The 277,302-nt window shown below is 39.0% G+C and overlaps 10 protein-coding genes and 1 long non-coding RNA gene across 21 annotated transcripts; 5 read left to right on the plus strand and 6 right to left on the minus strand.

The window, feature by feature from the left end:
- Window positions 1-29,050: 29,050 nt before the first annotated feature.
- Window positions 29,051-36,371, plus strand: eif4g2a (eukaryotic translation initiation factor 4, gamma 2a). The gene is given in 21 exon segments (XM_044349795.1): window positions 29,051-29,157; window positions 29,292-29,348; window positions 30,087-30,212; window positions 30,402-30,504; window positions 30,594-30,725; window positions 30,832-30,898; window positions 31,013-31,164; window positions 31,265-31,375; window positions 31,461-31,643; window positions 31,767-31,905; window positions 32,044-32,207; window positions 32,334-32,441; window positions 33,041-33,151; window positions 33,244-33,348; window positions 33,438-33,653; window positions 33,845-34,103; window positions 34,244-34,448; window positions 34,574-34,782; window positions 34,896-34,906; window positions 34,908-35,017; window positions 35,209-36,371. Coding segments are annotated over 15 exon segments (2,019 nt in total). The 5' UTR covers window positions 29,051-29,157; window positions 29,292-29,348; window positions 30,087-30,212; window positions 30,402-30,504; window positions 30,594-30,725; window positions 30,832-30,898; window positions 31,013-31,080; the 3' UTR covers window positions 35,213-36,371.
- Window positions 36,372-37,870: 1,499 nt separating this feature from the next.
- Window positions 37,871-47,196, minus strand: ctr9 (CTR9 homolog, Paf1/RNA polymerase II complex component). The gene is made up of 23 exons (XM_044349805.1): window positions 47,035-47,196; window positions 45,705-45,803; window positions 45,027-45,266; window positions 44,818-44,935; window positions 44,640-44,729; window positions 43,249-43,505; window positions 43,049-43,156; window positions 42,318-42,554; window positions 42,007-42,225; window positions 41,659-41,842; window positions 41,460-41,548; window positions 41,184-41,369; window positions 40,926-41,013; window positions 40,689-40,837; window positions 40,486-40,602; window positions 40,237-40,382; window positions 40,054-40,125; window positions 39,692-39,827; window positions 39,377-39,535; window positions 39,143-39,294; window positions 38,955-39,048; window positions 38,720-38,832; window positions 37,871-38,627 (listed from the first exon to the last, which is right to left on the minus strand). Exons 1-23 carry the CDS (start codon window positions 47,077-47,079, stop codon window positions 38,234-38,236), a joined length of 3,492 nt encoding a protein of 1,163 aa, XP_044205740.1. The 5' UTR covers window positions 47,080-47,196; the 3' UTR covers window positions 37,871-38,233.
- A 397-nt stretch (window positions 47,197-47,593) lies between these two features.
- Window positions 47,594-81,698, plus strand: mrvi1 (murine retrovirus integration site 1 homolog). The gene is made up of 40 exons (XM_044349814.1): window positions 47,594-48,110; window positions 48,382-48,430; window positions 48,582-48,666; window positions 48,764-48,883; window positions 48,975-49,155; window positions 50,175-50,233; window positions 50,317-50,377; window positions 50,459-50,617; window positions 50,978-51,095; window positions 51,189-51,239; window positions 51,335-51,412; window positions 51,497-51,553; window positions 51,646-51,705; window positions 52,457-52,512; window positions 52,802-52,895; window positions 52,983-53,114; window positions 53,203-53,288; window positions 53,562-54,282; window positions 55,781-55,937; window positions 59,568-59,596; window positions 65,697-65,924; window positions 68,815-68,921; window positions 69,017-69,078; window positions 70,272-70,445; window positions 70,796-70,873; window positions 70,982-71,031; window positions 71,369-71,425; window positions 71,698-72,153; window positions 72,299-72,377; window positions 73,019-73,139; window positions 73,298-73,328; window positions 74,612-74,752; window positions 74,987-75,118; window positions 76,601-76,754; window positions 77,044-77,093; window positions 77,305-77,457; window positions 78,460-78,521; window positions 79,166-79,288; window positions 79,511-79,639; window positions 80,741-81,698. The coding sequence occupies exons 3-40, from the start codon at window positions 48,648-48,650 to the stop codon at window positions 80,901-80,903; spliced, it is 4,788 nt and encodes a 1,595-aa protein (XP_044205749.1). The 5' UTR covers window positions 47,594-48,110; window positions 48,382-48,430; window positions 48,582-48,647; the 3' UTR covers window positions 80,904-81,698.
- A 1,607-nt stretch (window positions 81,699-83,305) lies between these two features.
- Window positions 83,306-85,905, plus strand: lyve1a (lymphatic vessel endothelial hyaluronic receptor 1a). Its single transcript, XM_044349912.1, has 6 exons — window positions 83,306-83,470; window positions 83,629-83,812; window positions 83,931-84,070; window positions 84,626-84,808; window positions 85,010-85,082; window positions 85,427-85,905. Exons 1-6 carry the CDS (start codon window positions 83,383-83,385, stop codon window positions 85,569-85,571), a joined length of 813 nt encoding a protein of 270 aa, XP_044205847.1. The 5' UTR covers window positions 83,306-83,382; the 3' UTR covers window positions 85,572-85,905.
- Window positions 85,906-86,348: 443 nt separating this feature from the next.
- Window positions 86,349-100,464, minus strand: ampd3a (adenosine monophosphate deaminase 3a). Of its 4 annotated transcripts, none has more exons than XM_044349901.1 (15): window positions 99,639-100,464; window positions 91,623-91,845; window positions 91,305-91,485; window positions 90,878-91,043; window positions 90,564-90,783; window positions 90,284-90,413; window positions 89,937-90,131; window positions 89,456-89,587; window positions 89,216-89,379; window positions 88,982-89,108; window positions 88,466-88,629; window positions 88,038-88,158; window positions 86,988-87,161; window positions 86,725-86,835; window positions 86,349-86,603 (listed from the first exon to the last, which is right to left on the minus strand). In XM_044349901.1, exons 1-15 carry the CDS (start codon window positions 99,694-99,696, stop codon window positions 86,427-86,429), a joined length of 2,343 nt encoding a protein of 780 aa, XP_044205836.1. In that variant the 5' UTR covers window positions 99,697-100,464; the 3' UTR covers window positions 86,349-86,426. The 4 variants fall into 4 exon arrangements, with proteins under 4 accessions (XP_044205836.1, XP_044205818.1, XP_044205827.1 ...); XM_044349883.1 differs by lacking the exon at window positions 99,639-100,464 and adding an exon at window positions 97,660-98,744; XM_044349892.1 differs by lacking the exon at window positions 99,639-100,464 and adding an exon at window positions 95,764-95,793.
- Window positions 95,324-217,786, plus strand: sbf2 (SET binding factor 2). 5 transcript variants are annotated; one of them, XM_044349858.1, is made up of 44 exons: window positions 95,324-95,411; window positions 100,482-100,532; window positions 100,622-100,694; window positions 124,853-124,941; window positions 150,306-150,443; window positions 154,483-154,617; window positions 155,352-155,462; window positions 156,569-156,674; window positions 160,733-160,865; window positions 161,847-161,955; window positions 162,340-162,453; window positions 162,864-162,941; window positions 163,150-163,263; window positions 164,120-164,248; window positions 164,420-164,518; window positions 164,677-164,881; window positions 165,116-165,225; window positions 166,217-166,366; window positions 172,836-172,904; window positions 182,470-182,640; window positions 183,495-183,766; window positions 184,877-185,049; window positions 185,326-185,399; window positions 188,476-188,671; window positions 188,953-189,080; window positions 189,939-190,114; window positions 190,342-190,475; window positions 190,679-190,880; window positions 191,322-191,518; window positions 191,847-191,987; window positions 193,777-193,860; window positions 199,014-199,088; window positions 200,248-200,426; window positions 201,843-202,019; window positions 202,473-202,574; window positions 205,951-206,136; window positions 207,279-207,405; window positions 208,779-208,906; window positions 210,202-210,426; window positions 210,518-210,625; window positions 210,710-210,900; window positions 211,794-211,881; window positions 211,957-212,088; window positions 216,380-217,786. In XM_044349858.1, exons 4-44 carry the CDS (start codon window positions 124,939-124,941, stop codon window positions 216,476-216,478), a joined length of 5,568 nt encoding a protein of 1,855 aa, XP_044205793.1. In that variant the 5' UTR covers window positions 95,324-95,411; window positions 100,482-100,532; window positions 100,622-100,694; window positions 124,853-124,938; the 3' UTR covers window positions 216,479-217,786. The 5 variants fall into 5 exon arrangements, with proteins under 5 accessions (XP_044205793.1, XP_044205801.1, XP_044205773.1 ...); XM_044349866.1 differs by having other exon boundaries at window positions 124,856-124,941; XM_044349838.1 differs by lacking the exons at window positions 95,324-95,411; window positions 100,482-100,532; window positions 100,622-100,694 and adding an exon at window positions 109,560-109,717 and having other exon boundaries at window positions 124,856-124,941.
- On the minus strand, window positions 103,701-106,249 carry adma (adrenomedullin a). The gene is made up of 4 exons (XM_044349915.1): window positions 106,130-106,249; window positions 105,405-105,513; window positions 105,134-105,259; window positions 103,701-104,975 (listed from the first exon to the last, which is right to left on the minus strand). The coding sequence occupies exons 2-4, from the start codon at window positions 105,497-105,499 to the stop codon at window positions 104,672-104,674; spliced, it is 525 nt and encodes a 174-aa protein (XP_044205850.1). The 5' UTR covers window positions 105,500-105,513; window positions 106,130-106,249; the 3' UTR covers window positions 103,701-104,671.
- LOC122981271 lies at window positions 212,082-216,360 on the minus strand. Its single transcript, XR_006403202.1, has 3 exons — window positions 213,855-216,360; window positions 213,607-213,744; window positions 212,082-212,169 (listed from the first exon to the last, which is right to left on the minus strand). It is a non-coding gene; the product is annotated as an uncharacterized LOC122981271 (long non-coding RNA).
- A 10,287-nt stretch (window positions 217,787-228,073) lies between the features above and the next one.
- swap70a (switching B cell complex subunit SWAP70a) lies at window positions 228,074-241,679 on the minus strand. Of its 3 annotated transcripts, none has more exons than XM_044349931.1 (12): window positions 241,274-241,679; window positions 236,504-236,644; window positions 234,970-235,143; window positions 234,553-234,780; window positions 234,035-234,181; window positions 233,691-233,799; window positions 233,405-233,586; window positions 232,024-232,131; window positions 231,279-231,445; window positions 230,023-230,221; window positions 229,203-229,299; window positions 228,074-228,811 (listed from the first exon to the last, which is right to left on the minus strand). In XM_044349931.1, the coding sequence occupies exons 1-12, from the start codon at window positions 241,367-241,369 to the stop codon at window positions 228,693-228,695; spliced, it is 1,767 nt and encodes a 588-aa protein (XP_044205866.1). In that variant the 5' UTR covers window positions 241,370-241,679; the 3' UTR covers window positions 228,074-228,692. The 3 variants fall into 3 exon arrangements, with proteins under 3 accessions (XP_044205866.1, XP_044205874.1, XP_044205881.1); XM_044349939.1 differs by lacking the exon at window positions 241,274-241,679 and adding an exon at window positions 240,958-241,212; XM_044349946.1 differs by lacking the exon at window positions 233,691-233,799 and having other exon boundaries at window positions 233,405-233,566.
- Window positions 241,680-243,445: 1,766 nt separating this feature from the next.
- ipo7 (importin 7) lies at window positions 243,446-259,020 on the minus strand. Of its 2 annotated transcripts, none has more exons than XM_044349955.1 (25): window positions 258,810-259,020; window positions 255,625-255,706; window positions 253,084-253,237; window positions 252,783-252,941; window positions 252,528-252,684; window positions 252,166-252,255; window positions 251,957-252,051; window positions 251,780-251,864; window positions 251,528-251,662; window positions 251,050-251,149; window positions 250,886-250,962; window positions 250,613-250,729; window positions 250,268-250,357; window positions 249,938-250,103; window positions 249,660-249,820; window positions 248,726-248,854; window positions 247,775-247,841; window positions 247,512-247,637; window positions 247,181-247,278; window positions 246,974-247,069; window positions 246,593-246,813; window positions 246,049-246,257; window positions 245,718-245,924; window positions 245,494-245,610; window positions 243,446-244,641 (listed from the first exon to the last, which is right to left on the minus strand). In XM_044349955.1, exons 1-25 carry the CDS (start codon window positions 258,891-258,893, stop codon window positions 244,544-244,546), a joined length of 3,120 nt encoding a protein of 1,039 aa, XP_044205890.1. In that variant the 5' UTR covers window positions 258,894-259,020; the 3' UTR covers window positions 243,446-244,543. The 2 variants fall into 2 exon arrangements, with proteins under 2 accessions (XP_044205890.1, XP_044205898.1); XM_044349963.1 differs by lacking the exon at window positions 243,446-244,641 and adding an exon at window positions 245,229-245,377.
- Window positions 259,021-264,237: 5,217 nt separating this feature from the next.
- Window positions 264,238-272,300, plus strand: tmem41b (transmembrane protein 41B). The gene is made up of 7 exons (XM_044349975.1): window positions 264,238-264,498; window positions 267,181-267,298; window positions 268,509-268,637; window positions 268,979-269,072; window positions 269,903-270,007; window positions 270,357-270,495; window positions 270,602-272,300. Exons 1-7 carry the CDS (start codon window positions 264,402-264,404, stop codon window positions 270,769-270,771), a joined length of 852 nt encoding a protein of 283 aa, XP_044205910.1. The 5' UTR covers window positions 264,238-264,401; the 3' UTR covers window positions 270,772-272,300.
- Window positions 272,301-277,302: the final 5,002 nt, after the last annotated feature.

A 277,302-nucleotide genomic window follows, 5' to 3' on the forward strand; every position in this document is an offset into this window, starting at 1 on the left:
GCAATAATAACTCTGCTCTTGATCTACTCATGGAAAAGGGGAGAGATGGCATTAAATGGTAAATATGTCTCCCAGTAATGATTAATGTTTGGATTGATTACAGAACATTATTATTATTATTAGAACTTATTAACTAAACTGTCTTAATTTATTTTTGTGAGAAATTTTCACCAACATTAATAAAGTTGTTTAATTAAACAGCATGTCTGAGCAACAATCACAAATTAGCTAATAACACCTAACGCCTGGAATTAAAAATATCAAATGATCTTAGTTTTGTCCAATAAAGTTGTTTTCAATTCTGTGACATTTGGAACATTTAAACTATCAACACTAACAGCTTCAGATTCTCCACGGTTGGTACTAGTTTGGAGCAGCTGGAGGGATGATTTGTGAAATTCTCACAAGATTTTAACCCCAACCTTGTGAGAGTTTGTCCCTCCTGCTGACCCAACCTAGAATTTATTATTCTCCACCTCACTGACTCCACTACTACTGCTGCTGCTGCTGCTGCCGCTGCTGCTGCCAGCTGCTGCTAGTCAACAATGCATACAGCTTGAGGGTTGTCAGACCATCAGGTCAAGTATCCCCCATATCCTGCTCTTTCACTATTTATCATAATAGCACACTTTTTTGCAGAAAACACAAACCTGGCAACTCTGCAGAGATCTTACCGTTAACATTACGTGGAGTTAAAGAGATTAGATTATTTGAGATCAGCGACTGCGCTCACTTAGGAGACAGGAAGTGTATACCATTTCATACCATTGGCGCAGCTTATAATGCATCTTCTTTTCTTATAGAGCATCTCTGCCCGAGCCACCACAACAGCAATGGCAGAGATTTTGAACCAGGCTGAAAGCTGCTATAAGTTTCACTGTAGGATTGTTAATATGTCACTTTATTATGTTTCAATATTTTTTCAGGTGAGAAAGTAATCATTTAGATTCCCAATATGTGGTCAGTTTATCAAAATAATGTCTATTTGGAAATTTGTGCTGATGTTGTCGAGGGATGCTGCTGCTGCAGCCACTGGCCAGGTGAGACAGCTGGTCATCTCGGCGGACTGTGCTTTCTGGTGATATGCTGCAATGTTTGGTGCAGGTGGTCAAATCCTACATAGTGCACTTTTAAGTAAGTGAGAGGATGTAGACTTTGTGACATTTTATCCATTACAATGTAGCTGCGTTTTGACAGTGATGGATGAGGTTCCATGAGCAAGCCTATAAATCAGATTAAACAGTAAAAATGGGTATTGACTGTATTATCTGCAGTCTTCTTTAGGTTAAATCTGTCTGCCTCTGTAGAAAGTCTTTGTGAGTGTTATTTCTCTTTTGAGGCAGGCATCAACTGTCACTGAATCAAACACTGATCGCAATCTTTACTTAGTGTGAATAAAAGCTGAGTCAAACCTGCTCAATACATTATGCTGAATGAATCCATCCCTGCTGGTGATGCAAGAATGTGTGCTTCTCAAACTTTGGATAAGTGACAGAATGAGACTGTAATTCATGACTTGACATCCCCTTCACCTATTTCTCCTCAATCAAGTCCTTGTTTTGGATGTTGGAAATCTATTCAATTATACTGTACAGTATGTTATGCTACATTAAGTTATAATTGCTGCTAAATGCATCCACCTAGACTTCATAATACACCAAGCGGAAACTTCCACGGCTTGAGGCTGAAGTCAATGCAGAAGTACAGAACCTTGAAGTGCAATGCCACCGACGTCCTGGCTAAAATTCAAAAAGTGTCAACTTACCTCTAGAAATACTGAGTCAATTATTTTTTTCAACAAGTCATTCTGGTCTCAATTGCTAGATTAAAGCCCTCTAATAAGTGTGCTGGTGGTCATTTTGGAAATTATTGCTCCATTAATAAGATTTGAAGACTTAAAATAGCTTTGATGTCTGCTGTGTGATAGACAGTTCATTCACCTGCTGCTCGGATTCTTGTTGCAATATTTTGGTAAGTTTGGTAAGTTTAAATTTAGCTTTATTTAACATTAGTCCAAGTGTGCACAGTTCATTGTTCCCAGTAAGCTAGCTCTTTGCTTTGGTCCGAGGTAGTGGGGTGTGTTTCCAGAGCGTGAAAGGAAACCCCCCACAATCCTTATTTGGAAAGTCTTGGCTCAAAATGGAAAACATGATACCGACCATAAGCACCAACTCTGGGCTACAAACCAGGTCCAATGCAAACCAGTAGGTGACGTCACACCTCGCTACATCCATCTTTATATACAGTCTATGTATATACAGTCTATGTAATACAACAATAGGACAGGTGAGTCAGTGCAAAGCCTGGAAACCTATCCTGACGAGAGGAGATATGAAAACACTCAGAGAAAAGGCCTAAGCCTCAAATCACACAGGAACAAGGAGATTCATGGACAGCATGAGTTGACCAAAATGTAACACAGCTAAAAGGCAGATTCAATCTGTACTTGTCACACATACAGTAGCTTAGACCAGACACATATTAATGGTTCCTGTTATAACAATAGTCAGCCATCTGATTGTTCACTGACAATACCCACCCCTGACACCGCTGACCTGAGCAATTTCCAGACAGCACACTTTCATCTAAATGAGTAGAAAAGGCTGAAGTCCATGAACTCACATCCTAAACACACTTCAACAATGTCTAATCACTGCAATCTGGATTTATACTCTGCCCCTCCACCCCTGCAGCACTGTAGAGAAAGACATCTTGTGAGCACTGGAGCAAAACTCCATTTCTATTCTTGTCCTCCTGCACACGGTGCTGAATTTGATACAAGATCCTCCTGAGCAGACGAATTGATCATGGAGGCTTCCACAGCTAAAGATTATCTTTGTTCTGTTCTTCATCTGTACTTAGATCCCGCTGAAAGATTTTAGTTTGTCTGACTAAATAAACACAAGGAGCTCTGTACAACATATGCTTTGAAGGTTTTGGTTTCATGCAGATTATAGACCTCAGAGTTGCCATCTCGTGTTTTTTTCTGATTCATGTGGATCCTAAAGATGCATGACTACTTTCACCTTAAAGCATGAGCTATTCTGAAGATTGGGGACATGGCTGCTGCTGTGCACCTGTCTCACCCAATCTGTCAATCAATCTGTGCGTTTCTGTCTCCCTTGTTCACTATCTCTGTGTGTAACTGTCTTGCACTTAGTTTCTTAATAATCGATCAACAGATCGCCAACAAGTTTGATAATGAATTAAGTCATTTATCAAGCCTGATAAATTCTCTGGTTCCAGCTTCTCTGATGTGAAGAGATTCTGCTCTCCTCTGTTTTATATTATCGTAAATTAAATATCTTTGGGTTTTGGATTGTTAGTCGGACAAAAATAGCAACTTAAGACATCACCTTGGGTTCTGAGAACTTTTTTTAAATGTTTCATAGACAATCACTCAATCATGACAAAGATCCATTGATTAATCCGTAATTAATATAATCATTAGCTGAAGCAGTAATGGTTTCATTACCTGTATATTACTTGGTATATATACAGTATGTTGGAATTTACACATCTGCACTGACTTGAGTAATGTAGTGCACCATGTTGACATGTCTGGACACAATGTTTTCACTACAACACATTAATATCTGTGGTATAAAAAAAAGCAATCATCTGCTCAAGATAAGTCTAACAAACAAAGCTTCATATAAAGAGCAATATTGCATTAAATGTGAAACTTTCGCTCATTCTCATTAAGGTAGAGAAATTCTTTCGTTTGCATCCCTTTTGAAAGTTATTCGCTGGTTATCATGTGTTTGATGTTCGGAGCTCCTAACACACATGCTGACCTAGATGCAAAATTAATAATTTCTGGCAAACAGCATCTGTCAAGCAGATGGAGAGCAATAATCTGACGTTATTATAAGTGCTTTAAAAGGAGAGAAGCTCATTTCTATGGCCACCTGGTTCTGAACTTATCAAGGGTACACACAACACAATAAGCTATAATCCGTAGTATATTGCAGGAGAAAATCCATCAATAGTCTATTTCTGAATGTCCTAACAGAACTCAATTAGATAAGCCTTGGAAAACAGATTGCTTGCCATATTGAAACTCAGAAATAGGCTTCTAGCTAACAATTTAGTGATATTTACCTTTTGATCCACTTCTCACTTCACTCCATGATGTAATCACAAAATCACAGCCACCCCTGACCAGTTCTCTATGTATTATACAGTCGTTCAAAAATCAATTTTCTGTATCGCAGAGTCACTGACAAAGCAGAGGTTAGATGTGTTATATATAGTTACAATAGGCAAGTTAAGGCATAACCATGAAGAAGATTTTTGGAAATGCGGTGGGATGTATACAGAATTACTTCTGAATGATAAAACCTTCCTTTGCTTGTCCACAACACTTGGGAATCAGCAAGCAGCTAATTTGTGAGCATAAACATTGCCACTGAGTGAACAGAAGACAGGTGACAGCTGACAGGTCTAATGACTGTAACAAGTGAGGATCCATTAGCTTAATCCCATCGAGCACACAGGAGGTCAGAGGATGACAGGTTTCTCAGTGGGGGGAATCGGGGTCAGATCAGTCGATGTTTTCATACAGCTGAGCTAAGGTCTGCACTAATTGGAAAGTGAATGGAGATATGTCAAGAATACATTTGTCAGCATGTCACTGAGGAGGGAAACGTTTCTGAAACAAAAAGGGAGTGGAGCATGTACAGCTGCGGGGTTCACACACAATTCAGCTCTTTTCGACAGGTTAGATCAGATGCCACCAACACCTCTGGTTGATGTTATTGATCTCTTTTTCAGTCCCTTTGAACTTGGGTCAATGATTCTTACTGCATTACTTTTACAATTGCGGGTTATTGTTAGAATTTTGTGAGTAAAAGATGCTCAAATGACTTAATTGTGGCCTTAGTGTATGTTTTTGAATGTTGTTACTTATTTTACGTTTATAATCAGTAACCTACATTCTTATTTCTTCATTGAGGTGGCAGATCTCATATAAATCCACCATTGAAATGTGCCTTTGAGCTCCCCATCACACGCAGAGTTGTCCTGCACTAATTGTGTAATTAGCTGCCGCTTCTGTAAAGCAGAGTCTACATAATCGCAAACAGCAGCTACAAAATGAACAAGAGGCTTTCATGTGTCCAAATATGGCCTTTAGTCTTCATTTTTGTTGACCATGGTGAAAACAAACAGTGTTTTTAGATCCCATTTGCATTTGAAATGATGCATAAATTATATCTAAAAAGTTAACATGGCATAAGATGAAGTAGTTTCAGCATGTTGGTTTAAAATTGGCTTTGCTAATAACCACAGTATTGCTGCTGTGGTGTTTTAGCTTTTCAAAGTCAAAAAAAAGTATGGCTATTTTTTTTTTTTTTTGCAGCTTTTTGCAAAAAGGGTATATAATGTCTCTCTGTTTACATAACACGTATAAAGATCTATTGACAATGCAAGCATAAAGAAGCGCCTGTCAATAAGTACAGGATAGGCTTTGCTTAGATTGATTATTACTAGAATAACAGATTTTGACACTTTGGATGACTCTCTGGCCCCACTTAAAAGAGGGCCAGAGAGTCATTTGGGAGAATTCAAAACAGCGAAAGCAAAGCAGAGGGCAGTCTGCTGACAATCACGTCTTTAATATGCTTCTCACTCTGCCATCCTCGATGAAAACAAATGACCTGAGCAGCATGAGACGCAGGGGTGAGCAACTGTGATCTTGTTTTCCTGAAAGAAGAGATGTGACAGATTTTTAGATGTTGGAATTGTTTGAAATGCTAATGAACTCTGCCAGTAAAAAAAATAAAAATATGAGAGCTATGGAAAACACCCATGAGCATTTGTATAGTATACCAGCAAAGTTAAATGCACAAAAATACACAGCACACACAGGTACACACACACACAAAAACAAAATCGCCCAAAGGCTCAGGCACAATGCTCACATGTACAGTAAGTTATACATTGATGGTCATTATTGAGACACCACTGTGTGACTACAGCGTCTCCAGAGAGCAGGACTGTGCTTCAGCTTTCACTGTCTCCTGCACTGCATTATTGTAGCTGATCCCTACTCTTTGACTTACAGGTCCACAAGGTAATGTTGCTCGTTTGGCTGTATTTGGCACAGCTAGCTGGGTCACCTGGGGTCACAAACAAGGACAAGAAGAATGGTGTGATTTATAGCCGTGGTGTACGACTCTCCTGCTCATGCACCAATCACCTTGGTATTAGACCTTGGTCATGAAGAAGGAGCTAAGTCACAAATCAAAGTTCTTGATTTACTGACCGATCCTCGTTACCACCATCACCTACGCAAGCAGCTAGAATGAGATGCCTCTGCAAGGGAGCTGGTCGTACTCTGTTGACAGGATGAGGAATTTGCAATTTCAGAGGACCTTGGCATCTGGCCAGTGCTTCACCACACTGAGATAAGCCAGCTGAAGTGGTTTGAGCTCCAAATAAGAATGCCCCCTGGTGGAAGGAGACAACGGGGCAAACTTAGGCAAGACATACTGTAGGGATGACGTCTGCCATTTCTCCTCACTCCGCTATATCCTTAACCAGGATAAGTGGCTAGAAAATGGAGGGATACATATTTTCATTAATCTACATAAACACAAGTGTAATCCAGATCATCTATGCTGTGATGCTTAAAACTGCAAACTATCGTTTGAGCCAAAATCATTAATCATTACATTCTGTTCATATTTTGGCCCTTCACTGTATCCCTCATTATTAGTCTCTATGCTAGGTTTCTAAATCACAAATCTATTTTTCATTATAAATACCTCATTAGTCATTAATAAATGGGTGATTCATCCTTATCCTTATGAAGCTTTCAGAGAGCATGAGAGAGTATTACTTAAGGTTTTGCACTATTTGTGGAGATAAAACATTCCTGATCACACAGTATTATATCTATGTACAAAAATATGTATCAGCTGCACAAAAATTTAAGTTATTTCTATTTTTGTATATTCTGGGTCACTTTAGGAAAAGTAATTTCAGTCAAATTTCAGGCTTAAATAAAGGTGTTTAGGGTGTTTTTACTGCTCTCAAATGTAAAAATGGGTCAAATTTGATCTGAACAGTATGTAAGGGTTTAGTTTGGATTTCAGCTACGACCTCAGTGAATGAGGTTGAGTAGCTGTTGGGTCAGGTGGAGTGGCCATGTACAACTGTATATGTAATCATTTTTGAAATTGCCACTTTGACCTGCTCAATTTCCAGCTGTGCAACCTGAATCATGTTACAAAAGCTAACATGCTCAGTTCATTGAATGTCACTATCACTCAAGAGTAGGAGTTTTTGGTGGACAGTAGGTTAAAGGACAGGTTCACAATTTTTCTTGTCTGTCTTAAAACAAGTCAGGTGCCCAAATGAACACTGGAAGGTTTTCCTCGCTGTAATCATTCCTCCTGTTCATACTGGCTATTAAAATATCCTCTTAAAATGCACTTTCAATGTAAGTGATGGGGGCCAAAATCCACAGTGTGTCCACACAGTCATTTTGTGCAAAAATATATTTAAAAGTTTATCTGAAGCTTATATGAGGCTTCAGCAGTCTGAGTTAGTCATATCAAGTGGATATCTGCCACATTTACAGTCTTTTTAGCATCAAATTTTGTTTCCTCAGACAGTGTTTCCCTTTTGAGTTGTGGGAAACACTGTATAATAACAAAAAGAGTTTGAGACTTTGGCACTAAAAAGACTGTAACGTTGAAAGATATCTACTTGATTTGACTCATTTGGACAGCTGAAGCTTCATATTAGCTTCAAATAAACTTTTAAAAACATTTTTGCACAGAGGGAGGATTGTGGACTTCCGTCACTCACAATCACTTACATTATAAGTGAATTATGATGGGATCTTCTATTGGCCTGTATAACCAAGAAAAACCTATTTCAGTGTTCATTTAGACACCTGACTGTTGTTTCAAGACAGACTTGAAAAAATTGTGAACCCCTCCTTCCAAGTTGCAGGAACATAAATACTTTTCATTGATAACCTAACTGTAATGTTAGTACCTTAAATCTTGCATGCTTTATGATTTAGGCTACAGATGATTTAGCCATTGTTACCGTTGGTCAACAGGTAGATGGCCACTGATATAATGACCTGAATCTGTGAATAGATTAGAAATACTGCAAATTGTTGCAGATTTGTGTCATGAATGGGCTGATTTGAAATTGTCTCCACTGAGACAGAAGCAACAGTGTGACAAGATAAATTTTACCTTTCATCATGGAGTCACTTGATGTCAAGTGAGAATAAAAGTGTGATGGATGAGCTTTTTTTTTTTAAATTCAGAACAAAAAACATAATATGAGCAACTCATCTCAGAGGAACAAAACGCAGGCAGCTTGGGGGCAGCTAAAATTAGGAGATCTTGGAATGATTCAACCAGCTGTCTGAGGTAAATGTTCTCACCACGATGTTGCTGCATCTGGTGAGAAATTATCGGCTAAGTTTTCCACTCTCCTCATCCAGTATCATGCAGATAAACATCTGTTTTTGACAGTTATATTGGATTCTTAATTCAAACTGAAGAGGATCATTAAAGATTAAATGGAGCACAACAGACTCAGGGAGACTCGTGAGCTCCTAATCGAAGGAGGCTGATTCAGTCAAAACAGTAAAATGAGTGGGAGGTGCTGAACCAGTGTCAGATGAGGACGCAGCTTTGGGGCCAAATCCACACAAATCACACATTAGGCCAGTGGAGGAGTAGAGTAAAACATACTTCAATGAAGTGAGAAAAAAACAAGGTCTCATTAAGTTTTGGAATAATTACCTCATTGTGCCATGGTTGTTTGCAAACTCCCAGTACAGCCAGTGGGTCTGTTAGTCATGTGGCAAGACTGCTTAGTCACTACTGGAGCCTGAAGCCTTGAGCTCATATAATCTCTAAATCTCTTCTGAAGGACAAAACAATGTCTATGTTGGTTTGCTCTGTAGTTTTGAGTGTATGGTTGACATTCTGTAGGGTCTTTCATAATTGTGCTGCAATTACAGTCCTGAATACATTTGTGCTACACTTTTCTTTCCTCTGAATATGTTTGGCATCCACATTTCACTAAATATTCATTAGTAAATTGTGCGAGTAATTATGATTTCTTTGAGGCCAGGATGGAGCGAACGTGGGGTGCCACTAAAAGGTTATGGGGAGGTGAGCAATTAGCACAAATCATCAGCTTAATTGCTCTGATCACATTGCATTTTTTTGGTATTGGATTCTTTGAATTTCAAAGAACGCTTTCATTTTATTAAAAACATTAAGAAATAACAAGCAATGTTCTGCTTTAAAGCTGCACCTGTAAGTTTGGCAATTTTGCAAAATAAAAGGAAATGAAGGGACAAGTCTTCAAACCAGCTAATTTGAATTTGTGAAGGTCATAGTTATATGATAATGTGTCCTCAAATAAAAATTTTAAAATAGTTGTCCTGGTAAAATTAGAAACATCACAGTGGCTGAGTGTGAAATTTTAAAAAGATAAGAGTCTTGTTGCATGTTAGCATACTAACATGTGTTAATTAGCACTACACACAATGTACAGCTAAGACTGACAGGAATGTCATTAGTTTTTCAGGTATTTGGTCATAAATTATACAAATATTGACCTGATAATGCCAGTATAAGAAAGCTTAAGGGGATTAAAGTTATTAAAATCAATCCACTGGAGATGATGAATTTTGATGAATGATGAACATTTCACTCTTTCACTCTTCACACAAAGGTCAACCTGCTGGTGGTGCTATCAAAAGTCAGAGGATTATCAAAATCATAAGGCTTCATCATCTGGGGAGTATCAATGTCTGTATAAAATTTCATGACAATCCACCCTTTAGGTGTTGAGATATTTCAGTCTGTGTGCTGACTGACAGACTGACATTTTCATACAACCACACCGCTAACATGGCTAAAAAGGTGTTTCTTATAAGAGCTGCCTGCACATGAACCCTTTATTCACATTTAGAAAATGTGCAGTAATATTATGCCAGATATACAGACTGTCTTTAATAAAATGTCCAACACCTGGAACAGTCTTACTTAAAAGTGCTGCTTTCCCCCAGCCTGCCGCTCCTGTGTTTAAATGACTTATCAACTCAAGAAAAGAAATCACATTACAGCAAGAAAATCACAGAGCAGCAAGAGAGCTTTTAGAAGAAATGAAACAGACAGGAGTGCTAGCACCATGCCTTGCAGTTATGTTTAGTAAAACAAAGGAAGAACATGAAAAAGCACAAAGAAGACATTTATTCACACAATGGCTCACCAAGAGAGGTGGGTGTAGTGTCCAAATGTGAGGCACTTTCCACACACTGCGATTCTGTTGTTTCTGTTACACTGATTCCATGGTGCTGTAAAACAGGATTTGACTATCCATGAGCCAAAATGTCCCAGTAGATTTACCCCCTACCTGATAAATAAGCCTCAACACCAACAGAGGGAGGTAGGCTTGGTGTGATATGAATCTATTTTGAATATCACAAACACAGACAACAAGATTTTCCAAAGAGATGCAATTAGTTTCTCAGCAGCAACATGATTTGCTGCTTTCACAGTGTCAGCAGTCCTTTTATAGCACAGTTTAATGTACTTTTGTTCTGAACAACTGTTCTTAGTTGTGCTTTAAAGGCCAGATTAATGTTGAAAAGCAGGATAGTTTGAAGATAAAGTTCGGTGAGAGAGTAGGTCATGATTGTGGTGTTTTGGATAAATATGATTACCAATAAAGCTACTGTGTAGGATTCCACATTTGATTATAGTCTTATCCAAAAATGTACCCTAAATCTCATTGTGTCCCAAGTTAGTCAACACAAGATACAAGTTAAAAGAAAATTATGGTACATTTTGTCTCAGTAGGTATTTGAGTTTCAATGTTCTAACAAAACCAGAGAAGCATTTCATCTTTTTTTTCTCTCTAAAAAGCAGCATGATGGTCAATTAGGCCCACACAGTTCTGGCACTTACTGTATTTTGGATATATATAATGTGCTACAGGCAATGGTTTGCACTGATCATAACCATGCAATATTTAGTTTATGTGGTTCCACTCATAAATGTTGTGAAATAAAGATTTCTTACAGCTGTTTTATTCCATCCCTTGAATCTCGTGTAAGTGTTAAAAAAAATGCGAAAACAGACAGCAGTCTCTCTGCTTCTTCCTGCTACACTGCATGGATGTCTTTAGGCATAAAGCATCCACAAAAACAGACCACAAGTAGTATGACAAGTCAGTGCCATGCCACACCAACAGCCTAACACAGTGCCTTGGAACAACTTCACATCCTGTCAAACAGTGTGTTGCGCTAAGTGAAGCTTTTATTTGATAGCTATTGAAAGTGACACAAAGTCTTGCCTTCAACAACAGTGTCACTGTGAAGCAAACATACAGTAACAGCACTGATCTGAAGGATACTGTATGTCGTGTGACACTCTCTACGTCTCCTCCTTTATGGATTCATGTTTGCAGCAACAAGATTGTCTTAATTGCTAATTCTTACACATCCAGAATAACTAAATATGTCAACAGCGGTAATTAATGATTTGAGATGTCACCAACTTGCCAGAGAAAGAAGACTACATCACATCTAGTGTGAAAATGATTTTAATTTATGGGCCTAACAAAATATTTTTACACATCTTCAACTGCAGCTCACTCACTCTTGAATCAGATTGGATAAAAAGATTTTGTTACAGCTGCATCTAAAAACTGCTCTGCTCTGATGAAACCAAACCTATCTATGGTTATCATTTATATATATATATATATATATATATATATATATACAGTATATGTGAAGGTTATAGTTAAAATTAAAGGAGTATACTGAGAATTATTCAAATATATCAAAAGTTTGATGTCTTCATAGTTATGGTTATGATATTCTATGTGATGAGTGATTAGCTTTTTCTGTCTATCCAATATTTTTATTTATCCTGATTCCTTTTGTTTGGAAAATTCAAAAAGTACATTAAAGGAAAAAAGCTCAAGTATGTGGCTGAGAATTCAGTCCATTGTTCAATGAACTCTATGTAATAAGGTCAAATGATAGAAAACTATACAGTGGAAGGACAGATCAATCTTCTTTGAGAAGCAAGGCTCATACTGTATGTTTTCTTTTCATTTACAGAGTATTACTTTCTTCCTTTTTGCTCTCTTTCACACGTATTTCCACTATTGAAACATGTTTTGCTCTATTTGCATGTGTTTGAGGCAACGACTGCCATTCATTGCTTTGAGGTGTTAACATTACATTGAATGTGCTTCTTTTCAGGTGTAGACTAGCTGATACAGAAATTAATCACGATGAGTCAAAACTGTCTAATCAGTAAAAAATAAACTCTAGATGCAGAAGAAGTCTTACTTGAAATACCTTCCTATCATGTATGTCTTTAGCACACAAAACATTTTCCAACCAGATGATGTTAAGTCATATTGACTCTACTGCAGAGAAATAATTAACTTAGAGCCTCTTCCTTTGGTATTGAATGGGAATGAGAACACTAAAGAGGCCACTGATCTTCTGAGCCTGAAGATGGTGAATTGATTGCTAGACTCTCCTTGAATCTTCTGTATTGATTATTAGCTGTATGCCATCCTACAAGCCTGGCCTTGATCATGCATTTAGTGATGACAGAAAATCATTTCATATGAATCTGGAAGGTGGTTGTGCTCTATGTTATGCACATCATGTGAGGATGTAGATTTTTAGACAGTTCTCCACATGCAGGGTTTTATGACAGCAATTCCCACTGAGGTACTGCAGTTAGGAGGAATGTGGAAAAATAATCACTTAACTCAACTTGAAAATAGAAATAGATTTAAAAGATATGTCCACATATTTGAGTTGAGGAAAATAAATAGCCAAATAGAATTAAAATTTAGTATGGTGCAAATCATTTACTATAGGCTACATACTATAGTAAGATGCCCATCAACCTGAGTTGTGTTAACACATTTAACACCACATGTTGCAATTGAGGGGTGCAAACTAGCAAATGAGCAGAAAAGTTAAAATTTTTAGCTGAAAGCAATACAAGCAGTTGAAAATGTTAAAATAATTAAATAAACTGTTTTGAAACAGTTTGCTAAAAGGAATAGATAAACAGGTTTGAAAATAGCTAATTAACAGTTAAAAGTGACAAATAAACCCTTGAAATAGTTAATGCTAGCTAAAAGTAATAAACTGCTGAAATGGTTGGCTAAAAGTAATTGATAAACATAGTTAGCAAAAAGTTATGAATAAGCTGGTAAAATACTAGTTAGCTAAAAGCAGGATAAACTGTTGAAATTGTTAATGCTTGCACAAAGTAGTAGTAGATGTAATGGATAATTGGTTGAAACGTCCAGCACCACTTCAACTGGTAGTTGCACAAACGCAAACTCGACACTGACAATTCAGTTATATAAAAAATATATTGTAACAATATACATTTTTATATGATCAAGTTAAAGGAGCAGTGTGTAAGATTTAGTGGCATCTAGTGGTGAGGTTGCAGATTGCAACCAACTAAATATCCCTCCCCTTCCAAGTGTAGGAGAACCTATGGTGGCCGTGAAACTCACAAAAACGTGAAAGGCCCTTTCTAGAGCCAGTGTTTGGTTTGTCCATTCTGGGCTACTGTAGAAACATGACGATGCAATATGGTGGCCTCTGTGGAAGGGGAACCGCTCCCTATGTAGATATAAAGGGCTCATTCTAAGGTAACAAAAACACAACAATTCTTATTTTCCAGTGATTATACACTAATTAAAACACACTTATGAATATTATATTTAGTTTCTGCCGAGTCCATTCTGCTACATGCCACAAAATCTGACGCACTGGTCATTTAAATACCATCCAGTTTATAATCCATTAAGAACCCATTTGGAATATGCCAGGACTACTTGAGCTCATTCTGATAAGGCTGTGGGGCTATGTCAGACAAAAAAGGTTGGGAACTGCTCTACTACTATATTTCTAACTGTAGCAGCTATAAAACATGCTGGGTATTTGTTGGGCAGTGGCAGAAAGTACATTTGGATTCCCCCCTTGTGTTGATGCTCTGAAAAAGGGCCACTGTATGTAAATAAATCTCTGAGGCTGCAGGTAAATTTCAAGCGTGGCAGCCATGAATCTGATCTGTGCTGACAGAGCAGGCTTGTCTACCCAAACAGACAGACGGATAGATAAAGAAATAGACAGATAGACAGGAGCTCAACTCTCTGTGCTGAGACGGTCTCAGGCCCGGTCACATTACCTAAGCCTGAATGGAGTTTGTCTCTCAACTGCTCAGCTGAGTCCTCACCCTGTCACTCCGCTCTACTGGGATCTATCCTTGTCTGAGTCTATGCTGGGAGAAATCTGTCAACATGTGTAACGCACTGCAGGAACAAAACTAAAGTCTGTACCATGTGGGAGTTAGCTATCAGTGCCAATACATCTCAACCTGTGCAGAGAAAGAGGGTGGGTGATACGGAGGAATGGGAGAGAGGCATTAAAGGAAAAAAACTGTTGAATTGTCAGACATTTCTTAAAATAATCTAGTTATTCCTTAGAGCTCATTCAGAGAAAAAAGTCCCATTAACTACCCCAAATCCCATAATCCTAATCTCACTGAAAAACCTTTGAGATTTTAAAATAAATGATACTCTTATATGTGTTTAAGGTTCTGAGAGGCTGAGCATAATTCTGTAACATCACATTAATCCATCTTGATGTATTTATGTGCATTTATGTTTATTTATGTACAGTATTGTGAAGCACAACAGCTGCTGTACAGTTACTAATTTTCCGAAAGTGTTCTGAAAGGGAAACTTCAGTAATGAAAATTCAGAAATGTCAAAATCCAGGGCTGTTTTTATGCTGTCATAAACCAGCATCAGCAATATTGATGACTCCAATGTGCACTGTATGGATAATGAATATTCAGCAATTTGGTGAAAAGACCTTTTCATCAGAAGGGAGTGAGTGATTGAGTGATGATCTGACCCTTTCAACAGCCTGAAATCTCAGCGCTTTTTCTAAAACTTCTGCCTGGTTCAGTGTATTAGTTAGTGCTGAGTGGCTTCCATAAAATGCCCCAGCAAGGCAGAACAAATACCAATACATCTAATCAATATTTATATGATAATGGTGTCCAGCCATGCAATACGCTCACCTGTTGTGCACAGCCTTTTCAGATACCTGACTGAGAGGATGAAAGCGGGCACCAGCGGACTGCATCTGAACAGTATTATGACTTCAAAATCTGCTGATAAACAAAAACACCATCTCCAAGAGACGCTGAGAGGAAGGGTTAGCAGAAATGAGAATGTCAAATCACACAGAGTACAAACAAAAACATGTTCTCCATATTTGCTCTTTAATAGATTCATGACTGATGACTCCCCTTGGGGGAACATCCTCGCTGTCTAAGTAAAATTGTTCTTGTAATTATTTATTTGTTTGAGTAAAGGGGGTGGGGGTTAAAGGATGTAAGTGAGGAAATAGTACTGCTTGTAGCTAGTTTTTTTCTTTTTCATTCAAGGTTAATAGAATTTTTTCAAGGACACGGCAAAGCAACAAAAAGAGAAAAAACAGAAAGCCATTGTAAACAAAGCATTGTTAAATTTAGAAGAAATGGTTGCAGAAAGTGCAAAAGGGGCTCCACCTGAAACGTGTATAATAACTCTCATTATATGCAATATACAATGAGTCATCTAACTATGTTTTATTAGAGAGTCTTGTTATTATTTTTATCACAAGATTTAGATCTACATAATATATGTGTAAGCAAATGTGATTAATGCCACATTAAATTTACCAGATGTAGTAAGTCAGGGCACGACAACATACTGTATTATTTTAAAGGCTCTTAATTATAGACTTCTTTTTGTATTATGCCTCTGATATTTTGCTGAACCCTCATATGAGCTTAGCAATCAGCTCTCATTGAAAAGCTATCGGCTGCTTTTTGTTCATACTCAGACTAGAGCATTGAGCTTCAGTGCTGCTGCCACAGAATGATTTTGAGAAAATGACTTTATTACTTGTTTGGATGTTGAGGGAAGATGTTTTGCTGCGGCCCAGTATATTGGTTCTTTGTTCTTATAGAATGGTGCCAGCAGACTTCACACAAGGCAGACAGTACGTTATACTAACTAGTGTCATACAGGAGAAGAAGCACCTCCTCGATTTTTCCAGGCCCAAGGAAACTGTCTGTCCCCCACTGATGCCTTGGGGTTTCATAGAGTACATTGCCACCTGGATTATTGGACTACTCTATTTTGGGAATGAGTACTTGCCACCCTCTGGCCACAGGATGGCTTGATGGTTAAGGACACTGTCCCAAACAAGGCTGCAGGTAGAGTGTACATGACAGCCAGTGTCCATCTCACTAAAAACATCCTGGACTCTCAAAATCTCTGACACTTCCCTTTGGCCCCTCTGAATCAGTTACTGTAAACTACGTGTATATTGGGGGGTTGATCTGATCAACCGACACATCATCAAAATTAAAGATAAAACTAACAGTTTGTACTGCATACAATTAAAACGAAAAATGCCCAAACAATTCTTTGTTAAAACAAATGTTTAAAATCAGTCATAGATGTTAAAGGAATAGTTTGACATTTTTGACAACATTCTTGGAGTCTTGTCGTCATTGTGAAGTTGCCAGGCAACTAGTGCGAGAAATAGTTCAGCACATAAACCCCCATAAAACCACAATGTGCCATTTTTACACTATTGTATTTGTATGGATTAAACAAACGTGGTATAGCGTGTTAATAAGTGAGCTTTAGAGGACAGGTAGATTTTGTTACCTTTGGATGGTGATTTAAGTCTTTATGCTAAAATATGGTAAATGGCTCGTGGCTGTAGCTCAATAATTAGTCGGCAAGAAAGGAATCATATTTTCAAAATGTAAATATTTTTTAATGTGTTCTGTTCAAAAAGTGTAACATGAGAAAAGAAAAGAAAGAAAAAACTAAAATATACTTAAACTACACCATAAGCACACCTAGATAAACAGAGTATTTTTCTTGATACAAAAATGCTTGTGTGATGCACAAGATTGTATGTGGTCTCTTCTCCACTTTTGGCTTATTCCAGATAAAACACTTTAACTTCACCCCAGGGACTGCTCTCTTCTCCAACAAATCTCATGCTAATACAATCAGGCCCCCAGGTAGAGCCCAGCCGGAGTGTAAGCATAGCTGGAATCAGACACAGGGCTTGTCACTGATGACTCAGACGGTCCCTCAAGCCCAACACAATTTGGCGCACAGGACAGCCACCATTGATCTACCTCAGCATATTCGTGCAGAGTGTGCTTGGAATATTAAACACACAATCAGCATGAGCAAGTTTGGGAGTCCTGTATGTCAATTTGCAATTATATCTGGGGCCACACGCTCCTTTGTCATGTATGACCCACGCTGTTGGCAATAAATAAGAGCCAATTAGATGCCCAGCAAGGAAATCTTCATGTTACAAGTGAGAGACATAGCTGTGGTCAACCTCTCTGATGAGGACAATAACAGCAGGAGCAAGTCAGGGAAGAGCTGTAAGTTTTCAACACAACCTGTACTGTGCTGTAGGGTGCTGCTGGGGGAGGGGATTCAATAGGCCAGTTTATATGAATAATTCAGCCAAGATATGGTTGTTCTTAATGTGATTCATGTTCTGTATGCTGAGAGTTCAGTTAATTAAATTTGCATTCCAAAGAGGATTTTTTCCCCCTGCTGTCCCGAATCTTTAATGGATGATTTTTAAAGTTGTTGACCCATTTGCCACTATAGGTATGGAGCTCTAATAATCCTGAAGTGTGCGTAGGTTCCTGATATGTGTGCCCGTGTTGTACATGTGCACATATGGCAAAGTGTAAAAAACACAAAAGTCAAGGAAATCTACAACACAATTATAATGAAAGTATATCGGACAAGTCTGAGAGGAAAGCTAAGAACTATAGGTTGCAGCAAATTCAGACATGTCTGTCTATATATTGCATATTTTCACACTATACACGTAAAAAAAGGGGGAAAAAAAGAAAAAAAAAGAGAAAACCCATTGTTGTGGTTGGCCTGAAAGGTCTTTTTATGAATATTTAACTTAACTGTATGGACGAGTACATTTCGGCACAAATATTAGTTATATTCTTCATACATTATGCAGTGAACTACCTCCATACATCAAATTCAATTTTACAAATGGTAGTTTTCAATTTCAAGGAAGCAACTTAGTATTTAAAAACACACGAGGGAAAAATAGAAACAATACATCAGGGTTCAGCACTCAAATGTTTAGTTCTCACTGAGCAATAAAGGCATGATTGTCATTTAATAGTTCAAAAATAAAGATACAGGTTTAGAATATGATGGTGTTTGGGTGCAAGTGAGAACCTAAAATGAACACAACATTTTATATTTAAATAAAATGCAACAGACCTGTCTCACAGCAGACATTTTGATACATGTAACTAATTCAATCAGTAATGACTGGGTTTGATGCAGGCAGTTCCAGGGCTATTGTACATGCTGGAATAGAGCCATCATTAATGTTATTAAGTACACCTCTGCTGCACAGTGTATAACAAGTCAAAATGTCTGTGAGAAACTCTTTTACATTTAGTGTTTATAGTTTATTGCTGACTGAATGGCAGCTGCCCTGCCCTAACCCTAACCCTGCAAAATGAGGACATTACTAATTTTCGTTAACAAATGATTCCATTATTTTGTGTTGTTTAACTTCTGCTGATGTTTGAACGACAAACAAAAGGCTTTCTTTCACAAGACTCACAGGTTATTGTCACACCAGTCTGATATCATAGAGAAATGTGTTTTACAACTTTTAAACTCAGTGCTATGTAGTGATGCCCTCTAGTTGAACAGTAGATGTCCCAGGAAGCACTGTAGCACCATCTACTGGCTTCAAAATTTATTAAGCATAAGTCAAATTTCTTTCAAGTTTCCATGCGTCATTTGGTCAGCTCTTTAATTCTTTTTTTTCTAATGGTTAATGACATTTTCTAATAATAATATACCATCATATAATTTTCTGGAGATTATCACAAAGGTTTATACTTCTTGTAGTGATGAAATCTCAATTATAAATCGCCCCATAGATCATCAGATAATGGACATATTCTCTTTACATTTCTTTGAATATGGGGTCATTTATGAGCTTTCACTGAGCAATTCACACACTGTGGAAAAAGATGTCTGCAGGCCATCATCAGGCCAGTCTAGCATCTTTGGGACTATATGAAGGAGGTTCACCTCAGGAATTTACCTGTACATGACTCTGTTCATTGTTTCCTCTATCCAGGTAAGGCGATCAGTCTCTGCAACAAGAAGTAATTTGAGAGCATTGTACTCTTACCATGATGCTTGAAGGTAAAGCTGGTGCAAGACGGATGCTGAATCTTGCTTCCATTTGACAGAGCACTTTGTGTCACAACTGAGGAGTTAATTTTCAGTTCATCAGTCATTTGCCTTTTAACAAACTTATCCTCAGGTTTTGTCTCCCTCAGGCCAACGATAATTGCCGCAGTTTTATCATACGCTGAATTTACTGTTGTCCTTCTGGCAAGAAATTCTGTAGTTTGGTCGCTGCTGACCTTAGGCCTGGGTCTACTCACTGACCGGTATCCTTTATAGAGCTTACCTAATTAACCTTCATTTATTATTTCTTAATTATGGAGCCTGTGGTGCTTCTTTAATCATTGAAAACTTTGATCATTAAAGCTTTCAACAGATCTATGAGATCAGAGTTTTGGCTATCAAATTGGGGGCATATCTGTTTTGTTCATGTCCAGTCGACTGAAAGACACTCGACTGAGTTAAAAGGATGTTTTACTCAAGGGAATTCAGATGCACAATTAGCCAGTTTTAGGTGTCACAGCAAAAGTTTGATCACTTATTGTCAGGTTAGAATTATTCCTTAATGTGCAAAAAATATATATTAATAAAAAAAAAAGTTAAGCTGGCTGAACTATGATCGAAAGTTTACTCTTGGCTTTGGAAACAGCAGCTGGCAAAAACTCCCCACAAAGTCCACTCAGTAGCTATACTAGAATACAGTCTTCCTCATCAGATGGAGTTGGAAATGCAAGTGTTCAAATGTCCATTTTCTCTGAGCACTTTATGACTTCTTGTCCAAGTTGACTTTAAAGTTGATAGTGTCAGCAGATGTTTCCAAGGTCATTATTCTCAAAAATAAATGTATCAAGTCTCACAAATTTGGCTAAACACTTTCTGAGGCCACATTATAACTATCCAGACACCACAGTAACACAGCAGTTAGTTGCTGATCATAGGACAAACCTTCCCACATGAATTAATAAAGTGTTAACTGTTGAATCATCTTTATAATTAATTGTGTTTTATATGTGCAAATGGACAATAAAAAGTTATACTTTTAACAACAGTTCAGTGAATAAATCTGAATAATTTAATGTTTTTTTAAGTAAACATGTTACCAATTTACTGAGCAACACATTTTAAGGTCTTATGTACATTGCTATTATTGTAAAGGTGACTAATGTGCCAAAATATATTTTGCATTCAACATCTTTCTACTTAATACTTGAGGTCCAAACAAGGTTCAAACAACATCATTGGATCACTGAGTCTCACATTAAAGAGAAACAAAGCAAACCGTTGCCGTGCAATGATAACTTCACACCAGCTCTGACTGAAACTGTGCTGCTTTTCTTCGAGTGCAAAGATAGCCTCTGCTGACACACTGGGCTTAATTAACTTGGAGAGGAGTGTTTACTGTCAAACAACCGGCTTCATTTTGCTTTTGATGAATGATTGATGCCCCTCAGGGGTGAAGCGGCAAATGAGTGCAGGCATAGAAAAAGTCTAACACTCCCTTGACTAATGAGAAAAATTATGAGATAAACATGATGAGACAAACATCTTTGAAAGTGATGGGACTGTGTGTCAATAAGAATAACCTGCAAAGAGTAATCCCTTAATATCACTCAGTGATTAGATAATATGCACATTTAAAAAAAGACACTATAAAAAGGATTATCATGTTGTTCTTTTCATGTTCTATTCATGTTTGTCAGATCACAAACAGCATCAGTTACTATCAGTTTAAGGGTTTAAAGAAATTTGAGCATTTCTAAAATCTAAAACAGACCATGTGACCCCCACAAGGGCTCACATGGTAAATCTGAGGGGTCGCAAGATGATTAAAAGGGAGGGGAAATAACAAAAAACATATTTCTGCCACACATGTATAAGTGTGTGTGACAAAATTTCAAATACAATCTTCATCAGCAAATGAATAACCTGGCTTTTTCCTGATGTTTATTTTTTATTGAGCAAAACTTCATTGTTTTAACTATTTGGGCCTTCAAAATTATCCAAACAAAACAATCTGGGAGAGTAACACCACGCTTTAGTTGAACAACTCTCAACTTGTGAACATTATGTAACCCTTGACAAGGAGTCAGAAATAGGCATTGCTTAGTTAAAAGGGTCACGAGCCAAAAAAATTGGGACCCGCTAATCAAATACAAGGAAGACGTCTGTAGTATTTTGTTCATTGTTTATGTCCCATCAGAGCCCAGCTTGTACTAAATACACTGCTATTTTATCACCAAACTGAATGTTAATACAAAGTGTCAGACACTCTGGCTGTGCAGGCCAAAACATGTCACAAGTGGAACTGCTCCGGCTTACAGTTTAGACACTTTATGATTAACTATGTAGATTCAGTATTACCTTTGCCCTAAAGTCACTCACAGGTGATATAAAAGTTAATAGTTTTCAGGAAACAGGCTTTCTCAAACTATTGTAGTATGTTTGTGTCTAATCTAGATATGTTAGTCATATTAATACATGTTATAAGTGCTCTTATCTTACACAGCGTAACCTGAGGCACAATCGAGGAGGCGTTACCAGTCTGGTCTCAGCCTGTAGTCATTTACTGGCAGATGGAGGAAGTGACTCATCTCAGCAAGTTAATGTGAACAATAACATGGGTGTTGTATTCTCAATAATCACAATCCATGGAACTACTTATGAAACTGTCCCCCCCCACCTCCCCCCACACCTTGTATTTGACTGTGAAATAGCCTGAAACACTACCAAACGAGGTCTTGAAATGAAGTACAGACAGCATCAGATTATGGTCTCGCCATCCTCCACGAACATATAGACTGAAATATCTGTAAAATCCTGCCCTGAAGAAGAGGAAATAGGTTGACATTTTGGCCTAATGGTGGTGCTACAGAAAAGGTCAAGGGGTCACCATAAACATTATTCATCCTCTGGGGCTCATGAATATCCACAGTGAGTGTTATGGAAATTATACCATTAGTTTCTAAAAGGTCATCTGGGCACCAAAGTCATTAAGAATCCTCTGGGGATTATTAATATCTCTGCCAATTTCATGCTAATGTGGCCCATAGTTGTCAAGATGCCAGCACCTCTCCACCACTAGAGGACAAAAACAGGAAGGAGATGTGTTATCAACCTGTAAGTCAATGTAGAAAGATTTGAATGTGTGTGTTGTGTAGTAGGTTAAAAACAGTTCTCCTCACTGGCTCATGCACCTTTGGGGAATCGGGGTGGAAGACTGTTTGAGTCCCTTGTCAACAACCATCGATCCTCCTCCTGTGGCAGTCTTGAGTAAAAACACTGAATCCCCACCAGTACCTGAGACGATGCCTTGCAGCTGACCCTGTGCTCAGATGTCACTGTAGAGAAGGGCAACCAAATTGAGTCTCCCTGAGAAGATCAGTATAGTTTCAATGGTAAATTTACAGTCAACCTTGTTCTTTTGTGACAGAAGTATATTTCTTTCTCATCCAACTGTAGGGAATATGACAAAGTGCCTCATTATGACAGTATGACATTATGACACAGTAAAAGCAGTTAGCTCAAAAAGCAACTAAAAGCAAGAATCACCTGGGTTTGAACTCCATGAAGACTTTCTGTGTGGAGTTTGTATGCATGTTCTCATGTTCACAGGACAAACCTTCCCACATTAATTCATAAAATGTTGAATCAGCTTTACAGTTGACTGGCTTTTAAAAGGGTAGGTCTGCTTGCTCATAAAGTTATACTTTTAACAAGAGCCCATGAAAAAGAACAATTTAAAGTTTTTTTTTGTTTTTTTAAATGTTTGGGGTTTTTTTTATGGTTTTCTCATCCAACTGTAAGAAATGTGACAGAAAAAGTGTCTACAACAAAGGCACACACAAATCAGGAGCCATACAGTAGCCTGTATCATAGAAATACTGAGGTAATGAGTCAAAGTCCCCCCAGTACAACCCCAACCCACCTAAGACACCAAAGAGAATGTCTCTTAAATGTTTATTTTTCATATTCTGTTTATACCGTTCATTTAGTCTGTAGATTTTATTCAACTACATGAAAGTCTAAAGCCCTCTCCTGTGATGAAATTCTGGTAAGAAAATACTGAACCCACTAATTATTCACTGGCCTAAAAGATGCCAAATTTAAATATACTGAGTCTAAAAATACTCAAATCAGATTTTAAAATACTTGTGTGTTTTAAAATAGCAGACAGTGGTGGAAAGTCACTTTTCACATTTACTCAAGTACTGTACTTATGTACACTTTTGAGGTACATGTACTTAAAGTGTGTGTCAGGTTGGTTGCAGATTTGATGGGAGAAAGAAAAAAAAAAAAAAAAAAAAAAAACACATCCCCGAAAAAGAGCAGGTAGCTAAGGAAGTGGCGCAGGGGTAGGTAGCCAGAGTGCAGGAAGCCAAGGAGGTCATGCTCAGGAAGGTGGCCAGGACACTGGGAGCCAGGGAAATGGCGCTCAGGTGGGAAGTCTGAGGCCGGACAGAGGCAGAGCCATAAAGTTCGGCCTGGAGGCAAGACAGACAGGTGAAGTCGCTCAGGAGGGCGATCGGATGTGAAGAGCTTCTCTGGTGGTTGGGCTACAGGCGGACTCAGGAGGTGATGTCACTGGGGATGATGCTGCGGACTCTGGAAAGGGGGACTGGCGCAGCTCACGGACGGGGAGTTGCTGCGGCGGCCCAGCAGGGACGGGGAGTTGCTGCACACCAGCAGGGACAGGAGGTTGGGTCTTTGGGACGCTGGGGAGCAAAGACTGAGGCACTGGGGCAGACAAGCCAGGTGCCAAGGTGACCAAAGAAACAGTGTTGTCATCTGCGTTGATGACCGGACCTCTGGTTGGCGCTCCGAGGGCCTCCCAGAGCCAGGCGGGTGCCCAGGTAGGGGTTTTGGGCTGGAGCTGGCTCAGGACTGGCAGGCTGCAGGTTTGTAAATCCAAGCCTAACTGACTGGGGAGCAGGCTGGTGGTAGGCAGTCCGGGGTGGAGGCTGAGGACTTGCAGACCAGTGGCTAGCATGCTGCAGGTTAGCAGTTTCCTTGCTAGCAGTGTTGGATGCCTGATAGCAAAAGTACTCAAAAAGAGTCATCTGAGCGGGAATGTCGGGCGTGGAAGAAACAGGATTCTGGTGGCTGGCAAGCTTGGAGGCCCGTCTGGCTGATCAAGGTCCCCCCAGTGCCAGACGGGTTCCTTGGAAACAGTTTGTCTCTGCTGGGTCCATTACTGGTTGGATCATTCTGTCAGGTTGGGGAAGCAGGAGTGGACCCAAACACGGAGGCCGGAATGCAGATTTGATGAAAAAAAATCTCCTTTAATCGTGGATGGTCATTAACAGGCAAACAGAGCTGAACAGAACTAGCAGACGAAACAAAATGAATGATCCAACAAAGACTCAACTCAAAACCAGACCTTAAATACAGACTAAACTAATCAGGGAATGGGGAACAGTTGACGAGACACAAGGGCAGGCTGGGAGTGATTGGCTGAGGAAACACAGGAAGCAGGGCGGGGCTGACGAGACTGATACAGGGCAGGTGTGGGGAAGACACAGAACAGGGCTAACGAGGGTGAAGAAGGGCAGGTGAGGAGGAGTACATGAACACACACAAGGGAAACACAGTAACAAAACCCAGAAAACACAATACTCTGAATACAACCCACACCAACCTGTCCAAGAACCATCATGAACCTAAACTAAAGTATATAACACACCAGGCTAAACAACAAAAGGCAGTCCAAACCCACCACCCAAATATAACAAGAAAACCCATATGAACCGAAGGACTAAACAGAAGTGCAAACCAGGGGACCCCAAAGAACACAAGAACATAAAAAAACAAAAAACACACAAAGTCCAGGCAGGGTGTGACAGTATTTCCATTTGATGTTACTTTATACTTCCACTCTACTACATTTTAGAGGGAACTTGTACTTTCTACTCCTCTACATTGATTTGACAGCTTTAGTTACTTTTCAGATGAAGATTTGACACAATGGATAACATAACAAGCTTTTAAAATACAACACATTGTTGAATGTATGTATTCATATACCATTGTATGTATTCATATACCATTACTGCATGTTACTAACTTGACTTCTCCCTTGGAGTTCTTTGTTGTGCTTTCTCATCCGCAGGAAACCCCAGGGACTGGGCTCTGGCCCTTGGCCATGGGGATGTCCTTCTCCTGCTGTTGCTGCTGTTTGTTGTTGCTAGTCATGTATCAATTGTTGTTGTTGTTGTTGTTGTTGCTGCTGTTGTTGTTCTGCTTCTCCATGTCTCCCCCCCTTTCTTTCTCTCTCAACCCAACCAGTCAAAGCAGATGGCCGCCCACCTAGAGCCAGGTTCTGCTTGAGGTTTCTTCCCGTTAAGGGGAGTTTTTCCTTACCGCTGTCGCCAAGTGCTTGCTCATGGGGCAGTTGTTGGATAAATTAAAGAGTACAGTCTAAACCTGCTCTATGTGAAAAGTGCCCCGAGATGACTTTTGTTGTGATTTGGCGCTATATAAATAAAATTGAATTGAATTGAATTGAACATGAAACCAGTGGTTTCCAACCTTTTTGTTTTTTTTACATCTTACAAAAAGCAGTGTGTAGTCAGGGTCACATTTCAGATGTCTATGAGTTGTTAACAGCTCCACCAAATAGTGATTTTTCCCTCTAAACTTCTCACATGGTTTCATTTCAATAAATGTTCAAATGATACAATATTTCACCAAAAATCAAAGTCCAAAACTGAAAACAGATTTGTGTATCAGAACTTTGTTTTTTTTTTCTTTCCACTCCCATTAATCATCTCACTACTCCTCAGATTTATTTGGTGACTCTTTAGAGGGGCCTGGCCCCTAGTTTGGGAACCACTGGACTGAACTAGCTAAGTGTATATAAAGTAGTTGACACTAGCGCCACCTCCAGCAGCTACAACAGTAACTTACTGCTTACACACTGATGCTTCAGTATTAATAATCTAATGATGACATATATAATAATGTATCAGTGAGAGGGATGAAACAAGTACTTTTACTTTAGTACTTTAAGTACATTTTGCTGCTAATACTTATGTACTTTTACTGAATGTCCCCCTCCACTCAAATTTATGTTTTTCTTCTTGTTCCCACTGTTGAATATTTCAACTTCGGTGTGAAAATAGAAGCCTGTTTTCACATTCATCTACTGAAGGGGGGAAGTTTGTCTCATCGAAAAGCCAGTTTAAAGGGGTTGGCCTACGTATATGATTTGTGACATCACAACTAGTGTGATGTGAAAACTTGAAACCCTCAGTGGACAAACACTGAGAATGGACTTTTCAGTGAGGTAGGAGATATCTTGTGTCTAGGAGTTAAACTTCATAGATATTTTGAATTTTAATGAGGGAGAAGTAGATGCCATTTTAAATATTTTTAGTGTGGTAATTATACATTTTGTGTTGAAAAACCATATCAGACACACAGTATTGTTCCAAGTGGAGTATTTTTTTATATATCTGGAGGGTCTCTTTAAGTAGGATTTTTCATGCAGGACTTTTACATGTAATCCAGTGTTTTACATTGCTATATTGGTACATTTACTTAAGTAAAGGATCTGAATGTGTTTCCCACCACTGCTGGCAGGTTGCTGAAACTCCCACATTCCCAGAAAAGATACTAAATATAACAGCATGACCTCAGTGTACTCAGTGGCAGACCGTGATCACATGTTTAAAAAAAAACAAAAACAAATTAAGTATATAAACACAGCTTAATGTTATAGTCATTAATCCTCGATTTGCCCCAAAATATCTATGTAATATACGATATTTTACATGTCTCTATGTTGAAACTAGGCCAGATTGCGAAATGTTCGTGCTTTTGTTCGTGACGTCAGCAGGGTGGGATGATGACGTGTGAGACAGCCCCCACACAAAAAGCGGCTTCCACATGACGTAGTTAGCCAGTCAGCAGTCTTTCTTCTGTGTAGCCGGTAGCTACCGCTGAGCCGTCGTGTTTCTTCTATTTTAAAAATATAACTAAACCTTTTCTGGTTTTAACACGACTATTTTTGCTCTATTTTCTCTCCTTTGTTATTTTTTATATCTTAGTCGACAAGACAACTATTACGCTGACGTCCTTTTTGTAAAGGTAAGCGGTTTCGTTTTTTTTTCTTCGCCCGGCTAACGTTGGCTAACGTCAGCTAACTGACCCGAAGTTCGTCTTAGATTTATTATGTTTTAATCAAAAACTGTACGTGTTCATCTGTATTTACAACTTTGTCATCATCTGACCTAGTTGGGCGTAGAAAAGTTGGGCCGAAGTATCTTTTTTTTCTTCAGTCGAAACTGGGTCAGCATTCAGCAGTTGTTTACAGCTTGTTAGCTCCAGGCTCACCGGCGGCCTACAGAACAAGATGTCGCTCGCCGTGTTTGGACATCCGGTGTCTGAACAAAGACCTCATAAAAATCAGCTGATGGGGGTCTACTCCTTGATTAACGATAAAGATTTCTTTATATCTGAATTCATAGCGATTTCGCCGGATTATATAAATAAGTATACATTACACATTGGTTGTCCTTGTGTTTTTAGCTATTTTGGCAAATCTTTAAAATCAGGACATATGGATAAGGAACAAATACTCACGAATAAAGTGGGTTTTTTCCCCCACATTTTATTAATTTCTAAATGATCTGAGATTTGATTAGTATAAAACTGGCCTATCGTTACATTTGGTGAATGTAAGCCAGCTCTTGAGTGAAATCTATTTCCTGGAGCGCTGCCCTCCGTAATTGAGGTTAGCTTTGTAGGTTCAGGTTATACAATGTACGGTTTGGTAACTAAGGGGTAATGTGAGGTTATGGTTAGGAGTCACAGAAAACCACCGATTGGGTTCACATAACAGAAAGCACAAATCGATTGAGAAATTACGTCTAATCATATTAGACGTTACACCGGTATCACAGTGTGCTAAGTTAGCACCACCTAGCACAGATTCAGTAGTACGGACACGTGTAGGCGCTCATGCGGTTAAAGGATATGTTCACAATTTTGAAGTCTGTCTTAAAACAACAGTCAGGTGTCCACATGATCACTGAAAGAGGTTTTCCTCGCTGTAATCATTCCTCCCGTTCATACTGGCTATTAAAAGGTCCCCTTCAAATGCGTTTTCAATATAAGTAATGGGGGCCAAAATCCACAGGGTGTCCATACAGTCATTTTGTACAAAAAATGCACTTAAAAGTTTATATGAAGCTTCAGCAGTCTGAGTTGGTCATATCAAGTGGATATCTGCCACATTTACGGTCTTTTTAGCATCACATTTCCTCTTTGTGTTTCCCTGTTGAGCTGCGTTGGAAGAACAGTAACAAAAAGAGGGACTTTGGCACTAAAAAGACTTAAGTTGAAAAATATCTACTTGATTTGACTAATTTAGGCGGCTGAAGTTTCATACTAGCTTCAGATAAACCTTTTTGCCCCCCATCACTTACATTGTAAGTGCATTATAAAGGGATCTTCTAATGGCCAGTTTGAACAGGAGGAATAATTACAGCAAGAAAAACCTATTTCTGTGTTTATTTGGGCAACTGACAATCTTGGAAAAAATAACAATTTGGCAGAATCCATTTAACAGACAACAAAATGAGTACTTCTTTCATACATTTTGTTACCATTTAATCATAATGTTTCTAAATAGCCTCTTTGTGTGTGTGTTTGCATTTTGCAGCCATTAGCAACCAGCTAATTTGTTATTAATGTTATAAATCTGTCTCTATTCCAGGTCGCTTTTTCCTGCCCCACTCCCAGATCATTATTCTTTTCAAGTATTCTTTGTCAAGCCGCCAAAGTGGAGAGTGTCGTTGCACCAGGGGGTCCTTCTCGTTTCAGGTATGAAACATTTGCCCGTCACACTTGGCCTACTTATACTGGAAAAACTCTCCTAAATAGCTCACATACAGGAATTAGCTTTCACATTTCCTCACATTAAATTAAAACATTTTCCTTTCTTTTTTTTATCACAGTGTGGGGGGAGGAGGTGGGGGTGCACCTCAGCACTATCCCAAGACTGTCGGCAACAGGTGATTTTTCTTAATTTTCCTTTCACTTTGAAACACCTAGTCACTTATTGCATTAGACATCCATTAAATCTCTGCACTGGCCTTAAGTCACATTCCTTCTATTGTCCTTTTGTATCAACACATATGGGGAAAAGAGGTATTCATGATAAATGGCCACTTTAACCTCTGAACAGTGTTTGTGATAGACTAGTATCTCTAGTAACTTCACAACCTTCTACCACTTTGGCAGTGGTTTAGGTTGATTAAGTGTTGCCATTGTCAATATTTTGATACAAGGGTCGGCAGCATGTAAGCAAAAGGGGTATTTTCATCCCACTAATTTTTTCAAATGACTTAAACTAACAATGTCAAACATGCATATCATATAATAAACAGTTGTGTATCTTTGGGTATAAGGCGCAACATATTTGCAATTCCTGGCTGCAATTAACGGACGTCTCACAAACAGTCACCTAACAGCATACCTTACTGCTCAAACATGCATGTAACACAATAATACACGTATGCAGCATTTAAGCTGCTAATAATCCATTATAACCAAAGAGCTGATTACCATGGAGTCTACAATAAGTCTTGTGATTTTTAAAACTGCATTTGTTCAAAACAAGCAACTAAAATTAGTTTTCTAATCAAATCAGATTTTAGTGGCATTTCTGTGACATGTATCATGGACTTGTTAACTCAACCACCATAAAAAATTTTCTGTTATAACATTGGCTGTGTTTTTGTCAATTGCAGCGAGTTCCTGGGGAAACCCCCAGGTTCTAGCGTTCAGAGATGGGTACCTTCTCGAAGCACTAGACGAGATGCCAACTCCTCCAATGAGAAAGGGCAAAATGACGCAACCTTCAGGAAAGTGAGAGGGTAAGTGTCTATTTAAATCCATATTTACTTCAGTCACTCATCTTCAAATCGTTGCACAGTATTTCTCAGACTAAAAGATAGAACCTGAGTATCCAGATGATTTATCTATGGTAGATTAATGTTGATGTTGGTATATTGTCTTTGAAGTATGAAGTGTCTTAGCCTCTTGTCCTTCCTCTTCTTCCTCAGCATACTTAATAAGCTGACTCCCGAGAAGTTTGACAAACTGTGCCTGGAGCTCCTCAATGTGGGTGTAGATTCGAAACTTGTCTTAAAAGGAACCATCTTATTGGTAAGCATTCTCTTAAATTCTACTCATGCATTATTCATGTATCATGTTCAAATAGACACTCAATTTATTTTCTATTTCTTTCTCTTTAGATTGTTGACAAAGCCCTTGAAGAGCCCAAGTACAGTCAGTTGTACGCCCAACTATGTCTACGCTTGGCAGAGGATGCACCAAATTTTGAAGAACCAGCAACAGAAAATCAAGCAACACAAAAGCAGAATACAGTAAGTTATTTTAAAATGGGATTTGTGCTGAAATAAGACGCCACTTGCTATTGACTATCTGGTATTTTCTGCCTTCCTGTTCTAATGAATTCTCCTGTTTTTACAGACCTTCAGACGGCTTCTGATTTCTAAGCTTCAAGATGAGTTTGAGAACCGCACCAGAAATGTTGAACGTAAGTGAATTGTATATGGTGCAACTGGTCGGTTTCATAATACATTTCGGTCATGTATTGCATGAATCGTTCCTCATTTTCAATGTTTTGTGTTTTTTGTTTTTCCCCCTGTAGTCTTTGACAAAAATGACGGCCCACTCACCTCTGAGGAGGAGGAGCAGCGTGCTGTTGCAAAGATCAAGATGCTGGGCAACATCAAATTCATTGGGGAACTTGGCAAACTCCACCTTATCCACGAATCTATCCTTCATAAGTGCATCAAAACAGTAAGTAAATCAACAATTAATTAACCTACCAGGGTGGAAGCACCCTGACAGTTAAATTTCCCAAGTAGATTGTATTAAATGTTTCTTATTTCTTTTTAAGCTTTTGGAGAAGAAGAAGAGAGTCCAACTTAAGGATATGGGTGAAGATCTGGAATGCCTCTGTCAGATAATGAAAACAGTGGGACCTAAACTTGACCATGAAAAGGCTAAGGTGAGTGTGAAGGGAAAACATCATAATTATAGTATTGTTTTTAAAATCCTTTTTCGTTTTCTTAAAAACAAATTTCCTCTTCCAGTCTTTGATGGATCAGTACTTTAGCCGCATGCGATCCTTAACAAACAACAAGGAACTGCCTGCAAGGATTCGCTTCTTGCTGCAGAACACAGTGGAGCTGCGAGAGAACAACTGGGTGCCTCGCAAAGCTTATGTTGACAACGGACCAAAGACGATCAACCAGGTTCGTCAGGATGCTGTTAAGGTTAGTAATCTTAAAAACTTTTACAATTGATGAAGTACTTATTGAACTGCTCAATAATTTTATTATACTGGTCTCATGACTGTATCCATGTATTCTGACTCTGACTCTATTCCAATTCTGCAGGATTTAGGTGTTTTTATTCCACAAAATGATGGAATGAGGACTGACTTGTTCATGGAAAACTCCTTTCTGCCAACAAGGATGATCAAGTTTGACAAGGAAACTCTTGGTGGGCTGGCTGATATGTTTGGACAAATGCCTGGTATGACGGGTTTTTTTTTGTTTGTTTTTTTCTCTCTCTCTCTCCTTGATATGAGGTTAGACATTGTATCGTGTCCTTGACATATTAATGGAGATTAAGCTTCTCTTTAAATGTTATAATGTTGCTTGTTTTGCGCAGGGAGTGGTATTGGAACAGGTCCAGGAGTTATTCAGGACCATTATTCCCCTACCATGGGACGTCACCGCACTAACCCACTCTTCAATGGCCATATTGGAAACAGCAACGGTTCACATCAGCCTCAGTTTGAGGCAGCAAGCAAGCCTTTCATAAAACCAAATCAGGTACATAGCATATAGTTGTAGTTTGGGATTTTTTTTTTTTTTTTTTTTTTTTTTTTTTGGCATGGTGAATGAAAACATTCCTGTTACATCATTACTAACATTCATTCTGTGAAATCTTGTTCAAAGGGGCAGAATTCACCAGTTTTCAACCACAAACAGAATATCTCAATGCAGATGCAGTCTAAGGATATGGCTCCAAGATTCACCAAGAAAGGGAAGCTCAATGCTGATGAGGTACAACCACTTACATCGATAAGCAAATATGTTTTGGATTCTAAAGTTTTATGTTGATAGTAGCTCAGACTCCACAAAATAATTGAAGTTTTCAGGAAATATCTGCTTCTCTCACGACAGTTGAGATGGGAAGATCTATACCTTTCTTGTGTCTGTATGTTGAATATAAAGCTGTAGTCGGTAGACTGTTGGCTTAGCAAAAGACCGAAAACATGGGGATACAGCCAGCCCAGCTCTGTTCAAAGTACATCACCTCTAAAGCTCATTAACACACATCTTGTTTGTTTAATCTGTACATAAATCGACTTGTAAAAATGACAGGCGGTTGTTTTTACTGAGGGTTATGTGCTTTACTAGCTGTTTCCCTCTATTTTACAGTCTTTATGCTAAGCTGATCTAATTTTCTCCTGACTATAGCTTTATATTTAATCAGCAAGTAGTATCAATCTCCACTAACTTGGCAAGAAAGCCAGGAAGTGCATTTCCCAAAATGTCAAACTATTACTCGAAAGAAAAAAAAATCCCCAGCAGTGTTAATAAAATTTATATTAAATACCTTTTTTTTTAATCTAGAACTGTTGCTGTCTTCTCCCTTCTAGATCAGTCTGAGGCCTGCACAGTCTTTCATCTTGAATAAAAAACAAGTGCCAAAGCTGCAGCCACAGATGACCATGATTCCTCCAAGTGCCCAAGGTTCCCCACTAGGACAGGTAACATTTTTACATTGAAATGAAATATATGGACTTGATATGGTAGTTGCAAGTTCCAGGGAACATGCACTCATTTGGATGCTTTTGTTTAGTCTCCACAGCTCGGCCTGAAAACCAACCCTCCACCAATTCAGGAAAAACCTGCCAAGTCCAATAAAAAAGCTCCTCCTACAAAGGAAGAGTTGCGCAAGATGACAGTAAGTTCCTCACGCTTTGCACTTCCGCCACGCACAATATAATGTACACCTAGCATAATACTGAATATTTGACTAATCCTTGTCTTCAGGAAACGTTGGCGGCAGACTACCTGAACAGCAAGAACATCGATGAGGCAGTGACTGCTGTGAGGGAGATGAAGGCTCCAAAACACTTTTTGTCTGAGATGATGAGCAAGATCGTGGTCTATTCCCTTGATCGTTCAGATGAGGATAAAGAACATACAAGCACCCTGATCCATGCACTCTGCACTGAGGGCCTTGTCACTGGTGAAAACCTGCTGCAGGTCAGTAGTGTAACCGTGCACTGTTTTAAAGTTAATATACAGAAAGAATATACAGTGCATTGCCAGATAAAATGTTGTATGGTATTATTGACTTGTATTTGGAAGAAGCGATCATATTTAGGGTTGTCTGCATTCCTCTTGGCTTGAAAGTCTGCTATATTCCTGCCTCACTGGTTTTCTTTGCTTAACAGGCCTTTCTGAGTGTTCTGGACCAGTGTCCCAAGATAGAGGAAGAAATCCCCCTGGTGAAATCCTACCTGGCACAGTTTGCAGCACGGGCTATCATCACTGACCTGGTCAGCATTGCAGATTTGGCCCATCACCTTGAGAACGGCGCCCATTTCCCACTGTTCCTGCTCTGCCTGCAGCAGATGGTCAAACTGAAGGATCGCGAGTGGCTGTCTGATCTGTTCCAGCTGAGCAAGGTCAACATGCAGAAGATGCTACCTGGTATGTCTGAACCCACTCTGTACACATAATTATACCTGATGTCATTAGATGTGTACAGTCAAGGCTCTTGATTGATTTAGTTTTCAAAGTGTCCATGTCCTTTGCTACTACTGACTGGGTTTTCTTTTTTACTCCTGTAGAAATTGACCAAAACAAGGACAGGATGCTGGAGATCCTGGAGGGCAAAGGTCTCAGCTTTTTGTTCCCACTGATGAAACTGGAGAAGGAGCTTCTGAAGCAGATCAAAGTAGATCCCTCTCCACAGTCCATCTACAAGTGGATCAAGGACAACATCTCTCCAAAACTCCATACAGACAAAGGCTTTGTCAACATCCTCATGACCAGGTACAGCAGTAGAACAGTGTTTCTGGTTAAACCCATTTATCTGTCATTGCTTTGTTGGTTAATCTTTTCCCAAACCAGACAGTATATTTTACAGTATTATGATTTCCCCTTTTCTTTTCTTCCAGCTTCTTGCAGTACATCGCATATGAGATCAACCCTGGTGATGATGAAGAGCAGCTTGCAGCACCCAGCAAGGAACAGCTGGACGAGGAGAAAAACCTGCTGCTGTCTTTCAAGCCGGTAATGCAGAAGTTTCTGCATGATCACATTGACCTGCAAGTCAGCGCTCTGTATGCCCTGCAGGTCCACTGCGATGCCAAGCAGTTCCCCAAAGGTACGTGCACACACTTGTAGGTCAGACTAACAGCAAAGTTTATTTTGTGTAGAAAAGTTAGAAAACTCTGGTACAGAAGCTTTCAGAGGTTTAATGTTGCTCTTTTCTTCCAGGCATGTTGCTGCGCTACTTTGTCCACTTTTATGACATGGAAATTATTGAAGAAGAAGCCTTCCTTTCATGGAAAGAAGATGTCACCCAAGAGTATCCGGGAAAAGGAAAAGCATTATTTCAGGTATGTCTGTGTATGTTTTGTTTTTAATTGTGGCAATGAGTAGCTCTGCTCCTGATATGAACATTTGAAGCTTATGTCTGTATTTTTCCACTTGTTGGTTCACAATAAATGGCTCATCCTAATGGAGATACTGTTTGGTTTGTTTGTTTGTTTGTTTTGTTTATTTGTTTGTGGTTTTTTTTACTGTGCAGGTGAACCAGTGGCTGACCTGGCTGGAGACCGCAGAGGAGGAGGAGTCAGAGGAGGAAGATTACTGAGGAACAGGCCAAAGCCATGTGTTGTCAGGATGCAACGAATGATATATTTTCTACTTTGTAATTTTTGTCTCCTTGTGCTCTTTCTTGTTTTGAGCCCCACTTCCTCCCCCTCTCTTGTCAACATATTCCCCCGACCGCTGTTACAATTCATTCCACTATGAAATCTTTTACCATATTTAGCCAGCATCACCATCTTATTTTATTTATGCTTTTTCTTTCTAGTTTTTGATTGAATCTGATGTCCTACTGCAGATGTTTTATACATTTCAATCTACTTGGGTTAAAGTTGTCGATGACAGTTGGTAGTATTTTTGCTGGAAAATGCACCAGCACCACACCTGACCCATTTTATCACCTTTTTACATCTGGTAGGAGTCACTAAGTGCTGCCATAACTATTACCTTAAAAGCTGTTTACAAAAGAGAAAAGGCTCTAACATACTGCAAAGAGACTTGTCTCATTGTTTTATCTGAATTTGTTAATCAGTTTTTAGATGCACTTTGCTCAACATCATGAGTCGTTGCAATAGTAAGATACACTTTTCCTTGATTTGTTAAAACAATCCTAAGTTGCAGTTGATGGCTGCTATAATTATAATGGTTTCTTGTGCTTGAAAACAGACCATTCTGTCTGAAAATTCTTCATCTGGAATTGACGACACCTGTAACGGTAATGGCCTGTTTTTATTTGCACAGTATGATTTCAGTTTCCCACATTTAGTTTAATGAATCAAGAGCGTTTTTTTGTGTATGGAACTTTTGTGCTGTGGAATGAATATGTGTGGCCTTTTTTTAATTTATCAGTTCATATGGATATACCTCTTATGTATCTCGGACTATACTTGAATGTCTCAGTTTTAACACATTGAGACAGCCAAAGCTTAGTTTCCTGTGCTACAGTTCACCATGTGGAAATTGGTCGTATTTCAGCCATATTTGTCAAGTTTTTAAATTGTCTTTTTATCTTCGTGAAATTACAGAGAATGTACTGTATGTGTACACCTACGCGTTCTTTTGGAGTGTCACTGTAATGTAAGTGCTAGAAGTTGAGTGTACAGCTACAGATCAACCTTGAATAAAGTTAAACAGTTCATTTCATGCGGTTCAATTCGTCTTTTTTTTTTTTTTTTCTCTCTCAATGTTTGTAGGTTCTACTACCTTGAACACTTCAGTTAATTTATGACAATTGACATGAATTCAGTATGCCACTTGAAGTTTTATTTACCAAACTGGTTTCAGAAACCGGTTGGTCTCTGGAAATTGTGTGTGGGTGAGGGGTTATCTGCTCTTCAGTGGTGTAACCTCCTAAAAAGCTGCACATTTCTGAAGTTGGCTGGCATGAAATGATGAGCTCATTGACTTACACTGTAGACATTTGTGGTTATTTTGAGTAAAGACAACAGACTGCTTGGTTGTTATGAGGTGCAGAACCGTAAAAGTCTGGGACATTTGGAACAGAAATCACTGCCAACCAGCATGTGTCAGCATGTACAGAGGAGCAATAAAACTTGGTGTGTATGTTCAGGAGACGGCACAGGATGTCTCCAGTGTGTTTAATCACTCAAAGGCATCTTGAGTTATGAGTCCATGTGTGATAGGTCATGCCCACTTAAACCGATTAAATATACAGATTTTGGTTAATACTAGCTGACAGAGCATGCACACTGAAATTGGTGATATTCTGTTTAGTGGGTTTTGAGGTACGTTTTTGGCATTTGTGGTGCTCAAAATGCGCCACAAATGCTTTGAATTACCACATGTTCTGAAGACACCTACCAAGATTTATGATGATTGAACAAATGGTTATTGATTAACAGCCAATATTTGCTAAGCCCCCCACCCTTTGAAAAGATATTTTGGTTGATGGCAGCCATGTTTTTCAACCAATCTTGCTCATTTGTACCAGAAATGTGTATCTTAGTCCCACACTGCTGTATATTCAATTTGATGTTGAGTCAAAATTCAAAAAGTTCGAATTATATTACAGTAGTCAAATTTCAAGTCAATCAGACTCACAGTGTGAGGTTGTGGCCTTTCAGAAACTGCGTTGTTGGGCTTTAATTACAGGGCCACAATCTGACAGACTGGCTCATATTTCTTGGGAAGGACTTGCACAACATTGCCAGTTATTAGGCCAAGTTTCATGGTTTTGGCTCATTTCAGCTCACGGTAATTTGAGCCGCTGTGGCAGCCAAATAATAAACCAGCACAAACTCAACAGTGTCTCAGCCCTTTGGGGTTTGAACCCCAATTATGCAGATGAAAGTTAATGGGACACACTGTAAATATGTCCACATCTTAAAATTAACTTTTTTGTGTATTCAGTTAATTGTCAAAATAAGTTTCATCAAATGCACACCTGGTAAAAAGGTGTATGAAATACTGTGAAAGAAAAAACCTGTCCTCTGTGAGGTTGTTCTTAGGCACAGCGGTGCTTTGAGGTGCTTCTTAGCTAATGTTAAGCAGGTGTCATTATTACCATATTCACCATCTCAGCATATTAGCATTGTAGCATTTGCTACTTAGCTCTAAACATTAAGTACAGCTGCGGATGTCATTAGATTACATCAAAGTGCAGAAAGTAACAAACCCACATCTTACAGAATTCTCTTTTTATTTGACATCTTGTTGAAGCATCTTCCCATTTTTGGGTCAGTGTCTCATCTCACCATCTGACACAGAAAATAGATGTTTACACCTTTTAGTTCAATTCAAAACTTTTGATTCATCTTTAACAAAACAAATTTAACAAAGCACAGCATCTGTGAAAAGACATTTCCATTAAGACGTGAGGAATAATACAACGTAACGCTGCGCTGCGCTAAAAAAAAAAAAAAAAAAACTATACTTTTCTATGCTACGGACAAAAATCCCTGCTTGTAATAGAAAATTAAAATGCAGATGTGTTGAGCGTTTTCTCAACATTACAAGAGAAAAGTCTGTTCGGGAGATCTGAAGATTTAATCGCTGTCGTCCTCATTGTTGGAGCGCTCTGGTTCTGATCCGTTGTCAGAGCGGCGAGGAGAGCCCTCGTTGTCTGATCCTGCCTCAGATCCCCTTTCTGATCCCCGGTCTGATGCTGCGACGGGTGAGCCGGGCCGGGACTCGTCTTCTGATCCTGACCGACTCCTCTTGCTCTCGTTGTCTGACTGCTCTGAGTCAGACTGCCGTTGCACCCTCCTCTTCTTCACTGGATGGTCACTGCCAGAGTCATCGTCTGAGCCTGCAGAGCGCTGAGGGCTGCCCGCCTCGCTGCCCGAGCGGTTCCTACCTGCATCAGAGTCGCTGTCGGATGCGATGCGCTTCCTGTGGCCACCCTCATCGTCAGACCCTGAACCACTGTCTCTTTGGTGTCTATATGGCAGAGAATCAATCATACACGTTATTTTTCTTTTTATTCACTAAGACTTAAAGCACTTCTGTCACTTTAACATTGATGTTTTTACCTGTCTTCAGCTATTTTCAGGCCATCCTCATCTGAAGAGGATTCAGAAGAGGAGATGATAGCCTTAGACTTGATCTTTCCTTTGAGAGAAGGTGGCATACGCTCAGGCTGGGGCTGAAAATGATAAAGATTGTTGTTGAGTTTTTAGAAATGACTGTAGGAAAAAAAACCTCTTAAAGTATTTTTAAAACATCAATCATGACGTGAAAACTGAAAAACAAAAGCCAAACAAAGACCTTTTCAATCCTCTTGCGTTCTTTGGGTTTACGCTGCTTCTTGGGTCGTGATCCTCCTTCCTCATCATCGCTGTCCTCTCCTCCTTTAGTAGGTCTGAAACAGAACAAAGTTTACTCTGAGTATCTTACATCGTTCAGAGGTCAAAATTAACTACATTTGGCTTCATTCATGGTAGCAGCAGATTCACCTCCTCCTCTTCTTGCGTGACTTCTTCTCTCCATCTTCAACGTCCTCCTGCTCGCTCCCACTGCCGCCCTTTCTCTTCTTCTTCTTCCTCACTGGCAGATCCTCATCAGAATCATCATTGACAAACTCATCCATGTCACCTCCTTTCTTACGCTTAGAGGGAGAAAAACAGTTACGTTATTTAATGTTGTATTCACAGTAATCTAATGTCTCTGTTGACCCAGCGGACACTTACACGTCCTCCACCGCCACCACCTCCTCCCTTCTTCTTTTCCTTGGCCATTTCCTTCGATCCCTCTGCGAAGGTGAGCAGGTTCTTGGTCTTCTCCACGTACAGGGCTCTCTGCTCCAGCAGCTTCTTCTGTTCTTCTGCCTCTCTGCTGCGCTTCTCCTCCTGGTGAGGTTTAAGGGCGACAGGCCAACAGACTAATGAGAAGCAGGTTATTGTTGCTAAAAATAGAATCAAAATCCTAAGTAATGCAAAACATGACACCTAATCATTACTCCAAAATCATTTCCATGACATTTTGTTTGGCAGTACTATAAGTACCTGTTCTTTCATCAACTGCTGGCGCAGCAAGTCCCTCTCCTGTTCTTGTTTGGCCCGAAGCTCCTTCTCCTCCTCATCCTGCTTTCTGGCTCGTGCCACATGGTACTGAGCCTGACTCAGCAGGTCAGAGCATTGCCTGCAATGCCACAAAAACACACATACCCCCAAAAGAAATTACAACCCACACTACATGAAGTGTGGCAAACTATCAGTAACTTCTGATGTCCACTGTAAAAAGTCTTTTCTATGCCAACATGCTGATGGGGAAAATTAGTAAGAGAGTGAAGTGAAACATTTAAATTACTGTAACACAGACATGTCTGCAATTTTTAAACTGTATTTGTGCTGTGTATTAGACTGACCTGGCTTCAGATGCAGCAAGAGCGAGGTCAAACCTCATCTTGTCTCCAGCCTTGCTGAGGTAGCTGAAATACCTGAGCAGGGGGAGGAGAAAGTTAGAGAGATGAAATTGCAGGATTTGGCAGTGGACAGCCAGAGGTTCAGACTGGCAGGAGGTATAAATCAAAGCTAACGCTACGACGTACCTGTGAGCCAGTTCGAGCTCTTTGACAGCGCTGAGCACAGCCTTTAAGTTGCTCTTCTCATCCTTCAGCACCAGAGTGGCCAGCCGCTGCAGCACCAGGGCCACATTGAACATCAGGACTGTGTCGCTGGGCGCCACGTGACGTGCCTTATTGGAAATGCATCAGAAAGACAAAGTTAAACTCCTCACATTTAATAGACATCACAATGAGGAATAAATTAAAAACCCTGATTTTATTTCCTAATTTTACCTTCAGAAGCATTTGCTTGCACTCCTGGAGTTTCCCACATTTGAAGAGCGCCCTCGCAAGGTACAGCAGGACCTCAGTGTTCTGATATTTGTAAAATTTCTTCAGGCAGTTCTCGTACTGCGGAGCAGATCAACAACACATCAGGAAAAAAAACTTGAACAAAAACAATCATTTTCAAATGTCATATCACAAGAGGCTCTTACCATCTGCACAGCGCTGATGTACTGTTTCTGCTCGACGTAGATGTGAGCCAGATTTAACCAGACATCGCTTATGTCTGCTGTGGCCTCCCTCACCTGCGCAAACACATCACGAGCCTCTCTGAAGTAGCCCTTATGGGCCAGGACGGCACCTGCACACAACAAATTCATGTTTAATACGTCATATAGATACAGTAGGATGATTTTTTTAAAAAAAAGACAGACTAAAGCTCAACAGACCAATGCCATTGGCAGCATAGAGGTTCTTGGCGTCATTTCGCAGGACTTGTTTGTATATGGCCAGGGCTCGATCCTGGTGTCTCTTTTCCTGTTGAGACAAAAACACTATTACTCCATTCGGGGATCTATTATTTCCCTTCACACACACACAAAAAAATCTCCGTTATTTAGCAAAGCCATTCACAGAAGTGCTCTTCTGTTCTATATTTACAACTGCACTGTTTCTCTTTCAGTTTTTGTAAAAACAGCTGTCTGCACCTTTTCCCGGTCTCTGGTGGGCTGGTGCAGGGTCTGCAGCCACACGTTGCCCAGAGCCAGCATGGAGTAGGTGTCGTTCTGTGTGGACGGCTGCTTCAGAATACGCTCGAACTTCTTCTGACCCGGACCCCACTCCTGTTTGGCCAAGTGAAGGTTCCCTATCAGCGACCAGGCGTCTGGGTGATCCTGCACCAAACAGAACAAAGTGGACATCAAATAATGTTGAAGAGAGTTTGGTATCGAACTTCATTAAAATTGTGATGTCAGACAAAGTACCTGATTAATCTGCAGGGCCTCTTTGAACCAATCAGAAGCCTCATAGAAATTCCCCTTGTCACGTGCCATTGCTCCGAGACGCAAATAACCTGTGGGCCAAAATATTCAAACTGTCTTTCATACAATACAAACCACTTTCTTCACACTCTCACATTTTTTTTACTGTTTGATGTTTAAAAGCACCGCTTCACATGCTTACAGTCAACATAGTTAGGATGCTCTCTCAGGATGTTTTTGTAGAGTTTCTCAGCTTCGTGGAATTCACACATCGCCTCGTACAGGCGAGCCAGATTGTAGGAGGTGGTGACAGAGATGGCATTGTAGTAATGCTCGTCATGCTCTCCCTCGGCTTTGGCTCGATCCAGAGATGCGAGAAAGTATTTCTGTAGGAGAAAAGGCATGATTCAACCTACGTATATAAATAACTACTTATTAATAAAAAGATTGTGCTGTACAGTATACCCAATTAACATTCCTCATTCTTCCCTGTGAATGTAACTATTTTAAGGTCAAGTTAATACAAGCTTTACTGTCTGTTGGTAACTACCTTGGCCTCTCCCAGGTTGCCCAGTCTGAAGTGAAGTGCCCCCAGGTTATTGAGGATCTCGGGTGGGACATCAGCCTGCACCTTCTCCTGCAGGATGCGGGTGGCTGTGCCGTAGGCGGACAGCGCTCCTTGGATGTCAGTCTGCTCCAGGATCTGAGCCAGCTCGATCCACGCCTCCACATCGTCTGGGTACTGCTCGGTTACCTTCTTCAAATGACCCTAAGGGAACAAAAACAATATTAGCTGTAATAGTATTCAGATCAGATCACTTGATGACAACCTTGATGAGACATTCTACACAGGATACGTACTTTGGCAATATCTCTCTTTTCCTGATCATCCGATGTTGCATAGAGAGACCCAAGAATTTTCATAGTTTCGTAGTTGTTCGGGTAGGCTTTTAACACCTTTTCGAAGCACTGTGCTGCGTTCTCCTTGTCTCTTCGATACACATACATCTGTCCCAGGCCAAAGAAGGGCAAGACAAAGGTGGACGAGGCAAACTGAGTGGCCTGGTAGTAATACTGAAATGCCTGGTCATAGTCCTCCTGGAGGAACAGAAACAGCAGATATATCAGAGACAAAGGACCTTTTAAAACAGTGTCACAAAATGTTTTTACAAGGGAAAAACAAATCAGCACCACAAGATAAAAGTACAGAGAAAATATATTATTAAATAATTAAATACCCAAAATAAAATGAAAAAATAAGATAAAAACAGTAAAATAAAGTCATAAAACACAGAAAACAGTGTGGGACTGGAAGCATGAAACTTTGAGCTAACATTAATAAAAGGCTTTTTTAAGAGGACAAGTTTTAAGAAGTGATTTATAGGATGTTACTGTTATTGCAAGCCTCAGATCCCTTCAGGCAGGGAGTTCCAAAACTGAGCTCTGACTGCAAAAGCACCGTCTCCTTTAGTCGTGAGCCAGGACTTAGGAACAGCCAGAAGGGCCCCTGCCTGAAGATCTGAGGCTACGCTTTGGCTCGTTACTGGGAACCAGCCCATGAACACAGTAAACAAAGAGTAAGCTGATTCTACCTGCACATGAAAGGAGCGAGCTAACTGGTAGCAGCTCTCAGCCTGCATGGCCTCGACTTCTGTGTTATGGAAAGCATGGAGGGCCAGGTGCTGCACTTTACTGTAGTCCTGTTAGTGAAGAGAAAACACACAGGTGAATAATAGTCAATTGACACTTCATGTTGAGAGAGTATTTCAAAGACAACAGGACCAGTAGCTACCTTTTTGAAGAAGAAGTGGTTGGCGAGGTGGTTGAGCACCATGGGGTTGCTGGGGTCAATGGTGTACGCCCGCGACAAGAGCTGGACTCCGTTCTTGATGGAATCTGCCTCCTTATTGTTGAGCTCTAAAACAGCCAACCCGACAAGAGCTCCCACACACTTCGAATTGAGTTCTAGGGCTCGGCCAAAAGCCAGACGAGCCTTCTCCAGTTTGTTGAGCTTGACGAAACAGTGGCCCATCCCCAGCCTTACTTCAGCTAGCAAGAGACAGAAGAGGAGAGAAGATAGATGAGAAATAAAATGTAGCGCAAATAACTTTGTAAGAGAAGTGCCATAATAGCAGTAGAAGTGGTTAGAGCCTGACCATTATAATCAGCCTATATTTGCTTATCAAAGATATATGATATTTGTTATAACAGTGTTGGCACATATGCAAAAAAGGAATTAAAGTGCATGAACTATTCACAGGCTGCTATTTTCTGTATATATTTGATTCAGGTTCAGTAAATTTATTGTTCCTCGCCTTAGATTTAAAAAGGTTTCAACTATAAAATGTTCTGCCTCCAAATACTACATCTTTGCCACAATTAATTTTAACCGAATTTGAATGGACTTTGTCAAAAAAAATTATAGTTAATGTTTTTCGGTTGATGTTACACAATAAGACTTTTTTCATTGGAAATCTGAAATAAACTTCTTCAAGATATAAGACTTTCCCCAACCTTCAAGTTCCCCACTGACTCTGACTGAACCTTAAGCACTCATCAATATCCACCTTGCACTTATCATATATACCACATATACAGCACCAGTCAAAAGTCAAACTTTTGACTGGTGCTGTATATATCAAATATTTATTTTATTGTTTTATTGTTGCTTTTATCTTTTAAGTTTATCTTCAAATTCTAAAACACAAATAATAATCAATTAATTTTTTTGAGTCATTTTTTAAGAAAAGTGTCCAGATTCTCTGATTCCAGCTTCTCAAATGTGAATATTTTCTGGTTTCTTTAGTCTTTTATGAGAGTAAACTGAGTGTCTTTGGGGACTGTTGGTCGGAACAAAACAAGACATTTGTGGACATCACCTTGGGCTGTGGGAAACTGATCGACAATTTCGTCATTTTCTCACATTATATAGACCAAACAACTAGTTAATAAACACATTAATCACTAAAGAAAATCATGATTAGTTGCAGCCTACTCTGAATTGCCTCTGTGTGTGAAATGTGCTATACAGATAAACTTGCCTTGCCTTCGGTATTGCTAACAACCTCAACGATCTTGCATCAGCCAGACTCTATTAGCAGCAGCAGTAGTAGTAGTAGTAATGTCATAGTAGTAACCAGGAATACAGGGTTCATTTTCAGGAGAATAAAAGTAACATGTTACCTGGGCAGCCCGGGTTTGTACGTAGAGCCTTTTTGTAGTATGCCAGCGCTCCTCTGTAATCCTTTTTATTGAAGGAGATGCAAGCCTTACCTGTTAAACAAGAAAGGTGTGATTATTGTGATTATTTCAGTGAATTACTCACAGTGGTCATGATCTTTTTTCTTTGTATTCAACTTGCCGAGCAAAGCAGGGATGTTATTGGTGGACTGGTTGAGGACAAAATGGAACTGAGCATCTGCCTGGTCCATCTTGTCTCCTTCCAGGAGGCAGAAACAGGCTCTTCCCAACAAATGGTTCTGATTGCGACAAGAGATGTTTTATTTACTTAAAATACAGGAGCCGCAGCAGTTTTCCCTGCATCATGACCCGCTCTGACATTTTTCTTACCTGATCATACATGATGATCTTATCTGCCATTGTATAGAGCAGTGTCGCCTGCGTGATGAGCTCTTTCTTGGCATCTTTGTTCTTCTCTTTACGGGCTTGCTGGACGTAGTAAGCTGCCAATGTGTCCAGACAGGTCATCTGGTCCTTCTCATGGTCTCTGTAGTCGAGGTTTCCATCAATACGAGCTGCCTCTAAAAGCTTGACAAAATCCTCTGTTTTGCCCTGTTTGTAGTACTCCAACTGAAAAAGGACGACCAACAGTGTTACAACTACGCAAATATGCTAAATCTTAGCTTATTTCTATGAGGGTTAATATCTGGATTATGTTCATTTTATAAGAAATACATACAAACATTCTACTTTGCATTAATAAATGTAGTGCTGAAACAATTAATCAATTAACCATTTAACAGAAACATTTGCTGGTTTCAGATTCTCATATTTGAGAATTTACTGCTTTTCTTTTTAAAAACGGTTGATAAGACAAAGACAAACAACTTGAAGACTTGTCTGGAGCTCTAGGAAGTTGTGATGGGAATTTTTTTTACATTTTCTGACAATTTACAGACTTCAGGATAAATTGATTAATTTAAAAAAAAATTAACAGAGTAATAAATCAATAAGTGTAACTATAGTTTGCAGTGCTTCATGTTTGTGGCGTGTACTCCACTGACTCACCGCCAAAGCGATCCATATATGCAGCTGTGTGTGTTCCTGCTTCAGGATACTGATGACCTCGTCTCCCTCTGGCAGCTGGTCAAAGTCAAGCTCGATAACCTGCAAGATACAATTCAATCAAGTCAAAAGGTCTGACAATAATCATATTCCATGTTTTATTTAAGAGTGGCATGAATTAGAGTTAGGTGATTTGGCTATATGTACCATGACATATAGCAATATCGCATTTGTCAGCCATCTAGAACTGCAACAATTAGTTGATTAATTGATTGTCAGAAAATTAATCTGCAACTATTTTGATAATCAATAAATCCATTCAGTCTTCTTTTTTTAAAATGCCAAATATTTGATGATTCCAGCTTCTCAAAAGTGAAGATTTGCTGTTTTTACTTTTCATATATGACAGTTAATTGAATATCTTAGACTGATAACACAAGCTATTTGAAGACATCACCTGGTCTCTGAGAATTTGTGAATGATTGTTAGTTGCAGCCCAACAACCATCAGAGATTCTTTTTTACTGTGATAGATTTCCCTTTGATATGTCTTGTAGTATTCAGCCACAGTGGATAATGTATTGAGGAAATATTTGATTGTCATCTGATCTGATTTTTGCAGGCAACTAAACAGTTTGTCCATTTATTATCCAGTGAATTCACTATATCACAACATAAACTCAGTTGTCAGTTTAGCATAGACTTAAAAACTGCAAACACAACAGACCTTTAATAAATGCATGAACGTTATCTTGTTCAAATGACTGTGTTACGGAGGTGTTTGTTCAACTTTACGATCATTTTGAAAGCTGTTTGAATAATATTGTGTTATACTGATAGGTGTTTATAACTTTATATCAATGAGGGTAGAGTAAATATTAGAAACACCTCTCGGGAATAGAAGAATATTAATGAAGAATTATGACTATTAATGAAAATCCAGATGTTTCAGTGACCTTGATGCCTTCTTTAAATCAACGTAAACAGCAGAAAGAAAAGGTTGTTACTGATTAAGTTGTAACTTCACATAGTTGACCTGTGAAGTTTCATATCACACTTACAAGACCAGTTATAAATGAAAAGGGACCTCTGTTAATGTCACTTTAATGTTAGTGTTAGTAACCTTCTCTTGCATGTGTTGCTCCAAACATCACTGACGTTCACATTTCGAGTTTACACGCAGTTATCGACACTAATTGTTTTTTATTTAATATTTTGATGTAATACGACGCTACAGAACGTTTAGCTAATGTTAGCATCGGTTAGCATCACAGCGAGGTTCAGTTAGTCAAACATTCAAAATAAATCAAGTTTACAAATTAGACGAGTTTTACCTCGTCAGTGTCCCGTAAAGGGATCTCGATAGAGCCCCGAGACATCTTGACGGAGGAAAAATCCACTTCCAGTTTGTTTTTGTGTTAAAAAAAAAATATACAAAATCGTCGTCAGGCGGCTGTCTGTTGGTAACTACTTCATGCCTCCGATAGGAAACAAACATACAGGATGGTGCAACTGGAAATGTGTCCGGGTCATCCGGACGTGTGTTCCTCCTGGAGTTTGAACACAAGATGCTTTCTGGTCGTAACACGGTTGTACACAATAATAACAAGCAAAATATTCTCAACTACAGATTTGCAACTACAGGAATATTTAGTTTTATGCTTGGAGATGTGCTAACATGTAAATAAAAGTCATACAATATTGAAAGAACCCTCCGTTTCAGTATAAATAATAATAATAAATAATAATAATAATACATTTAATTTGTATCCTACTTTTCATTGTTACTAATTGTTACAGTATTAATAACATAGAACACACAACACAAAGAAAATGGTAATAATATGAGAAAAAAGCCTTTCTGAATAGAAAGGTTTTAGGCCTCTTTTTAAAAGAGTGTAGGTCTGTGCTGGTAAGTTTAAATAGATCAAATATAATTTCCTTTGCAACATAATGAGAAGCAGCGGAAATTCACCCCCATAAGCTGAGTGAAAACAAAGTTGAACACATTTATTGTTATCCTCTGCACCTGTATTTCTAGATATTTTCATGCTTATGTGCTTGATTTGAATGCTGTGTAAAAAGAAACGCTTGGCAGACTGTGCATTTGATATGTTAAACCGGTGAATTTAAATTGAAATCCATTGACTGCATCATTGTCACAGACCTCTGCAGGGCAGCATTTTGGCAGGAGTGCGCTGAGGTGGGGGGTGATGGGGGAGGAGGGCTGTCAGCTGGTTTTGATGGGAAGCAGTGAAAACAAGCATAAGAGCATCTTGAAGACTTCTTGTGCTAACATTGCAGTGAATCAGAGGAAGGCTGACGAAATAATAATAACAATGAAACTCATAATTTAACAATTAACAATATCCTTTTTTTTCCTTTCAGAAGAACTGTCCTGGACTGAGAAGTAAGAATTCATGATTTATTTCTCTTTTTAAAAATGTATTAGATAGCTAAATAACTACAAGATAAACTAAATGCATGCCTTGTAATGTCATTGCACAGCACACATATTAAATGGAGCACTGTCCCTGTATATTTAACACATATAGTCTGAATTCTTAGGACAGACATGTTTGTCTAGCTGTTTAGGCTCTTTCTTGAAAACATTTCATACTATTAGTATTTTAGTATTAGTATCAATGTTGGAGCACATGAACCTCACATTGTTATTACAGGACAAGAAAATAAGATGTAGCCCTTTGACTGGATCCTCACTGCATAGATGTACGTATTTCAATTACTAAAATCAGAGATGTTTCACTTTTTACACCTCAGAGTTTAATGTATATTATGTTCTTTGTTTCTGCTGTTTGTAATAGCTTTCAGATAATATAAGTGGAGGTTAAGATGTATTTGATCTTTATTGATATGTCAGCTCATGTAGCAATGTGACAGTCCATCAGCACCTTTGCCCTCCAGGGATTCAGGAGAAACAAGCACAATGTCTGACAGCAATGATGGTGAGTGTTGCAGTGACCTTGTTCATCAGAGTATCAAATAAATATATACAGTATATTTATTTATGTGTGTGCTGCCTGTGCATCCCTACATATATAGTGTGGGAGTCTCCTGGTTGTGGAACAAGGAATGTACTGGAGGACACGGGGGACACAAGTGGATTCTCTGAACATGAACTCCTTGACATCATGTATAATGCGTGTAACGCCACCAACACAGGTACACAGACTTTGTGTTGAGTTCAACAACACAGATTAAAATATTGACATGAACTGTAAATCATTTGCTCCTGTTTCTCTCTCATCTTCAGGAGAGGTGTCGGCCTCGACCATTGTACAGTACCTGCAGACTATGACGGCCCAGAGTTCGGAGCAGGAGAGACTGGCTGCTCTGCGACATCTGCTCGACCCTGACTGTCAGGACCCGCTTGTGAGCAGAGAGACCTTCCACACGACTATGAGGGAGTGGATCGCCCAGTGCAGCCAGGACAGGTGAAACAAAACTATTGACATGTAGTGTGAACATTGAAGCAGGACTTAAGCATCATATTCAGGCCTTTAAAGCTTGATTTAGTGACAATATATATATACGTATTGCTTAATGGTAGGTTTATATGTGGTCTAAAGGTCTTCCACTATGTTCAAGTATTTATACAGAGATGGATACAAAATATTTTCAGACACAAATTATTATTTTAAAAAAACGTAAAATCATAAAATGCTGTGAAATGACCAATACATGACTTATTTGAGGAAATCTCATCAATCCAATCAACCAAAACAGTTTTGGACTTTGGTGTAATCTGGTTAGGTTATAATATAAAACCTTATTTGTATAGCATTTTTATCAACAAAGTTACAAAGTGCCGTAAGCAAACAATAAAAGCAAAGAGAATGCAAAGGCACATGGACTATGATTACAGTATATTTCCCTTTTCTACCTAAATGGACAAAGTGCTTTACAATTTTGCCTCTCACTCACCCGTTCATTCACACACCCACACACTGATAACGGTGTAGCTGCCATGCAAGGCACTGGCCTGCCTACTGGGAGCAACTCTGGGGTTCAGTGTCTTGCTCAATAACACTTAAACATGTGGACAGGAGAAGCTACAGCCAGCCACAATTAAATGCAGTTTAGTTAATTAAACACGTTGTAGGTGTCAAAAAAGAGAGAGAGAGAGAGAGAGAGAGAGCATTGTTTAAGCTTAGTGCTCCTCCTGAGGCTGCAGCTAGAGTGTCAAGGTAAATTATCCTTAGAAATAAAACAAGGTCGAGATGACCTGCAAGAAAGTCACTCCTGCATATTTAGTGTTAATTAAACTCCCTGAGAGTCATTGTATTTAATATTGATATCATTGAACCGAAACGGTTTAATATCTTTAGGTAAATTAATTTGTTTCCAAGTAGATGATTCCTTTTTTTGTTTGTTTGTTTTTTGTTGTTTTGTTATTCTGTTGATCTGCACTCACTACAAACCGTGGGAACTAATGGCTCCTCCTGTCTGTCAGTACTGACGTGGGCAGCAGTAATGCATCTTGGCCCGACTCCTCTCAAGTGCCTGTAAATGGTAAGCTCTCACTGTTTTGGTCAGACTTCTGTGAACGTCTTAATCAGACAAAATGCATTTCACTAAACCTAATTTCCTTTCAGGGCTGGATTTCTCATGTTCTCAAAGCAAAGCTACTTCCTCAGAAAGCCACCAGTGTGCCTGGTTAGTTTAGTTTAGTCCTTTAATCACTGCATGTAATTAACTCCTGTCACACTACACCACTAACTGTCTGTTTGGCTTCAGTGATGGAAAAGACCTGTCTGGCACAGTGGCTGAACTGAAGCAAGCTCACCGCAAGCTGAGCGAACAGAACAACAGCCTGTTGAGGACGGTAGCTCAGTGTGAGGATGTAAACCTGCAGCTCACTCTGGAGATCAATGAGCTGCGAGCAAAGCTGGCCAGGTGAAGGATTTTCCATTTTCTCCCCCATTTATCTCTAGTCATCGCTCTGTCACAATTTTCAGTGAAACCATTCCTCTCAAAAGCACATCATTTATCAGATTCTTGTTTTATTTATTTAATTCTTTATTCTTTAATTGATGTAGTGAGTCATGCATCTTTTCAAAAAACTATTTTGCTATGGAAGCAGATGAAGAGGAAAGGCAGTCAAAGGTGTAATGAACTGCATTACCGCGCTTCAGATTATGTGGCTTTACTCTCAGTTTGAGGAGTAAAATCACATTTTCTGATGAGAGGTGTAGTAGAAGTTGATGTTCTGCTGAATAAATCAAGAAGATCTGATGTTTTTTTTTATGTGTGCAGTACCCAGCGGTCAGCAGTGAGAGCCAGATCCCTGTCAGAGGAACTCGAGGAGACCTGTCGCGCATTTAAAGAGGCCCAGGAGAGAGCCAGTCGCACCCAGACCAACTGCACCCAACTGGTATATCACACACTGAGCATGCTCCCAAATACGCAATGGAGAATTAGGAACAAAAGTGTGATGTTTTTAAGTAAAACCTTTCTTGATCCACAGAGCAATGAGGTTGAATGCCTGAAGGTTCACATTAGGAGGCTAGAAGACAAGGTAATCTTGATCTTATAAAGTCCAAATGTTTGCTTGTAGAGAAGTGAAGCTGATGTACCTTTTAATGTAATAAAATGTTCCTCATGTTTGTGCAGAATGAAAAACTCACTTTTGAAAGGACATGTTCTGAAGATAGCATCAGCAAACTGCGGAAGGTCAACGCTGAGTTGAGGGTAGGAACAGATCCGTAAAACACTCCTGTGTCTGTCTCCGTGTTACGAGTTTGTTTTGTGAGTTAAACATCTAAATGTTCACAGGCTGAGCTTGAAGAAACCCTGGTTATGTTGACTCTGAGAGACAGAGAAATCACAAAGGTTTGTCCATCAGAGCATTTTTATCAGGAGAAAAATTGGCAGTTTTGTTTTTATTTTGTCATTTAACTTTATTTTTGTATGTTCCCGTGTAGAAAGACATTCTTATGGATAAGATGAAGAAATCTCACATGGAGAATCACAACATCATTGAGGTTTGTTTGACACTTTGACCCAGAAAAGAGAAAATATGAAACTAAAGATCCCCTTCAGACGTGTTTTAAGACATATAAAATACTCTACTTTGAATAATAGTTTGTGTCTGATATGTCTTTTCCAAAAAGAAGTTCAATAAGCCAGTTAAAAATTCCTAAAATTACATCTACTCTTTCTCCCTACTTCACTCAAATTCATTCTCAGTGTTTGTGCACTGGACGCTTCAAGTTTCCACATCACACTTATGTAAGATGCATACTGGACCACGATTGGCTCCACACTAGCTGTGATGTCACAAATCATGCTCGTAGCTACATGCCTTAAACTCATATTTCAGGAGAACACAGAGGAACGTTTCTCCCTTCAGCAGATGAATGTGAAAACAGTCCTCCTGTTTAAAACTCTGCACATACACCATTCTGCACAGTGACGCTCAAACATCCAACTGAAAGAACAAGAAGAAAAACACACAGTATGTTTGACAGGAGGGAGACTTTAACTTCGAACTTTGAAATTATCTTTTTATGTCATGTTAAATCCTGAAAAGAAACCAATAACATAATGTAAGAAACTAATATCAGGCATTTCAAATTGTAGGACCATCAGCTAATTCATCATCATCATTTCAGAATATGTAACAAGGAAACCAAAGATTTCAAATATGATAGATCTTACATATGTTATGATTTATGGTTTTCACTGTACATTCTGACTGTTATTTAGCGCATTAACTCTGTCCTGGTGGTACAGGGTCTGCAGTCACAGCTGATGAGGTTACAGGAACATTCACAGCAAGTTCTGTTGAGGTATTTCTAACCAATGTCTACACCTACATTTGATCTGTGTCACAGCTGTACAGTACAGATTACTGTACACTCAAGGCTATAAAGTTGAACAGCAGTGAAAAAAGTGTGTTAAATGCAAGGTACATGTCAGCTTACATAATTTTGTAGGAAAGTTAAATATTTAAACAAAGCATGCTATTCCAAAGAAAATATTTTGAAATAATGTTATACTTTAGAGAATATCTCAACATATGTGTGTATTCATTATTGCTTTTGTGTGATTTCTTTACTGATAATTTTCTAATGACAGGTACGACAGACACTGTATCAATCCTCAGAGTCTCTACAGTCGAGATCCTCCAAACCTGCGCTCTCTGCAGAGCGAGATGCAGGACATGCAGCAGGTAGGAAATGCTTTCTGTCAGCAGGTTGTCGTTCATTGTACTGATATTCTGTCCTATGTTGACCGTGACTGCCTTCTTTGTCTGCAGCAGCATCACAGAGCTCTGGACGACATAAGTCTCCCCTCCCTGCACACACACAGTGATGATATTCAGAGCATCATCCACAGGATCAAGTCTGCAGAAATAGCTCATCTTCTGCACAATAAGTATCCTGAGAGGGTGAGAGGAGAGTATAGACACTCAACAGAGGATGATACTTATTACATGTACTAACACATGCATCTCTCTTGTGTCTTCTCACACACAGGATTCTGCCTCTGTAGAGACACAGGAGAGGCCTTTTCCTCAACGCCAGCAGCAACAGGCAAGCATCAAGCAGCAGCTTCTCAATGTGTATGTGAGTTTTTACCTCCTTTTCTCCTGTTATGGTAACAGACTGGATATGGTTGATGTTAGACTGTTCTGAAACGCTTCCTCCCGCTAATAAAAGGGGTGTCTGGTTTTGACAGTGTATTTATGGGCATCTCCATTACGCAACACATAGGAGTTACTATCTCCTGTGTGTAAGACTCTATTAGGCATAAGTGCAGTTTTAGTACCCCCTGGTAACTACAGACATAACAGTGTGTAAAGGAGATGTTTATAAAGCTACGGTGGTGGTTTCAGGCTGCAGGAGCTGGAGCTGCAGAAGTGTTTGTGGGAGGAGAAAGGAGAGAAGGTGGAGGAGCGGTTGAGAGCCCAGGAGAAGGAGCAAAAGCAAAGCCAGACCAGGAACCAGACACCGAACCAGGAGGCCAAGAAGGTGGCCATTGTGAACTGGTGGAAAGTCCTCAGTGTGGAGGGGGCTAAGGCCCAGACAAAAGAAACCCGGTCGACCCAAGAGCTCTCTGAGAGAGCCAAGCTCCAGCAAGCAGAGCAGACGATCTCTGATATGAGGGAGCAGGTCTGCCAGCTGCAAGCCTCTCCCAAATCTGTACAGGAGTGTGTCAGTGAGCGAAAAAACAGCAGTAGAGTTGTTCTTATACACAAAGGAACCAACACTGAGAGCAGAGAAGCTGGTGAGAAGGTAGTGAAGGATCAGAGGGATGCAGCGGTGGCTACAGATCCTGTGGAGATCACAGGCGGAGCAGCCTCAGAGCAGGAACAAACCAAGATTCGGGTGACCGCAGACGGACTTCTGGTGACCCTCCGAAGGATGGAGGCAATGGTCAACAATGCCCTGGTGACCGCCGAGCTGGTGAGAGAGAGCGAGCAGAGGGTGAGCCAGGTGAGAGTGAAGATGGAGAGCATCACTCAGAGGGTGGAGGAGGCTCTGGGCCGAGCAGCCGACACTGACAAGCAGCTGAGCAGTCTAGAGGCCAGGATCACAGAAAAGGCTCCAACTCAGGTTTGTCTGTAATAAAAATCTGTGTTTGCTTTACATTACAATAACAGTAAAAGCAAAAAAAAAATCTTGATCTGAAAACGTCACAATTAAACTGCTATTTGACTTTGATTCCGTTAAAATAGTGTGGAAAAGTTCGTCAAGTAAAGATAATGTTATTTATATATCCAAAAATCACACACCAATCACAAATTTGCCTCAAAGAAATTTATCTCCACAACATGCGACACCCTCAGATCCGAGTTAGATAAGTTAATATTAGAAAATCTCCAGCTGTCAAATTTTAATGACATATAATTTAAAATCTCATGTATCGTTATTTGAGATTTTAGCTTATTATGTCATCCTGGTGTCCTCTTAAGCATTGGAGATGTTTTTATAATCAGTTATGAGGCCTGATTTTCTCATGTGGAGCTGATAACACCCCCAGGGGATAAAAGCTGCCAAAATAAACCTGCTGGAATTAAAGGTTTTAAATTAAAGTTGTGACATTACTTGGACTGTTCTCACAGAAATGTGAAATGCAGTCTTTCATCTGCAAAACTGAACAGAAGTGTGTGTGTCCGCAATTGTTTTGACATCATGCAATGATTTTTGGCATCTAAAAATGACTCAAATGAAACAGTCTGATAAGGGAAAATTACTCTCCAAGCAGCTCACAAGTCATCCTTTGTATTAAGGTGTCACGAGTAAAAAAGGATTATAAGTTAACAGATCATGCTGCTCATTAAAAGATTTTATGCAAATCTTTTAAAGGAAGGAGATTCAAGATTTAGTTTATTTTGTATTCATTCATTCAGTCATTTTATTGTGTATTTGCGTAAACAAAAAACAAAATGCTCTTACTCTCAGCCCACCGCAGTGCAACAACAACAGAAAGGGTAAAGATATACTGTATATCTAAAAAAATCAGCACAGTGCATTACAGTGGATTTAGAGAGAAAAGTACATGTCTCAGTTTGATGTAGACAGCTCTTGCATGTCAACGAGTGACCAGCACCGATGGGGGAGTTATATAATCTATTTTGCTGGATTATATTAGAGATTACAATATTCACATGAACATAGCAAAGATCAAACAAAACGTCCAAAAGACAAACATGATTTTGTTTAGCAGGATTTAGATTTTCTTATTTCCTACCCTCATCTCATGACCCTGTAGATTCAACTGATGACCCCATGTGGGGGTCCTGCAAATATTTATTTCCATCCACAACACTGACGAGCAATGCGTGTGTGAGTGTATGTGTGTGTGTGTGTGTGTATTTTGTGCTATGAAATGACACAATCAACAATTTTGCAGAAATATTTGAGCTATAATTGCAGTTGTTTTGTGAATGAACTTCATATTTCAACTCATTTCTAAGCGATTATTAGTAACAGTAGTAGCACAAGTAGTAATGCAGTAATGGTGATTTAATTTTTTCATATATTCTGTATCTAAACATCTCATATGGAAAGAAAAGATCAATCTGTTCTCTTTGTCTGTGCTTTCTTGAAGCTACCATGTCCCAAACTGTCAGCTGACCCTGGACCAGACGCCACCGGCTTTACAACTGAGTCTAATGTGGAAGTTAAAGACAGAGACAGAAAGGAGAGCCCTCCTCCATCTCTAGTAATCCCAGAAGTCAGTGAGCCTCCACAGCTACCCATGAATGGTATGACGGCTGCATTACAGAAATACAGCTTCAAGTTATGTTATCGTGGTTACACACAGATAAATTGAAGTGACTTCCTTTTCTATTGGTAATCCCTGAGGATGTCTGAAAATAGACGCAGCAGATATTTACATTGCACACAACAGCTCTTACAGTGAGGAGGAAGAGAGAATATGCTCTTAGGGAGTGTATGCTATCTATCATAGGGGGGCCTATGGGGAAATTAAGGGAAGTCAGAATGGGGTTTTTTATGTAAATACAGGGAGGGTAGAGTATTTTTAGCTACATCCAATTTTTATTGACCACATATTTGGAGAGTTTTTGAATTTGCAGGGCTAAAACACTGTTTTTGTGAGCTATCGTCCCCTCTTCTCAGTGCCCGTGGTTCAGTCCATTTTACATTTAGGTCTGAATTTTTTGAAGTGCTTTGAGCCAGTTTATATAAACACACTGCAAAATCTCAGATGTGCAGCTCAGAAAGCACACAATACAGGCCTGAAGGTGCATTAAACTGAATTGTAGGTAAAAGTGGGAGGAAAAAAATGGAAAAACACATTATGACTGACAATAAAGAAATAGTTTGACATTTCGAGAAGTGTCCATATTCTTTCTTGTTGAGCATTAGATGAGTAGAACAATACCACTCTCATGTTTGTCCCTTAAAAACTACAGCCAGCAGCTGGTCATTTACTTTTTACCCAACATCAAGTCCTCAGTTTCTAGCTACAAGAAAAGGGTAAACACAAAATGTTCAGTGTCTTTCTGCAAACCCTTTGTGAAGCTTTCATGTTCTTATATTGCTGAAAGCTGCTGGATTTGATAAAGGTATTTTTCACTACTTATCTTGTTGCTCCACGTTTTGGTCAAAGGGAGGATCACTTCTCTTCCAATCCTTACGGAAAGGTCATGGAAAATGTTTTCAAATTCTCCTTCCCCAAGAGAGTCCCTTGATGGCTGAAAAGGCCAAGTCGTATATTGAAATGTTTATTTGTGGTGTAGAGGAGTTTGGATCATGCTGAGCTAGCTGAGATCCACTGGGTGGCCTCAGAGGGGGAAATTATATTTCAAATGAAGAGCCAGTGGTTGTCTCCATGGTGGCTTGTTTGTTTGTTTTACAACCCTCTATATAAAGTTCACATTGTCCAGTGCTATGTTGGCATAGGTTTGTTTTTGCTTACCAAATGAAGCTGTGTCAACACTGCAAACAACAAACATTTTATGGTTAATACTGACATCATAATAACTAATATGAGCACTGCAGAATCCAGTTTGATGTCCCTGTACCTCAGGTCATACATGATGTCTGATAATGCCAGTGTTTGTCATTGGGAGGAGGGTTTCATCACATGTTATCTCCTCACGAAGAAACCCAGATGTTAGCATTGTGTCAAGAATACATTACTTTATTTTTTTATATATCAGTGACAACATGTATTAATTTACTTCAATGGGAATTAAAGTGTGCCTATGATGGAGCATTAGCGCCACTGTTAGAAAAGAAATCTGAGATTTCGAGAATTAAGGCATAATTTTTTTTTTCATGAGAAAAGTCGTAATCTTGAGGAAAAAAAGTTGTAATATTCAGGAAAATAAAAGTCATAAAAGTGTAGGTTTTTCAGGTGTAAAATGTGATGTTTGGTAAAACCTGTAACTTCAGTTCAGCAACATTTGACATGTAAAAGTGGACAGACTGCTCTCATCTGAGCTACCACAGAGTATTTAAATATCGTATGATTTATACTTGTAAAATTACAACTTAATAATATTATGACTTTTTTCCCCAAAATATTATTACTTAATTGTTGTACAATTATGACTTAAATTTCAAAATATTATGTCTTTATTCTCCTAATATTACGAATATTTTTCCTCTTTATTTTCTGAATCCCCAGTTTTTTCCCCTCTCATTACTCTGCTGTATGTGTCACACTTAACCAAAAGGCAAATGTTCATCTGCAGCCTCTGGACATGTTGAGGTTAAGCTTTAAAAGAAACACACAAGCAAAACAAGGAGCAGGAAAAAACAGTAAAGCACAAGATACAGCATAAATGAAAATAAACCTAATAGAAGCTGTTATAAAACACATACATACAATTGCATGTAATCATAACTTTACAACAACAGACAAGACAACACACCTCAAAGGACTACAAAAATGTAGCAGTAAAGGCAAATGCTAAGGATGCATGACACGTGCACACACATAGTTATAAAGATTAACAAAAAACCTTATCCACAGAGCAAATGGCATCACTAACAGTAATAAATGTTGAGTTGTGAGTCATCTTTTCAGTGCTTTTGTGTTTTCAATGCCATCTCGAGTACAGACATTCACTCTGCCTCCATTTAGGCTTTTAAAGCTATTTATGTCCCTCCTTCATCTGCCTTTATACAAATAAAACACTAATATGACATATTAAATCAACTGTAGGCATATCGCTATAACATTACAAAGGAATAAAACTTGTTCCTAGGTTTTATGTTGCAGTTTTAAACAAGACACGGTGAGCTTGTTTGGTGCTGATGAATAAAGATCCACTGGAGACTCAATGTAAATAATTTAGAAAAGCAGTTTCTAATGCTCGAAGGCTCTAATGCTCTAATGCTCACTGTGTGTGTGAGTGTGTGTGTGGTGGTTGTGTTCACTCTCGGGACTGTAAACAGTCTGCCGTTTGATGGGGAATCTATAAACGAGAGAACGCTGGAAAAATGCTGGATTAATGTGTGGTCAGGTAAAACTTGCTGTGTTGTGGGGAGAAAAACAAAAGTATCTGACAGTGTCTTAAGAAACAAATTAGGTTAAATCAGGACAAAAGTGTTTAAAACACATTTCGAGCATCTATATCTTCGCCAGGGAGAATCTGTCATCCTTGCTGTGTATAGCCTTTTAGTTTTCCACCTTTTTTTTCCCACAAATGTAATCGTTCATCAAGAAAAATCTGCCAATGAAAAGCTTCATCAGTCACACAGTTTTGTAGTTTGGTGTGTGTTTTCAAAAAGTAAAAAGTCTTGGAGGTGATGTCATAAAATAAGCAACATAAAAACAGTGAAGTGTTCTTTTTTTAATCTGTTTCCTCTCAAATTTAATAGCACTTAATGTCATTAACCGTCTCTAACAATTCATTTGCAGCTCTTCCTTCTTTAATTACCTTTTTGTTACATATTATTCGCTCAGCTCTGATGGTGCTCTATGTAATCTTTCTGCTTGGTATCCCAATTTTACCGACCTTTGCCTGAGAGCACCTAAAGCAAACGACACAATAGCCTTCACTTGGGCCAAGAGCTTTCAACCAGAGGATCAAGCGCCTCATGTACTTGAGACGGTTGCCAGGTTATTGTTGCCCCTAGTTATAGAGATGGGGGGGGATACTTCCTGAAACAAGAGTTACATTAGCTCTACCTATCAGATGAATATCATGCTGCCAGCATCAACCTCACAGGGAAGAAAACTCAATTAATTTTCTGTTGATTTGTTTTCTCTGCCTGTTTCTCTCTCTCTCTCTCTCTCTCTCTCTCTCTGTGTCTTTCTCGCGCTCTTGTTTTGTAACCGTCTCATGACATTTGCATTGCTTTCCTGTTTAATGCAAATCAACTGTCTTCACTGTCTGTGTGTGCTCTGGCTCCAACAGGTGGCATAGGACGAGGCGGCTGCAACGAGGTGAGACTCCCTGCGGCTCCAAAATATTATTTCTCTATATAAAAGCAGAACTGCATGCTTGTTTGTATCTTTTATGTTTGTTGGAAATGTTATTTTTGTATGAGATGCAAGATGTGACACTGATTACAACTTTCTTTCAAGCTTGCTAATGTAAAGGGAAAGTGAAATTGATCCTTTTGACTTTGTGCTTTGGACAGTAGTGGAAAATACATCAATTTACTTGTATTTTACTTGAGTTACTTGAGTATTACTTGTATGAGATGCAAGATGTGACACTGATTACAACTTTCTTTCAAGCTTGCTAATGTAAAGGGAAAGTGAAATTGATCCTTTTGACTTTGTGCTTTGGGCAGTAGTGGAAAATACATAAATCTACTTGTATTTTACTTGAGTTACTTGAGTATTACTGTGTTATGTTACTTTATACTTGTACTTCACCACAATTCAGAGGGAAATATTGCACTTTTTAATCCACTACATTTATCTGACAGCTATAGTATTATGAGTAGTTACTTTTTATGTCATATGTTTACAAAGTACAATGTTTTATAGTTGTTATAGATTGAACCAGCAGTTCCCCTCTAAATATCCCTACTAATCTTCTCATATGGTTTAATTAAAATAATTGTTCAAGGCTCAAAGTAGGTAAAAATATCCAATATTTCATGATAAAGCAAATATTAGAGAAAAGTTCAAAAACAATCATAGATTAATGTAGCATAACTTTGTATTTTCCTTCTTTCTACCCCATTAATCATCTCACAACCCCTTAGGTTCATCAGGTGACTCTTTGGAGGGGCCCGACCTCCAGTTTGGGAACCTCTTGGCTAAGCTACTTACCCATATAAAGTAGTTAAAACTAGCTCCACCTCCACCTGCTACAACAGTAAAAATGCTACTTACACACTGATGCAACAGTATTAACAATCTTACAATGTGATATAATAATATATCAGTTACAGGGGCCATTTGTCTGCAGAACAAGTACTTTACCTGTGATACTTAAAGTATATTTACCTGATAATACTTTTACTGAGGTAAAAATTCGAATGAAGGACTTTAACTTGTACATTTTGTTATTTTTACCAAGTGGTTTTGGTAGTTTTACTTGTAGAAGTAAAGAATATGAGTACGGCAATGCTTTGGGTAAAATTTTCAATGCCTAAAGTCAAAAAAATATTTTCACTTGTTGAAATAAAATACAAACATCTGACTTTTCTGCACAAATTGCTCCTTTGATAAGCGATTTCCTTCACACTGTTGCACTCAAGATTATCAGCTCACATTGATTCAAACTGTGATGCTGTAATTTGCTGTGAACGTCAGCTGTGTTCATACAGACAATGTGACTGCTGTGCTCGTTTTTTCCCCCCCCCCAAAAATCACAGCATTCAAGAGTCAAATGTCTCAGTGTTAAAAAGCAGCACAAAAGGCGCAGGGTTTGACAATGCAGTTTACCAAACAATAATGAACTTTTAAGAGCTCAGAAGAGGATGCGTTGCTCCCTCTTACCGGCAGAGTAAACATAGTTCAGAAGGACACAGTCTATCTATCTATCTGTCTGTCTCTCACAAACATGCCTTCACATAAAAACACACAAAAAATCCTCCCATACAATAGTTACAGTAACAAAACCTACAGAAAAAGCAACATACTTTACTAACTTTCTTCAGGTTTTAGCTGAGGGATGATCAGTGGAGCAGCAGCCTGAGAACACACACGCACACACACATAGAGACACACACACACACACACACTCCACAGCAGCCCAAAGAGGCATACAGAGCCCTTCTCCTTAAATGGTCAAAGCTCCCAGGAGTGAAAGAGAGGCTGCTGCTGAAAAAAGACAGGGAACAGAGGGGACGGGAGAAGGAAGGAGAAGCCCCGAGGATAGAGTAGTTTTCTGTGGAAAAGCCTGAGAGTGACAGTTTGACTGTGGGAAGTCGGTCTGAGTGGAGAGATCAGCGGGGAGTGAGTGTGTCTCCACGGCACTAGCGGTGGACTCAGGTAATGTGTGTGCTCTCTGTGGACAGGTTCAGATGGTCGGCTGTGTGGAGCTGTGGGGTCTTATGTGTGTGCATGTGTGATGGACACATGTGGATTTGTGAGATGCAGGAGATGCAGATGTGTCGGTGTTTCTGCAGCAGTGTCAGACTTGTGCCGAAGGGGGTGTTTTTGGACTTGCTGTGGTGTGTTTACGTAATCAAGTGTTTGTCTGAAAGTGAAACTCATCTCTCTGTCTTCTTGGTGTGTGTGACAATATATCAATGCGATTTAAAGTCAGTGTGTTTATCTGTTCCCTCATCTAACTGTTCATCTCCACATCTTTCCGTCTCCTTTCTTTTCTCATATTTCCTCTGTCCTGTTATCTCAGATTGTAGCTCTGCAGCAACCACTTCCTCTGCTGGCCCTGTGCTCTGTGCTTCTCACAACCAAATTTTAAACAAATCTGGCAAGAGGGAGCGTGCTTATGTAACAGAGGAGGGGGAGGAGGGTGCCAGTGATAGGCCTATGGTGACCCATCAGATTCTGTGACCTGCAGTGTTGGTTAAGTTAAAGCATGATGAGGAGTGAGATTGTTATGGTTAGGGTAAAAATATCAGGGCAGGTCACAGAGTCTGATGGTCACCGAAGGAAAGAGGCAGCTAGACCTGGCTGCAATGAGAGGCAATTTGCACTCCTGACAGTCCTGATGGACAAATGTTTTCTTTCTTCCTTGTTGTGTAAGAACAAGAATATCTAGAGGGGCTGTGTGTGCTCAGGCTTGTATGCTCTGTCCTGTTCCCCCCACAGGAAATAATCTGAGTGATTCAATTACTCTGCAATATTTATCTCAGTTTCATGGTCTGCCGGGGAAGCACTCCCGCAGTGCAGGCTGGCATCTCTGTTTGGACTGTGATATGTTTTAGTAGAATGAGTTCCTTCTGCCTGTGTCAGCACTGTGTCATGGTCTGGTTTATTATACTTGAAACAAGGTTATCAAAAGATGTTTAAAGTGTATCAAAGATACAACCTATTGAAATGATCATCAATGATTTCTTTATTGTTCTTCTTTTTCTATTGATTCCTTTCTTTATTTAGGGTTAGGGTTAGGACTAGAGTTAGGACTAACTAGACTAGTGAAAGAATAAAACACAAAGTGGTAACACAAATTAAATAAGGACTCATATGTTCAAGTCAAGAATAATGCAGGTGGTTGTTACCAAAGTCACCCTCAAATCCAGGGGCAATTAGATAACCATGTTAGAAATATTCGGTGAGTCATTCTCATGTTTATATATGAAAGCTGATCTAAATAACTGAATATGTAGAACTGAGGAGACTGTTCACACTTTCCGGTACAAGATAAGTGGCAGGTTTAGGCGGAGTATTTGACAAAAAACACATGTTCTGCTCACTAGCAAAAGATGTAAACTGTAACTCAACAGCAACGTTGAGTTACATGACTGCGTTTTAAAGGATCAAAAAGTCTGCAGCTAAAAGCTGAGAAGGAGACGTGAACTCAACCCTGTATACCAGTATTCCTGCAGTCAGGAAATATTCTCTCTGCTCACTGGGAGACAGCTAAACAACCCATTTCCTCCCAAGTGACTCACAGCCTTTCTGTCCCTATATGTTCCCAAGAACTTGTCATGTTTGTGATGACACAGAGCAGCACAGCGCATATTTTGGCTTTGAAGTGACTGAGGACTTGTCCCACGCAAAGTGCATGCCATAGCTCTGAAATAAGCGTTAATTTATCACACTTTTCACTCGCAAACTCTCATCCATCAGCAGGTACATGTGACGACAGGCATTGGCAAGTAAACGTAGACGCACATGCACCTCTTGATCTGTTTTTAGTAAACCAATGGCAGGTAAAGAAGCCTGAAAATAGTTTGTGGACACAGTGCGGCGTTTTCCCTGTGCTCCTTTTAAAGGGTTAAATTTGCTTGCCCTTTAAATTTGCATGAATTTGTGACTAAAAGGGAAAGAGATGCGAGTTCAAACAATGGCTCAAACAAGTTGCACACACGTAATATTTGACTAAATTAAGTCCTGTTTCTCTTTAGCTAAATGATCCATTATTATTGATGGAAAACACATGCATGCAGCAGCACAGCTCAGCCTTTACTTTTTGTTTGGGTTTGATTTAAGGATTTGATTTATTTTAGATAAAATATTCTACCGTCAAGAGTTCAAATTATACACTCCTGATCATCCCCAGCCTCTATTTTAGGAACTGGATACTTTTTGTTTTTGTATAATTGTCTCTGTTGCAGCGATTGAGCAGTCATTTTCTTTCTCTGCACTACTAGGTGCTTTATCTTTTTTTTCCTGTTTGCTTTTCACTTACACTATTCATATTTTGTTGTATCTTGTCTTCACTCATCTCTGTTATTATCTTACTACTGAATGGACCTTGAACTAAATTGATGATTTGTTATTGAATTTTTAAAAAAAACAACAGTTACAGATACGGTTTGTGTAGCTTCTCATTGCTTCACAGTTCAGTCAGCCCACGAGAGCAAGTTACACTTCATGTTTCAGGGTTTTATCACGGCCTTACACATCATCAGTCAACATGGACTGCCTGATGAAAGTCACAGTATGGGAAGAAAAACACACATTGTGCTTCTCAGGCTCAGTCATGAGTGGTATTTATTTGCATGTCCAATCACGCATGTTGTAAAGTGACAAGTGCGGAGAATCGTGTCCAGAGGCCTTGAGTGTTGAACATTGCTGTTTGGTCCACTGGGCACCATTCAGTTTTAAAAAAAAAAAGAGTCTAGAAGAATCTAATGTTTTACTACCTTCCAAAACCTGAAGATCTTTTATTGCATCTTTCTTTCTCCTATTCTCCCAGTGAAGGAAGGTTAAAGGTCCAGTGTGTAAAACTTAGTGGCATCTAGCAGAACGGACTTGGCAGAAATGGAATATAATATTCATAAGTATGTTTTAATTCATGTATAATCACCTGAAAATAAGAATTGTTGTGTTTTCGTTACCTTAGAATGAGCCCTTTATATCTACATAGGGAGCGGGCCCTCTTCCACTGAGGCTGCCATATTGCACCACCATGTTTCTACAGTAGCCCAGAACGGACAGACCAAACACTCTAGAGAGGGCCTTTGTATTTTTCACGAGTTTCAGTCACAGTTGGTACTCCTACACGCTTGGAGGGCGAGGGTGGGGGTATTCAGTTGGTTGCAATCTGCAACCTCACCACTGGATACCACTAAATCCTTCACACTGGTCCTTTAAGAAAATACAGTATATTCACAAAAGTAGGCCTACATGAATTTTCACTTTATAAAGTTTTTTCATGGCATAAATGAAGCACAGGTAGATTTATATCACTTGAATTTTTTGCTGTAGGCCCTGTTTTTACCAGTAGGTTGCGGTAGCCTACTGGTAAAAATGCATGTCACATAACTGTAATGTCCTCGGTTTGATTCATTTGTTGCATGACGTTCTTCATCTCCCTCTTTCCCGTCATCTCTCCACGGTCACTACCTAACAGCATAAACATGTTTAGAAAGTTATGTTTTTTGCTAAAATGTTCTTGGATCCCAAGGTGGTGGTACAACAACTCTAGGTGGTTGTGACTGTAGTTGACACCCACAAATTCAACCCCAGTCATGTGAAAGAATGAAACCGGTGTCACTTACTGATGCTGCGAGATTTTTTCAGTATAACATTAAAGTTCACGGTTCATTCTTCTTTGAAATGAGTGTGCTCTTGCTCTTTTGAGAGTTCAAAAAGCCATCCAGTTAAGCCTTAGGAACATTTAACAGTTTTTGTTTCTATTACAACAGTAACAGTACGTTGGGAAAATATGCTAATAGTGATGTTGCAAGGCCGTGGAGAATGAAGCTATTCCGGGGGTTGTTTATAGTGTGACTGTTTTGTTAGTTCTACTGTATCTTTTTTTAGCTGTGCTTTGCCAGAAATGACCATCTTCAGAATATCGTCATTCATGTGTGACATCTTTTTTCCTGTAGTTGATACAGCAAACTGAGGAAGCAGTAAAGAACAGTTTCCCCTCAATAGTACTCATCAACTGCACATGTGTCTTCTCATGCATAACGTACATCTTTTGTGTCTACATGTGTTTAAGGGCTTGCAGCTCCAGGAAGAGGAGAAACACTTGCTGCAAGGATCTCTACTTGATCAAAGTGGCCATAACTTCAAGGAGTACAGTGACGCCTCCTGTGCTGCTGAGAGACCCTTTATTTTCCCCCACACCCGCTCCCGTCCCTCACTGCCCCCCGCCATGCCCACACTGCCCGAGGAGGAAGAGGACTCCCCCGAGGAACTGGACAGTTCATCGAGCTCTCCCAGTACAGTGAGTGAAAGTGCTGTCACTTTCTGAAGCACATATTCTGTTTTTGGAAAAAGCATGTGAGTCAATAAAAACTGCCACTGAATAATCCATTTGGCCCTGGTGAGGAAACTCTATCAATGTTGCTACTGAAGGCTGCCTTCGAATAAGGCATCCTTTTTGGACTCGGCTGCTTTCCATTTATCAGTAGAAGGATTTGATTAATGCCTCTTAATGAAAAGCACAATGTTCTTTTCTTCAGCTACACACTTGTTTTTTACTCTGGTTCCACAGTCGAAACCAAAGCATTGGAATGTATTTTTCTAATTTGGGTGGACTTACCCTTTGAATAATTAAGATCCCCAGTCCGATACAGTTTGTTTTTTGTATTTGCTGACCACTTCAGAATGAATTATATAATCCTGAACAAGCATGATTTAGTCTCACTTAGTCAACAAAGTGTTAAACATTCAGCTGTTTGCAGTCGCTCATAAACACACAAGCTAGATAAGACATCTCTGCAGAATGTAATGAAGCTGTGTAATCTAATCTTCAAGCCATGTACCAACAGTATGAAAGTATCCACCTTTATTACAGCGCGGCCGTGGCCTTTCTGCAGCATTCAGCTTCAGACTCCTTTCATTAGGATTCCAGTGGCAAAGATGAGCTCTAAGAGGAGCGCTTAGGTAACTAGTGTTTGATGGCAGTCTGTGTTTATACGTACCTTTAACGGTTGGACAGGGATTTTTACAAGAAATAACTTTTTATTTCAGAAGTGAAGTTTTTCTTCATGCAACATTATGTTCCATGTTTGAAAATGTTCAACAGATTTAGGACAACATTCACATTCAGCATAATTTATCTGAGTGTTGATTTGTTCTTGGTCATTAAACCTCTGGAGTAAATGTTGGTAGATGTTTGCTGACTTTCTCTGCGTTCATTTTTGTCTTTGTTTAGCACCTTAACTCACATGCATGGCATCAAATGGCTCAACTATAACCTAACCTATAGCCTAACTGTTGTTGGACATTACATCGTCTTTTGGCATAACATTTTGTTATTTTAACAAAAGCTACTAGGAACCCATGTTACAAGAAAAAGGTGCCTGTAAAAATGTACAAATCGTCACTGATAATCACTCAAAATATTATTATAGAAGGTTGTTGAAGGTTAAAAAACTGTAAAATTGTCACTATTCATAAACATAAATACAGCAGGAAACTAATAAGACATTGATTTATAATACATTCTATTTACTCTTTTTTGTGGCTTTTTCATTGTAAGTATGTGTATACCTAATCACTGACAATTATAATAATTCAGCATCACTTTCTCAGCCTGTCTCTACATGATATATCAATAAAGTTATGTTCGAATAAATAAAGCATGCACAGTGAATTCACTGGTCAAAAGCCAGACACCAGAGGGTTAATGGTATTATTACTCATTCCTTTAGGTCTGTCTAATGCCTTAAAGTTTGACGCTGCAAAGCTAAAAGTTGCTGCTGAAAACTATTCAGGCTTCCTTAATAATCAATAATTATATTTATTTCAATCAAAAAGCAGTTTGAGCAATTCCTGAAGGCTTTGAGGGAAAATCTATTTGTTACAAATACTTTTGGGGGGCTGCCATTAAATGTATCACAGTTAGGTGGCTGATCCTAATCTTCCATCATACACCGTTTAGATTCAAAAAGTATAGGACTCTTTGAGATGGAGCAAATCACATTCCTGCTCCAAACACCCAAATTTATAAAGAGGTGGGGTCTTGTAATGACTCTGTCATCAAATTATCTACATTCCACATATTCATACATCCTTCCTCTTCCATCTCCTTTGTGACACTCACATTATACATATAATTAGTCCATAGATACACTCCCTCCCTCATCCCTGTTTGTTTGTTTTTCATTTCCGTTTGGTTCTCTGCATTTTACATCTGGCTCCTCCAATTTTACATATATTTTATTTAGATATATATTTAGCTGGAAAGTTTGTAAAGAAAATGATGAAAAGTGAAAAGTGTACTGTATTGTAAGGATGCTGAATTCAAAATGAAATCTAAGTTTGAAAAAAAAAGAGAGAGAGAATGTTCTCTGAGTGTTTCTGTCTGCCTTTGTAAGCAAAGCCGTGGTTTATCACCATGTTTACAGAAGTACTGTTGTAACTAATGAGCTGATCCTTATTTTAGTTTAAGACAGCTGTTGTCTCCAAATCAATCAACCAAGTCATCTCAACAGCAGTTGCAAATCTCTCATGTTCTCACAAATACTGTGTGTGCAGTGTGTGTGCAGTCAGGGTTGGATTACCAAGCGGGCAAAACAGATCACTGCCCCTAGACCCAAGAGTCCCCCAGGTCCACTGTTTGTGATTGTTTGATTTATTGCAAATTTGTTGAGATATGCACCAGTATAACACAAAATAAGCAGTTTTTTTACATAATCTTGAGCTGATTTATGTCAACATCTAGTTTAAATAGATTTGTTGTTCAGTTTGTTTTGTGTTTACATGATGCATATTCCTAAATAACATTGCATTTAATCAAATTACCACAAACACACTTAAGTGAGGCAAACCTGGAGTGTTGGTTGGTTTCTGGGGCTCTTGGGAAACTTTATTGAAGCTGTCATGTGTAGTTTACTGATGCTCTGTACCTGATGGGTACTTGAAGGCAATACAATGCATACACAATGCACATATAGTAGAACAAGAGGAACTGGAGGCCAACAGGGGCCCACAGCTTGATTTTTGCCCAAGAACAGATTGATGCGCACCTGCGTTCAGTCTGATGTTTCTGCACGTTTTTTTTCTAGTTTAACTCCTACAGTGTATCTTTATCTGTTACATGAAAACAAGACATGAGTTTTACTGTAAACTTGTTTTCACCTCTTTGTTTTGTTGTGTTTTTTTCATAGTCTGCACCAGGTGAAAGTCGAGCCGTTGTCATGACTGCCCCCACTATCATCTACCCACAGAAGGCCACTATTTTCCAACAAGATGGACGTCCACTGGAGCAGGCAAGGTAATCGTCTCCCATCTGGAACACAGAAGTAGTTTTCTTTTCTTCAGCTGTAAACAGGAATAATGTGTCTGTATCATTAATGTTTCCTCTCTCAGGCCGCATAGTCCCAGAGCTCGTCTGGCCAGAAACTCCTCTGGAGGACCCATCACCACAGTCGGTGGGTAAACCCTGTGCACACACACTAGAGCTGTAATAATCTAAAGATAACTGCAACACTATGAGAGATACTTTGATGAGTTTTTTTTTTGTTTCTCACAGACTTTTTTCTGGAGTGTCGGTCTATTAGTGGACTGTTTAGAATTCTTTTTACAAATCTACCTACTTTTCAACGTGCCTTCTTCACTGAACTGTACTCCTAATCTTTTTTTTAAAGTCTTGCCAAGGATTAATAAAACAAAACACTGCTTTCATGTTTTGTGTTCACACACGAAGCACCACATTTAGACTAAGTTTGGTCTTCGGTGTCCTGAGAGATGAATCTGTCTATGTGTCCTCCCACATGCCTGAGATGCTTTCGCTACTTTGATTACTTTTGATGTTTAGCTTGTTGCCCTTTTCTGAGCTGAGGAAGAGAAGAAAAAGCATCTCTGACTTGGCCAACCCTCATCACCTGATTTATTGGCTCACATCCATTTGTGAATATTTCCTTGGTATGAGACTTTATACTTAGAAATCCCACTTAATGCTAAAATAAAGAATTTCAACGAAAAAAAGAAGAAGAAATCCCACTTAAATATCCATGAGATACAGCTGCTCTTCAAATGATGCAATTCCAAAAGCACTCACAGACTTCTTGTGCTTAAATGTATCATAAAATGTACAATATATTTTCAGTGCATCAAGGACAGAACTCCCCATGCACAGCCAGTATTTTCAGTCAGGTGCTGGTCAGTCGCAGGAACATATAAGGTGAAAATCAAAATTAACCACCTCACACTGTAATGACTTTACTGTGACTTTATTAAGAGCAAACAACGCGTTTCGCCTGTAGCTTCTTCAGTTTCGCTCAGTACAACTGCTGAGTACTCATAGGTGTGATAAATACATCTGAGTCACATGACTAATTATCACAGTCTTCATTTTCTCAAAGTGAACATTTTACAAAGGGCACGAAAATGAGAATATCCATATTACAAAATACATTATGTGATTAATGTTACATATTTTCAGTGCCTTATTACCTCATGTTTCCAGGATAATACTGACTGATTAACATTGCTGTTTGTCTATAATTGTATTTCATAACTGCCTAAAACACAACAAATATGTTCTTCTACTTTAATGAAAAGCTTTAGAAGACAGAAAATAGAATAAAAACATGTGTACATGTGTGTGTGTTGTCTTTCTCAGACAGCACAGGTAATGTGATTGACCTGGTGAAGGATCAGCTGCCGGAGTTGCAGCTCTCTGAGGAGGATCGACAGAAGAATCTGGAGCTGCTGGAGCAGGCCAAGAAGGTCAGCGACCGCTTCCTGACGCGCCGCGGCCGTCGCTCCACCAGCAGCCTCACCGACTCACCCACAGGTAACTGAAAAAACAATTAAATCTGTGCAATGAAAACAAAAAACAGTCAAACAGTTCAAATAAAATAATGTAAAAATCTCAAACAACAATAGTTAGTTTAAACTTATTGCTAATAAATTTACAGAGACTTGTTATGAGACTTGTTGGGATTTTTTTGTAATTTTATGAGGGAAAATTCTCTTTTGGTGCTGTTTTTGTCCGTTTAACTTCATATTTAGATTTTTTTTTCTATTCTGAGGGTTTCTGAGCATGCTCTAGGCTTAAATATCTTTAATCTGACTTAGTTTGTTGTTTTTTAAAAACCCAGAAAGTCACATTAAACTAAATCCAGCACATAAATTTATCCTCAGGTGTTTCTCCGAATCCAACTCCATCATCTTCACCATGTTCTTCTAGAAGCAGCTCACTGACCGTCTCCCCTCAAACTGGTATTAACTTTAAAGCCTGACTTCTTCTACACTATTGAAAGCAAAGGCTTCATTTTTTCTTGTTGGTCTTTGTCAGAATAATTTTATTGTTTTTTTCTGCTGTTTCAGCTGTTGGACCCACAGAGGCGACACATGTCAGCTCCCAGCCTGCTGGTCAGGTAAACAAATTATCGGTACTGATAAACAACATTCACTAATGGTGGCTGAGGGTGTAAGATAAATATTTTAATTTCAATGCATGCTTAATTCATTATCCCCAATTAAAACTGTTAGTGCTGATTTTATTTTCCTGTTTATTGTGTCTTTAAATGTTGTTCTAATGCATTTCATCACATCAGGTAAAACACTTTGAATCCTCTCTGTGTTTGAAAGAGTTTCTCCAAAAAAACTCACCTTGCCTTGCCCTGAAAATCAGTTAAACTTTAATGAAGTCAACCACTGAACATGTAACACTAATTACCACTACAACATATGCTATACTGTCCTCTCTTGTAGCATCTGGAGGTTCCTTCTGTGAGGGAGCAGCCTGATGTGACGACCCAGGATCAGGAGGTCAGATAACAGATTCTCTCACTGCATTTCTTTTTATAAATACAGACATGTTGAATTGAATATTAGTAGTATCCTCCCACACACTGTCAGCAGTATGTTTATTGAGAAAGCAACACTCATATTGTGAGTTTAATGTCTGATGAAAGTGCTGACAGTGTGCAGGAGTTTAACAACGTCTTTGTTAATACAGATATGGCATTTTACTTCTAATACTACAGGTTTACTCATACAGCTGAGCATATTAATAACAGTTATATTCTTGCTACCCTCAGGGCAGCAGACTGTTGGTGGATTGGAAGCCCACTGAGAAAAGGAAAGTGTCCTCTGGGACTCTAAAACCCCGTTTTAACGTTCCGAAAGAGAAGTGTGATCTTGCTGCACCTAAAAGTCCTCCAGCAGTCAATAAAACTGATGAGGGAACTGGTCTGGGCCGAAACCCCAACCAGGCCCCGGCCACAGGGGTCGCCAAGCCCGTCCCTCGACCCCCTACCCAACAGGCTCCCTGTACAGCAGAGATCAAGACGATTGGGGCCTTCCCTCCACTAATGAGGGCTGTTTCCTGGGATGCAGTGGGTGGCCTCAATTCTAGAAATGGAGCCCCTAGTTTCCCTCCTGCAGTGGAGGAAACCTTCTCAGAAAAGCCCAGGGATGCTGTCTTCAAATCCTCAGGGTACAAGGACCTCCCCGTCCAGCCGGGGAGCACACAGAAACTGTCTAAACTCAGAGAGGTAAAGCACGAGTACAGAAGATTACATGTTGCTGTCATTACTGCCTGCTGTTCCACGTCAAATGCTGTAAGAAAATGAAAATGAAACAGAAAATGCTTTGCATGTGTGTGTGTGTGTGTGTGTGTGTGTGTGTGTGTGTGTGCAGGAGCACAAGCTGATGCGTAACCAAAGCGTAGTCGCATCCAAGTTACCGGACTTAAGTGAAGCTGCTGAACAGGAAAAAGGTAACAGTCCCTGTTTGCTCTCTCGTTCATGTAAGAAACAAAGTGCTTTCAGCAGCACAGAATGTCGCCAAGGGCGTGCACTTCCTGAATCTCAGGGAAAATCTGTTCCAGTCAGAAAATGATGATGATCTGTTCTTTGGGGTTTTTTCTTTTTTTTTCCTCTGTAATACCCATTTACTGGCAACCACACAATACAGTTAGAGAAATGCTGTTTTCAGTTTCTATCAGCAGATGGCGTGATTGTTAAAGTGTGTGAGCCATAGACCACCTGTGGAAGACATGAATGACTGTTAGTATTTTGTTGCCTTTTGGAAAGAGGCAGAGATGTAGACTTGAGACTTCATACAAGGCTCAAGTCAGTTAAGTTTGACTTGAGCTTTGTGTTAAGTCTGAAGTCACAAAAATGTGAACTTTAGACTTGGCTAAGAATGGAGTGCTCTGAGTCTTGACGGCTTTGACTTAACTTGAGACTTGAAGCCAAAAATGTTCTAAAAAAAGCCTCATGTTTTGACCTGATAAATTGTATTCTTTCAAAACTATCAACACTGCTTTGAAAGAAACTGCACAAATGTTTTATTTTATTTTAACGGGCCCTGACTTGATTTTTGTGAGGTCTGACGCATGCAGCGATCTGTCCGCAGGTCCTCCCGTTTCTCCAAACTCAGCCAGCAGTGAGGAGACGAAGGAGAAGTCAGACGCCATGCCAAACATTTCAGATGTGATGCTGAGAAAACTCAAACTTCACCGGGGTCTACCAGGCTGGTGCGTAACAAACCAACAGCTGCTTAGGTTAACTTTTACCTTTATGGCTTGTTTTCTCTGCCTAATAGCGCAAACATAACCTTTCTTACTCAGTCATACTGTGTACACAGACCTACATTACTTACCTTACTAACAGTTCCTCTTTGATTTCATTCCAGTGCACCCCCACTTACTGAAAAAGAAGTTGAGGTTGGTATCTGATCTGTACAGGTTGTTGAGTGATTTTCACACATTATTAAAGCTAAAAAAAATAAAGATATTACGTCACAAAAACATTCAAATGATTCTCATGACGAGGCATTGACAGTTTGTGCATGCTGCAGTTATGTGCTGAAAGCTTTATTAATTATTTTTGTTCTCCTGTGGTGCATTGCTTGGGCTTGTCGGCAGTTTAATAAGTTGACATTTTATAGGTTTAGGTTTATTTACAACACTCCAGTATATTTAAAACACAACATATCAGACTTTGTCAGGGATAGAACAATAAAGTCCTAGATGTATATCCATTCTTGTCCCTAGTATTTTCACAAGGTTTAACATTTTGGTATTACATAATAGCCTGAAAAATAGTGACTGAAATCATTTACAAATGCAATTATTTACAGTAACTATGAGATCAAAAGTGAAACCAAATAAAACACAACAACATTAAAAAGCACAAATACTATCACTTGATTTATGCCATGTCTGCCTCCTAAAAATATGTATTTAATTTAATATTGTTCCCATTTCCACTCTCAAAATACCGTACAGTAATTAACTGTGCACATGAGTCATAATAAAAGAACTCATAAACTTTACTGCCAACAGTAATCTGTTTATTTGAACCGTAAACTTCGTTCAAATACAGCTTCAAACAGTGCAATCAGATGTATTGTTCTACTCACTCCTGAACATTTTCCACATGTAGCCCCAAGTTTACAATAACCTGTTTTGTTACCAAGTAGTTAATTACACAGTTGTAAAAATTGGCTGCCTGGATTTGGCTGTTCTGTCAACAGGAAAGTTGTTTTCTGTTCCTGATCAGGCCGAAGAGACTCGCAGTGATTTCCTGTGGAGAAAATGCAAACATTAGTGACGCTGTCAGGCTCGGGCTGCGGCCTCTCTCGCTGCTCCCACGGGGATGCGTCTGGATCAGGGCAGTCAGAGGTCATATATTTCCTCTCAGCCATGGCCCATGCATGTTGGAAAACCGTGCAGACTGGCTTTGATCAACACAACAAAACATCAGGAGGTTAAATGTCAGGATCGCAGCTTGAGTCTCATTCACACAATAACCAATAAAAATGCATATTAGCCTCGAGTCAACACCCACACTGACTCGCGCTTACACTGTGGGAAAATTTTCTGTAGATTCCTCTGATCTGTTCCAGTGAGTTGGTGTGCTGCTATCACCAGCAGCTCATCTGTGTTTAATGTGTTGTTTAATGTGCCATTCTGAGTGTTATATTGCAGTAACTTCCTCCCCACAGAATGCATTTGTCCAGCTGTCACTGGCATTTCGTAATGATAACTACACTCTGGAGACCCGGCTCAAACAGGCAGAGAGGGAGAGGAACCTGACTGAGGAAGACACTGAGAAAGAACTGGAGGAGTTCAAAGGCGCTCTGAAGGTCAGTCCTCGAAAACAGCCGATTGACTGATATTAGATTAAGTCACTGGAAAAGAAGAATTCCCCCTGGCTCTTTAGTGCTCGTTTATCTGCCTAATGTTTCCTGGAAGTTTCCCAGAGTAAATATTTATCTTGTCTGAGTAAAAGTCCAGTCGCAGGTACCAAAGGGACATTGATGTACCCTGTGTTTTCTCAAGAGTGTGATGATAATAAAAAGATGTTGTGTTTCTTGGAGATGACGGCACCACAGTGGCAGAACCTGGAGCAGCGTGAGGCCTACCAACGCCTCATAGAGACGGTAGCGGTGCTGCATCGTCTGGCCACACGGCTCTCCAGCAGAGCGGAGATAGTTGGAGCAGTTCGACAGGTAAATAATTACACGCAAATAATCATATAAACCGAGAAACTGCAGGATGATTTAATGACAGAGAAAGAAAAGGCTGCATCTTGTTTTTTGAAAGATGCTGTTTTCTTCAGGATGTTTAGGGGCCACAGGAATGTCTCTTTGGCATTTTAGATTTGTTGGTGAAGGATTTTATCTGATGTCATGGCTGACCTCATTGTGGCCAAAACAAACATTTAAAAAAAAGAGCAAATTTACTGTTTTTGCAGTACAAGGGTCTGTTGCTATTTACAGCCCCAAACCACTGAAATGAATTACTGCCTTTTTCTTTCTTTGTACAGCTTCTCATATATTGACTAGAAATCTGTTGCGTGACTTTGAGGTTATTTATATACTCTTAAAATGTCAAGATTAAGGTTTTTGGTATCCACTGCTTCATACAGTTTGATGCAAGTAATAACTCCCTTGAAGTTATACTATCACATGCAAGCCATAAGAAGGAAAAATGTATTTATTGTTGCCACAATACCTTTCACCAGGTATTTATCTCCATGAGTACTGTACATATCCCTCACCTTTTGAACAAGAAAATGCTAAATGTGATGTTTTACTTGCAGGAACAAAACTTCCCTGCTGTGATTTGCTGTCTCTACCCAGTTTTGGTTTTAGGGCACATTTTACTGCACGGTTCAGTCTCACTGACCCAGTTTCCAGTAGCAGACAGCTGTTTTCAACAAACAAACTCTAATAAACCCACTGTACTACCTGCCCATCACCAAATGGCAGTCAGACAAAGTTAGTAACAAGCTGGTTAAGAGAGTTAAACCTCTAGAAAGCTAAATACCCAGATATGAAGAGAGAAAAAGTCAGAGATTATCGGACTTTGTTTCATCAGGTGGCCAAAAATGCGACTCTAATGGGATGATAACCTTGAGTCTGCTGGATATTTTAGTACTGTAGGTCATTTCTTTCTAAAGTTTCAGGGTGTGTATGTGGCTGTTGAAGCTCATCTGCCCCCTAGTGGCCAAAATCAATTAAGAAGTAACTTAACACCCCTTGTAAATCTTAAATTTTGTTTTTACTGACCTCCAGTGGCTTAACTTATCACCTCGCTGCAGTGATGTACAGGTGTACTCCAGTACACCGTGACATCATTGTTGTTGGGAGCAACAAAACACACTTCCGATCACACGCAAGAGGTGAAACAGGCTTGAAACTTTCAAGCAAAGAGGGCAGCTTTTCTGCCCGGTGTTAAGTTACTTTTTAATTTAGTTTTAAAGACATATTTTACAAAATAGTATATACGTTTATTCAAATCTTGTGTCCGTCTTATGTTTTCCAAATTGTTGCATAACTCCTACATCAAGCAACCACATGTTCAAAGTCTTTCTGCTTTAATGTTTAGTATAGTTACTTTGGGCAGTTTTCTTTTAGAAGATGTTAACATTTCTGTACGTGTATGTTTCAATGCAGGCTTGTTTTTATCAGTGTTTCATTTTTCAACAGGAGAAACGTATGAACAAGGCCACTGAGGTCATGATGCAATATGTGGAAAATCTGAAGAGGACGTACGAGAAGGATCACGCTGAGCTGATGGAGTTTAAGAAGCTGGCCAACCAGAACTCAAATCGTTGTTATGGAGGGTCTGTAGACACTGGAGGTAAGACTACACTAATTCACTTCAAGCACAGGAAAACACAGGGAGTGAAACTCAGCCAACCTGACATTACATTTTTCCTCTGCAAAGGGTTTCATGGTTGTAAGTGGAAAGTATTTTTAAACTTTATATATACAGGCCTTTTTTAGCACTACTTCTGCTTTGCTATGTAAGCATATATTCACCTAGGGACGTTTAATATCACCTGGAGTATCTTATTATAACAGTTTTAATGCAGCTTTGTTAATGACAATAGCATGAAGTAATGTATGATGTGTGTTTCTTTTTAAAGATGATGGAGTTCCTCGACCGTCAAGATCAATGTCCCTCACCCTTGGAAAGGTAATGTACTTGAATTTTCTTGAGTGATGTTTTTTGTGGATTGGTTTGGCTTGTGTTTCTTGTCTAATTCATTAAATTCTTTCAGTGACATTCTCATACCTCTGTAGGTGTAAATGTCCAAAGCTTTAACATTTCCAACATTCATCTTTTTCTCATTCGTTGCACTGAAACTGTTGCCCATTCTCTCTTCTCTTCACTCGGCACTCCGCAGGCTCTGCCCAGGCGCAGGGTGAGTGTTGCAGTGGTGCCTAAGTTTAACCTCCTGAATATCCCAGGTCAGTCCCCAGCCGCAGCTGGCCCCGGCTCCAACTTGACTTCAGGTCCCAACGTGGGACCCACTGCCAGTGCTGCTCTTCCTGTTCTGGTAGGTCTTCCTGTTCCCGAGCTGAACTCTAAAATGTAATATCAAGCATTTCATAAATTCGCTTTCATTTTGACTACTGAATGAGTGTAAGATACATTTTGTGTTAGTTATTTATTGTTTTTCAGATATTACTATGTTTTTCAAAATAGATTAACAGTGTTTTGGAATGTGACCATCTGTCTCATATTACTATAATTTACTGATTATGAGTAATAACCTCTGTTCAATGTCATATCAACATTAATTGTCAGTGGTCAGTTACTTGAGTAAAAATTATACTGTTATACTTCTGCTCCACTACATGTATGTGACAGCTTAATTTACTGATTAGAGTTACAGTTTAAGACTGATCTATGATGAGCTTATAAAATGCGTGCACAAAAAGCAGTGTCTGATAAGGGTTCCTTGTCACGTTTTTAGATGTCTACAAGCTGTTAGTAGTTCAACCAAAGAGATGTTTCCCCTCTAAACTTCTCAGATGTTATTTGAATGTTTGTTTAATGCCTAAAGAGGTAAAAGTCTCCGATTTATTTTTTTAAAGGCAGAATTTGAGAAAAGTCAACAATATAAATTTATGTAGCAAAACCTTGTTTTATCTTCTTTCCTACCCCATTAACCATCTCATGATCCTCCAGATTTATCTTACGACCCTCGACTGGGAACCAGTGAACTCAACAACTAAACTTTATAAAGTAGTTCAAACTAGCTCAACCTGCTACAATAATAAAATGCTGCTTACTTATTGATGCACGAGTATTAACAATCGAATCATTACATATATAATAGTATAAAACTCACAAGGGCCATTTTTCTGCAGGAGTAGTTTTACTTTTAGATACTTTAGGCTGATAATACTTGTGTTCTTTTACTTGAGCATGATTTAAAGTATTTTTACACAGTGGTATTGGTACTTTTACTTACTTCTTCCATCCTTGTTAATTGCCAATTATTGTTTAAAGAAAAATAATATTCTTCAACATTATTCAACACTTTTCTCTTTAGAGTGAAGCAAATGATGTGAAAGGAAACGCTTCATCAGAGGCGGCACAACCAGCAACAGAATGGTATGTTTGGTGTACTGGTAGTGTTTTGCTTACACACACACACACACACGACTGCATGTACAGTACGTGCACATACCGTTGTCTGATTCCCAAGGTCGACACACAGTCCTTGAAACAATGGGCCAAGAAAAGCCTGAAATGCTAATCATTCTTATCAAACGCATTTTGTGCTGAAGTGGGACCTTTTGGCTTGTTTGTGTGCCCTTCAGGATGTGTTTTACAGAGCAGAAAGAGCCCCAGTGAGGGGAAAATAACTTTGAAAGCATAAAAAATAATCAAATCCTGCTGCAGTTGATGGATATGCTATCCTGGGTCGTAATCTAAACATTTGTGCAAGAGTTTGACAAAGTCCAGGCACAAGGCTCCAATCATATCCTGGTTATAAAGTGAGCTTGAGTAGAGCTCTCGAGTGTCTGAGCTAGATGTTCTGTGAGAGGACAAGAATAGCAATAACAAACGTGCAAAGTGCCAGCTCAACGTTTGTACTCTCATGCAAGCTCCCACTCTGCGGTTTGTCCATTATAAGACAAGGCCACGGTGTTGTCATGGAGCCTGAGTGTGCACTCCTCACAGTTTCATAATGTCTGCTATGATAGTGAATGGTGTCTGAGGTTGATTGTATTTTCCTATCTGAAACAATGCAGTGGAAAGAGTGTGGCGGAGCAGGAAAGCGAGCCAGCCAAGCCTGCAGTCAACTTAGAGGAGATCAGAGCTGAGATCAGAGCTGAGCTCAAGGCAAAGATCGAGGAAGAGGCGTACAATAAAGGGTGAGACCTTCTCTCCTGCTCGTTAACTTCACATAAACACACACGCCATGGTAGTGGCTTATCATAAATCACCACATTTATGGGACCCATCATTTTTGTTGTTATACAGGTGAATCCTCTTGTGTATGTACAGTGACAAATTATAGGACATTCTTACCGTAAAGTATTTTATCACCGTATGTGATTATATTTTGCTGGTAAATGTGAACTTTTCAAATTTAGCTTGCAAGAGGGACTGAAGCAAAGCAAAGCTCTTCAGGAAGAAAAGCATGAAGAGGAGGACGCTGCAGAGAAACTGCTGGAATCAAAAATTAAGGATGAAGAGAGTGGAAAGAAGATAAAGACCAGCAGGTAAACTGAATCTGTCTTAAACCTGCAGTGCAGAACTTTTGCATATAAATGAACATCTGTTACATTCAAACAAATCTCTCTCTGTATTTCATAGTATACAGAGTTTTTAAATCTCATGTTGGCCACGACATTCCCGTGCTGGTTGTTTGGCCATTAATCGTGAAGCTCTTCTAGACTTTCCAAATATTATCGGACAGAACGGATCAAATTCTGATAGTGAAATGAGTCATTTCTTGGGGGTTGTATGACACACAAAACAATTTATCCACTATTTTACAGCCACAACAGTAGGTTACGGCCACTGGTGTACTGGCCATTGGACATACATGGACAAATCCCAGTGGGCCAGTGGACCGTCAAAACATATCTCTGTGTGCCTGTCATTTTGGGTTCACATGAGTGTGCCAATCACAGCCTAGCACCCTCCTTTGCTCTCACTGCCAGAGGGGGGAGACAAAAGTCCAGCACTCCAGCTTTAAATTGCTGCTAAACAAAAGAAATATACAGCATGAACTGCATGTTTTTTCTTTGACAGTAATGATATGGGAATACTAAATGACCACTCTTTAGATTATATTCAAAGTACAGCACATATGATCAGATGTATGCATTCAGAATGCATACATCTGATGTTGAAATGGTTTGTATTCCCACTAAAAATCAGCTACTTCATTCATACATGTGACCTGAAAAATAACTGAATTTCATCTACACAAGACAGGCTTTGAACTTTAAATTACCAGCATTAGTAGCAGTTTAAGTTGTTCTCATATCATAACATATTCGATTGTAGAAATGTAGATAGGTATAAAGCCTCATCGGCATTTTTATGAACCTTCCAACATGTGGTTTAAAAGTTATTTCTAACACATGCTGAACACTGAATGTTCATGTTCACACACATTTGGAGGGAAAAACTCATCACATGAAACACAATGCTAGTGTATAATGGTCATTATGATTAAAGATGTTGGTATACTTTTATATGAAGGGAAAAAGAACACACATAAAATATACAAACTATAATTCTGTGCAAAAAATGTACACAGCTATGAAAATATTGTATCTTCTGTATGATGTATGAAGTCTTTACCTTCACAGGAGGCTGGAGGAGGTCCTGGTTCTTTTCGGGCGGTTTTGGCCCAAGATTACCTGGAGTAAGCGACTTCTCGGGATCGCCCTGATAGTTTTCCTGGTGATGTGTCTGGTTATCAGTATTTTTACATTCTTCAGTGACTACTACAACAGACGTGAGGACACGTAAAAAGGACTTTATCAAAGGCAAGATAAAGATGTTTGAACCAAAGAACCCCACTAGAGAGACCCCAGTCGACCTCTGTCTCTGTCACTTTACCATATCACGACAGTCGGACTCACTTGAATCCACGACCCTGACTCACAGGGCTCAAAGACGTTTTTTGGGAGGTTTTATGGATAATGTTGCCTTTTGCATGATTAACAGAATTAAGTTATAATTTTGTTTGGATTGGAAAGTGGACAGATTGTTTGCTGCAGTGAGAAAAAATAGATCATTTCTGTTTAGGGACCAATTACAGTATAGAGTGTACAATATAGTATATAAAATATTGTGGTTCTGGTACTTTTGATGATAAATATGGCACTTTTGATAAAATGCCACAGTAGATTAAAAAGTGTACATTTATCTGCACTCTAATGTTAATGTGTAATCTCTCAGGTCCAATAGATAATAAAGCCCCTGAGTGAATATCAACTCATATTTAAAGATATAGAAAATAAAGGAATGTTTTATTTGTTTTTTAAATTTCTATACTGCGTATTTAAAGATTTTAAAGTATAAGCACATTCCAAAGTAGTTCCTAAAGTGCAATATTTTTGCAATTGATGGTTCTCGTTTGTGCCATTTTGGATTGTGTCTTCAGAGCACTGAACGATTTTCTTATTGTATGAGAGCACTCAGTAGATGGCATGAGGCTTATTTTTATCTTCTTTGCACATGTGTGTTTACCTGTGTTGTTTTTTTTTCTTTGTGGATTTTATGTTCTGCCACTTCACCTTTAAATAAAGGTGCCTGAAAAGATTCTGTTGTCATTTCTATTGATAAATATGAGGTGGTACCAAAGGAGATTGGTGCTATAATCCCTCTTCTAACATGCAATACAGAGGACTTGAAAGAATAGTTAAGACATTTTGGGAATTATGTTTATTCACTTCCTCCCAAGAGTTAGATGGAAAGATTGATACCACTCTTAGCAGCTTTGTTTGGCACAAAGACGGAAAACAGTCTGGCTCTGCCCAAAGTCCACTTACCAGAAACCATAAAACTCCGTAATTAATACGTTATCCGTCTTTGTTTTATACAGACAAAAACTACAATATAAAAATGACTCATTGGAGTTACCATGATGCAGGCAACCAGCTGCTGCTGCAGGAAGTTACTGCACATGTCACCTGGCATATAACCCTCTGTAAAACTCCAATGCGCCAACATTTAAATTAGTGTTTAGAGGAGCTGGTAGGCAGATTTGGTTGCTTTTGGACAGAGCCAGGAAAGCTGTTTCCCCCTTCTAAACTAATCATCTTCTTCATCTTCTCATCTATCTCTCACCAAAAACACATATAAGTGTATTTCCTGAAAGGTAGGTCAAACCGTATAAATGATGTAAACAAAAGGCCTTTTTTTCATGGAAGACATTTTAACATGTCATAGTGGGAAAAAACACAGGTGTAAATAATAAAGTTAATGATGGCTGAATCCATTTAGCTGCTTCAGTTTCAGGGTCCTGCTATTGTACATGTCGACTTGCTGTCATGACTTACTGGGATAGTTGAAATGTCTGCTGTGAAAAAGGCCTGTGTCAGTTGTCTTATATTGATCACCGCTATGCTTGCCTTTACTTCTCAGCCTATTAAAAAAAATCATAAATTTTGCATTAGAGTAGCTTAATTATGTCAGGGAACCATTTAATGTAATGTAAATTAAACCTATTAAGTTCTCAGTTTAACCACATAAACTGCAGAAGACCCATGAGAGAAGTTATATTGTCTTTTTTCCGTCGCTTCCAATCATCATTTATTGTGCCCACACACCTCGTTGACACCTCATATCTGACAAAAACACGGCAGCGTGTTCGTCAGCACTCTTTGCGTCATTTCCTGCCACCAGGACTTTTGGAAAGATGTTTTTGTGGAAGTGGGATGTCATTGTGTGCCAAAGGATCATCAGAGGATACCAGAGATCATAAGCTTGTTCATGATTGAGCAGTGCCCCATGGGAGGAAATCATTTGGACAGGGTGCCCAATGTCAGACGTTAGTAACAGTGCAAATCCTTCATGAGGACAGGCTTTAATCGGATGTATGTCATCTCTATTGTCGTAAGCCTTATACTAGACTTTTATGTGCTTTGTTGTGAGCTGTATCAAGCTGTGTTTTCACCTACATCCAACAAATTTATTATACTTATTCCTGGAATATTATTTTACTGGATTTTGCCTTTTGCAGCATTTCTGTAGCCTTGTGTCCTGCTGACATATTTTCTCTCCTTTCCTCTTGGGCCCTGTTCCTAGAACATATGATGACTCTTGATATGACCTGTGAATGGTGCTTCCCTCTTCCTTTTCCTTTACGTTGTGACAATGACACAGTCCACACACCCCAGTGAACAGAATCACCTCTATTTAACCCAGTCATTTGGCTCACAGACACATAAACCGTGCAACACTTGTCGTCCCTGGCATTCATCTGTCTGTACTCTGACCAGTTATGAATGCGAACTGGCTTTGCATCATGGCAGTGCTGCCAATTACTGCAGTCATCTCTGATCAACATATTGACACAAGCAAAATCAGAGGTAAGTGATTTGACATTTGTATATTTGTGTATTTCTACATTGTATATGTAGCTTCTGCAAATCAGTGGTATTGTTGCATTTGAGCATTTTTTATTCTATTACTGCTCCTACAAATACAGTAAACTTAAATCTGACTATGTTTTATATGCTGTTTCCAGTTTTCCCCGCAGGGAACAGTAGTATTGCAGGAGTATTCCAGGTTAGCTACATAAATGACCTCAACCAGTCTCAGTATGCCTTCAATGCCTCTGATGCTCGGAAGCTTTGTTTGACCCTCGGACTGAACATTGCCTCAAAAGCACAAGTGGAGAAAGCTCTCAGGAGGGGTTTAGAAACATGCAGGTAAAATCACAAGAGATTGCTCAAGAACACCTCAGTCATCTCAATGTGTGCCAATAGAAAACGTTAACAAATCCCTGCTGAAATGTTGTCATGTTTTGTTTTGTTTTGTTTTGTTCAGGTTTGGATGGATTGATGAACATTTGGCAGTCGTTCCCCGCATTAAGGCGCTTTCTAATTGTGGCAAAAACGGCACGGGTTTGGTGACATGGCGAGCAGCTGTTACACAAAAGTTTGATGTGTTTTGCTTTAATGAATCAGGTATGATATTATTATATTATATGTCTTTTCCTCTAATGCTTCACTTTATACTGTACATTAAGGGGGAATGTTAAATTGAAGATATCTTACATGATATTTTGAAGACAGCCCTGGCTTTCTGTTCTTTGAACAAAACTTTTTCTTCTTTAAATGAGCATGCCGGGTATAGACTGTTTATTCAATTTACATTTGGACTGCATTTCAGTATCCATACAACTCTTTCTTATGTAAAACTGAACCATTGCTGCCAGAAAATCATTCAGGAATACCTTTTCAACATTTTCCACTCAATTGTCAATACAGCTGTACAAGGACTTCACATTCAGTGCAATTCATGCTGGAAATGAATTTATTGAATTCCCACTGTACAGGAAATACTGTACAATTAGTAAAATTATGTTTATTTTATTTCATAAATACTTCAACTTTGCCATACTTCAGTTACTTAAGTAACAAAGTTGAAACAAATGACATATTCAAAATGCGAACTATAAAACATACATGAAATAATATGCATTTTATATAATATCTTATTACATTTTTTTACATGCACAGATGACACAGCACAACTGATGGATACAACAACTCAGCTCCCTTCTGAGTCAGCATATTCTACGTCTCCCTCCTCCCCTCGTACTGTCAGTTCAGCTTTTACCACTCCTCCCTACTTCCTGAGGACCGCAGACAGTGAGGCAGAGGCAACCCGGTTTGTCGGCATAGCACAAGGCTCTGCTGGAAGTATGAGGACTTTGTTCATAATAATGTTCATGCTGTGAGACACTTGGTGTCATATTCAATACATACTGTACAGATATACAGTACTTACAAGTAATACATACAAAATACTACTTAAAGTAAAACTTTTATTTAAATGTCTTGTCATAAGTGTTTGTATATGATTTCTGTTTTGTATGACCCTTTCATGTTCTGTTGTTTCAGCAAAGGTAGTGCTCATCGCCTCAACCTGTGCCCTTCTTCTTATTGCAATGGTCATCTTTGCATACATCATATTGTGAGTTGTTGTTTTTTTTTTTTACTAAAATACTAATATTGGGGGTTAAAAAAACTAAAGAAAACCTAAAAAAACAAAAACTGATATCTGAAAAAGCATATGAATCAATCAATTAAAGTAAATAGGTGCTAATACTGTATGTAGCTTCTTATTCAAAGAAGTGACATACAGTATAACAATACAAGCTAACAAAAAACTGATGAGGCAAAGGATCTTTCTTTCACAAGCTGCCAAAGAAATACAGACTAAGTGAAATTCCAGACACTGTCTATAAAAAATGCTCTCCTCTTGTATAATATCCATTAAGTGCTTAGCATGACTTGTTTCATTCTCTTTGTGAAAAGGAAAAGGAGCTCTGGGAGCACTGATATGAAGCAGCAGGAAAAGTGTGCGGACACAGACATGTGCACGTGTGTGATGGATGTAGAGGAACCCAAGAAAGCTGCTCAGGAAGATGAGAAGATAGAAGTTGGCGACAGTGCAAGTTAAACATTTTAAAGAAACACTCTATGGACTACTGAGTAATATTCCTTTTTATGGGCAAATATGTGAGCCTTGATGTGTGTATGAGAGCAATGTACATGTATTGTGTGTTTATTTGTGCATAATTATGTTATATATGTTTACTTTTATTCTCAGTCATTTGATGTTGCTAAATGCAGTGATTTGTTGTAATTAATGATACATGCCAACAGTTTAGCCACTAGATGGCAATGTTTGCAATGCAACCATTTTAAAGACTGAAGACTTTTTATTCTTTTACCAAACGGTTTGCTGCTTCATAGATTGAATATACATGCAATTAAATGCAACTTTTCTACAATTTTTTCAAGTACTTTTAAAAAAACATATATCATTACAAACTTGGGTATCTTCCAGATCTTTCTATATGTCGATATATTTACAAAATGTCAGTCTAAGAAGAAGCTATTTAAGGGAGAGACAGAGGAAATGTCCCAGACATCATTTATCTCTGTTATCAGATTTGTCTGAGCTAACACTCTCTCCCTCTCTCTCTCTCAACCACAAGTGTTCTTACGTCCAGTGCTCAGTGTATGTAAACCTCAAGTTTCAAACTGTTTCTATGGCATACTCCTGTCACACAATGGAGTATGAGGTACAATTGTTTATACATAGTGTGTTTGTGTAATGACAACTGTGACAACTACTTCATCTACATCATGTCTGGCACTCTGCTCAGCTTTTGTCTAAATTGCTATAAGTCATCCAGTCCTCCAAGGCATGCTAATTTTTTCATCATCACAGTCACTGGCACTTTTCAAAGGTAAATAGTAATTACTACGAGCTCAGCATGCTTGGATTCTGTGTACTGTGTGGTGCATTTTACTCGTACAGTGAGTTCATAGCATCAGACTTCACGGCATCGACTATGAAGCTAAGTTCATTGCACAGTGTCTCGTGTCTGTAGGCCATGCGGATCTGGGCTACGTTGGTCCGACGGATATCATTTCCCTCAGGTCCATCTTTCAGATAGTTCACCCCTAAGAAGTGCTTCTTATCCTGTAAATAAACAATAAAACAAGTTACCATATGGCTGCACATTGTCAATTCATAGTATCAATGCAGATTAAATGTGATGAGAGGAAATAAGGAAAGATGCAGATTGAAAGTGAGACTGTACCTGGTGAGAAAGTCCACTTTGCAGCACGCTGTTTCTGGCTATTTCACATACATCACAGGTGCTGAGCTTCCACAGCTGAGCTGCTATAGCGTACTCCTCCATCAGCGGTTCCTACAATCAGGACACACAAGCAGTAGATAAGGATTAATGAATCAATGTAAACCACACTACAATAGCATATTCAATGTGGATTTACACAAAGATTCTGACATACTGAACAGCAGCCTTGAAACTCTGTATTTCCTGTATATGTTTCTGTTTACCTTGGTGTAGTGGAACTGCATGGGATCATCTGTGGACAAGGACACACACAGGCCCTTGTGCAGGAACTCCCTCAGAGGATTTTTGGAGTATTCCAGGAACAGGCTGTTGTTGCTGAGTGGAGACATTGCAATTGGCATCTGGGCCAGATAGTACAGGTACTGCAGCACAGGGCTCTGAGAGAACACAAGGGTTATAAAATAAATACTGCACAGCTTGTCTTATCTCCTTACATGAAGGCCTTGTCAGTTGTTTACATTCTAAACCCAATTGTATGCTTTAACACTGCAGTGTTGAGTTGTGTCTAGCTTGCTGCTCTAATTGGCTGAATAGGGATTAAAAAGTGTTGTAAAATATATAATGAGGGCTGCTAATATTAGTATTATTATTGTTATTATTACTATTATTATTAGATTTAAATAACTCACATAATTAAACAGTAACTGATGTGATTTTAGAATTTTTTGACCTTTCTCCACATTGTCCAGACTGTAGAGACAGTTAGATTGTTGCAACTGTAAGGGAGTTAAGTCTAAGGAAGCATCAAGTAAATAAAACAGGATTGAGCATACAGTAAGCTTTCCATTCACCAGAAATGAAAAACTTCCATTTTCCTGTCTCTCACCTGCATTTCTCACTGATTTGGGCCACAGTGCTGATAGCAAACTATCTGCAGGACATTTCAGCTACACATGCTACAAAACAGCAAAGACTTCAAAACAGTCTGTAGGGAAAACGGTTCATTTTGATGTTTTGGTCTAAGGTTGAGGGTCATTAAAGAATTACTCTCACATTGACGTGGCTATTTTGGTTTGCTATATGATGCATTTTAAAAGAGAACAAAAAGCATAGAGCATAGTTAAAAAGTGGGTAATTTTATTGATCTTTGGCTGGTGGTGAGCCCTCACAGCAGCTGCCCTGTGTTATCCTTTCAGGAGTTTGTACCCTGTTTTCCCTGCTCTAGATTAGTCTCTAATACTTATGAATTCTGCAGACAGCACTGAATTGTAAAGTTTTATTACAGTAATAACAGGTTGAAAAATCTAAAGTACCTTCTTCAAGGTGAGTCCATGTGAGATGTTGTCAGCTGTGAGGAAGGCAGAGACCAAATGAGTGATTGACCCTGCTTCTCCACAGTGGGGACGGAACTGAAAGGTGCTCAGTCCATGCTCTCTACAGAGGACACAAAAGGACAAAATAACTATGTTAAAAACATTAATCAACATACTTAGTTAGTTGTTCTCATCTGCCATAAGTGTTCCAATTACTGAGCCACTGTTCAGTGGCTTATTCCTTTGCTGTGATTAATTAATCACCTCTTCCCAGTGAACACTACAAAGTAACCTGTCCACTGAGTGCTGGACCTGCAGTAAGTACCAGGTCAGGTCTTGGACTGTAAAATTGCCTTTCATCAATCTCTCAGCAAAGTAATTTCCTTTAATGGAAACCACATTTTGAAAAAGAAGGAATTAGTTCTTACTTTCTGAGATTGTTGAGGACCATGATGTTTGCATACATATGGAAGATGTAGTAGCTGTAGGGAGGGTTGTCATCTGTAGTCCACTGTTCTGGCTTTGGGCTCCTGAAGGAGAACATGTGATCGCTGTGTTTGGACTCATCATCTACACTGTCAAAGCCTGACACCTGCACAAAAAGAAAAGTTGTCATCTACTACTGAGATGGTTTTACAAACCACGGCAGATATCTTATGGGTACAATTTTATTATTCATTTGTTCCCTCCAACTGATCATTTTTACCCTTGAATTACTCAATTAATTCTCACAAAGTAATAGCATGAAGTTAGTAGCAGTGCAGAAACTTGAGTTACAGATTGTTTTGTCTAGGCTGGTGTATGAATTGGAAAATTTGAGGGAATTAATTACAGTTTGTGGACACAATTTAGAGGCACAAACTTCACACCACAATTTATGAAAAAACAATACCCAACAGGTTCTACAGGTTTAAGTTTGAATCTTAAAATGTGTAACATCTTACATATTTGAGGAAAACATGAAGTTCTTTGTGCTTCTGTGGGTTAACAGTGGCCTCAAAGAGAGGAAGGAATACATTCTCCAGCATCTTGGCAAAATTAGGGACCAGCTTCTTAGACTTAAAAATATCACTGAAACACATAAAAACATTTTCTCATGTGTTTAGGAAATAAAAAAGAATTTTACCAAAATCTTTTAAAACAGAGGCTTAAGTTCTCCCCTAGGTTACAGCACTCACTATATTCTGGGCACTTGGATGATCCACTTCATGTTCGGAGAGTGTACTTTGTGGTGAATAAACCACTTAGACAGGCTGTCCCACTCTTCTGGAGAGCGTCCGTAGATGGACAGGCGTGGCTCTGCATGCTGGTACTTACTCTCCTCCAGGTCATGGGCCACTTCCTATTAAAGGTGAGAAAGAGAGTGTGATAAAATGTCTCTGCATCAGTTCTGACTTAAAATGCGTGATTACATTTACCTTTATTACACGAGCAAAGTACTCTCCATCAAGGAGGTTGTCAGTTTTCAGGAAGATTTCTCTAAGTTCACTGGCTCCCACGGGATTATACTTTGAATTGAACTTATCAAACCGGTGGAAGGTTTGTCTCCCCTGTAAAGTTTATACAGACACAAAGATCAGTCATGTGTAACTACTCATCAGTAGTGATATTTATCTGCACTGGCAGTGAAATGAAGTGACAAAAATTAGAGGCAGAGAGATTGTTTTAAGTAGCAGAAAGATTCCAAAGAAAGGATAATAACACAATATTTCACTTGAATTTTCTATCAATTTTTGTCTTCTCTGGAACATAATAACCACGTTTTGACAAAATTCAGGAAAACTATTGATTTTACGCTGCCATTTCAACATATTTGAAAATGATCACCGAAAAGCACAGCATACTATGAAACCATGAAGCTCAAACATGTAAGGCAGTGCCATTTTCTTCTTTTCTTACAGCGTGTACATCCAGGGAGTCTACAGTAAGGTCATAGGGGTCCTTATTGAGACTGTGGAAAACCTGCTGGAGAGTCATCTTTTGTCCAGCCTTTTCCAGCACCACACGGTCTGCATCAGTCTTATATGTTTTCTGAATGAATGTCAGCAGGTGTTTCTGAGACATGCAGGCAGCTGCATGGATATGTGTATCCACCTGTGTGAAAGAAACAATGTCTATTTTCAGTCTACTGGCCAAATAAGAACAAATACGTGACTAGTCTTATCTTTTTTTTTTAAGAAAGCCTAAAGTAAGGCAAGCGTTGAGATAATGAATGGGATTACAATTTTTTTCTAACTCATACAAACCTTCCTAACATTGTAGAAATCTCTGTGAGGCACACTTTTCAATTCCCTCAGCTCAGCCATCTCATTGAGCATCTCATGCAGGTAGAACTTGGAACTCAAGAAATTTAGCCGTCTGTGACAGTAGGTCTTCCTGAAAATCAAAGTCATAATCTGCTGAGCATTTCTGCAAAGTGTCATTAAGTATAGCATGGGTAGCAACAACCAGTTTTATTACTGTATCAACAACACAGTTTTTTTTCAACCAGCATAGTGGTAGTGTCTTTTTGTTTTGGCAACTTACGTGGGTCCATCTGCAATCATTGCCAGCACGTGACTAAGGTCTATGGCAAAAGTCTCTAAGTCTGGGTAAGGAAGGTCATGTGGCCGGTTTCCTCTCAGAGCCTCAGCGTTGTCATACACATTCACTATTCCATCCTTCATCTTAAGCTCATAGTTCAGGTTCTCTGGGATGTTCTCCATACTGTAGGGATCCTCTCCTTCTGCTGGATACGGGCACATATCTGGAGGCCACAATATGGCTCTATTACTGTCATTTAAACCAGAATACACCGTCAGCAAGTGTAGGATTTCAACTACTGTATATACTCTTCAAACCTGGTAGAACCTCATCTTCTTCGCTCCATCTCATGTTCTCAGCACTGCGAAGGAACTGGGCTGTGGTTCTGCAGAATCTGTGATAGGCCAGTTTTGAGTATTTCTCACGAATGAGCAGAGCCTTGAGAAGACTTTTTGCTGCCTGTTCATAGTCCTCCACTGTGATCTGAATGGGGAACGGGAATGACACATAAATGTATCCTCAGCATTGTATTTATATGTAAATATGCCACAATATTTCAACATGCTGTGAATGTTTGGACAATGATTTAGGATTTAGCTGGAACAGTTAGAAAATACACAGTAAATACAACTGTGGAAGCATTTACTTCTTTGTCTACAAATATGACCTGACAACCTTAGCGTTGCATTATTACTATCATAACTGTAATGCACACAGATTAATGCTCCTGTTCATGGTACTTACTCCTGCACAGTAATCACCACTAATAGTGACTCTCTGGTAATCTGGGCAGTTTTCTGGCACAGATGAGCAGGTGGAGCTGGGGGACAGGAATGGCGTGACAGCCACTGACCGCGTCCAATCTACATTCACTGGAACCTGCAGGGACATTGACTGGGAACGAATCATCTTGAAGCTTTTCTTCCTGCAAAATTAGCAACATATTTAATAATTGATATAAAGTTCTCTTAAGCTCCTGTAATTTTACCCAAAATGTGTTTTTTTACTTATCTGTGACAATGATCTGATCATATTTGGTGTCTGACCAATAGCAAGGCCTACCTCTTTGTACTCTCCTCTGACTGTTGCTCTGCCAGCTCCTTAAGCAGTTCATGCTCCTTGGCTTGCTGGAGGCCAATAGGGCAGTCCTCAGGCACGGTGAACATGGATAATGCATCCTTATTGTCTTCCTCTTTCAGCGCTGATGCATATACCTTCTCTGCTAGGAGCTGCGTCTCCTCTTCTGCCACACTCAGAGTTACCTTCGGGAATTGACGAGGCATGTCTGCACAAGGGCAGAAACGACAGTTAAGTGACTGGTGACAGTAACATGCAAACACACTGTAAGATACAATGAGGGCTTGCCCTGTTTATCAGTACATGAAGACTTTACCTGCTCTGACCAGTTTGTGCTGTTTTGTAAACAAACAAATCATCACGTATAAGGGTTTGGGGATATTTAAGATCCACCTGCTGCACAACATCACCACCTGGAGAGCTACGTGTGAACTGTTTATGTTGGCTCAAATGCAAGCGGGTAGCTCCCAGCCTGAAAAGTGAAGCCAATGCGGAAGTGCCTTAAACCTGCAGTCTTTCTAATGGCCAGCAGGGGGTGACTCCACTGGCTCCAAAAGAAGTCTGATTTGTATGGAAGTCTATGAGAAAATGACCCTACTTCTCTCTTGATTTATTATCTCAGTAAACTGTTTCCTAATGAGTTTATGGTCTCAATTGTTAGTTTCAAGTCTTCTTCAATACAGAATGATGTTCGTTTTGTAAATTATGGTCCCATTTAGAGTAAAATAGACCATAAAGCAGCGTATGCTTTAGGGCGTGGCTACTTTGTGATTGACAAGTTGCTACCACGGCAACAACATTGCTTACGTAACGTGACCATGGCATATAGGTGTAGCTGCTGCTATTTCCTATGCTTAAAATGATATTAAATTGCTGCGGTCGTTCATGTCCTGCAGGCGGACTTTTAAACACTTCAACATTTTCTCCAAACTCCAAATGAAACTCAATTTCACATCTGGTGGTACCACAAATAAACAAAGTTTTCAGGTTGTCAATATGGATTTTCACAGTTTAGAAATGAAATGACTTATACAGAAATGCCCAGCAATGCTCCTCTGTGATGTAAAAGTTTAACTGTTGAAATTAAAAGACCACAATTCTCCAGTCTGATGTAAATGTACAACAGGCCCCTGAAAAACTATAGAATTTGCCAAAATGTAAATAACTAAAACTCTGTGCACTTGCCTCAATCAGGAAGCTGTCTAATCTGAAACACATTCAGAATGCAGACGCTGGTTTCAAACTAGTAAAGAAGAAATCGTATGATGCCTTTTTTACATCTGCTACCAGTTCCTTTCACAGTTACTATTACCATCTCTTATCTTCATTACCTTGCTTTGTTATTGTTTTCCATAAATTTGCGGTACTTTTTCACTTGCTATCTTTTTCTTCTTAAGAACTGTTTCCCATATAATCAGCAAATGACTGTAATGGACACTGTAGTGGAAAACACAAGCTAGTCTTGTGGAATATGCATAGGATTACCACCGTACTTGCATGGAAACATTCTGAGTTGTGCACTGCGAGTATAAAGACATTTTGAAAAAAAACAAAAATGTGACAGATCCATTAAATTCTCAAGATTCATGACACCTTTGTAGAAATTCCAGTCCTCCTGAGTTATTCTTGACATGTTATTATATAGTGGCAGTCATATTCTCCCTTTTATAAACAGAACAGCTGTAATTCTGTTTTAACCCTTATCAACAGTGTCGTTGCAAATGACACTTGCTGGATACAATCCAGCCCAGCTGTTTACAGTCATTCACCAGGCCGGCTGACACATACAGTACAGCAGCTATGTCAAACAGAGAACTGTCTATTTCTGCAGGGAGATAACCTGGGTGAACCGACAGTGTCTTGTTGATATCCTTAGTGATGCAGGATACAGTTCTGGTCACTAGAGTGCTGAAGCAACAACAGAGAAAGGCCAGAAAGGCCATGCTGCATGGTATCATCTAAGCCAATTTTCCGCTCTGCCATCGTGCTTCCAGGAAGCTTATCATTCCGGACACACAACACTATCCTGACAACAGCTGTGTACATCACCCTGCTGTGGAGCTTTATGGCACTACAGGCGCACTGTGAAAAGGGTTCATAGGCTCATAAAGCTGTATTGATCTGGAGATGATGGCCTTATGAATTATTGACCATCTACTCATATACCCCAAAATCAGTTTTCACAAAAATACTTTTATTTATTCATTCTATTAACTTTCTCACCCGGTCAAGTGGTTGCCCCAACCCCTACCCCCCTCACACACACACACACACACACACACACACACACACACACACACACACACACACACACACACACAATCATATTTCCATCATTTCAGAGGACATACCATTGACTTACATTGACAAGAGACTTACCCTATCCACTGAGCTACTTACCTAAAGCTAACCTTCACTTTTACCCTAACCTTAAAGGGTAGGTTCACAAGTTTTCAAGTCTGTCTTAAAACAACAGTCAGGTGTTCATATGAACAGTGAAAAAGGTTTTCCTCACTGTAATCATTCCTCCTGTTCATACTGGCCATTAAAAGATCCCCTTCAAATGCACTTTCAATGTAAGTGATGGGGGCCAAAATCTACAGTGCGTCCAAACAGTCATTTTGTGCAAAGGCAAAAATGCATTTAAGAGGCCTCAGCACTCTGAATAAGTAATATCAAGTGGATATCTGTCACATTTACAGTCTTTTTAGCATAAAATTCCCTCTGTGTGTTTTCTCAGACAGTGTTTCCCTTCTGAGCTGAGGTGGAAGTGCAGTAACAAAAAGAGGGACTTTGGCACAAAAAGACTGAATTGATTTGACTAATATGGACGGCTGAAGCTTCATATTAGCTTCAGATAAACTTTTAAATACATTTCTGCACAGAAAGTACATTATGAAGGGATCTTCTAATAGCCAGTATGAACAGGACAAATGATCACGGCAAGAAAAACCTATCTCAATGTTCATTTGGGCACCTGACTATTGTTTTCAGACAGACCTGAAAAATTGTGGACCCCTCCTTTGACATAACCAAACCTAACTTTTAACGTTAAACTCTAAAATGTAATTATTTCTATTATGGGGACTTGCTTTTTGTTCCCAGAGGACAGACGAGACCCAACAATGTGACTTTGTAAACACGTTTATGTAGCAACAACATGAGTAGCTAGTACTATTCAATTTTAGGCAAAACAGTTGCAACAGTTGACGACTTGCGCCACCTGCTGGCGACAGGAACTAGTTTAACTTTGAGAGATCCTGAAAAAAAAAACCCTGAATGCGCATCCGCCTATAAAAGTAGTCACTCGATCTTAGGTCTAACGGTCACTCTGTAACAAATTTAACTGAATTGAACTGTTAACAGTGACACCTGATAACTTTTCAAAAACATATATCATGATGTTATTACTTACTGCTTCTCATCACGAATAAACTGACCGTTACGTTAGTTTACGGAGAACGCTTATATGAGGAGGCCCATTACGAGGTGTTTGTTCCCTTTAAAATCACTCCGCGGCTAACGTTATTAAGATAGTTAGATAGCTAACGGCAAAATTTTCAAGGCTTCTGGTTTTAGTTGTACGCCACCTGTCTAAATAGCTGACATTAGCTGTATTAATCATAAGCAACCTTAACTTTATTTCTAAAATTATCGTTTTATTGGCTCCAGCTACCGACCTCGAATGCTTCTCTTCTCCATCGCTCACGTTGACTCATCCCGCTGAGGTGCTGCCACTGAGAAGTTAATTTCAGTTGTTTTAGCCTAAATTGGGTATGTATGAAGTCCACTCAACGTTTGAGTGTAGACCGTATAAAGATAATTTAAGCCTCAACTACTCTCTTAGCTTGCAAACTCCGTTTAAATGTCTATTTTTCTTGACTGTAACGTCCTTCCGTGTCTGTTACCATGGCAACCAGGGTCAAAGCTGGCAAAAATGGTAGCTAATCCGTTATTAGGGACCGAGCCCAAAAGGCAGAGGACTACCGTTTTGCAGAAGTCTTCGTCTAAGGGCGAGGACCCTATTGTTTTTCGTGTGTTTGTTTGTTTGTTTGTTTCTTTCTTTCTTTATTATTACGGGACTTAAACCCTAAATTTGACCCCCTAAACATGCTCAAAAACTCACCAAATTTGGCACGCACATCAGGTCTGGTGAAAAATTTGATAAAATGTAAAAATTAACCCCTATAGTGCCAAAATGTGCTCTCTAGCGCCACCTATGTAACAAATGGCCGCCACGGCCCGTAGGAATGTCGTAGAGAGATCAAACCAAAACTCAATTATTTGTCTCATCAAGACCTACAAATCATATGCTGACACCCCTGACCTAAATCCAACAGGAAGTCCGCAATCAGCCTTTCAAAATACTTCGCCCCAATTTTGGACCCCGAACAAACGCTATCTCCTCCGAGGGCGTTAATGGTATCGGCTTCAAACTTTGATACATGACTTATGACACTGTGCTGAAAAAAAGTTGTTAAAAACTTTGTAATAACTCGAACGGTTTGGATTTAATAAGCCCTGAAAATTGCAGTGCCCCATCACACCTTACAATGTAAAACAATGGGGAGGCAATCTATGGGCATGAACTTTGTGTCAAATAGAGGCTTCTGACGTCTAAACTATAAGTCTGACCACTTTCAAACCTGTATCAATGGATTCGCCACTAAATTTCCTACTATGGATTATTTTTAATGTAAGATTTGGCCAAAGTCATGGGATTTATGAGGATATTTCACAAGAAGTGTTCTCTAAAATCCTGCTCTCCAACTGCTCCTGGTGATGTCACTCCCTCAGTGCTTTGAAACATTCTGCAATACACAGTCATAAAATCACAGGAGGAGCAAGACTTTAAAACTCACACTCTAATATCTCAAAAACAATAAAAGATAGAAAACACATGTAAATTCAAGATTTGTAGGTCAAAGTTTTGTGACTCATTTAAAGTTCAAATGAAGTCTATCTAAAACTGTGTGGAAGCAGTAAATGTTCAAAAAGGTGTGGGTTCGCTCACACTCTCCATTCAAATCAAACTTTGACCAGGTCATGTGGGTTAAAAGTCTCTCCTTTTCTAAAATAGACTTGATGAAAATTAGGAAAATAATTTGTTTTACACACAAACTCAAGAGTTTTCAATTTACTAATTGAAATTCAAGTGAAAGGGCCCAAAACTTGCATGATTTTGATGACACAGGTGTGAGCAAGACAGACATGTCTCACCCTGCAGAAAATTCTCATCCTGTCAATCAATCTTTCAAAATAAAAGCACACCACACTTGTAATAAGTATCCCTCATTTTTAAAAAGCAAAATGATCTGATCCCAACGGGCCAGAGTGCAAGGTCCCGACCAACACTGCTTGCAGCTTTAATTCTAACCTATGATTCTAACCGATAAAAGTATCTAGCTTTATGAAACATTTACGCAATTTAACCAAAAAATGTTGTGGGCCTTTTTTTCAGTTTAGTTTAGTTTATTGGTTTATTTAACAGGGGGCATGCACAACACAACCGTTGGGCCAGAGTTAGCTATGTAACAGTTAGCTACAGATACAGTGAAACAGCAGAGTTATAGTTCATAAAAGATAAAAGGCATTTTGGTTTGAAAAAAAAGAAAAAGCCCAGTTAAATCATATAGTAAAGTCACTTTTACTTTGTTTGCCTCATGACAGAGTCTTTAACATTTTTGGCGAGTCTTCTTACTTAAAGATTTATGTAAATTATCAATTTTTTTTTGGCAAACTTAGACATTCACCACCTCTGTCATGAATAGTAACTGTAGTTAAAGCTAGGTCCTGAGTCATAGAGATCCACTTAATGTCCAGTGGCCCTTTTTTACACATCTCCACCACAAATGCTGTCTGATTTCACTGCTTACTAACCCAGACTCCTCTCTGTTGTGCCTTGAATTGTAACAGATGTGCAGTGATGCAGAGAATAGACTACACTGTAACTTGACTTCATAGCCGTTTCACCTACTATCTCGTATAACATTTCAATGCCACTCATCAGTAGTGCTCTTACCTTCGTATCCAGATATCTCCATATCTGGTGGTGTTGTCCTCAAGTCGGGTTCAAGGAAAGCACTGTACAGTCAAAGAAATTATGTCTGCATGTATCTGGGTCAGTCACCGTTAATGTATGAGTCTATGGTGGTACACTGCTACAGTTTTGTTTTCCTGACTGCCCATCTCTCTATTTTAAGGAGCCAGTGGCATCATGTTGACAGAACTACTAATCCTAAGAATATGTCAAAACTGGCTGTCAACAAAGAGAAGGCCTCAGGGTAGCCACAGCCTGCTGCTTATTCCTCTCTCAGTCTCTCTCTCTCTCTCTCTATCACAAACACACACACAAACACACACTTAGATGCGCACATGTAGCTCACTCTCGCACTACAGTGTACAGACATAGAGAGGAAGAGAGACTGCACACTACTTATGTGGCAGAGGACTCAAAACCAGGTAGTTGTCGCAGATGTCCTTCTCAGTCATTAAGTTACAAGCTGCTGTGATAAAATTCTTAAGTGCCTCCAGGCAGCCAGGCAGTTTGAGAGCAAGTCAAGCGTTTGTCGATTTATCACTGTTCTCTCGCTTATTAGTACTGAATTTTATCTGGGCTCTGACCTTGGTTTCGTCCCTGTTCATCTGAAAGTACACAGTCCTGCTGTGGTGTCCTATCAAAAGTCAAGCCAAAAAAAGCCCTCAGACGACATTAGGCAACCTTACACTCTCAAATAACAACTCAGATTTGTGTGATAGGAAAGACAAATTGAACACATCTCCCATTTGTTTTCTGTGTATGATGCAGAGCTGCATAATGCGTTTCAGTTAAATCTCTTTAGCTTGTCACTACCTAGCTATTTATAACCAAGTGACAACTCTGATCCTTTATCTCAGTGGTTACAACACTGCTCTAGCAGTCAGTTAGGTAAAATAATCCCCATCTTGTATGGTTCTGGTGCCCTTTAACCTGCCTATAATAAACAATGGCCTTGCTCAGCTTGTTGCCATAGTCTGGACCCAGGTAAGCTGCGATGGATGTGTTTTTTAGCTATAGCATTTATAGAACTTCAACAACTCTGATCAACAACTACCTGACTTTTCGTATGTGCTTGTGATCTACAGGTTCTCAGGTTCCTTGAAGTATAACAACAAAATGGAAGAGAGTCAACAACACGTGCTGCATCTCTGAATGCTTGAATTCCCCAGAAAGGCATTACTCATTGTTTTAACTGTTGTAACATATGGCTTATAAATGCACACTACATTTTGTTTAGGCTGTTGCAGTTTTACTGTAAATAAAAGTAAAAATCATAATAAAAATCATAATATTGAATCAGTATTTGTAATATGATATTTGATAGAACCTGCTGATTCCCATCACAGGGTGATCAATAATTTCCTAAATAATAGAAATGCTTACATTGTCTACATTTGTGACTCTTCAACTCCCTGCACCTCATGAAAACAGCAGATATTATATTTTATTCAGCACCACAGCAGCCTTTCTCCTATTGATCAAAGTGTCTGGTTTAGGAAACATCAGATGAGATGGCAGAGTAATAGTATTATGGTGTAGTTCTGTAGAAAGCATAGACACTAATGTAGGGAGTAACCTAATGGTGCTCACTCTGCACAGTACTAATGTGGGTGTGTGTTCTCATGTTTTTCTGTCTGTTTAAATGTACTGTTAATGTGGAAATGTGGACTTGAGAAGGATCCCATCCCCTGTGTTAATCCCATAGGAGCCTTCCCGAGGCCATTACTGGGCCTGACCACTCATAACTCTATCTCAGACACAGCTAGCTATCCCCTGCTGTTTTTATCATCCTTTGCGGCTTTTCTCAGTCACTTCACTGCTGTTATTGGCAAAGCCCCCAAGTTAGCTCTTTGTCAAAGTCATATCTGAATTGGAGGTCAATAGCATAGGAGAAAGCAATTTACCACATTACAGAGAGAGATAGTGGGAGAATGATAGATGATAGAAAGAAAGAAGCTCACTCTTTCCCAAGCAAGGACTTGACTGCTGCTTTAAAAGGGGCGTGTCTCCTCTTCTCATCTTTCTCAGCGGCCAGGGCCTGAAAAAGACTAAAGATAAAAGCGAAGGAAGTGCACTCACCCATGAATGCAAAGCAGCAGCATGGCTATTCTCTAATACTTGTTAGATACCATTCCAGTAAGCTTAGATGTGCAGTTTTTTGTGTTGCACTGATGAGCAAGTTTGGATATGAATACAGATAAATCCTTTATAAAGTCTTTAGCTCATGGACAGTATAACAAAATCAATTTGTAGACAAAAAGTCAAAAAAACAAGGAATTTCTGAATGCAGATTCAAAGACCTAAAAAGATACTTTATCAGTGGTCATCAGACTTTATCAGTGATTCTAGACAAATCTGTCAAATAAGTCTACTCACCTCCTCAGGCTCTGCTGTCTCTGAAGTGTGTATAAACTGTGCACAAGTTCCCTCGGAAAAACGTCTAAGTCATGCTGTGCTCTTGTTGTGGCTAGAATACTTTATACGATCTCATCCACCACCCTGCATTGTACATCACTCCATCCTTAACTCTTTCATTGCCACAGCTTAGTACAAGATCATCAGCTGAACATAATGCTAAAGTCAGTCATAGTCATTTCTCATGGACATCATTTACTGTAGCTAGCTGTTGTTTTTGCTTACTAAGTTCACCTGTTTTACTTCTTCAATCAGTACTGATGGATGCAGATGGCATTTTGTACAAATGGGATCATTATAGTATGTAAAACATCAGTATTTTCCTTGTTTTCTCTCTTCATTCTTTGAGACTAATCACGTTCTCTTGTGAATGTTTTGTTCCATTGCAGGACATGTTGCTGAGACATGACGTGAGCAGACTAGGAATGAACAACAGCAATGTAAGGGATGCCTTTCTTAACTAGGAAGACTAATTTATTTCAAAGTTTAAAAACCCTGCTCTCACTCACTTCTGTGTCTTTAACTACAGCTCATCAACTAAGATAAAGACAGTTAAAGTACATTCACTTGGACTTGCCTCATCAGTGTACGTCATGGCAAATGTAAGTGTCTCTAATATTGCATTTTTATTGTTGTAAAGAAAGTAAAACCACATGTGATCTGTTCCACTAGTAACATCAGTCTCTGAGTAGAGGCTTGTGGCCGCATCAAAACACTTACTCCTACCTTTACAGAGCAGTACAAGCAGTTCTACAGTACAGCTAGTTGAACTTCTCACGCAGCCTCAGAAGAGGACCTAGATTTAATGCTGTTGCCATAAGCAGCAGGGGGTCCACTGTCCCTGATTTAGCCTTGCAGTGTTTAGATTATGAGGCTAATCCTCTCAGCTCAGGTTATCAGGGTACTTTTAGAATTGGCTTTAGAGGACTGACTTTTAGCCCTGGGCCTATATCATTTTGATTGATAGCAGGTTTGTCAAAGTGATTTTACATCAGCCTGCTCCTCTCGTCTCATCTCCTCTCCTCTCCTCTCCTCTCCTCTCCTCTCCTCTCCTCTCCTCTCCTCTCCTCTCCTCACCTCACCTCTCCTCTCCTTATTTTCTGGCAGCTGCAGACAGTCCTTTCATTCACTCAGTTGTATTTTGGCAGTAAAGGTAAATGGTGGACGCATCTTAGCTGACATCCTGCTGGAAAGAGCAGGTCCTGAAATATTACTTGCAGTAGCTGTGTAAACACAGCAGTGGAAAAATGAAAAGACTTTGAGCTTAGCATAAGTCCTGGACAAGGGGTATTATTTTGTACCAGTTGACCTACACTGATCAGTTTCTTGATGCTGTCATCACGTCACTGGCGTCACCAGCTGATTGGCTTACTGAAGGAGTGACACCCTCACATATATAAAGAGTACACTGGCTAGGCCAGATCTACATCCATTCAGTCTATTCTTGGAATGCTTTTATTGTGATGACTTAAAAGGCTTTTTTCACCATTAGGTTTTTGTGTAGAAACTACATTCAATATCTATTCAAAATATTTGTGTCATCAGCCACTAGATGGCACATTTTGCATTGTTTTAGTATGTTCACAGTCTGTATTTTTATTGCCCCCCATTCCACTCAGTCATCATTGTGATTCCTCTGCATGGGTGGTATTATTTCCATGCGGTAGGCACTGTGTGTTGTGCTAAATTGATTTTGCCATAGGCTATATTTCAGGAATATATAAAATACAATTTAAAAAAGACTGAAGCTCCCAAAAAACATGACTTTTATTGAAGTTCCATATTAGGGTCATTTTCTAAGTAGAAATCCTATAGTGCAAAAGAACAGGTTGTGAGAAAACGCTATATAAATAAAATTGAAATTGAAATTGAAAATTGAAATTAAAGAGTTTAAGTGAGTGACATTTCATACATCAGCATGTTGCTTTTACATATCTTGTGCTCTTAAACTGTTTTAGGCATATAGGTAAACACTTCTGAAGCCTATGACAGTAATAGGAACCTGCTCATACTCAGTATGCATAAGGAGAGTAAACCAGTATTTGCTCACTTTATTGTTATTATAGTAATTGAAATTTGAAAATGTATATAAATTATTTATGACACACTGAAAAATCTGATATAACTTTTGAAAATGTAACTGATTTCTTGTCATCTTTGCTGAGTGGCCAGGCCAAACTTAAATTTATAACCCAAAAACATTATTCAAGGATTAATCACAGTTTTCACCTATCGCTGTTTTTTTTTTTATCATGTTGAAAAAAAATATTCTTTGGATTCTGTGTTCTGATGTAGTTGAACAAATCATATCAAGACCACTCAAAAAACACAATTTTGCAGTTTTACCAATCCACAGTCACTAGATGGCAATAGAGAACATAAAATTGAAGTTTTGACCCTTTCTAAATCTCTCGCTCACAACCATACCACAAAGTTTTGAACAGCTGTAATTGTCTTTTCCGGTGAGTTAAAACAAAAGCATGAAACTGCCTTTAGCCAATATATGACACAATGTCAATGTCATGTAGTTACTAATGATCACACTTTAAAATGGTATGAAATACTGTGGGTTCTTCAAAAAACTGAAGTCGTGCTAAATTGTTTTCAGTCACAGTCTTTTCTTTCATTTCCTGTATGATTTCACTAAGAATTGTTTATAATAGCAGAGTGAATATCCAGTTAGTGCTTACACGAGAATCTGATAGTCATGCCAGCAATGAGCACAGTGGATACTAAATAAGTTGGAAATGAATATCTTACACTAAAGATCTGGTTAATTTGACATCATACCATTCAATGAATTCCTGATTTGACCCATTTTAGTTCATCTAGATATGCGATAATGTGTCGATAGTTCTGCAACAAGGGATGAGTAAAGCTTTAAAGGAGGAGATACCACCCTCTGACCTCCTGGGCTTTCCTCAGTGGGTCCTCATAGTCCATCTCACTGTGCAGTGTTCACCTCACATTTTCTCTTGTGCTACATTTCCAAACTGAAAAGTGCACATGTTGACAGTTGTACCCCTTTTATTGTGGGACAAAAAAAAGGAAATGCTGCCAAAAGACAGGGCTGTTGCGGTGTGTCTGGACCCCACAAAAATATGAAAGAAGGGGTGATAATGTGTCAAATGAGAAGGTCTGCAGCCTTTCAGTGCTGTTCAGTCTCAGGGGTCTGCTCGAATGTGAGGGTCTTGATGAGTTCTTTGTAGGAGCGGTTTTCATGATGCTCTCACAGGAATGTCAGACCGGAACCCCCCACATCGTTTTCCTCATGTCCCAACCATCTAGCATTGAATACAGATGGAGCTAAAGCCTCAGCCTCCTCTGATGGCTTTAGGGCTGCTCTGTGGTGTGGGGTGAGCCAACAAATATGAGCTGAACGAAGCAGGAATGCGCCTGGCACCCTGTCTGCCCTTTTTTTTTTTGTGTTTGAGGGGGGGCGTCATAACTAGGGGAATGTAGTGAGAAGAGGGGAGGCTCTAATGAGACCCTGTAATCACTTAACAGAGACCAGGTGCTCTGTGTCTTGCTGTAGCAGTGAACTCCAGACAATAGAATGCCACTTTCAATTTACAAGAGCCAGAAGCAAAGGAGGTCTGGACAAGGTCTAGATTTTGTATGCAAAATGTTTATTGAATGACAATGTTATTGCTTTGACACAAATAAAATAGAACACATTTACAAATATATAATATACCTATAAAACAGATATCCTATTACCACAGTTTGCAAAAGAATAATGACAAATAGCTACAATGCCCATATATATTTCTTCCTGTACAAAAATAGTTCTATCTGCATAAGTACTTTAATGTAACCTCTATATAATATTAAATAAAAGAATTCATATATACATATATCTGCAATAAAAAAACAAATACAGATTGCACATGTTTTTGTACAAACAACAATAATTTCAAGTATATTTCAATCCATTGTGGACTGGCACATATCTCACAGAATCTAAGGCATTTTCCCTTATACAGTGTCCAAAACTCGATAAAGACTGAGAGCTTCAGAGTTCTGTAGCCTATCTCCCTGTTTGGCATTATGATGAAGATGTCTTTTCCTGATGATTCATTTGACTTTAAGTCCAAATAGAAAAGTGCAGACAAGTACTGACAGGTTGATGGAACACGGTGGTATAATCCTTAGAGGATAGCACTTAATAAAGTCCTGGCCTTGAGGAAGAAATGATTAAGGTCCAAGAATATTAAAAGAAAGTTCCCTCTATAAGCCAGAGGATGTGTCCACTTTGCCAGGTATTAGCACTCTTCCTGCCCCTCTGCCAAAGCAGAGAGCAGCACCTGTAGTTGCTCCACGCTGTGCCATCCAGTGTCTGTAAGCCAGATGCAGTTGTTTGCACGCTCTACATCGCTGAGCTGCAAAGGCTCAGCTCTCAGAGAAACTCAGTGCAGCCAGTCTTGCTCAAACTCAGTCCTCATGCCTGGAAAAAATGTGCTGGAGAAAACTTGGCAGGAGTCTGAGGCATTTGGAGAATTTTAGAACAGAGCAGAGAGGACACTAAGTCTGAGCTACTCCCTCGCTTTTGTTCCCAACTCCTCTCGTGAAGTCCCGCTCATGTCCGTCTGAGGAGAGACTCAAGCTTGTAAACTCGTGAGTCGGTTTTGCTCCACACGGGCCTCAGCCTGCCCTGATCTAGCCTCAGTGTGACTTTGTGTGTTGGAAGGGAGCGACGCCTCCGGCCGTATCCCTGTGGGCTGATCTTGTCAACAGGGGCACTCCCAATACTCAGCTTGTTATTGAGCCGGTGCAGGCGGTCTGCCAAGTCATGCACTGTGCAGGTGCCCAGGAAACAACCTTGTCTTCTCGACTGGTTGGATGAATTTTTAGACCTTTTGGTTCGGACATTGATGTCAGTGCTGGAGTTACAAAGGGAGAGAAAAGAGACATTAATCCAAGCTGCTCATTCCTTAGTTGTTGCAGAAAACATTTTGATGACAAATTGACAAAAAAATGCCATGATGACCTAATGGAGACAGTGTGTAGATCATCAAAGTTGTATGGTAAATGCTCTTACCTGGAATGTGGCAGCAGGGTATCCCTGATATCTTCTGGTCTGACAAAGTGCTGAGAGTCTGCTGGCTTCTCTACAGATACACTGTCTAGATCCCGTCTCAATCTGCTCCCTAGCCATATGCTTAGCCTAGGGGAGGGAAAAAAATCCATTAGTCTTAGGTAGATAATTCAGTAGACAGGTAGCTGCTGTCATAGACTTGACAGACTGTCACATGTTTCATCAGCAGGGAAAAAAAAGATTATTGAATGAATGACTCGGTCAGTTAACTCACCTTTTTTTCAACTTTGGATTCACTTCAAGTTCCACACAGTGTGCTACTGTCGCCAGCAGACAGCAATAGAGGAAGGACTGGAAGATCAATTTCATTTTGTCTTTAACACCTGTGGAGAGTAGAAAAAACATTTATTTATTTATTTATTTATTTATTAATAACTTATTAACTTATTAACTTCTTGAATTTCCTATTGTCCCTTTATGCATGTAAACCACACTCATACAGTATGCCCATAAGTGCCACACTGCTGCTTGCTTACACAAGAGTCCAAAAGCCAAGTTATTTGCACTTATCATTCATTTATTTAAAAAGTTAAGCTAAGGTCAGATTTTGCTCGGTTAAGTAAACCTACAACCATGCTTTGGGCCCCTGGCCAATAAAGTGAAGGACACTGTCTGCCAATGAGGGGTCCAAAATAGGCTCAGCTCAAAAGTCAAACAAAAACTTAAATGCTATTAAACTCAGTTGCATGTTCATGAAACAGAACAAAATTAATTGCAACTATAAACTATATGATGTAGTGCTTCTGTCAGATGTGTTGCACCTTGAAGGCAATTCCTCTACAGACGCACACATTAAGAGCTGAACTGCTTATATAACCAGACAGATAACCTGTCCTTGTCTATACACTTGTGCCCTGACCTCAAAAAAGCAAGGATAAAGCCATCAGCTGGGAGCAGAGCAATCATAGCAATGTCTTCTTTAAAAGAAAGTGCACATACCTGTAACGCTCTGGTAATTCAGTTGGATGAGAAAGCTCTTCTTGTAAAAGAGTACTCCACAGGTTTCTTGAAATTGCCACTGGTTCTGTAAGGCAGCTGTGTCACTCTGCTAATAGCTCCTACACACCAGACAGGGAGCCTTTATACAGGAGGTGGGAGGGGCTCACATTGACACACGCAGTCTCTCATCTTTTCCTCCACCCATCCAGTACGACTGCTGTGATACGGTTACAATGCAACACAATGCAAAGATCAAGAACCAAGATCAAAAATGATATTTATAATGGAAAATAGTTTTAGAGCACACATTAATGAATGAAGTGCAACAATTTTATCTTGCTTTTACTGAGTCAAAACATCCTCCCTTTACACAGCTCAGTATTCATAATACATCAACACTCTTTTAAAAGTCTCATCAAATATGATTTATGAATTTCAGTTTGTGTGTGTGTGTGTGTGTGTGCGTGTGTGTGTGTGTGTGTGCGTGTGTGTGTATGTGTGTGTATAATAGCAATAAATCAATGGTAATCAGTTATATAAGTCAAATACTACACTTACTGTCCCAATCAAAGTATGTCAGTTGAAATCTAAATAACCACAGAAGAAAAGGTTTAAACATACATTGTTATATCTGAACTTTAAGGTCAGTTATGTATAGTTTTTGTTAACGTTCCTTTCAGTACAACTGGCTTTTGTGTAAAATAAAATTTAAGGAATGTTTCCACAGTCTACTTTTCAAGGCACTCCCTGATACAGTGAAGTTCAATGCCAGCTTGAAATTACACTGGATGATGAATTTGAGATTCGGTAATAGACAAGCATTGAGTAACTTATTAAATATAGTAAGAATGCCCAACTGTAAAGCCAATATACTCAATGTATTCGTTTGTACAAGGCAAATATTTGACTTCAGACTAACCATGTAATTTATTTTTGCTGTGTGGATGAATACGAAATGGAATTTTACAATTATCTAAAAATAAATCAAGTGTCAAAAAATGAACTTGAACAACAATCTATGACGTATGAACAATATTGGCTTAAACATTTTTTAAATAATTCTGCTGATTTGTTTCTCTTCTAAATTATAAGTAATATGACTTCACTTTTCATCATAGGAATGCACACACAAGAATCTATTAGGTGATAATGGGAGAGCCATCAAGTCTGCCTGTGTGTCTCAGAGGATATCACCCCCTACATACTTGACTTCACATAATTGACCAGTTCAGTGAGTCGCTCGGCATGTGACACGCTTAACACGACCACATTACATCCATGTGTGCTTGGATTAAAGCTAAATAACTGAAAGCAACGCAGAAAGAAAGATAATTCAAAACAGGGCACTGGAAAACAGTTTATTCTGTAAAGCTCAAAACAACACACCTGTTAGTGGGTTCATGTTGATAATAATCCCTCAGTGGAAACACAGGACAGAAATAACACATTAGGGAGGTAACAACTTTTTGTTTATTGCAGCTGACCTACAGCTAGTGAGGATCTATGTCTGCAGATGTGCATATTGTTATGAGGAGATAGTCTACACCTCAGAAAAGTGAGCATGTGATTTCAAAAAGATTGAAATCATACGCCCTTACATTCAGTATGTGAAATGCTGTAAATACCAGAGAAAGATCTTTTGATTTTATCAGTATAGAAATTCCGGTGTAGAATTTCCTCAAGTATGGTGTAAATTAGTTTTGTTAATCATGTCAAAGTAATGCTTTCAGTTTTGATTTTCCTTTCAGTTTCGATGAAGGGGAAAACTGTCCCTTGGTTTTCTTTCAACATGATTTTAGACATACTAATCAGCATCAGCATCCTATTATTCATATCTTTTTTTTTTTTTAGTCCCTGATGCAGAACCTTCCTAAGTTTATTTATATCACGACCTCATTCCACACATGGCGTCATAAATTTAAACTAAAAAAAATAATACATAAATGTCAAACACATGTGCTGTAAAGCAGTAAACATTTTGTAAGCACTTTGTAATGATAATTGCCTCCGGCAGACGAGTAATCCCCTCACTAGAGTTTACAATAGGAGGTTGTGCAATCATGACAACAAAACACTGCTGTTGCTTTTTGGCTCCTTATATAGAATTTTACATGTCCCCCATGAAGTTCCTGTGATATGACTGACAGTGTTAGTCCTACCTTTGACTTTCCGTTTGTACAGGTATGTGTGGCAGGAAACCCGAACAACTAGGCTCATGTGTTCCAGGAAAAAGAGAGTGTCGAGCCCCAAGGCAGAAATTTGAAAGATGATTCATAACTGTCATAACTCTTTGATAAACCTGGAAATTATGTTGATTGAGGTTCCATGACTCTTCCACCCAGTCTGTATTTCTTCATGTTTTGGCTCAAGTTCAACTATTTAACTACCTCTGTCTTCATCTCCACTTGACTAGCAAGCCAAAACAATAAGTGGGATAGAGAAGGGGAGAGAAAGAAAACACAGAAAACATCAACACGTAAGAGAAAAGAGAGATGAAGAGTCAGACAAAATGCAGTGGAAGTAGCTTGCTGTGTTCCTGCCATTGTTGACAGTGATGGCGGTTTGTGTGTTGGAGTACAGATTTCCATGTGCTATTCCCCGTGACAGCTTTTCCTGTTTTCATAAATATTCAATATTCTGCGCTAACCACATGAGTTTGCCCTGTCTCTCACACTGTGTGTCAAACCATAACCATGTCCAGTTTTGTAGAGCGACTTTAAAACAAAAAAAATTGTCTTTGACAGGACTGAGATTTTTCTTTCATGGCACTTTGCACAAAATTGAAGTATTAAATTGTTTTATAAAAGCTTGAACAAATATGTGAGTCCATGGAATAAACCCTAATCATTTTAAATTGGAACAGCTTTGTCATATTAAGAGAAGAAAAGAATCTGTCTGGGTTCAAGTAGTGTATTTTTTGTTTTCCTATAACTAATATTCCCCAATTGCCCCAACTGGCACTAAATCCTTATGATAAATCAAAATGAGCAGAAATAAAAAAAGAGCGTGGCAAGTGTAAGGAAGGAGGGTATTATTATTTAGCCTCATGGAAATCTCAGCTGATTAATACAGCGCTGATGGAAGTATTTTTCATTACTCTATCAAAGTTGCTATTGCATATTTTATTTTCTAGACAGTAACTTTGGGGCAACTCACAGGAGTTTTTAGACCCCTGTGAGTTCTTGATGAGCTATCAGGGAGTCTCTAGCAAATCCATAAATGTTGTTATACCCCTTCTGTTGCATGAACCAGAGAGGACAAAAGAATCACTGTTATGACAACACAGCAGGTTATGGTTATTGATGTATTACCCGCAGTTATTCAATTTTAGGCTATAAAACCGGATTATTGTAGTGTATTGGAGCCTGTGTTAAGGCACAGTGCTCGGTTTGTAAACTGAAGGGCCCACGCCCATGGATGTCTCCAGCTCCTGCACGCAAGCGCACTGGCACTCCTTCTGTCAAACATGGCTGTGCCTTGGAAGAAGGAAAAATGCTGAATTGTGTTGGTATATATCGGGAAAAGCAGCAGACATGGCTAGATTTGCTGACTATTTTATTGTCGTGGGATACGATCAGGAAAAAGCCGGTAAGTTTGGCGGCGGGGGCGGCTCGCAGATTGAACTGCGAAGCTGAGGTTTGTGTCCAGGCCGTCAGTCAGTGTGTGATGATGTTGATATTAGATAGCTTTGCGCTTAGCCTAACGTTAGCCGCACAGCTACCAGGCGAGACTGGAAACACTTTCTTTTTTCTCATTAACCCGCGAGTTGCTGAGTATCATCCGGGCGGGCATGTATGTACAGATAAAGCACACACCTGTTGGCAATTCAGCAGTGGTTATTTATACACGACGTATTGCGATATTTGACTTGAATCAATCGCAAGTTTTCATGGATTCAAAATCTGTCACATCCTGTCCCTGTTGATTGTGCTTCTGTCAGGTCCGGGGTTGGTTTCACTGCCATCTAAGGGGACAAGCCTGCTGTATAATGCCCACAAAAGATCATATAAATCCAAATTTTGATCATTATTGTTTTGCTGACTTAAACGAGATCAAGCATAGGTATTGATAGTTAGGCTTTGCATCCATGTTTTGTATTTTAGTTGCGTAAAGTGGTAGCTGTGGACTTGCCTTTCCTGCACGCTCTGTTTTCGGGTCTATTTTTACCCACTGCAGCCTCACTTGTCAATGATTTGTTGTGTTATATTTGTTTTTGCCGGAAGAGTGCTCAACTTTTTCATGATGGGCGTAACATTATACAGCTGCGAGGGAAGGCAGTCCCTCTCTCTCTTTCTGTTATTCTGTAGTGGGACAGGAAGCTCCCCATGCTCCCACTTACATGTTGTGCCTCATGTCCAGCTTCTCCTCATTCAAGACATTCAAGACTTTGCACACATTTCTAAGCACAAGTAGACGTTTAGATAAATAGATGAGAATCCTTTGGCATTGCACAGATGTTTAGACTTCACAGTTATTATTTTTCAAGTAACCTAACCACAAATAGTACTTAGTAAACAACTAGTAATAGCAAACAACTCAAGCCTGTGCAATTTATGGCTAGTCATCTGCTTGTGCGGATCCAGTAAGAGCGGCTGCTCAGTGAGTGTTGTGGAGAGTAAGTAAAAATATTCAGCTAATCTGCCATAAGGGAACAAATTAAACTTCCTATCCTCTTGCAGTGGCGTCCATCCAGCGCCATGTGTGTCAAAGAGGGGCCAGAGCAGCTGAATCCTCTTAGTCACCATAGCTTGCTATGCACAATAGGTAAACAGTGTCTTTCATCAACTCTGTACATCCCAGCGCCAACTGACAAATGAATTTTTTGTGCTCCAGGGATAAAATGTTCCTGGCGTCACCAGAAGAGTCTGAATGGATTCACATTCAGAGAGTCTCACCACAAGAAGACACGGGGACCATGAGTTTAGTTTTTTTTTTTAATCCACTCGCCACTGATAATGATGATGAAGTTGATGGTGGAGAGAGCAAGCAACATAAGTCTGCTCTCTCAGAATGTGGTCGATTAGGGCGCTGTGACAGGCTTATGTTATCCACATGTAAGCCTTTTCCGGTGGACAAAAAAAATATACCCCGGTCCATATTGAATTGTATTTGCCTGCTTTTACTATGTTTTGCTGAAGGTAATGAAGCATATCAATTGTTGGTTTGAGCTGGCGCTCTGCAGAGATGCCCTTGTTTGCAAGTGGGAGTAATTTTTTATTTGAACTGGAAAATTAGAACGAGAGATGAAATGCAGAGAAATTATTTTACAAAGTGAGGTTGAGTTATAGAAGTCCGCCTGGTCACAGTAATGTGTAGTCCGTAGTCTAGACAACAGATTTTTCCTGTCCACTTTGCTCGTTAATTCAAACCAGGGATCCCTACGTGGGTCATCAGCAAGCCTCCTGCGCTGCGTTGGCTTTTGCTCCACTGGCCTGACCCAATTTCAGATTACTATGGATGGATCAGTTGCAAATAACGCTAAGCGTGCAATCTGTTGAGGAATAGGCTCAGTTCCAATTTGTAGTGAATCTGAGTGACTGCTGAAAACTAAATCATTCCCTGTAAAATCTGAGCCTGTACCTTATGTGAACTTGTGTTAATTATTGCCACTGGAAATGGAATATCGCTAATGCAAAGTAATCACCTTCACAGTAAACAGAGAGTGTTGCTTTTAAAGTGGGGCAAACCTGGTGTGTAGCTACAGTCAGAAATACCAGTGTGTTGAGAAGTGGTGGTGTGGTTTCTCTCTAGGACAAACTGGGTGATGTGGAGGTAGGAATACAATACTGTATAGTAAAGATAGCAACTAAACAGAAAGTATAGTTGAAATCCTCACTAGATTCTGTGTAGGATTACCTTGCATTTGCACGACCCAGTTTCATCAACTTGCTTGAGCTTCTCTAATTTTGAGACTCTGAAAATGTAGAAAAGGCTGTTTTCTTTTCTAAAGACTTTTGCCCCTTGGGTCTGAATATAAATCGAAGGTATGTGTCTCCTGCAAGAACACTTGTGATATTTTCATTGTGAGACAGGTGACCTATTTAGAAAATTTATTGAAAGGCACATAACTAATGGTCATATCACTGTACTTGGTGCAGACTGAAGTGATTTAAAACAAACAAAATTGGAAGTGGGGTAACCTCTAATTCTGTAGTTTATTGCTGTCATTGAAACCTATCACAGATATGCTATTTATCATTTGAGCGCTATTAGATATATGAAATATAATATGCAGCTGTGAATATGATAAAAGTGAACATGACTTGAGAGTCTGCCGATGTCATGTCATTGGCCACAAACCTTGGAATTATTTTCATGAATAATGTTGGAGTGCAAAAACTTTGGTTTAGATGGATGCACTCTCTGTTTAACCTGCATTGTATTTTGGATTTTTGCAGATCCTTTGCAGTAGGACACTGTTTCTCTTTATTGGCAAAAGGTTATATTCGCTCTGGCGTGCTACCATAAATTGTAATTTGCCACGTGAAAAAGAGGAATTTGCCCAGCTGCTTTTCTCACACAGTTTATTGGATAGATATCATCACTCTGTATTGAATCAAACTGCTTTTGGAATGTGTTTCACAGACACACTACCCAATCTCTACTCTGTGTGACTTTATGGTCTGGATTTTCTGGTCTGGACTTGAAGAATGGCTTATGTAACATATCACAGTCCTGCAAAATAACAAAAAAAAAAACTCCAAATGACCAAGAGCAAAATATTTCCATCTGCACATATCTGTTGACTGCGTGACATTGCCATGTGTGAGAAGATGTGTATTTGTAGAGATGCATGTATTCAAGCTTTCAGCGTGGAATCGGTTCTTAATCAGCCTGGTCTGTAATGTTGCATGACTCCAATCCATAAATGCCTTTTTAAGCATTATTTTAATAGTCGTACCAAGAATCAGTCCATGCTAGGTTTTATCTTCCCAAACATTCATGAATTGGCTTTCTGTTACCACTTCTCAAAGAGTGTTTGTTTTTGTGTGCTGGCTCACTTGGCACACCCATAAGGACAGCGCTTTGGCAAAAAACACCCCTTTCTTAAACAAAAAAACAGCATTTCAACCTGTGGGAGGTTCATATGTTTACTATTTTTGCTTTATTTCACTTCTTGTTGGACTATGGGAATTGCCCACATTGGTGTTTCTGTGGTTTGTCTTCATGTTTTTTCTCCCTTAACTTGTATGCCTGACTCCGTCATCAGACCATGTATTGCCTTTCATTCAAGGCAATGAAGTGGTTTTCAAGCTTGTGCTGGTCTGCACCATTTGAGGTTCATAGTTTCATTCACCGGATCGTTTTGATTAACTTCATGTACAGTTTTACTCACAGTTCACGCATCTGTTGGTCGTGGGCTAGCCTCTGAGCTTAACAATGGTCTCCTCATTTCAGAGAATGTCTGCACAGTTGAGATGCATGTTACTGACAACATGAAATATTTTGCTTTTTCTTGCATCATTTTATGATTGTACAATGAAATGAAAATCTGGGGTTCTTAACTTTTTTTTTTTTTGTTGTTTGCCAGAAATTCCCGAATATGACAACTGTTCCGTTTTTAATTTGTTTAGTTGGAAAAAATGACGCAATTCTCTTCACAAAATCTTGAATTCTGAGTCAATATTTTTCACAAGATCAAAACGTTGTTAAGGAAGTTGCCTGGAACCTGTATGAAAAGAGGCTGCATCTTCAGATGTACAAACTCTGTAAGCCCTTGTCTAAAAATGGGTTGCGTAAACATCGTTCAACAAAGCATTAACTCCTGATAATCAGTGCAAGATTATATTTGACAGCTGTTTATTTATGCGATGGTGATGGCTTAAAGCCATCTGTTAACTTAGTAAGTACTAAATTACTAAAATACAACCCATTTTTAGACAAGGGCTTAGAGAGTTTGTACATCTAAATAATGCCAAGGAGTAAATATTGTTTGAATACGTTGACTTTAGAGATGGGCTCTTCCAACAGCTGGAGATGTTGATTTCATGTTGTAGATGCCAGATCTTGAAGTGCTGCCATGTGTTGTGGTTGGTTTTCTAAATCATTAGTTATTTAAGTCAAGTCAACTTGTGTAGTCTGTTTTGTTTTATCAGCGGTAAGATAAATACATGTTGTAGTAGTTTGTTTGTTCGGTTTCTATGGACTGTTCTGTAAAGTTAGTTGTAACTCTATTTGCAGCAAAGTTGTAATTTAAGAGTAATTTATGTAAAAACTACAAGTTTGCGATGGGTTTCTCTATTTTTCTTGTATTTCAGTGATAAATAATGTCTTTGTTTTGACATCACCCCTTACATCTTGATTATTCATGAGGTGATCTTAAAGTGCAGAAATTATCTTAGGAAACACACCATTTTCAATAGTATGCAGTGTTTCCCATACATTGCTTTATTTGTGGCAGCCTATCACCATATCAACATTGACAGCAACATATTGATTTTCAATTTTTTTTTACTATTTAAAATGGTTAAAATCTTATTTTATCACAGAGCTGCGCGCAGCACATTGATTGGCTTAGTCCCTCCTTGCCCCGCCCTCGCTCTCGCTCTCACAAAACACATTGACAACAGACCCTTTTGTGAATAGCCCCTCCTCTCCGCGCTCATGATCATGCGCAGGAGAAAGGATTGTTGCTGGCTTTTCCCCATAGAGAAGACGGCTGGCCGAATTCATGAATAGAATTAATCCGGAGTTCACAAATGTTTTGTATCAGGAACACCTCTGCATTAATTTGTCCAAAACTGATGGATTCAAGTTAACTCTGATAAGTTAGTCTATCTATGTTTTTAACGAAACGCTGTCAATCTCGGAGACCCAACTCTTCAAATAAGTTATTAACAAGCGTGTAAGAAGCCTAGCTAATAAGGATAGCTATAAGTTAACATTAGAATACAGCTGGGTTGTCGAGGTTAGCGCACTGTATGTACATAGCTGCATTCCATTTGCAGTGATGCACCTTATATACGGTCTTATTTAATAATTGATTTAGGAAAGCCTCCCTCTGCGCACACACGCACAAAAAAACTTTTTGCATGGCCATTAAATTATTTAAATTGCTCTGATGGATTCCACTGAAAACATTCACTTTTACTTTGTTTTTCACATCTGTCCTTTTTCATTTAAATTACTCTGATGGATTCCACTGAAAAACATTCACTTTCACTTTTACTTTTAGTTTTTCACTCCTGTCTTTTTCATTGACTCTTAGATGGCTACATGGATTCATCAGTCTTTTTTTTATTACAGCACCAACATCCTGCTTGCGATTAACAATAAGTGTAACATAAAAAATGTTACTTAGAGTAAGGTGGGAGATGTGACATTGTCTTAGATTTTCCATCTTGGAATTTCTGCCTCCATTGATTGTTTTGTTTTTTAACTCCACATTTGGCAGTCTCTGGTTGGATGTAGACTTGGTGGTGAGCGGTATCCTGACCACACCACAATGGAGGAGTTCCTTCCTTTGCGTTATACAGTTTAAAACTGATAGCAAGGGAAACTCCACTGGCTACTGTTCAACTACACTACTTCTGTTGATAAGGTGTTCATACAATCAGACCTTTGTGATTTCTCTGCTTATGCAAATTATGCTAAAGTTCATGTCAGGAAGCATTTTAGTCATAATATTTTCAGAGTAAATCTGACATGTAATAGGTTGGCAGTAAACAAAACATTAGGTCATCCCTTTCTCCAAACCAGGCTCCCCATGTGTATAATCTGATGAGACTCAGTGACAGTGTGTCCATGAAATCTGTACCTTTGATATTGATACAGTGTTGAAGTGAACTGAACCCTGTCTGGATGTGTTGGAAACAGGCGTCATTCTAAACACAGACTAGCCAGAATAGGATAAATATAAGCATAGCAACGGATGTAACCAAGGCTGTGAAATGAAACATCTAATTCTTTGCTGAAATCTGGAAAATTGAAAGTCTTTTTTTTGATTAACTGCTTGCCACCAAATGAAAACTTGCAACTGGAGGTCACAACTATTCATCACTTTATAATAATATGAAGTATATCAATATAACAATAATTCAATCTTAAGCCACAAGGTTTTGAACCACAGACTGACTGCTTATGGCACTGCTGCTAGAGGCACAGACTTTATTTCTCTTGAGGAGAGGGAAAAAGCAAATGATGAAAAGTGGATTTATTAGATTTTTTTAGAGATCTGAAAGTTGATAACGACAACTTCAAATTTGGTTTTTCTGATGGAAGCCCAGTTGAGGACTGCAGGTCTATGAAAAGTCAAAATCTGTTGTTTATTTATTGTTCTCTATGGAAACATGCAGCATATTTATGACCATGAGCGAACCCTGTGTGTGATGTATCTTAATCTTAGGAAGCTTTAACTCTCCTGGCCCTTTTTTGATTTTTCTTCTCTCCCAATATTTTGACCGTGGCATGACCTAAAGGCAATGGCTATCTTTTTACATATTTTTCCTGCCCTGCAGCTGTCTTTGGAGGCTGGAAAGCTTCCTGAATTAGATATTCATGACATCACCAGTTTGCTAATCTCCGATACCCTTTTGCCATGCAAACCACACCACAGTTTATTTTTTTGCATATCACCCACACAGAACATCCAGAACAGTCGGGTTTCCTGATTATGGTTGTGGAAAAAAGTATTTTTTGTAGCATATATAGACTCACCTCTGATTTAACTGTGTTATAAAAACGGCAAAAATCCACTAATATAGAATTTACATGTAAATGATGTATTGCTATACAGCTAAGTTTTAACTTGTGAGTATGAAACAGGTCAGTCCTTAGAGTGGAGACAGCAAAGTGAGGGGAGGCAGTGATGATAAAAATCTTCCAACTGGGAACTGCTCCATACCCAGTGACTATTGGAACAAAGGAGAGGACAATATGACAGCGTCTGTGGTGATTTTACTGAGTCACATTTTCTGATTCACAGCTGGAAGCTCTAGATTCAACTCAGACTCATTTGCATATAATATCTCAAATAAAACTTATATGATCCCTCAGAGCCTGTCAGTGGACATGAAGACATCATCGATCTCTTAATTGCTGAAATAGGTTAATGCAAATTCTGTTTTGGGGGTGGATTTTCCACTTACACGTGGGTCTTGATAGATAAGAGGAGGAAAATGAAAAAGCGATACCTGTGAAGTTGTTCCAAACCAGCCCACCTGTGTGCACGACTGGGCCAAAATCACAGGGGCTGACGTGAATGTTATGTAAACTGGTGGAGTCCACTGGTGGCCTGTCCATATATGGTAAAATAAGCATTTGGCTGATTTAATCAACAGTAACAGCAGTAAGATAAATCAGGAAGATGGATGGAGGTTTTTTTTCCAAGAGGAGAAACATCTGCTCTAATCAAGAAAGACTAACAACTTTTTCTCAGTGGTTTTTCACTTGTTGTTGAGAGTGCGCTAAATCACGCAACTGAGTAATAAATTATTAGGCTCATTCAGTCCTTGAAAGCTAAGTCGTGTGTGTGTGTGTGGGGGGGGGTATGTTTGGAATGGCGTAAGTCCCAGTGGGGTTGCTGAGGAAATGAAGGTGACTGCAAAATTTTACAAATTATTTTTCAATTTCATTAAATATCAAAGTTTTACTATGCTACTATCTTGTAAAATTGCTTTAGTAGGGATCCAGTGATACTGTAAGTAAGTATTGTATTGGTATCATCTGGTGCCAGCTTAAATTCTTAAACTCCACAAGGACGCCGGTGTCCTCAGCTGACATTACTCTGTTTCAGAGGAGTGAAGATTCTTGGTATCACCTCAAGATGTCTGAATGAAAATGGATTCTATGGGTACCCACGAGTCTCCCCTTTACAGACATGCCTACTTTATCCTATTCCCATGCAGTTTTTTACATACCATTCTAAAAATGGTGTATTTGAATATTTCTGCATACTGAAAGCAGTTCCAAGACTAAACAGTCTTGGAACTGCATAAATTGGGTATGACTGGAAAGCTGAGACTTGTGGATTCAGTGAGCCTGTATTCGTGTGTGATGATGTCAGTCCCCACAGTAGCTATTTCATTGTAGGGAGACCATTTTTTGAAACTTGAACTCACTGTATAAAATGACCTATTTGACCTCTAGGATAATCACAGCCTCATGAAACTTTACAACCACAAACTAGAGACCTATGGCATTCAGAGGATGTATGGCTTTCCCAGGTATAGTGAAAATAAAGGGGTTTCTGGGCAATATCCAGAACAGAAGTGCTCACCATCCAATCACCGAAAAATGCAATTCTTACAGAAATCTCCAAATGTCAAAAGTTTTTGATACCCAATCACATCATGAATTTTTCTATGGTGTTCCTCAAGGTCTTGGTGTCTTAATGTGGTATTTTGGAGGCATTTCTGACCATTTTTAGTTGTCAAAAATGGTTAAGTTTTTGACAAATGATGTGCACCCAAAAATTGCTGCAACAATTTATGAGATATAATTGAGCATGGGAATGGCCATCATATACTCTCTTCATAATGTTGTAAGCCCTTATACACTCTAAACTTTCAAAATTTGAATAGGCGCATAAGTGAAATACAATGTTTATTACAGATTTACGACTAGAAAAACTTGACACACAGTGCTGAGCTGCATCTCAAAATAATCTTTAGGCTCCCAGCTTTCAGACGATGTAGCCTATACCACTTCTGTGTGGCATATACTCTTAACCTGCTAGCTCCCCCTAAAGATCGATTATCCCCCCCTAAAAAAGACAAAAATTGGTCTATGGTAGGGAGGGGTGGAGTGGAAGAGTTTTAACAACTAACAATTATTTGCATCATCGATAAATCTACCAATCAATTAATCGATCAGTTGTTTTGTCTACACAGTGTCAGAAAATAGTGAAAAATGCTAGTTGTAATTTTCCCAGAGTTCAAAGTCGTAGTCTTTAAATGTCTTACTTTGACAGTCCAGAACCCAAAGATATTCAGCTTACTGTCACATTTTAGAAACTAAAACCAGCAAATTTTTTGGCATATTTGCTTTAAAAAATGACTAAAACGATGAATTGATTGTCAAAGTGGTTGCTGATTAATTCGATCAATTAATCATTTTGGCTCTATAGAAAACACAGTATTGTTTTTACTGACAATATTTGGCTGAGGTTGAGTTGGCATTTTCACAATCTGTTTTCTACGATGATTCCTCTTAAATTTTAGTTTAATTAAACGAAACAAAATCAAGAAGTGGATTGCCTCTTACTGATTATCATCACATGCGTCAGTTTTGAATTAGCAATCAGCAATCACCTCTTCAATCATTGATAGTTGATATGATAGTTCATCAACATAACCTTAATGAGACCCTGTTCTCTGAGATTTGAGGGAAAAGATGCCTACTATCACTGGAGAACATCCTACTGCAAGATATCAGGAAGGCTCAAGTTTGCCAAAAATAGATAATAAATACTGGAGTTGCAATATTTTATATCTGACTAATAAAAACCAAAGCCAGTTGTGTGTTATTTGTTGTTTTATGACCTAGAACTTGCCTCAAACTTTAATAAGAATTTATGGGTACCAGGGTATTGGTTTACGAGTGGTCCAAGCCACTTATAAATTATGTTCTAGTTCTCTTGTTTTGAAAAAAGAAAATGAATACCACAAACATACCTAATTTATGTATATGCGCAATTTAAGATCAAATCTGTGCATACAAATGTTTCATAAATAAGACCCAGTGTTTGGCCACAACTCTGCAAATCTCTAATGCCATTTAATAAATGCTGGTTAATCTAGTTATTGTTCCAAATAAAATAATTTCAGGAAAAAAACATCGTACGACATCAGAGAGCTGAAAAATATTACACTTTTGTTTTAAGTTATATTATGCAGCTTTAACAGACACAGGTTGTGCTGTATTGAGCTGGAAATGAGCCATAGTTTTTAACATGCACATGTGTTCCATGAGCCTGGGCAGGTTTTGTTCTTGTTGTTTAAAGGGGACCTATTATGCTTTTCTATTTTCAGTCATATATATAATTTTACAATGTCAAAGGTTCACATTAAACGTGGCCAAAGTGTCAAATAATGGGGTACATATTACATATGTAGAAGTAATCCCTGTGAGCAAAAAGCACCAGCTTCAGACTGCTGTTAATGTTAGGTTACAGTTTCTATTTTCAGCCAGAGCTGACGTCAGCTTGTGACGGATTTCTTTATATGGTCATATGGCATTTTTCCATTGTTTTGGGGGTAGTCACGCCGATCCATGACTGGAGTCGATCTGGCACTCTGGCACAACATAAGTTGTTTACCTGTTGGAGGTTTGTTGGTCATCTGCAGCTCTTCATCAATCATCACCGTCATCACTGTGGCTGTTTCTGCTTGTACTATTCCTCCCTGCATTATGTCTAACTGATCCGCTGAACAAAGAGCTCCAAATATATCCATATCTTGTTGTGTTATCAGGTTTTTAGCACTGCTAACGAAGCTCTGCTAATTCGGTGAGGAACCCGTTTCATTTCCTGTAAATGTCATTTAAAAGCTTTTAATATGAAGCAGTAAAGCAGGAAATGTTGGGTTTGCATCGGCAGTAACTTAACACAACTCTGATTCGGCTGCTCCTCGCAGGCTTCCGGAAAGCTGGCTAACCAGAACAGAATGGGCTCATCAGCAGGGGGGCCTTAAAAAGTCAGGAGATAAGACTGCCTGTTAAGAGACAGAGACTGAACTGAGGGGCTGCATAAAGGGCCAGTATAGGATAAATAAGGAGTTTTTTTTAACTATCAGTCATGCAGAGTTACTCTAGTGGAGTCCCAGAATAAAAATATAGAGCTGAAAATGAACATAATAGGTCCCCTTTAAATAGCTTCTGCCAAAAAATATACATAAATAAATATAAACTGGATTTTGGACTTCTCCCCCCTTGCGTTTTGCTAGCGGATGTTCAAATTAGCATGTTCCCTTTCAGGCCTGGGTTCTATTATCCTCGCTGATGGGGTTCTTTATAGTTGTCAGGGGGGTAGTATTTGAAAGCATGGCTTGTTTTAATACAAGAGAGCAGCCTTGTGGAATGTGAGGAATTCTGTCATTTATTTTCATCCGTGGTTGAAAATTAGAACTTGGAGCACTCAGAGCATGTGATTTCAATTAGAGGAGCTGTAAAGACCTGAAGACACGTAACGGTCAGACAGACTGGTGTTCCCTTAGCACCCGTCTTCATGCCATGTCTGGACATGTTCTACTCGCCTGTGCAGGTTAACAAAAGCAAAAGTATAACCATCATCCAGCTCCCTTATGTTCAAACTAACACGCATACACTCCCCAACCAAGAAACACATAAGACCCACAGACCCAGGAGCCTCATCATGATTAATTAGTTGCTCTGTTTGACAGAGGTCTAGGTTTCAATGAGTTGCTGACAGCAGGCTTGAGGCCCTCAAAGCAGGAGGGCTGCAGCCGGCCACTGAGGACCACATGTCATTATGATGATGTGTAGCAGTTGATTCTCCTGTTGGTTAAAGCAATTCTGCCTCCCTCATTCATGGTGTCTGACCTCTGGCCAAACTGTGACACGAGGGCATCTGTAAGCAGTGTGCTGAGTAATTTGCTGAGTAATGGCATTTGCCTTTGCTGAAAAAACAATTTTCCATTCAGTGTGTACAGCAGTTTGAGAGATGTGTCCCTATATGCCTTAATACACTTTTTTTTAAAAGCTTTTTTTTTCAGTGTGATGTTTTTATAGTTTTGAACCAAAGTTGTAGCTTACAAATTACGTTACAGGGCACATGCAGCGTGTGTTGGTTTAGATTTTTCTGACCAACATAGCAATTTGATGGTTTTAGTGCCTGCCAGTAGTTTTGTCAAAACCTATTTTTTCTATTTTTTTTATGTTTTGAATGAGAATAAATCCCAAATGCTGCTTAGCTCGGCACTAACTTGTTGGCTTCTTTGCAGATGGTTAAATCCATTTAAATTCCAAATATTTAAAGTGGTTTGTTCAATATAAACAGATGATTGAGAATCTAAAAAGCTAACACTGTCTGCAGCATATAGTATGTGACTCTTCACTGAAGGTAGTTGTTTAGCCAGAATGCTTTGAATTTGTAATTTGGGCCTCCATTAACTGCATAAACACAATCACTATATATGTATTAGTTAAATAAATCCCAAGAAATAGGCCACATGTATTCAATTTCTCTCTCTTACTCTCCTGATAGGAGACCATTTCCCCTTGGCTGATAAATAGAAAGGGTGTCCTAACTGTCAGAGTGTGACTAAGAGTTTAAAATAACGTTCAGATGAAGTCATTGGATCAGACAACACACTGTGTGTATTGTGAAACAGACCTTAAAATGCTGTTTTTGGCATTTAAATGAGGGATATTTTTCTTTAATTAGATAAAATTTCCATTTATTAACTTTTCAGGTTGCTAAATGAAAATGTTGCAGTCATAAATCAACTCCTAAATACATTTTGTGTTGTGTTTGCAGTCATGTTGACATGAATTATTACATCCAATTTAGGTTATAAAGTTTTGCAATACTCAGCCATATGGGGCCCTTTGAGAAATCTATGAGGGAGTTATTCACTGCTAAAGCTTGCAGCATTCAACCTTTCAAACCAGTGTGGCTGAGTGTGACGTTCACTACACCTGCTATAGATCAGTATCCAGGTGTCTCTCTCAGCAATAACTGTATACTATACTTGCATATGCCTTTGTATGCATGTGTATGAAATTATAGTCATATTGTATGACCAACACAAGACTTTGTATTAAGGTGATGACACAACAAACTCTTATCTATCTAGTGTCTTTGATGCATTTTCATGCAAATTACATCAGTTATCAGTAATATAAACATGTTTTCAGAAACAGTGAGCATTGATATGTAGATTTGAGTGGAGATCCATATAGCTGCAAAAATATAGAATGTGTGTTTTTCATTGTGATTTGCATATTATATTAAGTTCACTAAAAAAAATAATAATAATTTGAATTATTCAACAAATAAAGTAAGGGGATTTGCCTTAAGCCAATAAACAGAGCAAATTTGAATGGTAAAGACAGAACAGGGAAGATATTGTGCCTGATGCTGCAGAATAGTAGGTGCAGCATGGTGTCAGAAGGGACAGTTTAATGTCAGGTCACACTTGAGTATATCGTGATCAAACAGTAAAGAACGAAGATGTTGCCCCTCGTGCCTCTTGGTTCAATGTTGGTTATCACAAGAAAATGAATGGCCTTGTGGCTGGTGTTATCTGCTTTGCATTAGTGGTGTTAAGTTCCATATCTTACACTTTGGACCACATTCCTCCTGAAACATCTTGAGATAATCAGTCCCACCATTGTCTGACCAGGAGTTTTTCTTGTGTGTGTGCATGTTTATTATGGCCAAAATTTACTAAACTTGCTGTGACTTTTGCCAATGCAAATTGCAATCTTTTTAGATCTTGTATTAAATTGCAGTAGTGTTTTAAAGAGTGCAAGAGGGCACAAAAAATCATGATGGAAAAGTTGTTTTAGGGCTGCTGATGCTTATTAAATATAACATTATTGGTTTAATGTCAAGTGAAATTTGCATACATACTACAGAGGAAAAAACATTCATATGCTTTTTGCTGATCAAATGACTTGTCAACTTCTAGTTGTACACTTATTCTACACTTACCTTCCATTAAAGTGGGTTAACTGATACAGCCTTTGAATAAGATGAGATGCCTCAGGAGATGACTTTTGGAGTAAAAGGTCTGTATTTATTACACTGTCCTAAGTTTGATAAATAAACTGCAGTAATTAGACAAATTTGAAAGTATTGTTGTGTTGTGTTTTAGGAATTAGACAAAATTGCAAGCTTGTACAAATAACACAGTGATTGTTTGAATTTACATTAATTATTACAGAGTCAAAAGTGCAAATACAACTCTGTAGTTCATTAATATAGTGGCATTAACAGCTCCCAAACTCACTGATGCATTTAGCGTTATTAGTTGAATTTCCAAAGGTTAATTCAAATCTTAGTGTCACATTTGATTGTATCTGTGACATATACTTTGTCAGCATATTTAGGTCCCTCTTTTTTCAGTTTCAGCTTTTTCACACTTCCTCATTTCAACTAAAATGGGACAAAGCCGTTTCTCATAACTTTCTCGCTTCCTGGTTGTAGTAGTTTTTAAAAGTACCTAAGCAAGTAAAACCTCAAGCGAAGAGAAATAAGCTTTACTTAGGAAACCTATAGGCTATTGTGAAACATCTGTCCGTTTGTAAACTCCCTACTTACTTATGTGGTTAAAGAAACCCCTAAAACAAAGGGATGAGAAACACAGTCATACTGTTGCTCAAGATCTGTATTGTAACTGCATATAGTTCATGCTGACATTTGGGATATAACTATTTACATTTTTTTAATCTTTATTTGGTTGTAAAACAATATAGTCATATTGATTCAAACCCAACAAATAGATTTGACTTAACATGAAGTGAAATTCAGTGTGACAGTGGGAAAGTGTTGAAATCTGACCATAGCATAATTTGTATTTCCTCACATATCAGCATCAATTACTGTGCTGTATGTCAGGATTACTCTAAAATACCCTCATAACTATTGTCAGAGCAGTTGCAACCACAACACCCAGCCCCACACAATGCACTCTGTGTTATTAAGCTAACTTAATTATTTCTGTGAGCAAAAAAAAACATGCAGAGCTCCGCATGTCACGATGCTCTCCTTATGAAGCTGCCTTCTGCACTGATTGACAGATTTTCATCTCTTTTTATCAGCAGGTTCAGGAGAGGGATGCGGGAAGATCATTCAGCGATTCCCCAAGAAGGACTGGGAGGGAACAGCCTTCCCTCAGGGGGTTGAGATGGTGAGTGATAACAACTTTAAATAAACTCAAAATAACTCAGACTGAATAAAAGTATATTACCTGGCATGTTTTGGCAATTAGTGATTCAGGATGAACTCTGCCTTCCGTCAACACTTTTCATTTGAGAAATACAAATATCAATACTTACTATTTAGAAAACTCAATGATCAGTCAATGATTGGTTAATCACTGGCAAGAATTTCATCAGTCAAGATGAAATTCAACAATTCTCAAAGCTGACTGAAAACAAAACTTACCATTTAGTGTCTCTCTGTCTTCTTTGCTTCTACATACAAATATACTGCATTACAAACTACAAAAAATAAGGACATTCTTAAATTTTGCATCTGTTTTTCTGTACTTTTGCATGGTTTGATGACTGGTAGAAAACAGTTGTGAAATCAGCCTGAGGTGTTTTCTGTCTGCAGTGCAGACCACAATTGTAAATTCATAACATGAGAGCAGACAACATCTTTGTAACAGTTGTAAGTCAATGTGTTATGTACGCAGGTTGTGCAGTGTTTTTCTGGTTAGTGAGTGCCCTTGTCCTCCCACTTGCCAACTTCCCTTTTCCAACTGTTGATGGTTGAGAATGTTTCTTTGCGTGATATACTGTAATAAACGAAAGCATTTTCTGTGTCCCAAAGCAGCAGATTACACCCCAGAGAATTCCTGTGTTTTTAAAACACATTTGCGCTTTGGAGCTTGTGCAGCAGATATTGGCATTTCCTGTTTCAGATAAATTCATAGTGATTGTTTACTCAGAAGTTTGTTTCAGCCCCTTTCTGTGTTTACTAATTGGGAAGTCAGTTTTCTCAGAATCATTTTTTTACATTAAATCCAGCCCACTGGCTGCTTCCCATTTCTATCTGTCTCCATCTTCCTCTTTAGGAATATGAAGCTTCTCATAGTTTGTTCCCTCCTTCTCTATAAGGCGACTCTAGCGCGGCTGTGACAGGGGGTCTGTTACCCTTATATGGACTCTGCAATGGATGGACAAATATTTGCTTATCTGGACTGAGAAAAAACTGTCAATCTCTAGGGCAACATTAGCAGTTAACAGCATCATACAGCACAGGACATGAGTGCCTGTGTTATATCTGTTTTTGTTCATTTATATTGGCTACTGCAGATAAGCTTTTAATGACTAAGCAGAATGGTTTTGGCAGTGGACAAGGAGCGAAAACAGCAAAATGACTCCAGATCCCAACACTGTACTTGATCCTCTGAAAATACTAATCATCACATACTTCTGTGGTACTCAGTTTTGTGTTGTCTTCAACACAGCACCATGATTTACATGTAAAAAGTTAGATTTTTTTATTGGGTTTCTTTTTTATTTAAGTCATCATACGTTAAGGCATCACCAACAGGACTTGCTGCTTTAGTTTTTTTAACGGCTTAGCATCTATGGGTGCAGTCTTAAATCAGCGTTCTTTTTATTATCCATGCTAGCAGCTTAACTCTAGAGATGGCAAGGTCAGTCAGTCAGTCAGTCAGTCCACTACTTTGGTCCAGACTCAAATATTTCAACAGCTATTGGATGGATATCCATGAAATTTTGTACAGACATTTTGTACGGACAATTTGTACAGACACAGATGAACTGTGGCTGGGCTTATTTATATCTTGTAGTCTTAGCAAATACCTTTGAAACTCCATTGTGTGTTAGATTTTGAAGATTTTGCAGCAGTTTTTTTTTTTTAAATTAACGAACAATCAACTGGGTCACCATAAACAGATAGGAGTGCACTACATATTTATATATAGTATATCCTACCCCCCCTCTCCTATAAACAGTTATACACATGAACAACACATATTTGTCATTTATTAATGCAACTTAGAGAGAAATCAGGAGCACAAGGAGTTGATTTACTTGTGTTTTTCATTCGTTTTGTCCATTATTTTGAATGATGAAGACCACAATAATTAGGGTATTTGGTTGTTCTAATAAAGGTGCAAAAAGTATCACTTAAAAAAAACCTGTTTATGACAATGACACACTTTTAATCTGTCTGTGTATTCATTGTAATATTATGTATTAATAATATGTATTTGAAAAATATATATTGATTGATTTAAAGTCCAAAAAGATTGTCACTGTAGCTACTTACTAGATGCTTTTTACCCACCTTCTCTGTAGTTTAATATTGACATAAGAGAGAGAAAGAAGGCAATGACATGCAACAAGGGAAGTTTGAAATTTAAGCAGCAGTGGTGTTTATAGATTTGTGCAAGTACGCTGGCGAATTTAGTGAACTTCATCAGTGAAGTCGCTGCCTCTCTGCGTGTTTGGTTAGGGGTTATAGGAGGTCAGAGATCACAACCAGAGGTATTTCATGTAGAGGCCAAATGATGTAGAACAGAGCAGCAGGTGTAGGGGCCAAAAAGTTGCATAATAAGGGTCAGATATCTATGCCAAGATAAATGGAGAGAGCTAATCTAAACCACAGGCATCCTTGAAAATCTGATGTTTGGATGAGGTAATTTTTTTTTTCCACTACGACAAGATCCTTTCTAGAAAGGCTTGTACGTATAATCGACATTTTAGGCAGTTTTTGCGTATTTTGCATTTATCCTCTAGTTTATTTAAATGTTGCGTGCAACTAAGTTTTTTGGATGAATAGTGAGTTCAAGTTTTGTTAAATGATGGTCTAAGATTATTATGGCCACAGCTGAAATCTGAAATCTTGGCTCTGTGCGGACACGGTCAAAGAGATACTATTATACCGTGACTCTTGTTTATGCAGTGGTATTTATAAGGATATTGAGGACAAGTGAGGCTGTTATTCTAGCACAAATAGACATATTGTGAGTAGGTGGTGTGAATGACATGCAGGCGTCTTCCTGTGTAACTCACTGAGTCTGTTGGTGGCCATTAGGAGTGTCTTGTTCTGAGTTGATGCTTAGAGACCAGCAATGGTATGTCATACTGCAGAACATAGTGTCTCTTAGAAACCAACAAACACTAATTGTGACCGATTAAAAAATGGAAAAAAGTACATCCTGCCCAGACAAAGCCTTGAATAGAATTTTTGGAGTTGATTTTTGATATGAAGTCGAAACCCTAGGACCGGCCATAGGCCTTTCAGTGACTCTGAGGGATGAATCAGGATGTCTCTCTTCTCTCAGCATCATCCCTCAAGTATCCTGTCATGGTTTCATAGAGTTTAAATATAGAAACACTGACACAAGTTTAGCTAAATGTATTAGCTTAGTGGTTCCAGATGTCATTGAAGACCTGCATACCATTTTTTTGTGCCTGTGTGGGTGTGTGTGAATTTTTTGTATTCCATCACGCTGAAGCGATCCCCCAATGCTTCTTCATTATTTGTCAGCCCAGACTGAAATTGAGACATACTACAATCCCTAGTGCACAAAAAGAGCATTAGGCATGTTTCTCATTGGAGTAAGTAAACGCGAGCTGAAACAAGAGGATGTATTCAATGCTAGACCTTTTTTTAAGTCCTTCTTGGCAAATATTGACTAAAATTTAGGCACATTACGTTCTTCTGAAACAAGATCTATATGTACTGTACAAGTAGTATAGAACATTGGATAACACGCTGAATAAGATGCATATGTTGACATCTTCCGTTTTCACAATCACAAAGCACCCAGAGGAGTAAGCAAGGGCAGGAAAGAGGGGGCTGTTCCAGAAATTCGCTTTCCTACTATTCGGTGTGTGACAAACTTTGGTCGAGAGCCAAATGACTGGGATTCCAACTTTGAAGCTTTAATGAAGATACACCATAGTGTTTAACAGACCCACTAAGCAATTTGCATTTTGGCTCTGTTTTGGGCTGGTATGTAAACCATTATTATTTGCAGATTTTTCTCTACTCCATGAAAAAGAAAATGACTCATTTACAAACGCTAAGGAACACATCTGTAGAAAACAGTGGATGAAGCTGAGCACGAAAAGCATTTTGTGGTCACAACAGGCCCCCAGCAAACTAAATAACCACAGATGAGGAATGCACCAAGAAAAAGCGTTTACAACTTGTGCTAGGAAAAATGTGTTTCTAATCTTTTCAGGCAAGTGATGATGATAGGAACCAGCTCAAATCCTCATCTGTTACAGATGAGCCAGGTCCTGTAGATGGAGGTCAGTACACTGTGCACGTAGTTTATTTCCAGGCACAATCCTGATGGTATACTGTAAGCGGATAGAGGTTCTGGTGGTTGTATGGTGGTCATGCAGAAGATATTTTATGTGTAAACCACATCAAATGTCGGAAAGAATGACAGCTACCTCAAAATTTCAAAGTTATTGCTAACAAACACATTTATCTATCAGGAGTGATGTTTTGTTCAGACTGACCTTTTTTTGGTATGCACAACATTTTTGTCAGGCCTGCGATCTGTATTTGCCTACCTCCTCCAATCACCACAAAGGTTTCCTTGATTCTGATTCACATTGTTCTCATTTATCTTGTTCCCCCTGAAAGACTGTTCGAACTAGTATAACATGGATCGCGTGACAGACAGAAGTAGCTGTGCTGTGGTTTGCCAAAATGAAGTCAATGTGTGTAAAGACAACCTGAATTTAATGATGATTGTATGACATGAATTTTCACCAAGCAACCTGTATTTTATTATTAATTTTCTTAAATCTTATTATTCAAATAAGGAATACATGGGTGATCCCCTTTGCTGTGACAAGTAGGGAGTTTTGCAAATGATTAGAGTTCAAGGGCACAGTTTAGGCTAAGTAGTTAGCAGGGAAAACATAACTAGCCCACCGATGCCTTCAGTTATCTCTGAGTCTAGTGACCTTTGCAATGTTTTTCATGCTCAGTGTAATTATGAAAAAAAAGTTTTCTGAACTAAGACACTGACAGCTGACATTTTGTTATTTAGATTTACTGCCAGATAGTTTAGAGAAAGAAAAAAAAAAAGAAATGCGCCACACAAATGCCAAAAGAATGTATTGCTTTTGTGTTCAATGTTTAATTGCTGAGTTTGCTCATTTAATTACAAACAACATTTGTTTAATGCTTTGAGTATGTGAATGTTCATAACATCCGCTGCATGTAGACAACATATTGGTATCAAATGTAGATACACAAAACCTCGAGTATTCCTCTCTCATTACTTTCTCCCTATCGTGCACTTGTCTTCTTTCTGAACTTTTCTTCTTCTAACTGGCACTGTGTTCTTTCATGTTTAATGGGCCGTATTAATTATAGGTATAAAGTTTACATTGTAAGACCACATGGACATTAAGCTTTTAAATCCATCTAATCCAATTGGTGAGTTATTTGGAATCACAAAAACCAAATCCTGTCCAAGCTTGCTTTTGTAAGTTACAATGCTTGCCAGCAAACTGAGTTGTAAATTTTTACCGTTAACTTTGCCTAAATTAAACCTTCATGCTTTTTATTTTAGTACAGTGGAAGCAATATGCCTCCAATTTATGACAGGAAGGTTTTAGTTTAATGCTGTTAGTTGCATGTAACAATGGAGGTACATAAAACAAATTGAGTTAGCATCCTGGCATTATTCTTTCAGGAACGACGTTAAGCACCCAATAATTACTCGGATGTTACTCCATGTTGGTTGATGTAATTGGAATATTAATAAGTTAAAGATTTTTTTATCCAAAGATAAATGTTGGCATACACACTGTTATAAAAATCTTTTAGTTATTCATTTATTATATTTGGTTTTTATGTATAAAGTTATAATGTTATGTATAAAGTTTCTCATTAATGGTCATTAAAAACTGAAAAATTGCGCGTTAGATGCTTAATTAAAGGGATATGACTAAATTCTTTGCTCTAAAAAAGTTATAGGTTCTTTTTGCGTACACTATAATCAGAAATGTATCTTATTGTTTAACATGAAAGTTACATGTTAAGAATATTACATTTCTAAACTGACATGCACATGTTTTTATTTTTCAAATATGCATATAAAATCTTCAAAATCAACCTTTCAACCGACCATAAACCCTAAAAACAGCCTTATATACTTCACTTGGCCACACAATCTTTGTTTGATTGTGAAAAACTTAATCTAAGGAGCTTTGAGCTATACCGAAAATGACAAGACTGCAATGGAAATGGATAGCTGTTTATGTTTATGCTTGGTTTGGCCTTCAGTCTATGCATGTGTTTGTGTGCGTGTTGGGTGAGATGAAGAGAGATGTCTTGTCAACTACACCCGAGAGGTCAAACACATTCCAAAGCACCACAAAGTTCAGTGTTGAACATGAGGGTCAGTCCGTTACATGCAGCCTGCAGACAATGTTCTGTCAGCAGACTCATTCCTGCTGTCTCCACTACGGTCATGTTTCCCTGCAAGTAAACAAAATGTCTACTCTGATTATACAGCCTCAAATAAATCATTTCATTTTGGAAAATTTAATTTGAGCCACGGCAGCAGAATGAGCCTCGATCAGTTCTGTTCATTTAATCAAGACTAAGGCTATAAATTGTATGTTGAAGGTCAAAAAGTAGGTTTTGCAATATTTAATTTAGTGATTTAAAAAATTACTCGATTTGAAAGAAAATTAGTATGCAACAAATTTTAATAATTGTTTAAGTCATTTCAAATTAAATAATTCCAAATATTTTGTAACAAACTATTTTATATTATTTTAAATGGAATACTTTCTGCTATTTGATTGTAGGTCAGACAAAACAAGCAATTTGAAAACATCACCTTGGGCTCTGGGAACTTTTGATGGGCAGTTGACCCTATTTTCTGGTACATTATTTGAAAAATAATCTGGTAATTAATCAATCACAGTAATGGCTTGTTGCAGCTCTAATTTAATTGTGAGTTTCACTATGTTGAGTTTTTCTCAGCTAGTTTATTTATGAATTGATTTATACAATTGTTACCATATTTATTTGTTTGTTTTCATTTTCAGTTTACCAGCAAATACTTAATAAAGAAATGAATGTGGTTTTGCAGGTCAGATGAAAAAAAACCCTCAGTCAGCAGTTTGAGATTGACCTTTCTCAACACAGTGGCTGAAACATCCTCAAAGGATTTGTTGATTCTAAAACCTTCCATGTGTCGCACGTTGTCCCTCCTTGACGTATTTCTCAGTTTGTTTTCAAAGTTTGAAGGCGACCTGTCCTCACCTTTAAAGGCTCATAGCCTTTAGCCTGAGGTGTTTGACAGTGAAAACAGTGGGAGTTTCTTATTTACGCTGCTCTATCTGTAGCCCTACATGTTGTGCCTGTGGGCGAGATGCTGCAGAACTGAACAATAGAAATCCTGTAGTGGCCCAGTCCAACACGCAGTATGCGGTGTGGGTTTTCTGTTCCACTCAGTCAGCTAGGCAAGCAGAGTTGTTTCTCTCACCACATACCATGTCGGTCATTTGCTTTTTTTGTCACACTGCTTACTCAGACATATACTGGTGGCCATAATTGTTACTGAGAGAAAGACATTTTATACAAGTGGCCACCACAGTGGTCAAAACCTAAAGCAAATATGGAAGTGCCTTAAAATGCAGCTCCACTAATGGCCACTTATGTAATCCATTGAAAAAGTACAGATTTCTCTCAAGAAGTACAAAGTCAATCCAAGTCCAAAAGACGTTTTGATCTTAATAGCTGATTTCATTTGCAATGTGCAACTTGGTGGAGATTCTAAAAGTGCATATAGAGAGATAGGGAGTGACTGGGGCACCCCAAACAAAGAGGTAGATGTTATTGAGTTTTTTTTTCATGATTGACATTGAGTGTCTGTCACACTAAGACTTGGTGGTTGCTGCTTCCTCGTCCCTTCACAGTTCTGTCAAGGCTCCTTCACTATTTGGCCAAATGTCAAAATGGTGGACACTGATAAACCTGAACACATTCTTCAAAACATGTGCAAAACATTAATATGATGTGAGTTTTTGCCACCCGAGTTTCCATCATGCTTTGGGTGTTGTAGACAGGCAGAATAATGTTGCTGTGGAGTCAGTCAGTTAGCTTTGGCTGCACCTGAGTTATAAGGAGCGCCTTCATGTGATTTTGAAGCAGATTTATCCTCAATGGACACTGGAGAAAGTACTGTTAGTGAAAAGAGGAAGTCAATAATCAGGAAGTTGATTGCGTATTTATATGTTAAGTCAAGTCAAGTCAATTTTATTTGTATAGCCCAATATCACGAATCACAAATTTGCCTCAGGGGACTTTACAATCTGTACAGCAATACAACATCATCTATCTTTAGACTCTCAATTCTTGACTGTGCTTTCTGGTTTGAGTAAGTTTTGACTAAGAAGGAGGGGTGCAACTTTGGACATGTACAGTATTGTGTCAGTCAGGACTGAAAGGTTAATCAAAATAGAATAGTGTGGAGGCTACATGGGTGCAGTACCATTAACTGAGTGAGGTGTTGTGTGTTTTCTTGCTTTTTCCCTTGTTACAGTAGTTTGTTTGCTCATTCAGTTATGGGCGTTTGAAGCATTGGAAATGTGGGTGGGACAATCTAACGGGTGGGGGGGGGGGGGGGGCTTGGGTTGAGGAACAGAAATAAGTTTATAGCAACTGCAAACAATTTTGTGACCCAGTTTATACATGGGCCAGCCAGGCTTTTATTTGTCAAAACGGGGAGCCACGGGCCATTACAAGGGACTCAGCTGTTAGTTTACTTTTGCTGAAGTTAACTGATTACTACCAGTGATTACTGCCTTTGGTCTTCTTTGAAAGAAACCTGCTTATGTCTATGTTTTCTGGGGGAGCAAACATATCAAACCAAGAGACAGTCAGCCAAAAAATAGATTTACTACTCTATAGTAACAATCAAATGAAAACTAACCTCCCTCCTTATCTTTTCACTATTTTGTTAAAGTTAATCTTCATGTTAGCTAGCATTTGTGCTGTAGTTGCAACAGTTAGCTAACCAAACAGCCAGGCTGCTGTTCGTCAGTATAGAGACTTTGTAACAAAAACAAGAGGGCTATAAGTAACAGGCTAACAAACTACAAACATTTAGTTAAATGCCAAGCTTTGATTTTCGTTAAGTTAACAATTTCCTTAACATTTTCTGGTGACAGTGTGTGACCCACCTAAACTGAACTGGGGGGGCCCCAATACTTTTTAATAATTTTAAAAAGTGCAGTATATATATAATGTATAATAGCTACAAGCCCGTGCATTCAGTCATTGCTCCTTCCAGTTCAAACTGCTCAGTAAAGTTACAGTACACATATTGCACTTCTAGGCTGAACAGCAGCGCAAAAAATTCCTTGTATGCGTAAACATACTTGGCCTGTGAACCTAATTCTGAAAAGTCCACTTATGCCTTAGTTTCAGTTTTCTCAAGTAAATCACATGTACTCTTACAGTAGGCCAATCCAAGGCTAGATGATAATGGAGAAACTTGTATTGGTTACAAGGTTATTGTACTCTGTGTTCTTTTATTGTGGAGAGTGTGTTCAGCTTGTAGCAGGTGTTGTCTGCTCTCTGTGGTGTACAGTACATACAGTAAAAACATGAGCCAACAGATAATGTAACAGTCACGCCATCTTACACCCCTACTTGTTCTTCTGACAAAAATGTGTAGACATAAAAATTTAGAAAATTCCTTTAGGGGCCCAACTTCCTCTGATGAAGGAATTTGACCCAACTTGACCAGACTGTAAACATTTGTGTCATTTCTCTTGTCTAGAACTTTGACTTCTTGAACTACTCCCTTTTCCCCCAAATCCCTGCTGTAATGAGGAACGTGGCTTGCACTTCCGGGAAGGATGCTCAAGTTATTCAGAAAATTTGTAAACTGCTGGTCTCATGTGGGTAGTTTGTTATGACTGCTGAGCAAGAGTAGAAAGGGAGAAATTTTAACAGTAAAAGAATAGTTGAATTTTATAATTCATATTTGTTCATTTCTCTGAGTCTCAGGAAAAGAATATTTTAGGACTTGACTCCAGTATGACCTTTGCCTCCGGGCATAGGTCAGGGTCAGTTCAGTGGAGAGAAGTTGCCTTGTTCAGTGGCCTTGTTCTCTTAGCAGGTTGAATAAGCAATTCATGACAAAGCTTCACTTAGTATTGCTCATCATCAACAACCTAGGTTAGTCACTTTTAGGCTATTTGCCAAGCCACGAAACAGATGAAAGAATGTAGCCCAATTGTATGACTTGATGGATTGAGTCAAGTGACCATAACATGTCGCGCTGCACGTCAGCCTTATGATGTTTGTAAAACTATGAGAGAAAAACCAAACAGTGCATTCCAGATAGCAGGATGCCGTTCCAACCAGTGTTTGTCAGGAAGATCCACACATGAGTAATCAATGCTTCGTGTGCCAGTGAGGCTAAACACATGAGGAAACAAAGCTGGAGCTGTCAAGCAAGCAGGACTTTCCAGGCCGAAAAGCAGTATGAGCTCACCAGGAAATGGGAATACACAGGATGGAATGAAGCCACAGTATGCTGTAGAGTGCACATAGATGTAATACAGTAGAAGCTTTACTGAATTCTGTCAGATGAACATAAAGACCTCAGCAGCACAAGGTAAAACAGGAACAGAGAAACAGGACACGTCTTGTTCAGCCTTCTAAGCCTTCTCTAATGCACACAAAAAATAAAAGCAGTTTAATAAACTATGAAACACTATGTAAGAGGAAATGATAAGTTGTTAAGGAGATTATTCTCATTTTAGAAAAGTCAATAGAAACTATTTTTCCCCTTTCAGTACAACCAGGGCAAAAGCTGTTAAAAAACCCAGCACTCACTGTCTGCATTTTCATTTATGTCAGCTGAATGGATTAATAAATAAATATCCAGCAAAATGTTTTACAGTGAGTACAGCATGTGAGCAAATAGGAATTAAATGACATCCTGTCATTCAGTGCTTGTGCATTGTCCAATATTATAAAACAGGCTGTCGAATTTGCTCTCTAATAACGTTGAAAATGTTGAAATTGATGTGAAAATATATCAGTGGAGGAGCAGTGGTTTTAAAATCCATCAGTGATGCAGCAAAAAGAAAGAACAAAAAGTTGTCTTCTTCCTCCATTTTTAACTTACCACTGCTGTCTCTTGTGCCAAATAAAAACACAGCTCTTTCCATGAATGTCATGTCATGTCAGAATAATGCCCTACGGAACATTAACGTAAAGGACATGTATGTATGTATGTATGTATGTGTAGATATATATATAGCTAGCTAGCTACCCTCCATCTTATTGACAATGACAGTGACCAAGTCTTTGGCCAGCGAGGATCTGGACAAAGACATTAGTGAACTGGTGCCAGTAGCCAGATGAACAGGTCTAAGAGCAAAGTTTTGGGACACCCCATCTATCCTGTACATTTCCTCTCTTCTAAAGAGCTGGCTGGCTCTAGACATCCCTGTACTTGGCTACTGGTGAATGCCACTGCTACTAGTAAAAATGTGCTGACTGTTGCTATTACCAGGGCCATGGATGGGTGGAATAACTTGGATTCCTACTCCTAGAAAGTCTGTAAAGCTCTATCAGGCAAAATGTATTATTTGTGGTGTTGAGCAATATAAATAAAACTGGCTTGACTAAGAATCTACATACACATTGCCTTCATATATTTATATAACAAATATATATCCTGTTGTATTCCAGTACAGTCTGATATATGCAGATCTATGTGCCCAGTTTCAGGCATTCTTGTTGCTGTTGAGCTACTTCAACAGGACTTGCCAACAACTTTTTGTTGTAATGGTTCCATTTTGTATTGGCGTTGTAGACATTAAGTGTGCTCCAAACCGCAGTATGCTAAGTTTTCACTTGAGAAAAGGTACCGGGATGTTTTAAATTCTATGGGGAAAATAGTCAGATCCTTTGGAATAGTCTTAACATCTGACAGCATAATAACAGTGTAGTAATACATTACATTGCTGTCATTCATGGACATTGTTAGCTCTCCTAGAAGGAGTATGGGGATCTAAGGATGGCAGTGTTAGTTGGTTGTCAAACCCTGTTAGTGTCTTTGGGTTTGATGAACAGCTTGGCCTCTGACAGCTGGTAGAGGGACTTTTAAACTCTTTCTCTCAGTTAAATTTACCATTATAAAACCATAAGTGTGACTGTATTCTGCATAGTCTTTCACTACATGAGGTGTATTTGTGCTAAACCGTACATTTGCATATCCATAACTCTTAATGGACAGTGTTGACAATGCTTAGCTTTTTAAACCATAACTTACAAACCACCTAGCTACATTGGTGATTTGTTTTTATTTTATGATTTTTGTGTTATATGTGAAGGTAGCCTCATCCTGTCATAGTTGTTTTGTCATTGTCTCCTGCTGAATATACATGTTTTGGTGTCAATATTCACCTATTAACACCATGTGATGTCTAGCATCTCTGTTTATTTTTGAGAAACAACGGTTGAGTGAGAGCCATTTACAGTATACTGTATGTAACCATGACTCCTAACTCTTTACTGGGTCTTGTTCTCGACATTTATGTGTCATATGATCAGAGGATGAACACTGTAACCACTCGGCCACCTGGAACTAAGAGAAATCGAGTACCAGTGTGGCACAACCTGGCACAGTTTTGATGCCTTAAGAGGGAAAGTTTCACTTAATTACAAGTCTAATGCTGTAACTGCTGGACTGTCAGACTACAATCACCCCACAGATCACTGTGTAGGAAAATACAGTGCAGACGACCTCTACTTTTCACAGAACGTGTACAACACATCCTTGTGGAAACACTGCTGTTAGCTGCTATCCATAAACAATGCTTGTAGTGCATTCACATATGATATAATGACTTTGGACAGGGGATGTGAGGTTGGACATCCCTTGTTATTGTTTTAGACCAAAGCCGTATGTAGAGCTCCTGTGGCCTGGTGCCAAAGGGGCGAAGACCGAGAGTCACGTGGGTGCAGCATCCAAGATGGCCGCAAGTTAGAGGAGCTCTCATCCTGCACATGCTAGTTTTTTAGTTATTAGTGTCAAAGTGCATATTTAAGTAATCTAACGCTCATTCAGAATACTTTAATTGCTCAAACAGAATATTTTCGGTCAGGAAAAGGCTTAGAAGACATGGCGACATCGAAATACTTCAAAAGCTCTTCCTGCACGTCTACCCAGAAAAATCCGGCACATGAGGATGAGCACGGTGCAGCTTACGCTCACCTTTCAACCACTAACATGCTGGATAGTCTTGAAAAGCTGTTTGCAGAAATTTCAAAGATGAACGACATGCTGCAGAGTGTTGCAACTGACGTTTCGTCCATTAAACAAGCAACGGCGGAGCTGAATAATACGGTGACGGCCATGCAGGAGAGGCTGGGCAAGCCAGAAGGGCGTATCGCACACCTGGAGGAGACAGCGGAGCAGTTGCTGAATGACAAGGCGAACAAGGATAAACAGACGGAGCAACTGTGGAACCGAGTACAAGCCCTTGAAAACCAAAGCCGGCAAAATAATGTGAGGTTGGTGGGACCAAGGGAGACCCTTGGTACTAATGAGACACTGTTTGAGTGTGTCCGGAAGATTCTTGCAGAGGGTCTCGGTGTTAATCTGACGGGGAGTTGGAGATAGAGAGGGTGCCCAGGCAACTGGCACCGATGCCAAAAATAGATCAGCCCCCAAGACCGGTGCTGATCTGTTTTGAGGCAATCCGCAAAGGATAAGGTGATCAGTGCAGCTAAGGAAAAGCAAGGATTTGTCTGGGGAAAATGTCGTCTATCTGTATTTCCGGACATGTCTAGAGAGCTAGTGCAGAAGAGGAAAGCATTCACACCGGTGAAGTGCAAATTACACAAGCTTGACATCAGGTACACACTGGCTTTCCCCGCAACGCTCCACTTCAAATGGAGAGGAAAAAACGTGAGTTGCAACACTGTTGAAGCCGCGGAGAAAGTCATTAATGAGCAAGGACTAGGAGGAACTGTGGATTGAAATGTAGGCAGTGAGGTGAGCTACTGTTTACACCTAATGTGAGACTATGCATTTTGTACTTAACTGAATGGACCACTGTGCAGGCCAAGGAAAGGCTTCTTTTGACACAGGACGGGCACCGTTGGAGCGGCGTTAATCCCATGGACCTCACGCGTTTTATCCTTTTTTTTTCCTTTTTCTTTTTCAATTATCTTTTTTCTTTCTTCAGCCGCTAAAAATAAAAGAGAGAATCTTACCAGGATCAAAGACTTAGAAAAAGAGATAAAAGATAAGGAATTAGATTTGTCGAAACACTTTTCGGATGGGAAATTTCAAGAACTCTGTAAGCTTAAATACTCTTTACATGAAATTTATAATAAAAAAGCAGAATATGCACTCACCACACAAACTTTTATGTGGGTCGGGAGAAAATGGGTAAATTATTAGCTAGACAGTTAAAGGAAAAAATCTCTGCTAACACCATACCAGTTATAAAACGGGGATGCACAGTTTTTCACTGCTAAAGACATAAATGGAATATTCCAACAATATTATTAGAAGTTATACACATCCTCCATATCTAATAATGCCTCACGAGAAGATATAGGTCAGTTTCTCCTTAACATAGACGTGCCCAAGCTCTCAGCTGGACGGGAATTACCCATAACCGAGGCTGAAATAAGGAAGGCAATTTCTTTAATGGTCTGGTGAAAAATTTGATAAAATGTAAAAATTATCCCCCAAAGTGCCAAAATGTGCTCTATAGCACCACCTATGTATCAAAAATGGCTGCCACGGCCTGTACGAATGTCGTAGAGAGATCGAACCAAAACTCAATTATTCGTCTCATCAAGACCTACAAATCATACGCTGACACCCCTGACCTAAATCCAACAATATGCCCATCAAAGTATGACTTAGCGTCAATTTTAGACCCTCAAGAAACACTATCTCCTCCTAGGGCGTTAATGGTATCGGCTTCAAACTTGAATACATGACTTATGACACTGTGCTGAACAAAAGTTGTTAAAAACTTTGTAATTACTCGAACAATGTAGATATTGTAAGCCCTGAAAGTTGTAGTGCCACATCACACCTTACAATGTAAACCAATGGGGAGGCAATCTCTAGGCATGGACTTTGTGTCAAACAAATTGTTCTGATGTCTGAACTATAAGTCTGACCACTTTGAAACCTGTATCAATGGATTTGCGACGAAATTTCCTACATAAATGTGATTTTTAATGTAGGATTTGGCCAAAGTCATGGGATTTATGAGGATATTTCACAAGAAGAGTGACATTCTCCTCTCCAACTGAGAGGGAGAGAGAGAGAATAGGAGGGGGGGGGGGGTGTGGGAGTTGAATGGAGCTCATTGAGTGAGAATGACAGTTTAGTGATAAAGTGCTGCAGAAAAATAAAATCAAAACTAAAATTTGTAGCTCTGTACTGCAGTTTTTCCTTTATTAGGGCCCAGGCACCTTGTGGTTCGCTCACACTCTCCATTCAAATATATGAGTATTTTTCTGTGTCCAGCTGCAGTTACTTATTGCCTCTACACACCTAACAGTACACATTTCAATCAAACTTTGACCAGGTCAGGTGGGTTAAAAGTCTTTACTTTTCTTTTCTTAATTAGGATATTAATTTCTTTTACACACAAACTCATCAAAAGTTTTCAAATTATTAATTGAAATTTCAGTGAAAGGGCCCAAAACTTGCATAATTTTGATGACACAGGTGTGAGCAAGACAGCCATGTCTCACCCTTCAGAAAATTCTCATCCTCACACCATTGAGATTTGATGTTTCGCCATGACAGAGGGAGTTGCTATAACTTTATTGTACATGCTCCAGTCTGCACCAAACTTTACATGTTTGATAAGAGTCCCGGCGTGAACACGTCTGACAATATTCAGTGATGCAAACTGGCTGAATAGTGCCCCCCTACGAAATTGCAGCAAAGCAGCCCAGCAGCAGGAAAAATAGTGGACAAGTGATGTTTATCTCCTTCTTGCACTGTCTGAAAACAGCCCAGGTCTGGAGACATCTACATGCCCGTGACAGAAGCCCTTCGACTGCACTGCGGCCCGACGTGCGCAAGGGTGCGAAGGCCTGTTCAACACTGCTTGCAGCTTTAATTATTATTAATATTATTATTATTATAATAGGATATGTATTAGTGTGCACATTATTTTTCCTTTCCACTCAGAAGGCTAACTCCTCTTGTCCAGTCCAGTTGTCAGACATTTTTTGGGAAAATAATTGCTTTTCAAGTGTACAGCTTCAAAAAGATGTTTCGCTATGTTTAAGTTGCAGATTTAGACATGTCACCCATTAGTTTATTGTGTGGTTGCCGGAACAGGAAATCTTATATTAACATAAGATTGTATGTACCTGTTATTGTATGAAAACGGCTGCTCTCCTGTTGTTCCAACATAAAACTTTACTTTTTTTTTTTTTTTTACTTTATTTGTGTGAAGCTTTACATGAGAGAAGGCTTTTACTGTGTTTGTATACACTCAACATACTGACGTGTACTGCACAGATTTACTTTTGCTCCTCCCACAGTGTTAATGTTTGGTGAAGAGAGAGGAAAAACTTGCTGTGGTTTTAACTGAGCTGATTAACAGCAGAAGAGAGACTGAGGTTAATGGTGAAACTTTGCCTGGGCCCCCACAAGGCGGTGGAGGAAGCACCTGTTCCCTAGCCAGGTCATTATCAGCCATTATCTTACTGCACTCTAAAGGCCGGGGCTCAGCAGTCTGACGCAGGACAGCCATTGTACTGATCTACAACCTCAGGACAAAGCTGTTTACCCTGCTCTTTCATTCATCACCCCATGTGCTCAGGAGTGTGTTTTGATGTTTTGTGTTTACTTTTTACAGTTGAAATAAAGAACAACCGTGTTTACCCATCCTCAGCCGAAATGGGTAAAAAAAAAAAAAAAGAAGAAAAAAAAGCTGTACCAATGTGGTACTGATCAAAACTGATAAAAAACAGTGGACCAAAACACTCCATGAAAAAATATTTTGAAATCACAAGTAAGTTGAATTTGTGTATGTGGTCAACAACAATGATAAGTGTCCAAAAAATCTGTCTTGTCTGTATTTCTGGTTCAGGGAGGTCTTTTAATATTCTCCTCCAAACTGTCTAAACTTTTCTTGTTGTTTTTTCCAAGTGGAATATGTTTTGCAGGGATTTTTTCCACTTCATAACTGTGCTTACAGCCCCTGTTTAGGATTTAACAATTTTCAACTTTGGTGCCCCCAGTGGTACTATCAAAAAATACATTGTGGCAAACAGCAGTGCGTGCTGCACTAACACATATACAAGCCACAGCCTGCTCACAGTCATACAGATGCAGGTGAAGTGCTCAAAGGCTAAATACAAGCTGCAGGCAGTCTAGCTTTGGAGGCCAGATGTGACGATGACTCTCCTGGGGAGGCATCATGGTTCTTGATAGAACAAAACTTTAATAAAACAGAGGTAGATGACCTATAAGCCACCTATGACCTAAGGAAACACACAAGCACTCACCTGTCAGGCCCTACAGGTTAAAGTTAAAGTTACACTGAAAGTAAAGATTAAAGATGAAAATAGTCAATGTATTGTTTGACTACTACTATGCACTACCACTTTCCTCTACTAGCTTGATTGATTGATTGATTGATTGATTGAATTTATTTGATGATCCAAAACACACAGATGTAAAATAGTTACAGTCAAGGGTTAAATAACAAAAAATCCAAAAAGGCTTGTTTCCACTGTGTATATTTCATACAAAAAATGTCTGTACACTTGTAAGAGTCACTTATTCAAAAGTGGAGGTTAATTATTAAGAGTACTGTATTTGTATTTGTGGTAAAAGATGATTCAGTACTCATTCTTGAAATCACCACTTTGAATTCTGATAAAGCCTTACATTTGTTTCACATCCCCGTCACATATTCAGTAGAAACAAGCCCCCATCCTTCACTTCCACAACCTAAAGTTTAGGTCAGGTAGGAGGACCAAAATAGATAACAGATATGTTTGTGTTTTTCACTGTGGCTGTCACAAAGTGTAGTCGTTGATGTCCATTTTTATTTGTTGCTCTTCCATGTGGAAGTGCGGAGGAATCTTGTTGTCCGTAATTCTCGTACAGTTCACAGGTTACTGGGTTGTTTTTTTGTTTTTTTTATTTAGCATGTATTTTGTTTTGGAACTTATTGAGTCATCCACATGTACCACAATATGTGCTGCACTCAGCAGTAGTCATTGTCACTTATCTACCAATACCTTGGCTATATTCTTAATGGTTTACTTTGCAAAGCCAACTGCACAGTCTTGCCAGATCTCTGTTTAATATAAGACACTTCACAGGAATTGTGAAACTCTGTAGTTATTACACAGCTTTGACCTAACTTTAATCTTGTCTAGAAAGTACAGGGTGATGACAAACTGTCAGGCTATGATTAACCCAGTAGTTCAAGCAGGCATGTTCATACATGAAAGACTGGATCATTCTTCATCAGAAGTCATCGATTGTTATTGCTATAATCCCATAAGCTTCACACAGTTGACCCCGCCGCTGTACTCACTTCAGTTTCGACAGATTCCATAACAGAAATGGGAGAATTTATTGGCTTAAGCTTGTTTTGATACTACTCAAGTGGTTTTCATATCAATTTTACCGCTAGGATCTACTATTAAACTGTGCCGGGAAAATCCATGGACTTTCCTTGGATTCTGAAAGGGAATTTCTCTACTCTTGAGTGTATTTCACAGCAGATTTTTAGCTGAACTATGATTTAACTCCTTTATGCTTGGGAGATATGGTGTTCATTAACCTACTTTGGACATAACTGAGACAGAACAATGTCCATTTCATGTTTCGGACTTCCATGCCAACCGTGAACATCACACAGGCGCTTCAGGTTTGCGGTTGAGAGAGCAGGATGAATTAATCTGACAGTGGATTGATTTAAGAGTAGGAATGTCAAATTCTCCAAAGGGTCTTTTTTTATTTGCCTCTTTAAGCATTTCTGTTTTCAAGTTGCATGTGGTGAACTGGCCGTATGTTTTTAATTTATGCTGTGTTTTGAAATAAACCCAAGTATTCGCCCTAAAGTGAACAAATCTTCCCGAGGGATGTGGGGGAAATGGGGGGTTCTGCTGAGTTGTCTTATGAGTTTGATGGGCTGTGCGTGGCTAAAAAAAATGACTCTTTATATTTGTGCTATAAATAAACTCCATGCTAGCTTTTTTCTCTGGTGTAACATTTCCTACACATATGGCATTTATGAAGCTTGAAAAGCTGTGTACAGTACAGTTTTCAATTTTGCTAGATGACTCTTCCTGTCCTGCCTGACTAGACATTTTTTTTTATTACTGTGGTCCAGTTCATCATGGCCATCTAAAAATATCTATCTCTAAAATGAACCATGTGTGCCTGGTATTGCATAATAGATCAGCAAAGGGAAACCAGGAGTGTTGGTGACAGCAGGGAAGCTGAGATGAGAAATGAGAGTAGAGGGGAGATGCCACCTTAGGGTAGCTGAGTGATGGAGCTTAGCTTTGGCATAGTGAATTAACTCACTGCAACTGCTAGAGAGTGTTTGGATAACAGGTCTATTACAGTCATTTTGTTGACAAGTTTGTTTCTTGTATTCATCACGTTGACCTTGAGCAAAGGAGATGGGTGAGGAGGGAGGGAGGGGGGGGGGTTGAAACACATGCATGTTTGTGCGCCAAACTGCTCGGCTTCAGCAGCCGTCTCTGGTTGTTTTGTTCACGCTCATCCTGCAGACCTGATAAAGCAGGAGTGCAGGGCAGGCAGCACGCCACTGACCTTCTCACCCCCGGCCAGTCCCTCTCTGGCCCTTGACACCTCGCACTTCACTTTCCGTCATTGTGTTGTCTTCCTGGCATGTGGCTTTTCCAAATGAATGAGGAAAGAACAAGGTAGAAGGAAGAGCATGATGGAAGTACACGATGTAACGCACATCTGTTGCTAAATTTTCCTGAGCATATTGGCTGTTACTTTACATTCAGGTGCAGTTTACAGTTCACCAATACAGATGATAATCTCTTGTTTTTTTTTTTCCAATCAAACATCTTTCCCTTTCGGTGACACTCTTTTTAACATTTGAGATTGTTGGAGCAGCAAGATGTTGATGTTTTTCTTTCATGCAGTTTAAAGTTCCCCCTCCACTCAAAAATGTGTTTTGGATATTGTTATTTAACTTGGATGTATGAGCTTCACTGTGCAGAATGATGTAATAGTAAGAGTTTGACACTTGAGGATTGTTTTCATATTCATCTGCTGAAGAGGGAAAGTTTCTCTGCGCTCACTTTCAATCTGAGTTTAAGGCGTGTACGTACTATGAGCAGGATTTGAGACATCACAACTAGTTTTGCAGCCGATTGTGGTCCAGTATGAAACTCTACAAATGTGATGTTGAAGCTTGAAGGAGAAGATTTTAAGAATTTCTAAGTAGATAATTAAACTTTTTTGTGTCAGAGACAAATTATCATTCAAAGCAGAGTCTTTTTATGTTGTAAAACATACGTGCAGGGGGGCTTCTTGATAATGCACAGATGAGAGGAGACAGTTCAGTCTGCACACATTTTATTGCTGTGCTGAGAAAACATGGAGGAACTTTGGTGCTTGATTTCCTTTGGGTTTGTAACTCAACCAAATTCTGAAATAAGTCCCTCTCTGAAAGGATTTGCGGGATTTAGCTCATTTGTGGTAACGGGAACTCTTTAAAGGGTTTATGACCCTTCGAAGTCTGTTTGTATTTCTCCATGTACAGGAATCTCAAATGTTAGGCTCATAATGAAAACACAGTAAACCTGTTTCCAGTCATATTTCAGCTGCACTATATCAGAAAAAGACAAAGCCACAAGATACCATTCTGTGTGTCTCTTTGTCCTGAGTCATCCTTAGAAATGGCTGCTGCCCCAGTTATATCTGGCCTGGGCCGGCCTGACCAGGCAGTAGTGTCTCGTCACTGTATAAGAATGCAGCCCTGTCCTAATCAGGCAAAGCCTCTGAGTGTTGGGGTGTTTTGTCTTTTTCTTTTTTTTTTATTGGTGCTGCTCCTCGAGCACGCTGTTGTGACGATGCTTAGCAGGTCAGGCTGCAGATCCTGTGTCAGTGACTGAGTAGGTGAATAGTGCAGTTGGGTGGGAGTCAGTCATGCCATGCTGCAGCACATGATGTGATGCAGAGGGTTTAGCTGGAGGGCAGCAATTTACTCGGCTTTGACATCAATACAGCAAGTGTGTCCCAGAGTTCCTTTGTCACTTGACTAAGGTCTAATTTGGGAATAGGAGATGTCCTTTCTCTCTGCTGTGTGTGTGTGTGTGTGTGTGTGTGTGTTTGTGCTGTATAAAGGCTATATTTCCTACGTGTTGACCTTTGCACCTGTTGCACTGCAGTGGATTTCTGTGTCATGCTATAGCTTATTGTACAGTACAGCTTGTGTCTGATACTGTCAGTCAGTGCTTTCGCTAGTTATTCTCTCAGCTTTGCTGCTGAGTGGCAGTTCAGTATCATTCACTTACAGAGACTTGCACAAAGAAAAAAGACCCGAAAAGCTTAAAAGCACTGACATACTGGCTTTTTTCTGTAGGTATTAATGTTTTGCAGAATGACCTTTTGACCATTTTAATATTTTCATCTTTATCTTTATCTTTGTTTCCCCTCTCTGTCATTCATACAGCGTCCTTCATCCTGATCTTAGATTTCAAATCTCTAGCATCACTTCTTAATCCCCTCTGCCTACTAGGACAAGTCTCAGATGTGGTGGCATCTGTGTTTGACTGAATTGCAAGTGACATCATTTTTCAAGTTGGATGTTTAAATACATAATTAGCATAGGCATATTTTCTCTCTCTTTACACTCAGTTGTGCGTAGTTAAATTTAAAATGATAAACAACTTTTGCAGAAAGCTCTGCAGCCCTATGGGTGATTCCCTGCTTTTAATATAATAGTTGCAGTGAAGCAGCACAGAATCTAAAATCAAAACATTCAACCTGGTCCAAATAGTTTATTCACAAACAACAAACACCATATGAGAATACCTTCATGTGGGACGCACACTCAGTTGTTTTAAACATTAAAACTCATAATTAGAGTCATAAGCAGGTAATATTGCATGAAAATATGTTTAAAGCCTCAGCAATGTACTACATGATTAAATAAAGATGCTGTTGGAAGATAAATGGAATCAGCATTTTACTTGACTTTTATTCATTTCATTGAATTTGGTCCCTTTTGTAAAATCCTTACTGGATCCAACTACAACATTCATCTTTTGGTTAGACAGTTGTAAGTATGTAAAATTATGTCAGTAGTCTGTCTGGATGCAACGGTCCCTGAATAAAGTGAAGTTTACTAAACACCGAACTCCCCAAAGTGTCTTTGAACCTGCTCCAGCTCTCAAGTGTCTCTCTGCAGACCTACAGGCAAGATAACAGCTTAAAGGAAACACTGATTTAATATCAGGGAAGTCACTTAATCTTCTCACTTCTCGCTCCTCCACATGCTCTCTGTGTGTCGCTCTGCCTCACAGCTCACACACACACACACACACACACACACACACACACAGGATGTTACATCTCCTGTGATCTTGTTAGGTATGTGGTCCCAAAGGTGTTTATCTCTTTTTTGACAACAATGAATGGCATAGTTGGAATAGTTTAGAACAGGATCACAGTTATCTGCACTTGTCCTTGAGTCCTGTCTGAGTGTGTATGCGCGCACACACAAACACACACACACACACACACACACACACACTCACCGCACCACAATGCAGGTTTAACAGATTTCCTGCAAGCTATTGTATCTGCTGGAGGATGGTGGCATCCTGGTCCAAACCTCCAGGTTGAACAAGCCAAAGCCCCCCTCCCTCCTTTTCCTCTCTTAATTTCCATTCCTCTCCCTACCACTCTCCTTCTCTTCTTCAAGTCTCTCCCTCTCTACTCCTCATCTTTTTCTGCCTCGAGACACGCTACAATACCAGTATATTTGTCTTCGGCTGGTACACAGATCCATCTCCAGTATCCGTCAATCCATCTGTTTGGCCCTCACCCACCCCTCCTTTACCCAATCTCCTCTTTCTTCCTCCATGTGATCTGCTTCGTAACCCCTGAGGAGCAGTCTAAACACCGTTTCAGAGCCAGGCCAGTTGGGCCTCCAGCAAAAACAGAGAGACCAGACACAAACACTTGACTCTCTGACCAAATGCCCGCCTGCCTCCCATAATATTTCCCTCTTCTTTCTCTCCCTGCCACTCTTCATTTTCAGAGTCTGCCTTTCAAAAAATAAAATAATTTTATGATTATTTATTTGTTGAAGACATTAGATATTATCAAATATTCATGTGGAATGAACTTTTTTTTTTTGTCAGTTGTGTCTGACACTGTGTCTATGTTCATCTGTAATATCAGTTTACTGAAAACACTGTATCAGAAAAAGCTTGTGTTTTTCCACACTTACCAGATGTTTTGTGTCAGGATTGGTTATGACTCACGCTGTTGCTTTGGGACTTAAAATTTGTTTGAGATGCTTTTTATTATGGTAACAGTCTTTCTGAGTTTCGGTGCCCACAGTTTACTAAAAATGGCTCAGGTTTTATCAAATTGTTGATTTGTGTGATTCCTAACACCTCGATAAACAAGTCAAGTATTTGGAAATAGTCATATAGGCTATTCCAGGAAAAATTTGTAAGTGCTTGACGTCGTAATATTCGTAATGAGTCTGGATTAAATAGAGACAACAAATAGAGTGCAACACGTCATAGTCTGAAAACTACGCCTACTGTAGGGGAAAACAATCAACCCCATAGTAGGAAAACATTGACTGTATATAAATATGAACAACATGACAGTTCCCCAGAAGTGAAGCCAAAACATCTCGATTGCCCCCTAGCAGCCGGCTGCAGTATATTTCACAAGTCCCTCCCCCTTTCATGTTAGCGGATGGGACATGAGTCAAACTAAAAAATCAAAGTACACGTCAAATACATTTTTCCCAAACATAGTTTCTTTAATTTAAGGTCATTCTAATCACATCAATGTTTTTCCAAGTGCTCATTTTTCTGATAAATTTTCTTTTAATTAGTTATTTGACGATATAAAAACATCATGATTGACAGCTGTGACAGCCGCTCTCAAGCCGGACTCTGCTGTGCAGACTCTGGCTCCAAATGACATCACATAAGCAAGATGGGAATGAGATGTTTTGGCTTCGCTTTTGCAAAGCAGTTGGAAGTGGAGGCACGGTGTCCATATTTATATACAGTCAGTGTATGCAACCAACAGCTGAAATGCTAACAAAATGCCTGTAGTTAGCGAAAAACATTCAATTTCAGCATGTCAAAGGATTATTTTAGCATCCTACGTCTACCAGAGAGGAAAAGGTATATTGACAAACTCAATATTGTTGGTCTATCTCAGTGTCCCTTCTCCTTACCTTGCTTGCTTGCAAACATAGTTCTTCATAGTTTTCTGATTTATCCACATTCCACTATAACAAGTTGCATACTGTCAAAATGCTTTAGTTTAACTTGCAGAAATATAAAACTGACATTTGGATATTTGACTTAGCAGTGACAAAATGCTTGCTGTACATGTAGGCATACTGAGTGTCAAGATCTCACAGTTTTCCCATTCTTCGCTAATGTCTCACATCTTATTGACTGTATCCACTTTTGTCTTCCTAAAGGTTCAGTTTTTCAGTCCGGCAGTTTATAAATATTTTACTCTGGGTTCTTTACCTTGTTGGCAGTGCATCCCACCACACAGCAGCTTTTAGCCATTTTTCTGTTGTTTGCTAGTAGATGTAAGGTACGTTCACGCAATACAAAGTCAATAGAGAGCAATAAATTGTTTTTCCCTTCAGGGTGGGCGGGACTTAATTGCTTAATTTGTGATCACAGGAATATGAAATTTTTGTTTATCAGTCTGAGTTTCAACCTCAATTTCATCTACTGTGCTAAACTGTAATCATCTGGTATGTTGTTTATTCCTAGTTTGTCTTTAACGTTGTCTGTTGAATTCAGTATTTTTCCATTAATCTTATTTGTTAAGATGTTTCCTTTTATGATCAGACAGTTAATGAGCGAAAGCAGTTTGTCCTTTTCAAGGAAAAATAAATACTGAACATGCCACTTCCCGACTCAGATGAGCAAACGCAGTTGCTGTACTGAAACAGGACATCCTGTCTGTACTCTCCATGGGGGTATTAGGAATAGACGGGCTAATATGCTGATGCCCTGTCCGTTTACGGGTTACGGGTACCAGCGGAAAATCACAGTGGACATAATAACCACTTAGCTCTTAAAAATTTTAAATCAACAAACACTGAAAAGTTCATTTCATGATTCAACTTAAAGCAATAGATGCATGTGTCCTCTCATGTATGATGCTTCAAAATGGTTTCTTGTTGCTGCTGTAACACTGTGTATGTATGACCATGCTGTGTGGATTATTCTCTCTGATATTCTCATTTAATGGTATTTTATTGAATACTTTTGCAGTTCTGCCAGCCTGGAGGTTGGAGGCTATACAGGGAGAGGAAAGCACCCACCTTCTTCACTGTTGTGCTGACAGATATCGATTCAGACAGACACTACTGCTCTTGCCTCACTTTCTATGAGGCAGAGGTCAATTTGCAGGTAAGATTGCACTCACACACTTACTCGCACACACACACACACAGTCAATGCTTGGCCAAGCTGAGGGATCCTGCTAAACATGTCCCTTACTATCTTTGTGTGAGTGAGTTTTAAGCACTTAGCTGTGCTGTTTTATTCATACTGTCATTGATTTATTTACTTTCTCTAACTAATATATCACTTTGAGGGTCACAGGGAGATGTAGCTTATCCCAGAATTCACTGGGGTGAAGGTCTAAATCCATCACAGACAATCACAGTCATAACTAAAGACACTTTAAGGGGCAGCAGTTTTAGGACTGTGGGAGTAAATAGGAGCACTAAATGGAGCCCATAAGAATAGAGGAAGGAACGTGTGACCTGCCCACATAACTGTGAGTCATCAGTGCTAGCCACTGAGCCGCCACACTAGCCTCATTAATCCTGATGTAGAGGAATCTGTATCTCCTCCTCATAAGGGCTGGTTATAAGATGGCCACAATGATAATGATGAGTTTTGTCAACCTTCATGATGATCGCGAGGTCACATTCAGCCTTGTGTTTCTCTCTCATGACTCTCGGAAGCCTTCAGGGATGTATTGGTTGGGCAACGGGATGTTTCTCATTTTCTGTTTTCCATTTTAGCCTTATTGTTTTGTTTTTTAAAGTTCTTTGGCACATTTGTAACTTTCAGGAATGTCTGTCGCGTGCGTGATGTCTTCCAGAATTTGAGGCATTAGCAGAAAACAAAAGCCTGCTTGGATCCAGCCTAATAAATAGTGTACTGGATGAGAGGTGCTGATACAAAAGAGAGGATGGACCTGTGCACCTCTTCAGCACTCTTTCATTTGGTTTACCCATGCGTACAAGATTGTGTTAGATTACAGATTAGTAGTCGCAGCATTAATGTGCAAAACCCCATAAATTATTTATTACAATAGATTTGTTTGGATGCGATCATTTTTATACTTATGAATGATCTCGTTAATGTCTCTCACTGCCAAGAGCCCACAGAATACCAGGCTAATTGTTTCACTGTGTTTGCCTTTGTAAGAGGCCTTAAATGACTCCTGTCCCTCTGCCCACTGCGATTTCACATCCTTTCGCATGTGGAAGGCAGTCGTCAATCACATTCCAGTTGGAGCAGCAAAACGAGTTTGAGTTGAATTTGAAAAGCAGCCGTGTATGAGAAATGGATGAGGAGTCACTTTAGTGGAATGCTCAGAGTCAACACTGTAGTGGCGCATCCTCCTCCTTTACTTTACAATTTAAGCTTGTTGTGTGAATCAGACTGTAATTATACAAACATTCCTCTGTTTGCATAACTGGTCACATTTTTCCGCAGTGCTTCAAAAGCATCAGAGGAGGACGGATATAGAGAAAATTGCCACATCAAAGACAGTAAATAACCAAAAATATCCCTGTTGTTGACTGTTATGGGGTCTTTTCAGAAGAGCCTAGTGACAGACTGAATCTCATTGCTTGTCACTGGTTGCACAGTATTGAAACCTTATTCCTCATTGGTCTGTTTTTTATACTCACCCATCAGCTCTGTGGAGAGAATACAAATTGTCATTAACAACAGATTTAGACTTGATTATGGGTTCTAATTTTTAACTGTGTCTTTGTTTACTGTTGTCTAGGGACTGCCAAGGCTATCAGCGAAGGCCAGAAACTTTGTTTTTCACACGTACTACATTTAATGTTTATATCAGGTTCGCAAAGGACGAAATCAAGTCACAGAGAAACTACTTTTGCAGAAGAAGTTCAACCTGATATATTTAGCAGGCATGATAGAAAGGGACTAATACATTTCACTTCACTCATTTTGTGACTTTGGAGGAGTGTAAACATTTGAAATATTTTGCAGCCAGTGACTAAAACATAATCAAATCACATCTGCACAGGGTCTCAAATTTCTCACTTGATCTCAAAATGTTGACTTAAATCAGAATTCCTTCTTCAGTGTCAAGTTCCCACTTCATCAATTAAATTCAATTATTCACAAGATTATTGACCAGGTTGTATAAGTTCCACTGATTAAAACAAACTATGCCTCCAGTAAGGCATCCACACCAGAAGCAGGAAGTTATGCAAAATAAAGTCAGTGCAACCAGTCAGAGAGTGTAGGTTATGACTATTTGAGTAAAACATTAATATCTGACTTTGAAATTTGACATTGAAATTTACACTGTGGATTTTGTTTGAATTGTAACCTTCGCAACACAAGCTATCAGTGAGGTTGTGCTATGCATACTTATAAAACAAAACATGATGCGGACATTAATATATCAGGAAGAGATTCAATCTGTTATACATACACTTGTGTTCGTTTTTTGTTTATTTAGTTTACTTTAAAGCTATTTAAGTTATACTCCTATCTAGAACAGCTTATAATAACTGAGATGTTTATATATTCTAAAAATACATTTTATCAGGAAACACGGATGCTTATATGTATAGTGAATGAGTATATTGGGCGCTCTAACCACAATACCACCTCACTGTTTATGTCAGCCTCACATTCATAATGAGATTAGGCTATATTTGGCCTCGTCCAGACATCACGTTACTGCAAAACAAACAGACATTCCTGGGTTCAGTGTATGGCACTGAAGACCTTTTTGAAAACGTGAGGGTGTTTTAACAATCTTTATTCTCTAAACTGACATCCTTATCTACCCAACTGGATTCCAGAGAGAATCCAGACAGGCGGCAGAAGAATGTATTTTGTCTAATAATTGAACCAAATCCTAAGAATAATGGTGAAATGTTACCCCCATCTGAATGGGATATTTTGATCCCATACTCCTCGGTCCCAAGATACTGAAGCACTTACGGCATGTTTTCACTGCCTGGAGAAATATACTAGATTGTGATAAGGGCTTTAGTTAGGAATGAGCACTGAGGGGTTGGTTTATCAGTGTCCTGATGGACGATCCACAATAGAGACAATTAGATCTAGACTGACACTGTTTCTTGCACAACACATTTGTTGTGACTTTGGGGACACGTAGATATCAAATGGCAAAAATGACAAGACAGTGAGTTGTGTAGTCATGCCTGGCCTTTAACGCCTCATATGTAGCAGTTTTCCTGCAGTAATTGTACTTTTCTAGGTCATTATTTCCTTCTGGTAATGTTTTTTTTGCCTACTATTACAAGCATTAGAATACTAATAAGCCAAACAATTGGATACTTATAATATGTTCTGTTGGGGTCTTTTTTGGATATACACTCTGCACATAAAGTACATTATGTGTGCAATATTCAATAAATTCAATGTATAAGTGGTTTAAGATTAAGGATATTGTTTTAATGGCTAATTGGAAATAATAATAATAATAATCTGCTAGTCAAAATATTTACTAAACATTGTGGAGTTGTTAGCATCTTTGGCATCATCACTGGTATCTGTTTTGCATTTGCTGTGTTAGTACAGTATGTGACTCTTGGAGGGAATCAACATTAATCCCTTAAACTTATTTTGGCTCCTCTCTAAGGAAATCCACTCATCTTTGTGGGCGAGAGCTTTTATTAACTCGATCGTAATTTTAGAATATGTGTTGTGTTCTTTCAGTGGCTCCAGTGGGATGAGCAACTATGTTAAATGGGGAGCGATTGGAGAAGGGGATAATTAACAGCCCAAACTTCCATAAATCTGTATCTCCTCTCTGGGGATAGAAGAGTATTTTTAAGATTTTTTTATGGTCAGAATCTATGACTTTGTCTAACGCAATTAGTTTGAGTCTTTTTTTGTTTGGTAGGAGTAATTAAGCACATTTCCAAGTGTCTTTTACGATGCCATCAATAAACTAAACTAACTAAATTTCAGCATACATTACTTAGTATTATACATTACCACATCAGTTGTTTTTCTGTGGAAAACATGTTGGACACGTACTATAAAACGTGATGAGGTTAAGGCGCACAGTGAATTTACAGGCTAAACCGGGAGCTCAGCGGTGCTGGCATGCTCTGCACTACAGTTCATGGGCTGTAGGCTATGGCACTTTCTTGAACTCTCCAACTGAAATAGCTTCTTTTTTTCAATATTTCAGGGATCAAAGAGTATTGAGGCTGATGGAGATGAAGATGAAGAGGCAGAGGAGGATGGACTGATCCAGCCAGCTCAAGTGTTTGCACCAAAAAGTCTCATTCTCGTGTCCAGGCTGGATTATCCTGAAATATTCCGGGTAATAAGACACCATATGATTAAATCTTCATTAAAAAATATTTTTCTGTCTCGTTTAGAAGAAATACTCCGATTTTTTTTTTCACAAATCAGTGCTTTCATCTTGCATTTCGGAGATGATGCTAATCTACTTTGCGCTGTCTGCCGAGTTTGGTTAAGCATAAGCAAGCATTTCAGTAAAGTAAATGAGACATAGAGGCATAAACACTTCTGATCTTTTCATCGCTGACTGGTAAGTTGATGCTGCAGACTCGCTGTCAGTCATCCCAACAGGGCACACTTTTAGAATAAATTATATTATCAAATCTGAATGTCACAGATGAATCAAACATTGAAATATTGATGAACTTTACCAGTTTGTGATTTCAGGAAGCACTTGGTGAATAATCATACTACTCTCTCGCACCCTGCATGGCAGCCTCTGCCATCAGTGTATGAATGTGTGTCTGAATGGATGAATTTTGGCATGTGTTGTGAAGCACCTTGAGTGGTCGGTACACTAGAAAAGCACTATATAAAAACAGTCCATCTCTGAAAATGTTGTTTGTCACTAAATCTGTAAATATAAGTGACCAATGGTGGTTGCATAAAACAATATATATATCCTGTATTCTGTCACATATTCATGAACTAGTGTGGTCAGTGACACATAAGCTGCAATATTGATGATTACAATATATGAAGTTTGTGTCTGTGTATAATGTCTAAGTTGTATTTCACTTGTTGTCCTACCAGGGATGCTTGGGTCTGATCTACACTGTGTACATCGACAGCCTGACTTTCCCTTTAGAGGGTCTGGTGGCCAATCTCTTTGTATTCCAGGTTCCTGTTGCTGGTGGATCCCAGGTAAGTCTTAACTAAGGCAAAGCATGCTCAAACTACCACAGTCTCTTACAGATCCGCTTTGCTGCTGGAAAAGGTTAAGGTCAATCTATTTCTCCTGTGAAGTGATGGCTGGATGGTGCAGCTACAGGAATGCCTTGTTCAGATGGTGCCAGAGATTGTTGAACAGCCACAGGCCATAATTTTCTAATGCATATTCTTATTTTTTTTCCATAGTGTCACTCTGAGCTAAATACCTCAGTCTATAGTGGGGCAAAAGAGAGCAGACTTATTAAACTGTGTTTATAGCTATTTAGAGGAATACATATTAAAAAAACGTCATTTGGTGGCCAAATGTCAGAAGGTAATACTATGAATGCAGTGAAATAGGCAATAGATTACTAACGTGCACCTTAAAAAAAATCAGGAGGCAAAATGTGTCTCAGTCACGTTGGAAAATAATTGTACACCTTTACCACTGCCACTGTGGAAAAATCCTCATCACTGGTAAAAATTGAGAATTTGTTTTAAACGATTGTTTATGTGCTGTAAGAGGAAAGAATCTGGTATGTTCCCTGTTCCCCAGCAGGACGCCACTTAAAATCCCAACTCCTAAAGTTTGCCTTTAGGCAGAACCTCAGCAGTGGGACAGACAGATTTGTCAAAATAGCACCTAGTTAAACATACAGGTATGTCAGGAATTGTATGAATGGAGATCTTTGATTTTTCACTTGACTGGAGGACTTTTATTTTCTACATCTTAAAAGCCACTACCAGGCTTCCACTTTTCAGTCCTCAGTACCCTATAATATTTCTGTTTAATGGATTCTGTGAAATTGCTGGAGCCGTGTGCTGTACCAGTTATATTTTGGTGAACATGTAATTGAGGTTTTCTTTTCTCTATGACAAGCAAGCCTATTCAAATGGCTAATTCAGCCCTGCAGCTGCGGTGTTTGTGTCACACTGAGCACCATGTGTCTTCTTCATTTAATGCAGCCACAGTACACTCTGCTATAAATCTGAATGGATGAGTGTCATTTGCAGAGCTGCTTTGCCCTGTAGGCACAGTGGCCGTTAGGGTTTTTCCATGACTGTTTTCTGACCTTTGCTGCTTTTGTTTTTCTTTACAGAAGCTGTTTAGCCTGGGAGCAGGAGACAGGCAACTCATCCAGACGCCCCTGAACGACACATTGCCCGTCACATGCAAGAGTGTTGCTCTGCTCTTCCAGCAGCTGGGTGGGTCCAGGCACTTTGATAATTGCTAATTAGTAATCATGATACGGGAAGTTCTGTATTGAGTCAGAACGTGACCTGTTACTGACTGTATTAGTGCCTCGCCATGTTGTTGTATCATTTATTTGTAATTGGTATGACCCTGTTTATTGCATGAACAATAGCTTCCTGCTGCAGGTTGTCACGTCTACACAACACCGCTTTTAAGTTTTAAGACATTTTGAGTGCTGTGTCTGACAGCAAACACTCAAAAGAACATTTCTCTTAATCATATTACTGCCGTCATTTTCTTTCATTCAATTAAGCAGCTTAATGTGTGTGACATATTTTACATTCATGCAGTCTTGATCCTTATCAGATTTTTAGAGGCTCCATTCTACTTTGAAAATCACATGGTGCTAAACTAGAGTGCTGTAGGACTTTAACAATCAGGAGACTTTTGCAACAAGCCATTAAGAACTTGGATTAATTCTACACTGAATGTGTCTGAAGCAAGATTATGTGGTTTTCGCTTTGTCCCATCAGTGTTTCTGTAATTTTGTCTGGGCTACAACAACCACATGATGAAGATTTGATGCACTTTGCTGGTTTCAAGTTGCAGTGTTTGCACAATATGTTCGTACTGTAAACTATTTGAACAGGCAATTCGTGCTTTGTTAGAGATACAAACGTTCCTGATTCACCATGACTCATATATGGAGCAATTCAACTGTGTTTAGAAAGTGCGTCTATCATTTTCCTCAGCCTTTGAAAATGACAGTTTGGCATGATCGGCTATTGCGCGTTATATTTTTAGACTTTCTGGTCATTTTAAAGGAATTAGACTCCTTTTTTAACCCTGTGAGCTGCGAGTGAAACTCAATCTGGTTCACCTGAAATTTGAGTTGTAATAGAAGATTGGCCTTCATCTAGCCTCGTTTGATTAGAAGGATGTGCTTCAAATCAGAGTGCATTAACACCATTCTCTGTTTGAACAGAGTGTACATGGGGGGTACTTACACGATACACATGTAATCAGGGTCATGTGGAAGGCATCTATTTGTAGCCAATCTGCATACACAAAACAAAGCAATCTTTACATAATACCCAACCATGATGTGTCAGTCAGCATAAGTCAGTTCTCATTAGTCAGTACAGAACAAGAAATGCTTTTCAGGATGTGTTGGAAAGTTACTGAATATGTGTCATTGTTCTCAATGCCTGGCAATTATCTTGTCTAGTAAAAGTCATGTCAAGTCATGTTGTAAGAGGTGAAAAGTTTTGTTTAAGCCTTGCCTCAGTTACAATCAGGTCATCTGAGGTCAGTGTTACATGACAGTCTGGTTAATTTTGTTTATTAATAATTGTGGTTAAAGAAACGTGTGATATGATGCTGTATGTGTCCAAGCCTTCTGAAAAAACAGATTTGTGTTTTTGTATAGATATACTGCTTGCACTGCTGTAAAAACTACTGTAAATGGTGCAGTCTGATGACCTTCACCCTCTACTGTATTTCTTTCCACAAGTTTCTAACTAGTTGATGAGAGGTTTGGGCTTTTCCTGCTTGCTCAGCAGAACATGATCATCATTAATGGACTAGTTTGATATTTTAGTTAATATGATAAATGTTCACTTTCGTTGTGAGAGTTAGATGAGATGATGCATATTATACAGAAATCTGAAGCTACATACAGCCAGCAGATGGTTAACTTGACTTAGCATAAAGGCTGGATGCAGGGGGAAACAGCTAGCTCTAAAACCACAGCCTGTCGTTTTCACACGTTTGTTTTTGTACTGATTAAATAAACCAGATATTAGTGAGCTTTAGAGGTGCTGGCAGGCACCAAACTTTTACGTTTGAACAGAGCCAGGCGAGCTGTTTTCCCCCTCTTCCAGTCTTGGATAAGCTAAGCCCTGTCTCCTGGCTGTAGCTTTATATTTATCGTACAGACATGAGAGTGGTATTGATCTTTTCTTCTACCTCTCAGCAAGAAAACGAAATGCTGAAACTATCCCTTTAACAGTGTCATTGTGTTCGTCCGCCCACTTATGATCAGTGCTAATGTTTTGAACTCACAACTATGGACATTTAATGGTGCAGTCTATCTTCTGACCATACAAAGAAAGAAGTGCAGTCATCTGTCTGTTGTCATCCTCCTGCTATTGTAGCAACAAGTAACAGATTGTTAATAACTGGCTGAGTCCTTAATCCCACTTTGATTGGCTATTCATATGATATTTTTTTTTACTGTGTAGAAAGATCAATGAGAGTCAGAGCATACTGAGTAAAAGTGACTGACAGAGTTGGCAGAGTTTATCATTTTTCCACCCTTAATAACTGATTCTTCTGCATGCTGACAGGAAGGCAAATGTCTGCGGTCCGCTGATCAGCTACACGTAAGCCAAGAACAAGTGTATCGTTTCCACTATTAGGTCGTCCTCTTGCCCATATAAGGAATGGCGAGTAACTGGCAGGTCGGCACATCGGTTTGTGTGCACAGGTCACCCGAGTCATCAGAGAGGAATGTGTGTTAAACATGTCACACTGCACAGGAAGTACATCCCCCACCGGGGCAAGATAAAAACCAGCCATCAACAGCCCTGCGGTTTGTTGTTTGTTGCCTTTGTCTCTTCTGTTGTCTAGAGCTGTTGCTGACACTTTTTATTTAGGGCTCGGAAATGTGGCACTGTTTCATAAGATAAGTAAACACCTGAACCTGAGGTGTGATTATGTAAGTGTGGCTTCAACAGCCTTGGGGAGATGATAAAGGCTCACTAATTTGCAGTTCTTTTGATAGAAAAAGGTCCAACTAAAATAGCGTTTCATTGCATTTGGACCTAAACCTTTAGTTTCCTGTTTATCACTCAAGTGCTCCACTCAGGCAGCCAAACAGCCAGACTCAGCGCCCCCAGTGGCACGGATATGTCTGCCAGTGTTCCTCTCTCTTTATCACTCCAATGTGTGATGAATTGGTCTGTCAGTTGCTTGATAGGAAACAATAACAGGAACTGTAAACTTAGAATTCTTCCTGATTGTCACATCGGTATTTGTAATATTATTTATACTGTATGAGAGCGTGTAATTTCCTTTGTTTTTCCAAGATGAGTTTTCCCATAGGTTTATATTCAGTGTTTAACATAAACTGTCCCATTTGGTTATGGAAATGTTTTTTTATTATGTTGTCATCATGAGCCAGCTGGTTACATGGCTTAAAATAGCTGTGCACAACTTTCAGATTTCATGCAGTATTGGCATCCGTTGAGATCGACTCATCAGTTCTTTCCTATTAAGATTAAACCCTGTTGAACGCAAACTAAATACATCTGAACAATGTTGCACGAGTAAAAGTAATTTTTCATGAATTTACCTAAATGCATAAATGCGTTCTTTTCACAGTTCACTTTTTAAATATTGCTCAAGTCCAGGTTCAGCTCAATATGTTCTGTATATGCCCAGTGCCATGGAAACAGAAAGGCAGTGCAACGGCCCACCAAAGCCACATAGAGACATAAGTCACTCTGGTAGCTTAACCAATAAACGGTGAGACTGCAGTAGCCTGCGCAGATAAAAATTCCTTTAAAATAAAAGTCTCAGGCTTCTTCCTCACCAAAGAACGAACACAACTCAGGCTTTTGGGTGCTTTAGGCAGCAGTCTCACACATTTCATTTCAATTTGACAATTTAAATTAGATTTGAATCAGTTCCACAGATTGTGGAGTCATGCAGCATTACCTAAAGAACTGGCAGACAGATTTTCAAAATGAGACTAGTACACCAATACCATTAGTAGCACTACGACCTTCCATATTACGATCGGTATGGTTGGTCTGCATAGCATTGCCAGAACTACTATAAATATCCCACAGAATATTGTATGTTTTGAATTTCAGTAATCAGTCTTGAAGCTGTTAAGAATACGCACAGAACTCAAAGTGAATGTTGTTTGTTCTAATCTGTGTTTGAGGATTGAAATCCCCCCCAAATAGCTAAGGATGTTTGATAAATGATCTGGAACATTGTGGCAGTCACATTCCAACAAATACCTCATTAATTTTCATTCTGTGTTGTTTTCTCGCTCCAGGAATCCAAAATGTTCTTAGCCTGTTTTGTGCGGTTCTGACAGAACACAAGGTTTTGTTCCACTCCACCAGTTACCAGAGACTCGGGGATGCGTGTCGCGCCCTGGAAGCCCTCATGTTTCCCCTTAAATACAGGTAGGTATTTGTTAGACCCCAGCAGAGGGACAGATTCTCATGTGACTTTCCACTAGCACCTTGGCTGGTGTCGTGACTTCCATGGCTTGTGATCTGACTGATGATTAACTTTGTTTATTATTTGACTCAGTTCTAGAAACGGCTATATCTCCTGGCTATATCACCCTAACCCCCTTTAAGATCACAGAATTTGACCTTTAATATCTAGTAACTTGGGTGGGTTATATTTTTTCAGAGTTCACTTCTCCTAGAAGTGCGTTTCACTTTTATAGTGATTAATTTCCTTTCCTTTGTAGCACAAATGCATGCACCACTGTAGAAGGAACTTTATCTGAAGTAATTTTTGAAAATCACTCATGATCCACATCATGATTTCATTAAACCTAAACATCCCTTCCAGACAAGTTTCAAAACATACGAAAATACTCTGCTTAGAATAATAATTTGTGTCTGATGTGGTTTTTGTTAGAAAAGTCAATTCTTAGTATATGTGCACTGGAGGCTTCCAGTTTCCACATCACATGTGTTTAAGTTGCATACTGGACACAATTGGCTCAAAACTGGTTGTGATGTCACAAATCACAACCACAAGGCACACACCTAAAACTCAGACTTTTGGTAAGCTCAGAGAAATTTCCCCCTTCAGCAGATGAATGTGAACTGCTTATGTCCAAATAAAAAATAAAAACAAATATGGGGACTGTGGACTGTGTACTGACAGCACCAGAGCTTATAAAGGATATTAATGCAACATTTATGAACACCATCTGAGTGCCATCCACAGTTTATATTTTTTCTTCTGTCTTGTCACTTAATGTAAGTTTACTCATTTGAGTTTCAATTTCCCAATTCAACATTTGTAATAAGAATGCAGGGAAGTATATTTTAGGCTCTCAGTTTCCCGCTCATTGCGTAATTCCCCCTCGCCTGTCTTACCATACATATTATACCATGTCCTGACATGTCCACTTTTATGTTTAGTTATCCATACATCCCTATTCTGCCTTCCCGGCTGCTGGAGGTGCTGAGCTCGCCCACGCCCTTCATCATCGGAGTCCACTCCATGTTTCAGAGTGAAATCCAGGATCTGGTGAGTCCAAACATATCACAGACATCTTTCAATATCCTACTTGCAATCAGAACTTGAAGATCATATATTGTTGAAAGTTTTTAAACACTACAATTATTATCAAATATTGGAGTCCTTTAGAATTTGATGTCCTAAGAAGTGATGATGGATGGTAACAGTTTAGGTCTTTTTCTTTCCTCTGAGTAGGAGAGTTTCAATTTCACAAGCACTTTGGTTTCAGGAAGTGTTCTTACACATGAAGGTGAAGTAATCTGACCTTCAACAAGTTGTTTATTTAGCTGGTTTTGGCTAAATTTTGTCAGGCATACGTGTTGTTCCTCACGGTCCTCCCTCCAGCTGCAACCAAACCACCTGACCTGTCAGTGTTTTATGTATCTTCACCAGTTGGATGTTATTATTGCCGACCTGGATGGAGGAACAATAAAAATACCTGAGTGTATCCACTTGTCCCTGCTCCCTGAACCTCTGTTACACCAAACGCAGACTGCCCTGTCTCTGGTAAACACACACGCGCGCACACACACACACGCACGCAACCACATTTAAAGAATCACATGATAATAACATTTGAACTATGTAAACAAAAATTCATTCTTCAGCATCTGCGTACAGTTTTAGTGCCTTTTGTGTTTATGTATGAGTGTGTCTGCATAAAAGATGCGCAGACACACTCATACATAAACACAAAAGGCACTAAAGTAGTTCTTGGATTGTTAAACACAAACAAGCTCAGTGGCTTCTGGTAAAATTGATACACTCACTTTCTCAATCCAACATTTCTTAATGACGTGCTGTATTGTACGTAAGTGCTGGTCACTCATCATGCAGGTGAAATGTTCACTCAATGTTGATGTTACACTTATCGAAGTTTCTCCACACAAGAGCATCTTTTGCACTCTTTCTCTTAGGTTTTGCACCCTGATCTGGAGATAGCAGACAATGCATTCCCTCCACCTCGCACTGCACCCTCCAACCTTAAGTTGTTGGTAAGTCAGCATTGCTTTCACAAGCCCTCCCTTTACCCGTTACTCCTCAAGATGTCTTACTGTAAAGAGTGATGACCTCCTCCTCCCACATGAGGAGAACACATTACCTTAAAGACAAATACTGTTGCATAAATAACTTATCAGACTGCATTCATGGCATAGCTATTTGATGAGTCTTGTTCATCTGTGTGTCTGTGTGTGTGTTCAGGACAAGGAGGTGAGGACCGTCTTCCTCAGGCTGTTTGCGCAACTCTTCCAGGGCTACAGGTCTTGCCTGCAGCTCATCCGCATCCATTCTGAACCTGTTATTCACTTTCACAAGGTAAGATAACGACATAATGGAATTCCCAGAGCTGAATTCGAACGTTTCAAAAACCTCATTTTCCATGAAGTGACCTTAGATTAAACTACTTTAGCAAGTGCTGCTCAGTAAACACATTGTTCTTTTAATCTGCCAAGAATGTTTTAGCCAGAGTCCAGCAGCTAGGGTGGAATTACATGTAAAGACAGATAAACCTGTCAGGCATGTATAGTGTGTGTGTGTGTGTGTGTGTGTGTGTGTGCATGCATGTTGTTTTAAATGTGTTGTAGCGGCTCCATGACTGTTCCGTGATGCTATCCTTTTGTTTATGAAAGCCTCGGACACAGCCCTCTAACCTTGGGCAAAGCCCGGCAATGGGCCATATGAAACATATTAGGTTTACATTTTTGTTTTGTGCCGGGGTTTTTGTTTGTTCGTGTCTGTGGTGTCTCCGTGGTAACCCCTCACCACATCATCCTCAAAGTACCCCACATGGATTCTATTATAAACAAACGCTCAGCTTATTCGTCTGGAATCACTGAGTGGGAAAGGCTTGAGTGAACCGTGTTTTATCTCTCCTACCCACAAACGCAAATAATTATGCATAAAGTAAATTAAATTCATTTGCATGTAGTCATTTATAACTAGATTTATTTCCCTTTTTGTACATGCTGAAGAACTTATCCTTTATTTCAACATTAAAAGAAGCTGGTCTCAGGCCCCCTTGCAAAGATATTTTGGAAGATTTTGTAATCATATTCTAAAAATGGCTGTGATAACTATGTTTGCTTCCAGTCTACAGCATATCCATATGAACAAGATTACATTGCTCCCATCTGTGTGGGATTTTAACTGTTGTAATTCTGACATTATCCAGACTGCCTTTCTGGGCCAGCGAGGCCTCATTGAGAATGATTTCCTGACCAAGGTTTTGGATGGCATGGCCTTCGCTGGCTTTGTCTCAGAGAGAGGTCCGCCTTACCGAGCCTGCGATCTCTTTGATGAGGTACCTTTTAAGTATAAGTGGAGACATTTTACACCAACATTCCTCATACACTGAAGTGGACTTGTCACATCTGGTAGATGCAAGATCTGTTTGATAAGGAATACTGTTCATCTATAAAACCTTTGAATGCTGTTTTACTGGATTGTTTGTTTTATTCTGTGTGTTTTGTAGCTGGTGGCCTTAGACACTGACAGCTTTAAGGAAGAGGAGGTCAGCCCTGCTAAGTTGCAGAAGCACATCAGGGAACTCTCTGAGCAGCTATACAGAAATGTAAGACGGGTGGATTTTTGTTGTTGAATTTGTGTTGTACTGTAATAGACAGATATCCTCATTTCCTTATTTTTTTTATCTATACTGCTGTATATCTACCATATATACAGCTGTATATCCTAATAATACATGTTGTTTTATGATTGGATGCACTGTAGGAGAACCCGAACCCCCACATGGCATTCCAGAAAGTGCCTCGGCCGTCGGAGGGATCCCACCTACGGGTGCACCAGGTACCCTTCCCCCTGCTGGATGATGAGAAGGTGGAGAAGCTGCTGCAGGAAGGTGTGGCAAAGCACACCAGCGCACCTCCCTTCACACGACCTGAGAGAAAGTGTGTTGTACCTGCCGGACCACCTGTTGGTATGGCCAATTTTAAACTACCATAATACCCTAAATTGCTCAGAATATCACTCAAAATTTGAAAAGACTGCATGTAATGTTTACATACAGCATGTACAAGCAGTGTTTGTTTTGACATACCTGGCATCTGCAGAATCTATCTTCAACTCATAGAAATGGATCTAATGTTTGTAGCAGGTGTAGTTTTCGTGTGCAGCGATTCCTCCCCTAATCTTGTCCCTCTGTGTTGTCCAGTTTCCATTATGAGTAAGAGTGGCTCCGTGTTTAACAGCGCTCGCAGACTGGAAGTGGTGAGGAGTTGCATTTCCTTCATCTTTGACAACAAGATCCTGGAGACTGAAAAGGTGATGCACATTCTCTTTCATCAGAGGAACTCCTCCACCTCTGACTCAGTAGCTGCAGTCATCTTTCCTTCGTGTTACACCCATCCTGCAGCCTGTGCTGGAGCTATAGATCTCTCCACACCTTCATCATCCTAATATCTCCCAGCTGGCACGCAGACACTCACATACCGAATGAGATACAGTGTGCAATCAAACACTCAGAATCTGTGTTGTTATCTTGCTAACTTTGCTGAGCAATAGTTTAATATTGAGGTTAATCAGTTCTTCACACTCGTGTTTGCATCTAAAAGCACTTGACATTAGATGTCTGTTCACATTTTCCTTCATCAACGACCCGTGTACAGTATGTGAGGTCACAGGTGAACATTCTGCCCAATATGTATCCAGAGTGTTTGAAATGGGATGATAGCCAGTTACTTTATGTATCCCACTGGCTTCATATAGGAGTTATATAATCCAGGCCTGCGTCTCATTCCAAATTTAAGAATGCATAGCATTCATCCTCTGAACCCCCCATGAGCCTGTAAATCCTGCTCAGCCAAATGGTCAGTGTGAACACTAATAATCATAGGGCAGGTCGCAGTTGCTGAAAGTGCTGTGTCGGTACAGAGTGTTGCTGTAAGCAATGATTAAATATCAAAGTGATATTAATCAGTAATCTTCATCAGGTTACATAACAACAAGGGTCTGTTTTCTCCAAAAGTCTGTCTAGCTCAAGATGCATTGCTCATTAAATGAACAATGTGATGAAGTATCAGTACATGCACAAACACAGTGACACTTAACATTTATTTTTATAAAGATTGATAAAAATGACCTTGCGTACTATTCCAGCAGAGACTATTGAAGGTTGTAGTGAGTTTAACATATAAGCTACACACACTAATTCACTTTGTTGCTGAATGTCATCTCTATTTCATCAAGTCAGTCACTGTATTAAGAAGTATTTTTTCTTTACCAAAATACTCTCTGTCCATTTTCCTATTTACAGACTCTGCCAGCTGCATTGCGCGCCATGAAAGGCAAAGCAGCTCGCCAATGTCTGACTGAGGAACTGAGTCTTCACGTCCAGCAAAATCGTGCCATACTGGACCACCAACAGTTTGACTACATCATTCGGATGATGAATTGTGCCCTCCAGGTAATTCACAGAATCACACTTCAGTCCTCTCCTGCATCAACACTGTCAACAGATTAAAAACAGCAATAATCTGTGCAGCTGTAGAGGCAAAGTATGTTCTATGTACATCAAGATCTTGATATTGTCTTTAAGAGAAGCATCATACAACTAGTACTAAAAAAAAAACACTCAATTAGTCTCTCGACAGAGAGTTAATTGGCAACAATTTGTGTGTGTTAAGTGTTTTATTGTTTAAGTCATAAGCGAGGTGCTAAACAGCCTCTTAAAAGTGAGTATCAGCTACTTTTTGCTGTTTTATATGTGGTAATTTAAGTACTTTTGTGTTTTGGACTCAATTAGAGGATGTTATGTTGAGCTTCAGGAAATCATGACAATTATTCTTTTTTTACTGTGTTCTAGCATCTAATACACTAAACATCCATTAATCTGAAAAATAATAAACAGATTAAATGATAATAAAAATAATCTTTAGCTGCAGCTCTTTTCCACTTCATCAACATTGCTGTCAATGAAAACTTTTGAAGAAAACTGCTCTACATCTGTTTCTAAAATAATCAAAAACTAAAAATAAAAGAAATTGCTAAAATTTTGACAAAAATATATTTTCTTCCTCAGACTTTGGACCCAAGCAAAATGTAAAACTGATGCCGAAGTTCATTGTAGTACATATCTGGCTGTATTTTTAGCTGTGCTGTTTACCCCAAATTTTCAGCAGATGCTTCATATTTATGAGTTAAAACTGGTTTTAATTTAGCAAAAGTCATGTGTAAGTGCGGCAGTAGTACACATAACCTGCTGTACATGCCTGCCCTTCCTTCTCAACTTATTTTTCCGCAATTCCCAATTTTGTGTGCGTTTATAACAGTCTGGTAGCGTGTCGTAAGACTGAATCCCAACAATGCTGCTCATTGTTTATCAGATAGTATGTTTGTCTCTTCCTGGTGCCCTCATGCCTCGGCTACTTGTCAAAGTGAGTAAGTAATGTGTTTTTGTGCAGCTCATAAAGAGTCAGTGAGGCTTCACTCAACCAGAGCAGCCGAGTCTTTATTGGTAGTTCCACATGTTTTACTGCCTTGAATCAGCCCTTTCCAGGGATTTTAATAATTTTAAGCAGTCCTCACGGAGTGCAGATTTTATGGAGTAACTTTGGATTCCAGTCATTCTTTTTTCCCCCCCAAATGATAGAAAGCCAATTAATCCTACCATCTGCTTGGGCCAGGAACACACAAGGTCATTTGACGTGTCATTTGCTCCTCAATTATAAGATGAGAGAAAATGAAGCTGAGTGCAGCACTGATGATTTTGGCCAAAGTTCTGTCTACATGACAGTCCATTGATTTGCAAACAGAGTAACTTATGTCTTTCCACGCATTCAGGAAGACTAGTTGCATCATCCCTCTTATGCTGCGTAATGTCTGAGTGTCTTGAGTTCTAAGAGCAGAGATGAACTATGTGCCGCTTCAACAGGAGTTTGTCAGTGATATGTATCTGTTGAAAAGCTGAAGAGTTGCAAGATGTTCAGTTAATACCACCATCTCTTTTGCATGGCTCTTGTGCATATTATTTAGTTGGCCCATTGTCGTTCTGCTATCTGATAGCCTGTCATCCAATGTGTCTTTTTTGTGTTAAACTGAGATCCTGATGTGTTAACTTCTGCTGGAACAGATGAGTGAAATGAGTTTAACCACAAAATAATGAAATGTGCAGCAAACCTCCTCAAAGGATGCCATGAGGAGATACAAATGTGAAAAACATTTTTCTAGTCAATTTCTTATTATAAGTCCTCATTTTTGTAAGAACAGTTTTCAGTAAACTGAAATTGTCATGCACATCTGGAAAAATGCAGATGTTGTACATTGTCTGCTGTTTGCAACACAGTTGAACTCACATCAGGGGTAATGCTGCTATTCATTGTCTATTTTTGAATTGGTATGTTCATAATAATAGTAATAGAAAGACCAACAAGTGTCTTACTATGGAGATTCATTTTTCTTTTTTTTAAGTATAGAGTTAAATCTCTCTATAACCATATAGTAATATTAAAAATAAAAGTCTCCAAGTGAGTTTTAAAGAGTAATTGACTCCTTCTGGCATGCTGCAGAAACACCAATGACCCACAGCCACACGTGGGAGAAAAAGTAATAAGTTCACACACAGAGAAGAGATTTGACTTTTGTTAACCACAACATGCAATAAGATACAGTCAGCCTTTCTCTGATAATTTTTTTGTTTGTTTGGTTTTTTTAGATTTTATTGTGTATTGTTTGTCATTTCTTCTATTTCTTTAGCATTGAAGCCAGGCATTTGTTCCTGGCTTTCATTTCTTGGTCTCAACTCGATTGTGAGGGATTTGTCTCAGATGAGCTGTGAAAGGAATATAAATAGTAAATTGCTGGGCCAGTAATTACTTTCATATTCTGCACTCTGCCCTTTCTTTCAACGCCCAGCCACGTAAGAACCCCAAAATATTACAGTATGTGCACCACTGCCAGAATTTTGCATGTGTGTGTGCGTGTGCGTGTGCGTGTGCGTATGTGTGTGCGTATGTGCGTGCGTGCGCGTGTGTGTAAGGGATCCTTCAGTGCTTTACAAAGCCAAAGTGACCTCTTCTATAAAAAATGTTGCTTGCTCTTTGTACAATGACAGCATGATGCCTCATTAGGATTTCTGGCATTTGTGTTGATATGACACATTGATTCACATTGACATTATTATGAGGAAAATTACAACATTTATCGTTTAACTGTCAACTTCGGGCTAAATAACAGTTATGTTGTCTGGTTGCAATCAGTGTTTTCCTTCAAAAGGTTCGCAGGGGAGCACAGCCACAGGAAGTGATATGTAATACAAAAATGTACAATAGGTCAAATATTAGGACATTAGAATCAGGTGGTACTGTACCATGTCAGTGCTTGTTAAATTGTTTTTCTTTCTTCCGTTTATTTTGTTATAACTTGTAACACTAAAAGAAATGTTGATACATTCTCTGGAATGAGTTGGTATGTCCAGAAAACGTTTACAGTGACATATTTTTCCTGTTTTCACATCTGTTGTGCTATCTGTGCTGTTTCTCTGCCATGAATCACACAATATAACAATCTCATTAAAGACTTTGAGCTAATTGCACATTTATTTGTGTGTGTGTGTGTGTGTGTGTGTGTGTGTGTGTGTGTGTGTGTGTGTGCATGCACACTCACTGGTCAGTGCTCCAGTTCTTGAAGTGAATGTTGCGCAAGCCATGTGGGGGAATGAGTCCTGCTGTGGATGTATCCTGGCATCCCAACCATTTCCTGTCAGATAGGATTATGAGCCCTCTGTGCTCTGCTCTCTCATGGCCGAGGGCCTCATGATGGTGCTCAAAAACACACTCTGAATGGCAGTTTACTGTGAGAGGGGATTAGGGTGGGAGGTTCATGGGAAGCGGCTACAACGGCATGGAGTCCATGAGTTCCGCATTATCGTGAGCTTGGCTGTCTTATGTAGAACAGTGTGCAGGAACACACGTTACACACAGATGTTGTTGGACAAGTAGGAGGAACTTTATCTCACTATCCTGTCTGAATCACAGACTGCTGAAGTCTGAGCTGATGAGCTGGAATGCCTACCAACTGAGGGTGCCCTCTGCCCCTCCTGGAGCCTAAAGGCTGCAGCAGTTTGACAAATAGCCTCAGTCCTTGTCACCACTTCCCCTGCAGCACTTTAATCACTTTGAACATCTCCTCTAATAGTGAATAGATGACTTCATTACATTTTTACATTATTTAGATCATAAATTAGTCTCTTGCTGTGAGAACATGGCCCCTGTCTGCCTCAGTGGCCTTGATGGACTGCCTTACGTAACACGGTCACTGGGAATCTGCACTGGGTATCATTCCCATGTTCAGATATCTGTTTCTCTACGATGTCCAGTATGGCCAGGTAAACATCTCCCTTAATCAGATTACATGCTTTTGCAATGCAATCTCTGTTTGTTGCTTGTCTGGACACCACAGAGGTCAACTATGTGGCTTCTTCCTCTTCCTAGTAATGATTCAATCTGCAATTAACAATAAAAGCCTCTGTGTTAAGAATTTAATACTTATCTGTAGCCACAAAGTCTCATTAGTGCATCCCACAACTTTACTGGAAAGTGTCTACTTCTCTGGAACACACAGGAAGCTGCTGTTTGCTCACATCCTGATGACGTTTTCTTTTTCTGAAGCATGACTATAGCCTTCTCGGCGTTGAAAACGTCAGGCATCCAAAGAACCTGATGACTCAAACCAACAAACTTGAGTCTTTTTGTTAAATATTCACACTTTTCTGCCCATGCATTTCCACTTGTTGTTCTGTTTTGAATTGGGCCCATGAACTCCTGTTACCTGCAGCATTGTTAAGGATGCTGGTAAACAATGCTTTGGTGCCGCTCCAAGCTGGAACATTTTACCGCAGCCCAAATAACTGCAAAGAAAAACACAAGCGACAAGAACAATAAAATAGAAACTATGTTGCTCAGTCCACAGGGGGCCAGGCTTTCATGTGTAGCTGTAGAACTTGTGTTTTGCATTTTCTCTCCTCTGTACATTCTTGTGTTTTGTTTTGTTTTTTCTGGAGAAATGGCGGTAACAGAGGCCCTCACTACAGACCGCTATCAGAAAGTGCTGCATTCGTCTCCCCATCTCTCCCGCCAAAAATTAAAGACTGATAATATGTTGCATAGCTTTAGAAAAACTCAGTCATGAACTTAAGATTTCTGAATGTGAGTTTTTGCATTCACACGTGACATCTAAAGAGAGAGACCAGTTAAGAAGAAAAGAAAATGTGTGTTTTGTACATTTTCTGGGTATGAGGTCCCACTGAGGGTTATGAGGTGTGGCACCAGGTCATCATCAGTTCTGTTGTTAGTACACGGTCTTAAATCAAGTTTCCTCAAGCCATTCTCATTTACAGAGTTCAACAAATAAATCCCAACAAAGCTTACCACAGATAAGTACCAATTTCCTGTGAATGAAGTACTTTTGAGTCCAACTCGCATCCTTTTCTCCTATTCTCCTGTTCTCATCATTCTCTGTGATCTCTTTAAGTTTTGTTTGGGCCCCTAAATCCCCCTCTGTAAGCCTCTTAATGTACTATTCATCTTAATGCAATTCTCTTGAAAGCACTATTAAGCACCGCCTCTTTGACCTGAAACAATCCTAAATACAAAGACACTTTGGCATGGTGTGTAAATGTCAAAAGGGGGAATATTTTCAACTATTCCGTGATTTTAAAAAACAAAATAAAAAAGAGAATTAAATTTGGTTTCTGGCTGGTCATGGCTGCCTGATAAATGGACACAGCATTTTATGGCCAAAACGATTGGATTCTAGTGATGGTCTCGAATGAGTCTTGTATGGCAGTCTAGTTCAAGAATGCAAAACATAAAATTACCAATAAATTGAAGACTGGAGAGCTCTGACAATTGTGTCAAGGCAGGGATTATATAAGGCTATTGAAAGCATATGTCCTAATAGTGGAGCAGAGTAAGTGGTTTTGGCAGACCTTTTTTCAAGCTTTGCTCTGCTCTGACATTTAAAGGGACCTCAACCTTTCCCTTTCCCTCTGAAATCTCGTGAGAGTTGAGTTGTTGCAGGAAGACAATGGTGGGAACGCGAGTTAGAGTTGGAGAGAGGAGTGCCAGGAAGAGTTGTGTGTTGGAATACATAAAGTGTAGTTTAGTGTTATCTAAAATATTTTCAAAGTCATGGTTGAATATTTAGCTGATTATTCAGCTGTCTTCCCGCAACAACTCCACTGTCACAAGATTTCAGAGCAAGACTTCTCCTTGAGCGAGATATGGTTAGACACAATGACAAACAGACCAGATCAGGCGAAAGGTAAAGAAAATAATTTTATTTCTCTGTAGGAATCCTTTCAATAATGTTGTCACACACTTAAAAAACAATCAGAGCATGTCAGTGGCAAAAACAAGCACTTTTATTGGACGTACATTGACAGGGCGTTATTGCCCCAAAGGATTATATTGCAGCCCATTTTGGGGCTGCCAGCTGAAGCACTCTAGCTCAATACTGGACCGATTTCAAAAATTGTTGTCCCCATTAGTCACTTAGACATAAAATGATGGGAAAATAGGGTCCAGGTTGAAAGATCCTGGAGTTTCCCTTTAACTTATTTAAGTTTAAGAATTTAAGTTTGTTGAAGATAGATTCTTTGCCCTCCAGTGCCCTCCACATCAGTCATGAACTGAAAGACACAATGTTTGTTCTTATATCTTGGGAACACATAATCATTTCAAAACACATGCAGTTACCAAAACTCATGTCTTTACTCATGTTTCCCCTCCGGCCCTGGTGTCTGTGACCTCTCTTTTGGGAGCTTGCACTGCTTGTTTTGGGCCTCTGGTGAAAAAAAGGTGTTCACAGAGCAGTGTAACATGTCTCCTGCTGTGTCCTGTCCTGCTCTCACTTCTCCCCTGTTGTTTGATCCACAGGACTGTTCCAGCTCAGAGGAGTACACTGTGGCTTCTGCACTGCTGCCCCTGTCGACAGCCTTCTACAGGGTAAGGAAGTTAATCGAAAGGAAAGATGTACAGTGCAGTGTGTCAGTTTAATGCCTCTGTTTCTCTCATTTTCTTTGTTATGCATACAAACTACTACTTAGTCAAGTGTAGGGTGACTATGTAGCATCTAAAGGATTAGTTTAAACTAATGACAAAAAAAATTACCATTAATCCCAAGTGGAATCTGGCCATGCATACTTAAGATTTTATCTGCCAAGGTTTTGACATATCTACCGCTGAAACTACTGTCAAAAAATGGAAGCGCATGAGATATTGTTTGAGGCTCTCAAGCACTGAAAAATTACACTCAACAAGCAATGTGTCTTTCAAAAAAGTAAAAAGCCACCTCCTCAAAAAGGGTTTTAAACACGTCTGCCTACAATTCCATGTCCAAAATGAAAACTGTCCACATATGTTGACGTGGACAGTTTTTATTTGGACGATTTATTCGGTAGAAAACAGCAGAAGCAGCATTAACAGTGTTTCTGACAATACATCTTCAGTGATGTGTTATACATTGTGTAAATACTAGGGGTACCGATAGCTGGGCTTTTGGTATCGGCCGATACCAAGTACCGATATTATACCAGTGTTTAATTAATAAGCTGTATTTCTCACTATGTGGAAGAGACTGGGATCATTCTTTTATGCGTAAGGAAAAATCAGGCTTGACTTAAACATTGCTTTCCTAACTTTTTAAAACAAAATGTAAAAAATAAATAAATAGATGTAAATTTACTGAATTGTTATTTATTAAAATAATGGTTTCCAATACCAGATTGGCCCATTGTCACTGATACCCGATCCGGCTATTTGAGTCAGTATTGGACCGATATCAGTATTGGTATCGGTGCATCTCTAGTGAATAATAGACTGATGGCAATTCATTGGCCGGGGTGATATATCAACCGATATTAGCTTATTGCAGATATATTTGTATTGGGGCATATGTCGACCAAAATGTTACAAGAAATGTCAATACAGAAATGAGATATATTTGAGGTAATTTAGAAACGGTGTCTCACATACATAGTTTGTATGTACACATACATAGTTACATAGTACACATTTACAATTTTATTTCTCTGCTGTAAAATGTCCTTTTCAGTGCATATTATAGTCCTGATTCTTTAAAAAAAAGAAATCATTAGCAACATTGTTGTGTGTGTTATGTATTTATGTAAAAAAAAAAAGGAACATTTCTGTTATTTTTATACTGTTATGATGTCAGACGTCCGTTAAACATGGTCAAAGTTCCAAAATTTTAGGTGAACGTATATAAAAAAAAAAAGCTCCCTGCAAGTCAAAAGCAAGGGTTCCAGTCTGCTCTGAACGCTTCATGTGCAGTGTTACCTTTACTTCCTCCTTTTCATGACATGAGATTGTTCACACAATCCCACATGGCCATCCATTCCATAGCCATTGTTGCTAAGGTTGTTCATGTTGTACGCATGTACGAATGTACTCACGAAGTTTACATTTTGAGTAGAGAACAAGAAAAAGAAGTGAAATCCTATTACTACTGTTTGTTTACATTGCCTCCTGAGCCGTCTGAAGTCTGCCAAGGGGCCAATCAGAACAGTGCACTCATCGGGGCAGGGGGCCTTAAACAGACAGGAGCTAAAATGGACTGTTTCAGACAGAGGCTGAACTAAGGGGCTGCATAAGGGTCAGTATAAGATAAATAAGGAGTTTTTTGACCTGAACTTTTTGAATAACGCAAAGATATACCAGTAGAGCCTCAGAATATAAATATAGACCTGGAAATGTGCATAATATGTCCCCTTTAACACTGCACTATAGAAATATTTGTAGCCACAGGAAGAGCAGTTTTCTCAACCTTTGATCATCCCTGAGTATGTACAGTACATGCACAGAGCAATATGTCAAAACCTCTACAGCAGAGTGGAGAGGACTTGCCATGGCCTTTGATTTCCAAACCACATTATCAACACAGGGTAGCTACAGTTCTCAACCACAACTATGTTCCCACAGCTTGCTCGTTGCTATGGGCACAGACACAACTGTCCGCATTGGCTTTTTGTTGGGTACCAGTGCCATACCCTGATGGGCTGGTCTGGGACCTGACCTGCTCTCCACTACCACATGACTCATCTAGTTCACATGCTACAGGCTGATGTAACTCACACAGATAAGCCGAATGTGTTCTTTTTCTTTGTTTCTCTTTAAGGCCACCAGTACTGAAAAATAATTAATTATGTCAGTGTTTTCTTAATCCAATTTCTGTTTCACAAGAATGTCCATTAAACTATAGTCACAATTATTACACAATGGAGCAATTTCCTGTTGTCACAGTTAGAAGAATATAAATGATTTCTTGTCTGGCACTGATAGCTAATTACACAAGGATATTTTGAGAATGCAACAGATTCTTTTTGTTATTCACAGATGATTGGAACTGGTGACAAACTTGAGCTCTGCCTCACCCAAAGGGTGAAAAGTAGAGTGAGGTCAGGAGGGAATCTGCCAAAATGATTCTGTAATCTCTGGTTTAGTGGTGCAAGGATCATTCAGTGGATATGTGACAAAAACAAAGCTTGGTAATGAAGCATCCCGTCAGTTCCCAGCAGCTGTCATCAGGGGCGTGGATTGAAAGGCCCTACGTGATCCTGACATCTCACCATTGATCCCTCACACTCTGTTTCACGTGTTTCTGGACATGTTCAACCATTTTTCCCCCCACATTTGCAAATATGAGTATTACAAAATGCAGCTTTAGAAAATGGATAGCATAGAGTGGGATACCTAGCAAAGAACAATATGTACTATGACACAGCAGCATGCATAACATGATGGGTTTATATAGCAGGCATTTAAAATATCCAAAATGCACCATCTCATCTTTCAGAAGCCCCCCCACCACCCCCAATCATCTTTATAGCATGAAACCTGAAACGGGTAGGAGACCATGGTAACAGTCTCCTAACCGTTGCTTATATATCACAGTAGCTATGTGTTCTGTAAAGAGTTGTGAATATTTGACAAATGAGTCCTCGAATGTGACCAGACTAGACTGTGAAAGTCATTTGTTCGTGACTGGCTCATGTCTTGGAGTGTTTTTTGTTGTTGTTGCTTTTTTTTCTTACCCTAAAAGAAATTGATAGGACATTGTTAAGAGTGCTGCCTGTAAAAATCCAGGAAAGACAGGTTCATGTGAGCTGTTGTTTAATTGGTTTTTAACCTAAAAACGTAGCACTTAGATTCTTGTGGGCCATGTGGTCACAATTATTTTCATGACGCACATTCTCATCTGATATCTAAAACGAAACGATCTCTCACACAGCTGAGCTGATGTTGAACTCATTTAATTGCACTTCTTCATATTTAAAATTTGAAAGTTTTCCAATTTAGCAGGTTGTTTGTACCAAGAACCTGCCCAAAACTTCTGCACTGACCCACTTAACTGCATGTTGAGATTCATTTTAAACTAGTCTCAAGAGTAAGGAAGCAAAACTTTATTTATTTAGCTCAGTTTATTCCAAAGCAGGGGGAGAAGAGGTATTTACCTTTTGATTTCCAGCACGTTTTTGTGTTTTAGAAGACTTTTCAATATGTATTAATTTGATGATAAAACCATTCTTGATATTCTTTGAGTCAAAGGTGGTAGTGTTATTGCATCTCCTACATGTATCTGACATATAGTTTTATCAGCAGTGGATATTTTGCACTTTTGTGCAAGTATTCGTAGGAAGTAAACCTAATGGATGCCAAACAGTGGGTGAACATTAAAGACTGTTAGTTCAAGTTCAGGAGTCAGACATTGGTCAAGTCCCTGTTTGGTATTCTTGGACAGGCTTTGGCAAGCTCACGCTGTGTTCATGCTTACAGTGGTACTGTCCCCATGGCCCTTAAGTCTCCAGGTCGGGGAACGTGGGAAGCTCCCTTGCAATGCAACCGTCTACTCCCAGAATCTGAACTGCCAGAGAGAAGCAGACACTGCTCAGTTATATTGCGGACCATATGTTGACACTGAACAGTTTATGCTATTGACCCACATTCTATGTTCAGTTGTTTTGCTTTCCCATTTCTTTGGTTTCCCCTCAGTGTGACCCTTCTTGAATGTTTTGCTCAAACTAAAGCACGCTTGGAGCAGCATTTGATAGATGTTTGTTAAGACTTCAGATAGAAGGAACTGATTTGCAAAATATCTTCTAGCCTGGATCATGCAGGGATGGTGTCATTCGTCCCCTGTTGGTAAAGTTTATCTAAACGATGCACAACCTTTGTACAGTCGCTCTTTGTTAAAGGTGAGGTTTTACATTTTGTTGTGTTACTCTAATCTGCGGACAGTTCCTCTGGCATTCATTATCTACTGAAGGGTTGGTTTATCAGGAGATGAGCAGGTGTCATTGACGTCTGAGTCAGTTGTTATTTTGCCCTTTGCTGTCTGGTGTAATATTTCTTCTTACATTTGAATATGTCACCAGAGTAAAAGCCTGGATCCAGCAGCAAGTGAAAAACCCAAACACAATTCTGGAAGACTTACACAGCATGAACACTTGACTGTTAGCATTCTTTCAGCCATAGTTTATTCATGGGGGGATTTGGCAGCTCACTCTGTCAAACTGCTCTCCACTATGTCCTCGAAGGAAAATGACGTACTGGGTGACCCTTGTATATCTCAGAGATGTCCAGCTCTTGACTTACCGTATCTATGTTTACTTCATTTTGGAACATTTATATTACTTGTACATCGTGTTTTTACACAGTTATGGCCTATGGATGCCATGAGGGGTTTGTTTATTAGTCTGACTTTCAACTTGGTTTTTCTCTGTTTGTTTTACGTGACTGAATACTGTAAATACATTGTTCAAACGGAGGCTTATTCATGGTTCAGGATGCAAGTAGTTTTCTTCACAATGCACTGACTTCATGGAGAATTGCAAAAATGAGGAGATGGATTGTGTGCAGGTCAGGCATGCATTCCCACAGAAGACTTGTCCAGAAATAATGTCTGTTTTTGTATCTGCAATTCAGGAATGCTATGAATTCTTCCAAAACACTTGTAAATAATGTTGCTGCCCCAAGGCTGGCGACATATCAGACACGACAGTCTTCACTCAGTCTGCATACAAGCATACACTCCCTTAAGTGACAATGCGCACCATCTCTCAGTCTCGGAGAGACACAGTTGACATGTGTGATGCTGTGTGCCTCTCCAGCTGATGTTTGGAGGCCACAGTCCATCATACCGTGAACCTTGGGATCATGTCAAAAAGTTCAAAACAAGATCCCAAATCCTGATAGCCTCATTCCTCTTGACCTAAACACAGCATTTTCTGCTTTCTGTCTCCCCTTGTGATTTTTCTGCTTGTTTTTCACCCTTTCTCCCTCAACCCTGCATTCCTCCTCTTCACAAGTCAAGTCACACAGCCAGATGGGTCTGATAGTGGTATACTCCCTCCTTCCCCTTCATCTTTACTTCCTTATTTCCTTTCCTCCTCCTTTTCCTTTATTCTTCCCTTCCCTGTCCTCCTTCTTACCAATCTGTCTTGTGGATGTCTCTGTAGGCTCAATGTATTATCATATTGGGAAGAGATGACCTCGGTCAACATGACCTGCACATATCCCGAAAGTCAAAAAAGTACAGCCAGGCTGAGTATAGACAGCATGGACAGATCACACACACACAGATCCCCCCCCACACACACACAAACACAACCACCCACCCACCCACCCACACAACATCTGCTGCAAGACACGTAACACACTGCTGTGACAGAGGGGTGTTACGGGATGACTCAGGAGGCTGCAGTTCTTCTTATCGTATTTGTCACTATTTATTGGCCATGTTCCATTCATCTGCAGCCTCTCATTGTAGCCAATCTTCAAAGCATTCCTGGCCTCAGGAGATTTGTCATCTCAGGGCGGCATGATTTGTTCCTCTGATGATAGCAAAGTTATTATAATCATCTTTGTTTCTGAAGAAAAATAGATCATCTAAACAGCAATTTGTACATCTCAGGTGATATTGGTGTTTAGTGAGAGTGGTGTAGATTGAAGGATAGGAGGTGGATTTATAGTTTAAAAGCAAAGCATAACAAACTACAGACTGAATCCACAAAGACACTTTTCTATTCTCAAACTCTCTCACCATTACATAGTTTCTCCACCAGAGAGTACTGACAAAACATTTATAACAAAAAACAATCATTGGATGATACATTGTTCTCAGATTTTTATATAACTCAAAAAATATTGCTATCAGCTTCAAAAGATAAAGTATCTGTCAGGTTACATTAGACTGAAATGTCATTTTGTTGAAGAAAAGGAAAGAGGCTTAGAGTCCTTCTGACTCTATATTAAAATATTGTACGTGAACATGAAATAAATGAGATGAATGAAGAGTTTACCAACTTCTGCGTTCTGTGTCTATAAAATCTATATCTTAAAATGTCTCACATGCTTTTTCTTTATTGAGATCTTTTCTATTTGTTTCTTGTTGGCGTCTGGCATTAGCCAGATATCTCCAGTTCTTCCTGGAAAAACTTCGAAACTTCTGCAGATCTCAGTTGTGTTATTTTTCTTGCAAAAGTGGTTTCATTTTCGTAACCTAATATTAGAAGAGCAGCTTGAGACTCTGGTTCAGCAGTTGTCCAGTAACATGTTAGTGTTTAAATTTCAATACAGTTTTCACTGAAATCCTCAGACTTCTGCCAATTTTAGACTAACAATTTGTAACTGTGAGTCAATTCTATTTACAAAAAATTGCTTGGCAGATAATGTATACTAAATATCTGAATCATAATCATTGACTGTTAACTCCTATGACCCAAAAAGAAAAAGCCACTGCAGACCTGCATGTTACCAGTGCTTCATGTTAGCTGCTGTATGGGCATCAGCTCTCTGTTCACCCCGTCCTCCTGGCTCTCCTCTCTCTTGGCTTCTGGCCCGTCACACTGGGAATAGAGCTGTTTTGGTTCTGTCTGTTATAATTACAGTAACCCCTCCAGTTCTCATCCTTCAAAGGTAAACTATGAAGTGATAATGGAAACCACTGCACAGTGTCAGGCTCAGGGGAAAGAAATCAGAAGCTAATCTAATAACAGGCTCGAGCCGTACCCGTGGCCTTCAGACTCTACAGGGAGATGGACCGTTGGTGAATGTTGGTTTGTGGTGGTCATTTTTTTGACGCACAGTACTTACTACTGTTTTTTTTTTGTGGTGTTCCGCACATTGGTCTGTGGTGTTTTGCTGTATGTGTTATGCATATATGGGCCAGCTTTAACGCCTGTAGCTGAGAACTGTACGTTCCCTTCATGGGTTTGTTTTTGCAAGCAGCAGGTGCTTTACTCTTCAGCCCACATAATGACTAACAGAGAGAAAGAAGGGTGGTCTTTCACTCCATTAGGGGTTGTTATCTGTTTTAAAAGTTACGTCTCACAGAAAATGATTGATTTCACTTAAAATTTCACAGCTGGCTTGTTTTTTGTTTTCCCACTTCTCCCCAACATTTTGACAAACTCATTTTTCAAGCGGCACTCACTGCAGCAACCCCTTGTTGACAAAGATATTTAATGCAAAACTAACTTGCACCAACTCTGACTGCCTACAAAAAGAGGGCTACAGCGGGATGAGGATCCAATGGGTAATGCAGGAACGAACACAAATGTTGCAGGCACAGGGTAAGAGCAGCTGTCAGTGTCATGAAAAAATTAGATATATGAATATACAGGCAGGGACCTTTATCAAAGAGCTTAAGTATTCAACATCCAGGCCCTTTAACTAGCTTTTCTATTATGCTTAGCTATCATGCTTTCCCTTATTTTCAGTAATATATATAATGTTACAATGTTGGATGTTCATATTAAACATGGCCAAAGGGTCAAATAATGAGGTGAACATATGTAGAAGTAATCCCTGTGAGCAAAAAGCACTGGCTTCAGACTGCTCTGAATGCTCAGTTTCCAACATTTTTTTCCACTTTCAGGCTGAGCCGACGTCAACTTATGACTGATTTCTTTGTATGGTCATCTGCTCCACGCACAGCGCATGAGTTCACTGCTCTGCTCCGCTAACATTATGGTGTTTTTCCATTGTTCTGTCGAGCCATGACAGGAGTTGAGCTGGCATGCTGTGAGTGTTTTTCCATTATGCAGCAGAGAAAAGTAAAATAAGTTGTTTACCTGTTGGAGGTGTGCTGGTTGTCTGCAGCTCTTCATCAATCATCATCATCATCACTGTGGCTGTTTCTGCTTGTACTATTAGTCTCTGCATTATGTCTAACTGATCCGCTGAACAAAGAGCTCCAAATATATCCATATCTTGTTGTGTTATCAGATTTTTAGCACTACTAATGAAGCTCTGCTAATTCGGTGAGGAACCCGTTTCATTTCCTGTAAATGTCATTTAAAAGCTTTTAATATGAAGCAGTAAAGCAGGAAATGTTGGGTTTGCATCGGCAGTAACTTAACTCTGATACAGCTGCCCCTTGCAGGCTTCTGGAAAGCTGGCCAACCAGAACAGAGTGGACTCATTGGGAGAGGGGCCATAAAGAGACAGGAGATAAGACTGCTTGTTAGAGACAGAAGCTGAACTGAGGGGCTGCATAAAGGGCCAGTATAAGATAAATAAGGAGTTTTTTAAAATGTCAATCATGCAAAGCTACTCTAGTGGAGTCCCAGAATAAAAATAAAGAGCTGGAAATAAACATAATAGGTCCACTTTAAGGTTGGAACAACCTTCTTTTTCCAAACTGTCTGACAGTGTCACACACAATTTTGTATCCGCTTGTTCCAGTTCTTCATTGAAGTATTATGATGTTAACACAGAGCATAATATTCAAATCCAAGACAAGATGTTTTTTGTGGCTACACCATTTCATCACATGGAAATATATCATTTTATGCATATTTTCTTAAATGTATCCTGACATATTTTGTATCCTTGGAAACTTTGTGATTTCCACTAGAATTTAAAATACATTTATGTGGTTTTGAACTAAGTTTGGCTACACAGCATGTGTTTGTACTGTCTGAGGTTGAAGAGGTTATGCATCTAAAATTTTAATTTAGTTTGTCTGTCTTTCTATTTAGACTGCTTGTGTGGTCAATACATAAATTTCATTTAAACATCAGTAACATGAAAGAATCTTGCCATTATAACCCAAATCTAAACTGTAAACAATAACATCACTCTGACGCCTGACAATCCAGCATCTGGTTTGTATCTGTTGCTATAGGAAACAACATAAACTATTAAAGAAACAGGGATGCTACCCTTTGCATTTTTTCCACTTTTACTTCCCTCAATTTTTTTTTACTTTTATAGGCATTTAATATGGTGTAATTTCAGTTCACATGTTTTAAAGGTGGCTCATTAAAGAGTCAATTTCTCAAGAATAGATTGAACGTTTTTAAGGGCTACATGTGTCACACAGATTTACACTGAAACACACATCTGCGGGCAAGAGTGGGATGGTGCATCTGCAGTTGGTCAGAAGTCCTGTGACATAGAAAAAAGAGCCCCAAACAGACCTCTAACCACAAACATAGTCAGCTGTTTTATATTGTCCTCACTCCATGAATTACTTTCTGTCTTGCAGAAATTGGCTGCTGGGGTGAACCAGTTCGCCTACACCTGCATACAGGATCATCCCATCTGGACCAACCAGCAATTCTGGGAAGCCACATTCTACAGCGAGGTCCAGAGCCAGATCCGAGCCCTGTATCTTAGTACCCCAGAGGAGAAGGGCATTATCACTGTCAGGCTAAGGGTAAGATGGGAAAATTTACCAGGATGAGTAGATATTGTGTGTTATTTTGAATTGATAAGAAGTCTCTTTAACCTCACTGTTTTTAACCTACGTTAAAGCTGAATGACTGAATGACAGGAGATTAATTGGAATCTATTTTACTACCAATAATTTATTATTAATAGATTTTTGCTTGAAAAAAATCATTGTTTTCAACTTTTAAATCGCTAGTGTTTGTCTTAGGTGATGATAAACTGAATATTTTTGGTTTTGGACTGTTGGCCGGACAAAACAAGACATTTAAAGATGTCATCTTTTGCTGTAGGAAATTGTGATTGGCATTTTTCACAATTGTACAACACTTTATAGACTGAAAAGTTGGTCAATTAACCAAGAAAATAATTGTTAGAATAATTATAATAAAACTGTTAAATGCAGGCCTAATCCACATTAGCGGAGCAGGTGCAATTGCAAATTTTTATTTTGTTTATTGTATACGACTCGGTGTCAAGCGTGTGTGTGTACAATGGCTCTCAGCCTGGAGATTAGGATCCTTTTTAGATTATTTGTGGGAGATCACAGGATGATTTTTGAAATTGCATATATTTTTTCTGTACATATTTATAATTGTGTCTGATTTCTATTTTATATTTATTCATATACTTTAAATACCTAATGGATTCAGAAATATATATATGAAATGAATTGTTAACCACTCTGCAAATCAACACCCTGTAAGTGGCAATAAAACTAGGCGTCACTGTATTTTAAGTGGGCACAACGCTAGAAAAAATCTGTCCAGTTCTACTGAATGGAGAAATCCTTTTGACCACTTCCTTTCACTTTGCTCCAATCTCCAACCCTGACCCCTCCAGGATGTGGGCCCTGCACCTGCAGCGGGCAGAGATGAGGAGCAAACGGCCATGGACCTGGCAGCAGAGCAGCTGCGCTCATGGCCCAGCCTGAGCAAGGAGAAACAGCAGGAGCTGGTTAAGAATGAGGAGAGCACTGTATTCAGCCAGGCCATCCACTACGCCAGCCTCATGGTTTACCTGCTGGTTCCTTTGGACACCAGCAAGAACAAGCTGCTCCGCACCGCTCCTGCCGCTGACTGGGAGAGTGGCAGCAACAGCATCGTCACAAACAGGTCAGGAGAGTGACAGCATGCCAGCACTCACTTAAAATGGTGAAAGGATTTCACATTTCCCAACTGTCCACTGTCCACTACGATCAAACATATGCTGGCCTAGAACATATCTTTGGCACATTCAGTACTTGCACGGTAGAACAATCAGTCTTATCTGGAGGAAGCCTGAAGGTAAGGTTTCATGATTTGGGAGTATGTGTACCTCTCTTACTAATGTGATGATAAGTATGTGGGTGGATGTGGCGTAAATCACAGTCTACATGATACCTTTCTATTTAGCCAAATGGAACACAGTACGTCTTCTGTATCCGGCCCACATCTATCCTGTGGGCTTACAGTACATTGCTACCGCACAAAACAGAGTGAGGCTCATTTACTTCTGTTGGGAAGTTTTAAACCCCTCAAGGCGTCTTTAATGGGGCTGCACTGTACTCACCCAAACAAAACAAAATAGCAGAGGAAGTGATTTCCCGTGCTCTGCAGTAACTGCAAAGTGAAAGAAATCTGGGAAGAACCCCCATGTATGTCTTTTCTTAGAACTGGTCGGCATGAAGCCAAAAAAATCTTGTTCAAAATTCCCAAACAGTCACAAAAACACATTGTTAATAATTTTATTTTTGTTGTGTATGTTAGTTGTGTATAGCTAAACATTTTGGTCTAAATTTCACGTTTTATTCCCAAATACCATCAACAACACAATGATAATATTTTATTCTTTGGTTTGTTTCTAATTCTAAAGAGAGGACTGCCAAGAATTTGTTTGTGTGGAAATTTTCTCTCGTTTTTCTTTCATTTTTGCCCCAGACTTGTTTGTTTCTCACAGAGGACATTTGGATCTCATCACTCACTATTTGTGAATCCAGCGGGGAGGTTGCATCACCGTCTCATGTGAAACAATTTCTTGGCTAATAGAGTCTGAGCGATTGATCCAGGCATCAACACTTTGATTGTGCCAAGCTGCAAATCACTCTTGCTTTTACTGCTCTTTATCACAGTCCATCTTCAAATCCATTCCTGATCAAATTCTCAGATCAAATCTCCTCATGGACATGATGGCTCGACCTTTCACATTTTCATTTTTTTGTGAGTGTCAACATTTATGTTTTACAGCATTGCAGGCAGTGTCGCAGAGAGCTTTGACACAGAAAGTGGGTTTGAGGACTCGGAGAACAGCGACGTGGCCAACTCTGTGGTCAGATTTGTTGCCCGCTTCATCGACAAGGTGTGCACTGAGAGCGGAGTAACCCAGGACCATATCAAGAGTCTGCACAGCATGATCCCAGGTACAGCGCTCACGGTGTTCATTCACACTTTGCTGCTGTCCTAATTCCCTCGGCTTTGTGCAGAGTAACCCTTGGACGTGTGTATTCTCAGCTTAGGCCAACAGCAGCACAGGCCTCTGAGCTGATTAACTCCTGACATGTTAAATGGCCTTAAAATCTACAAATACACACTCTGGTTGTAAGAATGTGTGTATGTACATGTGTTTCTCTGTACCAGCTCTGTGTGTGCACTTGTGTGTAGACATATGGTAATTGACCCCAACTTCTGACCCGCAGGCATCGTTGCTATGCAGATGGAGGCTCTAGAGGCAGTTCACAGGGAGAGCAGGAGGTTACCTCCCATTCAGAAGGTGAGTGTTGCTTTACACGGGACTGCCAGGACTTCGGCTACATACATTTTATTTACAGTTTTATGGCAGGGTCAGACTTTTTAAAATCTAAGCTTTGTTACAAATATTAAAATGTGTAGTTTAAAAAACATCATATAAAATTCTATACTATATACTAAATACTATATCACACGTTACTTGTCATATGGAAAGGTACTAAAAGCCAACCCATGAACATAACCTTCAATGTCAGTTTCAACAGTTTATCATGTGGATCACAGCATTTGTCTAGACAGGGCTAGCAATTAAAAAAAACAAAACAATGCAATATATCTGTTTTAGCGCCATAACATTTCCCACAAGCCCTATACTGTAGCAGGTCAATGTTGGATTCATGTCATATGGGATGGAAGTTAGAGACAGGAAAGATTCCCTTGTTCATGAACTGTGAGCGTTCATGTCATAGAGACATTTGTATGATTACAGTGATTATTAATTTTGTGTTATTTTGTATCATGTGATCTCCTAATTGTAGGTGGAGCTGTCATTTATTGCCACACATTGTAAGTATACATAGCTTATTGCAATGTATATAGAGGTATGAATACTTGGGATCTTGCAAATTTCAGTATGCGGACAGCCTCTCCTTTTCCTTGCATTTCTTTGGCCTGGACCTGTACCCAACTAGTGTTGGATGTGTACACAATCCACCTTTTTTGCTATGATCACAGAATTGGTCGTATGAGGATTAAAATACTGTGCATTGAAAATATAACACAATATCCAATAAATTTGATTATAATCACATTGTACGACGGTCTTTGGGTGATGAAAGGTGTCCATGTTTGTTTGGTTTTCAGGCACCTTTGTATTATTAAGTGCCAAGTTGGATATATTGGCGATTTCATAAAAAAAACAGAGTTTCCCAGTCGTAATTACAACTTGGATGTTGACAAAAACAGTATTTATGAGTCAGAAACTTTCTCAAATGATAATTCCCATATGACATGTACGCAGCATTATAAACATCACCAGCTTGAGAAAATAAGGGCCAGTTGAGTGAGAGCCTATGAGAATGACGGAAGAGAGGCCAAGACAGCCTAGATGGTTTTCAGTCTATAAATACTACATCAAAAAAGTTGGCAAGATGATGAAGTTCTGCTTAGGAGCTTTTTATTGCTAACAAATTACTTGTTGTTTAACATGTAAGCATGTAAACTTTTTATAAAAGCTTGAAACAGTAATAGAAATGCTGTAATAGAAAATCTATTTTATTTTAGAATATGGATATTAAATCTCAAAAGCACTTTTCACATTTTCAAAAAGACAAAGATAAAAGAAACCCTTAATAAGAGATTGTATTAAGTTCCAGAGGCTAGTGGAACAGAGACAAACCCTATCTATTGATAACAGAGAAAAATCCAGAATTACATGGAATAATACTTGAAACTCATTTTAAGCACTATATTCAACTCCAACATTGTCTTAATAAATGTTTTTACTCACATCCTAACGCTTAGTTATGTCTACATGCTCAGTTTTGTCTGTTTTACTGCTCGTGCGCTTGTGAGTGGCGATCTCTTCCAGTGTTTCGAGTCATCATTGCACCTCTATATTTTGGTCTTTTGGACTCTGCTGTGCTATATGTCTGCCAGCTCCTGGTAATTCCTCTCGCACATACTCACACACAGACAAACAACATGCCAGCGCTGCCTTGGGAGCAACCTGGAAACCGCGGTGAGCAGTCTGGGTAGATTTTCTGTTGGACTTTGTGGCTAACTTCTCACAAGTTTATGTGTTAGACAACACTTCCATCCTGGACTGCTCGCTGCAAGCAGCATGCCAAATACTAAAAAGTGTGTAAACAACATGAACTCTGGATTCATGACAAGTCAGAATAGTAGCAGTGATGGCAGCAATAATACTAAGAAGAAAAACAGTGAATGCATTGAAGGTGCAGTCTAATAAGAAGGCAAGCCTGCAGCAGTAATGAGGTGCAGAGGGACTCTCTTCTGGGTCTTGCTGTGCATTCAAGGACGGATTCAAGAAGCTCTTATTATCTCCTGGCCAGACCACAACTCCCCCAGGTTGGCTGTGGCCTTAATAGGAAATGCTGTGAATGATCTAATGTCCCTCCTTATTCGTATCTGTGACAGTGGAACAACTGAGCTTTGGAGGCCAGAAGGAGCTGAAGCAACACAGGGTGCAGACTTCACTGCCTTTAATAACAGTTCATACAGTAGCAGAAGATGGTCTTACAGCATAGTGTTTGTTCCTAGGATGTGGTTTATATCAACTTCCTTTAAGAAGACAAAATGTATCAAAATGCGGTCAACACCCGAGTTATGCATATTATATGAGACAGATGTGTCACATTACATGTTTCCAGTTCTTCTTTCTTTGGAAACAGCCTGCTGACATCTTTGGAAAAATTGATTTAAGCAGTAACGAACTTCACACAGTGCATGTGAAGAGCTACAAATTAGGTCCTGCATATACAAGATATTTGCAGTTTGAAATTTAACAACTCAATTTAACAAAACAATTGACCTTTCAAGGAATTCAGAAACAGCCAGGTTAATGGGCTTTATTCTACAAGGAAGCAGACGAGATGTCAGTCAGTGTTCATATGTTTAAAATGTTAAAAACATAAGATGAAAACCAGCAATTGCCCATTTCATTAAATTGGATAAACAGAGCAGTTTTTACTTGAAAAACAGATGATGTTTTGCTGTGAGGGTTGAGACGCTAAATTGGTCTCTACAGAGAGCATGAATTTGTTTTTGTTGGCAAGATTGTTTTTTGAAAATGCTATCTAATGCGTAGTATGCTTGTGTGTTTGTTGATGATGACGGGCATGTGAAGCAGAATATGTCCAACAAGGTCATGCGGTGCTGTGATGTGACGTGATCATGATTAATTGATTTACTGGCTTTTTCAAATCTAACTCACTGACGCACATGTTTTTGCTTAGTCATTAGCTTTGACTACCTGACTGTCAGTGACGAAAATTTAAGCTCAGATGGATTCATGAACAAATAAAGTTTGTGCGTATGCTGAAGTCATATGATTTGTTTTTTATGTGTCTTCCCGTCAGCCTAAAATTCTGCGTCCAGCGCTGCTTCCTGGAGAGGAGTTGGTGTCGGAGGGGCTGCGGGTGCTTCTGGATCCTGACGGCAGGGAGGAGGCCACTGGGGGCCTCCTGGGGGGCCCACACATCCTGCCAGCAGAGGGAGCTCTCTTTCTCACCACATACCGTATCATCTTCAAAGGCATCCCTCATGATCCACTGGGTAACTCCATTGATACAGCATCACAAGCTGAACAACTTTTAAGTCGCAATTTTAAAAAATGCTACCTCTCAGTAATAATATGTACCATTTTTATCAATAAATTACCATCTACTTTATTTTTTCTTACACAACAGTGCATCTTCAGCTGTTACCTAATCACATAACTTTGGACACAAATTTCTAACTAATTTGGTCCCCTTTTTTCTGTTTAAATCAAATAAAATCGTCTTTGTTTGCCAAGTTTGTTAATGTGACACTGGTCTTTGTTCCTGTATGTTCAGTGGGGGAGCAGGCAGTGATCAGAGCTTTCCCCGTGTCCACGCTGACCAAAGAGAAGAAGATCAGCATCCAGAACCAGCTGCAGCAGAACATACAGGAAGGCCTGCAGCTCCGCTCTGCATCTTTCCAGGTAAACACTGAAACACACTGCACTGTATGTCAGTCCAATATTGACACAATAAGTCACTAAAGATGTTCGACAGATGGGTAGACACAGAAAACTATATTTTAGTTCATTTGATTTTTCTGACATTTCAGATGAAAAGCTGGCTTCTGTAGAAATTTAAAAAAAAGTTTGGGAGCAATGATGAGAATGTAGTATCATCTGTGCTTCTGTTTCAAGATGAAAACATAAACAACACATCAAAATATTAACAACAGTGCACTTGAATTACAATTAACATCCAGTGTTGTATATCTCTTAGAAACAACACTTTCTTGTGTTTCGTAATATCAGCTTGATTCCTAGAACTGAAGGGAAATTTTTCAGCCAAGCATGTGTTTTTATTCATTAGGTGAACTGCTGCAAAACTTTTTATTGCTCATTCCTTTTCACTAACATGGATGATGAAAGTGACCATGCTGTTGGAGTGTGGGTCACTCAGCCTGTGTGGACATCTCTTTAGTTTTGTTGTGCTTACACACATGCTCTGGAATATGCGTGTGGGTGTGTGTTGTGGAAACTATAAGTGGACTGTTTTACCAAGCTTGTGTTTAGAAATGGAAGTTGCAGATCTGCACGTTTTAGCAAATGTTTGGGGGTTAGACAGAGAGGAATCCTAGCAGTGATAAACGGCAGTTGTGACTCATTCAGATGTTTTACTGCATTTAAAGATGACTTCAACACATGTTGCCATTCACAGAATAAGGCTCCAGTGTTAATGTGATTGTAATAAGCTGCACAAGTGGTTTTCAACAAATATATCTGATGTCTGCAAATTGTTGTTTGTCTTGTTGAAGAAATCCATTTGATTGATATCCTTTACAGCTGATAAAGGTGGCTTTTGATGAGGAGGTGAGCTCAGAGATGGTGGAGATCTTCAGGAAGCACCTCCAGAGGATCCGCTACCCACAATCCATCTTCACCTCCTTTGCATTTGCTGCAGGACAAACTGCGCCTCAGCTAATCCTTCCAAAGCAAAAAGAGAGGAACACTGGCTTTAGGTTTGTGGTGCAGCTTCACTTGCTGAGATTATTGTAAATAAATATATAAATTTAGCAAACCTCACTGAATGCTGATTTCAGGTGTCAATCAAATTGCCATCTGAAATATCATTGTAAATAAGTACATGTCTCAGGCATTTCCTCTGGAAATGTTGGAGAATCCTCTTGCTTGAAGTCGAAACTGTTCACAGCATGTTAAGTTGCCGTCTGCTCTGTCCTCCTCACAGAACACTATCCAAAACTATTGTCAAGGGAGCCAAGAGGGCTGGAAAGATCACCATGGGCCGTGGTAGCCAGACCACACTAAAAAAGAATGACAGAGGCAGCAGAATGACCTGGCATGAAGATGATGACATTTCAAGTGAGAGAAATGACGCAGCACATGTGGGATGCTTGCAGGATATCAACTCTCGTTATTCATCCATGTTGTGTGTGTGTGTGTGTGTGTGTGTGTGTGAGAGTGAGTGAGCAGTCTTCTGTGTGAGAGATGTAGGAAAACAGACTTAAGAACATGTAAAAGATGTAAAAAAATGTTATTCATTTTTGCATGTGTGTGTGTTCCAGTATCAGACGATGGTGAGCCGCCGCCCAGCAGCACTTTGCGAGCATCAGAGAAGTCCACCATGGAGCAGCTGGTGGAGCAGTCCTGTTTCCGTGACTACCAGCGTCTGGGCCTAGGCACCATCACCGCCAGCTCGTCTCGATCCAAGTCAGGCGAACAGTTCAGGATCACAGCCGTCAACAGATTGTACTCGCTCTGTCGCAGGTACACCACCTCACAAGCTGGATAGCTGCTGCTAGTTGAATCACTTTAGCTCCAGAAACCCGCTGTTCTGTTCTGATTCCACTAATCGCAGCACAGCGGTGCTGAGCATATTCATTTTCAGGATTTGTAGCCCTGTCGGAAGTGTTGTAAGCCTAAGTATCTCAAAAGGCCAGTGAGGAGTCCTCCTCCTTTACCTTGACTTATCAAATGAGACAGCTTGGTTCAAATCCAGCCTGTTACACAAAAACACATGCTGTGACTAACAGTCATAATCCCACTCAGGTCTTGGCTGTAAAATCAGTAAGAGAAACATCTATTCAACTGCTTCTCTGTATCTTGCTACAAACGTATGAACATATTGCATTGCAGTGGCTTATTAATGGAGGAGCTTCTTTTTACCAATATTTGTATGTTTGACATTTCTATTCTGTGTCTCATCAGTTACCCGGGGCTGCTGGTGGTTCCTCAGGCGGTACAGGACAGCAGTTTACACAAAGTGGCCCGCTGCTACAGACACAACCGTCTGCCTGTAGTGTGCTGGAAACATCCCCGCACCAAAGCCGTGCTGCTCCGCTCAGGAGGTTTCCATGGCAAGAGTGTGGTGGGACTGTTCAAGTCACAAAACCCCTCTTCAACAGGTGTGCATACACAGCAGCTATGAGTATAGTTGTGTCAACTTACCAAGAGGAAGAACTTTTTATGCATTATTTCAGCCATTTGGGAAAATTGAAAAAGAAGTAAGCTAACTAGCTTGTAACTTTTAGTTTGTAGTATTAGGATTCATCTTAACAAATGACTATTTCTAGTATTTAAACAGCTCTGCCTCTAGAAGATAAACTCTCACTCAACCTATTAAATCTTTTTGATGTTTAGCCTGCAAAACACTGAAACTGTGGCCTGTAATCTAAACATTTAAACGTTGATCATTATTTTCCATCCGAATTAAGTGCTGTGTTCTGCTTGTAGCCCCTGCCTCGTCCTCAGATTCGTCCAGCAGTCTTGAACAAGAGAAGTACTTGCAAGCCATTCTGGACTCCATCCCTATCTACTTCAAGATGAACGGACATAACACCCTGTCCAACCGCTCCCTCATAGGTCTCTCACCAGGTACACAGATAATAACGTCCAGATCCTATTTTTATTTATCTGATGATACTAAATACCACAGGTCTCTCTTCTACTTGAGTGGTTTGATCTTCCTCTGGGATAATTTGGATACTTTAATACAAGCAGCACGTCATGTCTGAAAACAGAGTTCGTATGCTGCAGTATGTTGCTGTAAGTTGATTGTTTAGATCTCTGATAATACAGTTAGCAACAGGACATTTTGACTTCTCCTAACAGAAAAAAAACACTGGTATAACTGCACCCTGCACACACAGTAGGTACCTGAAACTGGCACACCCAAAGGGAATGCAGCCATCAATATTATCAATTACTCCTGTATTTGACTGGTGTGAGAAAGGTCTGTCGAAACCAAACATAATAGAACACTTTGGTGGAGGTATCATACATCATCATTGGGTATCACTAACCCAAGCTTTTCAGTTTCCAACATGAAAATACAGTTTGTACAGAAATGTTTTCCTGAGTGCTGATATATTTTACTTGGCACCAAGTAGCACTGAAAAACAAACACACATGTATACCTCACATCAGTCTATCAATGGTACAAGGTGCTTTTCCTACTATGAAAAAATGTCTTTGAAAAAGGAATTTCAGATATTCCAAAGTATAAATTAAAAAATCCAGTTGTAATAACCAATTATATGTTGATAATCATAGTATTTATTTTCAGGTCAGAAACTGGCATATACATTAACTTCCCCATAATATTGTGTACACAACAGTTTATCCGAACCATAACTTTCTCTAACTTAAACATAGCTGTTAGATTGTCTGCAGGGGTAAGTAAGCACTGCCTATGAGGCTTATCTCTGGGCATCAATCCCCTCAGACCAAAGCTACGTCACCTGACTCCCTGTGCTCACTACCTGACCTGATTTGCTGGGTGACAGCCTTGGCTATGCTGTGGGAAAAAACTCACACTGTTTGCAAGGGACAAGAGGTCATGCAGAGTGCAAATCTTCTGATAAAGAGAAAAAACTGCAGACTTGCAATCTTCAGAATTATTTTTGTTCACTCCAGATCTGTTTTTCTCTGCCATCAGACAATCATTCTCTTCCCATAAGTGTTTGCTCTGGTCAGCAGTTATTTTTTACCCACTTATCTTGCGTGCTTGCGTGCTTATGTGCTTGTGTGTGTATGTGTGTGTGTGTGTGTGTGTGTGTGTGTGTGTGTGTATATGTGTGTGTGTGTCTGTCTGTCTAGAGAGACTGTGTGGGAGAAACACTGTATCTGATATTTGGTAACATTGGAAGGAAATTTGTACAATAAAAGGTTATTTAAGAATCACAGGACAACCTGGGGTCACTACCCAGCCCATCCATCATCTCCTCTTACTTCACTGTATCCTGAGTATACTGAACATACACTGTACCCTGTGTAGAATTGAAACACATATACGGGCAAACACTCTGTCCCTCTCTTTTGCTGATGGAAACTGTTTAAAGCGCTCCAGATTGTGATTAATGGCATCAAACCTTGATTTTTTTAAGTATATCTAAGACTTTAAGGATCAGAACTTAGCTAATTTCTGTAGTGCCAACAGCCATAAATAAACATTGCAATCATTTTCTTCGCCTGTAGACAGTGGTGAAAGAAGTATTCAGATCCTTTACTTAAGAAAAAGTACTTTGTTACTTTGCACCTCCGTCTGCACATTTGTCATGTTGTCTTGTTCATGTTTGATGCTGATACTATATGAAATAATATCTTCGTGAAATACACTTGACGTGTTGACGTCCTGCATGTTGTGTGAATGTTTTATCTCCAGGCAGCGAAAGGAGGACATCCAGGATACCAAAGATGGCTCCTGTCCATTTAGACATCCCATTCTCAAACAGCTTTACTAGAGGAGGTGAGTGTTGTTTCCTACTCGACACGTCATGTGTATTCCTGCTGCCAGGTAAAATAACACCCGAACTGTCACCCATAAGACTATAGTTATGAGTGTTTCCCTTTTCCGGATATGTAGTAATAACTTTCAGTAATAAATTAGACAGTGATGATACAGACTTCAGTTGGTGGCTGAATGTGATTTACAGATTTAGATCCAATAACAGAAACATAAACTGCTTTTTCATTCTGACTTGCTGTGTTCCTGGCAAATGAGCGTTACTGTAAATGCAATCTTGTGTATCAATAACTCACCGTATTGTTAAATTGACACGACATCAAAGTGGAATGTGAGCTCTTCAGAGGAAACCAACAGTACTGAGTGTTTTCTCTTGGCCAGATGTTACGTTTAGTGTTGGTGCACAGGGTTCATGCAGAACCTTAAAAAGTCCTAAATTAGATTTTCAGAATTTAAGGTCATAAAATGTCTTTAATAGTCTTATTTTTAATTATGGTAGGTCTTAAATTTTGAGATGATGCCTAGTTATATGAGAAATATCTACCCACAGGATTCATTTATTTAAATATGGTTTGGTCTCTGGAAGCGACTCTGTCCAGTCCAGCTCTTTCTTTTTGTGGTAATTTTTCAATTGGTTCTCCACAAGTCTGCTCTTAGGAAGGTAACAGGATTAAATGCATAGTATGCAGAATTTGTCAGTTATTGTTTGTAAACACAACTTTCAAAGTTGGCCTCTCCTCCCCGGCTCAACGTCTTTGTCCTCCGCCCTCTGCCTGTATGCACCAGGGTGGGGCTGAATTATACACACACACACACACACACAGTGGACAGAATGAAACGGACTTTAGGTTATACTTTACTCAAATCGTTATGACTACTCGCTGCCATAACTGTTGAACAAGCAGAACATCGGTGCTTTGTCCGCCATTTTCATAGCTTCCTCTTGTCTATGTTGCTACGTTTTTATAGAGTCCCACACTCACACCCTGCGCACTATTATTGGCTGAGGGCTACATACCCACTGCCCAAAAGTTGAAGCCCAGAAATGTCCCAAACACAGCAAAATAATAAGAAAATTAAATACATGCAGAGGGCAGGGTCTCTGCAGATACAGTACATACATCACCACACACTTCTAGTGGGTCATGAGGGATTATTTTTGAGTCTATACATTGATTTTTAGGAAAATCCTGCATAGTATGCCTTTAAAGAAGTACATAAAACAGTGCAGATTATGCTCAGCTAAAGACAGTTAGCCAGGGGGTTTCAGAGAAGACACAAAGCCCTCTATTATTTCTGATAGTCGCTAGAATCTGGACAATAATATTTTTGTTATTGATTTTCTGACATAGATAGAGTGAAGGAAAGGAGCAGACTTTTAATTTGGTGACTGCTTAGCTGGTATTTACAAATCTAATGGGCCGTGAAAGTGGATGAAAGGTAGATGTACTGTATGTCCTGACCTTCTGAGCTAGCTAACATGTATGTGTGTTAATCAGGAGAATTTACTAAAGCCTACTCTATGAGTGCGAGAACAACCAGAACACATGTCTAGTGACTCAAGTGGATCAGAGAGAGAGTTGTGTGAGTTGTGTGTGTGTGTGTGTGTGTTTCTGTGTCTCTGTGTGTGTTTGTGCAAATTGAACCATGCTTTTATTTTAATTAAGTGTGTGCTTTATGCTAATTTATAAGATCAACAATTCAGCAGAAGAGACTATATCTTACAGGAAACACTGTTTTAGTGTTTTAGTTTGATACATGACAGTATGATATCAGCATTTTAACATAGTCAAGGAAAAGTGATGAAGTGCAACCAATTAGGCAAAGTGAGTTTGAGTTGTAATTTCGTATTGTCCAGTAAGCTGATAGCAGAATGTACCACATGGTCATGGTTACAAGACTTACTCTGTAGTACGTTATTCAGTGTCAGTGTACTACCCACTATAGTACTTCACTGCAGATTTCCGAATCCTGCATGTTTAAAACTATTATTATTACTGTTATCATTGTATTGTCTTGAACCATAAGGTCACACAGTATTTACCTCTGAAATAAGAGAATTAAAAAGTGCTTAAATGGTTGCTGATTAATCAGTTGTAGCTTAGTATTTGAATAGGACTGTTTCTGTTGGCCTTGGTCTGTTGAGTCTCAGGCTCAGCTGGACTAACTCTTCCAGTCTTAGACTGGGACCATTTGATGGTTTTGTCTGTTTGCATTTAGGCAGGGCAATTATACAATGTTATTGTTTACTGAGTGGAATCCATCATGATATGATCGTATTGCCTTATTGTTTTACAGAATGTTGTCAAAATTAACAATTCCAAGCAAATTGTAATTAAAATTTATGAATTTGTGATGAATTTATGATGACTGATTAAACACAAAGAGTTTTATCTAATATAAAGCGTAACAGTGGAACACAGTTCATTGCATTTGCCATTAATTTGATTACTTTGTGATTTTACAGATGATTATCACATGGAGATACAAAAATATCCATAAAAAAATATCCCTATTACTATTGTCAAATTGATTTCAAACATAAAGTTCAGCCCTAATGTGCATTCGTTTCGCTGTGGAAAGGGTATTAAAATTTCTCAGTTGAAGTCTTAAAAAGGTCTTGAAAAGCATTAAATTTAATTTAAAAAAGTGTGCAGCAGCCCTGCATGTCTGAAATGTTAGTCACTGCTTCAGATGAAGGTCAAAGGTGAAAGGATTTCTAAAACTGACAACTACATCACTGTCCAGTAATAATAAGTGCAGGATTATCATTTACATTTTTGTGATAACAAAAGTCAGAAAATAAGTGATATTGAGTTAAGTTGAGTTTTTGATGGAAAAGCATTTATTTTGATCCAGTGACAGCAGTTCAATTCCACCTACGAGAAACCGTTGATTACTTTTACAGTTAATCTGCTGATTATTTTCTCAATTAATCGATTAGTCGTTTGGTCTGTAAAATGTCAGAAAATGGTAAAAAAAAAAAATGAGGACAGTTTCCCAAAGCCCAAGACCATCAAATGTCTTGTTTTGTCCCGACCAACAGTCCACAACCCAAAGATATTCAGTTTACTATCATAGAGGTCTAAAGAAACCATAAAATATTCACATTTGAGAAGCTGGAACAAGAGAATTTGAGCATTTTTGTTCTTTAAAAATGACTCAAAATTAATCAATTATCAGAATAGTTGGCAATTAATTTTCTGTTGACCAGCTAATCGATTAGTCAACTAATTGTTGCGGCTCTGTACACACATAAAGTAAACAAAACTGCAACCAAATAAAGCAGCAGGTGGATCACACTAGATTACTGAGTTAAATGCAGTTATACAGTGTCTTTTCAAAAGAGTCCAAATTCAAGACACAACAAAAACTGCAACTCCACGACCCCCTGTTTGTTAGATGTTATAATATAATAATGTATAGAAAATGATACAGTTTTTTAAATAGTACTTACAGTACCAGTCAAAAGTTTGGACACAGTTTTTCATTCAACGGAAAGGGAAGTTGTGTCCAAACTTTTGACTGGTACTATAAATCAATGTTGGTCTCCAAATAGCTCGTTTGGTGTTGTGGTCGGTCTTTGTTGGCTGTCACTGAGATTTCTATAGAATAAAGTTTAATTCATGTTTAATTTCACCTTCTTTTTGTCTCCTTAAAATCTTATCTGCAATACACCAATCAGTCACAACATTAAAACCACCTGCCTAATATTGTGTAGGTCCCCCTTATGCTGCCAAAACAGCTCTGACCCATCGATGCGTGGACTCCACAAGACCTCTGAAAGTGTCCTCTGGTATCTGGCACCAAGACATTAGCAGCAGATCCTTTAAGTCCTATAAGTTACGAGTTGGGGCCTCCATGGATTGGACTTTTTTTCCAGCACATCCCACAGATGCTCGTTTGGATTGAGATCTGGGGAATTTGGAGGCTGATGCAACACCTTGAACTCTTTTTCACATTCCTCAAACCATTCCTGAACAATTTTTGCAGTGAGGCAGGGCGCATTATCCTGCTGAAAAAGGCCACTGCCATCAGGGAATACCGTTGCCATGAAGGGGTGTTCTTGTTCTGCAACAATGTTTCGGTAGGTGGTATGAGTCAAAGTACCATCCACCTGAATGCCAGGACCCAAGGTTTCCCAGCAGAACATTGCCCAGAGCATTACACTGCCTCCACCAGCTTGCCTTCTTCTTCTGATGCTCACCTGCGCATTGTAGGAGCTTTCAGAGGTGGATTGTGGTCAGCATTGGCAATCTGACTGATCTGACCCCATACGCAGCAAGCTGTGATGCGCTGTGTTCTGACACCTGTCTATCATAGCCAGGATTAACTTTTTTAGCAATTCGTGCTACAGAAGCTCTTCTGTGGGAGGGACCAGATGAGTTAGTCTTTGATCCCCATGGGCATCAATGAGCCTTGGTCGCCCATCACCCTGTCGTAGGTTCACCGGTTGTCCTTCCTTGGACCACTGCATACCGGGAAGACCCCACAAGACCTGCCATTTTGGAGATGCTTTGACCCAGCATTCGGTCATGAAATTTGCCCATTTTTCCTGCTTCCAACACATCAACTACAAGAACTGACTGTTCACTTGCTGCCTAATACAGTATATCTCACCCCTTGACAGGTGCCATTGTAACAAGATAATCAATGTTATTCACTTCACTTGTCAGAAGTTTTAATGTTGTGGCTGATCGGTGTGTTTTTATCGCTGCTTCTCAGGGGCAACACATTTTCCATCCAAAACTGACCCTTCCGATTTGCGGTATCTTTAATAAATGCAGTTGAATACGTAATCCACCTATGCAAGTAGAGAGGCTTAAATTTAAAAAACCATTACATCAACAACTGACAAACCTGGCTTTGTCTTTGCACCATCAATCATAACAATGGACAATCATATTCATGCATGCTATGACATTCATCATCTTGATCATTTAAAATGAAAAAAAGTTTTTCATTCTGTCACTTTTTGTGGTCCAATCTTTGACCCTCAGCTGTAACTCTTCATTTAAACATGCATGGCTGTTTCTGTGGTCTGAAAAGGTTAGCAGGGTTGGGTGTGTGTCAGGCTGAAATGTCTGTATGATGTTGACATAATTTTTTTCCCCTCATCTTCTTCTCTACCTCCTGTACACAACAACCTACCCCAGTGCTTGAGTACAGAGATAAACTATTCACTCACTCACACCAAAAACCCGCCAGTAAGGAGAGAATCCACAGTCAAGGTATAGTGAAACTGTCTGCCACTCATCTTACAGCGCTCCTTTTCCTTCTAACACATAACATGACGAGCCTCGTCATCTTTCCTCTCTCTAACCAACACAGTGGACTAACCAGGTCACGTACCACACTGCACCATGCTGAAAACCCCTCACAAAGACCTTGTGAGGCCTAGTACTAATCATCACTGACTTTGCGGACGCTCTTCTGGGACCTGTGGTTTTTCACAAACCAAAGTGGCTGCTCTAATGTGGCCCTTTCCATTGTTAATGTGTTGGCTCAGCAGGGCTAACTGTGGTCAGTAAAGATCCGGGTCCAGACTGAGGAGGGAAGGAAGCTGTTTGTCATGGCAGACCACTTATGAATCACACAAAATGAGGTGCCTCAGATGGCTTTCTTTAGTACAAAAAAGACAGCTTGGATGAACTGTAAACATGACTCAAATGAAACAGGATTCAGATAATACGTGTAAAATTCATTTAACTTTCCTTATTTTTGTTTTGACTGTTTGTCATGTCAGATCGAAACAGCAATCTTGTTAAAAAATAAATAAAGAGATAAAGCATTAATCAGGTGCAGCAGCAGGTGGTAATTTACGTTATTGATAGTAACTGAAAAGTGTTACTAACAGCTTTTAAAATTGATCAAATTTCAGTACGAAAGTAGGTTATGTTATCAAGATATGTCTGATGTGAATGGATCCATTTGATTAAAGGCTCTTATGTAAGTGCCTTGGTTGCAGAAGCTGCATTTGGTAGCAGTTTGACAGCCAGACAAATGCAACTCAGAAAAGGTTGGAAAGTGACTACTGTGAAAAATCATGTCCTTCCTGATAGTGATTAATGCTATTTGGAAGGTATTGCATGCCGGTTTTCAGAGAAATGGCTTCTAGACTTGTTGACTTGCTAAGAAATTCCAACAACCTCTGCTTCTAATATCTCAATGCCTGATTCACAGAGGCAAGCGCTTTGTTGGTGCTCTGAAAGAATGGAGGTGTTTACATAATCCCTGTTGTACTGCTGTGCATGTAAACGTAGTCCGCATGTCCTGTGTTGTTCATCATTCAATCTTAGTTTGTTTGACGGCATGTGTACCTCAGTGGCATTCGAACAGGCCAGCTCCCGCGTGTGTGTGCAACTTTTGTTTGCATCTGTGTGTTTGCAGGCATGTGGGCCAGCCTGCGCTCAAGCAACAGACTCAGCCAGCACCCGACGGTAGCAGACGTGGGCGCCAGACTAGCAGGGAAGGATCTGGCGCCCCCTGCAGGTAGCAGCAGTCTGCAGGCTCAGCTCCTCAAACAGCAAGCTGCCCTCTACGTCTTTGGAGAAAAGTCCCATCTGAGGGTGAGGAAAAAAAGAAAGCTGTTGACTGGGAGCTCTAAAGGAAATTTTACTATGAGATTGGTATAGTTTATCAATGTAAATCTGCACTTTCATATGTGCATTTGAAGGTTAGTTTTAAAACTTCATCACATCATGTGTAAGCTTGAAGGTTATAAAGAAAATGATACATCCAAAATACGCAAGCACAGTGTCTTTTGAGGGATAATTTGATTGTTTAAGAATATATCTATAATATCAAAGGATATAAAATAATATTTCTGCGTTCCTTAAGTGTAAGTATAAACATGTAGTAAGTATGTAGAAACAGTTCTGTATATTTAACACAACTACAATCATGTAAAATCTATTATCAGTCATGATATAACAGCACCGTACACTGGCTTCTGGCTAACACAGAAATGAACACTTTATGAAATGACCTTTGATTTCATATAATTCTTATTCATTCACACAACCTGCAGATCGGAATAAACACATGTTCAATTTACAGTATAAATAAAGAAATATGTAGAAACGTAGTTACTAAACATATTGTAATAAAAACACACAGTTGATTTGTCAGACAGCTATATAAGAAGCCATTTGTTTTAAAGTTCACACTTAAGAAGGTTTTTTTGTCATTGTTGGTGTTTCTCAGTATGCAATTAGTGCAGTGATAAGCCTGAGTCAGGGACATGAGGCATTCAGCGTACTGAAAGCAGTGGGAGTATCTCGTTTGGAATGAATCAAGTCCGCTCAGTTTCCCAAAAGCCAACATATCATAACATTTTTCCAAGTGCCAGTAAGTCAGTCATTGTTCTTGGCACATAGTCATCAACACCTGCTCCAGATGGAGGTGGTATCATCCAGAATAACAGTTCATAGACCCACTGGACACAAGGGTGCAGAGGAAAAACTCGAACTTGAACTTCTCTTGTACGTTGGATACTGAGGCGCACTGAAGATTTTTCAAGGATCTTGTCATTTATCTGCAATAGACATCAGTACTTCACCCAGTACATATCAACAAAGACAGACTCGTAATTAAGCGATAATATAAGAAGAGGTGCCCTAATATGCAAAATTAACAAATCAAGCAGAGGTACAGAACACCACAATGCAAAACGGCCTCAGATACTAAGGTTTGTCATATTATATTGATTCTTCATGATATTGTATAGCGATTCTCACATGTTTCCATCTCCACACATAAAAATGATGAGTGCCAAATATTAGAAACACCTTTCAATGTAATGATATAACACAACCAACTTCCAACCCTACCACAGAACTGAGTCAACACTCAAATAAAACTAAGTCCAGACTGCACTGAATTTTATTGTACATGTCTGTATTTTTCTGATCACTGAGTGTAATTTTATTTGAACATGTTAGTTTTATGCAGCCTCACCCACAGCTCTGTGTCTCTTTGGACAGGGCCTCAGAGTGGACTCCTCTCTGAACTGTGAACTGGTGCCAGTGGACTTTGCAGACACACGGCAGGTGAAAGCCTCTTTTAAGAAGCTGCTGAGAGCCTGTGCTCCCAGCGCCACCTCATCCGACTCGGAGGACTCCTTCCTCAAAGCCTTGGAGGACTCCGAATGGATCCTGCAGGTGACAAAACACAGAATCAATACTGTTCTTGTATTTTATCAAGAGTACACATTCACAGTACCACCGTGAGTCAGAGTCAGCTTCTAAAAATTGTGTGAGAAAAGACCCTGCAGTCGGCTCTGTGTGCGAGTTTCACATAATGGATAAATCCACTATGAAGCCATTTTCCCAAGGGAAGTGGATTCACAACGATTGGATTGCAGCAGAGCTCTTTATCATGCTGGTAATCTGATTGACCCCCTTCCGCCTTTGTCCTTACATTAAACATATCGTAGACTGTCGAAAAATATTATCTGTGGGAAACTCAACATAAGCATCAAGCAGATTCAGCAAGTAATTTACCGTTAGACCAAACATGGTAATGCATGCAAAGAGAGGATTAATTGTGTGTGTGGTGTGTGTGTCTATGTCTATGTCTATGTGTTCACTTGCACATATGTTGATCGCCCACAGCTTCACAAGATCCTGCAGCTGGCACTGATTCTGGTAGAGCTTCTGGACAGCGGCTCATCTGTTCTCCTGAGCCTGGAGGATGGCTGGGACATGACTACACAAGTAAGACAAATACATTTATGAATAATCACACAATAACACAGACAGATGTGGAGAGGACTCAGGAAGAAGAGGTTGAGCACAATGTGTGTAGAACAGAGAGACATTTCCCTTCAACTTGTTTTTATGTATTTTCAGTTTGCATATTAAAAACCTGAGTGGAAATACCAAACATTTGGAAAAACAGCAGAAATATCAGGAAATATATTAGAGGTAGGAAAGTTGGCAGATGGAAAACAAGGAGAGAAGTGAAAGGTGGTAAATGCAGTTGGAAGCTAGCGTTCATGTCATGCTGCAACTCCTTGTTACATGCCTCTCCTCCTCCAGAAAACTTGTAAAATAAAGAATAAAAAGAGTTTCGGGTGTTGAGTGATCATAACCACAACATTCCCCCATACAAGTCCACATGGGGGCTCTTGTAAGATGTCACCTTCTCCTCTTTATCAGCTGATAAAAACACCACAGGGAACACAAGGATCAAAAGAGACACATTTATAGATTAGTAGAAAAACACATAAATATCATCTTACGCTCTCGATTAATCATGTCATACTGTCATGTCCTCTTGGATATATTCAAGTTCAGAAATTCACTGTCAGAAAATGTTTCACAAAGCACTCGTTTACCAGTGAGTATCTGTTTTTAATGCACTGATTTTTTTTTATTGTTTTTAATGCAAAAAAAAGAAACAAAAGAAACAACAAAAAGATGGAGGGAAACAAATAAAAAAAATAAGTAGAAAATAAAAGATCCGGGTGTAGCCACACAAGATGGTTAATCACATAAATATTCCTTCATTTATAGACAGCAGCTGTTCAGACAATAGTCAAAGTGTTTGGCATTACTGGTTGTCTTATCACAAATGGATCAGGAGAGCTGCCACACAGGTCCACCATCCAAATATTGAAATAGCAATCCAAAGTAGAAATTAGTAATTTTTTAGAGTCATCATTTTTGTGATCATGGATTTTCCACCAGACTTCACTTATGAATTAGTGTGAGTCATAAATCTGCCACACCTGCTTTTCCTGCTCATCTTCTAATCAGCTATGTCACTGTTGACCCAATTATGCAAAGATGGCAAAGAAAGATGAAAAGGTTTTTTTAAGCCTCATGTGACTGATTTGTGCTGATTTCAGTCATTAGAGTTTATGGTTCTGATTTGAAGGCATGTAAACAAAAAAAACTGGTTTTATCCTGATCAGTTGTCAGTATCGTTTCGCTCAAGCATTTTGTCGCATTTTTGCTGTCTTTGCTCATATTTTCCATGTTGACCTGTTAAAGTGCACATGTTTGTGCTGCAAGTGTGTGTCTTTCTATGTGTTTACGGGGGTTTATGAAGCCCTGGGCTGCTGTTTAAAAGCACAATTTGTGGATCCCTTATGCCAGGCACGTGTTAGGCCCGGAGCATCTCTCTCCATGGGCCACCAGCTCCATCACGCCAGGTCCTGATCAGGCCCGCACAGGCAAATGGGCTCCATATGCTCTGGCTCTCCTGCCTCTGTCCACGGACCATAGACACCCAGCAGACAGGATGCAGAACTGTCTTGTTTTCTGTTTCTCCTTCTCATCCTCAGTCTAACCGTCTGTCTCAATCTCCTATCCACTCTCCTTTTTCGTGCCTCACTTCTCCTTTCAGACCTCTCCTCAGTCTCTCTGTAATCCCAGGGGCTTATTTCTGTGCCGGGGCGCAGGGGGCTTTCTCTACCACTCAGGGCTGGATGTACTTGTAAACCCCATGGGGACGCCATGAACTGTTTTTCCCGCTCATTCCACACGCGTCAGGGCTCATTAGTTGTGTTGGAGGAGACACGGGCAGGGAGGCAGGCCAAACATATTGCATGTGTAGACAAGTGGGTCTCAACTGGTGTTTTGTAGAGTGAGCTCAAGTGTGCCTGAACTACAATGTTATATAAATGTTATTAAGAGCAGATGATCGGTTAAACATAGTGTTGTGTTGGATTCAGCTATAGAGGGGGAGCAACGCAACGGCATGCCATCCACTTAAAAAACATGTTATACGCTGTATTGTAATCATGCGTGAGAAGTGGGAAAAATGCTGCAGAGTGGTGGTGAAACAGCTGCCTGATCTGTTAGTGGTAAACTGATCATGATTTTTAACCCTTGTATATTTAACATAATGAGAACTATAAAATCAAATTAGTGACAGTCAGTTGTTGATCAAATACTTTCCCACCAAAACTACACTATATTGGTTTGGCTTTATATGTTAGCTGATAAATTACATTAAGTGTCAGTACAGAAATGCCAAAAATATGTTAGGTAATTCAGACACAGTGCCTTGTTTTCTCTGTAAAATATCCAGCACAGTGCATATCTAGGTCACAAGTCTTAAATAACCAGATGTAACAGTTTGTTTGTTTGTTAAATGTTATTTTAACCTCTTAACATCCACTGGATTGCCGGCGACCTGCCTAAGCCAGTTGTAAGCGGCTTAGCATCACGCAGTAATGAGGCCACTTGGAGACGTTTTGGAGAGGTTTGTGGTGACGCCAGTGACACCATAAACTAAAAACTCCCTCGCTCCCATAAGATTATGCCTAGAGGTCTGGAATTTCATACAGGTGTGCTTGACGAGATTTAGAAGTTACGTGGTGATTTGCATAGTTCTGGCATAAAGTGTGTCCTAGTTATTGTTATTCAAATATGACTCATTATCGACGAGGACCAAAAACACTTTCTTGAGGCATATTTGAACTGATGTGATTTTGGATGTGTTTTGCTAAACAAGCACATTTCCAAAAAAACTAGAAGATGTTACCCTTCAAATGAAGCCTAATACATGCATTTTGGCCTCACAGTTCAGCTGTTATAAGCTTTTCCATTTGGGCATGCCAAATAGGCGAAAATGCCAAAAAAATGGTGGATGTTACGAGGCTACAAAACTTAATATCGACCAATACAATATATCATCTGATGTTTTAAACTGATGACTGCTTTATGTGTAACTAACTCAGAGGATTCATATAAATGTTTTGCTTACATCCTCATAAGAAAATGAAGATGTCTCCTAAACTGTGAGGTTAAGATGCCAACAATAAACCACAACTTCCCCGGTTCAAGTCCATCTCTCTCTCCCACATTACCTGTTGTGTATGCACTGTTTGTCTTTAATAAAGGCTTAAAATGCCCCCAAAAAACTAATGCAAACAAAACTTAAGCAGTGTGCTTTAGGCTGTAACAGGACCAAACACACACAGATCAGAACTATTTTTTTCTTGTTCATGGATTATTGTAAATAATCTGTTTTTAAAACAGTTTGACCTGTATTTTCCTCCCACATCTCTCTGTCTTGAGGATTGACAGACTGGAAATGTGAGAATTTTCAATCTTCTCACTTTTGTCTTTCTCTCTGCAGGTGGTGTCTTTGGTGCAGCTGCTGAGTGATCCTTTCTACCGGACTCTGGAGGGCTTTCAGGTGCTGCTGGAGAAGGAGTGGCTCTCCTTCGGCCACAAATTCAGCCAGCGGAGCAACCTGAGTCCCAGCAGCCAGGGCGGCGGCTTCACTCCCATCTTCCTGCAGTTCCTGGACTGCGTGCACCAGGTGAAGCTTTAACCCCACCTTCCCTAATACTGTACCACAGGTGTTCTGTACAGTCAAGCATCTCTGACCTCTGCAACGTGACTTCACATGACGTCCGCTTTCCCTCCACGACTTATTCATATTTCCTATATGAGCTCATCACATTACTCAAAACAATATAGGCGAGAGAATGAAGAAGGCGAGAAGCTCAGCTGTCATTATCTATACATTTGGTTTAGTTTTGCACTTTGCATTCCGAACACTGGAGATGTAATTTCGACAGCATATTGCACCAGGGAGTGTGCAGGGAGGCTGTTGCCCAGATGGTCTGTGAACCCAGTGATCAGCGCTGAGCTGTGTGCGCTCGCGTGTTTCAGCATCCCTTCACATTTCAGTGTGTGTTCAGAGCAGCATGTGGAAAATTGCACTTTGGGGGATTGAGAGTCTCTAGGAAGGGTTTGGGTGTGCCTCAGGGTTTCAGGATTTCAGGGGGGGGGGGGGGGCAGGGGGTGGAGGGTTAAGAATGAAGCTCGCACAGCTGAGGTCCAGAGAACTGTGTCCGCTGTGAAATGCTAACTTTAGAGAATGTTGCTGGTTTTTTTTGTGTCTCTGGGGTCTTACAGACCCACTCCCATACACTTACATCAACACATAGTTTCTGCATTTGTCTTTTGAAACTGTAGTCTTGGCAGCCACGACAGTTTGGCGGGGGTCCTGGGGTCTGGAGAGCTATAAACGAGGGGGGGGTGGGGTTGGGAGAGGGAGGGTGGGGGGGCGGGGGGGTTCGGACAAGAGCTGAAAATAGAAGTGCCTCATCTCCAAAACAGCTGTTGTTTTTGCCAATAGACCCAGGTGGCCTCAAATATTCAACACTTCTCTCTCGTTGGCCACCTCACACCGCTGGATGGGAACAATGGAGCTACAGTCCTGCAGGCTCAGTCTGGATTGTGTCTGGCGGCGATGATATCACTAACCTTTGCCCCCTCAAGGACAGGAGAAGTTCTTTCCTGTTCTTAATTGGTCATCTATGCTCTGGAGGGATGTGAAGCCACAACACGAGGACATGATCCAGCTGTCACACACATTCTGACCTTCTCTCTCTGTCTCTCTTCCTCCACTCTCTCTATCTGACTATCTTTATTCATCTTTTCATTTCTTTGCAGATTTTGGAGCAACATCCTCTGGAGTTTGAGTTTAATCAGTATTATCTGAAGTTCCTGGCCTATCATCACATCTCTAACCGCTTCAAGAACTTCCTGTTGGACTCCGACTATGAGCGCTTGGAGCATGGTCAGTGTCCTGTACAATCTAATCCAGAGGGGATTGTTTTTTAATATTATCTTTTCTTTTTTTATTTCAGGGAAAGACTGCCTTACCAGTGGCTGTATGCATCTTTCGTATAACCAACCACACTTACAGTTTAAAGATTGCCTTTATAAATTAGTGCACAAGGTTTGAATACTTTGTGACACATTCTTTAAATGAGCTCTCCCAATCCATCCAAAATGAAATGTCCCCTCAGAAAATAGGGTTAATAAAACTAATAGTTCTCAAAATTAACCTTTTTTGTGACCCAGAAATTATGATCACATCACCCACACAGTAATTGACACCAGTACTGTTGCTTCCTGGAGCACAATAACACAGGACTATAAATACATCTGAAATGTGCAACTACACTGAATCTCTCAAAAACATGAGAGTGGACCCAAAACAGTCATCAATAGCGCTGGAGTAGGTTGCATTTGTCGGGTTTGCCGCTAGATAGCGCATGCATGCAGCTTGGTGAAACTAAAATTGGGACTGAAAGGGAATAAGATTTGTGGGAGAAATCTCTGGACAGTGACAAAAGATGACTACAGGAAATGACAAATATATTGCATCTCAAGGGGAGTGCTTTGAAGGGGAAAAACACAAATAAAACTTTGAAGGGGATTAGAAAGGTACTACTGAAGGATTTATAATGAGACTTTTTTTAACAGTTCCAGGAATTTTTGGGTTTCGTTGTAAATTTCAAATCTTTGTTGCATAACATATTATCACAGCTAATAAAATTGTGTTCAAAGAATGAAAAATGGATGTAAAAATGGTTTTCTTACTGATATTTTCTTACTTACATTTGGCCATGCAATTGATAAATGATATCGAGTTTGATTATGTTGAACAGATTGATATCTGAATTGGGTGCGGTGTATATTGGAAGATGTTAGAAATTGTCATCTCAGCTTCATTTTTTGCATTAAATAGTTTTCTACTGAAATTTATTCTCCACATAAATATTTCTAGAAAAGTTAAAAAGAAAAGTTAAAACTAAGTCCAAACTGAGTCTAAATGGAGGTTGTGTCACGGGATGGAAATGAATAGTGAAAACAGAGCAGAGGTTCAGTGACAAAATAGAAGATTGTATCGGGCTATAATGCGTGATGTCCTGTAAAAACTGGAGGTTGTGTATATGATGATGAAAATAAAGTTGAAAGATGAAAATATTACTGAAACATTGTGGATAATTTTCATTATCTGCATATCCAGTTAATGTATTCGTATTCTTTGACACCACTAGCACCCACCTGACACCCCAGATGATGAACCCATGTATAGTTTAACACATGAACCTTTCCGTTGAATTACAAGCTTTTGATCACAGTTCTTTGTGTTTTTCGCAGGCTTGCTGTTTGATGATAAGGGTGAGAAGCAGGCCCGGAGAGGTATCTGTATCTGGGAGTGCATCAACAGGATGCACAGGAGGAGTCCCATCTTCTTCAACTACCTGTACAGCCCCTCGGAGAGCGAAGTGAGTGTTTCTCTCTGTTTTTCTTCAGTTTTTTTTTAAATAATCAACCATTTTATTCTGCCCTTTTCTTGTTCTGGTAATTTCAAATACATTGAGTGTGTGTAGAGGTGTGACGCCTCACCTAAGTCATGAATGTACCTGTACCTATGTTTAACATAGTGAAAGTCCCTCATTTTCATTGTGTAAACACCAGGTTTTTTGTTTAGTTTCTCTTAAAGGAAGCACAGCAATGATGTGTGAGGAACTTCCACCTTTTGATTGTCTGTAAAGCCAACATGTAACTTTCTTCATACTGCAGGTTTCCATCTGTTAATGATTGGTCATTTGTAATAAAGGCATACTCATTCAAGATGCATAACTCTGGCATCAGTGGAAAAAATGTAATGAACTCAAGTCTAATGTTTGTCTATGAAGTTTTCCATTATTTTTCTTTTCCTTGATACTGTGTTACTGGTTACATATTGGTTGTTGGGCTGCATCCGTCTTCCCGGGTTTGTTTTGGCTCTGAGTTTTTAATTATTTTATTGTTTTAGTGAGCTTTTACTTTACTTATTTAATGTAAAGTAAAAGAGCTAACATTAGCTCATGCAGCACTAAACACTTCAACCTTCGATTGAGACTACACAAGAGTTCGTCCTGCAATTTCTCTCTCCACTTATTTAGCTGTGTGTAGCTGCATCACAGGGTCCACTGTTCAGGAACTTCTTCGACATACAACGATGGGCATTTCTGAGCTTTCCCGTATCAGACCTCCAACAAGTTGAAGGCTTGATTAATTATCTCCTTCGGCAACAAATCCAGTTGGAGTCCTGTTAAGCCGAGCTGGATCCAGTAAATAGAGCTGCCTCAGACTCTGAGGCAACCCGACTACCTGGGCCTCAGAGGTCAAAAGGAGTTAAAAAGTATCACTCCAGCTATATGACCCTGTGGCAGATGACAACATCCTGTTGCTGTCAAACCCTTTTGGACCCCTAGCCCCCTAGTCTTCATCTCGTCCTCGTCGTCTATATATATTTTGACAAAGCTCTGTAACTTATTTCAGCCTTTTTATGAGTAATCAGGTCCTTTATGTTGATGACTTTTCATGTTTCCTCTCAAATCAGTGAGCGGGGCTTGTTGTCAAACTATTTCTTGATTAATCTTCTTAGAAATACAACACACAGATATTTCACATTTTTTGGCCATTACAAATTGAAGGCTTTTTGATTATCTTTGTCATTAAATTACACTGTTCAGTATTTAAAGTTATGCAACAGTATTTTACAAATGAATAATAATACTTTTATGTCTTGTAGGTGATCCTGAAGCCCTCCATCAGCATCCCCAGCCTGAATAAGTGGGACTTTTTCACGGACGAGACTCTGTCGACCGGGCCGTGTTACGACTGGAGGATGATGGCTGTGAGGTTGGAGAGCTCAGAGGAGGCAGAAACCATCTCCAACAGCAAGAGGAGGATTGTGTGGCCGTGTTACAGCAGCGTGAGCCGCGCCCAGCCGGATGCCATCACCAAACTCCTCGCTGTAAGAGCTTGTTACTGAAACTTTGATCTTCAGTTTTATCCTGTTTAGTTCTCGCATCATCACTCAAATTTGTCTGTTTTTGGTGCTGCAGGACATCGAGAAGCTGGAGAGTGAGCTGAACCAGAGCCCCGAGAGATGGCAGACCACTCTGGAGAGAGTCCGAATCAGCATTCAGGAAGACCTCAAGCAAGAAGGAAATGTGAGTGTGCTTCAAATTTCAACAATTAAATGACATAAAACAGTTCTTTTGTGTGTCATACTTGTTATCTTGTGTGTTTTGCAGCTCCGCAAGCAGTCGGTGTCCATCTCAGGTCTCATTCCCACGTCCAGCCTACAGGCCTTCCAGCGGCGCTCCATGCTGCACCTGCCAGACAGCGGGCTCGGCGAGGACCGCAGCACTGCCACAGCCAACGGGATCAACCGTCGCGCCGCAACACTTTACAACCAGTTCACCCCAAAGAGCGAGGAGAACAGGTGGGTTGTGAACTTCCTGAGTCCCGGAACAAATAAAGAAGTTCACATTTGATTCACTTACAACTGCTGCCGAGGGGTCAATCCGGTCCAGTTTTGGATGATGACTCAGCGCAGTGGTATGCTGTGTGTCATGTTTGTGAGGATTGTCTGTACTCTGTTAAACTCTGGGTGTGTAATTTTTACAATTACAGAGAGGTTAAAGTACAGTCTCTTGGCTCTGATATCTGGATATTTTTCCCTGAATTAGACAAACAATGATTAAAATGTACTTTGTGTAAATTTCTTTGCTCTTTTAAAGATGAAGATCACATGATCTTCATCTTTCACAATCCAAATAATCCTTTGATGGATAAAAGTTATAATAGATTAGTATTTTTGAAGCATTCAACCCACACAATCCTCAAAATTATTCTACTTTTCTGTAAAAATACCTAATCAGATGTTTGCAACTATGTTTTTTTCAACTATGTTTGTGGACATAAAAAGTAAAAAACTTGTCTTTGTTGAATCTCCTTGACAGGTTGAGGCTGTTTTTTTTCATTTAAATTGCTTTAAGAAAGTTGAAACATGACAGTAGAGATCTCTGGAAGAGATCCTTGAAAAAACACGTGAAGCTTGCTGGTGTTTTCTACTACAGAGTTGTACAACTACCCACTGTTGGGCCTCTTTACACAACGAGAACACAATGTACAAAGAGTGCCGGAGTCGCTCTTGTACATATGGAGAAACATGTCAGTCAGGCTTTGTTTTGCTCTGTGTCTCTGCCTTCTGTGCAACAAATGCTGGAATTGGCTTCACCGATTTATAAATATGGATCCAGATGACTTTTGACACTGTCATTAATAACCCAAAGTTACAGAGACGTTACATCCAGACTTTGTGTCAATCTGCAGGTCTTATGAGGGGATCCTGTATAAACGTGGAGCACTGCTGAAAGGTTGGAAGCCTCGCTGGTTTGTGTTGGACATCACAAAACACCAGGTGAACAAGCAGCAACACGTTTATTTAAGCAGCACTAGATCTTCAGGCTGAAGGTTAACGTCCGTGTCTTCACAGATGAGGTACTACGACACCGGCGAGGACACCAACTGCAGAGGCCACATCGATCTGGCGGAGGTGGAGTCCGTGATGATTGCCACACCCACTATAGGAGCTCCCAAACATATCAGTGAAAAGGCTTTCTTTGACGTGAGTACATTTTAAACCATGTGTCCACTGGATGTTGCTGTATTGCGTTCTGGTTGCACCGCAGCTCTGTTACATCACCGTCTGTAAAGCATTTCAGAAGCAGAACGTCACACATTACCGATACTGTTCAGTTGTTTTGTTTGCATTTTTAGTTTTACAAGCATAACAGATGCAACTCATTCATGACTGATGTGTTGACAGATCCTTTCAGGATGTACCTGTTTAACTGTACACAGCACACGTCTTATATTACTGAATAGTGTCTGTTATCAGACAAAAAACTTTATCTGTCATCTCCTTCACAGACTTTGGAGGAGAAAAAACAAAAAGAAAAACTTCTTTTGCTGTATGTACAGAAAGGCAAAGTCGATAAGTAATGAAGCATTCATGAGGCATCATCAAATATTTAACTCATGTCAATTTACAATAAATTTCGTAAATTTCACACTTGCAAAGATGGAAGCTGCTTCGGGAAAAATACACCTGATGTGTAAATACAGTGGAGCAGAGACAACATGTGTGAAAGCCAGAATGTGACGCAGCCTCATTTGAACCTTTCTGTCAGTGTTGAAAACATACGTAGCCCGAGAGAGACCACGGAGAGAGAAAAAACGAACTTGGGCTCTCGATTTAATAATTCATGCTCTCCATTTAACTATTTGACCTGTTCCACTCTTGTAGAGGGCGTCAAATGCATTCAGTCAGCTGTAAGTTTGAAGAAAGCAACAAAGAAGATGTTTCCTCGTCAGTTACTTCTTGGTGTGTTGAAGTGTGGTGAATGAAGAGCGAGTAAAACTTGTTTGATCAGCTTCAGGTTTGCAAACAACCCTGAAGCTGCGTTTTTATGAACCGGGTGACATCAGCGGGAGTGTGAAAGCTTTTACAGCGAAGAAGTCTATTATCCCGTAGAACAGGTTTAAAGCAGTAGGTGATGTATTTTAGAAGCATTTTATGTTATATTTGTTGAAATTCTCTTTACATCCTGACAGCAATCAATAAATCAAATGCTCTGACAATAAAAAGAAAAAATCTGTTAATCCGGCTGTGGCAGGCCTGTAATAAACCCGTCCAGTCATTTCATTCAGCCCACATGAAATGACTGGATGGCCGACCTGCCTGTCTGCGAGCACTCATTGCACCTGATCGGAGGACATGATACAAGGACAGACAACACAGAAAGTTCGGAGGCCAGGCGAGCAGTGGGATACGAACGGGCAGGAAGTGACGGGACTGCATGAATTGCAGAAGGAGAAAAGAAAAAGACAAGAATATCAACAGAAAGCAGAATTAAAAGTCGTGTTTCTATTAACCTATTTTTATGCACATTTTGAAGTATCGAATTAGAAAAGCTTAATTGAAACACCAAAATTTGAAAAAACTTCCTCGGTTTTTGCAAAAAAGTTTTTACGCTCGCTTGAGGTGGATTTTTGAAATGCTGAAAAAAAGAGTTTGTGCACAAAATGAGTAATGGAAACACATATGTCGAATAAATAATGACGAAGTGAACTTTTAACTCACATGACTGATCAGCTGTTTCCACTCTTGGCGTCCTCCGGCGTCTCCAGATAGCATGAAGCATGTCCGATGCAATCCGACATGAGAGAATAATTACAACTTGCTCAGTTGAATCAAATTCCTGAAGACATCTCAGTTTTTCTGTCATCAAGGTAATATTGTTGTTTATTCGCTTCAAACCGGTTGATGGAAACGCACCTAATTCACATTATCATTCAAAACGATTTAACCACTTGAGTGAATTTACTTACTGTGATCAGAACAGCATTTCGGTTAAAACTCAGTGAAAGTATGACATATCCACACCATTTTTCGCAGTTCTGTTAGGAGTTTCGTGCTGTACGTGCTGACGCAATTCGACATATCAGACATGTTGACAGACTTGTTTTGGCTCAGAGAAAATCGCTGTGTTACTTTCCTCCTGTGAAAAGTACAAGATTTGAGTCTTTTAGTCTGTTCCCTCTCCGAAGCTGTTACATATTTTGCTGCTTCTCATTCTTTCTCAGAATTATTGGTACTTTTTGTGTTTGTGAAAGGGTGTTAAAATATTGGAATATTTCTGCAAATTTAGGGTAATATGTTTCTCTTATCTTGTCATATTTTGGACTCGAGAGAAGGAAGTGAATTTCACAATAATGACACAGTCTCTGGTATCTGGGAGCCAGGTTTCTGAGTCTTCCCTCTTCTATCTCAAGACTCTCTGGTCCCCAAGTCTGTATTTTATTAGTTTTTCTTTGTTTGGTCTCAGGAGTGGTCGGTTATTTGGCCAGTTTCATCTTTTTGTTTACTGTTTGATAAGTTTATTCTGGTTTTTACAATTTTTCTTGATCACTTACACACTATAACTGAGCCTATTAACTAAATGCCCCAAACCATGACGCCATCTACCAAAACACCCATTTCCCAAAACTATAAACACCGTTCCCCTGTTTTCACTCATGTGCTCGTTTATAAAACGCTGGCATTCAATATCATTAACTCAAGTCATCACAGCTGGAACCCAATTAACACACAAACCCCCAGGAGGAAACACTAAGAGTCAAAACTGTTCACAGACCAATCAGAACCTCAGGATTGATAACAAGGTCAGTTCACTTGTTTTAAAACAATGCATCAAAGACTCACATCACAAAGACCTGACGCACAATAAATGTGATTTCTTTCTTTATGTACAAACTGTTGTTTTTCTCATTGGTTTATATTCATAAATACATGGAAATTTGTCCTTTATCAGTTGCATATTTTTACAGTACATTTATTTCTTCACTCAATTTCAGTTTATTTTCCTACAGTATGTTGACGGATTCAAAATGTTTATTATACATGTGTTGTGTCTTTATATTGTGTTCATCATGTTTTGAATTGAATCTCATCAGTGTATAACAGCTGTTTTCTAGTGTTTGTGTATTTGTTGGCTTTTATGTGCCGTCTGAAGGCAAAATTTGGTTTAGATGTAAAATGTAACGGATTTCCAGTGGAGAGTTTGGTTTAGACATAGAAGTCTTTGAAGATGATCAGTTAAACATTTGTGTTTAGAGTTTTGGGAAATGGAGCATAATTTCAAGATCGAGAAAAACCGTAATTTCAGTTCTTCGGAAATCAGAGTAGTTTCTTATGAATTTAAGGTCAGTGACTTAGCTCTTAGTGTACAGTTGTTATTGTTTTGGTGTCTCTCTACCAAAATATATAACTTAAGTTGTTTTCCATTTGATTTATCAGTTGTTGTGCATGTTGTGTTTTGTTTTGTTTGAACTTTATAGTATAGTGGATACACTTTTTTTGTTTTTTTTTAAGGGCGCTGATGTCCCTCTTACATTACTTTTGTAGCAGTAAGATTACATTAATTCCCTATTGGGTTCACATCTTTGTGTCCTTTTTCATCTCTGTTGAGTTTGCATCGTCGTTCAGGTGTATATTTAATAATATATATGAACATTTTTCTTCTGTCTTATTTTTTCTTTCTATGTACATGCATGACACGTCACAAATCCTCTTATTCTATTTCTATTAATTCTATATTGAACACACTATATATGTTTTTAATGACTCTTGTTGCTCCCTAGTGTCTCATTAACATATGGCACCCACCATTTTACTACTATTTACACGCACTGGCCACTTAATTAGGAACACCTGAGCAATCTAATGTAACAGCTCTTCTATAAATTCTACTTTAATGAATCTTATACGTCTTCAGTTTTTGTTGACATTGTCAGAAAGGTGATAATTCTTTGAAGTCTTTGAAGATGATCAGTTAAACATTTGTGTTTAGAGTTTTGGGAAATGGAGCATAATTTCAAGATCGAGAAAAACCGTAATTTCAGTTCTTCGGAAATCAGAGTAGTTTCTTATGAATTTAAGGTCAGTGACTTAGCTCTTAGTGTACAGTTGTTATTGTTTTGGTGTTGGACTACAGCATGAAGTCACCCAGAGTCTAAATCTCTGTCTCTCTACCAAAATATAACTTAAGCTGTTTTCCATTTGATTTATCAGTTGTTGTGCATGTTGAGTTTTGTTTTGTTTGAACTTTATAGTATAGTGGATACACTTTTTTTGTTTTTTTTTAAGGGCGCTGATGTCCCTCTTACATTACTTTTGTAGCAGTAAGATTACATTAATTCCCTACTGGGTTCACATCTTTGTGTCCTTTTTCATCTCTGTTGAGTTTGCATCCCTGAAAGTGGGCTGTTGTTTATTTTATTACCAGTTCAAAACTTTTTTTTTTTTAATCCCTCTTTTTCACATTTGACCTGTTTTTTTAAATATCTTTTTCTAGCTGAAGACCAGCAAGCGAGTCTACAACTTCTGCGCTTCGGATGCACCCAGCGCCCAGCTGTGGATGGACAAGATCCAGAACTGCATCTCGGATGCCTGAGCACCGAGATCGTCGCATCGTATCACGAACACAAGAGGTGGCGTCAGGTGGTTGAGAGCAGAGACGTGGCGATCACTCAACTCAGCTCATAGATGTCTTTTAATTTCGTGGACCACAGTTAACAAAGTGCCTGGTAGTGGAGGACGAACACTGTCCATCCATCATTGGATCCACTTCTCTGCCTGTTACTGTCAGGCTGTCGTCAGTCTGCAGGTCAGCTTCAGTTTGGAGTCGGTCGAACACGTCCGTCTCTGCTGTCAGCACCCTCCTCTGTGCCTCCGACAGGGATAAAGCGAAGATAAGCTGATGTTTTAGGTCACTGCACTACCAAGGAAAAGTTATCCTACTTAAGCTGTAAATAGATCAAAGCAATATCACTGGCCATTCAAACTGTGGGTTCAATTTTAGAATTTAAAATATAGAGGATAGCCTATAAAGAATTTCTATTTTACTACGAGGAGAGGTTACTGCTGCTTAAAAGAAACATATGAACCGCCAAAAACTCAGAGATTTTAATGCACAACATGAAAACGCTCTTTGTTTGCACTTCGCTCTAAAGTATGCACTCCTTATCAAATATAGATTTTCTAACAGATGCAGACAGCGAGGCTAAAGGCATTACCTTACAATGTACATACGACATTTCCTCAAGACATTAAATGAAAAAAAAAAGTTTGCACAGTGAGTTCAAAAGAATTACCTGACATTTTTCTATTTAAATATGTGATGTTTTCTCTATTTTGTTGAATGTTGTTTGACTTCTGCATAACACGTTTGTCTCATGTAATGTAAATTATTATTTTTTATTAAAAGTGTAACTGTTTTAAGTGTGGTGTCTTCATGTTGTTCTGTAAATACTTGTGTGACATTTCATTTTATATACTGTATGTGCTGAACATAAGTATACTTTTCTAACCTTAATTCTAATGTGACCAACAAAGTCTTTTTTTTTTTTTAATGTGTTGTTTCTGGTGCAAATACCTGAGTGGCCTGTTCCCCGTTTGTGATGAACCATTGTAATGAAAATGAGATGGAAACGTTTTTGTTATCCAAGCAGGCTCTAAGTCTTTTAAGGGCTTTTAAAGAAGTAAATGAATATATCATGTAGGACGTTGTGGTTTTCTGAGATTCTCGTCATCTGTTCTCTGTTTGTGCATCCTTTATGGTTTCATTACAAAAAAAAGAAAACAAGAAAACAAATTAATCTTTTCAAGGACGTCAGAGGCTTCTTTTGTTACTGTATCTTTGTACCATGTTTTATGGTGACACTAATTTTTTGGAAATAAATCAAACATACTTGAAACAACCCGTCACTTGTGTCTTGATTTACTGGGTGAATATCAGGGTTTCTCATTTATTTTGCTGCTGTCGGTGATGATGAAGAAGTATTCAGATTATTCTCCGACGTAAATGTAAAAGTAGGAATAACACAATGTAGAAATACTGTTACAAGTTAAAGTCTAAGGTATCAACAAAATGTTCACTAGTCACAGTTATTTCTGTATGAGCTGTGAACCTTTAAGTCTGTATTATTTTGTTGTTAAAGCTACATAAATGTGAGGTGATGTTCAGACTTTTAATATAAGTAATAATAAGCAACAAAACTGTAATTTTGACAAGAATTTAAAAGACAACAAGTCCGCTAATTGACTTTATTTTCTTACCAAAATGAATATGGCTGCCAGTAATTGGGGGATGAATAAGTATAAAAATCTAAATACATTAAAATCTTAATGGCATAATTTGTAGTTTAGGTAAATACTGTTATTATTTAACATTTAATTTACTGTTGTGCCTGTTTGAGGCTTTAACAAGTTTATATGCTGTTTGTTCTTTTTATAAATAATGATGCATCGTATTTTAACTGCTGATATGTGTGTGACAAATCTGCCAGTAACAGGAAATACATCTGTCACATAAATGTAGTTGAGAGTAAAAAGTTTAAAGCTGCATAAAGTGGACATATATGGTCAATGCATTAAAGTGTACTTAAGCACAGTACTTGAGTAAATGTAAGTATTTACTTTTCACCACTGGCTGAACTACACAGCAGAAGTCGTGTTTTGTCAAATTAAACTAAATGTTAGTAAGTTGTCTGCCTGATGGAAACTTCTTGTGCAAAATGTAAAATATGAATTAAAAAATACATTCAAATTAAAATTTATTTTAAATAAACCCTGAGAAAATTACACATGGATCACCGTGAAAATGTAAACGCATTCATGCTCCCCGAAGGATGAACAGGAAGTACCCGCACACTGAATCAGGGCTCTTTTCTTTATCTGCAACATTACGACCACCTACAGTTTCCAGTGCCTTTAACACATATAGTCCTCGTTCAGGTGTATATTTAATAATATATGAACATTTTTCTTCTGTCTTATTTTTTCTTTCTATATACATGCATGACACGTAACAAATCCTCTTATTCTATTTCTATTAATTCTATAATGAACACACTATATATGTTTTTAATGACTCTTGTTGCTCCCTAGTGTCTCATTAACATATGGCACCCACCATTTTACTACTATTTACACTCACTGGCCACTTAATTAGGAACACCTGTGCAATCTAATGTAACAGCTCTTCCATAAATTCTACTTTAATGAATCTTATACGTCTTCAGTTTTTGTTGACATTGTCAGAAAGGTGATAATTGAACTTTATGTTTATTATTGAGGTCTGACCATGTCAACAAAAACTGAGAATGTAGAAGCTTCGTAAACGTAGAATTTATGGCAGAGCTGTTGTGTTGGATGCATTAGATTAAACAGGTGTTCCTAATAAAGTGGCCGGTGAGTGTTTGATATTTCTGTTTTTAATGTTGAATTTTTTTTGTGACTTATTGACTGAAAATTTGAACACAATCAGCATCAAGACCTTCTATTATATTTGTTTGACCTCTCATATCAATGTTTTTTATTCTTCTTTTGGTGTCTTGGCAACATTGTGATGTCATCTGACTATATCATTTATGCTCATTTCCTTCCTGTGAGTATTTGCCTGATGTTGATCTGTTGAACATCACAAATAAAGAAAATGGAGCTCTGACTCAGTGTGCGGGTACTTCTTGTATCTAGTTTCATTTTTACGTATCCAGCACCTGCCCCGCTGAGGTTTTGATGATGTGTGCACAACTCTCATTTGTTTTCTCCCAAAGGACAAAGCCTAGTTACCGTGGAGATCCCCTGATTTTTCATCTAGCGCCACCAGCAGGTAGTTGGTAGTTCAACATTAAAGATACTCAACGCACTTATCAAGTCACAGAGATGAGAAATTCAAAAATAAACAGTTTATCGCTGAAAAGTTTTTATTTTTGGCTGACAGAAAAGTTGGTGCATCAATAAAACTGAAAATGCAACCAAGTGCTGTAATAAATAATGACATGTATGAAGCATCTGGCTTTAATGTCAGTAAATGTAATCACTAAAATCTGCTCCACTGAAACATTTCAACAGGCAAAACGTGACTTGTGGGCCGATCAGGAGACTGCGACATTCCTCAAATTAATATCAAACACAGGCAGGTGGTATTGATCTCCTCATCTAACTCTGGGCAAGAAATAAGCTTATTTCCCATTTAGTTGCTTGTCTCAAACTAAACCAAGGCAGTAAACAGTATTTTAAGTGAATCCAGCTTTGAATTTATCAAACCTCTGCAGCACAGGTAGACGCAACAATGACCATTGAGCAAGAACGAAATCAGTGACTGATCAAACTCGACATGAGTCAGGCATTAGTGGAAGAAGTACTTTACTTAAGTAAAAGTAGCAAAACCATGATGTAAAATTAATACATTACAAATAATTCCTACTTTTTTCATACTTTTTTGTGAAATATTGGAAAGTTTTACGTCTTTGGGCCTCAAACAATTATTTATTAGGTGGAACTCAGACATCTGTAACATGACAAGGAGTCACAACTTCACACAGGGGCAGTGACGAAAAAATATAAAAGGCATCTGATACATTCAATGGGCCCAAACTTCACAATGTTTTTCTCCCATACAGCATGTTAGACTTGAGGGAACCCTAAATTGCTTTTTTGTTGTTGTTGTTGTGCCGTTGTTCACTAGAAGGGCAACTATACAGAACCTCCAGCTCACCCCATTACAACAGCATTATAGGGCACTGCATTACATCCTCTTCATTGAAAGGGCACTTCATATGATCTAGTTTTTGAGGGTTCTTTACAGGGCACTATCACATTTTCTTCCACTGAAAGGGTAACTATGAGGGCACTTCATTCCAGATTGTCACATATCAAGACCCTCTATAGGACATTTCATCTGGATTTATCCATAACTAGACAGTCATTACAGAACTTTGGTATGTTTTCTCCTTTGTGAGGGTGCCTTAGAGGGCACTTCTACTGTATTTTTTTGTCCTCGGAAGGCACCAGGGGGGTGGTTGCCCCCCCGCACCCCCTAACCCACCCCCCACCCATGAGTCCACCAGTGCACAAGGGTTACAAGCCAAAAAGTTTAGGAACTACTGGTTTAATCTGTAGGCTGTATATAAAGATTATGCAGTTCAGTGTGACCCACCCGTTGGTTTGCATTGGACAGTTTGAAGCATGGATGTATTAAAGAGAACCTAAAGCCTAAACTTGACAACATGTGGTACACGGGCCTCGAACCCAAGTCTCCAGTGTCAAAGTCTTGTGTTTTTGTTCACCCAACATCCATCACAACCTCCACCCTACGAACATCACACCTCCTGGATTGTAAAAGAAGTTGCCAGTGAGGATTATTGCAGGCAGCTGTTAAATAAATGTAGTGGAGTAAAAAATACTAAGTAAAATTTCCCTCTGAATTGTAGTGGAGTCTAAAGTCTAAAGAGTCAGAAGTATAAAGTAGCATAAAATGGAAATACTCAAGTAAAGTGCAACAATTGTACTTATAGTAGTAAATGTATTTAGTTTCATTCCACCACTGCAGTCAGAAAATAAGTGAGTTTTCTTTTAATTTAAAATAAAAAGATTCAATTGAATCTGTGCAAGAAGAAAAACACATGACAGATGCTCTGTCCTGTATTTATCTATCTAGCTAACTTCATTGTGTGCCAATATAAACCCCAAATAGTCCTGAACAATATTCATCATCACCGAAGGTAAAACAAGTCCACATCAAAATAAACTCGTCTGTTTGCCAGCTGTGCCAGAAGGAGGAGGGTGAAAATGAAGAATGTGAAGACACTTTCTGTTAACTAACTACAGGCACAGACATTCATACAAATTCATACAATACCCATTATTCAAGCTTTTAATTTATTGTTCTTAAATTTACCTTCTCATGTAACAAAGCAGCTGAGTTGATTATTCTGTAGACGACAGCAAACAGGAAGCAGTTTTCTTGGCAGGTGGTGCATTGTCACCTTCCATCTCCTACCATCCTTTAGTTGAAGCATTACAAAGCATAAGCTGTAAGTATACTTCGTTGTGCACTTCTTGTTTAACATTCTTTCATGATAAATGTTATTTATAACAGGAATATTTTGAGTTTATATTTCCACATTGCCATTAAACCATTGAAGAAGAAGGTTTAATGGCACCCGATTAGAGAATTAACACCTTATTGATGCATCAACTCCTCATATTCACATAACAGTTGTGGATGGAAGTGCAAATGAATTCACATTTACTGAGGCTGATTTTCTACAAAATGTGATTAAAATGTACATTACATTTGGATGGAAACATGACTGTTGAAACCAACATGTTAAACTGTAGTGTAATGTATTTACACACACATGAACAGTCTCCCATAACCCTTTATCAAGACTTACTAACATTTAAAACTGCATATTATTAAAAGTGTTTATCAAAACTACTGAGTGGGAACTTCTTAACTTATAGTAAAAACAACTCTTACCATAAACATTTCCAGGTTACTGTAGTGTTATTCTTCATTTTTACTATTTTTAGTGTTAAATGCAGATTAACATCAAGCCTCCATGTATATGAGTCATAACATTATTGCCCATTTATCTGTAAATGAATACATGAGATACACGCAATGAATTAGAGTGAATCTGTATGAATAGTTTTCATATCTTCTTACCTTAACATAGCTCTACTAAACTAATAACTAAGCACATGGCAGCTATCATAAAAGAAGAAAAGGGTGCCACGCGATGTCGTCATGGAAATCCATGTGAAAATGTGATGAAAATAAGTTTTGTATACAACACATGAAATAAATAGCAGCATGGCTCTAGAGATATCAGTCGGTCGGTCAGACTGAAATATCTCCTCAGATAGCGAACAGACTGCCAGACGTTCATGACTCCAAGGAATTAAAGCAGTAAGTGTACAGCTGTTTGGACAGGTGTGTTCCTATGGTTTTACCAAGAGATGTAATTTTGTGTAAACATTCCCGTGTGATGCCAGAACGGTTTAATATCTCTCCTGACTTAAGATCTGATGTTGTGGTGTATGGAATAAAATTAGGGTCATATGTATTGTAGTTGTGTATCACCATAACTGAATGTGTGAAAACATTTCGTATGAACACATTCAAATGTGTGAATGTGTAAAAACGTTTTGATTCAATTAATTCAAATGTTTGAATGTTTAAAAAATATCTAAACAAATAGATTTTAAGTTTTGAATCTGTAAGATCTGTAGTTGTGCACACGGACTGTGAAAAATAATGGTCATGGGCACCATGCCGTCACCCATTGGTTTGTGGATTTGTTTTGAAGCCACAAGTTTGCATTTTGACCGTCACCATCTTGGATTTTGGAGCCTGAAGTGACCATATTTGGACAAGAGGGTGGAGCTGACCATAACGCTACCTGCTAGCTTGGTTACCATTATGCACTTACAGTCTTTGGTTAACTGTGCCAATGCTAATGCTAATTTTTGCTGGCAAAAAAGAGGCTTAAAACCATTAAAACAAAATGTACTTACTGGAAAAAAACTGAACATCCGACTCTTTAGAGGGTCTTTTAGTACAACCAAGCGCTAAACAAGACATTTTTAGGCAACCAAAATGTTACAATTAATTTTCATGAACTGAAAACACACTGAAATAGCGACAGGTATGGCTATGCCTATACTCTGTGAATCTGGGATTACGCCATGGTTATGTTACCTAACCAACATTGTTGCCATGGTTGCCTGTGACAGCACCCACCTGTCATTCAACAGAAAATTAATCAGCAACCATTTAGTTAACTGAATAATTGTTTCAGTGATTTTCTAAGTAAAAATATTATAAACTATATCCTTGGGTTTTCGACTGTTGGTCAGAAAAAAACAAGACATTTGAGACATCACCTTGCATTCTGGAAAAGTGTGATAAACATTTTTTCTTGGTTTTATTCATTTTTATTGGCCAAAAGATTATTTGAGAAAATAATCGGCCCTAAATTTGATGATCCCTTGACTTTTACTCTTGGGCAGTAATCAGGTACAAAAAAAATGTGTCCATTACTTTGGTTTATGACCAGATACCTCAGCTGTACGTTGTGTTAAACACTATAATTAGCAAATGTTAGCATGACAACATGCTAAAATAAGACATTGATCATGGTAAACATTATAGCTGGTAAATATCAGCATGTCAATGTGAGCATTAGCATGCTGAAGTTAGCATTGAGCTCATAGCACCACTGTGCCAAAGTATAGCCTCACATAGCACTTATTGTTGTCATACAATGGGTTATAGGATACAGGAGGAAAACTTAAACCATTTGTAATAGCCACGTTTTCCTGGCCTCTGTCGTCTTTATTAAAGATTTTCTCTCAATGAAAGGTAATCCGACACTGCTGCAACTCATGTTTTCTTGCTCAGAGCCAACAACAGAGGAGCTTGGAGAGGATGATGATGGGTGTCTCACTTGCCAACAATGAATATGGGACTGGGCAAGAGCCCCAGCTCAGGCTCAGTGGCGCCTGGATGGCGGCTCTGAACAGGACTCCTGCAGTCCTAGGAAGGTTTGTCTCTGAGAGGGAAGCGGGGGTCAGAAGAAGAGCAGGGGGTGTTTTTTTGCAGGGGAGGAGGGTGTGGGAGATGTTTGTCTCTCAGTATGATCTCCCAGCTGGCTTCTACTGGAAGCAGGTGCAGAGCTGCAGCAGACCAACATCTGGGCATAGCCTCTGGAAGGCCTCTCCATATTTAGCCTCTTGCTTTGGGTATGGAGATTAGGACCTCTGCCCACAAACAGAGGGATGCAGCGGAAGTTTTCCAGCAGGATTGTGTGGAATGGCATGATAGGAATCATTTCCGGCAGAAGAAGAAATGGCAGCCGTTTCAACTCAACAGCAATCAATTACTGTTTCCACATAGCTTCATTGCATGCAAGTTGTTTGTATAAAAGTTACATTAGGAGATGAAAGATCCTTGCCGTTACGTAACCATGACGTGAGTTCGCCTACATTACAGACTCCACAAGTGGTTTTTCCTCTGAAGTTGGAGAAAGATTATCGATAAAAGCAGCCATTATCCTTAAGAACAGCAGTGCTCTAAAATGCAGTGCTATGTAATTGTGATCTTGTGTAACTTGGCTATGTTCAGTGTGATTAGTCTTGGTTGGCTGGAAGCGTGCTGCTCTCACATAAAAAGACAAATCAAAAGCAGTCTATAAATTCAAGATTGCACGTATCTGTTGTTTTTGGATGCTGCACCATTCATGTACAGTCACAGCTGCAGTAAATGCTTCTTGTCCGAGAAAACAGCTTGAAAAATAAGCTAACTGGCCTTTCCACACGGCCCAAAAATACTCCAGTGACAGATGATGCTGATTTATTTTATTGGTCCTCCAAATCCTATTATCCATGTAGCCCTGCAGTTGCAATGAATGCGGGCTGTGTAGCAGTTTCTATTTCCTGGGTGCCTCTGCAATGTGTGCAATGTGAGAGCCACCGCACCGCTACTGAGGGCCCCCTTTCTGCCTCGGGGCCCTGTGGCCCCTTGGCGGGCACCTGATCCAAAATTCAGTACTCCAAACACTGATCTCACTTCTTGCTTGACACACATCACCGAGTCCCACCCTAGAAATCAGGATGATGTCAACTGCCTAGAGCACATGGGGGTCTTGTTGGGAGATTATCAAATGCATGAATCAACCGTGCTCCAGATAATCTTACCCGGACACCGCCCACTCATCCATGAATAGACAAGCACAATTACACATTTGATTAATAGCTGTAAGGGACAGAAGTAGGAGTTTCTACAGTTTGAATTAATATCTGTTTCCTTGGTCCACTTAGACTTTCTTGTTTGAGGCCCTGATGTTTTTCTCTTGCAAGTGTAAGTGACCCGCAGTTTCCCTCCGCGGCTAAACCCAGAGTCCGTTCAACCCTGTGAAACACTCGGGGCCGTGAGGTCACTGTGGGAAGTTACCTAACCCAGAAAACAGGCATCTGCCAGACATTTTTTCACCAGCAGACAATTCTTAAGAATGTTCCCGTTTCAAATCAGTTTCGATGAGGATATGTTGGACAGGAATCAGATGGATTGGTTCTGGGCATTAGGGTACTTTTCGGACACATGGGGCGAGGGTGAGACAGCTTGAGATATCCTTATTTTTGGAATGTCGAGGGCTTGTGCGAGTTAGCTACGCAGATTAGAAAGTCAGAATTCTGAGAATAGTGTTTGCAAAAAGGCACCACATTTTTCTCACATTCTGGGATAAAAATACTTCTCATAGGAGAAATGTGAACAGCAAATCTATTTATCGCGCACCAGATTAACGATTTAAGACAAATACTGCGATGACAATCCTGAATTGTATCAATCATTAGCTGTTTGTTGTCATCTTTTTGTCATAAATGTTGTCTCTGTGCACCTATTAAAAGACTCTCAATCATACAAACGAAAAAGTCCATAAAAGGAGAAAGCTATGAGGATTACATTATCTTTTTTGGTGGTAAACCACATTCCTGATTGTTAAGTCAGAGAATTGGACAATCCGTCTCTGTATCTCAGCTTATCAGTAAACCACCGGTATAAAGAGATCTACATCTGACGGTTAGTTCAGTGTATACATGCAGGTTCTTATCTCATCTCTTGCTCTGACAACTCTGAACTCAAGATGAACTGTTTCTTGTCTTCCAGTTTCTTTCTCACTCTCTCTCGAAGGACAAATTAAGGTCGTTTGATTCAGAAAGTAAAGACGCTCATTGTGCGGATTGACTGGCAGACACGAGACAAACAAGTACCCACAGTTGATAGTTTCACCCAGTTATAAGTTTCACTCAGTTACAGTATTCCTGTAATGTCTCTATTTTCACTGAAACATGAAAGTAGGGAAGACAAAGGTGAGGTGTACGTGTGAGAACAGTGGTCCTTTGTTGCACAAACTGATGTGTTTTGACATGGGCCGCAGAAAAGCTGAGGCATCACTGCACTTGTGATTCATCTTGTTTTGTGATAACTCGAACAATGAAGTCATACACATACCAACAGGCAGGTGACTGGGGATGCCAAACTTTTTTCTCTACCGAAACCTCAACTCAGAGCATCTGTCGATACCATGTACCAGTCTGGCACCAGTGCCACCACCTGCCTTTTTCACAAATTTAACATCTGTGTACCTCACTGTGTGGAAGTCGATGGAATCATTTTGCTTGTAAGGTATCATGAGACCATGGATCACTGTAGCACTGAAAACTATTAACAGCCTGCTGTGACTGATTGAATATAACTGATAGCAGAAACAATGAACTTTGTAATACCATAGCTGATAACCGATCTGTTTAATCAGATCAGTATTGGTGCTGATAGCGATCAAATTGGAGTTAAGAAGGTAACTGCAATGCTTTTATCCTGCTGAAAGGATGTATGGTGATATTCTATATTTATATTGAAAAGACTAAAAACAACACTGATCGTACAAGTATGGTTTGTGTGGCCAAAGCCTGATAAAGTTCATTACTCTGTGCCACAGACCTCAATCTGTTTGACTAACTACAGTGCCCAGCTGTTTTAGGAAATGATTTAGCCTTTTTAAAAATGGGTCACAAACCAGTTTCAGTTTGTTTTTTTTGTTTTTTTTTTAAGATTTCTATCTTCAGTTGGAATGAATGAATTCGGGGCTGAGTGCCAGACAGGGTAGGGGAGGGTAAGAATGCGTTCAGAGATTGCCACATTTGTTGGTTTGGTCTTTTCATGGGATGTGTTGACAATATGAAAAATACAGAATCAGACCAGCTTTATCTTTTAACAGTAAAAACAAAAGGACCATGCAACATCTGGACAATGTGGCTCCTTTTTCGAGAATATCTTGCAGCATCCTGGTAGCCAGATGGTTAAGACTGGGCATCTTTGTTGCATGTCATATCTCTCTCTCCCTTGTTTCCTTCAAAAAAACCCAAAAGGAACACCGAGCACTAGTGTGTACACTCAGCATCCACAGCTCAAGATACACTGAGGCTCTTAAAACATCTCAAATGTCTATGCACGTCTTTCTCACAGCTTCCACATGAGCCTGTAGCACCTGCACAGTGGCTCCCATTGCTCCTCAGTTTATAATGAACTGAGGATCCTGTTCATATGGTGACACCTAGTGGACACTCTTTGTCCTGATTGGGAGGTAGACGAGTCAAACTGAAACTCCATAACAGAAAGAAAAGGTGACACTTGTTGCCATCTTCTAAGACACATTTAGGTGTCTTTATTTGGAAACAGCCTCCTAAAGCTATAAAATGTACATATTTATGAAAAGGAGATCCACTTTCATGAAGAATAGTTGGTATTTTACTATTTTTTACCATGTTAGTTATGACTGACAAACAGCCTTCACTCAACTCTAGCTAACAAAAGTTTTTTATCAGGAAATGAAGCCAGTGTATTAATTGTTATAATTAGCAGGATATCAGTTATTTTCCCTAGTTTACATCACAGCAGGTTCATGTCAAAACACAAATATGCAAAACAACCGCAAAGTTATGAAATTAAATATAGTCAGCACATGAGAGCTAAGAAAGGATGAAATTACCGACTGCAAGACAAAACAAAAACTGAATAAGAACATGAATGAAGATGAAAAAGATAAGATGCAGTTAATCTAAGATGTACATGTAAAGGCAAAATGTGACTAATGAAATCTGTAACATAGTTTTGTTTTTTTGCAGCTATCGTGTGGCTCAATAAATTCATGTTATAAAACCCTCTCAGACCTGGAATGTGAAAACATTGGCTCAACAGTTAATTATGGTCAGAGTCTTCCTCATCAGTGTGTGGTCCATGGAAACATGATGAGCGTTCACTGAGCCTGAGCCCCCTGGTTTTTACTCTTCTGCCAGCACTTCTTTCTCATCTCCAGCTCGGCGTCAGTAAATGAAGCTGGACCCCAGTTAGTGATCCTCTGAGGTCCTTTATGGCCTAAAAAGACCATTAGAGAGAGAGAGAGAGAGGGGGGGGGGAGGGATGCCTTTAAACAAGACAAATTACTGATTCAAACATGTCAAGAAAGTAGAACATTGTTGGGTGTGGAACAACAATAATTTAGACTTAAAACTCTCAGCTTTGTCACGTACTTGGGCTATAAATTACTCTGACGCAGAATAAAGCACTGGGGGTGGCCTGTGTTAGCGCCTAGTTGGCTAAAAGTAACATTACAGTTACATAATATTTAAAAAACCCAGCTGTCATGACCTTGAATATAAAAATCTCTGCGGTTAAATATCGGTCAGTTAAATACCTGTAACTACAAGACTGTTCATATATGAGTAAATAATGAGCAACCACTTATGAGCAGCTATCAATCCCTCACCTGGCTGGATGAGACGCACTAGCCCCTCATGTTTGGCCACCTTGTCTTTCCAAGTCTTAGTCTTGTTAGCTGCTCGCTCAAGTTTCCTCGACACCTCCTAGATATGAAGAAGAAAGAGAAAGAAGCATTCAGACCATATGAACTCTGGACAGATGTCAGCACAGTGCAGACAGGCAGATAAATGGCTGTGAGGACATTTTGAGACAGTTGAAACTATTCTTCTGTACTTCTGCTCCAAACTGTTTTGATTCAATCAAACTGGACAGATTTTATGGATCTTGAGCATCTATGTTTTCAGTGTTTGTATTATTTTCTGTAGTGTTGACCTGAGGGCAAGACCGATTATCCTTAGAGAAAATAAAGATACTGAATTTACTTAATTCTCCACATTACTGAAGTTAATGTTTTATTTTGTGGCAGTCACTGTCGTCTCCCCTCTCATCCCTCCACATATCATTCATCCAAATAGTTATTCTGACTAGGGCTAGGTATTGAATCTCAAAACTTTTTGGGCACTGACTGAAATATTTTGTGCTGAAAGTTGACAGGTCAGATTCAAAATCTTGTTTACTTATTCTTTGATCAGATACATCTGATAAATAAAACAAAAATAAACATTTAACCAGTTATACTGTCATTTACTTAGGCAAAGTCCTTGTGTGCATATCGTGTTCGGACATGTGCTTTTATTCCTAAATACTGTATCATTTGGTATCAATACCAAAACTCTGATGCTTTCTAACTCTGGTACTAGGTCCCCTTGTTCCTCATTACTGACTGTAGGTCTTGTAGCTTATTCTGTTGTACACTTTGGCCTGACCTCGTACTGCTCCAGCGCTCCCTTCCGTTCGTTCTCCAGTGTCTCCAGCTGCTTCATGGCTGCCTGCAGGTCTCTCTCCTTGGCCAGCTGCTCCTCCACCAGCTCCTGCTTCTCAGCCTGAGTCTGAGACAGCGCCCTCTGCTGCTGCAGGTGGATCTGCTCCAGCTCTGTCCTTTTCATTGCCTCCTCCTCCAGCAGCCTGCAAGGAAACGCACAGCAAGCATGCTTAAAATGTATTTCAACTGTCTTACAGCGGTCTACTTAGTTTCTGCTCAATGTGGAGGGAAAAAAGGAGCTAAAGCCAGAACATACTGGGAGTGTTTGTTTCGAATGTCACCCACACTAACACAGCAAGCCGATTCAAAATATACACAGAGAAACAGTGAGTGTATTTCACCTGTTATCAACCCTACAGCTGAATTAAACCAGCTGGTGGAAAACAATGACTGGGCCACTGTGATAACTATGCTTATTGATTGTCAGTGCCAATGATTTTCTGAGATTGTGTAGTTTGTGTTGTTAGTTGTCATTAAATTAGATTTTTGTTTTTTGACTTGTGTATTTAAAAAGCAATTTGCAGTACAATCACTGTGATTTAGCCATTTATTGTTTTATTAATTGGTTTTATTTTTGAGGGCATTTTGTACTTTTTTAGAGAGGTGACAGCAGGAAATGAGAGATGAGGAATGACAGGGAACAAGGTCCCTTGCCAGACTTGAACCAGGGACGCTGCGATCACATGGTCAGCATCTCAAACATCTCGGCCACCAGGATGCTCGTTCTCATCACTTTCTATCGTCAGATGCATTTTCTTGAGCTATGCTTATCACAACAAAATCCAGTTTAATGTTAAGAGCAGTCTTCTTGCAGTAAAATCGACAACTTATGGAAGTGTGTGTGCAAAAAATTATAAATCTGGGGAGAATCAGTTTAAACTGCTCTGCTCCTTTAAAACTATTTGGCTACTTTCAAGGTGAAAATGAAGAAAAACAAAATGGTGATTGTATATCATGAGGTGCAGCAAATAATTACATCCAATATTTAATTATTTAGGTAAACAATGTAATACAATCCAATACAACATCACCACAAACTACAGCCTAAACATGACTATGTAGTATTAACAGATAATTGTTTGAAAAAGTTTGAGGCAGCTATTGAACTGGTTTGCATTATATCATACAAGTTCATGTAATTGTATCCTGCTGTATCCACACACTGTCCTGCGTGTGTATGTATGTGTGTGTGTGTCAGACCTGGCCTGCAGCTTGCGCATGGCCTCTTCATCCTGCTTGGCCTGCCTCTCGTCCTCTAAGGCCTCCTCCAGCCGGTGGTACATGTCCTCCAGCTCCCGGACGCGCTGCAGGTACTGCTCCAGTTCACTGGACTTCTGAGCCACCTGCTCCTCCATCTGCTGACGCACCTGAGCGAGTCCACACACACACACACGAAAACACACACATAATCACATGCACACACATAATGTAGATAATCAGTGTTGCATATTCTTACACATTAAGTGAGGACAAATCTATATAACAACTGCAAATCTTCGACGTTTGACACATTTACTGTGTACTGAGTGTCATCTACGTCCTCCTCCATGTTGCTACAATGACGCAATCTCACCAAAGGAAAGAATAAAGTTATTATTATTTTACAAAGACATTTATCTGTGTAATCACTGTATTAACATGATGACTAATGAGAGTTGTTGCATCTGACGCTCACAAAAGATGAGTCAGCATCATGGGATATTACATTTAAATTATTTTTAGCTTGTGTTTCCTGGAAGGACGGAGCAACAGACGGGTGATGGTGACTTCATCAGAAAATATGCAGTATACAGAAAGGTAGCTTTAGTTCACCAGACTTACCGATTTTCTTTCTGAACCTCTGACGAGACCATGTGTCACCACATATGCAGTGTTTCACTTATCAACCCATATCATCGGGACAAACAAGTAGTGTTGTGAGAGGCAGACTGAGACTGCAAGTTACCATTTTCTCTCTCTCCAGGTCCAATCTGTAGCGATCCTGCAAGTCTAACTGAGTCTTCTTCTTCCTGTCTTCCTCTATCGCTGCTTTAGCCGCGGCCTCTTCCATTTTCTGTGAAGCACAAAAGAGGAAAGGGCTGTTACTTCTCTGCATCACTGAGAAACTTTGATTTATTTTAGAATCTGTGGTGATTTTGGAGGAGCACATATTTCAAGGCCAAATAAATGGATTTGCAATACTTTTCTTTTATGTATTTTGTGCTTAATTACTCCAGATTGTATCAAACAGAATGCAAATATTCAAAAATGATGTGCAGATTAGACACAAAGTTAAGAAAGGGTGACCTTCCATATTAATCAGTAAAAAGATGCAAAAGCTTTTACATTACAACATTTAAAAAAGGCCATCTGGCAGAGCAAAAAGAGAAGTGAGAAGCCATCAATAATGAGCTGCAGCTCTGAAACTACTGACTTCATACGCCTTGGTTTTCACTACACACAGGTGTCCCTGACTGATATATGATGTCGTTTGCATGCAGGTTTTGCTTCCCTTTTCAGTATCAGTGTTGTGCTGTATCGTCCGTGGATGTGTATTTTAATTAGTTTGGCATTAAGTTTATTTTGAACCAGAATATGTGACAATAAAGGGAAGCAGATGAAAACTCTTATTTTTATACAAACTCACACTCATTAGGTCATCAGTAAGATACATCAAAGTTTTGCCACATGTTCCCTCTTAAGGCTCTTCTTTAACATCCCAAAGAAGACAAGCAATGCCGAAAAGAGTGAAAACTGCTCATGAAATTAAGATGCACGTTTCATCATCTCGATCCAAGATTTCCATAATTACACAGACCTACTGTAGTTTCATATTTGTGACAACAATAATTCACATATCTGTGTACATATTTGTTTGATACTTGATATTAGCAGCCCTGCAATAAGTACTATATTTATAGCTCATTACTGTATGCTCAGTTTTTGCTAAGAGGAGGACTTGATTCAACTCTATAATGATTTTTGAGGCTGTGGTTTCTTGTTTTGTTGCATTGAATTGAATTGTAACATATTTACAAGAAATCTTCATAGAAAATAAACCACTGATTGGCCCAAAGGAAGCACTACACCCTTTGTGAACATCAAAATGTTTTCTCTATGCTTGTTTTTGAATTTGAGTAATTTTAAGGAACGACTGAGAAAAATGGTAATCAGGCAGATATAGAAGGAAGGAGCCTCTGCACTAGAAATAGCAACGTCTGTTAGGTTCCGTGACTAGAGAGTGGATTCCTTTTAAAAGACATTTGGGTTGTGCAATTGGTTACTGGAACTATGTCAGAAATCCTCCTTCTGAATGTCAGTTTTTATGTTTGGGGACAAAAGAGTACCTTCCTCATATCCTCCAGCTGCCTCTGTTTGTTCTCATTGGCCACCTGGAGCTGCTTCATCTTCTCCGCCAGGTCCCCCTCCTCCGTGTGCTGCCTCTGCCGGAGCTCCCTGCGCCTCAGCCGGGCCTCACGGTGAGGAGAGGGCAGCCCCAACCTCAGCAGCTGGATGCAATTTTGAATAGCTGCCATGAGACAGAGAAATCAGCCGACCTCCACAACAAGAGACAATGATGACAGAACTGTTTATGATGAGGTGGTTATAGATCAGTGGAAAATGACTAACTACCTTGAATCCATTCCTGCTTCTTCTTTTTATCTGACGCGCTGATCTCAAAGCTTTTGTCAGTGCACTTGATAATAAACAGGCATTTCTTTCCTTCTTTATCTGGCAAAGACTGCAGGTGAGAATAACAAGTCATGGCACTCGGGCTCAGGTTTCTATACAGACAAAAGTGTGGATTTATAAAAATTCAAAGTGTTTCTGCTGTGTGTTAATTATAAATTAAACAATAAAATTTGGAGGGCCATGAAAATGACTGAATCAATAAAAACTAACAGTATTGCCAGTATATTATATCCAGGTGACAACACATACTAACATAAATAAAACTTCACTATGTCAGTGTTTACCTCCACACAACAGTTTCGGTCCAGCATGATAACTCCTTTCTTCTCCACAAGATCCTCACACATGTAGTACGACAGCGATGTGGGTTGAAGCACAAACCAGCGCTCGGTCCAGTTCTTCCTCATATGGCCCTTTTTCATCACGTAGCCCTTCAACAGGATTAAACCATACAAGCACAAAATGCTTCTGATTCAGAGGATAACTGTGTGTGTTTTTCAAAGCAACTGATAAATAATACATCATTCATATTACACCATATTATGGTGTTTACAACATGCCACAATATGCCAACTGATATCAACATATGTGAGGTAGCATGTACAAATGTTTTCATATTCAAAGACAGTGTTTTAATGTGATCGTTGCACATAGTATATTGCATTTACATGCAGCAACTAGTGAAAGAGATGATTAAATATGCACTGTACGGGCCCGTCTGTGGATTAAGTGTCATGTATTGTTCTTGAGTTATTAAATTATTTTGTCTACACACACACATGCACCATGACATCAGTCTAACCTGCTTGAGCACATCCAGTATGAGTTCCTGGAAGACCTCATTGATGCCCATGGACAGGGTCTGGCGGTTCATGCCCTTGCTGAAGTAACCCATCCCCACCAGTTCAATCAGCTCCCAGGCAGTCAGGCAGTCCTTCTTCGTGTTCAGCTGGAGCTTGTAATCTGTAAACTTCTCCTCACTCCATCCACTCCCCATGGCCTCTATCAGCTTTTGCAGAAAGTACTCGATCTAAGGAGATGGACAAGATAGGAGCTTACAACCATATATGGTGGAGGTGATGGTTAAATACTTTTCTGTGTTAGATTTTTTACTGCATACTCTAGATCTGCATATTCTGCTCTGAGACAGGCAATGGGACAGATGTGACTGCCTCTATATGTGCAGTGTGATGTGTGAACAGCTCAAGCTCTTTCTCACCTCTTCAGTGATGATGACTAGTGGGTACGTGTCCTCTGACAGAAAGTTGAAAATGCACCACACTTTGAAACAATCATTGTCTAAGATGAGTAGATTTTTAGTGCAGATTTTCATCTTGTAACACAGTGTCCAGCACATCTTGTTGAACTCCAGTACATCAAAATCCTCTCGTACCTGTGATTGAACACAAAGCATTCAGTCAGAGTCAAAGTCAAACTGGTCAGCACCAATGCGGGCAGCGTGTTTACAAATGCTAAGCAGGGGACTAGTGTTTGTCTCCTTTCAAAACCTCGAGTCTTCAGGATGTGAGGTACAAACCTGATGTAGTTAAATGCCTAATTTTTATTCAAGTCAGAGCCTACAAGAGAGAGGCAAGAAAACAGCTTCCGAGTACAAACAAGGAAACTCAAGCAGTTTACTAATTCACATCGGAGTTAGTTTTATAACTCTTCAACAGATGTGTTTGCAGTGTATTACAATGCCACTCACTAAGCTACAGGGCAACAAATATCTATCAGAGAGCATATTCCTCCCTTTAGTGAAGAGTGTCCAAGGATGCAGCCCACTTTATCTACAAATTCCAATAACATTTGTTACACTATCAATGAATAAATAATAGAGAGTGTTACACTGAGTATAACAGAGAAGTGGCTGTAACCACTTCTTCTCCCACGGCGCAAAACAGATCATAATTAGTCATACTAGTCTGTGTCATACAGTTTCACAGAAAGGAAATTTGGATATTTTCTATTTTTACTGTCTGTGAAATTGTATAGCTGGTTGTTTGCCTGAGTACGTCTGAGTCTAAAAAAGGACCTGTGAGACTTGTTCATAGCAAAGTGCAACATTTAAACAACATTTAATATTTAAGCAGTTGGTTTCAGTTTCATTAGCAGTAGCAATGTTAGCTTACATGCAGCCTTTTATCAAACATTGTTTATCTAGTTTATCTAAAATGCAATTTTTGGAGGATTATCTTCAGGTACTTTTTATTACAGCTGTTCTGTGATTTGCTGTTTGTTCATCAGTTAGGTGCAAACCAAAAGTTAGCAATTATACTAGGTTTGCTGTGTGAGGCTAATGTGTTGCTAATACAACATACTAAGCAACTGTAACTGTTAACACTACTGTTTACTGTTAGGCTCACTTTTATGTTTTTTACTCTTTACTTTTACTCTTGTGGACTACATAGGCATAATAACATGCACGTTTCTATGAGGACTTATTGATGATTACTGGTGATACTTTGTTTCTTCCTGGCATGATGACCAATGTAACTAATTTGAAATCCTTGTGTCCTTGTTATTTCCTCTAAAAACCTCAAAGGCCAACTGATGTCATCGACCTATATTGAAAGAGTGCATAACTGTGCACCAACACATATAGTGAGGGAAGTAGAAACATAGAAAGTTTTAGTATCAGTACAAAAACATCCAAAGATACCCAGCCCTTGTTTCAACTTGGGAAAATTATAGTATTTTGACAGGAGTTAACACCTATTCTCTAACAACTCTGTCAGCTTCTTGGTGCCCACCTTGTCAAGAATAAACTTGTTGAGGTAGGGCATGTAGCCCTGGTTGGACAGAGGCCCTTTATCATCATCTTTGAAATGCTCTTCAAGGGCCACAGGGTCATGAGGGACCTTCATCACGGTGCACAGGCTGTGAGACAGCACCTAAAGAACCACAGGTAAGTGAATTAGATAGTACATGTATAATACATGAGTACTGCAGGTGAAGAAACAGATAATAATTCATTCACATTAATTAGTACTTGCATACCCTGCATAATGAACATAAAGGGTAAGTCAAGATCAAGCTCAAGACCTGCTGCATGGTTTGTTGGTTGTGTTACCACATATGCAAAAACCCACTGCTGACATTTATAGGCATTACTGACCAAGCGTTGCTTCAGCTCTTAAAGCTGAACTTTCATTCCTTGAACTGAACCTTCTCCCTACTGGTTGGTTGTGCAGGGACAATAATGGGAGGGTTACACCCAAAAGGTGGGTAATACAAGTGTCTCACATATGAAAATGTGTAATTTTGACTAAGCAGCACTGTAGCTTCACATCAACAAGAACCATGGTTTAATTCCAATAAACTCCACTTGCAAATGTTTTCCTCTGACGGTCCAGAGATAGTGGTGGTACATGTAGCTTTAAACTTGCCGTCACAGGGATAAGGATAAAGACCATAAATAAATCTCCAAAAATAGGGATTTTTAGAGTTTTTCCTGGCCACTCTGCAGTGTTGAGAGAGCATATGTGTGACATGAAAAACCCTGCAGGGTCCCTGAAGTCAGACTGTGTCTTTATCAGGCTGGGCACATAGACATCAAACCCAGCAGGCAAACAAACTGAGGCCCAGAATGTCATACAGCAAAACACCACCTCTCTCTAGCCTTTCCCTCAGCAAAAAGGGCTTGTAACAAGGTTTCCTCTGACTTCAGCTACAGATAAAGTGGATACAACATGCTTACATTTTCTCCCTTTTTTAAAAACCCTGTATGAGTATTACTACACAAGGAAAACATGAATAAGCAGCAAAATCTGTGAAAAAATGGAGGATAAACATGAGAATCTGACAAGAGTAACAGCATATTGGCATCTGTACAGCAAAATAAACAGAATGTAGTGATGGTAGAAATCCCCTGTGTGACTTTGAGTAAAAGTAACAGTAACTAACTGACTAACTAACTAGTAACATTATTACTTTAAGCAGTATTTTAATGTTGAATTAAAGTTGTACTACTTATATAATGTTGGGTAGGCTAATTTATAACACCAGTTAGGCTATATCATCCTTTATCATGAAATATTTTGTATGTAAAAACTCAATCTGCAAAATAATTATAGGCTAACTATAGCTGCCAAATGAATGCAGTGGTAAAAGGTCTGATATTTTCTCTTCAATCATACCTAGCATTAAAGGATGGGTTCACAATTTTTCAAGTCTGTCTTAACAGTCAGGTGCCCAAATGAACATTAAAATAGTTTTTTCTTGCCATATTCATTCCTCCTGTTCATGGTGCACTTCAAATGTAAGTGATAAAGGCCAAAATCCACAAGCCTCCTTCTGCACAAAAATATATTTTAAAGTTTACCTGATGGTAATGTGAAGCTTCAGCCAACCAAATTAGTCAAATCAAGTAGATATCTTTCAATGTTAGACTTTTTAGTGCCAAAGTCCCTCTTTTTGTTATATATTTTTGTTATCTTCCACCTCAGCACAACGGAAACACAGTGCGAGGAAACACAATGAGGGAATTTGATGCTAAAATGTGTAAATGTGGCAGATATCCACTTGATATCACTAACTCACACTGCTGAAGCCTCATATAAGCGTCACATAAACTGTTAAATGCATTTTTATACAAAATGACTGTGTGCGCACACTGTGGATTTTAGCCCCCTTCACTTACATTGAAAGCGTATTTGAAGGGAATCTTTTAATATCCAGTATGAACAGGAGGAATGATTACAGCAAGGAAAACCTCTTAGTATTTATATGGACACCTGACTGTTGTTTTAAGACAGACTTGAAAAATAGTGAACCTTCCCTTTAACGTTATAGGCTAAGTAACGTTACCAAATGCTAGGTTAAAGTACATGTAATGCTACCTCAAAATTAAACATAGGCAAGGATGTGCATAAGGCTGCAGCCCATTTGACCTCTTTGGCTGAGCTGCCCTTCTAGAGGAAAAAAAAAAAGTTTTATTTTTGCTGTTGTGGCTGCATAAATACGACTAGTCCATAATTGCTAAAGTTAGACCGACCAAATTAAATCACCATATCATCCAAACTGCACAGTTACAACCATTACATTAAGTGTTCTTCCTGTAGAGATAGGGGGATCTGATGGTTTTGACTGATGAATCATGCTAGATTAGATATTGTTTACAGTCAATATGAAGCTACATGTCATGTGTGAACCAGACCAACCAAACGCCCATGTTAGCGTTTTTCTAGCTTGTGACATGAGCTGCTAGCTATGTTCTTGAACATGCTTCATTCAGGTTGCGATGAATTTTCAAGCAACAAGCAGATGTAGCTGATAGAAGTCACTTTTTTTTCGTTAACTTGTAATGTTGAAATTGATTAACATGTAATGCATGTTTTTTTTAATGTAATGTAATAACATTGGGTGCTTACAGTAGGCTACAATGCCTTCCAAAAGGAGTAGACAACAGGTAGAGTAAGAGCTGAGGGAGGCGGTTAAGAGGAGCACAACTTTGCAGATCTGGATTCAGACTACTAACTATTTTCAGTGGAAAGTAGCTAAACTGACTGTAACTAGCTATATCATTAGCTATGTTTTCAAGCAGTTCCTCAATGTGCATCTAAATCTATGAGATGGTCTTAGTGGAGATCTATGTCTGGTTTTAGTGGAGAGTGCAAAGTCAAGCGGTGGTTGGAAAACTTTCGTTGCCAACTCTCCAAAGCACCATGCAACATTCGTGGAGACACAAAAAGCCATCAGTCCAAGTGAGCGCATCCTTGAGTGACAGAGGCTCTCAAAAACTTGATGGAGCTGCAGGAAAAATGTCTTGAAGACAGTCAGAAAGGTCCTCCCTACTGCCAGGATGTTGCATTTCTAGATCTGAACAGCACCACTGCTGTTCGGTCCACCGCAACATTTTTGGTGTCCGTGATGTTTACTCATTAGTACTCTGCTTTGCTTTGTGTTTTGAATGAGAGCCAGATTGAAGTAACAGAAACATGGCGTTTATTAGTCAGCTCTGTTATCATTTGTAAACTCTTACAATGATTTATTTTACATACACGAACTTGATGTAGCCTATATTTTGATCAAATAGCAATATGTTCCTGAAGGATAACTTCTTGGCTGCTGTAGTTATTCTTGTAAAATTCTGAGTTATGCTCTTGTTCATATAGAAGAACCAGATGTTTTTTATAAGGTCGATTTCAGTTGTAAAACTTTGAGGAGGATGTGCAGTCATTTAAAATATGAAATGTTCATAGTTGTGTGGGTTGGAGTTATAGAGTTTGCAGACTGGAATACTTGGAGATGGTAAGAAAGCACACAAAAAACCTCTCATAATTTGTCATACACAAGTCATATACTAGGCCTTGTTATTGTTGGAGCTAATGTGTTCATATCCCGAAACTTCAATAGATGTCTGAAGTTCTTTTTCTCTAAATTGCATTTATGTCTGTAAAGTATCTGTGTGACAACAACGCTTTGTTAAAGCACTATAGAAATAAAATGGAATTGGATTGAAAAGAATGACAGCATATTGTCTGGCATTGATTTTATATTATTGTCTCCAGAAAATTCATAGACAGAAATGTTGATTATTGTAATCCTGTCATTCTGTGGTATTCATTCATGGAGATATAAGTGCGATCAAATATTTGGTTTTGGATGATACAATGAAGCATGTTACATTTAAAATGACTCGAATTTGCAAAATCTACTTGTAAATTTTTATTTAACATTATGTATACAATATCAACTCATAATCATCTGAGTTCAAAGAGTTTATTTTTGAAGTTTCAATGTTTTGGTTTTCACTCTTTTGGTTTCAAAACCATTTCCTCAAAGTTTGAATGCTTTATATAGCTTCTGCTTTCTATAACAAGGAATTAAATGAAGGACCATTATGCAATGTTGAAATGGTGTGATCACATACAGGTAGCCTACAAGTCTTTTACAATTAAATTGATAGATGGCAGTGCTAAGCTCAAGACGCAAAATCAAATTGCTGCTTCAAATAGTAAGAAGCTATATCTGCAGTAATGTGTGCAATGATATAATATCTGCAATGATATGTTAAGTTAATTTAAAACAATTTACAAAGTATTTTGATTTATTGTTAGTTAAATGACCATATTTTACACCATTTACTGTGTGTGTGGGGGAGCAGGGGGGCTCCTTTCAGGTTAGAGCAACAACCCCTCAAAATGTTCTTGCACGTCTCTGAACGTGGGTAACTTATATATAGTATTTGAGTAAATGTACTTACTTTCCACCACTGACACGAAAAAGCACAGTAGGATCCAATTTAGTCGCCTGTTTATTTCATCAAATGAGGTTACAGACAAAATGTCTCTTTTGAAGCTAACGTTACTGGTGTCCAGAAAGCTGACATCAACCGACGTGATGGACATAGACGTTAACTTAGTTAACATAGTGAACGTTGGAACGTCAACCGTTACATCGACTAACGTAACGACAGGTGGAAGAGAACCGTTATAAACGTTGGTAAAGTAAACTGTTACTTCTCAGCGTCTGTGCGTCCTTCAACTTGTAAACGTCAAGAAAACAGAAGTGATACACACCTTTAACTGAGACTTGGAAACTTTTCCACGTTGGTCCACGTCCAGGGCCGTGAATGCGTGCCATATGGATTTCAGAAGCTCCTCACGAAGCCACATTTTGTCCCGTAGTAGTATCAAAGGAGATGGTAGTTGGTGTCTGTTGTTTTCTTAACTGTCCGCCTCTCAAACACTGTGCGATGTTGGTGGTGCAGTAAAGGGAAGTGTGAAAATAGCGCCACATAATGCTTGATTGTGCGCTAACCATTTTCATCATTAGCAACTTGCCCCCACATGTAAATGTGGATGTTTTTTTGTCTCAAACCCTCAAGTAACAAAGGGATTATCTGCCAGTGGTGGAAGGTAACCAAGTACTTTATAATTCATTTTGGGGTACTTGTACTTTAACTACTAACTTACTTGAGTAGGTCCATGTTATGCTATTTTATACTTCCACTCCACTACATTTCAGAAAGAAATATTGTACTTTCTACTCCTCAACATTTATTTGACAGCTTTAGTTAGTTTTCAGATGAAGATTTGACACAATGGATTATGTAACAAGCTTTTAAAATACAACACATTGTTAAAGATGAAACCAGTGGTTTCCAACCTTTTTGGCTTTTTACATCTTGCAAAAAGCAGTGTGTAGTCGGGGTCACATTTCAGATGTCTATGAGCTATTAACAGCTCCACCAAATAGTGATTTTTCCCTCTAAACATGGTTTCATTTCAATAAATGTTCAAATGATCCAATATTTCACCAAGAATCAAAGATTAGAGAAAAAGTCCAAAAATTGAAAACAGATTTGTGTATCAGAAATTAGTTTTTTCTTCTTTCCTCTCCCATTAATCATCTCACGACCCCTCAGATTTATCTGGTGACCCTTTGGAGGGGCTCAACCCCTAGGTTGGGAACCACTGGACTAAACTAGCCAAGTGTATATAAAGTAGTTGAAACCAGCTCCACCTCCAGCAGCTACAACAGTAACATGCTGCTTACACACTGATGCTTCAGTTTTATTAATCTAATGATGTCATCAGTTATTGCAGAACAAGTAAATTTACTTTAATACTTTAAATACATTTTGCTGCTAATACTTCTGTAGTTAAGATTTTTCATGCAGGACTTTTACTTGGAGTAATGGAGTATTTTTACATTGCTGTACTGGTACTTTTACTTAAAGGATATGAGTACTTCTTTCACCACTATCAGCATAGCCAAATATGATGAAAAGGAAACTGGTTTTCTTTGGCTGGACTGGCCCTTTAAAAGTCCCTCAGACTATTTCCAAAGTAAAACGTGAGTCTTCAGCTGACCTAAGGCAAGTATTGTGTACATGGCCAGACTAACCTCCCTTTCTCGATTTAATGTGTAGTTTTTTCCTATGATCAACGTTAATACCAACTGCCCACAGATCTGCTGGGTGGTAACCTGATGAAACAATTTGGAAACCACCTTCAGGCCCTTTATCATGCATGTTGATTTGTGCTTACATGTAGTGGTGTACATTCTCAAACAAATTTTCAATTAAATTAGCACAAACCAGGTGACAGTAAGTCTGGAGCTGTCAGGGCCCAAGGGCAGGTGTTGGTAATAGTATTGATTATGGGCGTAACCAAACCAGGGCTACAATTAACCATTATTTTCATTATCAATCTGTTGATTATTCTCTCAATTAATTGTTAAGACTATAAAATGTAAAAAAAAAAGAAAAAAGTGAAATAATAGCATTCACAATTTCTCTGAGGCCACAGTGATGTCATCAAATTACTTGTTTTGTCTAACAGTCATTTATGAAAAGGAAAAACAGCAAATCTTCACGTGTGAGAAGCTGGAAACATCAAATACTTGGCATTTTCTTCTTGAAAAGTAACAACTATATACGATCATCAAAACAGACGATTCATTTTCTGACGATCAACTAATTGATTAATCGTCACAGCCCTAAACCAAATTGCCATTTACTGCAGTGTAGTTGTATTGTTTGTGGTGTCAAGTACCAATTATGTGTTCTTGCTGGTTCTTGGACAACACTGGGTTTTTGTCTCAGACAAATTGAAAATGTTGTGGACAAAATAATCAGGGACTATAATGGGAATACAGATTTGTTTCAGAGATGCAGAGTTGGTGGGACAGAACTTTTAGCCAGGCAGCTGTGTACAAACAGCATTCAATAAAAATCAAAAACACCATCGCTGTCATTCTGTAATCATGGGAGAGTAACTCTGCAAGTGAAGCTTACATATTAACAAAATATTTCTAAATTCATACAATACATGAAAGGCAATGTGCCTACATAAGGAAACACTCGTGGTCATGGATTCCCTTAGCTTTTTTTTTTTTTTTTTTTTTTTTAATATGTTGTTGTATATATAGATGGTTCATCCATACACCAACCAAAAGCTTGAGACCTTCACGAGAAGTCCAATTGTACATGCTTCAATGATGTATCCAATTGTACTTTCAGTGCTCACAAACACATGTCCTGTAGCCATACTGAACACCAAGAGCATTCTCTTTTTCCTGAAATCAATGTTTCCGAGTTGCCCACTGATCCGTTCTGTAACCAGATGCATGACAACCAGCCATTACAGAAGTCGCTTGCAAAGTAACAAAGTTACAGCTGTTTTCATTTTAAATAGTCTTCAATTTAAAAAAATTTGCAGTCTGATACAGAAGGCTAGGAGACCTGAACAATATGAAAGTGCTAGTCATTAATTTACAGAGATCAGGCATCACATAGTGCTATGAAGTATCCAATATGCTACATATGAATACAGCTGTTGACACCTTAACAAATGCCTCTGGTTGTTTTTCAAGGCTACTTGAAAAATCAATAACCTTGGCTTGTATGTACATAAACATGAGTGTTTATGCAGAAAATAACGTAGATATCACCACTACCAGAGGTATAATCTTATTACGGCCATTTGGCCACAACAGTGATAATGAAATATTTAGTCCCATTATCAATTTCTAACTGTTAATCCCCCAATTTTGTTTAAGTGGGAAAAAAAACAAAAGAGTTGCCGTCATGGTATCCCCTCCACACTGGACTCCAGAAGACAACGTTGTTCAGAGCTTCTTCTCTTGCATCGTGCTCAAGTTCTTGGTTTGTTTTCCCCAGCCATTGGTTGCTTTCCCACATCTTCTGGTGCTATTTCCCATTTGACAGATTGAAGAATGACTGAGAAGAACCAGTTCTGGAACCACTACTTAAGGGAACAACACAAGCTTTTTTTCACTTCACTACAATCAGTCACAGAGTAATAAAAAGTAGAACAGATGACTCAATTCATTCCTGGAGCAGTGCCTCCAAAGTTGAAAGTAGATGGCACCACTGGTGCTGTGAACTTGTACCCGCCGTGTTTCTCGATCATCTTGGATTCTGCAATTAGACAAACAGCACAGCACTTAAAACCACAGGAGAAAAATAATGTTCCCACACTGTGCTACGGCTTCCCCCTAAAAGCTGTCCATTTTAACTCAGTTAAGGGAGCTCTTGAGACAAATTCAGTGTCGATATTTGAGGACTCAGCAGTCACGCTCAACAGACTAGGCAGCTACAATATTTTCCAAACCTAGTCTTTTGAGACTGAAAAATGACACCTGTCAATCTAACTGTAAATGGAAATAGAGGGATGTGTGATTGAAACATTTCTTCACCCTTCACATGCCACTCTCTGTTGCTCTTTGGCGAGGTGCTGATGGCTTGCTAGGTGAGCGGCTGTTACAGCTTTCTTACCACAAAATTAAGACAGTTTTTATTTTTGTTGACGAGTGAAAATATGTGATATTTAACATCCCAAATGACTGATGGTAGAATGATAGGAAACCCTGATGAAGCCAGACTGATAAAATGTGCAACCTTATCCTCTATAGTTTTGTAGCCTTAATGATATACACCTCAAAAAAATTATGGGTGCACCTCTCCTTTCATTTTTTAATGATAAGATGTCAATAAATGGCACAACATTTTCAGGATTTTCAGCAGTTCGGTTTATTACAGACTGAGGTTTCCATGCTCACAGTATACTTGACCAACTAGCTGGCAATGAATAATATATATTTCATGTAATTTTATGTAAATTATGAATGGAAGACATCAGTGATAACATTCAGCACTGTAAAAAAAACAAAACACCTGTATAAATAACCCAAAACACAACATACTTGAGCATAAATAAAATCTAATTGTTGGACTGACTGCTGAAGCAGAATCGTCTTAGCTGATGCTCACCATGTGCCGCCCGTCTCTGGTCTGCAAGTGTGCCAATGTCCTGAAGCTGTTTGCCTTGTTCCTCGTCAAGGGCTTGTGTTAGTGCCCCGTACCATGCAGGGTCACGAGTCTGGATATCTGCATCAGAGTAAAGCGAGATGAGTCATCTACTTGCAGTTAAAGCCTGAGTCATTTCATTTTAATTTGTTAAACACAACAGTCCTTCATGACTGTTGTTGTCTTACTCTGTAGTATGGCTTTGAAGATCTGATACTCGTCCACTAAGTTGTCCTCATCATCTACAGCTGTAGTGTAGCCCTCAAGTGCCGTCTCCTCAGCATCGTCCTCCTCCCAGTCTTCATCATCTCCGTCTTCTCCTGCCTGCTTCGCCAGCATCTCCAGATACTCCTGGCCCTCCTCATCAATGTCATCTTCATCACTGCCCAGCTCAGCTATATTCATTCAGAGAAATAGGGGAACATGTTTCAACATCACTGGATACTCGCTTCAACTCATCTTGCAGAGTACTATTTAGACATTGCAGCCTTGATGAAAATCAAAACACTTATGTCTTACCGTTGTCTTCCTCTTCTTCCCCGTCTTCATCGTCGTCCTCATCGTCATTCTCATGCTCTGCTCGACAGGCGTACGCCCTCTTGAGGCCATTAAACAGCAGGATGGCTGCTGGGAGAAGCTGGCCAGCCACCTGGTTGATGGCCTGGGGCCTGTGGTCGAGGTCAATGAGAGCACAAAGTCCGAGGATGCACATCTTCCTGTCGTGGAGGCTGTAATTAAATGAATAAAAACAAAACAAAGATTGTTAGATTTCTGATGATACCAATGCTAAATAACTGATGATAGTTAGAGGAAGATGAATAAACAAATAGTTGATTAAACTCTTTTGGGTTTGTTTGGCTGCTGGTCAGACTAAGAAGCAATTTGGAGGTATCACTTTGGGCTCTAGTAACTTGTGATCAGCATGTTTCATTATTTGTGACATTTTATAGGCCAAGTGTGATATTTAATATGACTGGAGGTTTTCAAATTAAACACATTTGTGACATTAAAAAGAATAAAAGTATATTGTCGTGTTAATTTGCAACGTTAAAAGGGGTCTTACCCGAGGAAGCAATCGACATCTTTGAGCCACTGGGTAATGAAGTGGTTTGTGATTGGCTCGGTGTTGTTGGGAAAGCGCAGATTCTCCAGAGTGTTGAGGAGAAGAGGGGGGCTGTAGTAAAGTGCAGCAATGGCCACCTGCAGGCACATGGTCCTCAGCTCGCTGGTCTTTACCTCCCGTGTCAAACGCTCCAGTGCAGCAGCCACAAACAAGGGCACAACCTGCAACAACAATACCAATATTCAAGATTTTTTTTTTTTTTTTATTTCAGGAGCCAATACAGGTCTGTAGATAAGCTTCTTGTAGCTGTGTGTCTATAGTTATACGTCTTGAGCTCACCAGTTTGAGATGTAAATGTGATTCTCTCTGTTAGATACTGACCTGGTCAATGCCGCGGCCTTTGCACTGCAGAATGATCACCTCCAGCAGCTTGGCTGCGTGGCACTCTGGGTCCTCCCCTGGATCACCTGTCAGGACCTATGTGAAGTGACACACCAAGGTAAAGCTTCTCATAAACACTGATCACCATATAATTGAGCTCATATACAGACAGTTTTACATCATGTATTATCGACTGCATCATTTTACCTTTTTGCACATGCTATAGATAATTTCCAGGTATTTGGTGTCAGATAGGAGGGTGTCTGTGTCAACTGTTACATAGTTGTGAAGGAGAGGCATCATATCTGAAACAGAAACATTTATTATTCACACAGCTGACCTTTCAAGCAAAACCTTGGTCCCAGTGTCCTTGTTTCTTCTTTTAGTTTAAATGTGTATGTCTTATGGTGCTGATTTAGATCATATGTCATTATCAGCACTGATTCTAATCCATGCATTAATTTAGTTAAATCACTGTAAGAAATCTTTTTAGCATCCTAATATGAATGCAAGTACTTCCTCTTAGTCAAACAAGTACCTGTGAAGTAGTCAAATCCATCCTGCTGGAAGACTTCATACACCAGTGGAAGAAGCTGCCACATCTGTGGCGACACCTGCTGGCAAGTGAGGCTGTGAGCCAAAGACAGGATCTCCTCATAAAACTCTGAGAGAGGAAGGGGAAAAAAATATAAATGGGTGAGTCACTGGAGGTAAATGGACTGTTTATCATCAATACTGAATCTCTTTCTCATCAACATGTAGGTGGAATGTGGCTGCACAGGAATAACTGGTCCAGCTTACCCAGTACATGTTGTTGCAGCACAGTGCCAATCACCTGCAGGCAGATGCCCTCCAGCTGCTGGGTGATCTGAAACAGCACGATGATTATAGAGGCAATTATGGTACAATCAATATAATCAAGTGAGTGAGAAGATAAGGCTGTCATAATCAAGGCTGAGTACACTTTCATCTTAACAGACAGTATGGGTATATCATCATATAGAATGTTCTTAATTCAATATTTGTGGTAAGTAGGACAATTTTTCAGACAGATCTGGCAAAACTCAAATGTTTCAAAACATATTTATAACAAATGTTTCAAATATTATACCTTCATAAAACTGAATGTTTCATAAAAAAGGAAGATGCATAAAAGGCATAACTTTGGGATCCAATTTTTAAAAATTCTGAGTTACTTATCCATCCTTGCTGCATTGAAAACAAACAGTGTAAGTATGGGGTCAAACTATAAATTCAGTGAATAAGTAAATTATTCTGAGGCAGACTTTGTTTTGTATTATCATGTGTCCTACAATGTATCTGAAACAGTAAAATTTCCTTGTATTCTTTCCCGACTGGCCAAATAAAAATAATAGCAATTCTTTGCAGCAAAGTGACGTACTTCCACCATAGCTGAAAATTGCTGAACTGTTACGCAACCAAAAGTCCTCCCTCTAAAGCAATGCTTGGTCACATCTGATGGCTTCTTGGCTTTGAGCACCAGCGGTCCTATGTTTCGGCAGACACGGTGGCAGCGCGCCCCGGCACTATTTCTAGCGTCTGCCTCAGCCTCTGAATCATTTTGAACATGGTGAGAACAGAGCGTGTTCCCAGGAGTTAGTGGGTGGCTGAAATGTGTTGGCAGGAACGTTAAAGCAGACCAGAGCTGCTTCTGCAGAGGAAGTGGCACTGAGATGAGTGATCAGCCGGTGTGTATGTGTGTGTAGCACACTTAGTGGCTATGCTGCTAACCTCTTTGTGGTCCTCCACCACACTTAGCAATGTGTCAATGGTGTTGAGGATGCCCATAGCCGTCACAGCCTTGTCATCTCCTCCCTCCTCATCAGGCCCCGTCTGAATCACCTGGTTGAACGTCATAGCCTGTCAAAGAGCAAACACAGAGATTGTTATGATTGCGTCCCCCTCAGTGGCATCCTGCAGAAGAAAAATTAATATACAGGATTTTACAGAGTTCTGTAGGCTAAAGACAAAAGAATCAAATGGCTTCATGCAATTTAGCAAAACAATTCTAAAACCTGGTACCTTAATTTGGACATGAAGTTGCCATTTTTGGTAAGGCACACTACATTTGTGAGTAAAAATCAGACCTTGGTTTCTTTTTGGACTATTCAGCGAGTGCCTGTTCTCTATACTGTCCATAATCTGACTGAAGTCTGGCTGTCGTGTAAATGGTACAAATCATTTTCAAAAACAATAACCTTTAAATATTTATTTGTTTCCCTCTTGATATCACAGCTCTGCCTGTTCATAGCAGCCATGGAGGGTTCATTTGATCACTCAGTGGTTGTGAAGTACAGATGCACTGATACTGATATCGGATATCAGTACGATACAGACTCAAATAGCTGGATCTGGTATCAGATACCATTATTTTAATAGATAACAATTCAGTAAATTTAAATCTGTATTATTTGTTAGATTTTGTTTTACAAAGTTAGGAAAGCAATGTTTAAGTCAAGCCTGATGTTGCCTTACACATAAAAGAATGATCTCAGTCTCAGTCTTATTAATTAAACACTGGTATCGGATGGGTACTCGATAGATTCCCATAGCCTTATCATATTGGAACTGAAAAAGTCAGATCTGTGCATCCCTATTGTGAAGCGGATGGAATCACATGAAATGACGACATAAACACATTATACTCTGTACTGACTGCACTTACCAAGTGCTGCGTCATCTCCACTGCAATTGGAGTGACCTCCTCACTGTATTCACAGATCATCTTCTGTATGACATTGGTGAGATCATCATTCTCCGTCTCTCTGACAATGTGCAGGAGTGCCTGCATCACTGGCCGGATGTGGGGGGTGATGTATTCTTTGGCTAAAAGAATATAATACAGAATTTCAGTTAGACACTTAACTGAATAACATGTTTTAAAACAGAAAAATCATTGTATGAAGTTCAGTTAGCAAACCATGAGCTGCATTACTTGCTCACCTTTCTCCTGGTTGCTGATGAGAACCTGCAGGGCAATAGCAGCCTCCACCTTAACGGGCATCTCATTGTCATTGATTAGACAAAGGCGGGTCAGCTCCAGAGCTGTCTGCAGGTTCTGGTCACTTTTGAACTTCACCTCGCAGAAGTAATGCAGCACCCAGCAGGCCTGTGTGGAAACGGAGAGGTTGAGAAACTGTCAGAACAAATTAAAGTACCTAACGAAAAGTGAAGTACCATTACTGTGACAGTATGAGAAGCTAATGTTAATCACATCATTCAGTTCTGTTAAACACACGAGTCTCATGTGTGCGTGTTCACATTATTACTTACCCTGGCTCTCATGTAGCCCAGTTCATTGCGGAACAGGGGGAAGACGTGATTCTGCAGCATGAACTCCATCTGGTCCTTATAAATTTTTTTCTGGGTAGAGAGAGGAATGAAGTTGTAAAGTTACACAAGGCGGCACAATTTCCAATACATATCCACTTAAAGATAAGTGAAATCTATTATGTATTTTGAAGAGGAAGTTCAGACAGAATTTAGGGAAATTGGTTAGTGTCAATGTTCAACACATGTTTTGCTCAGCGAGTATTAAATCACGTCTTCTAAATGAGTGTAGAAAAGTGGAATTGTGCAGAAGATTCTGTGCAAACGAACTGGTTGAGAGCCGTTTACCTTCAGAAGGATCTCAGCCAAAGACCCTATCATGTGGAGGGCACCATCCTTTTTCCTGGGGTCAGAGGCTGGATCAGTGAGAATCTGGTAGCAGAAGCCCATACTCTTTTGCAGCACCTAAACAGAGCAAAAAACAATAAATAAAAAAGACATTGCATTGCACTGTCTAAAACTTGAGGCTTTTTTAAATGTAAAGCTTGTGGGCAGAACTAACAAACATCGATGTCAAGTCAAACTTGGAAAGAAGTGAACAATAAAAGCATTTTAACTGACCTCTTTCCTCTTGTTGCAGGCAGTGAAGAGGAGTGTCTGGGCTGCTGTTGTGGGAGAGATAAAGTCCTCAAATACATCTGAGGAACAGAGATTGGATGAATGGTTAGTCATCGCTGATGCGCAGGATTCCTTTTGGATTTAAGTCACAAACTTTCAGTGCCTACCAAACTTCATGCGAATGTACTCATATGGGTCCTCCTGCCACAGTTCCTCATCACTGTCTGTGTAACACATGAGGGGGAAAACCACATCCTGAATGATTCCCTGAGAAAACAAAAACAATAAGTCAGAATCAGGACATGGCAAGAACATGGTGGTTGTTTAGCACTTGACTTTTACTTGTAAAGTGAAAGTTCAGGATGTACTAAACTTCTGCTTCTGACTGTTAAACCCAAGAAGGTTTTGAAACTACGCAGACTACTTATTTAATGGTCAAACAGCATTCTCTGTGTAGTTATAGTATAACTGATTTTCATATAAATTATTGCTTATTTCATCTATTGGTTGAACCAATACCAGTTAGAAATGCTTTAGCTTCATATTTCTACCAGTGTGGTGCCACAATGTTGTTACTGCACAGTTAACATCCAAAACATGCCAAGTATTGTGTGTACTGAATATTCAAACACACTGTATTCATACCTGGATGTGTGGTTTGAGGTTTTTCCACGTCAGAGCATGTGCTATGCCTTGGTTGATGTAGTTGAGCGTCTGTTGGAGTACTCTGGGAGCCACGTATTGCTTTTCCTTGTACTGATATAAGACTTTCAGCAGCACCTAGTAGACACATGAACAAAAAAAGATCCTTGAATTTGCAATCTAAAGACACAGAGCCCAGTCTGACTGGAGAGCTGCTGCTGCTGCTGCTTACATTACGCCTCCTAAATTTCTTACCTGCTGTGCAGGAACTGCATATTCCTTGAGGAAAAGGTCAGCAAACTCTGCATACTCTTTGGTTGTGTTGCCTGGACTTCCATATCTGAAAAGAGGATTTAATACAGTGATTAATATTGTTAACATGTTTGGACAACAGTTAGATAACTGTTAGGTAAACAGTTATTATATCTTTACCTCTCAAACAGCCTGGCCAAAATGTGAAGGGCCCACTTCTTACACTTCCACCACGGCAGCTCAGGCCGCTCATCTTCATCTATCTGCATCGTCTCCTGTACAGACAACACGGACACAGTGCGCTTGTGAAGAGCTCAAATGTGCACATATGAGGAAACAAAACAATGTGTGAGCAGTGATTTGCAATATGTATTCTACTGTGTCCTCACCGGAGGAACGTCCCTATCCACTACTGTCTTGAGGATCTCCATCCATTCTGTCAGGTTCTGTCTGTTGATGAGCTCCAGGGGGAGGTTATACTGTAGAGACGAGAGAGAAAGTCAGTTTAAATAAAAAAAATCTCACTGTAATTCAACTAGACATTTGGATGTGTTCATGTCAAAAAAGGACATTATACGATGGAGCATTAAGTATTCATTTGCTGAAGCTTAAACTAATGTGATTTAATACGAGTTGAGCACACCTCTAAGAGAACAGTGTTGTGGAATTGAAAATATGGTGGACTGTACATGAAAAAAAGAAGAACTTTAGAGGAACATAAGGCTGAAGATATTAGGTGTAGTGATAATACCTGGAAAAGGGCATAGAGGATTTTGAAGATCTGTTTCTGTATCAGGACAGAATCACTGGAGTGGTCAGGGAGCAGCTGGATGAAGCGTTCTTTCAGCATGGGCATGAAGATGTGCATGGCCGCCACCAGGGGCTGACGCTCTTCTGGTTTCTTGTATCTGTTTCACAAAACATATTACATTAGCACCACACAAGCACATTGCTAACCTCCGTCATATAGTAAAAATATACATACATATTGAAAATTTTGACTTACTCATAGTTTTTGACCAGCTGGTAAAGGCAGAGCAAGATGCCCAGCCATCCGGCACTGTTGTCTGACTGCAGGTAGAAGCCAATCTTGTCCACGATGGTCGTCCACTTGCCTGGGTAGTCATGCTTGATCATGTGGTGGATGCATGTTGTCAACTGGACCCTGACAAATTCCAAAGGACAGTTTTAGATTGGGTTAGCTCAAGTGACCAAAAAAAAAAAAGAAGTAAAAAAGAGTGACAGAGAATAAGGATGACAACTTGATTTCCCTGTGGCTCTCCTCAGCCAGCAGGGAGTGTAGTTACCTGATGCGCTCAGGAGAGTGGATGATGGCCTCCACTATGTTGTCTCGAATACACTGCCTGTCTTCCTCAGGGATGTTATTGACAGGCGTCTCTGTGCCTGAACCGTCTCCATCACTCCAGTGCTGGGTTATCATGTTCTTAAGGTAAATCACACCTAGACAGAGGGGGGGAAAAAAAAAAAAAAAAAGGTCAGCCCACAGAGTGACATTTCAGAATACAGACAGACATAGTATGAGTACCGATATGTTTAGTCAAATAGCTTTTTAATGAAACCATCAAGCTGTAAGTGGAAATACAAATCTGAGTTTCAGTTGTTTTGTTTGAAACATACCAAAACCTGTACATTTCATGTTGAGATGTTTGACTTTTGCTTATTCTTAAACATGACACACATTTGTGAATATTATTTTATTACAGTATAAATTATACTTATATTAAGTTTTATGAATGAAAATACTTCCTCAAAAAACCTGATACTTTGCTGCACATTATAAACATTCAGCTGATTCTAGTTTTCCTTCAAGCTGCTATATCATATGTAACAAACTATCTGAATGGTTTTAAAATTCAGCTTGTGTACCACCTGAACTAACTCTCCCAAATGTGCACCCACATCATTATGACCGTGTACAACGCAGCAGTATGTGTTCTGAACCCCCTAAAACCTAAGACACAGAAATAAATCCCTCGATCTGTAGTTCAATAGTTTTGAATGTGGCACGAGGGTGTTAGCTGGGTTGACGTCCACAGTGTGGGGCCCCCTGTCTGAGGTATCCGAGGGAGTGGAGGAGTGAGGGCTGGGAGGCTGACATCAGACTGCTGACACAAATGTCTACACCGCTGGCGAGGCAATCATAATCCAGCCTATCAATGCTGACAGAGCATTAACCTCCCCCCGGTTCCCTCCGCCTATGACCACGAAACTACACTATCGCCCAACCCTGCATCGCCACTACTAAAACTCTCTCATAAATTAGATTAAAGGACAAGAGAAAAGTCACTTCTTGCAAATGTCTAGCTGAATAAAATTATTGCAAGTTTGATAAATGAATGAAAATGACAAATTACAAGAACATGAAATAGGTATACAAATATAGTAAAATACCCATTTTAAGTATGACAATTGATGTTGTAAATGTTAAACTCAGCTAGTCCTATTAGCCATCTTCTAACTAAAGCCACAGCCTCACAATGTCATTGTGTAACTGTAACAGCTCTGGTTCAAAAGTAGAAAGATGTTAAAACAGTGGGGACTGAGGCTGTTGTGGTTTAATCATTTAATATGACCTTAGTGTGTGTCAGTGTTGGCACACATTTTTCCAAACAAACATAAAAACCAAATACTTTAAAAGGGTCAGTTCAACCTGCTCACATAAATTCTCACTAAACCCAAGTGGTATTGAACCATGAATAGAAATAAAAAAATAAATTAAAAAAAACTTGGACCTGCATTCAATACATGCTGCCTAGAACTAGTCTGTTATAAAACAATTACTATTATTCAGTTGGTTGCAATCTGCAACCTCACTGCTAGACACCACTGAATCCTACACACTGGTCCTTTAACTGTCACATTTTTCCTGCAGCTGGAAAAGTGATTTATTGCACTACAGCACAGCACTGTGAGATATAAGGTCTCAATTTGCTAGTATGGCTATGAGTACTTGAAGTGGACACAAAAATACAGATACTACTGTATCTGGTGCTCTTTCTGCAACAAATTGGTCAAGATTTTAAACTTTGAACACTGTTTTTTTTTTCACTCTATGAACACCTTCCTCATAGAGCAGCATTTGACTAAAGCAAAACAAGCTATATTTAACCAACTCCACGTGTCCACTGCACTTCAGCGTGGCACTTTAGCCTTACAAAAACAAGTGTGAATCATGTATCATCTCTAAGTTAATTTTTTTAAAAACCATTATATAAGTGACCTGTTAAACTTTCTCTGGGTGGAGGATATCTAGTCCATTTCTCATCTAATACAATCTGACAAAATTGGAGTCAGATGCAGGATAAAGTGGCAAGTCACACACTACCAGGGTGTTTCAGTAACCATATGTGGATCAAGTGGACACAAGGGGGAAAAAAAAAGAATAGACTTTGTGTCATAACTCCAATTTAAAATAAAACTAGTGATTAGGACTCAAAACAGAAACACTGAAAACAGTTGAAAAATCAAAATACATAAATACTGTCAAAAAACTACAACTGTGGAAGTTGTTTAGGATTCAATGTCAGTCTTGATCTCAGAGAAACCATCCTAGCATGTAAAGTTCTCATTCATATTGAGCAAAATGCTTTATCACATCAATTTTACTATAATTCAATGTTTACTAGAGCACAGCTAACAGTTTGTGTTGAATTTCAACCTCAGCTTGTAGGTTTCTCTCACACACAATTGAGATTATATTAAAAAGTGCTTTGGCTGGAGAATATATAGACAATTTAATATGCACTTGTAGATGTGAATTTACATTTCATCAGGTTTTATAATCTTATCAAATGCAGAATTGTTTTTACAAGTCAGTCTAGACTCACCTGCTTGTCTGACAGGCAAATCCAGCTGATCAGACATGGTGACTTGCAGCAGAGTAGACACAAAGTTTACCTGGGTGTGACCCTGTGAATCAGAATCAAAAAACAGCTGAGTTTAAACCTGTTATAAACAATGAAACAACATTTTCAACATACAGATTCTCCTCAAGTCTTATTTCATACTATTTTGTGTAAAGCACAATTCTGGTTGTCAATATTTGTATTGTAGGGAAATATTCTTGGTTCTAAAACTAAACTACCGGGTTGCTACCTTGAAATTGAACTTGTGAAATCACAATTTTGACATAGCAAGTTGAGATTACATCATGTTTAGTTTGTTTGACAAAACAGGAATTGCATTGTTGTTACCATTTCAAAAAAGAGAAAGAAAAAAAGAAAAATGTGCTTTAATTTGTTTTTGACATAATGTTTTACCAAAAAAAAAATAAAATAAAAAAAAATAAAAAAATATTCCCTGGACTACATCATGTTTTAAAACAGCAATGTATAACTACTAAACTGAGCTACAGGAAAATGTCCATTTCAGTGGGTCATTCTTCAAATGATCTATTCTCAGTGAAAACAAAACCCAAAATTGATGGCAGCCACACTAGCAAACATGAATCAATGTGATCATAATTGCATTGAAACGCTCTGAATTTTCTGATGCCAGTGCTGCATTAGGTTGCTCCATTGTCACTTCACCATTTGCATCTGGATGGTCAGCCACTGGTAAATTTGTCCTGTATTAACAAAAGGCTGATTCCAGAGGTCATAATGGCATGTAAAGTCCAAATACAAACAGTATTTATATCCTCCTTACTGTGTGCTTCAGCCACCCTGCTGATCTAATATATCAACAATTCTTTAAAGGTCATGTTATGTATTCAAGCATTTTGTCAAGCCTTATTCAATCTTTATCTGGCCATCGTCCATAAACAGTAACAGTTTATGACTAAGCAAAGCACTGTATTTAGAAACTATGCACTCCAACAGATTTACTCCATCCTCCTCCAGAAGACATTGCTTTTTATTCTGTATACAACTTGAATAACACCAGCCAGCTGTGTGCGAGCACAATCCCAGCTACGCCATTCAAGTAAACCGTCACTATCAGTGCTTATGTGGGTGTAAAAACAAAAAAAAACAAAAAAAAAATTTAAAAAACCTCAAACCTCTTGCACTGCCAAAAATAAGCATGGAAGAAAGCTCACTTGACTGGGCGTAACACACAACATGTATGTGCTATGACTGAATCATCAGCAGCACTAAAAAGTGAAAACATACAATATCCATTTCAGTTTATCTGCCACTGACTCACTGATGTAGACGAAGTGTGGTGCTTCATCATGGCATTGTGATTTAGCACAAATTTAACTGAAGGCCTCAACCCTGTGTGCATTTAAACTCCATGACCAGTACAAGGGATAAAGCCTGAGTCATTCAACTTCACACACCTCCAGAGAGATAGCAGAACCTTTATTACTGCACATGTTTTGCACAATTTTTATAATCCACATGTCAGGTCATGTATATAACCTGAGTATTATAATGTTCATAATTTATATAGATTGAATTCATTTTACTTAACTTCTTATTTTGTTTGCATTCAGTACTATTAGGTCTTATCCATTTCCTGCACTGTTGTAATTAGGGCTGGGCAATATATCAATATTATATCGATATCGTGATATGAGACTAGATATCATCTTAGATTTTGGATATCATAATACTGGCATAAGTGTTGTCTTTTCCTGGTTTTAAAAGGCTGCATTACAGTAAAGTGATGTCATTTTCTGAACTTACCAGACTGTTCTAGCTGTTTTATAATTTGCCTTTACCCACTTACTCATTATATCCTCATTACTGATAATTATTTATCAAAAACCACATTGTATAAATATTATATCGATAGAAATATTTGGTGAAAAATATTGTTATATCTGATTTTGTCCATATCGCCCTTGCTGTAATATGCTAATTTCCCCCTGGGGATCAATAAAGTCTCATCTTCAAAAGGTCCAATATGGTTTTTCCACCATAAACGTTTTACGAATATTAACATGGGCTATATAATAAAAAATATAACATATTATTTACACATGACGGTTGTCTGTAGACTTGAGCAGGTGGGGTTTAAATGGATTTTTGTTGAACCCATTGAATACTTTATAATAATAATTATAATAATAATAACAATAATAATAACAGCAACAACAAAAAACTGCCATAAGCTAACTGATGTCACAACTGTGATAGTATTACAAAATCTCATCTTAATATCATGCCAACACTGTCTGATCAAGTTTTAATTGACGAACTGACAATTTGGCAACTTTATCCATTGCTAGGCAAAAAGAAAACATTGTTAACTCCCCAACTAGGTTTTGGGTTTAGCTCCGTCATTAAATGTAAGAAGTCAAACAGAGAAAACAGCAGCTTTGAAACTACAAAATCCGGCTACTGCCTGAACCAAGACAGTGCTGCTAACTTAGTGTGACGTTAGCTCACATAACACTCAAATCCTATTTTATTACATTTAGTAGCTGAAGTCACCGATCGAAAAATCAAGCGTGGAGAAAGTAAACAGCAGCTTAAGAGTTGGCTGGTGTAAATCTTATTACACTGTTAAAGAATGTCATCACTTCAGGGCTTGTCACAGTGACACGTGAGCAGGAGCTATGGTAGCTCCTCCAACAACTAACCGTTAGCTGCCGTTAGCCGAACAGCTAGAAGTCCGCTACCCTACTGTTAAATACCCTAACTAGCACATGTCCCGCATTCACCCCGCGTCACTTGTTGTTTTAATACGCCAGACATATTATTCTGATGCCGTGTCAAGAGCTAACAATTTTCTCTTCATCAGGGCAAGAATTAGCTTCCTTTAGCATTAGCGGCACAGCTGGCTCAACACCGAGCTAGCGTTGACGTTGGGACTCCGCCACACGAGTTTGTCATCGAAATAAAAAATGCTTTCAGACTGATGGCCGTCTACTAGTGATACAGGCGAGACAGTGAGAGGCTGTTAAAGAGTCGAGCAGCGGGATTTAGCAGTTCATCTGTCATGGTAAGTATCGGAGCCCAGTCTGCGTGATCGCACCATCTTGGTGTTGTGAACGGCCGAGGCCCGATCTCGACACCGCGCCACAACTGCCATCACCATTAACGGCTAATCTGAACTTTTTTACCTCGTTCAGCTGTCTTTCCGCGGCCTCTCGCAGATTGGGGTCCATTGTACCCCGAAGGGCATCGATCAAAGCGTCTGGATCCATTACGAAAACTCTGTTTACGGCTCGGATTTTAATATTTCAGGAGGTCTATCAGTTCCCAGTCACTGCGCACATGGACGCACGGCTCTCCGGTTACCCGGCGCGAAAGGAAGCAGTGAATGAAGTACCCGGATAGATCAGCGCCAAATTTGTGCAACACGAACATCCGGTCGCTACTGCACACTTGTGGGAGTTGTAGTTTCTGTAGTTTTCAGCCTAATTTTAATACTACCTCCTCATAATAATATATACAGTGGCTAAAATGGATAGAGAAAGTGACCCCGCTACTGGCTGCCTTCAAATATATATATTATCAGTGTTTGTGTGTGTTATGTTTGCAGAGGGTTATTAGTATTGTGGCCACACTGACAGGAGAAAAATTCTGAGATTTCGAGCAAAAAGTTGTAATATTACAAGAATGAAGTCGTAATATTACGAGAATAAAGTCGTAATATTGGGCCTACGAGAAAAAAGTTGTAATATCACAACAATAAAGTCGTAATATTAGACCTACGAGAAAAAAATCGTAATATCACGAGAATAAAGTCGTAATATTAGGACTACGAGAAAAATGTCGTAATATGAAAAGAATAATGTCGTAATATTAGGCCAATGAGAAAAATGTCGTAATATGACAAGAATAATGTCGTAATATTAGGCCTACAAGAAAAAAGTCATAATATCACAAGGATAAAGTCATAATTTTATGACAAAATTAAGAATTTGCAGCATCTTGTGAAATTATACATTAGTATCGGTTTCACAAATAACAAAATCTTTTGGCAAAACAGCACCAGATTATTATGAGTATTAGGACTTTGAAACAATTGTGCAAACGATTGTGTCTATTCCGAAGAAAGAACCACGTAAGATGAATGATTGTGATAATACTTGGAAATATGAATGTACGTGTCTATACTATAGACATAGATACTATATAAAGTATATACTATCTTGTATATCAAGGTATTATATATGTTGGTTAGTAAGAGATTGTAAGCAAAACCTCATGGTGGAAAATTAAATAAAAGATAATTATATGTGTGTGTGTATGTGTGTGTGTGTGTGTGTGTGTGTGTGTGTGTGTAACACTACTTGCATTTATTACTTATAGCATATACATACATATCCATAGCTACATCTACCAGAACCATTACTTCTGCACATATTTTACACAACTTTTCTGTTTCTACAACCCACAAGTCAGGTCATGTAGTCTAATAATTGTAATGTATATAAAGTTTATTATGTATATAGATTTAATTCCATTTACTTTTTATTTCATCATGTTTATTACTCCTAGTTCTTATCATACCTTGTTTCGTAAACATTTTAGGAATATTCACATAAGCTATATAATAAAAATGTATGATATTATTTACACATGACAGCTGTCTGTAGACTTCGCTGATGATCACTGAGCAGGTGGGGTTTGAATTAATTTTTGTTGAATGAATTGTTGAATAATACATAATGATAACAAAAAGGTAATTATTAGCTGCCTTAAGTAAATTGGTGTCACAACTGTGATGATAGTATTACAAAATCTCATGTGCAGACAAGCTAGCCTCTGCTTTTACTTACCTTCATCGGCACTTTAAAGTACAGGAAAACAGGTATGAGTCTCAAGTGTGTTTGTGTTTGTCATGATGTTTCCAAATATACAAAGAAATTCTGCCAGGAATATTTCCTTGGTTTCATACAAAACATGTATTTATTAGAAAAGTATTTATAGAAAATTATGTTGTTTTTTTTTATTGGTTTAAGTTGGCGGCTCACTGTACAGTACCAGTCAAAACTTTGGACACACTTTCCTATTATATTGAATGAGAAAGTGATGCTGATGGCAGTGACAGCTGCATATCCATCATGAGTTCAGAGACTATTCCTAAAAGAGAGAATCTATATGTTACTCTTACACTCACACCTCAGTCTTAAATTGTTAGTTTTAAAGATGAACAGCAAAGAGATAGACTGACGGGTCTAATTGCTACCTCAGGGAGTTAGAAATTCTTTGCAATAGCAGGCTGTTGTTTCTGTCTCGGTGATATTCATTCATACATTCATTCATTTTCTTTACCGCTTATCCTCTAGAGGGTCGTGGGGGAGCTGTAGCCAATCTTAACTGACATTTGGGCGAGAGGCGAGGTACACCTTGGACAAGTCACCAGTCAATCACATGGCTAACATATAGTATAGACACAGACAACCATTCACACTCACACCTATGGGAAATTTAGTCACCAATTAACCTAACCTGCATGTTTTTGGTCTGTGGAAGGAAGCAGAAGTACTCAGAGAGAACCCACGTAGGCACGGGGAGAACATGCAAACTCCACACAGAAAGGCCTCAGCTGTGTTTTGGTGATGTTCCCAAATACAATCCAGAGTTTAATTAACAGTTTGTCTCAGTCAATTCCTGGCAAAAGACTGCTTAAAATTATTATTAGTATTAGTATTATTATTATTAAGAATTAAGACGAGCCCTTTGGGATTGAACATACATTACAATCTGCAAATATTTGGACAGTGACACACGTATGGTTTTTGGCTCCGTACTGCAGCACATTGGGTTTGAAAAGAAACAGTGACTGTAAGGACAAAGTGATTTATTTTGCATTTTGGGTGAACAGTGCAGGAACCAAGCCCTATAATTACTGCATGCTCAAAAAATGGGTACTATGTATAAAGAAGGCAGTGGTAAGAAGTAGGAGTATTTAGATCTTTTGCTTAACTGAAAGTAGCAATACAAAAATCTAAAAATACCCCATTACAAGTACCAGCCCTGAATTCAAAATCTTGCTTAACCAAAAGTTGTATTATTAGCAAAATGTACAAAAGATCCTCATTATAAAGAATGGCTCCTGTCAGAGATATATTATTACATATTGTATCATTACAGATGCTTTAACTGCTTTCATGAAGCATGTTGTTGAGGTGAAGCTATATGTATGTATGTAATTTAAAGTCACCCTCCACTCTTCCTCTTGTTCTTTCGGTTGGATGCTTGAGCTTCACTGTACAGAGTTTGACACTAGAAATCTGTTTTCACATTCATCTGCTGGAAGGGGAAAATTTCTCTGTGCTCTTCGAAAATCTGACTTAAAGGGGCAGACCTACAAGCATGATTTGTGACATCACAACTAGTTTGGAGACAATCATGGTCCAGTGTTCAACTTAAACAAGTGTGATGTGGAAACTTGAAACCTTGAGTGCACATACACTAAGAATGGACTTTTCAGTCAAGAAGAAGACATATTGTGTCCAAAAGTTAAATCTTTGAAATTAACAATATTTGCATATCTGGGATTTTTAATGAGGGAGAGGGAGAAGATGTCATTTTAAGGATTTTAATGAGATAATTGTACTTGTTTTTTTTGTGGAAAAACCATATCACAATACACAGATTATTATTCAAAGTAGAGTGTTTTGTATACATCTTAAAACATGTCTGGAGGGGATCTTTTCATTCATCATTTGTATGTAAAAACTTTAGGCCTATTGTATAAAGTAACTAGTAGCTAATGCTGTAAGATAAATGTGGTGAAAAGAAAGTACAATATTTCCCTCTGAAATGTAACGAAGTGTTATTGTAAAGAAGCATACAATGGAGATACACACTTAAAGCACAAATGTCTCTGTATAGTACTTGAATAAAACCATCTAGTTACTTTCCTTCTCTGAAAAGGGCAGTATTCATTCAATATGGAAACACTTAAAGTTGAAAGTCAGCTCTTTAAGTTCAGTCACAGCTTCATTTCAAATTTAGTGTGTTAAATTCAGTGGTGGAAAGTAACTAATTACATTTACTCAAGCACTGTAATTAAGTACAATTTTGAGGTACTTGTACTTTACTTGAGTATTTCCATTTTATGCTATTTTATACTTCCACTCCACTACATTTCAGAGGGAAATATTGTACTTTCTACTCCTCAACATTTATTTGACAGCTTTAGCTACTTTTCAGATGAAGATTTGACACAATGGATAATATAACAAGTTTTTAAAATAAAAACATTGTTGTCCAACCTTTTCAGCTTTTTACATCTTACAAAAAGCAGTGTGTAGTTGGGGTCACATTTCAGATGTCTATGAGCTATTAACAGCTCCACCAAATAGTGATTTTTCCCTCTAAACTCCTCACATGGTTTCATTTCAATAAATGTTCAAATGATCCAATATTTCACCAAAAATCAAAGATAAGAGAAAAAGTCCAAAACAGGTTTGTATCAGAACTTTGTTTTTTCTTCTTTCCTCTCCCATTAATCATCTCATGACCCCTCAGATTTATCTGGTGACCCTTTAGAGGGGCCCAACAACTAGGTTGGGAACCACCGGACTAAACTAGCTAAGTGTACATACAGTAGTTGAAACTAGCTCCACCTCCAGCAGCTACAACAGTAACATACTGCTTACACGCTGATGCTTCAGTATTATTAATTTAATGACTCATATGATAATACTATATCAGTTATCGCAGAATGGGTACTTTTATTTAAGTAGAATTTTTCATGCAGGACTTTTACTCGTAATGGAGTATTTTTACATTGCTGTATAGGTACTTTTACCAAAGGATAAATCTACAGTGTGTCCACACAGTCATTTTGTGCAAAAATGCATTTAAAAGTTTATGTGAGGCTTATATGAGGCTTCAGCAGTCTGAGTTAGTCATATCAAGTGGATATCTGCCACATTTACAGTCTATTTAGCATTCATTCCCTCTGTTTCCACAAACAGTGTTTCCCTGTTGAGCTGCAGTGGAAGTATAGCAACAAAAAGAGGAACTTTGGCACTAAAAAGACTATATCATTGAAAGATATCTATTTGATTTGAATAATTTGGACAACTGAAGTGTCATATTAACTTCAGATAAACTTTTAAATACATTTTTGCACAGAAGGAGGCTTGTGGATTTGGCCCCCATCACTCACATTATAAGTGCATTAATGAAGGGATCTTTTAATAAACAGGAGGAATGATTATGGCAAGAAAAAAATGACCTATATACTTCTTCCACCACTGGCTGAATTACAGACCAAAACTGTAGAAAACCTCTGGACTCTGGTGTAACCATGGAGATAATATAAGTACAAAATGATGGAAAACACAGTATTACATTGGGGAATTTGCTCAGAAAGACATCATGGAAAGTAGGCAATCTTCTAATTAATCACTTAAGAGTAACAGGGAGAATAGATAGAATTTAGTTGTTTTTTTTATCTATAGGTAATGCACCTATATACGGTTTGCCAACCGCCAATAAATCCGAAGAAGAAGAAGAAGAAGAAGAAGAAAAAAGAAGAAGAAGAAGAAGGAGAAGGAGAAGGAGGTAACCATGGAGACGGTGACACTTTGCCACAGTTGGGGGCGCTGTTGTGGATCGTACGGGGTTAGATGCTCGACGTGAAGGTAAAAGGTCAATCTGTGTTAACGTGTCAGCAGACTGTCGGCACACCGGTGTCACTCCACCCGCAACGCAACGTTAGGTGACCTGTAACGTTTTCTCAAAAAATGGCCAAAAAACGGAGAGAAAGACGAGAGACCGACGGCCTGTCCTCGGCACAGGAGGAGGTGAAGGCGAATGCTACCGACCCTCTAGCGCTGAAAGGTAGGCTCGAGCGGCGGTGGCTAACTGGTTAACCTGAATGGAGAGCAAAGGGAAGGAAATACAGGCGACAGATTGAGCAATATTAACTGTTTGGTAACCTAATTTCTGCCTCTAGGTCAGTACGGAACAGGAGCTAATGTTATCTGGAGTAATACGGTTGTTACACAGACAGACAGCTAAAATTAGCTGACGACGATTTCGATGGCTAAGTTAGCTTAGTAACGCCAGAGCTAAAGAACAAAAACATACGATGTCATGTTGAAGTGGTTAAAATACAGTAGCTGACAGTTACGTCCCTTAAACTAGCAAGTGAAGATGAATAAATATCCCCCTATTATTAAAACAAGACAGGAAAATCTCAAATATTTGAGTGGTTTCATTCTGCTTCCCTGTCCAATAAAGCAGTGCTAGAGGAAGAGTTCAGATCCTTTTACTTGAGTAAACATAACAATACCACCCTGCAAAAATACTCCATTACAAGTCTTGCATTTGAAAACGTATATTTACCGAAAGGTAATAAAGCACTCATTACAGAAAAATGACCCCTTTGAATGTTACACTATTATACATATGATATGATTAGATTATTATTCAGTAATGGAAAGTATATTTAATCAAGTACTGTGCTTAAGTACTATTTTGAGGTGTTTTACTTGCGTATTTCCGTTTTATGCTACTTTTCACTTATACTCCTCCACGTTACAGAGGGGAAAACATATAATAATAATAATAATAATAATAATAATAATAATAATATTGCTCTAACCAGACGAAAAATGCATACACAGACAGATCTACTTTATCTAAAGATAAAACTAAAACTGAAAACAAAACTGTTATGAAACAGATATCATTCCATTAATCAGAGTCACAAAGCTAGATCATCATCATCTCCCTCTGTGTACATTTACACATGAATATCTGCATACAGTTCGCTGTTAAAAGTTTTAGGAATATTTAACTCGTATGTTGACCTGCCACCATTCCCTGCAAAACCTGCACTCGATCTATGGAGCTCATAAACCCAGAGCATTGTTCTTTCTGGTTGTCTAAACGGCCAGCTTAGTCATTCCTGATCAAAAATTTACCAGAGCATGTATCCTGCTTTCTAACAAAATATCCTTGAACAAAATTCAACAAATCAAATGAAAACCGTCTCCTATCCCCTTGAAGTGAAAGAATTAGTGTCTGTGCTGATGGCGGTGTCGTCAAATTATGCTTATTTTGTTAAGAACATCGAACAAGGCATTAGAGTGTCCAAAAAAATCTATAAATTATATCTCTATTATAATTCATTTTTCACAGCTTGTTATCAGTTGCAACAGTTGCAGAACTTTTGTTTGTACTTTGAAGCCTTGAGTGTTATCTGAAATTTGATGATGCATTTAAATAGCTTTTACAGGAACTACAACATGCTTTAACTTGATGTTGGTCCCGCTGAATAAATCCTATTGAAGCAGCAGTGCAATGAATTGTTGTATCAACAAAGTCCAGCAGCACAACCTATTATAACCGTGAGCAGGGTGAGCATAACACCAGTGTGACAGAGAGCAGGACAAAACCTCTGAGCTGATGGCAATGCTATGAAGTTATGTTTATTTGTTTTAATACCATTAAATAAGGTTTTAGTGTCTGTAGAGTTTTGTTGTTAGTGTGAATCAGCCCCTGTTCATGCCTCTCAAGCGCTATTATATTCAAATGTGCTGATAATGTGTGAAAGGCACAAACTGGAGTTGAGTATGTTTGTAAGTTATTTTTAGCTTGTTGTTGATTTCATCAATTGAAGAGCTGTTGATATGCTGTCTTTACTCTAAAACAATTATTTAACCTTCAAATTAGTAATTGACAGCTGAGTGTAATCTCACACTCAGCTGTCAATTTAAACTAGTGCTGTTATAAATCCCACCTTTTTATAAGGGGCATAATGTTCAGTTTTGGTTGAAACTGCTATAGAGAGATGTTGAATTACATTGACTAATACCAAGTGTATAATACTTTGTCAACCCCATTTATTTTAGTGAGGGTCGACTACACAGTAGTGACCTTCTTATTGCAGTAGTATTAGACTGTTAGTTTTCACTAGGTGCCCTTAATAAAGTGTCAATTGAATGTATGCTAACGTAATTAAGTCACTTCTCCTCTGACTCCACTTTGTTAAGTTCCAGCAGGATTTGTGGCTTTAGAGGAGTTTTTTTAAAATGTATATCCCAGTGTCATCAGCACTTGGATGAATATATATGCTTGGCTTGCAGATATCTGCACAGGACAGGGCAGCCCTAATTTCTGTCTTGATTTGTTTATTAGTCATAATTAGTATTAATTAGTTGCTAGTAATTTGCCTACAGTTTCCTGGTTCATTTCTCAATCATAATTCCACATTTCTGTAAAAAGCAAACTGCTAAAAAAGTAAAGTTTTCCCTTCAACATTAACTGATAACCTGGAATTAACACCTCTTAACAGTTATTGTTTTTCCATGAAGTGTTTATTGAAAGCGTGATTTAACAGTCTGGTTCAGCAACAGCATGAGTCTCAGGGGGAAGACTCAGCTCCCTGTTGGGGCTTGAAAAAGTGATGCAAAACTTATAAGCAAATTACATAAGGCTCCCTGATAGCTAGTTGAGTCTGTTCTTATTATGAACTCTTTGTTAACTAGGTAAATTACTTTCTCTCCCTCCTCACAGAGGCTCATCACACTGCAGGGGGCTCAGCACGCATGTCCCTCCTGATTCTTCTGTCTATCTTCACCTGCTCTGCCTCAGTCATGTACCTGGTCTACAGGAACTTCCCAGAGCTTCCTGAGTAAGTTGCTTTATGGATTCATGGTGACAACTTCCATCTCTGGATATTAATTTTATGGGTTTTTGAGGATACACAAAATTCAAAATTTCAGTACCACCAAGCCCAGAAAAGTCAAATAAAAGCAAAACTGTTATTATTTTGTTGGCAAAAGCATTAACAGGGAAAAAAAGACACATATGAACTAGAAAATAAAACAAATGATTCCAGGAAAATGCCTATGAAAACAAGTGCATTTTAAGATGCAATTTAAATATTTGTACTGATTTAGATTTTCTTAGGTATTGAGACAGACTGTTTAAAAGCTTAATCACCTTTTAGTTTTCAGCCTTGCCCTTCAAATAGTAGAGGACCAAAGGTTCTTTACTGTGGGATTAGAGGACAGCCAATATTTGTAATGGCAGAAGGGCCCGTCAGACTGGATGTAACGTCTTGTTAGTCAAAAGTAAAACATTAGTTAATTGGTCATCAAACAAGGCGAGTCTAGCACTGCTGCAGTTTGGGATCTACATGTTTTTGTTAAAGGCCTTGTTTCACAGGTCTGGAACATTCAATGTCAAACTACTGCAGACAAGCTGAGGCAGATGAAGGGAGGCATTAATATTCAAGGTGCGACATGTTAAAAGCATGGCTGACTTTTCCCAAATTTTTAGGTTGAATTGCAGAATTTCTCAGCGAAAAAATTGAAACTGAGCTAGAAATTTTGACTTTATGTTCAAAATTTAGATGAAGTCGAACAGCTGAGGGTTTTTTTTCCACAGTGGATTTTACCATTTTTAGCAATCAATCCACATTTAGGTAATTGCATGTAATATTATCTAGGTCAGTTTTGGGGACTTTTTTATTGGGGAAAAGTCTTTTCTTGTATTGCACTGACTATCTCGTTTGATTGAGGAGGACTGAATCATTTTATTATACAGAAAATATGATTAAACCAAGAACCAACCACTGGGGCACACCTGCTGTTAAAGGGGCCGACAAGGAAACATGATCATTTACAGAGACTGTGATCATTTACAGAGTGGAGAGATGAAAATAAAACCATGCATGCAGTTCCACCTACACTCACTCATTCTCTGTACCCATCAACGACACCGTGGTCCAATGCAGATGCAAAAATGTTGTATTGTGATGAAAACAAGTAGAAAGTATTTGTGTGGAATATGAATGACTGAAGTTCTGTTTGTTTGTTTTTTTTTTTGTTTTTTTCCAGTGATGAAATGGAGAAAATCAAGATCCCTAAAGACATGGATGATGCCAAAGCTTTGGGGACTGTGTTGTCTAAATACAAAGACACCTACTACAGCCAAGTGTTGGTTGCCTACTTTGCAACTTATGTTTTGTATCCTTTGAGAAAATATATGCACCATGTAGCAACTATTGACTATTTATTGTCTTTTATGACAGGTTTTTTCCAGTTGAGAATGTTTGCACTGCTGCCCTGGACAAATTCAGGCCATGTAGCAACAATCCAATCAGTTCGTTGATTAAGTGTGCATTTCTTTATCGCTGTATGTCAACAGTATCTAATCAAATGTTCTACAAAGAGACAAAACTCAAGTATGCTTTGGGAAGGATACACTTTCGATTTATATATTATGAGTTTATTGATTTAACATGTGTATGTCTGTGTGATAGCCTTGTATGTTTTTACAAAGTTGTTTACTTTAACACTTCGATCAGCCTCCAGACATTTGCAATCCCTGGATCTATCTTCCTCAGCATCCTGTCTGGATATCTTTACCCTTTCCCCTTGGCTCTTTTCTTAGTCTGCTTGGTGAGTAAGAATGGTATGAAATGTGTGATTGAAAACAAATGTTGTATAACAAACAACTGTGCACATCTGCTCTTTTGCAAGAACAGATTGCGTCTCTTTAACATGCATTTTTCATCCACATTCCAGTGAAGCCAAAAGTTTGCAAACAAACTCTTGCACACTGTGCAGTGATACATTTATTTGTGATATTTTTTTGCGCTGGACCTTCATCAAGCCAAAGTTAAAATTTTTAATTTTGCAGGCATTAGGGAAGTCAACAGTGTAAAAAGCATAAACAATAAATTGGTATTAGCTGTGTTATTACTCTTACTCCACTCACAACACAAACGCACTCAATTTGTGATTTTCAACTACCAAGAGTTGATTTGTCATGAAGTATTGTAATTTAGTTTTCTTTAAATAGTATTTTTCACAACTTAAATGTAACAAAGTCACTAGTCACAATATGCTACATGTCATGTGGCTGTATTGCATCATAGTTAATTGTAGCCACTCTTGGGTGGGTTTGTTTTTCTTCATCTGCTATGGTTTTCTTCTTTCTGTATAATTTATGTTGCTAATTCTGAGGGACGAACACATAAACACGATGTTTCCTGTAGCAACAAGGAGGGTCACTGGTTAATGCGTAAAAACACTAACGCCCTCAACCTCTGCTTTGAAACCACTTGCCCTGTATTCAGCATGAATAAATAGACCAATAATAGAGATAGTTGAAGACAAAGTATGATGGTAATTGCTAGGGTCGTAGTTAGCGGTGTATGTGTGTGTGTGTTGAAAACACTACTGGTTTTCTACTAATATGAATAATCATGTGTTTTGTCTTCTGACAGTGCTCTGGCCTGGGTGCTTCCTTTTGCTACATGCTGTCTTATCTGGTGGGCAGACCCATGGTCTACAAATATCTCACAGAGAGAGCACTGAAATGGTCCCAGCAGGTAAGAGGTCCAACAGAAAATATACTGTTAACTGAAGTTATATTTATAAGAGCAATTTTCTGTTCAAGATGTTTGATTTGGATGTTTATTTTTACATACACGAGGAGGACAAAACTTCTCATAATAGAACAACACCACAACTACACCCTCAAAAATGACCATAGTGGTGAATCAACTGCTCTCTAACCGATCATAATAAGCTTCACAGTTATATTCATTGCAGATTTGTTGTATTGGAAGCATTATTTTGTACTGGTGTACCTGTTAAACTGATAACTCAGTGTACCTGTGTGTGTGTGCCTCCAGGCCATTTAACTGAAACATTGTGTTCATTACTTTTTGTTTTTAGGTTGACAAACATAGAGATCATTTAATCAATTACATCATCTTCCTGAGGATAACCCCCTTTCTTCCCAACTGGTTCATCAACATCACCTCACCTGTCATCAATGTGCCTTTGGGGGTTTTCTTCATTGGTACTTTTCTCGGTAAGGCTGTCTTTTGTTGTATTTGATATCTAGTGATATATAGTGATATGTTTAGTTATTAAATGGTTTCATTGATTCTCTTGTGTTCAACTTCTCTCATTCACAGGAGTGGCACCACCATCCTTCGTAGCGATCAACGCAGGTACAACACTGTACAAACTGACCACAGCCGGCGAGGCTGTGTCCTGGAACTCTCTGGCTGTGCTCGGTGTGCTTGCCGTGCTCTCCATCTTGCCCGTCTGCTTCCAGAAAAAGCTGCAGCAGAAACTAGAGTAGAACACTGAACACCGCAGCACCTCATCTGCTGTCTGATCCCACATCCCCATCCTTCGGCTCAGGAACACGCAGCTGTCACTCAAGTTGCTCTGCCTCGGTCTCATACACAGCTGCTTGTGGTGCTGGTGGAAGAATCTCTGAACACCGACACAACAAGCACTCATTGACCACAAAATGCATGCAGTGGTGGGTTGTTCCTGATATTAAGTAAAGTATAAACTGGCCGCTGCTTGCACATGTTTTTTGGTTTCTGTGAATTATGTTGTTTGTGCCACATCCTGTAAATAAGAGGAATTGCATTATTTGTTTTTATTGAAGGCACTGCTAATCGTTGTATGATTCTTGCCAGAGAATTAAAGGTGCTACTTGTAGGATGTTGAATTAAAACATGTTATTTTGATACTTGTATTTTTAAGAAAATGCAAGTACCAGTGGCTCTAAATGGCCTTCTATCCATCAGGAATAGGGCGTTTCTCTGTGCTTGCTAGAAACTGCTAAAAACATCACTTCACAGCATTCAAAAGGGATCCTGATTTGAACCCCTAGTAATTGTCATCAATACCTTGTTAAAGTTATTACAAATATCTGTATTTTTTAATCCCTAGAGCAGGTTTTCTTATAAACATTTGCCTTGACAGTAGCATATCAATTAATACATCCTATTTGTAGCACCTTTTAAGATCCACTCCCTTTCTAATATTTATTTTAACATGCTTGTGTCTCAGTTGAACTTAATGAAGTGTACCACCACAGCACCTGGTGCTTGCCTTGGTAAACGTATGCAGGGTGGAGGAAGAAATGCAGTTACATAGGAGGACAAAATGTAATACGGCTGATCTTAGTAGTGTGTTGATACATGGATGAGTTCCTGTGTTCTTCCTTGAAAGGTGCCTGGATCCACTGCCACATAAGACCCTTTTTATTTTCAAACCTTTTCTGTTCACGATAGTAATCTAAAGCAGCTCTTTGTCACTGTAACTCATAAAGAACAAGCTAAGCTGAGGTAGTATTTCCTCACAGGATGATCTGGAAAGCATTTCCAATTGGTATTTATAATTGACAAGTGAATATAGACATCAAAACAGCAGATTCATGTCTTGTAAGATGCAAGCAACCCTGACATGTTGGTGAAAAGCTAAACAGAATTATTTTTTCTGTAAATGTAAAAAAAAAAAATCACAAGTTTACAGACTCTCCTCATCAGATGGGTCTTGAGTTTTGCATATACTGATAATTATGCACTTCTATGTATATGCTGAGATGTGCTTCCATCTCCACCCCTATGATTTTGTTCGCTACACCAGTATAGAACTGGGGATGTTGTCCAAGCTATGGATGATACACCAGTGCCCTTGATAAGACTGCCAACAGACTGCGAGGTATCTAAGCCTTAGCTTGCTTTTACTGCTTCCATTCTTCACTGGGAGAAATGTATTATGATGCCTGATTTGTGTCGTTACTTTGTGTTCTTTTAATTGCGCTGAATGACTAATTTTGTCCTGTGTTATAAAAGCTTGCTGAATTTTTCATTTTCATGTTGTTAGTTGTTTTTTTTTTGCTCATGTACTGTACCAAGTTAACTTGTTGCTGCTGCTTAAAAAAAACCTCTCTGAAAGGTTAGACGTTGATGCAGTGAATGTACATGCAGGTAACGTCTTATATGATAGACTTTCTTTAATCTTAAAATTGCACATTTATAGAAGCAGTTGGTTTGGCGCATTTTCTGTTTTTACTCTGTTTGTTTGGTCATTTTAATGTCTTAATGCTGAACAGATTAGTCTACTGCTGTAAGATTATTAACCTCTCAAATCCAGATGTGAAATGACATAACATAAACATCCATTTATGTAAAACTTGAACAGCTCTGTTTAAAGGTAACAATGTATGAGCATTTTCTGCTTATACATTTTCATCATCAAAGGGTTGTATTTGTTGCTTTTATGGTTCTTACAGGGTTAGGATGAGGAAGCTGCATTTTTACTCCTGAAATACGTTGTCGTCTTGAAAATTCAACTTCAGTAAGCAAGTCAAGTCGAGCGGTAAATGGTTTTAACCTGGTCAACTTTTTGTCGTAATATTTAAATAGAAAGGGGATACATTTCTTGTAAGAAGGTCTCCACTATACCGAATCTTCCAAGAAATGAAAGATGGTAGATTTTAACAGATTTCTTTTTTCTAATTGCTAAAATATTTAAACCTTACACCTATTCTAAACTTCATGCTGAAAATATATTCAGATTGGATTTATTATTGGTGTTTTTGTCCTATTAAACTATCAAATATGTGATAAATCCTGTGTAACTGTTAACATTTCAGAAGGCAGTATTATTTTGTACTGAGCAGTGATGTATTGCGGTTCGAAGTGTTTACAGATTGCAATTTTCTGTCCTATCTAATCAAATTTATGTTTTTTTTTATATTTATTGAATCATTAAAATTATCTTTACAAAATATAATTGAGTTTTGAAAATGATCTGTAGATCTCATGTTGAATCTCCATTTTCATGTCTCCTAATGTAAAGTGGGCAGCTGCAGCAAGGAACTATCAACAGTGTTAAAGCCTTTTGTGGATAAGAAACACTGCAATCAATTAAAAAATAGATTAATATGAAGTTCTAGGAAATCCTTTCAACGTTTTCTGGCAGTTACTTTAAGATTGTGGATAAAGTGATTGAATAACATTTCATATTTATCTCTGCATGCTGTTAAATTTATATCTCAGTGAATCATAACTGTTCTTGCCACTTATGATTTTTACTGTAGTGTACTGTTTCTCCACTCAGCTCCACAATCTGTGAGGCTCAGAAAAACAAGACTGAATGCGAAGAACCAGCTATTAAGGTCAACTCAAAGCTGATGAGACTCTGAAACACAGACCTGAAGCATTGATCACACCAATTCACATGAAAGAAAACTGACATGAAGATAAAACTGCAATGTCGGCTACAAAGCAGCAAATACTGTATATAATATGGAGAGTAATATAATGAAACAAAAATAAGAAAACCACTGTGATTGAAACAACAAAACAGAATGTGTTGCAACCCTCTGCTTTCAAATCGTACTGTATGAGTTGTGCAAATTGCTGAAAATTAATGTACAAGTCAATCAAGATGTGGCAGTACAATACATGATTTTAAGTATGATATAGGACTGCAGCTAGATAATTAATTTTACTGCCAGAAAAGAAATAATTAGCATTTTCCAGAAACTCAAGTTGTCTACCATGAGGATTTTTCCACTTGGTTTGTAAAACCTTCAAATTTGTTGTCTTGGTTTCTGTTTCTTTCATTTATTTAGTGACATTTTAAAAAAAAACAGCAAATGGTGAGAACACTTTTCATGATGAGGCTACAGCCATGTTCAAAGTTGTTTATTAGCTTTATTCAACTTTAGTGCCTTCAAAAACACACATGTTGACTGGAATACTGTGCAGATACTTTGATACTGTTGATAATGATATGAACAATAAGTGCAGCTCATAAATTTGACACACTGCACAGTGAACTGACTCAGCAAACAGGAACCTTCAGGGAGAAACTCAAGCAAGAAAACTAACTGGGTTAGTCTGGAGGGATCAGTTTTATTGTAACTTAAGTTAGACTTATTTAAACTTATTTAACCCTTTATGAAACAGAAAATAAACCTGATTTTCTGAAGTTAACTTGGTTTAACTGGTAATCTTGCTTTATGAAACTTTCCTCTGATGACAGTTTTAAATAATACATCTCAAATTCCTTTTTGTATTTTTAGCTCATGAACTTCTCAAGATGAGGCAAATTATTGGTATAAAGCAGAAGGTAGTTTTGTATATTGGGGTCTGTAGAGATGGTTCAATTCTTAACAAGGTGACTGGAGGTGAACAACATCTAGGTTCTTCATCATGATTCGGGTTTTCTGATCAGTTAAGACAAAAATGGACTGAATTCTCATGTGCTTTAGAGCAGTGGTTCTCAAAGTGGGGCCTGGGGACCTTCAGAGGTCCATGAGGGGTTTCCAGGAGGTCCCCAGCAAAAAGGGGAATCATTTATTTTCAATATAATTTCATCCATAAGTAACACAATGACAGAATGTATGACTATTGTGGTCATGGGTTTCATTCACTCTCTGTAATAAAACATCTAAAACCAAAAATCTTATTGGATTAGGGACCCTGGTCTAATGGTCTGGTCCTGGTCTAATTTGTATCAGTTTGGGGTCCTTGATATGAACATTTTTGAGAACCACTGGTTTAGTTATTTTATAAATAGCTGACATTATGCCAGTAAAATGAAATATTCTTCAGATGATTGGTTTCATATAACCGATATCTTAGTTTTTTTGTTTTTTTGTATCATGAATAAACACTATCCTCAAATAGAAATCTAATTCCTTCAAGTTGGTGAACACTGACCATGGTTCACAAACCAAAGTGAGCTAATGCCACCAGGTGGTGACATTGTAACATACTGTACATGATAAGTGACTGACAGGCTCCGCTTGGATAATGTGACGTTTAACCATTTACTCAAACATAATGTACACTCCGGTATGAATGGTTTGAACATGTATTAACAAGGAGTTGATTTACATTTAACTCAAAAATACAAATACAATTTAAAAACTTAAATCTGAGTATTACATGAAGTGACCACAATATCATATTCTTCTTTTTAGGTGTGTAACTTATTAAATAATAAGGAAACAGAAGCAGCATGTTAAGATTAAGATTTGTTAATAGCACAACTAACTTTGTGAGAATAAGATGTTAGTTTTGCCTGCTGGAAATTCAAAGGATTGATGTGTTTTTTTTAAAAAAACATTGTCAATTTGTTATTGTGAGCTCATAAATTGTTAAACTGTGAAACATTATTATAAATCCTGCTGTGAATTGTTGAGCAACTGTTTCATAAAACTTGAGTCCAGCCTGGTGTGAACATAACAAAACTGTCTCATGAAAGAGCAATTATCAGAAAAGGAACAAATCTGGCTTCAATATGTCTCACTGTATCAGCCAGTGCTGCATTCAAGCACTGTTTTATGAATAAATTGTACATGTAAATTCTATTTTACGCTTTTGTCAAGAATATAAACTGTATTATTCAGTGATCTACTCAATATAGCAAATGAAAGATCTTTACATCTCAGTAAAAATCAGAGCATAAGAAGAGAGAGAAGAGATGAGAGATTTGGAGAATTTTGATGCTTCAGTAAACAAACAGCCAACAACCACTGATCCTTTGCCTCAAAGCAAACTGCACTAGAAAATTGGAGGTCCAGCGGACAGTAATCATGGCTGCACTTTGGCTGCTGAGCATCAATAATCCTGAAACGTGCTTGTAAAAACATCAGCAGACTGTTGTGGGTGATGATTACAGCTGTGGACCAGAATGCATTTCGACTGCAACGCTCAGATTTTTTTTAGATGTGTTAAACTAGAGAGAACCCGGAAGTTAAGTAAATTTCCTTCAAAATAAAACAATAATTGGTCTGAACAACAACAATCACAAAAGTACTCAGTAGAGTTAATTAAATAGACACCAGAACGGACTGGGAGTGTTTATCATGTGTGTCATTTGTGCAATAATGGACTCAAAATGGTGTCACTCATCTTTTGGCTCAATTTGTGGGTCCGCATTTTCTTTCTTAAACCACTTAAATAATAGTAGCATATGTCTGAGAATCAGAATCAGATTTATTCGCTAATAGCAAGTTCAAGGAGTTCAATGTGGTCCAGATGAAGCAATAAACATATGAAGCAATAAACATAAACATTAACACAAACTTAACAGTGTAAGAAAGGGAGAGTAATTTACATTTCTCTGTAGTGGAAGTGGATTGTGCACTTGCATATTGACATGATAAAAACTATGTGTGTACAAAAAAGCAGAATATAAATAGAAGTATGAATACCAATGTAGATATAAATATAAATCTGAGTGTAAATGAACTATGTGTGTGTATCAACAGGATATATATGTACTGTTAACGATTTAAAAAATAATATATATATACATCTACACAGTGCAGGACAGACAAAGAAACAGTATACACAATATGAATTAGAGTGAGATATGGAGGTGGAGTTAAGTTGGTATGTTTACAGAGTTTTATTACCTGAAGTCTTTCAGCATATAGTGTCCATTTTGATCTCCAAATGGCTTAGGGCATTTCTTTCTTAAAGTATTCCTACAGAAAATAAACACTCAGTGGTGGAAAGTAACTAAGTACATTTACTCAGGTACTGTACTTAAATATAATTTTGAGATACCTGTACTTTACTGGAGTATTTCCATGGTATGCTAGTTTATACTTCCACTCCACTACATTTTAGAGGGAAATATTGTACTTCCTGCTCCACTACATTTATTTGACAACTTTAGTTAGTTTTCAGATGAAGATTTGACACAATGGATAATATAACAAGCTTTTAAAATACAACACGTTGTTAAAGATGAAACCAGTGGTTTCCAACCTTTTTGGCTTTTGACGTCTTACAAAAAGCAGTGTGTAGGCAGGGTCACATTTCAGATGTCTATGAGCTATTAACAG

This window comes from Thunnus albacares, chromosome 1 (genome assembly GCF_914725855.1).
Source record: "Thunnus albacares chromosome 1, fThuAlb1.1, whole genome shotgun sequence".
NCBI classification, from domain to species: Eukaryota; Metazoa; Chordata; class Actinopteri; order Scombriformes; family Scombridae; genus Thunnus; species Thunnus albacares.

Excerpts from the sequence above, each read along its gene's own strand:
- ctr9 (XM_044349805.1), bottom strand. The coding sequence starts at position 47,079 with ATGTCTCGGGGCTCTATCGAGATCCCTTTACGGGACACTGACGAG. Across the intron at positions 41,549-41,658 it reads GCATCCTAACTATGTTGACT|GTTATTTGCGTCTCGGAGCA; the intron begins GTAAGCATGTGA and ends TTTGGCCCACAG. Across the intron at positions 41,014-41,183 it reads CCACCAGAGACCGGGAAAAG|GAAAAGAGACACCAGGATCG; the intron begins GTGCAGACAGCT and ends TTGTCTCAACAG.
- mrvi1 (XM_044349814.1), top strand. Across the intron at positions 50,378-50,458 it reads GAAAGCCACCAGTGTGCCTG|TGATGGAAAAGACCTGTCTG; the intron begins GTTAGTTTAGTT and ends GTTTGGCTTCAG. Across the intron at positions 78,522-79,165 it reads GCACAACCAGCAACAGAATG|TGGAAAGAGTGTGGCGGAGC; the intron begins GTATGTTTGGTG and ends GAAACAATGCAG.
- lyve1a (XM_044349912.1), top strand. The coding sequence starts at position 83,383 with ATGAATGCGAACTGGCTTTGCATCATGGCAGTGCTGCCAATTACTGCA. Across the intron at positions 83,813-83,930 it reads AGGGGTTTAGAAACATGCAG|GTTTGGATGGATTGATGAAC; the intron begins GTAAAATCACAA and ends TGTTTTGTTCAG. Across the intron at positions 84,809-85,009 it reads AGCACAAGGCTCTGCTGGAA|CAAAGGTAGTGCTCATCGCC; the intron begins GTATGAGGACTT and ends CTGTTGTTTCAG.
- ampd3a (XM_044349901.1), bottom strand. The coding sequence starts at position 99,696 with ATGAGAAGAGGAGACACGCCCCTTTTAAAGCAGCAGTCAAGTCCTTGC. Across the intron at positions 90,784-90,877 it reads AGAAGATGAGGTTCTACCAG|ATATGTGCCCGTATCCAGCA; the intron begins GTTTGAAGAGTA and ends TGTGGCCTCCAG. Across the intron at positions 86,604-86,724 it reads AAAGTGGACTTTCTCACCAG|GATAAGAAGCACTTCTTAGG; the intron begins GTACAGTCTCAC and ends GTTTATTTACAG.
- adma (XM_044349915.1), bottom strand. The coding sequence starts at position 105,499 with ATGAAATTGATCTTCCAGTCCTTCCTCTATTGCTGTCTGCTGGCGACA. Across the intron at positions 105,260-105,404 it reads AATCCAAAGTTGAAAAAAAG|GCTAAGCATATGGCTAGGGA; the intron begins GTGAGTTAACTG and ends TCCCTCCCCTAG. Across the intron at positions 104,976-105,133 it reads ACCCTGCTGCCACATTCCAG|CACTGACATCAATGTCCGAA; the intron begins GTAAGAGCATTT and ends TTGTAACTCCAG.
- sbf2 (XM_044349828.1), top strand. The coding sequence starts at position 109,663 with ATGGCTAGATTTGCTGACTATTTTATTGTCGTGGGATACGATCAGGAA. Across the intron at positions 154,618-155,351 it reads ATTATCCTGAAATATTCCGG|GGATGCTTGGGTCTGATCTA; the intron begins GTAATAAGACAC and ends TTGTCCTACCAG. Across the intron at positions 161,956-162,339 it reads AGAGTGAAATCCAGGATCTG|TTGGATGTTATTATTGCCGA; the intron begins GTGAGTCCAAAC and ends TATCTTCACCAG.
- swap70a (XM_044349931.1), bottom strand. The coding sequence starts at position 241,369 with ATGTGGCTTCGTGAGGAGCTTCTGAAATCCATATGGCACGCATTCACG. Across the intron at positions 236,645-241,273 it reads TTTCCAAGTCTCAGTTAAAG|GTGCTGTCTCACAGCCTGTG; the intron begins GTGTGTATCACT and ends GTGGTTCTTTAG. Across the intron at positions 229,300-230,022 it reads GAGCGCTGGAGCAGTACGAG|GAGGTGTCGAGGAAACTTGA; the intron begins GTCAGGCCAAAG and ends CTTCATATCTAG.
- ipo7 (XM_044349955.1), bottom strand. The coding sequence starts at position 258,893 with ATGGATCCAGACGCTTTGATCGATGCCCTTCGGGGTACAATGGACCCC. Across the intron at positions 255,707-258,809 it reads CGGAAAGACAGCTGAACGAG|GGTCACACCCAGGTAAACTT; the intron begins GTAAAAAAGTTC and ends TCTGATTCACAG. Across the intron at positions 252,052-252,165 it reads TGGATAGGGACGTTCCTCCG|GAGACGATGCAGATAGATGA; the intron begins GTGAGGACACAG and ends TTGTCTGTACAG.
- tmem41b (XM_044349975.1), top strand. The coding sequence starts at position 264,402 with ATGGCCAAAAAACGGAGAGAAAGACGAGAGACCGACGGCCTGTCCTCG. Across the intron at positions 264,499-267,180 it reads CGACCCTCTAGCGCTGAAAG|AGGCTCATCACACTGCAGGG; the intron begins GTAGGCTCGAGC and ends CCCTCCTCACAG. Across the intron at positions 269,073-269,902 it reads CTCTTTTCTTAGTCTGCTTG|TGCTCTGGCCTGGGTGCTTC; the intron begins GTGAGTAAGAAT and ends GTCTTCTGACAG.